At 46.4% G+C, this 286,830-nt stretch overlaps 5 protein-coding genes and 2 pseudogenes across 20 annotated transcripts; 3 read left to right on the forward strand and 4 right to left on the reverse strand.

Moving 5' to 3' along the window:
* Positions 1–1,184: 1,184 nt before the first annotated feature.
* Positions 1,185–12,529, forward strand: CUNH17orf75 (chromosome unknown C17orf75 homolog). Its single transcript, XM_004090341.2, has 10 exons — positions 1,185–1,368; positions 2,088–2,168; positions 3,429–3,554; positions 5,016–5,159; positions 5,413–5,470; positions 7,960–8,079; positions 8,563–8,627; positions 9,113–9,249; positions 10,608–10,711; positions 12,137–12,529. Exons 1-10 carry the CDS (start codon positions 1,229–1,231, stop codon positions 12,350–12,352), a joined length of 1,191 nt encoding a protein of 396 aa, XP_004090389.2. The 5' UTR covers positions 1,185–1,228; the 3' UTR covers positions 12,353–12,529.
* Positions 12,530–18,943: 6,414 nt separating this feature from the next.
* Positions 18,944–79,397, reverse strand: RHBDL3 (rhomboid like 3). Of its 6 annotated transcripts, none has more exons than XM_030807940.1 (9): positions 78,929–79,397; positions 77,328–77,351; positions 60,591–60,749; positions 56,317–56,541; positions 50,625–50,773; positions 46,888–47,000; positions 39,357–39,457; positions 27,574–27,634; positions 18,944–22,629 (listed from the first exon to the last, which is right to left on the reverse strand). In XM_030807940.1, exons 1-9 carry the CDS (start codon positions 79,037–79,039, stop codon positions 22,358–22,360), a joined length of 1,215 nt encoding a protein of 404 aa, XP_030663800.1. In that variant the 5' UTR covers positions 79,040–79,397; the 3' UTR covers positions 18,944–22,357. The 6 variants fall into 6 exon arrangements, with proteins under 6 accessions (XP_030663800.1, XP_030663804.1, XP_030663801.1 ...); XM_030807944.1 differs by lacking the exon at positions 78,929–79,397 and adding an exon at positions 77,829–77,947; XM_030807941.1 differs by lacking the exon at positions 77,328–77,351.
* A 12,133-nt stretch (positions 79,398–91,530) lies between these two features.
* On the reverse strand, positions 91,531–203,401 carry RHOT1 (ras homolog family member T1). 9 transcript variants are annotated; one of them, XR_004028940.1, is made up of 22 exons: positions 202,993–203,254; positions 171,438–171,496; positions 168,509–168,590; positions 167,067–167,110; positions 166,109–166,162; positions 165,911–165,963; positions 161,938–162,046; positions 161,526–161,627; positions 152,436–152,534; positions 151,497–151,605; positions 150,634–150,754; positions 145,349–145,433; positions 144,835–144,980; positions 143,334–143,434; positions 141,495–141,625; positions 140,400–140,483; positions 137,377–137,496; positions 136,103–136,305; positions 134,963–135,058; positions 133,150–133,272; positions 131,552–131,665; positions 119,747–119,786 (listed from the first exon to the last, which is right to left on the reverse strand). XR_004028940.1 is itself a non-coding variant. In XM_030807902.1 (21 exons), exons 1-21 carry the CDS (start codon positions 203,066–203,068, stop codon positions 91,784–91,786), a joined length of 2,040 nt encoding a protein of 679 aa, XP_030663762.1. In that variant the 5' UTR covers positions 203,069–203,254; the 3' UTR covers positions 91,535–91,783. The 9 variants fall into 9 exon arrangements, 8 of the variants coding, with proteins under 8 accessions (XP_030663766.1, XP_030663762.1, XP_030663765.1 ...); XM_030807902.1 differs by lacking the exons at positions 119,747–119,786; positions 131,552–131,665 and adding an exon at positions 91,535–91,826; XM_003279371.4 differs by lacking the exon at positions 131,552–131,665 and having other exon boundaries at positions 118,674–119,786; positions 202,993–203,401.
* On the forward strand, positions 115,688–116,594 carry LOC115833549 (annotated as a pseudogene).
* Positions 191,248–192,487, forward strand: LOC105739109 (annotated as a pseudogene).
* A 22,778-nt stretch (positions 203,402–226,179) lies between the features above and the next one.
* LOC115833548 (collagen alpha-1(III) chain-like) lies at positions 226,180–228,611 on the reverse strand. The gene is made up of 3 exons (XM_030807901.1): positions 228,471–228,611; positions 226,873–228,340; positions 226,180–226,540 (listed from the first exon to the last, which is right to left on the reverse strand). The coding sequence occupies exons 1-3, from the start codon at positions 228,609–228,611 to the stop codon at positions 226,233–226,235; spliced, it is 1,917 nt and encodes a 638-aa protein (XP_030663761.1). The 3' UTR covers positions 226,180–226,232.
* Positions 228,612–257,813: 29,202 nt separating this feature from the next.
* ADAP2 (ArfGAP with dual PH domains 2) lies at positions 257,814–286,202 on the reverse strand. Of its 3 annotated transcripts, none has more exons than XM_030807909.1 (11): positions 285,815–286,201; positions 284,854–284,984; positions 280,903–280,994; positions 276,236–276,315; positions 273,910–274,022; positions 271,970–272,116; positions 267,469–267,552; positions 263,822–263,884; positions 262,603–262,680; positions 260,679–260,907; positions 257,814–259,335 (listed from the first exon to the last, which is right to left on the reverse strand). In XM_030807909.1, the coding sequence occupies exons 1-11, from the start codon at positions 285,906–285,908 to the stop codon at positions 259,301–259,303; spliced, it is 1,146 nt and encodes a 381-aa protein (XP_030663769.1). In that variant the 5' UTR covers positions 285,909–286,201; the 3' UTR covers positions 257,814–259,300. The 3 variants fall into 3 exon arrangements, with proteins under 3 accessions (XP_030663769.1, XP_030663770.1, XP_030663768.1); XM_030807910.1 differs by having other exon boundaries at positions 257,980–259,335; positions 262,603–262,677; positions 285,815–286,202; XM_030807908.1 differs by having other exon boundaries at positions 257,980–259,335; positions 280,903–281,012; positions 285,815–286,202.
* Positions 286,203–286,830: the final 628 nt, after the last annotated feature.

Raw genomic sequence — 286,830 nt, forward strand, 5'->3', positions numbered from 1 at the left:
TTTTAACTTTATAAAGTTTTATTTATGAATAAAATTTGTACTACTAAAAATAAAAAAATACACACAAAACACATGCACGCACACACACACGGTGGCTTAAAACAATGGAAATGTATTATTTCACAGTTCTGGAGGCTAGAAGTTGACATGGAGGTGCTGGTGGGGACATACTCTCTTGAAGCCTCTAGGGGAGAAAGTGTTTCATGTCCTCTCCTAGCTTCTGGTGATGACCATCAATCCTTGACATTCCTTGGTTTGTAGACACATCACTCCAGTCTGCCGCCTCCTTCACGTGGCGCTATGGTTTGAGTGTTTGTCCACTCCCAAATTCATGTTGAAATGTAATTACCATTGTAAGACTATTAAGAAATGGGGCCTTTAAGAGGTGATTATAAATTGCCCAGTCTTTGGTATCCTTTTATAGCATCATAAAATGGACTGAGACAGAAAACTGGTACCAGAGAATGGGGTGTTGCAGAAACAAACACCTGAAAATGTGAATTGGTGTTAGAACTGGGTAATGGGCAGAGACTGGAAGGGTAGCTGGGATTACAGGCGTGAACCACCACACCTGGCTAATTTTTTTGTACTTTTAGTAGAGACAGAGTTTCACCATGTTGCCCAGGCTGGTCTTGAACTCCTGACCTCAAGTGATCCGCCTGCGTCGGTCTCCCAAAGCACTGGGATTACAGGCGTGAGCCACCGTGCCCAGCCTTTTAGTTTTTACGTAGTCATTTTTTTAAACGTTTTCCTTTATGACTTTTAAGTGTTTTGTTATGTTTGGAAAGACCTTCTTCAAGAATTAACAAAATTATCCCACATTTTCTCTTTAACAAAATTCATTTTAAATTCTTAACTTTTTGATCAAACGGGTGTCTGTGCCTGCTGGCACTCGCGCAAGGAGGCAGAGGAGTAGCCTTATTCTTTTCCATGTGGCTAGGTAGTTGTGCCACCTTTATCACATAGAAAGTTTCCCAGATGTCTCAAGGGAAAATAAGTTCAAAATAAATGGTAAAAGCTTTTCAGTAAAGGCGAACTCAGTACGCCTGTCGGCCCCTGTGGGGAGAAGAGCCTCCCTTTCCAGGCCAGTCCTTGCCTGCGAACCCGGGGAAACCAGCGGAACGCAGGTGTGCGAGGGCCGGGAGCCGGACGAGCCCTGATACCGACGGCTGCACGACAGCAGGGGAGCGGTTTGGCGGAGACACAGGGCCGCTCAGAGGCCGCCGCGATGCTCCCTTCCTTGCAGGAGTCGCTGGATGGAGATGAAAAGGAACTAGAGAGCAGCGAAGAGGGAGGTTCAGCCGAGGAGCGGAGACTCGAGCCGCCGTCCAGCAGCCACTACTGTCTTTACAGCTACCGCGGAAGCAGGTGCTGGCGCCCAGCTCGGCCTGCCAGCCCGCCCGCCCCTGCGGCCCCGCCCCCGGCCCGCCGCCCGGCCTTGCACCCCACCCCCGGCCCAGCGGCCCGGCCGCTCCTAAAAGCCATCTTCTTCTCTCCCAGCCAAGGTCTCTGGCCTGAAGGGCGCTCCTCGCCTCCCGCTGCTCTTCCCGGCCCCCATTGTGGACTTGTATGCCTGGCCCAACCATGCCTGTGCCCTTCATCTGCTCCTATATCATCCCAGCCCCTTACTCTCGCGGCTGCCCTTTGTTTAGCGCAGTGCCCCGCACGCTCATTAATTTCAGTTCCCGTCCCCTCTCCTTTCTGTCATTATCTCCCCACTTCTCCCATTTCTGTCACACACACCCCCATCCCCGCCCTCTGGTTTTCCTCTGTTCTTGCTTCCTCTTTTCCCTCCTTCTGACTGACTTTCCTGGAACCTTCTTGGCCTTGTCAAGTTTAGTTTTTAAAGGAGTTTCCTTGAACCTTCTGGGTATTTAGCCTTTCCTCCACCTGTTAGGTGGCCTAGAGAGAGAAGAGGCCCTTGTCTTCACTGCTGTATGGGTTTTCCTTGTCATGAGGATAGGCAGTGCACTTCCACATTGCAGCATTTTTAGTTGACTCCTTGCCTTACCCTGCTTGCAAGGCCCCCATACTCCTCTTGGTTTAGAGCCCAAAATTGATAGCACTATTGGTTTTGTGGCTTGCAGATTGGCACAGCAACGAGGGGACAGTGATGACGGAAGCCCAAGTGGCACAAATGCAGAAACTCCCTCTGGTGATGATTTCAGGTAAAAAGAGCTTCACCATAATTCATGCATGTGCTTTCATCTTCCCTGCATCTCTGGCCTGTACATGTCAGCGGATACTCTATTTCCACTGAGCTTTCCCTGAGTCAAACCATCAATTCCTCCTATCCCCTAGGAACCTCATCCTGATTTCCTCATTGGCTGGTTCATTCAAGGCTGGGGCAAACAAATCCACATACTGATAGTGTGCTTGGTGATTAGCCAGAAAGAAATTCTTTTTTTTTTTTCCTTTTAAATTGAGACAGGGTCTTGCTCTGCTGCCCAGGCTGGAGTGCAGTGGCATGATCTTGGCTCGCTGCAGCGTCAACCTCCCCGGCCTCAGGTGATCCTCTCACCTCAGCCTCCCCAGTAGCTGGGACTACTGACCACCATGCCTGGCTAATTTTTGTATTTCTGGTAGAGATGGGGTTTTGCCATGTTGCCCAGGCTGGTCTTGAACTCCTGGACTCAAGTGATTCGCCCACCTCTGCCTCCCAAAGTGTTGGGATTACAGGCATGAGCCACCTTGCCCAGCCCTGAAATTTTTTTTTTTTTTTTTTTTTTTGAGACAGAGTCTTCCTCTGTTGCCCAGGCTGGAGTGCAGATCTCGGCTCACTGCAAGCTCTGCCTCCCAGGTTCACGCCATTCTCCTGCCTCAGCCTCCCGAGTGGCTAGGACTACAGGCACCCGCCACCACGCCTGGCTATTTTTTTTGTATTTTTTTTAGTAGAGACGGGGTTTCACCGTGTTAGCCAGGATGATCTCGATCTCTTGACCTCGTGGTCCACCCGCCTCGGCCTCCCAAAGTGCTGGGATTACAGGCGTGAGCCACTGCGCCCAGCCCCAGCCCTGAAATTTTTAAATCATCAATTATACCTCAATAAAGTTGAAAGATAAAAAAGATAAGAATGTACGCAGGGGTGTGATTATAATGACTGACCATGGAATTAAGGCAGAATAAGGAGAGAAGTGAGATGAGAAACTTGAGAGACTGAAAAAGAGGTAGGGTCAGCGGATTGGGGGTTCCAGTGGAGTCACAGTATTGGAGAGAATGAGCTGGAAAGATAGGAATATTTTAAGCTATTTGATGAGGTAGATCATACTTAGTGGCATACATTCCTAGAAGCCTCACCAATAGGGGTCATAAGGACAGCTTTCCCCAGTCCTTAAAAGAGCCCCTGGCTTTGGTACCATTCTGTCTGACTTAATGGGTGTGAATACACTAGTCCACTGGTAAAGAATGTGTGTCTTTCATTTGTCAAGCCTCTCCTTGGCAGATACTAATCTACCATCCGAAGTGGAGCCAGAGCTGCGCAGTTTCATTGCTAAGCGTCTTTCAAAAGGTGCAGTCTTTGAAGGGCTGGGTAATGTTGCATCTGTGGAGCTAAAGTAAGTGCAAAATGTGCTGTGTCCTGAGTTTTTATTTCTGAAATAAATATGAGAAGTGATGAGAAACTCCAAAAGATCAGCTCCTACTAGACCTGCAGAATTTGTTTTTATTCTCTGGCAGCCCGAGCACTGGGCCTCACACATAAACATTTGTGGAATGGAATTAATTGAATGGCAGAGACCCTGGCACCCAATTGCACTTTATTTAATTAGTTTATTTTTTTTTTGAGACAGGGTCTTGCTTTGTTGCCCAGGCTGGAGTGCAGTGGTGCGATTACAGCTCACTGCAGCCTTGACCTCCTGGGCTTAATCAATCCTATCACCTCAGCCTCCCAAGTAGCTGGGACTGCAGGCAGGCACTACTATGCCCAGCTAATTTTTTAATTTTTTTTAATTTTTTTATTTTTAGAAATGGGGTCCTACCATGTTGCCAAGGCTAATAAGTTTTGTACTTAGAAGAAGAAAAGAGTTGATTATTAAAACTAAATTTGTATACAGTTGGTAAAGTATTTTCACAAACTTTTATGTAATTTTCCTTACAAAGGGGAAATATAGCAGATACTCTTATTTTCATTTTCAGATGAGGAAATAAACTCAGAGAAGTTTATGTAAACTCAGGTCATGAGGCTGGTCAAATTGATGGAGTTCAGGCTTAAACATCAGCATTATTAGTCCAATTCCAACTGTCTTTCCATTACACCTCTATTTTTTTTTTTTTTTAAGATAGAGTCTCACTCTGTTGCCCAGACTGGAGTACAGTAGCGTGATCTTGGCTTACTGCAACCTCCGCCTCCCTGGTTCAAGCAATTCTCCTGCCTCAGCCTCCCGAATAGCTGGGATTACAGGCATGCACCACCATACCTGGCTAATTTTTGTATTTTTAGTAGAGATGGGGTTTCACCATGTTGGCCAGGCTGGTCTCGAACTCCTGACCTCAGGTGATTCACCCGCCTTGGCCTCCCAAAGTGCTGGGATTACAGGTGTGAGCCACTGTGCCCGGCCTCCATTACACGTCTTTATTATAGTTCAACTCAGACCGTGAAGTTAGCATACAGGTCCCCTCAGGAGTTTGAGGCCACTTCCCAAGGATGAGGCCACCTTCAGACACATCTGCCTGAAACATCAATTTGTGAAGGTTTGGGAGAGGGGAGAACATGCTTTTTTTAAATATAAACATGGGTATGAACTAGAGTGAAATTTGTGTGAATTTTTCATGTAAGACAGGAGAATTCAAAGAAATTTCATGTATGGTAGTCGCTGCTTTAACTAAAGCCCTCCAGGGTATACATTCATTTTTCTTTGCTGCTGCAAGTACACCAACGAGAAGTCTGGGAAGCTCTGAGTTAGTGGGCAGTTTAATGGTGTTGCCAGATCAAGATGACTGGAATTCAGAGCAGTCCACAAAATTATAGATGCATGAGTAACCAAAATAATGCATTTTACATTTTCTTTCTTTTCTAGAATTCCAGGTTACCGAGTTGGTTGTTATTACTGCCTTTTCCAAAATGAAAAACTGCTTCCTGAAACAGTAACAGTAGACTCTGAACATAACCCTTCAGAATATGTGGTCTGCTTTTTAGGAGGGTCTGAAAAAGGACTTGAGCTATATCCTTTCTTTGGTTTTTGGGAACATCAGGAAGGAAAACATGGGAAGGCAGGTGGAAGAATATTACTACCAACCTCCAAAAAGCTTTTCTACTCCTCGTGTATTTAGTTGAATTTCATACCTTCATGTGGCCATTTTGCCTTGGCTTGTTTGCATTTGCAGCTCACATTATTTGAGAGATTTTAAATTTCTTGTTGACAGATGAAATACTGTCTTCATTATTCATCCTTTATTGCTTCCTTAAGAACATACTTTCAGGCTTGAATTGGACAAGTACATTCAAGGGCTGAAAAATAACATGAATTGTGAGGTAAGGTGACTGACTGACTTAATGGTTTTTAAAGACTGAAATGGGGCCAGGCTCGGTGGCTCACGCCTGTAATCCCAGCATTTTGGGAGGCCAAGGTGGGCAGATCACAAGGTCAGAGACCAGCCTGGTCAATATGATGAAACTTTGTCTCTACTAAAAATACAAAAATTAGCTGGGCATGGTGGCAGGCACCTGTAGTCCCAGCTACTTGGGAGGCTGAGGCAGGAGAATTGCTTGAACCCGGGAGGCAGAGGTTTCAGTGAGCCGAGATCGCACCACTTGCACTCCAGCCTGAGCGACAGAGTGAGACTCCATCTCAAAAAAATAAAAAATTAAAATAACGACTGAAATGATTAATATACTGTGATTGCTCTACTTGTCAGATCATATAGGTAGACACAAAGACACCTATATTCTAGAAACTCGCCACCTTGTGAGCTAGTAGAGAGGTGACTTTTTTTTTTTTTGTTAATTTTAGACAGGGTCTTGCTCTGTTGCCCAGGCTGCAGGGCAGTGGTGCGATCAGGCTCACGGCAGCCTCAGCCTCTTGGGGCTCAAGCAGTCTTCTCGCCTCAGCTTCCCAAATAGCTGGGACTACAGGCACATATCAACACGCCTGGCTAACTTTTGGTATTTTTTGTCGAGATGGGGATCTCACTTTGTTGCCCAGGCTGGTCTAGGATTCCTGGCCTCAAGCAATCCTCCCACCTCAGCCACCCAAAGTGCTGAGATTACAGACGTGAGCCATTGTGCCCACCCTACAGGTGGTTCCTTTCTCTTTTTCATTTTTTGAGATAGGGTCTCACGCTATCACCCAGGCTGGAGTACAGTGGCACGATCATGGCTTACTGCAGCCTTTTCTGGGCTCCAGCGATCCTCCCGCCTCAGCCTTCCAAGTAGCTGGTACCACAGGCATGCACCACCATGCCCAGCTAATTGTATTTTTGGTAGAGGTGGGGTTTTGCCATATTGCCCAGGCTTGTCTTGAACTGCTGAGCTCAAGTAATCCACCTGCCTCGGCCTCCCAAAGTGCTGGAATTACAGGTGTGAGCCACTGCACCCAGCCTACAGGTGATTTTAAAGGGATACAGGAAACAGTCCTAAAAGTGCTGAAAGTTTCACAAGACTGCTTCTGATGTTTTGTATCTATGAAAAGTTCTATCTATTCAATGGCATGTAGTAACATGCCTGGTGAGGAAGAGGATGTCCTTTTCCTGATTTCTAGGCATGTAAGATTTATATTATGGTCAGAAGTACTGGGCCATGCAGCCTCTGGCACCAAAGACATGCTATGCAATAGTATGGCTGTTCTTGAACTCAACATCAAAGATTCTTAAAAACATTCTATTTTCATTATTGATCTTTTATGAATTAGGCATATCCATATCAACTTATTCAAACCTTTGAAAAACTGGCTGGGTGTGGTGGCTCACACCTGTAATCTCAGCACTTTGAGAGGCCAAAGCGGGCAGATCACTTGAGCCCAGGAGTTCAAGACCAGCCTGGGCAACAAGGTGAAACCCCATCTCTACAACAAATACAAAAATTAGCCAGGCATGGTGGCACGCACCTGTAGTCCTAGCTACTTGGGAGGCTGCGGTGGGAGGATCACCTGACCCTGGGAAGTTGAGGCTGCAGTGAGCTATGATTGTACCACTGCACTCCAGCCTGGATGACAGAGTGAGACCCTGTCTCAAAAAAGCAAACAAAAACAATGCTTTCAGCTTGTAGCAGTTGTTAGTCATGACTCTCACAAATGTACTACCCATTACATATATAGTAGTAGTTTTACTTTTCACATACTTAGAAGATACTGCAGGAGAGAGGAAGGGATAGTGCAGGAGTGAGCAACTGATGGAAGTCTAATAGAGCTGTTCTCCCAGACTAGAGCTCTTCGTGTGTGACACTAGTCTTCAGGGAGCAGCATAGCCTAGAAAGCCAGATGTGCTCATGGCAGCATGTCTGACATCTGGAGTGAGGTGGAGTGCTTTGATGAGTTACTTGTATCCTTCCCCGTTCACATTCTGAATACGAATGAATTCTCTATCTACAAGCCGTTAGTCATTCAAAAGGCATTTAATAAGCTCATACTATGCATGTTTTAGACACTGTACCACAAGTGCCAGGGAAATGAGGATTATTGAGTTAGTATCTCCATTGAGTGCACAGTATAGTGGGAGGAGAGGGACTTGTGAGTGCCCACCTCTTCCCTGTGAAGAAATAGCATGGAACCCTATTCAGTCTCTTCATTTTATAGAATGCATTTCTTGGTGTGTTTTAAATAAATTCAGTACAGATTTAATCCTCACCCTGCCCAACAAGCCAGGAAAGGTATATCACAATTTCTTTTTTTGAATTGGTGGTGTTAGCTTTAAAAAGGGAGGTGTCTATCCTGGTCTTTTTCACCATCAAGGATATGATGAAGAAAATATGAAGTCCTCTAAAGGAAAGGCTTATATTAAAGCAAATGATGTTCTTTCTTGATTTAGGAAAGGGGCCTGGAGAGTCACATAAAATCCTATCTGAGCAGCTGGTTTGAGGATGTTGTATGCCCAATCCAAAGGGTTGTTCTTCTCTTTCAGGAAAAGCTTACCTTTCTGCTACATGCTGTAAGTACTGCCAAACAAGAGGATTTCCTTAACTGAGAATCACTTTGGATGATTTAGAAACATACTCATTTTCTCTGAACATGACTCCCATCCCTCCCCAAATATTCAAACTATGCTTGCTATCAAGATAGACCACACTTTATTTTCTCAGATCTAGAAAGTGATATTACTAAGGTAGAGTTGAATTTCAAATGCTGAGTCTTCCTAATAGGATAAAACATTTTAAAATAATTACTTTTCCAAGTGATCTGGGAAAGGTATGGTTTCCAAAACAATTTGAAAAGGAAAACAAAAATCCAAAGCAATTTTAATTCTATAAAATGTTAATGAGCAGTGGCTGAACAAGGCTCTGGAGAGCTTGTGACCAGTGCCCGTCAATCGTTGTCCAGTGTGGTAGGGACTTATGGGGACATTTAGTCATGAGTAGCTGCTCAAGAAAAACTGGAATGTATGTACCAATCAGGCTTTATTTTTCTCTCATAGGCTTTGAGTTACACTCCTGTTGAAGTTAAAGAATCAGATGAAAAAACAAAGAGAGACATTAACAGGTAAAGAACAGTTTTTTCTTTTTTTTTTATTATTTATTTTTTTTTTTGAGACAGAGTCTCGCTCTGTCACCCAGGCTGGAGTGCAGTGGCGCAATCTCGGCTCACTGCAAGCTCCGCCTCCCGGGTTCACGCCATTCTCCTGCCTCAGCCTCTCCGAGTAGCTGGGACTACAGGCGCCCGCCACCACGCCCGGCTAATTTTTTTTTGTATTTTTAGTAGAGATGGGGTTTCACCGTGGTCTCGATCTCCTGACCTCGTGATCCACCCGCCTCGGCCTCCCAAAGTGCTGGGATTACAAGCGTGAGCCACCGCGCCTGGCAGGAACAGTTTTTTCAAAGAGAAAAGCTTTTCCACAGCAAGATTGACATCTATGTTTGTAAACTGCTCCTCTCATCCCTTCCCCACCAGCCCAGTGCAAAATAAATTTGTTTTCACCCTTCCGTCCTGCAATATTATTTGTGGAAATGGACTTGTGTGTGTGGCAGGTTTCTGAGTGTGGCCAGTCTTCAAGGACTTATTCATGAAGGCACCATGACTTCTTTGTGCATGGCCATGACAGAGGAGCAGCATAAGTCTGTGGTCATCGATTGCAGCAGCTCCCAGCCTCAGTTCTGCAATGCAGGTGAGCTACAACCTCTGAAGCAGCCTTCCTACATCTCTTGCGAGTCCCCATCTTTGCACTGAGAGCCTATGATACAACCTTATTCTTCCTGCCTTGTGCAGTTTTACATGGTTATCTCAAACCATGAGAAACCACTTGCTGAAAACAATATAATTCTAGAAACATGGAAATCATGCCATGCCTAGCAATTCCACGCCTAGGTACATAAAAAAATTCCAGTATGTGTACACAAGGAGACGAATTTTAAAATGTCCATAAAGGCATTACTTGAAAAAGCAAGGAATTGGAAGCAATTTAAGTGTTTATCAACAGGAAAACTGATAAGCTGCTATATTCATGCAATGGAATATAACAGAGCAGTGAAAATGAATGTACTGGAGCTACTTGTGTCAATATAGCTCTCAAACATACTATTTAGTGAAATAGCCATAAAAGAAAAAATACATACAAGTTTTAACATATGCAGAATAATGTAGATAAGGCTTACACGTGCAAAGGTGTATGGGAAAAGTTTAAAGACATCTGTGGGAATGATTATCCTTTCTGATGGGAAAGGAAGGGGGATGTGATTGGGAAGGGGCATACAGTGGGCGTCAGCCATTTTGGTATTCCTTAGCCATGTGGTGAGCACACTGTTTTTTTAGGCCATTATACATGTCTTAAATAATTCATTAAAGATGTTTTTATAAAGAAATAAATGGGGCCGGGCACGGTGGCTCACGCTTCTAATCCCAGCCCTTTGGGAGGCCGAGGCAGGCGGATCACGAGGTCAGGAGATCGAGACCACGGTGAAACTCCGTCTCTACTAAAAATACAAAAAATTAGCCGGGCGTGGTGGTGGGCACCTGTAGTCCCAGCTACTCGGAGAGGCTGAGGCAGGAGAATGGCGTGAACCCGGGAGGCGGAGCTTGCACTGAGCCGAGATTGCACCACTGCACTCCAGCCTGGGCGACAGAGCGAGACTCTGTCTCAAAAAAAAAATAAAATAAATAAAAAATAAAAATAAATAAATAAATAAATGGGTCGGGCACGGTGGCTCACACCTGTAATCCCAGCACTTTGGGAGGCTGAGGCAGTGGATCATCTGAGTTCAGGAGTTTGAGACCAGCCTGGCCAATATGGTGAAACCCCGTCTCTACTAAAAATATAAAAAAATTAGCCAGGCATGGTGGCAGGCGCCTGTAATCCCAGCTACTCAGGAGGATAATCACTTGAATCCAGGAGGTGGAGGTTGCAGTGAGCCGAGATCGCGCGATTGCACTCCAGCCGGGCAACAAGAGTGAATCTCCATCTCAAATAAATAAATAAATAAAGCTTTGTAAAATTTCATTTTATTTAGTCTCTGAAATGTTTTATAGGAAGTAACCGGTTTTGTGAGGATTGGATGCAAGCTTTTTTAAATGGTGCTGAAGGAGGTAACCCTTTTCTTTTCCGACAAGTACTGGAGAACTTTAAACTAAAGGTAATTAGTTGGCTGTGTGCCAAGTGCCACATGAAATTTTTGTCTGAATTTTAATTAGTACCAGTGACAGAGTAACAAATTGCTTTATAGCTGTGATGTCTGTTAATTAGGATGTTCTCAAAACTGGAATTATCAGAAGACATTTACTTTATTTTTTGGTAGCTCTATACATATCATTTCTAATAAATTGGGTTGAATGCTTGCTTATATTTAAGAAACATCAGTCTTACAATCTGTGACTTAGTTGGAAAGCACAAAAAAAGTGGTTCAGTGCCTAAGTTTTCAAAATTCTGATGGGGGCTGGGCGCAGTGGCTCACGCCTATAATCCCAGCACTTTGGGAGACTATGGCAGGTGGATTGCTTGAGGCCAGGAGTTCAAGACCAGCCTGGCCAACATGGCAAAACGCTTTCTCTACTAAAATTATAAAAATTAGCTGGGCCTGGCGGCGCATGCCTGTAATCCTGGCTATGTCAGGTGGCTGAGGCACGAAAATTGTTTGAACCCAGGAGGCAGAGGTTGCAATGAGCCCAGATTGTGCCACTGCACTCCGGGACAGAGTGAGACTCTGTCTAAAAAAAAAAATTCTGATGGGGACGTGTTGTCACCTTATTTAGTTTTGTTTGTTTGTTTTAAGAGACAGAATCTTACTCTGTCACTCAAGCTAGAGTGCAGTGGTGCAGTCATGGCTCACTGCAGCCTTAACCTCCTGGGTTCAAGCAGTCTTCCTGTCTCAGCCTCCTGAGTAGCTGGAACTACAGGTGTGCACCACCACACTCAGCTAATTATTTTTATTTTTTGTAGAGACGGGGTCTCGCTGTGTTGCCCAGGCTAGTCTCAAACTACAGGCCCTTAGGCAATCCTATTGCCTGGGGCTCCCAAAGTGTTGGGATTACAGACATGAGCCACCATGCTAGGCAGCAGATTATTTTAAAGTATTTTTATTTTGTGTAAGAGATTTTTGGCTGCGCGTGGTGGCTCACGCCTGTAATTCCAACATTTTGGGAGGCCGAGGAGGGTGGATCACTTGAGGTCAGAAGTTCGAGACCAGCTTGACCAACATGGTGAAACCCTGTCTCTACTAAAAATAGAAAATTAGCCTGGTGTGGTGGCGCACACCTGTAGTTCCAGGTACTTGGGAGACTGAGGCAGGAGAATCACTTGAACCCAGGAGGCAGAGTTTGTGGTGAACCGAGATCGAGCCATTGCGCTTCAGCCTGGGCAACAAGAGTGAAACAAGAAAAAAAAAGAGATTTTCTTCTTCTACCAAGAGCAAAGCATACTGCAATTTAAATTTTGGAAATATTTAATATGAAAAGCAAACAATTCAGGAAGACATGTTGAGTTCTCAGCTGGATAGGAGTTATTTTTTGAGCTTCATTATTATTTCACTTAACACATTTTTAACTGGGTAATCTTTTTCTAGGCCATACAAGACACAAACAATTTGAAGAGATTTATCCGACAGGCAGAAATGAATCATTATGCTTTGTTTAAATGTTACATGTTCCTAAAGAACTGTGGTAGTGGAGATATACTTTTGAAGATTGTTAAAGTGGAACATGAAGAAATGCCTGAAGCCAAAAATGTGGTAGCTGTCCTTGAAGAATTCATGAAAGAAGCTCTTGACCAAAGTTTTTGATCGTATGTTTTGAGATAACTGTATGATCAAATATATTTGTATATTAAGTCTTACTGTTTGAAATTGCAGTTATAATTGTTCATAGGATTGCTATTTAAGATGATTTGAAACTCAGTACAGATTTTCTTTTCGTATTTTACCAATTTAACTTAAACAAAAATCTGAGGAACATCTTCACTGAGTCCTAGATAGATATGTATGTGAGAGTTGTGGAATTTTAGTGTCTCACTGGCCCCATAAATTCCAGGCTTCAGGAAGTTGTTGCTTAAAAAATTTCAGAGATGATTTTGTTTGTGGCTCTTCTCAGGAAAAGCCTGAGTTTGCTGCAGTATTTAGCAGCTTTTCTTCTCCGAAAAACCGTAATACTTCCTTTTTAGTGGATTGTAGCTTCTTAAAAAAAAATGTAATCCTAGTCTTAGAACAGATTAATACCACTACACCATTTCAGAGATAGATCTGTGCATCCTGTGGGTGCTTGATACATTTTTTTGTCTAGTTGATAATGGCATGGATGATAAAGTCAGATTTTAAGTCAATATGCAAATCCTGAGTATGTAGAAAATTAAATGAGCTTTAAAAATCGATGCACTAGCTTCAAGATAAAATATTATCTTTGAGCTGGGCGCGGTGGCTCAAGCCTGTAATCCCAGCACTTTGGGAGGCCGAGGCGGGCAGATCACGAGGTTAGGAGATTGAGACCATCCTGGCTAACACAGTGAAACCCCGTCTCTACTAAAATACAAAAAATTAGTCGGGCTTGGTGGCGGGCGCCTGTAGTCCCAGCTACTCTGGAGGCTGAGGCAGGAGAATGGCGTGAACTCGGGAGGCGGAGCTTGCAGTGAGCCGAGATCGCGCCACTCACTCCGGCCTGGGCGACAGAGCGAGACTCTGTCTCAAAAAAAAAAAATTATCTCTGAGAGAAAGCTACTGCAGAAATCGCCCCCAGTCACCGTTTCATTTATTTGTTCACAGGTATTTATGAAGAGCCTGTGTTTTCTTTTCTTTTTTTTTTTTTTTGAGACGGAGTCTCGCTGTCGCCGAGTGCAGTGGCGCGATCTCTGCTCACTGCAAGCTCCGCCCCCCGGGGTTCACGCCATTCTCCTGCCTCAGCCTCCCGAGTAGCTGGGACTACAGGTGCCCGCCACCTCGCCCGGCTAATTTTTTGTATTTTTAGTAGAGACGGGGTTTCACCGTGTTAACCAGGATGGTCTGGATCTCCTGACCTCGTGATCCGCCCGCCTCAGCCTCCCAAAGTGCTGGGATTACAGGCATGAGCCACCGCGCACGGCCGCCTGTGTTTTCTTTTAGGTGAAAATGCTGGAGTTTTAAAACAGTGTTGAAAAAAGAAACAAAGTACATACAGTTTACAAGCAAACTGTAACATAAGGAATGCAAACAGGTTCTTCCTATTAGAGTTGCTCATTGATTTTAGTTTTTTGTACATTTGTTACAAGCCTCAGATTGTTTTACTCTGAATCAATTGAAAGTGCCCTCAGCTAGCCATTTACAATTCCCATGGAAGCCTATGTAGCTACATACATACAATTGCAATTTGCTCAGCATAGCTCTTTAATAAATTCATTTGATAATGATTTTTGCTTAGAAGAACAGAAGTCTTGTGTTCTCACTTCCCTGAGGATGCTCAGAGGAGCACAAACCCATAAAACTGAGGAATCCTTTCTTAAATGGATCTAAATTCACATTAAGTGCTGAGCTTTAACTTTCAAAATGACTGACAATGGCCTTCTGCTTTCTTCTCTACATAAGCCTCAGGACATGACTCACCAAGCATTTCTTTTCTTTTAATGAGAAATACAGTTCAGAATCTTCATAAATGCTTTCATATGGTTTTAAATTTTAATAACTTGGATTGTAGGCAGTATAGAAAAAAATCTAAGTAGCATTTTTCATAGTATTAAAGTGAGAGTGGCTGGGCACGGTGGCTCATGCCTGTAATCCCAGCACTTTGAGAGGCCGAGGCGGGTGGATCATGAGGTCAGGAGATTGAGACCATCCTGGCTAACACGGTGAAACCCTGTCTCTACTAAAAATACAAAAAATTAGCCGGGCGTGGTGGTAGGCACCTGTAGTCCCAGCTACTCAGGAGGCTGAGGCAGGAGAATGGCGTGAACCTGGGAGGCGCAGCTTGCAGTGAGTCAAGATCGCACCACTGTACTCAAGCCTGGGCGAGAGAGCGAGACTCTCGTCTCAAAAAAATAAAATAAAAAAATAAGTCTGACAAACTGTGTATCACTACTATAGACAAGGAAAATGTTGTCATGGAACTGAATATCTTGGTCATGAGAAGAAACCACAGAGTTCATGACTAGAAACATGTACTGTATTCAAATTTTAATAAGCTACTATCTTGGCTTTTAAAGTTTTTTTGTTTGTTTTTGTTTTTGTTTTATTTTTTGAGACGGAGTCTCACTCTGTCGCCCAGGCTGGAGTGTGGTGGTGCAATCTCGAATCACTGCAACCTCCACCTCCCGGGTTCAAGCGATTCTCCTGCCTCAGCCTCCCGAGTAGCTGGGACTACAGGCGTGTGCCGCCACGCCTGGCTAATTTTTTTGTATTTTTAGTAGAGACGGGGTTTCACCGCGTTAGCCAGGATGGTCTCGATCTCTTCACCTGGTGATCCGCCCGCCTCGGCCTCCCAAAGTGCCGGGATTACAGGCGTGAGCCACTGCGCCCAGCCAGCTTTTAAAGTTTTAAAAAGGATTTGTTCAGACATGGAATATATTTATGTATATTACTTGTGTGCTGTACACACAGAGGAAATGTATGTTTGTCATGTATGAATGGCTTCAGTTTCTCTGTAATTGATTTGTAATTATAATAATAAAACTTAGCTTCTCATCAAGACAGTTGTTTTTGTTTAATGAGCTCAGTCCTCAAGCCTAACATTTGTATTCCCAACAAGGTTATGAGGAAATTATACTTGTTATACTAAGGAATTTGTTGAAGAAACTCAAATCACTTGCTGGGATACACACCTTTCTGCTTCTTGCAGGAGGCATCAAGCAGAGTCTAAGAGCAATTTCCCTCACAATGTTTTATTCATTGTCCAGTAGTTATACCCATAGAACTCAATAACCCAAGTTACTTCCTTTCACTCTCATTCATTATTCACCATGACAGAATGCCTGTCCTCTACCAGAGGATCCCTTAGACCAGGTGCCAGGAAAGCCTGCGGGTTTCTTGGAAATAAGATGCAGTTACTAGGACCACACTTTCCTAACAGTGTGTCTTCTCAGTTAATGGAAACCCTGCTGACTTCAATGAAGTCTTTCCACTTGGAGATCTGAGAGGACAGTCCCGTTCTCTTAATTGCTACAGTTCCTAAATGTGGCTGGGTGTGGTGGCTCAGGCCTGTAATCCCAGCACTTTGAGAGGCCAAGGCAGGAGGACTGCATGAGCCTAAGAGTTCGAGACCAGCCTGGCAACACAGTGAAACGCCATCTCTACAAAAAATAAAATTAGCAGGACCTGGTGGTATGTGCCTATATCTCAGCTACTCAGGAGGCTGAGGCTGGAAGATCGCTTGAGCCCAGGAGCTCAAAGTAACTGAGCTATGACTACCACTACGCTCCAACCTGGGCAACAGAGCAAGACCCTGTCTCAAATGTAAAGAAATAGGCCAGGCATGGTGGCTCACGCTTGTAATCCCAGCACTTTGGGAGGCTGAGGCGAGATCACCTGAGGTCGGGAGTTTGAGACCAGCCTGGCCAACATGGAGAAACCCCATCTCTACTAAAAATACAAAATTAGCCAGGCATGGTGGCCCGTGCCTGTAATCCCAGCTACTCGGGAGGCTGAGGCAGGATGATAATTCCTTGAACCTGGGAGTTGGAGGTTGCGGTGAGCCGAGATCACGTCATTGCACTCCAGCCTGGGCAACAAGAGAAAAAAATACATATATATGGAAGCAGTAATGAATCGACAGCTGTGGTTTTTCTTGTAAACTACTACGAGGGCTGATCAGGTGAAGGTCCTATTACACGAACTCTGAGTGAATGTCCCAAGGTTCATTCCTGTTACTGGATGGCCCTAGGCCTAATGCAATGAGATGGATCTTTAAACAAAGACCCTGAGGCCTGCACATGCTTAGAGCCCTTACCGTCCTGTGCAAATACCTGAGGGCTGACAGCATGAACTTTGATACCAGCAGTCTTGGGTGTGAAGCCAGCTGTGCCACATACTACCAGCAAGTAACTAAATTTCTCTGACCTTTTCCCTTGTGTATAAATAAGGGGATATTTATACCTAGTTCACATAAAGTAGCTGTGGAAATGCCTACCTCAGTGCCTAGCACATAGTAGGTACACAGGAAATTGTCTTCTTTTTTTTTGAGACAGAGTTTCACTCTTGTTTCCCAGGCTGGAGTGCAATGGCGCGAACTCGGCCCACTGCAGCCTCCGCCTCCCAGGTTCAAGCGATTCTCCTGCCTCAGCCTCCCAAGTAGCTGGAATTACAGGCATGTTCCACCACACCTGGCTAATTTTGTATTTCTAGTAGAGACAAGGTTTCCCCACGGTCAGGCTAGTCTCGAACACCCGACCTCAGGTGATCTGCCCACCTCAGCCTCCCAAAGTGCTAGGATTACAGGCATGAGCCACTGCACCTGGCTTTTTTTTTTTTTTTTTTTTTTTTGAGACAGAGTTTCGCTCTTGTTGCCCAGGCTGGAGTGCAATGGCACAATCTCGGCTCACTGCAACCTCTGCCTCCTGGGTTCAAGTGATTCTCCTGCCTCAGCCTCCCGAGTAGCTGGGACTACAGGCATGCACCACCATGCTTGGCTAATTTTGTATTTTTGGTATAGACGGGGTTTTGCCATGTTGGCCAGGCTGGTCTCAAACTCCTCAGGTGATCCACCTGCCTCGGCCTCCCAAAGTGCTGGGATTACAGGTGCGAGCCACTGTGCCTGGCCCTTCATTTCTTAATTACCTTATTATTGGGAAGTGCCTTATTAATGTATGGAAGAATGAGAATCTAGTATCAATAGAAGGGAAGAACCAGGAAAGTAAAAAAGGGAGAGGAGGCAAAGGCAGAGAATTCAACAGCTTCTGGCTCTCCAAGGAGCTTGCCTTTATTGATTGATTGATTGATTGATTGAGACAGGGTCCACTCTGTCACCCAGATTGGAGTGCTGTGGCAGGATCTCGGCTCACTGCAACCTCTGCCTCCCAGGCTCAAGCAATTCTGCCTCAGCCTCCTGAGTAGCTGGGACTACAGGCATGCACCACTACCGCCGGCTAATTTTTGTATTTTTAGTACAGACAGGGTTTCACCATGTTGGCCAGGCTGGTCTGGAACTCCTGACCTCGTGATCTGCCCGCCTCAGCCTCCCAAAGTGTTGGGATTATAGGCGTGAGCCACTGCACCTGGCAGTTTTTTTGTATTATTAGTAGAGACGTGGTTTTGTCATTTTGGCCAGGCTGGTCTCGAACTTCTGACCTCAAGTGATCTGCCTGCCTCGGCCTCCCAAAGTGCTGGGATTACAGGCATGAGCTACCGTGCCTGGCAGGACTTGCCTTTAAATGGCTCAGGTACTTGAGCCTGAAGTTGACCTATAAGAGCACTGATGCTCAGAGAGGATCCTGATTTCTCTTTCTAGGGAAGCTGGATCTCCACACTCTAAACCGAAGTGGGTTCTTTGGCCTTTAGCCTTAATGGCACTCTAAAGTTTGTTCTTGGATAGATTCTGCAGCATTTACATTTTCTTTTCTTTTCCTTTTTTTTAAAATTTTGAGACAGAGTCTAGTTCTGTTGCCCAGGCTGGAGTTTAGTGGCATGATCTTGGCTCACTGCAGCCTTTGCCTCCAGGGTTCAAGCGATTCTCCTGCCTCAGCCTCCTGAGTAGCTGGGATTACAGGTGCCCACCACAATGCCCAGTTAATTTTTGCATTTTTAGTAGAGACAGGATTTAACTGTGTTGGCCAGGCTGGTCTCGAACTCCTGACCTCATGATCCACCCACTTCGGCCTCCCAAAGTGCTGAGATTACAGGCGTGAGCCACTGCGCCTGGCCTGTTTTTTTTTTTTTTTTTTTTTTTTGAGACGGAGTCTCACTCTGTTGCCACACTGGAGTGCAGTGGTGCGATCTCGGCTCACTGCAACCTCTGCCTCCCTGGTTCAAGCGATTCTCTTGCCTTAGCTTCCTGAGTAGCTGGGATTACAGGCGTGTGCCACCACACCCAGCTAATTTTTTGTATTTTTAGTAGAGACAGGGTTTCATCATGTTGGCCAGGCTGGTCTTGAACTCCTGACCTCAGGTGATCCACACGCCTCGGCCTCCCAAAGTGCTGGGATTACAGGCGTGAGCCACCATGCCGTCCTACATACACATTTTTATGGGAAGAGAAATCACAGCTTTCATCAACCACTCAAAAGAGTTCAGTGATTTGAGAAAAGTTAAGTAAGATGCACACAGCTACAGACTGGTGCTAAGCACTGATGCCCCAATCTGTATTTTATAGAAATCCTAGATCCACCATCGCTGCTGTTCACCCTCTCCCACCCATCCTGACCCAGACCCAGATGAAACAGGCCCTAATGCCTGCCCTTCAGGTCACTTCCTGAATAACCAATGGCTTGGAAAAAAAAAAATCTTTAATGGAATTTGTGCTCAAATAATATGTTACAACAAAAATATACAGAATGTACACAATACAAAAATACTTAGAAACAAACATTGCAGTTTGCGTTTTGTTTTTTCCACTTACTCAAGTCCTCGGAGGGGCAGTTCACCGTTGGACACTGTTTTTAAGGCAGAGGAGAACCGTGCTTTCCAGCCATCATGGGGAGCAACATGAATGATGCCAGGAAGGGCTTTCACGGCACCCAGGGAATCTGCATGACGTATTTGCAAATTAAACTGGACGCTGGGGGAAGATCCTGGCTTGGTGAGCAATGGCTCCCGTAATCCTCTGGGCAAGAATGGTTCTCATGGAAATCGACAGTCCTATTAGCTGGCAAAGAGCCTCATTAGGGAGCTTTTCCTAATGAAAAAATGAATGATGAACGGTGTCATTCAAGCGAAATTTCTCCTTTGAAGGTTTGTTTTCCCTTCCCCAGTTTCTGTGATTCCTCTCCCATTTAATGAGAGCCAGTGAGTCTATGGCTGCTGTTTGGGGATTCCCCAGCTTTCAGTTTCTGTATCCTGTGGATAAAAGGCCAACCTACCTCCACCAGCCTGAAGATTTATACACCACCCTCTGGGCCGGCAGCCACCTCAGACAAGGAAAGAGGCAGGGAGGACATGGCCAGCCTTGGCCATGGGGAAGTGCTGCTGAGAGGGTGGTGGGACCTGCTGAGGAGAAAGCCAGATGCCACAAAGGGAACCCCTCTGACCAGACAGCTGCCTCCTGACCTGGGGAGAGGCCTGGGTCAGGTGAAGTGACCCTATGACCCCACCCTGTGGCCCCGCTTGGAAGTCATGGTTGGGAGAGGGGGTGGAGGTGGGTGTGTTGACGGGGAACAGCTGGGGCCGGTGGTCTAAGGTGTAGACGAGGGTCCTTGGCAGCAGAGGACACACTTAACATGGTGGGAGACACGATTCCGCCTCCACTGTCCTTCTCAGTAACAAGCTTCCCTGGGAGTCCCCGAGGGAGCTGAGTGCTTCTGTGAGGGATTTCTAGAGTCTTCTAGTTCAATGCTTTCTCACCCCTGAGAGAGGAAGCCCCCTCTCCAGGTCATACCAGACAAAGGTGGAACTCTGCTCATTCCACCCACACCACAGAAGCCCCACGGGCCAGGACAGGAATCTGGAGGGGATTCTCCATCCCTCCAGGAAAGGACCTCATCACTCAGCTTAGTGCGGCTGCAGTCCAGGCAGAGGCAGCAATGTCCTGGCTCCTTCTGCATCTTCCCCCGGTCTTCCCTGAGCCCAGCCCCACAGCCTCAGAGCCTCCTCCTCTAAGGCACTGACTTCCATCTACATCTTTCTATCTCTAGGGCAGAGAACGGTGGGCAGGGCACACACAAGACGCCCCAGGCTGACGCAACACCACCAAAGACGTGGGCCCACAGTGCCACAGGCTGTGGCCCTCAGCACGGCACTGGCGCGGGGGAGCAGGACCTAGGGAACTACATATGTGGATGAGGCCAGGGCAATCTATTTAGCAGTGGGCCAAGATGGGGTATGGCTGGGGCTCGCCTGCCAGTAAGTGACTGAGGCCATTTACATGTAGTCACCAGGATGGGAAGCCACTGTGGCCCAAGACCCCAAATGCCTGGCCTGACTGACCCTGGACCCCGCTACACTCAAGTGCCTGGATGGGCACGAGGCTGGAGGAAGACCGTTCCCACACTCCTGCCCCTGTTTCGGGACACGCCCAGCCCCCTGCCTCCTCCCAGGCCTGGCGTTCTTTGTTCTTCTGGGCTGTCAGTGGTTGAGAATTCCAAGAGCACAATAAAGGGAGTGTCATCTTTTGTCAAAGGTCATCCTCATGCCCTCCATTCGGGGCCTGCACCAGCTCCTATTAGGAGGGTCATTCCCCCCATCTTGTTTTCCCACCTGTAAAATGGGGTGGGGTGGATTTGATAACCACCGTGTTCTCTCCCGCATCGAAGCCCCTGAGGTTACTGGCTGCCCTCCCTCTGAGGTTCGTCCACACACCCAACAATTCTCCCAAGGCAAAGTTTTCCAACTAAATTTGACTTCCTCTTCCTGTAGCCTCCTGTCCCCCTAACTCAAAGTGATACATGGCCTCAACATTCCTACACCAGCCTCTCTTGCACCCCTAAAGCTCTTTCTCTCCTAAGGGAGATAGGATGGAACCTTTTTGGATATGAAGGCCATCTCAGAGGGAAACAAGAGCTGAACCTGGCAAACCTCAGCATCCAGGGATCCCCGGAGGCCTTGAGCTCTCCCTCCAGCAGCGCCATTCTGCCACCAGTCAGTGATGCTCAGGGGCAGGTGTGGAAGGGAAAGGAGATGCGAAGGAAGGGGGCAGGCTTTATCAAAGCAAGGACACTCAGCAACCACAGCACACCATGGTCTCTTACCTCTCACGGACGCCTACGTGGGCCCCCTGCATCCGCCATGCCTTCTCTGCCGGCGCTGACTTGCCTCAATGACCTTTCCCGTCACATACACACACACACACACACACACACACACACACGCATGAATGTTTCAAAACACTGTCTCCATAACCAAAGAGAGGCACAAAGTAGTGTTAGGGCAGCAAAAGGAAAGAAAAAGACCCTAAAACAAGGCTGAGCATGGAGGCTGGGGCACCAGTGTGAGATGCCAATATCCTGGAAGAAAGGGAGGGAGAAGTCTGAAGCTGGTCCTGGGTCGTCTTCTCCAGGGTGGAACTTGGAATGAAGTTTATTCCCCCTGCTTGGGTCCCTCTCACTGGGTACCCCCAGCACAAGAGGGGGCCTAGAGCCTACAGCCTCCCTGCTCTGCCCAACCCAGGCACAACAGATCATGCCCCAGTGCCCACCAACCAGCCCAGGAGGGCACCCTGGTTTCAGCCAGGTCACAGCTGACATGTCCAGTAGGCCCTCTTCTTACTGGAGCTCCAGACCCAGCAGGTGTCAAGGAGACACCACATGGCCTGCAATTATCTCTGAGCTAGAGATGGGCCATGCCTGGCTGCAACAACCCTCGAGCCTTCCCATGTCTCTTAGGGTCTCTGAGGGTAGAGGATGAGGAAGAAGCTGCTGCTCAATCGCAGCAGCGAGGCCCCATGGAAGAAGCCCAGCCCAGGTGAGGGAGGGCCACTCTCACACCCCACCCCAGACCTTCACCCTGGCCCGATGTCATCAGAGCAGCCGAGAAAAACAACAGCAGCCACATCAACTCCTCCGCCAGGTGCCTTTCAGAAAAGGGTCTCCACTGTGTGTCCAAATCTAAACACAAACATTATAGCGGCCCAGAGTCTTCTGTCCTCGCCTGCCCGGCCTAGTTGAGCTGGTGATGAGAAGAAACCTTGAAGGCGCTCCCTGTGGGTGCTGCTTTTCCCTCCCCTCCCCGACCTTGGGCCTCCAGCCCTCAGGGGGGAGGCGGCAGCTTCAAGTCCAGCAGGGTGTAGGCAAAGATGTTCCAGAAGACGGCGAACAGCACGAAGACGGTGTACATGGCCACAAAAATCCACCACAGTGACTGGTCCTGGAGCCTCTGCTCGTAGTTCCTCAGGACCACCACGCCCAGGGTGATACCCACAGCCACGCCACCCAAGTGCGCCATGAAGCTTGGGTGAGGGCACGGGGGATAGGCCGATGGGTGGAAGCGGAGCCACACGGCCCGCCCGAACTCCATGCTCACTGCAAGGGGAGGAAGCAGAGAGATGTCACAGGAGGGCCCTGAGCAGGGGCTGAGGGCCTTCACTTCATCACCCACCCATGAATTCATTCCCTATTAGGCCAAGCACCATTCTCTGCACTGGGGACACAGTAGTGAAGGAGGCAGGCAAATCTCTGTTCTCCCAGAGCTTACAGGGTCTAGCAATAAACCAGTAAGCAATCACATACATAAGATAATTTCAGGAAGAGAGACATCTATGGGGGGAAACAGGTGATGTAAAAGCAATGCCTGGTTTAAGGAGGGAAATTCTTTAGCTCAGGGAGTCACGCAAAACCTCTCTAAAGAGGTGACATTTGGCCGGGCACGGCAGCTCACACCTGTAATCTCAGCACTTTGGGAGGCCGAGGTGGGTGGATCACTTGAGGTCAGGAGTTCGAGACCAGCCTGGCCAACATGGTAAAACCCTGTCTCTACTAAAAATACAAAAATTAGCTGGGTGTGGTGGTGGGCTCCTGTAATCCCAGCTACTTAGGAAGCTGAGGCAGAATTGCTTGAACCCAGGAGGTGGAGGTTGCAGTGAGCTGAGATTGCGCTACTGCGCTGCAGCCTGGGCGACAGAGCAAGACTGTCTCAAAAACAAACAAAAAAAGAAAACCCCGACCCCAACAAATTGCTGAATTGACCGCTTAACAGATTCTTTTTGTTGTTCTTGTTGACACAGGTCTCACTCTAGGCTGGAGTACAGCGGCACCATCACAGCTCACTTCAGCCTCAACCTCCCGGGCTCAGGTGATCCTACCATCACAGCCTCCCAAGTAGCTGGGACTACAGGCACCCACCACCACATCTGGGTAATTAAATTTTTTTTTTTTTTTTTTTTTTTTTTGTAGAGATGAGGTCCTACTGTGTTGCTCAGGCCTGAACTCCTGGGCTCAAGTGAGTCTCCTGCCTCAGCCTCTCACAGTGCTAGGATTACAGGCATGAGCCACCACACCCAGACCCTTAACAGATTCTAAGATGCCTTCATCCTGATCACCAATCCACGCTTCTTGTGTGAACTTCTTGGGTCAGCCAGTCAAGTGGGGATGAGTATCTTGAAACGACGGGTGCTAGGAAACTGCCATCCCATTATCCACTACCAAAAGAACACTGAGGGTAGGTATTATTATTCCCATTTTACAGATGAGAAAACCAAGGCAAATTTGACATTGAAATAAAGCCCTCTGAGGGGAATTTTATACCTCTTTAGGTACCAGTTAATCAGCCAGGGCACTTCTCTCCACCCTAACCACTGCAGGGGGTGCCAGAACCTCCAGGGACCTTCATTTCCCTTGGGGTTGCCCAGCCTTCTGGGCTGAGCCCTGTAACTCCAAGGATGGCCGATAGATGGCAGAAAAGGCGCATCCAGGGACCGACCCTCCGCCCTCCGCTCCCCCACTCTTGCCCTGGGACAGCCTTCCAGCCTTGGCTCCCCAGGTCCAGAGTTTGATAAAGGAGGTTTGAAAGATGATGGTCTCCAACTCCGATACAGCATTTTAGTTTTTATGATGTTTACAGTTGGATTTTTTTTTTTGAGACGGAGTCTCGCTCTGTTGCCCAGGCTGGAGTGCAGTGGCGCGATCTCGACTCACTGCAAGCTCCGCCTCCCGGGTTCACGCCATTCTCCTGCCTCAGCCTCCCGAGTAGCTGGGACTACAGGCGCCCGCCAACACGCCCGGCTAATTTTTTTGTATTTTTAGTAGAGACGGGGTTTCACCGTGTTAGCCAGGATGGTCTCGATCTCCTGACCTCGTGATCCGCCCGCCTCGGCCTCCCAAAGTGCTGGGATTACAGGCTTGAGCCACCGCGCCCGGCCTTCGGTATTTTGTATTTTTAGTAGAGACGGGGTTTCACCGTGTTAGCCAGGATGGTCTCTATCTCCTGACCTCATGATCCGCCCGCCTCGGCCTTCCAAAGTGCTGGGATTACGGGCGTGAACCACCGCGTCTGGCCGGATTTTTTTTTAAACAAGACTCATGCTTCTCTTTCCTTCCTCAAAAACGAACAAACTCAGAGCCTAAGCAGACGCAGAAGCTATGCCATACCCACTGCCACCCCACTGCACCCTAATGCCCTGACTCAAGGAGTCCTCAGGTTTTAAGGCTTGGAAGGTCCTTCCTGGGATGAGAGATCCTCCAGCTTCATCCAGGAAACAGATCCAGAGAGACCCACAGAGGGTCAGGGGCAGACCCAATTTCTTGAAAGCCATGGGGTAAGAAGTAAGGAAGGTGGACGTGAATTGAAGCGAGCTCTTCCAGGCCTGACCCTCCATCCCAGGTTTGTTCGGACTCAGTCTTCCTCTTACCTACACGGCAGGTGGCTGACCCACAGAAAGCCCAGGTGCTGTCTAGCTTGGCTAACATGTGGGACATTTGAAATGGCACAGGTTGGCTCTGAATTCTGGCTCTATCACTTCTTAGCTGGGTGACCTTGGGCTAGGAAACTAACTGTCTGAGCCTGGAGTTTCTACCTATAAATTAAGCTAATAATAATACCCTTTTTAAGTGGGTTTGGAGGACTGGATGAGAAAATGCGTTCACTCCCTCTTCTATCCTCATTGCTTTATTTATTTATTTATTTTTTTTTTGAGACAGAGTCTCGCTCTGTTGCTGAGGCTGGAGTGCAGTGGCATGATCTCGGCTCACTGCAACCTCCGCCTCCCAGGTTCAAGGGATTCTCCTGCCTCAGCCTCCTGAGTAACTGGGATTACAGGCGCGTGCCACCACACCCGGCTAATTTTTGTATTTTTAGTAGAGACAGGGTTTCACCATGTTGGTCAGGCTGGTCTCGAACTCCTGACCTCAGGTGATCTACTTGCTTCAGCCTTTCAAAGTGCTGGGAGTACAGGCATAAGCCACTGTGCCCGGCCTTTTCTTTTTTTCTTTTCTTTTTTTTTTTTTTTTTTTTTAAGGCAGGGTCTCGCTCTGTCACACAGGCTGAAGTGCAGTGGCATGATCATAGCTCACGGCAGCCTCAAGCTCCTGGGCTAGGACTACAGGCACAAGCCACCATGCCTGGCTAATTTTTAATTTTTTTTTTTTTTTTTTTTTTTGTAGAGACAGGGTCTTGCTCTGTTGCCCAGGCTGGTATTGAACTCCTAGGCTCAAGAGATCTTCCTGCCTCCGTCTAAGTAGCTAGGACTACAGGCACAAGCCACCATGCCTGGCTAGTTTTTTTGTATTTTTTTTTTTGTAGAGACAAGGTCTTGCTATATTGCCAAGGCTGGTCTTGAACTCCTGGGCTCAAGTGATCCTCCCACTTTGGCCTCCCAAAGTGCTGGGTGTACAGGCGTCAGCCACACTGCCCGGCCCCTACCTTCACTGCTTCTATTCAGACTCATCTCTTTCGATCTCAGAAAGAGCCCTTTGGCCTCTGGTCTTATCCCCCTTGTCCCCACAATCTATTCTCCACACTGCAGCCTGACTGGTTTTCTAAAACTCTGGTTATCCATCAATAACTCTCTTGTTGAAAGCCCCCCAGTGGGATCCCAGGGAATGCAAAGTGAAGTACATTTTCTTTTCTTAGCATTTAAAGCCCTTAACAATCTGACTCATACCATTTCACTAACTTTATCTCTGATCAAAATCACACACAGTCCCAAAACGAATTTCTTGGTTTTGCTAACCAACTCACCGGCCATGACCCTTCACCCATCTATGTGTTAGTTCAGGCTGCAGCTTTGCCTGAAATGTCCTCTTACACCGTGTTTACTTGGTGGACACACGCTTGCCTCTAACACTCAGAACGACCTCTGTAGGTAGAACTGAGCTCTCCCAACTAGGGCCCTGAAGACATCTTGTTCCTAGGGGTTCTTGGACTAGTTACAGTTTGTGAACCTGCTAAAACTGCAGCTTTTGATATATGTGTGTATGCACGAGTGCACATATATGTATTTTTCTGGCGACAGGGCCTTGGACTTTCAACAAGGGATCTCAAAGGATCAGTTCCATGACCAAAAAGGTTAGGAAGTTATTTGTCTTGATCTGGGTGCTGGTCCTTAAGCACTTTTCTGTTTCTATATTATACGTCAATAAAAAGATGAAAAAATAGGCTGGGGCCAGGCGTGGTGGCTCACGCCCATAATCCCAGCACTTTAGAAGGCCAAGGCGGGCAGATCACCTGAGGTCAGGAGTTTGAGACCAGCCTGGCCAACATGGTGAAACCCCGTCTTTACAAAAAATACAAAAAAGTAGCTGGGCGTGGTGGCACGTGCCTGTAATCATAGCTACTTGGGGGGCTGAGACAGGAGAATCGCTTGAACCCGGGAGGTGGAGATTGTGGTGAGCTGAGATCACGCCACTGTAGTCTAGCCTGGGCGACAGAGGGAGGCTCCATCTCAAAAAAATAAAATAACATAACATAACATATAACATAACATAACATAACATCACATAAAATAAAAGGCTGGGCATGGTGACTCACACCTGTAATCCCAGCAACTTGAGAGGCCAAGGCAGGAGGATTGCTTGAACCCAGGAGTTCAACACCAGCCTGGGCAACATGGCAAGACCCCCATCTCTGCAAAAAATTTTAAACAGCCAGGCATGGTACCACACATGTGTAGTCCCAGCTATCTGGGAGGCTGAAGAGGGAGGATCACCAGAGCCCAGGCAGGAGTCTGATGCTGCAGTGAGCTATGATTGTGCCACTGCACTGCAGCCTGGATGACAGAGGGAGACACCCTGTCTCAAAAAAAAAGATGGAAATATAATTTTTAAAAATAGATAAATAAATAAAAGATGAATGGTTACGAAGCAGCACAGCAGAACAGACAGCTCTCACAATATCCCTACATTTTTGCACATCATTATGTCCCACTTTTTTTTTTCTTGACCACAAGCCCGTGAAGGGCAGGGACTGTGCCATCTTTGAACCCCAGGGCCTGGTGCCAGGCTTTGGTCCCCCAGTGCCCCATCAGTACTTACTACAGATAAGGGCCACAGCCATCCGCAGCAGCTTGAACTGGCACTTCATGCCTGACCAGTTCTAGGGAAAAAGGAGAGTTCAGTCAGTTCCAGATTAGACCACTCTTCTGCTGGTGTGTCTTGCTTAAGAAAACCTGACATTAAAATAAGGATCTCCACGAAGTCCTGAATGAGAGGGTTGTGGCTTAGTAGCAGAACACACCACATGGCTTTGAGATTTTAGGCAACAGCAAGTTTACTCCTGTCATAAAAGTTCTTGAGCTCGACTAACAGAGGAAGGGACTCCAGATCTAGGAAGAGGAGAGGCCCTGTCTCCTCAACATGGACAGAGAACATCTCAGAGCTGCATTCACTGCTGAGCTCCATGGTTGCAAAGGATGCAGGATAGCCAACCAAGCAAAGTCAAGGCAGAACCATCAGGATGATAAAAGAGCTCAAAATCCTGCAAATGAGGAATGAATGGGGAAGCCAGGATCTTTTAGTTCAAAAAAGAGGAGACTCAGGGGTCAAGTTCATTGTTGTCAAATATCAAATGAGTCAACACAAGGAAAGGGCACATTCGATTCAGTGTAACCTGCAAGCAGAAGATGCAATGGATGAAAACTTCAGAGAGAGACTTTTTAGCTCAGAGTAAGTTTCCATTTCTAGTAAGCAGAACTCTCCAGAGATAGAATGGTCCGTCTTGCAGGAGTCGTGAGTTTCCCACCATCGGGAGTTTCACGTCACTCGGAAAGGATGCTCCAGTGGAGAATCAGATGCTGGAGAGGGGGTGGGCCAGGTGGCCTTCAAACAACTCCCTCTCTCCCCTGAGAATCTTGGAAAACTTGGAACCTCCAAAGCAGATAAACAGTACAATTATTCACTTTACAAAAGGACTTTTCACTTTACAAAAGACTTCACCACAGGGTTCCTTTGAGAGGCACTCCTGCAGTGCATTCAAAGCACTATTTCATTTATACAGAGGTGGGCATGCACAGAAATGAGCCCGGAATCTTCCCGGAACACATAAGCCCCAGGGAAGGAGGGCACAACCAGGGGACTTTGGTTCCCTCCCACCACCCAATCTGCCTTTGCTGCCTGGCCCAGACCCAGCTCGGGGGCATGTCTGGCACTTCTTTGAGGTTGCAGGAACACCCGTGTAACTTTACAGAGGCCCTGAACACTGGCATGGACACTAGCATCTATGAAAGCTTCAGTCAAGCAATTAGGACACAGAGCAGATGCCAAAGAGGGGGAAATCCTCACAGCCTTCATTTCTTGCCCACCTCCTCCCTTCTCCCCATCCTCCCTCACTGACCGGCAACCCCTTCTTCACAGAAAGTGAAGTGTGGGCCACCCGCGGTCCCGCTTTAGGTGGAAAGCCTATCTTCGCTTGCCGACATATTCCGTGCTAGGAAGCAGATGGCAGGATATTGTTGTCATCTGCTGGTGTCTGCCCACAGAGGAGCCTTGCCAGGAGACGAGGAACAAAACAGGAGTCAGTGCCCTCCCCTGAATCTAGCGACCCAATCTGAGCTGGCTCAGTTAGCGGATGGTGGGCACCACAGCCCCTTTTCAAGCTGAAACCCTAGGATGGGAGGAAACTTGGGAAGCATCTAATGGGACATCTCTTCCCAAAGGCAGACACCCACTGCCAAGTAGCCAACAAGATGGCCCTCCATCCCACGTGATGGGGTGCTCCCTGCCTCCCTGGGAGCCCTGGGAAGGGCTCTCACCCCTAACGGTTCTTCTTGCTGTTGCTTGCCAGGCTTTCCTTCCCTATAATGTCCCCTCCATGGGTTTCAATTCTCCCTTAAAAGTGATACCCGGCTGGGCGCAGTGGCTCATGCCTGTAATCACAGCACTTTGGGAGGCTGAGGCGGGTGGATCACTTGAGCCAGACTCTGTCTCAAAAAAAAAAATAAATAAAAAAGTGGTACCCATGTTCATAGCAGCATTATTCACCATAGGCAAGATGTGGAAGCCACCCTGGTGTCCATGGATGGATGGATAAATGAAATATACATACATATGTCTGTAAATTTGGTTTCTTGCTCACCTCCTCCCTTCCCCCACTCTTCTTCACTGACCGGCAACCCCTTCTTCACAGAAGGTGAGGTGAGCCACCTGCCTTCCCCCTTTTTAGGTGGAAAGTCTAATCTTCACTTGCTGACATGTTCCAAGCTAAGAAGCAGATGGCAGGATAACGTTTTCACCGGCTGATATATACATACAACGGAATACAATTCAGCCTTAAAAAGGCGGTGGCTCACGCCTATAATCCCAGCACTTTGGGAGGCCGAGGCGGACGGATCACAAAGACAAAGGCGATCGAGACCATCCTGGCTAACACGGTGAAACCCCGTCTCTACTGAAAATACAAAAAATTAGCCGGGCGCGGTGGCGGGCACCTGTAGCCCCAGCTACTTAGGAGGCTGAGGCAGGCAAATGGCGTGAACCCAGGAGGTGGAGCTTGCAGTGAGCCGAGATTGCGCCACTGCACTCCAGCCTGGGGGACAGAGCGAGACTCGTCTCAAAAAAAAAAAAAAAAGGGAGGGAATTCTGACCCATGTTACAGCACGAATAAACCTGGAGGACCTTATGCTAAGTGAAATAAGGCAGTCACAGAAAGCTAAATACTGTATGATTCCACTTAGATGAAGTATGGAGTAATTAAATTCATGGAGACAGAAAGTAGAATGGTGGTTGCCAGGGGCTGGAGGGAGGAGGGGGTGGGGAGTCATTGTTTAGTGGGTACAGAGTTTCAGTTTTGTAAGATGAAAAGAGTTCTGGAGACAGATGGCGATGATTGTACAACAATGTGAATGTATGAATGTACTTAATGCCATTGAACTGTACATTTAAAATGTAACTGTATATTTTAAGATGGTACATTTTATGGTATGTACATTTATCACAATTAAAAGCAAAAGTACAGAAGACTTTTTCTTTTTAAGAGACAGGGTTTCACTCTGCCAACCAGGCTGGAATGCAGCAATGCAATCATAGCTCACTGCAGCCTCAAACTCCTGGGCTCAAGTAATCCTCCTGCCCCAGCTTCCCAGGTAGCTAGGATTATGGGCATGTGCCACCACACCTGGCTAAATTTTTTATTTTTTGTAGATATGAAACTTCACTATGTTGTCAGGTTGGTCTCGAACTCCTGGCCTCAAGTGGTCCTCCAGCCTCGGCCTCCCAAAGTGCTGGGATTACAGGCCAGGTGCTCACGCCTATAATCCCAGTGCTTTGGGAGAGGCCAAGGCAGGAGGAATGCTTGAGCCTGAGAGTTCGAGACCAGAATGGGCAACATGGCGAAACCCTGCCTCTATAAAAAATTAGCTGGGCATGGTGGTGTGCACCTGTAGTGCCAGCTACTCAGGAGGCTGAGGTGGGAGGATTGCTTGAGCCCAGGAGGTGGAGGTTGCAGTGAGCTGAAATTGCACCAGCGCACTCTGGCCTGGGCAACAGAGTGAGACCCTTTCTCAAAAACAACAACAGGCCAGGTGTGGTGGCTCAGGCCTGTAATCCCAGCACTTTGGGAGGCTGATGCAGGCGGATCACTTGAGGCCAGGAGCTCAAGACCAGCCTGGCAAACAACGAAACCCCATCTCTACTAAACATATAAAAAAATTAGCTGGGTGTGGCGGTACATGCCTGTAACCCCAGCTACTCTGGAGGCTGAGGCGCAAGAATTGCTTGAACCTGGGAGGTGGAGGCTGCAGTGAGACGATATTGCGCCACTGCACTCCAGCCTGGGCGAAGGGTGAGACTCTGTCTCAAAACAACAACGAAACAAAACGTGCTGGGATTACAAGCATGAGCCATTTGTGTTCGGCCCCCTCTGAGTAAATATCTTATTATTTTTCTTTTTTTTCCTTTGAGACAGGGTCTCACTCTATTGCCCAGGCTGGAGTGAAGTGGCATGATCACGGCTCACTGCAGCCTTGACCTTCTGGGCTCAAGTGATCCTCCCACTTCAGCCTCCCAACTAGCTGGGACTATAGGCACACTCTACCACACCCGGCTGATTTTTAAATTTTTTGTAGAGATGGGGTCTCCCTATGTTGCTCAGGCTGGTTCAGAACTCCTGCGCTCAAGCAATTCACCTTCCTCGGCCTCCCAAAGTGCTGGAATTGTAGGCATGAGCCACCAAGCCTGGCCTAAGTGAATATCTTATCTGAAGACAGTGTCTCTTTCACTATGTCCTGAGTGGTAATATCAGGCAAAGTAAGTTAGAATGTGTGGACAGCTCTCTCTTTTATCTGAGGTCTCCTGTCTCCATGCCCCTCCTGGACCCTATCTGGGATAGATGTTAAACGTACCATCCTTATTTTTGGCCTGGTTGGCCATCAGTGGGGTGGCTCAGAATTCCTTCTTCTCTATTGTTTTCATTTGTGAATCTGAGATAACAATAGCACCTTATGTCAGCTACCCACCTCATCAGGTGGTTTTGAGAATGAAATGAATATATGTAAAGCACTAAGACCACTGCCTGGCACACAGTAGGCATCATCTAAATGTGTGACAATATCTTGACCTGAGACAAAGACGGGGAGTTTGCCCTGCAGAGTGGCTTGAAAAAATCTGAATCTGAATGACTCCAGTTTTGCTACAGCACTTCCCAGGCCCTGCTTTATCGGTTTACAACATCTGCCTGGACCCTGACAGCCCTGGAGCTTGCCAAGCTGATCCAGTCCATCCCTCTGCTGCACACTTTAGGGAAGAAGAAACTGAGGATTCAGGAGGGCTGGTGCAAGGTCACAGTGAGTGAATGGTGAGCTGACTGGGCTCCTGGTCCAGGGCTCTGTCCACCCAGACTTCAGAGGTCACATTCCATGTGCCTGTGCTGTCTGTCCCAGCTGCCCACTAATGGAGCGAAAGAACGCCAGTAAATATGACCTGCCTCCCAGCAGCTGAGGGGTTAAACTAGAGAGTCCCCGCTTCCAACCAGCTGCCTTACTTTCCCAATCCAATATTCCCGCCAATAAAATCAGTGCACTGAAACAACAGGAGAGAAGAAAAAAAATCTCACATGCAGCCAGCACTGCTGCTGCTATAAAAGCTGAAAAGCCTGCAGATCTTTGGGGAATACAAACCTTTTGCAGGCCCTTTAATTTCATTCTCTCCCAGAGCCTCAAAGAGTGAGATAGTAACTCACCCACAGCGAACAAGTTGGTAAGCAGTCCCCTCAGCATCTTGCTCACCCAACCGGGTTAAGAGTGCAGAGGCTCAAAGCCAGGCAGGGAGCTTCCATTCCAATACAGCTTTCTTTTTTTTTTTTTTTTTAGACGGAGTCTCGCTCTGTTGCCCAGGCTGGAGTGCAGTGGCGCGATCTGGGCTCACTGCTAGCTCCGCCTCCCGGGTTCACGCCATTCTCCTGCCTCAGCCTCTCCGAGTAGCTGGGACTACAGGCGCCTGCCACCTCGCCCGGCTAATTTTTTGTATTTTTAGTAGAGACGGGGTTTCACCGTGGTCTCGATCTCCTGACCTCATGATCCGCCCGCCTTGGCCTCCCAAAGTGCTGGGATTACAAGCGTGAGCCACCGCGCCCGGCCACAGCTTTCTTTTTTTTTTTTTTTTTTTTGAGATGGAGTCTCACTCTGTCACCCAGGCTGGAGTGCAGTGGCGCGATCTCGGCTCACTGCAACCTCCGCCCCCCAGGTTCAAGCAATTCTCCTGCCTCAGCCTCCTGAGTAGTTGGGATTACAGGCGCGCTGTAATTTTTGTACTTTCAGTAGAGATGGGGTTTCACCATCTTGCCCAGGCTGGTCTTGAACTCCTGAGCTCATGATCCACCCACCTCGGCTTCCCAAAGTGCTGGGATTACAGGCGTGAGCCACCACGTCCGGCCCCGGCCACAGCTTTCTACATCTATCCCTAGTAGAAACGGTTTCTTGTGAAATGACTTCAAGAAAACCCAACACAGGGAATGTGAAAGCATGACACAGATAAATTAGGGAGTGATTCTTTGTCCTACAAAAAGATTTTTCCTTAATAAAGTAAATCTTTTTTTTTTTTTTTTTTTTTTTTTTTTTTTTGATGGAGCCTCACTCTGTCGCCCAGGCTGAAGTGGTGGCGTGATCTCGGCTCACTGCAAGCTCTGCCTCCCAGGTTCACGCCATTTTCCTGCCTCAGCCTCCCGAGTAGCTGGGACCACAGGCGCCCACCACCACACCTGGCTAATTTTTTGTATTTTTTTTTTTTTTAGATGGAGTCTCGCTCTGTTGCCCAGGCTGGAGTGCAGTGGCACCAACTTGGCTCACTGCAACCTCCGCCTCCTGAGTTCAAGCGATTCTTCTGCCTCAGCCTCCTGAGTAGCTGGGACTACAGGCACCTGCCACCACGCTCAGCTAATTTTTGTATTTTTAGTTGAGATGGGGTTTCACCATATTGGCCAGGCTGGTCTCGAACTCCTGAACTTGTGATCCGCCTGCCTCAGCCTCCCAAAGTGCTGAGATTACAGGCATGAGCCACCGCGCCAGCCAATTTTTTGTATTTTTTAGTAGATATGGGGTTTCACATATTAGCCAGGATGGTCTTGATCTCCTGACCTCATGATCCGCCCGCCTCAGCCTCCCAAAGTGCAGGGATTACAGGCATGAGCCACCGTGCCTGGCCAGTAAAGTAAACCTTATAACAGAAATCTTTAGTGTCTGTTAGGCAACCATTTTCCCTTGTGCTTTGACAATGTGGTTCAGTTTGTGAAAATTCAGATCTCAAACATTTTGGGAAAACATCAATCATACACAGTGAAGTGTAAGTAAATATCTTGTAGATTAAAAAATGGAACTCTGGCCAGCAGGAGGCAATTAATAAATTATTCAATTAGGTGTATCTGTATTTTTTTTTTTTTTTTGAGACAGAGTCTCGTTCTGTCGCCCAGGCTGGAGTACAGTGGCGCGATCTCGGCTCACTGCAAGCTCCGCCTCCCGGGTTCAGGCCATTCTCCTGCCTCAGCCTCTCCGAGTAGCTGGGACTACAGGCGCCCGCCACCACGCCCGGCTAATTTTTTGTATTTTTTTAGTGGAGATGGGGTTTCCCCGTGGTCTCAATCTCCTGACCTCGTGATCCGCCCGCCTCAGCCTCCCAAAGTGCTGGGATTACAAGCGTGAGCCACCACGCCCAGCCTTATATTTCTAATGTTTAAAATAAGAAGTCTTGGTGGGGCACGGTGGCTCACACCTGTAATCCCAGCATTTTGGGAGGCTGAGGCGGGTGGATCGCTTGAGTTCAGGAGTTGGAGACCAGCCTGGGCAACATGGTTAGCTGAGCATGGTGGCACGAGCCCGTGGTCCCAGCTACTCGGGGGGCTGAGGCAAGAGGATCGCTTGAGCCCAGGAGGTGGTGGTTGCAGTGAGCCAAGATCGTGCCACTGCACTCCAGCCTGGGCGACACAGCGAAACCCTGTCTCAAAAAAAAAAAAAAAAAAGTCTTGATTATAGGGCTTTTTGCATTCTAGATCTTTTGTTGAAATATTTTGTCCATTTTCTCGTCTCCCAAACAACTGTTTTGTGAAGATGGGATTACAGATGAGACAACTGGGGCTCCAAGAAGTTGAGTAATAGACTCATAGCTATTAAGATGGTGACACTGGTACTCAAATGTGGATTTTCTCTCAAGTCCATGCTTTTTCTTTTCTCTTTTTTTTTTTTTGAGACGGAGTTTCGTTCTTGTTGCCCAGGTTGGAGTGCAATGGCGTGATCTCGGCTCACCACAACCTCCACCTCCTGGGTTCAAACAATTCTCCTGCCTTAGCCTCCCGAGTAGCTGGGATTACAGGCATGCACCACCACACCCAGCTAATTTTGTATTTTTAGTAGAGACGGGGTTTCTCCATGTTGGTCAGGCTGGTCACAAACTCCCAACCTCAGTTGATCTGCCCACCTCGCCCTCCCAAAGTACCAGGATTACAGGCGTGAGCCACTGTGCCTGGCCCAAGTCCATGCTTTTTCTACTTTTAGTTCTGATGAGGTACTTTACCATGTATCTCTCTCTCACACACACATACACACACACACACACACACACACACACACACACACACTCCAAACCTTCATTTTGAAGCTGAAAACAATAGTATATCTATTAGGTAGATCCATATGAAGTTGCCAATATTCAAATGCCGATGGCCCATAGAAAGGGCAATTTTTTTTTGAGACAGGGTCTCTCTCTGTCACCCAGGCTAGAGTGCAATGGTGTGATCTTGGCTCACTGCAACCTCTGCCTCCTGGGTTCAAGTGATTCTACCGCCTCAGCCTCCTGAGTAGCTGGGATTATAGGCACTTACCACCACGCCTGGCTAATTTTGGTGTTTTTAGTAGAAACAGGGTTTCACCATGTTGGTCAGGCTGGTCTCGAACTCCTGACCTCGTGATCCGCCCGCCTCGGCCTCCCAAAGTGCTGGGATTACAGGCGTGAGCCACTGTGCCCAGCCAGAAAGGGCAATTTCATATGGGTCGACCCAACACGTCTCTGAATTGCTTAGCACTAAACTAATTTGAGTAAAGGTAGCCTCTTGACAAAGAGAAACCAGCCTTTTTAATGAGACGATGAGTTTTCTTTCATCGTCAATAAACACCACATAACTTTCTTTCTTTCTTTTTTTTGAGACAGGTCTTCACTCTGTTGCCCTGGCTGGAGTGCAGTGATGCAATCTCAGCTCACTGCCCTCTGCCTCTCTGGCTCAGGTGATCTCAGCCAGCCTCTGGAGTAGCTGGAACCACAGGTGATCTCACCTCAGCCTCCAGAGTTGCTGGAACCACAGGTGCATGACACCACACCAAGATAATTTTTTGTATTTTTGGTAGAGATGGGTAGAGATGTTGCCCAGGCTGGTCTTGAACTCCTGGGCTTAAGTGATCTGCCTGTGTGGACCTCCCCCCCAAAGTGCTGGGATTACAGGTGTGAGCCAGTGCGCCCAACCCACACAACCTCCTAGAGAAGGGCACCCCATGTGTCACGCTCTGGGGACTGCACAGCTCCCACCTGGCCAAGGAAAGCCGTTTGCTTCTGGAAGGCACTGGGCTTTCAGATGAGGCTGCTCATCTCCACAGCTGCAGGCCATGGGCTACTTGACAGAGAGAAGTGTCAACTGGAACAAAACTGCTCTCACACCTCTCTCGACAAACATGCCCTACTCCATGGTCCTTCAGTGGTCTGCCTTCACCATGGGAACTTCTGGGCCATCAGGGCTGTTTCTCATGAGGTGGGGAAGAGGGTGGGAACAGGGCATCGTTCTGAACGCCAGCGTGTTTCTTCCTTCCTGTGTTCTCTTTCAGTTGAGCTTGTTCATCACCCCTACACACATACAAGTCTTGGGCAGAATGGGAGGGAGGAGGTTAGCATTTCCTTCCCCTACTGAAAGGAATTGGGGCAGGGGGAGGGGGGAGTGGAGGAGGCAGAATTCAGAGGAAAAGCTGTGTCTGGGGAAAGATGTGGCACTGATACAGAATGACCCATTTAAAAGGGCCATGGGAGGCAGCCCATGCACTCAGGTTTTCAACAAACTGAGCTGTGTGCATGTGCAAACACACCTGCACACACACACTGAGAGGCTCACCGTTCCACGTTTCCCAACACCCACAGCCTCTCTCTGAGCACTCACCTGAAGGTGCCAAAATTCAGGCCAGTAGCAAGTATAGGCAGGTACTCAGTGTCTGTCTGTCTCTCCCCCTCTCTTCCTTTCTTTCCCCCTCCCTCTTGTGCTCTCTCTTCTCTTGCTCAATGTGCAATGGGCATTTTGATGAGAACAAAAGGGACAGGGTTGGGAGCAGGGTGGGTGACAGAAAGATTGATAAGGAAGAAAAAAATGGGATAATTCAGGAACGCCAAGCCCTGTGCACTGCGATCACTGAGCATTCAAACATCTGCCACGTGGGCAAAGACACTGATGGAGGAGTGGGTGAGAACAGGAGGATCCCAAAGTAAAGCTATGCCTTTTCTGGACATTGTTCCTTCCTTCCATCATTCACTAAAATCTAGTGGGCACCATCTACCATGCTCCCAGCTGTATGCCAGGTACTGGGAAATAGATAAGTAAGACCTGGAGGCTCCCAGGCCAGCAGAGGGATTGGGCAGGGTTAGCCACTGACTCCTCCATCAGCCTTCAGCCTTCAGACTGCCTCCAAAAAAAGGATTTTGATATCCTCTAAGACTATCAGATCCCAATTTCTGGCCTTCAAGGCTTTGTCTAGTCTGACCCCATCCTGGCCTCTTCTGTCAGGAGAAGGAAATTAAATTTACATTTATATAGGTGGTTATTTGTACTTTATTTCATTTACCATTCCATTTCTTTTCTTTTTTTTTTTTTTTTAATTGAGACAGGGTCTCACTCTGTTGCCCAGGCTGGTGTGCAGTGGTGCAATCTCTGCTCACTGTAACCTCTGCTTCCCAGGCTCAACTGATTCTCCAGCCACAGCCTCTGGAATAGCTGGGACTATAGCCATGCACCACCGTGCCCTGCTAATTCTTGTATTTTTTATAGAGATGGAGTTTCACCATGTTGCCTGGCCTGGTCTTGAACTCCTGAGCTCAATGCAATCTGCCCACCTCAGCCTCTCAAAGTGCTGGGATTACAGTCCTGAGCCACTGTGCCCAGCTCCCATTCCATTTCACAGATGTAGAAAGTGAGGTGCAAAGCAGTTAAGTAATTTGCCCAGAGTGTAGCAGGGATTTAGACCTAGGCTGACTGGCTCCACAGACCGTGTTCTTCACTATCACACTGTACTACCTTTCAGGAAAAGGCAGAGGGTGAGAAATGGAGTGGTGCCCCCCTCCCATGACAGACTGGTCATGGGACAGGGGAACAACTCTTTTTTTTTGAGACGGAGTCTTGCTCTGTCACCCGGGATGGAGTGCAGTGGTGAGATCTCGACTCACTGCAACCTCCGCCTCCCGGGTTCAAGCAATTCTCTTGCCTCAGCCTCCCGAGTAGCTCGGACTACAGGAGCACGCCACCACACCCAGCTAATTCTGGTATTTTTTTAGTAGAGACGGGGTTTCACCATGTTGGCCAGGATGGTCTTGATCTCTTGACCTCATGATCCGCCTGCCTCGGCCTCCCAAAGTGCTGGGATTACGGGCGTGAGCCACTGTGCCTGGCCGGGAAACAACTCTTGAGTGGTTGTCAGGAGATATGGGTTCAAGCCCTAATTTTGCCACAAACTTGACTGTGACTTTGGACAAGTCACTTAACCTCTCACAGCCTCCTTTCCTATTTGAGAATTTTGATGAGATAATCTCTAAGGCCCTTTTACTTTTAACAATCTATGATAAATAAGCAATTCCAATGGCCATATATGCTAGTGACCAAATTTTTTTTTTTTTTTTGAGACAGAGTCTCGCTCTGTCACCCAGGCTGGAGTGCAGTGGCGTGATCTGGGCTCACTGCAAGCTCCACCTCCCGGGTTCACGCCATTCTCCTGCCTCAGCCTCCCGAGTAGCTGGGACTACAGGTGTCCGCCACCACGCCTGGCTAATTTTTTGTATTTTTAGTAGAGACGGAGTTTCACTGCATTAGCCAGGATGGTACCAAATGTTAACTCTTTAATGTCGGTGAATGGGAAAGAGGCAGAAGGGGCAGATGGGCGTGGTCCTAGGCCAAGCCGTGACTGGAGAAAATAGGAATCGCATCAGGAAGGCACCCATTTGAAATGGGCCTGCAGAGTGTGAGGAGTGTGTGAGAACTCTGCTCCATGTCAGGTGTGCCTGGTTTTTGGTGAGCCAGCTCCAGTGGGTTAATACTCAGGCCCAGTGACGGCAGAGGACAGGGCCAGAAAGACACATTGAGAACGGGAGGTGCTCACCATGACGATGTTGGCCAGATGGGCAGAGACGAGAGCATACACCCCTCCAGAAGAGCCCACGACTGGAGCGGTCATGTCAGCCACAGACACCGCCAAGGACCCTAGTACAGAAAGACAGCGAGAATTCTCAGGAATGTGGGACTCGGCTCACCCACCCCAGCCCCAGGCCTTGGATTCTGCAGGCTGCGTGCTAAGACTCCAGAGCAAGATGCTCCACCTCTTCCTCCTTTGAGTCCATGTTGCCTGAGAGCTTCCCCTCCTCTCCCCTCCCCCTCCCTCCCTCCCTTCCTTCCTTTCTCTTTCTTTCTTTTTTTCTTTTTTGAGACAAGGTCTAACTCTGTCACTTAGGCTGGAGTGCAGTGGCACGATCAGCTCACTACAGCCTTGACCCCCAGGCTCAAGTGATCCTCCTGCCCCAGCTTCCCAAGTAGCTGGAACTACAGTCGTGTGCCACAACGCCCAGCTAATTTTTGTATTTTTCTTTGTAGAGACAGACTCTTACTATGTTGCCCAGGCTGGTCTCAAATTCCTGGACTCAAGCAATCCTCTTGCCTCAGCCTCCCAAAGTTCTGGGGTTACAGGTGTGAGCCACAGAGCCCTGCCTCCAATGCATTTCTTAGAGGATTAATTTCTGGCTGAAAGAATCATTTGATTCTTTGACTCAAAGAGGGAAGTGTCCTGCCCAAAGTAAAATTCAGACTTCTATCTGGATTATCTGCCTCTCAATCCAACGTCTGCCTGACATGGTGCTATGTCAGGGTTCTGGAACCATAACAAAAATAGTAGCAGTAGTTACTGCAGAAACAGCTGCCACCTAGGTGACACGGATACCAAGCAAACATTTTACAGACTTTCTTCCCTTCAATCCTCAAGACAGCCCTCTGAGGCAGGGACCAGTAGCCTCATTCCTGAGATGAGGAGACTGAGCCCAGAGTCTCCTGGAAGGAAGTGCTGGAACCTGGATTTGCATCTGGGTCTGCCTGATGCAAAACCCACCCGTGTTCTTGACCAAAGCCCGCACCCTTGGCCTCTCTAGCAGCCACACCCCAAACTGGCTCAGAGGTTAACCTCCACCTTCTTCCATCTCTCCCTCTGTTCAACAGCATCTAGAAAACTGCTTAGGGTTACGTCCACCCTTCCTTCAGCCCAGCTAAATCACAAAAGGCCAACAGCATCACTCAAGTGGGGCTCCTTTGGAGGAAACATGTCCTTGAAAAGTCACAGGGAAGAGAGAGAGATGATGTCATACCCTCTGGGGGAAAGGAAGGGTATGCGAGGCTTGGTCTGGGGGATGACAAACTTGTCCTGGGAGGGAAGCTGAGCAAAGAGAAGAGGGGAAATTTATTGTTCTGGTCTCATTTAAGTGTGATCAATGCTTTGGCTTCCAAGGGAGGACATGGGAGACTAAAAATAACTAGGAGGTAGAGCCCAGGGCTCAGAGGATGAGAGGTGGCTGGCCTGGGTGAGTGTGCAGAAATTACCACTGGAAAATGCCCAGGGGCTCAAGAGCCAATTAGCTGTTGGAGAAAGGAGGGACAGGCAGAAAGCCAGATTCTGCAGGCTCTATGGGGTACAAGATCCACAGGCTTAGGAAGAGGCTGGGCCCAGCCCAGCAACGACAGCACCCAAGGACCTGGCAGCAGAGCCCCCGATAAACTCCTCTACCTCCCCTGCCGCCACCTCCATCAAGGCCTCCCCTACTCACTGAGATCCTTCAAGAAAGAGAGTCCCCACAACCAATTCTTGGTCTCAAGGGGGATGTAATCTCTCAGAAAAAAAAAAAAAAAAAAAAACCTGTCATGAACGGAGGACTCCCAAGTCCTCCTCCTCTCCCAGGGCAACTATAAATCTTTCATGCCTTCCCTCTGGCTTTAATTAGGTATTGATCTATTGTCAGATAACTTTTTTTTGCTTTTGCTTTTTTCACTGCTTAGCCACAGGGTCAGCCATATATAACAGGAAAGAAAAATCCCAGGGTGGCAAACAAACAGGAAGCAGGATCTGCATGACAAAGGTTTCCCACGCTCTCCTGGTGGGGCTGTCTGCGAAGGCTGCATTGCAGGGCTGCAATGAGGGCTGGCTGCCCAAGCTGCTCCCTCATTAATCACCTTTTGGACAGAGGAAGCCCCAGCCTCCCTAGGATGGCCTCTCTTCTCAGAGCAGGTCTGTACAAACTGGCCCAGAGTCCACTCCCTCGCCCCTGCCCCAGCACAGTCCACCAAGGCAGAGCCGCCCCAGGGCAGCCCCAGGCAGGGACGGGCCCCTGCCAGGGTCAAGCTGGTACACACTGACCTTTCCCTCACCCTATCCACAGCTCAGAGTCCTGACCCTAGGGTCAGGGGTCAGCGTGGGATTGTGGCAGGAGTATGGAAGGGGCCTGGTCAGCTAGCTGTGTGACCTTTGGGCATAGTCCCTGAATTCTTTGGGCTTCAGTTTTCTTTCACGTCTATAAAATGAGGTCTAAGGCTTTCCGACTTTTGAGCAGCAAAACTCTCTTCAAAGGAAACCTTTCAGGGATGCCCTAACCCATGGAGCAGAACACAGGCAGCAGCTCCGGCTAAGTGGGGATGGGGCCTAGAGAACAGTTTGCCAGTGCTGGAGGGGACCTCCCTGGTTCCTTCCAGATCAGAAATTCAGTGACCTGAGTCTTGGCCTAAGATCCAGGGGCTGCGGCTCGGGTCCCGGTTCTGGAACCTCAAAGGTAATGGCCTGAATCCACCTGCCCCCATTGGTGATATAAAGACTTTTGGGCCAGGTGTGGTGGCTCACCCCTTATGTAATCCCAGCACTTTGGGAGGCTGAGACAGGCAGATCACCTGAGGTCAGGAGTTCGAGACCAACCTGGCCAACATGGTGAAACCCCATTGCTACTGAAAAAAAAAAAAAATACACAAATTAGCTGGACATGGTGGCGCACGCATATAGCCCCCCAGCTACTCGGAATGCTGAGGCACGAGAATCGCTTGAACCTAGGAGGCAGAGGTTGCAGTGAGCCGAGATCGCGCCACTACACTCCAGCCTGGATGACAGAGCAAGGCTTCATCTCAAAAAAAAAACCCAAAAAACAAAAAAAAGCAAAGACTTTCAAGTGACTGCAGGTGAGGCCTGGACTAGAGCAACTGGGAGAGACCAAAGACAGACATGGGGCTGTGTACACATAAACACAGTAATAAAGGCCCTCCCCGGGCAGGAAGTGTGGGCCAGGGAGGAATCCCCTCAAGAGCTCTGAACAATCCTAACAGGTACAGGCAGATAAGACCAGTGTGAATTCCACAGAGGTCATGGGGGCAGAGGACTAGGAGAGAATGGCAAACTGGAGTGACATGCCACACCTCTGCAGAGAGGCAAACCATGGGCCTTAGTTCTCATCAGGATTACAAATTCTGTATCCTGCACCCCAAAATTCCAAGTTCATGCCAGCACACAGATAAACTGGCAACTTTGCCATAAGGTACAGCTGTGATAATTTTAGCCCATAAAATTTTAAAGCAGGTGTTCTTCAACATCTTCTTTGGCCTTAAAAAAATACAGGCCGGGCGCGGTGGCTCACACTTGTAATCCCAGCACTTTGGGAGGCCGAGGCGCGCGGATCACAAGGTCAGGAGATCGAGACCACGGTGAAACCCCATCTCTACTAAAAATACAAAAAAATTAGCCGGCCGAGGTGGCGGGCGCCTGTAGTCCCAGCTACTCAGAGAGGCTGAGGCAGGAGAATGGCATGAACCTGGGAGGCAGAGCTTGCAGTGAGCCGAGATTGCGCCACTGCACTCCAGCCTGGGCGACAGAGCGAGACTCTGTCTCAAAAAAAAAAAAAAAATCCAAATAAAAATTGGCAGAACATTTATCTTTAAGTAATGTAACTTTATTTACGTATCTTTCCTTTTTTTTTTTTTTTTTTTGAGACGGAGTTTCACTCGTTGCCCAGGCTGGGGTGCAATGATGAGATTTCTGCTCACTGCAACCACCGCCTCCTGGGTTCAGGCAATTCTCCTGCCTCAGCTTCCCGAGTAGCTGGGATTACAGGTGCCTGCCATCATGCCTGGCTAATTTTTGTATTTTCAGTAGAGACAGGGTTTCACCATGTTGGCCAGGCTGGTCTCAAACTCCCCATCTCATGTGATCCGCTCGCCTCGGCCTCCCAAAGTGCTAGGGTTACAGGTGTGAGCCACCACGCCCGCCGACTTTCCTTTATTCTATAAATATTTATTGCCTAACATGTGCCAAGGCCTGTGCTAGGCCCTGGGGATGCACACGTGGTTAGTAATCTATATAATCTATAATATAAGATTGGTGATATTGATTTTTTTTTTTTTGGTAGAGATGGGGGTCTCACTATGTTGCCTAGGCTGGTCTTGAACTCCTGGCCACAAGCAATCCCCTCACCTCAGCCTCTCAAAGTGCTGGGATTACAGGAGTGAGCCACTTTGCCCGGCCCAAGATACCAGTTTTTAAAATACCTACATTGTGTGCCATATAATTGCTAGCCATAAGTGATTTTCACATTGGCCTCAAGCGTTGGTTAGAAAGAAGCACAGGGGGCTGCCGGGTGCAGTGGCTCACGTCTGTAATCCCAGCACTTTGGGAGGCCAAGGCGGGTGGATCATGAGGTCAGGAGTTCAATACTAACCTGGCCAAGATGGTGAAACCCCGTCTCTACTAAAAATACAAAAAAATTAGCCGGGCGCGGTGGTGGGTGCCTGCAATCCCAGATATTCAGGAGGCTGAGGCAGAGAACTGCTTGAATGCAAGAGGCGGAGGTTGCAGTGAGCTGAGATCATGCCACTGCACTCCAGACTGGGTGACAGAGTGAGATTCTGTCTCAAAAAAAAAAAAAAAAAAAAGAAAGAAAGAAGCACAGGGCTTGGGAAGGGCTCCTTCCTAATTCTAGGACTTTTCCGGTAAGCAAATCTGCAAGTCATTTCACCTCCCTGGGCTGCCTGTAAAATGGGAGTGATAGTACCCATCATACAGGACAGCAGTGATGAGTATAGCACCCACGATCATCCGCAAACCCCTCATCATATGCCTGGAGCATGTATATGCCCCATAGAGGTTAGCTCTCCTCGTTACAAAGTGGGTTGGAAACACTTTCACTGGGAAGGAATTAGAGAGTAAGGCTGCCAGACATCTATTAAGGTCGCCTTTGTTTTTTTTCTCTCTTTCTTTTTTGAGACAGGGTGTTGCTCTGTCACCCAGGCTGGAGTGCAGTGGTGTTATCACAGCTCACTGCAGCCTTGGACTCCTGGGCTCAAGTGATCCTCCTGCATCAGCCTCCCAAGTAGCTGGGACTACAGGCCTACACCACCATGCCCGGCTAATTTTTTAAAAAGTTTTTTGTAGAGACAGGGTCTCCCTATGTTGCTCAGCCTGGCCTCGAACTCTTGGGCTCAAGCGATCCTCCTGCCTTGACCTCCCAAAGTGTTGGGATTACAGGTGTGAGCTACTGCACCTGGTCTGCCTTGGTTTCTGACAATAAATTAACTGCAAAAAGGACAAGGACCACCTTTTGGTTCTCGTCATACTATTATAGTGGTTGAGATCACAGCCTTGGGGGTCAGACCCTGCCCAGCTCCATCACTTTCTAGCTGTGTCTTCTTGGGCAAGCCACTTAGCCGTCTAAACCTTGGTTTCCATATCTGTGCTGGGGGAAAGTAACAGTGCCCACCTCGTAGCATTGCTGTGTGGATGAATTACGGCCTGCATATGGTAGGCACTGATAACTGCCACCCGTCCAATCTAGGGCTGGCTGGCTGTAAACCAGCTCCCCTCTCAGAGGAGAGCTTGGGAGGACAGGAAAGGGTAGACAGCAGAGGCAGATCAATCAACTCAATCATGGAGATCAATGACATGTGTGGTGACCAAAGTGCCCTCTGGTCTTAATCAATGACTCAGACAGAACAGTGCATGCCATGTGCTCAATGATACAGCCCTACATGCTCACATTCAGGTGATGAGCTCTGCTTCTGTCTGAATCTTCCCACTCTGCACTGGTGTCACTGGGGAGGTGACACCTACACTGTCTCCCCACTGCATGTCACCTGGTTTGGGTGAGGTCTGAGTCCGTTTGAATCCCATTTTTGTCTTCTAGGTTATTGGCATTCCCATCTAATTGAATACGAACTGCAAATGTTATTCATGTCTTCCCTGTTCCTTGCTATTTAACATCTGGGTCTCTGGGTATTGAGGTATGGAAAATGGGGCTATCAATCCTCAGATGTCAGGATTAGGGGGTGTGTGGGTGGCTGAACAAGTCTGGCACTTAGAGATGCTCATTAGCCCTTTGTTCAAGGACACGGTGAGCCTTGGATTCTGGGAGGGGCTTGCAGGGGTGCTGTCCAAGGTGGCCAATGATTTTAACCTCAGCACATACAGGAGCGAAGGAGACGGTGCAGGGTGAATCTCCCAGGCCAAGCGTTCATCATGCACTAGCAGACCAGCCTCGTGTGGGTGGGGTGGGACCCTTCCTCTTTGATTTCTGAAACCACTTCAGTTACTCCCAGGGTCCCTGCCTGCCTGTTGTTTACAAGGCTGACGCTGCCCAGCTCTCCTGATGACAACTTTAATACCACTCAGAAAGGATTAAGATCTTACTTAAACATACACACAAAGCTCCCTTGGGCACAGCTGTCAAGCTGAAGAGCTGAGGCGGCAAACCTTGTTAAAAAAAAAAAAAAAAAAAAAAAAAAAAAACAGCCAGCAATAAAGTTGGAGACATCACGAGGGAGATCCTCATGTTCAGAGGCCTGGCTGGCAGACTCTTCCTGCAGAAATCCACGCTCTCCCCGGCTCACTTCACCCACCTCACCTCCCACTGGGGAGGGGGCAGAAGGTGGAAGGCTCACTGGAAGTCACTCTGGCCACTATCCATGAAGGATGGTCACTGGCCACACGTGTGCCCAGTCAGCTGGAGGCCCAGATGCCTTCAGATGGAGCCAGGGCTCACTGCCTCTTAGGCCAGACTCCCTGTCAGCAGTGGGTTAGGCAAGGGGACTGCAGTTGGTCTGGGTAGCAGCCAGTTCTCTTTCTGGGGACAGGTGCTACGTGGCCAGGGTGGTACCTGGGTCCACTCACCCCTTTGATTCCCCTGTGGGGATCTCACTGTGCCCTTGCAGTTTTCGGAGCACTGTTGTTCCATCTGTTGCCTTACTCACTCCGCCCTCCTAGCAACCCTACAGGCAGATCTCATTAGTTCCCTCTTAAAGCTTGACATGGCCAAAAGAGGTTAGGAAATTTCCCCAAGCTCAGAGAGCTACCACATGGTGGTGTGGGACCGAGAGTCAGTTGGCCAGCCTGTCCCAAATCCAGTGCTCTCCTCTCCCGTCCTGCCACACACCTCCCTCTCCGGGCAGCAGTCCCCTCTCCAGCCTTATGGGGAGGTGGGTGTGCCTGGAGGACAGCCCGGTAAGTCAGGAGCCTTGGAGATGAGGATCTTCTGTGTGTTCTGGAAGCCTGGGGCTTGCCCCACCCCACAGGGTCTCCCACCCCACCCTGGGGCAGTGTGCCTTTGTGGACACAGGGCCTACCTGCCTACCTGCCACAACACCGGCCACGTAGACAAGCCCAATTCGGGTGGCTCCGTGCACCATCTCCAGGGGCACCCCCACCAGCAGCTGCAGCACCACATTGAGTCCCAGGTGTTCTATCCTGTGACAGAGAGACCACACTCACTCATTCATCTATTCATTCATTCATTCAACAAACACCTGCATCCCCCAAGATGCCAGGGATCCAGCAGTGAACAAGACCACCTCTGCCTTTGAGGAGCTCATGGTCTAGAGGAAGGAATGACAATTCAGACAGACCATCTTGGAAAGAGTGTTCCTTCCAGATGGGACAGGAACACATGTGCAAGGCCTGGGCGGTGACTGGCAGCATTTCACTTGGCACAGTGAGACAGACTAACCACAGTCAAGATCCAGCAGCTAGGCTGGGCACAGTGGCCCACGCCCGTAAGCCCAACATTTTGAGAGGCCAGGGTGTGAGGACCACTTGAACCCAGGAGTTCAAGATCAGTCTAGGCAACATAGTGAGACCCCATCTCTAAAAAAAGAAAAAAAAGATCCAGCAACTCCATCAGTTAACATGTGAAAAACCAAGGCTCAGAGATAGTGACCAGCCACAGTTAGTGGCCACACTGAGACAACAGTTCAGGTCTCCAATCTGCCTGAGCTGTTCCATTCACTGGGCCATGTGGTCATTCTGGCTCTCTTTGTTTTTTGTTTGTTTGTTTCTGTTTTGTTTTGCTTTTTGAGATGGAGTCTTGCTCTGTCAACTAGGCTGGAATGCAAGTGGCATGATCTCAGCTCACTGCAACCTCTGCCTCCTGGGTTCAAGCGATTCTCCTGTCTCAGCCTCCCAAGTAGTTGGGATTACAGGCCACCATGCCCGGCTAATTTTTGTATTTTTAGTAGAGATGGGGTTTCACCATGTTGGGCAGGCTGGTCTCGAACTCCTGACCTCAAGTGATCCACTCACCTCGGCCTCTCAAAGTGTTGGAATTACAGGCATGAGCCATTGTGCCTGGCCATGTTCTGGCTCTATTTGTAAGAGCTACAGATGTTAGCTGGGCGTGGTGGCTCATGCCTGTAATCCTAGCACTGTGGGAGGCCCAGACAGGTGGATCACCTGAGGTCAGGAGTTTGAGACCAGCCTGGCCAGCGTGGTGAAACCCCGTCTTTACTAAAAATACAAAAATTAGTCAGGCATCGTGGCAGACGCCTGTACTCCCAGCTACTAGGGAAGCTGAGGCTGGCAGGTGCCTGTAATCCCAGCTACTCAGGAAGCTGAGGCAGGAGAATAGCTTGAACCCGGGAGGTGGAGGATGCAGTGAGCTGAGATCACACCATTGCACTCCAGCCTGGGCAAAAGAGCGAGATTCCTTCTCAAAAAAAAAAAATAAATAAAAATAAATAAATAAAATAAAATAAAATAAAAAAGAGCTACGGATGTTTACAGAAAAATATGTTCTCAAAACAAGTATAGGCATTAAAGATACATCTTATAACTTCATAATTCACAGCTTTCCCTTAAAGTCTCATAAGGGAGGTTTCTCTTTACTGGTATAAGAAGAGACCTAGGCCAGGTGCGGTGGCTCAAGCCTGTAATCCCAGCACTTTGGGAGGCTGAGGTGGGCGGATCACGATGTCAGGAGTTCAAGATCAACCTGGCCAATATGGTGAAACCCTGTCTCTACTAAAAATACAAAAATTAGCTGGGAATGGTGGCATGCACCTGTAGTCCCAGCTACTCGGGGGCTGAGGCAGGAGAATCGCTTGAACCCAGGAGGTGGAGGCCACAGTGAGCCAAGATCGCACCACTGCACTCTAGCCTGGGTGACAGAGTGAGACTCCACCTCAAAAAAAAAAAAAAAAAAAAAAAAAAAAAGAGACCTATTCTGCTCCAAAACCCTCAGGACTAGGATATGGGATCTCAGGTTTTCTGTTTTTTTGTTTTTTTTTTTTGAGATAGAGTCTCTCTCTGTCGTCCAGGCTGGAGTGCGGTGGTGTGATCTCAGCTCACTGCAAGCTCCGCCAACTGGGTTCACGCCATTCTCCTGCCTCAGCCTCCCAAGTAGGTGGGATTACAGGCGCCCGCCACCAGGCCTGGCTAATTTTTTTGTATTTTTTAGTAGAGACGGGGTTTCACGGTGTTAGCCAGGATAGTCTTGATCTCCTGACCTCGTGATCCGCCTGCCTTGGCCTCCCAAAGTGCTGGGATTACAGGCGTGAGCCACCGCGCCCGGCTGGACCCCAGGTTTTCTGACCCTGTGAACGTCTTTCTCCCTATACTACCTGTGACTAGATCTTGCTGCTAAAATTGTGGGCTATCTAGCTGTGTGCATGTTACCAGAAAAGATTGTAACATGACTATTACTAAATCAATCGGGCGCTTCCAACTTTATACAGCACTTTAACACCCACTGTCTCATTTAAATTGAGCTGACATCCCCTGGGAAGCTCCCGGGACAGGGCTCAGATGCCCCCAACTCACTGCTTTTGGCTCTAGGAGGCGGAGGATGGAGCAGGGAGGCTTTGGCTATTCTCCTTCCTCACCCTGAGGCACCAAGAGAGGTCAGGGGGCAGTCCTGGAAAGAAGGCAGACAGTCCCAACCCACGTGCAGCCACTGGCTTAGGATGCCTGGGCAAGGAAGCCCCCGTGTCTGTTGTCACCCCTGGCTCATGAGTGGATGTGAGTGAAGCATGACAGCCGTCCTGCTGCTCCTTAGCCCTGTAAGATCGAAGCCTGGGGCAAGCCAGACAAGGTAAGTAGCGTGTACCAATGGTCCTCTTTGGCCCGAGCAAAGGCATTCATTCAGGTCTCTTCACCCGAAAGCGCCCTCCCCCGCAGGTGCAGCCAATTCGGGATTAGCTCTTGCACCTGCTTTAGAGGCTAAGGGGAAGGGAGGCTCATGGGACAACTCCCTCTTGGCCATTGTGGGTCTTTCTGCTGAGCAATGGGAATTATGGTGTCATTGGGGCCAGAGTCACCCCCTTCCCAGTTCCCACTCCAGGGCCAGGCACCCCCACGATTTTCCCCAGGCTAACTGTGAGCTCCTTCACTTCTCTGGAGAGGCTACAGAAGAGAAGACACCACAGAGCCCTGGTGTCTGGGGTCTCTCCTCTCCCATCAAAGTGCTTCTACCATATAAAAGCCTCCAGACTGCTCTTCAAGCGATATGGACCTGGGTGGTCACCTGGCCAGCTGGTAGGCCCTTATCATGAAGTGGGAGGCACCAGTGAGAAGTGATTGTGCTCCAGCCCCAAAACAGGCTACAGGGCTCTATAAACAGAAACTATAATTATCGCCAGAGTTCCTCAAGAAGACCCTCTATATGTATGGAGAACACACTGGGAGGAACTCACACACACAGTGAGGGCACTCACACACAGTTCTGGACAATAAATCTGGTGGCTTGACATCCCTTTTTGCTCTAGTGGCCAAAGCAAAAGCTCTAGGAAACCACTAGGAAGCACTAGAATAAATTTTCAAGCCACCTCTAGCAAGTACATAGAATCAAATGCTGTATATGTGTGTGCTGTACTCACTGCTGGCTTTTAGCATTTTCCTTCTTATATATTTTTCCCTTTCCCATTCACTCTCAATAATTTACTTGTATATTTTGGTATTAAATGAGTTTCAAGCAGCCATCCCAAATCCTGTGTCCAAATAGATAAAAATAAACTAAAAACTATATTTCAATCCAGGCTATCTTGACCACTTATTTTTCTGCAGGGTCTTTTGACAGAGCAAAAGAAGACAGGTACTCACCCTGCATGCATGAAGATGTATGTCAGGTAGCGCCAAGCCTGTGCTCGCAGCTGTGGGTGGTAAACCAGGGAGTTCTTCAAGTAACGTGGATGAGTTACCTGCAGTACAAATTGACCTAGCGACACCCCATTGTAGAGGAAAAAGGCAACCTGGACAGAACAGAGAGAGTCTGTTACTAGGTGCACACTGCCCAGGAAACTTCCTGCTGTGCTGACTAGCACTGGGAGTCCCTACAGGAAGTTATCAACTGAATTTTTTTTTTTTTTTTGAGATGGAGTTTCGCTCGTTGTCCAGGCTGGAGTGCAATGGCACAATCTCGGCTCACGGCAACCTCCACCTCCTGGGTTCAAGCGATTCTCCTGCCTCAGCCTCCTGAGTAGCTGGGATTACAGGCATGTGCCACCACGCCTGGCTAGTTTTGTATTTTTTAGTAGAGATGGGGTTTCTCCATGTTGGTCAAGCTGGTCTCGAACTCCCAACCTCAGGTGATCCGCCCGCCTTGGCCTCCCAAAGTGCTAGGATTACAGGCGTGAGCCACCGCGCCTGGTCTCAGCTGGGCTTTTAACCACCCCTCACCCACTTCTGTTTGCTTATTTTGTGTCAAATGGCCACAACATGGTCCCGGGGTCTCTTTGCCCACACTTCCTCCGTGCTAAGCAGAAAGGATTTGGAGGATTTTGAACTTAAATTCCAGTAATAACTCACGCACCCACTTGGGAGATGACGAATTCCACATAGGTTGATTTCTTAAAAAACTATAGTGAAATAAACATAAAATTTACCATCTTAATCAATTTTTCAGGTCTTTTTTTGAGACACGGTCTTGCTCTGTTGCCCAGGCTGGAGTGCAATGATACAATCTTGGCTCACTGCAATCTCCACCTCCCAGGTTCAAGCGATTATCCTAACTCAGCCTCCCAAGTTTCCGGGATTACAGGAGTACAACACCACGCCTGGCTGATTTTTGAATTTTTAGTAGAGATGGGGTTTCACCAGGTTGGGGTTTCACCATGTCCTAACCTCATGTGACCTGCCCACCTCAGCCTCCCAAAGTGCTGGGATTACAGGCACGAGCCACTGCGCCTGACCTTAATCAGTTCAGTGGCATTAAATGACATTCATGTTGCTGTGCTACCATCACTACTATCCATCCACAGAACTCTTCATTTGCAAAACTGAAACTCTGTACCCACTGAACGATGACGCCCCACCGCCTCCTCCCTCCAGCCCCTGGCAACCACCATTCTACTTTCTGTGTCCATGAATTTGACTACTCTAGCTACCTCATATAAGTGGAATCATACAGTATTTGTCTTTTTGTGTCTGGCTTATTTCACTTGGTATAATATTTTCAAGGTTCATCCATGTTGTAGCATGTGTCAGAATGATCCCCCTTTTTTTGAGACAGGATCTCACTCTGTTGCCCTGGCTAGGGTGCAGTGGGGCAATCTCAGCTTGCAACTTCTACCTCCCGGCTGGTCTTGAACTCCTGGGCTCAAGCGATCCTCCTGCCTCCTCAAGTGCTGAGATTATAGGCGTGAGCCACTGCACCTAGCCTTCCCTTCCTTTTTTTTTTTTTTTTTTTTGAGATGGAGTCTCGCTCTGTTGCCCAGGCTGGAGTGCAGTGGCATGATCTCAGCTCACTGCAACCTCTGCCTCCCGGGTTCAAGCAATTCTCCTGCCTCAGCTTCCCAAGTAGCTGGGATTAGATGTGTGCCACCATGCCCAGCTAATTTTTGTATTTTTAGTAGAGACAGGGTTTCACCATGTTAACCAGGCCGGTCTCGAACTCCCGACCTCAGGTGATCCACCTTCCTCGGCCTCCCAAAGTGCTGGTATTACCGGTGTGAGCCACCGCACCTGCCCTCCACTATAAACACAGACCACGTTTTGTTTCTCCATTCACCTACTGATGGACACTCACGTTGCTTGTATCTTTTGACTACTGTGAATAGTGCTATTATGAATATGGGTGTATCAGTATCTCTTCCAGTCCCTTTCAATTCTTTTGGGATATATTCAGAAGTGGAATTGCTGGATCATATGGTAATTCTATGTTTAATTTTTTGAGGAAATGCCAGACTGTTTTCCATAGCAGCTGCACCATTTTACTTTCCCACCAACAGTGCACAAGGGCTCCAATTTCTCCACATTCTCACCAACATTCCACAGAAGTTGATTTTGCACACGTGACTGAAGCATACTTGTTTAATCTCTAAAACGGTATTTATCTTGACTCTTTTTTTTTTTTCTGGGACTCCTTCTAAAATGTATCATTTACATCCCTGTGTTCTTAATCAGGGCATATGCATAACTGTTTAAGAATATCTCAGGTATGGGCTGGGTGCAGTGGCTCACGCCTGTAATCCCAGCACTTTGGGAGGCCGAGGTGGGCAGATCACGAGGTCAGGAGTTTGAGACCAGACTGACCAACGTGGTGGAACCCCATCTCTACTAAAAATACGAAAATTAGCTGGGCATGGCGGCAGGCACCTGTAACCCCAGCTACTCAGGAGGCTGAGGCAGGAGAATCGCTTGAACCCAGGAGGCGGAGGTTGCAGTGAGCCAAGATTGTGCCATGGCATTCCAGCCTGGGTGACAGAGGGAGACTCCGTCTAAAAAAAAAAAAAAGAAAAAAAAAAGGAATATCTCGGGTATTGATCTGGGCTATAAGAGTGATTCTTTTGGCCGGGCACGGTGGCTCAAGCCTGTAATCCTAGCACTTTGGGAGGCCGACGCGGTGGATCATGAGGTCAGGAGATCGAGACCATCCTGGCTAACACCGTGAAACCTCGTCTCTACTAAATATACAAAAAATTAGCTGGGCATTGTGGCGGGCGCCTGTAGTCCCAGATACTTGAGAGGCTGAGGCAGGAGAATGGCGTGAACCCGGGAGGAGGAGCTTGCAGTGAGCGGAGATCCCGCCATTGCACTCCAGCCTGGGGGACAGAGCTAGACTCCGTCTCAAAAAAAAAAAAAAAGTGATTTTTTCTCCAGCAACCCCAGGAAGATGGCATTTTTTGTTTTTGTTTTTGTTTTGAAATAAGAGTCTTGTTCTGCCACCCAGGCTGGAGTGCAGTGCACTGCACAGTCTCGGCTCACTGCAACCTCTGCCTCCTGAGTTCAAGCAAGTCTTATGTCTCAGCCTCCTGAGTAGCTGGGATTATAGGCACCCGCCACGACGCACGACTAATTTTTGTATTTTTAGTAGAGATGGGGTTTCACCATGTTGCCCAGGCTGGTCTTGAACTCCTAACCTCAAGTGATCCGCCCACCTCAGCCTTTGAAAGTGCTGGGATTACAGGTGTAAGCCACCACGTCCAGCCAAGCCCCCAAATTCTTGTATTTTCTTTTCTTTTTTTTTTTTTTTTTGAGACAGGGTCTCGCTCTGTCACTCAGGCTGGAGTGCTGTGGCATGGACACAGCTCACTACAGCCTCGACCTCCTGGGCTGAAGCGATCCTCTTGCCTCAGCCTCCCATGTAGCTAGGACCACAGGCATGCACCACCATGCCTGGCTAATTTTTTGATTTTTTGTAGAGACAGAGTCTCACATTGTTGTCCAGACTCGTCTTGGACTCCTGGGCTCCAGAGATCCTCCCACCCTGACCTCCCAAAGTGCTGGCATTACAGGTGTGAGCCACCGCACTCAGCCAATTCTTACTCAGCCAATTCTTGTATTTCTTTTTTTTTTTTGAGACAGAGTCTCGCTTTCTTGCCCAGGCTGGAGTGCAGTGGCACGATCTCCGCTCACTGCAAGCTCTGCCTCCTGGGTTCACACCATTCTCCTGCCTCAGCCTCCGGAGTAGCTGGGACCACAGGCGCCCGCCACCACGCCCGGCTAATTTTTTGTATTTTTATTAGAGACGGGGTTTCACCGAGTTAGACCAGGATGGTCTCGATCTCCTGACCTCGTGATCCGCCCGCCTTGGCGTCCCAAAGTGCTGGGATTACAGGCGTGAACCACGGCGCCCGGCCCAATTCTTGTATTTCTTTAAGATTCAGGTCTGCTTTAAACTTTTCTTTTGTCACTTCCTTCACTGCCAGGCTGTCGGCTACTGTTTCCTATTGCTTGCTGGTAGTGGACCCCTTTGTTGCTTCGCACCATGTCCCTCCTATTTTCTATTCATTATGAAATCCGAAAGCCAGGTTACCAGAACTGTATAGAAGACAAAAGCCTTGGGCGTTATAGCCCGAGGGCTTTAAGATCATTATTTCAGCTATTTGAGCACTTCCCAGTTTCTTCTAGATTGGTGGTTCAGGTTTACATAGCTGAGGTTCATCTGAACCAATCTGGACACAAAATCGCTCCTCTTGATCAACCTGGGCAAACTGAATTCTCTGGCCCTCAGTTTCTTTATCTGGAAATGGGTACCGATACCTAGACTTCCAGAGTAGCCATGAGGTTTAAAAGTGATAAACTATCCACAAAGAGCCAGCCCCCTGCCCGGCACACACTTAGAGAAGGAAGCTATAATTAGTGTGGGGTTAAAATCTTCTGGGCTCAGCCTGGGAATGGCTTAGGCCCCTGGTAGCTGTATTCTCCTGGGCTCTCTGAGGAGCCATTCTGTCCACCTAATACCATGAGGGTGGCCTGGCTGCAAATCCTGCTTCCAAGGCATCTCGTTATTATTGGGCCTCAAATAGAAGTTAATAAATAGACCAACACAGTAAGCGTTTGAAGAACGAGTCCAAGAATATCTCAGAAAAATCGCAACTTCAACATGTACTTGGATGAAGCCATAACAACAAACGGGAATGCTGGCCTGCAGACCAGATATTCTGACTTAGAAAAAAAGAAGGATGCCGTGAAGCTTAACGATCCTGCCGTTTGATTAGGCAGGAACTTTACCAGAACATATGCAGAGGCGGTAATTAGGCCCGTGGCTTTGGAAGAGAAACAGCGGAGATCATAAAATCCCAAAGTGAAGCCAAGCATCCCTTCAGAAGCTGGAGCTGGGGTGGGCTGCACAGGTTCTTGAGTGGAAGAGCCAACAGAACTGAGTTTTATCACACATGGGCACCAACACAGCAAGGGGTACCTTTGGATTCTGTTGCATAAGCAGTAGAATTTAGCATAACAACAGGCACAGAGGATTCCCTAAGGGGAGAATGTTCTTTAAAAATGTTAAGCCCATATTTACCTGTTCACACTCCCTCCCAGATGTGTTTGTGTGATGCTTTTGTGTTCAGAAAGCACCAGTAGCCATTCTCTCACTTTAAATAAAGGTGTCCTGGGAGAGGGAGGGCAGGTCTGGTTATTTCTGATTTTCAGGCGGGAAAATGGAGCAAATGACTGGTCCACATTACCCACCTAGGGAGGAACTAAATAAACTGGCTTTAATGAGTTAGCCTGGCTAGATCTCCCAAGTCAATGAACTTATGACATCATTTTTGTTGCTGTTGTTTTGGGGTGGGTGGGGGCCAGTGGTCCTATGGGGATTTGGCTGTAGTAAGTATTGTTTGAAGTAATAATCTTTGGAATATCTCTTTGCAGTCCAGGGTTACAACACTGGTAGGCACTGCAACAGAGTCTGATTTGCGATACAACTATTATTTGATCCTCAACCATTGCCCTTCAACGGAGAAGAAATGTCCCTCTTCCCCCATGATCTGTGTCATCCTCTTGGCTCCTCTCCCCATACCCGCCACCCCCCAAGACAGAGCAACCCCCTCCCCACCCTTGTCCTTGCCTCCAGCAGCGTGACTGTGATCATGAACCAGGGTGGGGGGCAGCAGGTGTAGCTGTCGTAGTACCACTTGCGGTCAATTTCCCGGGGCAGGGTCTCATAGGCCACGTGGCGGATGAGTCGCTGCGAGAGGCTCAGCCCCTTCTCCTCCAGCAGGGCCTTGCTGCTTAGCCTGCGGTTGCCCTGCAGGATGGCTTGGCGGAAGCTGTTGGAACGCTTGTTGCTCATCTGTGCAGGAAATGGAGTGGGGAGAGGGTCAGAGCTGGGGCCCAGCGAAGCTCCCCACCCATTTCCCAGCCAGCATGTTCCTTGCACCAGGCCTGACCCTGCATTTCCCTTTCTCCTATAATAGTTAATAAGAGGCAACATTCACCAAGGTCTTGTTAGCCGCCAGGGGTTATTCTCAGCCCTTCACATCTTTTGGCTCATTTGATGATCACCGGTCTTCCCGTTAGATAAGGACTATTAACATCCCCATTCTACTGGATTAGGAAACTGAGACACAGAGAGCTTTAGGAATCCATCAAGTTCACACCCAGTAAGCCTCCAGAGCCCGTATTTGTGTTCACTATAACTTCCTTCATCCACTCACTCATCATCCGTCCATCATAATTTACTGAGCAACTACTAAGTGTCAGGCTCATTACCAGGCACAGGGAGGGATACAGTGGTGCTCAAGACAGATCAGTAACCAGCAATCACAGTTCAGAGTGATGGCTGCTGTGGGAGCACACAAGAGGGAGCCCAATCCAGTCCCAGGGAGGTCAGAGGTCAAGGAAGGCTTCCTGGAGGAGGTGAAGCCTGAGGGAGAATCAAAGGATGAACAGGAGGTAGCACCCTCAGACACACTAGCCTGGGAAGAGGCAGGCAGCCCTGGGTTAGATGGGTTTGCAGAGAGGCTCCCAGAGCCAAAACCCAAGCTGTGCCTGGGGAAGGTCACCACTCCCGAGGGCCTTCACAGGACCTGGATTGCCCAGCAAGCCCAAGGACTGGCTGCAGAGCCCCACCTGGGGACCAGCTCTATCCTCAGCAGCCTGAAGCTTCCCTGACACACACTGGGTAGAGCTCTGGCAGCCTCACCCAGTGGTCAGCCTGACTCGGAGACTGGAGGTGGCCTTGCTGACTCCTGGCCTCCCAAGGCCTCTGTTACCTCCCACGTGCCTTCCAAGGCCAACTCTAGACCCTTCTTACGGGGAGAAATCCTAGAGATATGGCTCTCCCAACCCCACACCTCAGCTGTCCCTGTGTTTGCTGGTGTGGGGATTATCAATGTATTCCTGGGACTCTCGGCCCAGCAGTGGACATCAGGCTAAACCCGAAGGCAGGAACCCAGTGGGCTGGTGAGGTGAACCAGGCCAGACCATGGCACAGGGGTTGTAGGCCCTGTCAGAGGGCAGATGGCTGGGGAGGATATAGGTTCAGACCAGGCCAGGTGCTGTGAACTTCCATCTATAGGGTCCCCCCACCTCGCATTCCTGAGCTCTGCCGTCTCTCACAGTCAAAATCTAGCTTAAAGCTCGCCCCCTCCAGCAGGCCGTCCCAGATGAACCTTTTCCAACCATTCTCTATCCCCATTCTCTCCATGCCTACAAAGCTTGGATCTAGTTCTTCTCAATGGCCCAGGAGCTCTGTAAATGTAGGCCAGGGTTAGGCGCCTTGTGCACATTGTGAGGCCAAGACAGGATCACGATGTCAGATTATTTTGTGGCCACTCTTACCTGCCTCTCTCCCAGTCCCTGAGGCTGCACCTGCACAGGGGTGTGCACAGCACACACACACACACACACACACAGACACACACACACACACACACGGCTCAGAGGCCCTGAAGACCCGTGGTGGGAGCTGGCTCAGCAGCAGTACACACTCACCATCCACCTGCGTCCCTCACATGCCCAGTGCTGTGCTGGGCACAGTTGTGACCATGGTCCCAGGCCTCATGGAGCTTACAAGGGGAGACAGAAGTGTAAAAACAGCAAAAGAGGGTGCCATCATAGTTATTTGGCACCCCGTATTATTCTGACGTTACAAATATGAGGACTGAAGCTTGGAGACGGTGAGTAGTTTCCCCAGGTACTCATACTTAGTAAACCACAGAGTCAGGATTCGAATACGGAACTGCCTGACTCCACAGTCCATGCCAGCCCATACGGAGCTGTTGTGCCAATCAGATAAAGGAGCCTCTTCTTCTGGATGGGTGCACCCATGCCAGGCCTTGGTGGGCAAAGTCCAGGCCAGATTTCGGTCTCCATCATCTCTCAGCTAGGCACCATCGTACAGTATACAACCTGCACACTCATACACGACTACCCGGGCTGCTGGGCTGTAATGCAGTGCGGCGGTCTGTACTACGAGGCCTGGGCAAGGCACTGTGGGAGCTCTGAAAAAGGCTGACTCGCTCTGCCTGGATTGGGCAGGTAAAGGCTCACAAAGGATGCAGAGGAGTTTATCTGGTGGAAGAACATTAAGAGACATCAAAAATATTCAAATACTTTATTTGATCCCTGCAACAACCTAAAGAGAGGATCCTTTGGATCCATTTTACAAATGGGAAAAGGCAGGCTCAGAGGCCCTTTCCCAGTGAGCGGCAGAGGCAGAGCCAGACCAGGACCCAGGTTTGCTAGACTCCAGGTCCTCAGCTCTCTGCCCTACTCAGAGCTTCCCCTCTGGTGAGTCCCTTCTTTGCCTGCTCTCCAGGGCAGCCCTGCTCATACAGATCCAGTGCAGAATTTGAACAGAGAAATCCCAGAAATCCCAGCAGTAACAAGAAACTTGCTGTCCTGAGCTCACACAGAGGCTCCATTGACCCCTGGCTGGAGAGAAGCCACTCCTGGGCCCCACGTGCCCTACTCTGCCCTATGACCCAGCAGGGCATCTTGCAGCAAACACACAGGTGCTGGGGCTGGGAATGTGGATGAGCCTGGGCAGGCTCGAATCTTTGGCCTGGTCTTTGGTGGCACTGCTGGGTTCCAAGTCACAGGACTCACCCTCACTACTTATCCTATGAATCCTCACTGTCCCCCTCCCCTGCTCAGCTCAGCTCTGTCCCTTGCCCTCCACGAGGTCTGCTCCCTGGGTCCACTCTGAACAGCAGTCGATTCCTCCACTCCTAAAAACCCCACAGCAGCTCCCTGCAATCACGCCAACCCTTGGACCAAGGCTGGACCTCAGCCAAGAGGCTGTTGAAACATCTCCCCTGCCTGGGCATCCACATCAGAGCGCTCATGTGGCACAATGACAGGCTCCAGTGGTGGCGGCTCCCCCATCACTGGTGCCTTTGAATTCTAGGAGCCTGGGGCGCTTCACACAAGTCATTTCACTCTCGCACCCTCCATGGGTGACATGAAGAGAGGTGACCAGCTCCATCTCACCAATAGGGAAACCCAGCAAAAACTTTGGGTCTTATTTTCAACCTGCTTGTTCACCCCGCTTTTCTACTGATGTCGCCTGCATCCCATGGTGAGTGAAATACCGCCTGCTTAACCCCACTGAACCCCAGTCCACAGCAGCCCCTGAAATAGCGCAGCACTAACCCTCAGTGAGGGGAAGTCTCTGCTCCGAGATACAGGCCGCTGGGCAGGATCCACGGGCCTCTCTTCTCCAGCCTCTTTGGCAGCCCAGGGCATCTGCTGAGCAGATCTGCTGAGCTCTGGCTCTACCACGTGCTGCACTGACCCTCCCGGCCCCCACTCCCTTCTCCTACTACCAAGACCCTACCTACTCGCAGCCCTTCATTTTGGTGGAACTGACCCCACTCTCAGCTACAGGGGTGGGGCAATGATTGGTTTAACTCAATCTACCCATCCTACTGACCCAATCTAGGCCAATGAGAGGGAGAAAATACCAGACCTTGTGCAAGAGCTACCCCAAGAAGGATCTCTCTCTCTCTCTCCTCTCTCTCTTCCCTCCCCTCCTCTTCTCTCTCTCCCCTCCCCTCCTCTTCTCTCTCTCCCTCCCTCTCTCCCTCCCTTCTGCAAGGTGCAGCCTGAGGGTATGAGGGCTGGAACAGCTGCAGCCACTTTGCTGCCACTTTGCTGCCACAATGGAAGGGTCTGAAATTGCCAGGTGCAATTCAGGATGGGCTGACACTGCGGAGGGCAGAGCCTAGAGACAAAGAGAAGATGAGTCCTTGGTGGCACCCTTTCACCTGCAGAAGCCTGGACTTTTTCAATGCTGCAGGCCAACAGATCCTTTGAATTGCCTAAATCCTTTAAATGTGTGGAAGCCACAACCCTCAAACAGGTCCCTCCCAGTACCAAGGGCCCCAGAGCACTCACTAGGCTGACAAAATCCTGGTAGCAGATCTGCCCATCCGCATGGCTGTCGGCAAGAGCCAGGAGTACCTCCCTTTTGTGCGGGTCCAGCTTGGAGCTGTGGCTCTCCAGAAGACTCCGGAACTTGCCTGTGCTGATGTAGCCTGTGTTCCCAGGGTCAAACTGAGGGAAAAGCAGACAGCAGCAGGGTCAGCAGGGCACCACCTCCTCTTCACACTGATGTGGGTGCCCTGATCTCCACCACTATTCACTGGCTTTAGTCCCCAGCCCCTGGCAAACAGAGGCTCAGCCAGTGTCTGGGAGGTTTCCAAGGACCCCTCTGGGAAACAGCTAAATAGGAATGACAATCACTTAAAGTCCTGGAAGACCTACAGACCTTCAGGATCACCCAATCCAACCATCTCGTGTGGATAAGGAAACTGAGGCTCAGAGAGGTTAAACTGCCTCCTCTCACCATGGAGACGGAAGTGCAAATGAAAAGGCAATGAGTGGAGGAAGATGAGAAACTTCTGGGGCCTGGGACAGGGGAAAGGGCAACAGGAGAAGGACGTTTCAGCTGCGACTGGCAAAGGGAAAGGGAACTGGGCCAGAGGGACTCCAGGGGGGATGCCAGAGGGCCCCGGAGAGCAAGAAGCAAGGACTGCCTTGCAAGTCCTTCTGCCCCTGGCCGCCCTCCCATGGCCCCTCCCACACACCCAGGCAGGGAGGATTGGGGCTCCCCAGAGACACTCTGCTTTGTGGTTTTTGTACTGTTTTGGGGGGTGTTTGTGCGCGCACATGAGTATGAGTGCACATCTGTGTTTTACACCGTGCTCTTCCATCGTTTGCAGCTTTGCACCACGTGGGTCCCTGTGCCTGGGATTCCCTTTCTTCCTTCATCTCCCTGGAAGACTCCGACTCACCCTTCCTGACTACTCAGATGTGCCCTTCTCTTGGAAGGCTCCCCTCAGGCATGGCCTGTTCTCACTGCACCCTCTGTTCTGTCCAGACCTCTGGGCCTCCAGCCCACACTGGTGTCTGTCTGCTTTTGCCTCCTCCTTGGACCGCGGCGCCTCGCAGGTTGGCATCACAACTTATCCCCGGTACTTAGCACACAGCCTGGCATTATCAGCACTCAATCAAGATTTGGTGGATGAATAAATAGTGGGTGTTCAGATGAACAGACAGGCACTGATTTTCCATGAAAAGCCTCATCAGTTCAGTTAGAAAAGGCAGGATCGGGCCAGGCGCGGTGGCTCAAGCCTGTAATCCCAGCACTTTGGGAGGCCAAGGCGGGCGGATCACAAGGTCAGGAGATCGAGACCATCCTGGCTAACACGGTGAAACCCCGTCTCTACTAAAAATACAAAAAATTAGCTGGGCGTGGTGGCGGGCACCTGTAGTCCCAGCTACTCGGGAGACTGAGGCAGGACAATGGCGTGAACCCGGGAGGCGAAGCTTGCAGTGAGCCAATATCGCACCACTGCACTCCAGCCTGGGCGACAGAGTGAGACTCCATCTCAAAAAAAAAAAACAAGAAAAGGCAGGATCTTAGTCACCTCTCCCAGAGAAGACCTTATCATTTCTATCCCTTTCCTCACGGAGCCCACCCAATGCCCACGGCAACACTTTTAACACCAAGCATCTCCTGGATGCCAGGAGTTTTCCTGTTCACAAGGTGCTTCCCTACATAAGACTCCACTGCATCCTGAAGATGCAGCTGTGAGTTGTTTAAAAAGCAAACAGACATTGAGGGTGTATGTGTGTGCATGACAAGGGAGTCCGGAATACCAAAACCATGTTTTCGCCTTTTCTAGATGGTCAATGAAGGCTATTTTAGGAAAGTGGATTCTGTGTGTAGCATTTCTTTTTTTTTTTTTTTTTGAGACGGAGTCTTGCTCTGTCGCCCAGGCTGGAGTGCAGTGGCGCGATCTCGGCTCACTGCAAGCTCCGCGTCCCGGGTTCACGCCATTCTCCTGCCTCAGCCTCTCCGAGTAGCTGGGACTACAGGCGCCCGCCACCACGCCTGGCTAATTTTTTGTATTTTTAGTAGAGACGGGGTTTCACCGTGGTCTCGATCTCCTGACCTCGTGATCCGCCCGCCTCGGCCTCCCAAAGTGCTGGGATTACAAGCGTGAGCCACCGCGCCCGGCCTTGTGTGTAGCATTTCTGAGAAAATCAAAGAGCAACAGTCAGGAGTCCCAGTCATGGGCTATTTCAATTCTCCACAGAAGGCCGGGCGCAGTGGCTCACACCTGTGATCCCAGCACTTTGGAAGGCCAAGGCGAGTGGATCACGAGGTCAGGAGATCGAGATCGTCCTGGCTAACACGGTGAAACCCCGTCTCTAATAAAAACACAAAAAATTGGCCAGGCGTGGTTGCAGGCACCTGTAGTCCCAGCCACTTGGGAGGCTGAGGCAGGAGAATGGCCTGAACCTGGGAGGCGGAGCTTGCAGTGAGCCCGGATCGTGCCACTGCACTCCAGCCTGGGCGACAGAGCAAGACTCCGTCTTAAAAAAAAAAAAAAAAAATCTCCACAGAATTCAAGAAAGGACATCTCCAATGAGGTCTATTGTTTTTTGTTTTAGACAATATCTCGCTCTGTCACCCAGGCTGGGGTGAAGCGGTGCCATCATAGCTCACTGAAGCCTCGACCTCCTGGGCTCAAGAAATCCTCCCACCTCAGCCTCTCAAGTAGCTGGGACCACAGTTGTGTGCCACCACAACCAGCTAATTTTTAAATTATTTACGTTGCCCAGACTGGTCTTGAACTCCTGGGCTTAAGCGATCCTCCTGCCTCAGCTTCCCAAAGTACTGGGATTACAGGCATGAGCTACCACGCCTGGTCCCGAGGCATATTTTAAAATCTGTATATCTCCCACCTTCAAGCCAAAATGCCAAGTTTCATGGATGACATCTGTTTGGTTCACAACATCAAGTATTTCAGGAAACTCACCTACTCGTTGCTCAGTAAAAATCTTGAAGAATAAAAACACCTAATATTTGCTGAGTGTTTTCATGGAGCCAAATACTGTTTAAGCACCTTATGCATCTAATGTCTTTGACTCCTACACAACCTTATGTAGCAGATCCTATCCATGTCCCCAGATTACAGATGAGGAAATAGAGGCACAGAAAAGTTAGCACGGAGAGGTGAAGCGATTTGCTCGGCAAGCAGCAGAGCCAGGATTCCACCTCCAGGAAGCCGAGCACTCCTCGAAGCCATGGCCAGGTGCCACTGACTTCCAGCTCCAGGGACTGCTCTGATGCCCAGGAACAAAATTTAAGGACCAAAGAGGTGAGTGCGGGCCCAGGAGAGGAAGGGGCTCCAGGAGTCTCACAGCCCTACCATAGGCAGAGATTTTTAAATCAGGAAACAGCCCCGGACAGCAAAAGCTCCGACCTCCTTCATTGCTCAGCTAAGGAAATGGACCCTGGAGAGGGAATGTGGCAACCGCAGCCAGGGAGGGTCTGTTTCCTTGGTGCCTGGGACCTCTCCCATCTCTACAAGCCACCTGTGCCAACCCCTACTCCATCACAGGGTCTCACTAGCCTGGCCCTCCTGTGCTGGGTGGACACATAGGGGGCGGGGTGCGGGCTGAGAAGGAGCAGGTGGAGTCCTGGGAAGCCCCCCAGTGGGAGCTGCAGGGGGGCCATTGGTCTGCAGCACAGCTTGTGCAGTCTCTCCTGCCTGGGCCTGGGGGAGGGAGCTCAGTGGCTTTGCGTGCCCTGGGAGCAAGCACCAATCCCCTCCTAGGGGCTGCCTCCCAGGCTGGGGAGGGCAGTGGGGTGGGGGTGCGGTGGGGGTGCTGGGATCAGGCTCCAGACAAAGAGCCACCTGCTCTCCCCCTCAATCTCCTCCTCCAGCGCTCCCTGCTGTTGTCCTAGTGACATGGTTGCCCTGTGGCTCCTCAAGCCCCCACCCCCCACCAGGGCCTGCCTGCCCTGCCCCGAGCATAGTAACAGGCTCCAGGCTCCAGACAGCAGAGAACAAGCTGGAAACAGGCCGAGCCTCGGTTCTCTGCCAAAACTCTACCTTTCATGGCAGGGCCAGACAGGCCAGACAATGGGGGGTCACCGCTACCCTAATAATGAGGCCTTGGGGATGCCCGGAGGACGGCTGGGGCAGGGGGAGGGAGAGGCAGCAATGGGCCGGCTGCCTGGGCTCCATGAATGCACAGGACACCTTTCAACCCCCACCCCCACCCCCAGGAAGATGACAGCAAGGGCAGGTGCTGACAGTGGGTATGGGGCGTGGAGGGGAGAGAAAGGGAGGCAAAGGGAGAAAGAGACAGAGAGAGCCAGAGAGAGCGTGAGTGCCCAGGAAGCAGGAGAGAGGTACATCCCATTGCCCCAGAAGGAAGCTGGGAGCTTCTAACAGAGGCTGCATCCCTCACTCAGGGGTAGCAAGGAACAAGGCAAACCTCATGCTTGTCTCCACCACTAACCAGGGTTTGTATAGTTTACAGTAAACTCCCAAGCCACAACTACCTCATTACAAAGTGGGCTACCTTCCTCTCGCAGGGCAGCAGCTCACCAGGGCCTGGGCTTGGAGGCCAGACCAGCTTCCCTTGCTGCAAAGCTGGGAGCATCCTACTGTGAGGGAGGTGTGGCCCACCCTCTCTGGGCACATATCCTACCCTTCCTCCTCCTTCACAGCCTGCTTAAGGAGGATTGGGATCATTAGGCAGATCCAAACTGTGGTTTGGAGCTTTCGGGAAAACAAGCCCCATCAATGCAATTTCCTTGTTAATACCGTGCCGCTGGTCCTGAAGCTCCCCTCCGCCAGGCACTGTGCCCCAGATTCACCCACTTTGGTAGTGAGGTGCTCCTGATGGGGTCTGGGCTGGGTGGGATTGAGGTGGCCTGACCAGGGCTGCTCTGGGGCTGTTCGGGGCAGCCGTTAGAATGTGGGCTGTGAATGGGCCGTAAGGGCCCAGCAGGGATCCAGGAGCCTGGGAGCATCCTGGGAGCTGCCTCCTGAATAGGGCTCAGCGTCTTGGAGGGAGGGGCGGCGAAGTCCACATTTAGTCTGAGTGGAGGACACAGATGCACAGAGGAGCTGGCCCGCCCACCTGCCTTGGCCTTTAATCGCACCAGCATCCAGCGTCCGACCCTAATCCTCTAGGTCACAGCTTGCCCCAGCCTGAGGCCTCCCACAGTCTGCCTTCTCCTATCCTCTATGCTGCACCCCTTCCTGGGGCGCTCAGCCCATCTAGGTGGGGGAACTGACCCACCAGATTCTCTCTTTGTATTGCTGCCATCTGGGGCTGCTTCCCCAGTCTGGGGCAAGGGGAGGAAGAGAGTTCCAGAAGGAGGCTCCACTCGCAGCTGTTGTGCCACCTTGGGTAGTTCATTCAACCACCCTGCCTCAGTTTCTCCATCAATCAAGCAGAAACTTGTCAGGGAGATGTAAGGGCCACTCACCCCGTGCACATAAGCGTGCCATATGGAAATGGGGGGTAGAAAATGAGAAATCCACAACCCATGCAGCCCACAAGGGCAGCCGATCTTCTATTTGGAATCTTTGCACAGTCAAGGGGCTACGGGACATTCGGGATCAGAGCAGGCAATTCCACATGAAGTGAGGAAGGGCTGGGGTCATTTGGGTCTGTGCTGTCGGAGGGGCCTGGCAACACTGGGAGAGGGACAGCAGGTCAGGGAATCAGAAATCACGGTGCAGGAGAGCAGGAGGGAAACTCAGTGGTTTTCAAACTATGCTGCAGAGTTCTAGGGGCTATGGGGCCTCCAAGGCCCAGAGGCGCTGGGGAGGGGACTGAGGAGCAGCCCCCAGCCCTCCTCAGGCAGGGCCACTCCATTCGGAGCTAGTTTATGTGCTGGCCTTCTGCATACTATCCCGGTGAACAGCAACACGATAAGGGCTGATATGTGTGGCAAGTTTGCTGTGTATCAGGCACCCCTTGACTGAAACCTCAGGCCACCATACATCCTGGTTTTTCTGTGTTAGTCCTGGCATATACCTGTTGTCCAAGCATAATAATTATTATTGTTCTTAAGAAACAACAGGATCTTGCTCTGTTGCCCAGGCTGGGGTGTAGTGATGTGATTGTCACTCACCATAACCTTGAATTCTTGGGATCAAGCAATCTTCCCGTGTTTGCTTCCTGAGTAGCTGGGACCACAGGCATGTGCTACCATTCCTGGCTAATTAAAAATATTTTTTTGTAGAGACAGGGTCTTGCTGTATTGCCCAGGCTGGTCTTGAACTCCTGGCCTCAAGCAATCCTCCCACTTTGGCCTCATAAAATGCTGGGATTATAGGCGTGAGCCACCATGCCCAGCCTTGAGTGTGATTTACAGTGGCTCCTTCACTCTCAAAGTGTCCTAACTTGGTCACTTTGAGAGTGGTCCCCCCTATTTAAATCTCACAGCAACCCTAAGAGGTAGACACTATTGTGAGCCCCATTTCATAGGAGAGGAAACCGAGGCACCAAGAGCTGGGTTGCCCAAGTGCGAATGGCTGGTAATCGGTGCAGATGGATTCATATCCAGGCAGAGGGGCGAGAGCCTGCACTCTCTCCCATCACTAGAGTGCTGTAGCTAAAGAGAGTTTGAGAGACCCTCATCCAATCCTCTTACGTGTCCACCTAACACATATTCACTAAAGATCAGCTGTGGCCCAGGCATCACACTCGTTTTATGGGGAAACAGGTGCATAGGGCAAAAGGAACAAAATAAACTAGTCCAGGTCAGAGAGTGAGTTCGCCATCAAGACAGAAATAGTTCAGGATTCCTCCACTGTGCTGGCTGGTCCCATCTTGCCCTCCCTTGTTTTTCTCTGTCTTGTTCAGTTGAATGAAACATAGCCCCTGAGTTTATTTTTATTTTTATTTTTTTTGAGATGGAGTCTCACTCTATCGCCAGGCTGGAGTGCAGTGGTGCGATCTTGGCTCACTGCAGTCTCCACCTCCCAGATTCAAGCAATTTTCCTGCCTCAGCCTCCCGAGTAGCTGGGACTACAGCACCCACCACCACACCCGGCTAATTTTTGGTATTTTTAGTAGAGACGGGGTTTCACCATGTTGGCTAGGCTAGTCTCAAACTCCTGACCTCAAGTGATCTGCCTGCCTCAGCCTCCCAAAGTGCTGGGATTACAGGTGTGAGCCACCACACCCAGCTGATTTTTAAGGGTTCCCCAATGTGTGTTCTGTGGAATACCAGGTACCTGATGGTACCTAAAATAAGGGTTCTGTGGTCCTACAAGTGGAAAAACCTCTTGGAGCGTCATAACGCACCATATCAAGGACTCTGCAAGGTCTTAGGCTGGAGAAACCTGTCTGATTTTGTTCAGCCCAGCATTCTTCAAACTTATTTGACCTTTGGTCGTAGTATTTTTTCACAGTAACACTTGATGGAACACTCTTTGGGAACAAGGCATGAGTCCACAGCAGTCACGTTTCCCTTTGGTGAACCCAGCCCCTTTGCCGCTGGTTCAGAACCAGAGCCTTTCACTTCCGCCCCATGAGTAGCACAGGTTCTCCGAGCAGCTGACACTTTGCTGGAGTCTTCCAGCAATGCTAGAAGTCTGTGGGCTCCAGGCCCAGCCTGAGGGTTGACTGGGGACACCAGGCCCCAGGAGAGGCTGAGGAGTCCGTGACTGGTCTAATGGGGCCACTGAGCTGAGTTCTCAGGGAGCAAACCCCGCTGGAGCTGGGATTTGCCTGCTCAGCATCCAGGACAGCAGCACTGCTTCTCCTCTCCCAGCTGCAGGCCCATGAGCCAGGCCAAGGCTTCAGAATTTGCCCAGCAGCAAGGAAGCATGAGAGAAACAAGGGCATACCTCTATCTTCTTGTGTCTATGATGTATGTGTGATTTTCACCAGCTGCATTTCTAGGACAAATACATGTCTGGTATCTGCCTCCAAGGCTTGAATTCTCTCTCCCAGGAGGACCCTCTCCCTGTCCATGATCTAGACAGGCCCCGGACCTCAGTGAGAGATGTGAGTACTTTCAAGGACCTCAAAGGCAGTACCCAGGGCCAAGGAACCAGCTGCCACTGGGGTGAAGACCTCTTGGGTCAGGAAGGTAGATACCTGGGATCTAGAGCGGGTTCCCACCCGGATCCCCATTGTTTTCTCCTGTGCACACACACCAAGGTAGAATGAGCCCTGGGAAATGAGCACAGGCACGTGTGCTGGGGCTGGAGTACGGTGCTGGGGCTGGAGTACGGTGCTGGGGCTGGAGTACGGTGCTGGGGCTGGAGTAAGGTGCTGGGGCTGGAGTACGGTGCAGGCAGCTGTCCCTCCCCTCTGGTGGGTTTTGGTGAAGGTTACCATGGCTCAACTGCTGGCCCCCTGCCTCATTACCCGTCTTCTGAGCAGAGCAGAATTAACGAGGCTGCCCAGGGGTTTATGGTTCAGCAGAGCTCTCCCCCACCCAACGGCCAGAGCCCACCAGGGAACTCTGACCCATTCATGGATATTTACAGCCCCGTAAATTAGGTCCAGGCTGCAGCTGCTGAGGTCAGCGGGGAGGTTAGGGGAGTAGGAGCTTTCTCTTCCAGTTCTGCTTTCTTGCAAATGAGGATGCTAATTCACCCATAGAGAAAACCACCTCACACCCTTCCCCTGACCTTTTCCCCTGACTCTTTAAAATACTGACTTTCACAATTTTTTTGCTTTTTTGTTCTCATGCCAACCCTATAAGTCTGGTTCATCCCACTTAACAGATACAAAAATTGAGGTACTCAGAGACACGCCCCCTGCCTGCGGCACTCTGGAAGGGGTGGACCCAGGCAGTCTGGCCTGCTTCAAGCTGGGGCTGGGAGTGGGTTTTCAGAGACCTCAAGCCCCTGTGGGAAGGAGAGAGACCAGATGGAGGCATGAGGGGCCCTTGTGACTCCTACTCCCCTGGGATCTGGCCAGGCCAGGCCCCCGACAGCTGGAGAAGCCTCCACGATTCTGAGATTCCCAGTTGTATTATTTCTGCTCCCTCAGCGGCCACCATAGAGGGGTGGGGGAGGCAGCTCAGCCCTCTCATGGTGCTTCTCCCAAAAGCCCCAAGCGGCCTCCTGAGCATCCCCCTTGCCCAAGGTCAAACAGCCAAATCCTAGGACAGGGGCAGGGAGGCTGATTAGGGAGAGACAGGCATCCTGGCCTGAACTCAGGCTGAACCCTCGACAATCGGCATGCTTCCAGAAAACTGCCCAGCTCTCCCAACACCTGGGCAGTGAGGGGAGGAAACGACCTCACACCTTCCCTGGAACGCATGAAGCTGGGGATGGGTGGGGTGGGCAGCACGGGTTGGGGGACTGCCTCCTCCACTGGGCCTATTCCTTCCCACCCCTGGGGGACTCCTGCAGCCCCTTCTCCTCCTTCCAATCTCCTCACAAGGCCTCCCAGGCACACAGACGGCTCCCTTCCCATTCTAGAACGGCCCCTGCCTTTAGCAGGCCACTGAGGGGGCTGCCAGGGGCTGTGACTCACAGGCCCTTGGGTACCCAGGAGCAGCAGATGTAACATCCATGCTGACTCATCCGGCCCAGCCTGACGCGCCGCCTGGGGACTGAAGCCGAGTCATGGCCATGAAGCCCAGGAGTCTCAAGGGAGCTGCAGGCAGGGAGTGGGGAGTGAACGTCAGCAGGGAGGGATCTGACATCGCCCCATCCCTCCCCTTCAGTCTAAACCGCTGGCCGCTGCTGCTTCTCCTGGCAGCCACCAAAGGGTCTCTCTGGTCCCCCAGAGGAGAGAGAGCCAACAGATCCAGGGAGAAGGAGGGGAGCAAGATGCAGAGGGGGTGCATGGCAGGCAGGATAATGGGCTGGAAGGATAAAGGGTGCTCAGCTGCTCCTGCATCTCCTGGCCCATTTCAGGAGCCACCTAGAAGCCTTGTGGGGACACACACACGTGCATGCGTGCACACACACACACGCACACTCACGCACAAACACACGTGCACGCATACACACACATGTGACTGCCGCAGAAGGTCCTCACTGCTGTCTTTGGGCGAACTCCATCCCCTCAAACCTCACTTTCCTTTTTTATTTTAAATAGAGAAGGGGTTTTGTTATGTTGACCAGGCTGGTCTTGAACTCCTGGCCTCAAGCAAACCATCCTCCCATCTCAACCTCCCAAAGTGGTGGGATTACAGGTGTGAGCTACTGCACCTAGCCAGTTTCCTCTTTTGAGGTGCAGCACCACACACCTCACAGGGCTGCTGAGAGATCAAAATGAGACAACAAATTTATATGCACACAGTTAGACATTCAATGTTTGCTCCCTCAAAGAATATTTACTGACTCAAATATACTGATTTCAATCTGTACCTTGCTTCATTAAAGCCTGGAGAATGGTGATGGGGGCTAACTCTAGTTGTTCACAGCTTAAGACACACATGGACTCGTTTCTCCAGCACAAGACAATGGCCCCAATGTCACGATAGACCACTAAGTAAAGCTCCAGCAGGAATTGCCAGATCAGAACACCAGACAGAGGAGTGCTAGCCCTGTCTACCTGATGGCCAGATGCCTCGTCTCACCCTTCACCCTCTGCCATGCACAACACTCCCCAGGCAGCCTTTGTCCAAAAGCTTCTCTCCTTTCTCTCTGGAAAGTTCAGGGGGAATGTGATTTTCCAGCTTCTCTCCTAAAGCAGGCAGCCTGATATGGTGGAAGGAACCCCAACTGGGGCTCTGAACACTTTGATTCAAGACCGAGGTCTGGCCAGGCACGGTGGCTCACGCCTGTAATCCCAGCACTTTGGGAGGCTGAGGCAGGCAGATCGCTTGAGGCCGGGAGTTCAAGACCAGCCTGGCCAACATGGTGAAAGCCCCGTCTCTACAAAAAATACAAAAATTAGCCAGGTGTGATTGCACACGCCTGTAATCCCAGCTACTTGGGAGCCTGAGGCAGGAGAATGACTTGAACCTGGGAGACAGAGGTTGCAGTGAGCCCAGATTGCACCACTGCACTCCAGCCTGGACAACAGGGTGAGACTTTGTCTCACAAAAACAAAACAAACGAACAAAAAAACCTACTCTATCTTTTTTTTATTTCTTTAAATTCCTGTAACACAACAGTATTCATGAGGTGCTCACTACATACTGTGCCAAGCACTATACACGTGGCATCCTGTCTTCACAACAACGTGGACGGGAAGGTACTAGGCTGGCACTTTACGGATGAGAAAACTGAGGCGTGAAGAGGTCACCTGGCTTGCCCACTGCCACACACCGAGTAGGAGCAGAACTGAGACTTGACCTAGATATGTGTCCTCTCCACCTGCCTTGGTTACTCAAGGCACCAACTAAGTGAATGGCCTGGTGGCAGGAACACAGTTCAGATAGAAAGCAGAGTTGGGATCTAGTCTCAGCTCTGGCTCTATCGCACCAAATGACCTCAGTAGGCCACTGACTTCTGTTTCCTCACTTGCAAAATGAGCAGACTGGGCGGGGTGCGGTGGCTCACGCCTGTAATCCCAGCACTTTGGGAGGCCAAGGCGGGTGAATCACCTGAGGTCAGGAGTTCAAGACCAGCCTGGCCAACATGGTGAAACCCTGTCTCTACTAAAAATACCAAAAAATAGCCAGGCCTGGTGACAGGCACCTGTAATCCCAGCTACTTGAGAGGTTGAGGTAGGAGAATCGCTTGAACCCGGGAGGCGGAGGTTGTGGTGAGCCGAGATCGCGCTACTGCACTCTAACCTGGGCAACGAGAGCGAAACCATGTCTCAAAACAAACAAACAAACGAAAACAAGATGAGCAGACTGGACAAGATGCCTCCATCAACCTTCTAATAACCTATATTCTTTGAGGTGGCAGCAGCCATACGGTGGCAGAGGGGCTGCCATGAGTGTGGTAGCCGCACAGTCAGGGTCTGCTCCTGGAGAGGATATTTTAACCCATGACAATGCATGCAGAGCTGTAGTTTGACCTGTCATTCGCTCAAATGTGTGTATCTATTATGTGTCAGGCAGGCAGCCAGGCGAAGTTCAATCTCGGATCCCTCGGCCCTGTTGCCCAAAGCAATCAAATGCATTTCTGTGAGTGGTCAGAAATAAAAGGGTTAATGTCAGTATAGCTGATGGGGTCACTGGGGCAGGAGCAAGGTAGGGAAGCAGGCTTTGTGGTGGAGAGGAGTCCACAGCCTCAAGGGTCCTAGAGGCCACTTGATAAGGAGTTGGGGGTGCAGAACCCAAGGGCTCCAGTTAAGCCCGTGGCTTTGTTCCTCTCTGGGAACCCTGCTCTGCGGGCTAATTGTGAATTCTGGGGGTGGCAAACATCCTGTCTCTGGGGCAGAAGTTTTCTCTGCAGCTCCTTGCTAATCCCTTCAGGGGTCTTATCTGAACCTCTTTTCGGCTCCCAGAACACCTTTAAGCCAGCTTGCAGGGGGGACTACAGATGAAGTCAGGCCAAGGGAAGAGCCCCAGGCTGGAGGGCAGGGGACTGGGAAGGGGAGACACTGGAAGACAGAAAGCAGAAAAATCCTCTGGACTCAGAAGTGTCGAGGAGCTGCCTTCCCCATGGGGCCTGGATCTCAGAAGTGGTCCTTGTGCTTCTCCAAGCAAATTCTGATTCTCAATGAAGACACTTTTGTTGAATGTTCACTGCGAATCAGATATTGCAAAGGGAGTTTCCACTTCCATTTAATTCTCATAGTCACCCTGGAGTTAAACATTACTGTCCCCATTTTACAGAGGAGGAAACTGAGGCTCAGAGAGCTAATGTAATTACCTCCAATCACAAAGTGAGTAAGACTTGAACCCAGGTCTATCTGACTCCAAATCCAAGTTTCTGAGCCCAGCAACCCACCGAAGCGGCAGCCCCATGCCTTCTGTTCATCATAGCACATGTTTATGTTTACAATTTTGGTGAGATAGTACTTGTCTGCTTTCCTTCTGGGAGATTAGCAAAATTGGGGATCTCTTTTGGGGGTCTAGGAAATACAGGCTCCCAGTGAGAAGGGAAAAAGGAAGATAGTCAAGTTACTTTGAATTCTGCCTTTTCCCTCTTGTTCTTTTGAGCTTGAAAGCAATTGTGCTTTGTTGACTTAACAGAATTCTGCTCCAAACCCTTTTGTTCATTAAACATTCACAGATCTTGGAGGCATTTTTAAGGGTAAACCTGGAAATGACTTTTCCAACCCAAGAAGCCCTTTGTGGGTTAACTGGGCTCCAGTCCCATATCTGTCACTGCCCTGCTATTTGGCCTTTGACTAAATATTTAACCTTGAATCAAAGCTCCCTGGGATTCAGGAAGGGACTGAGAATAAGACTATCAAAGCATAACCCGAAAAAGGGAAGCTTTTCAGAAACTTATGGAGCAGATGTAAAGCGATAACTAAAGGGGACATTACCTGTGCAAAATTATAAATATCAGTGGCATAAATCAGAAATAAAATATCAACCCAACCACACAAAAAAAATTTACCAAGTAACATTTCTCAAACAATATAATAAAGAAGGCTTACTTAATAAGTGATGCTAGCATAGCTGGATAGGAACCAGATGCAGATGGAGTACAAGGTTACATGATGTTTTTAATCATAGAAAAAGTAGTAGGAAATAAAAGGGCATATTTATGAGATCTGGGGAGGGATGAAAACTATCTCAGGTCTGAAGCAACAGAAGGAATCATGAAGGAAAAGCTCAACAGATTCCACAGAAAATAAGACTTTTTTAACAATTTTTTTTAAACTTTTGAAAAACAGAGATGGGGTCTTGCTATGTTGCCCAGGCTGATCTTTAACTCCTGGGCTCAAGCGATCTGCCCACCTTGGCTTCCCAAAGTGTTGGGATTACAGGTGTGAGCACCCAGTCAGAAAAATGAAACATCTTTACTACGATATTATACTATAACAACAGACTAATATTTATGGTAAATTTTAAATCTACTTAAATATTTAGGAAAACCATCAAGATCTCCAAAATATGAAAAGAAGATTCCCTCAAGAAGAAGTTTGAACAGGACATGAACACATGGAACATACCGAGTTGAAATGATGACCTTCAGGTCTCCCACCTGCTGTAACTTCTGGGACCCATGGGGAAGAATCGGGGGAGTGAGGGTGTGTGACATGGATTGGCCCTGCTACACTCCTGCCTGAGTGGGCCAGATGCCAGAATGCCAGGGAGGGGGATGCAGAAGCTTCCATGGGACTGGGGTCACCTGCTTTCATCACCTCCAATCCCCACAAAAGGTATCCGGCCATTTAGTTTGAGGGTGACCATATAGGACCAACAAGACCAACACCATGGCTTCTAGCCCTTGGGGTCCAGTTGGCGTCACGCTAGATCAAGGCTACTCCACATGCTGAAGAACCAGATAGTATGGAGGGACTGGTCTAATCCATCCCTAACACCTGGAAAACAGACCCTAGCAGATCCCAGTTTGAAACTGGGTTACCACTGGTGTCCACTTGACCCAAGAAGGGAGGGAGGAGATGCTTGACTGGTTCTAGCCTCCCATGCCATTGATCTCTGGAAGGTGAACTCCAGAGTCACTTGTGCTTATAGGGACTCTGACAGGCGTCATGTCCCATCCATGACTGCAGTTTGACCTATCAGGGTTGCTTTTTTTTTTTTTTTTTTTTTGAGAAAGGGTCTCACTTTTTCGGAGGCCATCCTCCTGTCTCAGCCTCCCAAAATGCTGGGATTACCGGCGTTAGCCACTGTGCCTGGCCTAATTTCTTTCCTAGAATTAATTCTGGGCAGGCCTCCCAGAAGCAGGGGTATGCTCTTTTGTGACACTCAGGACCCAGGACCTACCTTCAGTTGGAAAAATTGGATTTAATAGACCACTAGCTACTATTAGGTGCTACACATTCTTTCTGCTCCCTTGAGTTCCAAATTCTTCCTACTAAAAGCTCTCTTCCTTTCACCCAAATGGTTTGTTTTAAAATGTACACATACACACAGGGACTGGCAAAGGAAACTAATCAAATGAGAAAGATAGACACAGACAGAGAAAAAAAAGAATGATACACTTTGTTCTAGGTTCTGATTCTAAATCTGGCAGGAGGTGTGAAGGGCTGGCAGCTTGGTGGTAGTGGTGGCAGTGGCGCAGCGGGCTCCCTCCTGCCTCAGGGCATCAGGCCAGCAGCTGCTGTACTCTTAGGAGCCAGAGGGAGAGATGCTCTACCGGTCAGGACAGGTGCCAGTGCATGCTTTGAACTTCAAACCACAGCCAGGCCCCGTGGTTAATGTGGATGATAACCCCAAATCCTCACCCCAGGCCTTTAACACTGCAATTCCATGTCATCACGCCCACTCCAGCATCTGCAACCAGCTGGCTCCTCTAACTGAACTTGTCTCAAACCAAAGTTGTCATTTTTGCCAAACGTCTCTCCTCACTCCAACTTGTTTTTTGTTTTTGTTTTGAGACAGGGTCCCACTCTGTCACTCAGGTTGGAGTGCAGTAGCACGATCGTGGCTCACTGCAGCCTCAACTTCCTGGGCTCAAGCAATCCTTCTGCCTCAGTCTCCCATGTAGCTGGAACCACAGGAGTGTGCTACCATGCCTGGCTAATTTTTTAATTTTTTGTAGAGATGAGGTCTCACTTTGTTGGCGAGGCTGGTCTTGAACTACCAGGTTCAAGTGATTCTCCCGCCTTAGCCTCCCAAAGTGTTGGGATTACAAGTGTGAGTCACCACACCCGGCCCCACTCCAACTTCTTCTTTCCCTCCTAGGTTCAGAATATTAAAGATATGTGGTTCCCCTCATCTGTGGTCCATTAAGATCTTCCAATTATTCCATCACCATGTCCCTCTTTCCGTCCATCCTCATTGTCACCTTCTTGCCTCCGTTCATTGCTGCAGCTCCTGCCTAGCTTCCCTCGTCCCCATAGCCCATTCACCCCTTATCCCCTAAGACACTGGAGCTTTCCCAAGCCTGGCTTGGATCACGTAACAACCCTGCTAAAAAAACTTTCTAAGGCTTCCCCTGCCTACAACGAAGTCCTGGTTCAAGCTAATTTTTCAGCTTTATCTCCTTCTCCTACCCAACACATTCCCTCTGGCCCACTCACACCAATTTCTTAAAGTTGCACAAACTTCATGGCACAACCATTCTCACTCCAGGACTACGGCACTCAACTATCCTCCAACACGGGGCAAAGAGGGAGAAGGAAGCACATAACAGCACCCACCACGAATGCTAAGAGGAGAACCATTTCCTTGCTGAAGGTCAAACGTCCATCTCCAGGTTCAAAAGCCAATACTTGGCACCCCCAACTCCATTCCCTACACCCAGACTCCAGGCATTGCAAAGAATCACATACAATTTCCCCTCTGTAACCTCCCAGCACTCCCTCATCCCTATGACAGAATTAAAGACATTTAATTAGCCTTCAAAAGAGTCCATACTGTGAGTCAGCCCCCAAGGATGGCAGAGATTTGACTTCAGCAGTGGCCATGGACCCTCCATATTGGAGGTAGAAAGGGAGAGGGATTGTCAGCCCAAGCCCTTCCCCCACCTCTCCAGCCCCCTACTGCAATCCCCTGGCATATGGAGGATTTCCCAGGCATTCAATATATAACGTCCAATTTCTACATGGTGTAAACCCGGCTCTGGTGCAGCAGAGTAGGGAGGAGGCGGGAGGGAGATCCTCTCAGGGGAGCCCATCTCTTCCTCCTGATACCTGGAGAGAAGTGTCGTTCAGCCCCAGAGATGCACAAGGCCACACCCCCACCCCACGTCACCATCTCAGGAGCGCGGAGCTAGGGAAGCCCACGCAAGCAGGGAGACTGAGACCGATTTCAGGGAGGGCTGGAAGGAAGTGGGGGGTTAACTGCTCACATACCTGATCAAACAGGACTTTCCAGTGCTGGCAGAGAGGGAGGCCATGCAGGAGAAGAGGAAGAGGAGAGAAAGAAAGACACACTTATCACCAAGGTCTCCGTAGTCCTCGGCTGTTTCTGACATAGCCTCCCAGCGGCTGCCCAGGAGTCATGACCAGGCTCAGGGACTGGCCACAGGAGAGCAGGGGGAGTCTGGGAGGAGCTCCCCAATGAGTCCACACTGAGCAGAGGGAGGAAACTCACAGTAAGGGATGGGGTGGGGGCGGGGGCGGCAAGGTGGGTGTTGCTGGTTCTGGAACTGGCAGAACAAGTGATTCTCAACAATTACTAAATAAAGGCGTCCAAATATGTCCAAGCGCCTCTAATAATTTCTGCTGCCTAAAGCTTATGTCCACAGCTACTCCCAGGCCTGGGAGAGCATGGCCAGGTGCAATTCCATCAGACCCCGTCGCAATGGGTTTCACCTGCTGGGGGCTAGAGACCCGCCCCACAGGAGAACTCACCTCTGCATAAACACTAACATTTTGCCTGCAGTTTTTGTTTGTTTGTTGTTTGTTTTTTTGCGGGGGAGGAGGGGTGGTGAATGCCGAATGCGGCGAAGCCCACCCATTCTCTTCCAAGTAGTGACTACATCAGATTCTACCAGGGGTTTAGGGCCAGGAGGAAGTGATAGATTTAACCGCAGACGCCAAAGAGAGAAGATCGTAAACTACCCCCAACCCCATTCAGACTTTCCCGCTTTGGTTGTGTGGGTTGGGGGCCTGGTTTCACTTCCATCTCCCCACCCTGAGGGAGGGGTGGGCAGGGCAGGGTGTCTGCCCGGTTTTTCACCCCTATGTGTAGGTTAGCCCCGGGAGGTTAACCCAAGAAACTCCAGTTCCCAGGGCTTCCCAGGGCCGGCCCGCAGGACCGGAGGGATGGAGACCCGAGCAGCAGACGGCGGGGAAGCCCTCGGGGCAGCCCCTCCCTCTCCTCGTCCAGGGGACCGTCCCCTGGCACCGCCACGGTCTTGGACTCCCGGGCCTCCTTCTAGGAGCAAAGCCGCTCCCAGCACTCTTTCCCTCCCTGCTCCGGCCGGGGTCAGAGGCGGCGGCCGGCTTGAATTTCAATCAGTGTCGCGGCAAGGCAGGTGCCGGGCGGGAGCTAATCCGGGAGCGGAGGAAGGGGTCGCCAGACCGGCCTGCACGGCCAGGGACGGGAACTCTGCGGCGTCCGCTCCTTCCCCAGCTCCGGGATCCCGCAGGTCGCGGGCGTGAGGGGAGGGGGAGTCACTGCCATGACGCGGCCGCCTCTGCGGGAAAACGCCGTGTCCCGGGCACTGCACCAGCCGCGGGGAGGGGGCTCCGGCGGTGACAGGTCCGCGGCGCGGCGGCGGGGCTGTGTCCCGCAGGGAAGCCGCGGGAACCAGAGCGGGGGAAGCAGTGCGCGCGCGTTTCGGGGAGACCGGTCCCTCCGCCCCCTCCTGCCCGCGGGGACCCGGCCAATCCGGGGCGCTCCCGCGTCACCTTGAAACCTCCAAGTTGCCCGGCGTGGGGAGAGACAGGGGCGGCTTTTCCCCCCGGCGCCCCCTAGAAAGTTTGCCGGGCGGGGAGGGGGCACTCACGTCCTCGGGCGCCGCGGGCAGCCGCTCCTCGGCCTCGGGTTCCAGCTCCTCGATGCGCTCCGCCTCGGCGCAGGCAGCCACCGCGGGGCCCGGGCTGGGGTGCTCGCCCATGGCCGAGACGGGGTCCGGGGGCGGCGGCGGCTGCTGGGCTCGTCCCGGGGCGCCGGGCTAACTTTGCGCCACGGCAGCCGCGCCGCTCCAGGGGCTCAGTGCGCGCCGCGCCGCCTCCGCGCCCGCCCCGCCGCCCGCGCCCGCCCCCATGGCCCCGGTCCCCGCGCCGCCGCCGCCTCCTCGCGACCCCGGGACGCCCGGCCCCTCCGCCGCCAAACTTCACTGCGCTCGCTGCCCCGCCGGCCTCCGCCTCCGCCCCGGCCCTCGCGCCCGGCTCCGAGGCGAGGGCGCCCTTGGGCCGGCCCCGGCCCCGCCGCTCCCCGCGCTCCCTTCCCGCTTCTCGCGGCCCCCGCTCTGCGCCCGAGTCTCCTCCTCCCCGCGGAGTCCTCGGGGGCGGCGCGCGGGCGGGGGCGGGGCTGCTCGCGGGGAAGGCCGGCGCCCGCCCCGCACCCCACCCCGGGCGCCGCCACCCGGGCCCAGTCGGTCAGAGCGGCGCGGCCCCGGAGCGGGAGGGCTGCGGCGGGGCTGGCGAGGAAGTGGCGGCGCTGCCCGGGGCGGGGATGGGGACTGCGTCGTCCCCGGTCCCGTCACCACCGGCCTGCACTCCGGGCCCGGGCTTGGCTCTTCCATCGGCTTAACCATCACTTGGAGGTGGCAGATATGTGATGGAGACACTATGTTGGCGACGTCAGGGTTAACTAGGAGTGAATTGGGGGCGCGATGTTGTAAGGACGGGATCCCTCACCCCGGCCCCATTATCCTTACGCCCTATTCATTGCGGTCTCAGATTCTGGGTGGTCTCGGGAGGCCCAGAAATGGGAGAAGTCAGATTGCGGGGTCCTGGGCCCCAAAGCCTAAATCTTGCCCTTCCTACACCCAGAGCTAAGTGACCATGCCCAGGCTTCATTTGACCACGTGGACAAAGGTAAGCCCAGGGAAATGCCCCATCTGGGGAGAGGGACGGTGAAGAAACTAAAGCAATCAGAAAGGAAGTTAGCCAAAAAGGAGTAGGGGATCTTTTAAAGAAAAAAATCGATGCTGTTTCCCTGCAGGAAAGCGCCCCCAAGAGAGACCATCTCCCGAAGCAGAGGTTCTGGCTGTAAATGGTGCTAGTGGCCGGCCTCGCAGGGGCCAGCTCTCCCCAGAGGCTCAGGGGCTTCTCCAGGAGGCATCTCACAGTCAGTCCCCAGCCCACACCAAGGCTGTGCCCTTCCACTCCTCTTCCTTTCCTCTTCCCACCACCCACTCACTCACTAGTCTTTGCCCTCTTCCTTCCTCTCGGAAACGAAACAGGCTCCTTTCCATTAGTGAGAGCTGCAATTAATGCAGTCATCTTCAGAAAGCAAACACATAACCCCGTGCCCAGGATCAGACCTGCGACCATCTCACCCAGCAATGACTGCTCCCCTTAAACACCGAGAAGGGAATTCACTTGATTCTCATTAGGTGAGTTTGCTACAGACACCAATTTTCATCTCTGTTTCAGAAAGTGTGATCATTTCAACTATTTTTGTTTCTCACTACCCTCCTCCCCATCCCTACTGTACTAACAAGTCAAGATCCTGCCAAGATTTCCTTGTAAATAAAACTGTCTGCATGGGGTGTGATTTTGAAAACAGCCTTCAGGGGACAGAAGAGAGGCTGATTCCTTTGTGGAGTGGAGCCCAGAAGGACAAGTGACTGCTGGGGCCCTGGGGTCTGCGTCGTCGCTGCCTCCCACATCCCTTGCTGTCATTTGCATGACCGGTATGGGTGTTGGCTCTGTTATACTTACATCTCTGGGACTAGAGAAGTGGGCCAGGAAGCCTGGTTCCAGGGGAACTGGAAGGAGAAGGGCACAGAAAAGGGTTGGCCACTCTGCTGGGATGCCCAGCCGCCCTGGACAGTGTTCTGATACCAGCTACCCATGGGAGCTGCCTCTTCATCAACCCAGGGACAGCTTTTACCAACATATCCAACTCTATCATCCCTTCATGGGGAAAGGAGCTTAGCAGGCTCAGTTCTGTTCCTGAACATGTATTAAGCTCCTACTAAGTACCAATGACAGAGCTTTGAGAACACAGAGGTGGATAAGAACCAGACCCTGCCCTCCAGAAATGGATAATTGGGGGTGACAGTCACATTCAACATAAGAGTAAGTCCTGGATTCAAGGAAAGCCCAGAGGGTGTAGAACTCCAAAGGAGGGGGTCGCTGTGGGTCCAGGAAGGCTTCCCAAAGGATAAGCCTCCAGAACTAGGCAACGTGGAAAAGGTGAAGGAGGTGTTCCAGGTAGAGGGAACAGCACGACCAGGCTTGTGGAGCAGTATCATATGGGAGGCAAACGATAAGCGGTTTGGCATGGCTGGAAACTGGAGCACGATGACCAATCTAAAGAGCCCAGCCTGGACGGGAAGGTTGTGAGGGGCTGTGAGTTTCACGGGAAAAGAGCTTGGACTTTACCTAAGGGCAATGGGGAGCCATTGAAGGATTGTGAGCAGGAGAGTAATATTTAAAAGATCCCTGGCCAGGCGCAGTGGCTCACGTCTGTAATCCCAGCACTTTGGGAGACCGAGGCAGGCGGATCACGAGGTCAGGAGATTGAGACCATCCTGGCTAACACGGTGAAACCCTGTCTCTACTAAAAAATACAAAAAATTAGCCGGGCGTGGTGGTAGGCGCCTGTAATCCCAGCTACTCGGGGGGCTGAGGCAGGAGAATCGCTTGAACCGGGGAGGCGGAGCTGGCAGTGAGCAGAGATCGTGCCACTGCACTCCAGCCTGGGTGACAGATTGAGACTCTGTCTCAAAAAAAAAAAAAAAAAATCCCTTTGGCTGTAGTGTAGGGTCTAGACAGGAGGGAGGTTGGCCTGAGCAGAGGGACATGAGAGGTGCTGTCCCAGGAAGGGGTCACAAGGGCAGCAGCGGTTAGAATAAAAGGGAGAGGGAAGATGGGAAACATGCAGAAGGCTATCTTGTTCCTCCCTCTGTCCCTAGGAAGACTTACCCCCCCTTGGCAGGCTATGTTTCCAAAAGTCTCCTAAGAAGGAATTCCTGATCTCTCACCAGGATTCTTGCTTCATGGGGCAGCTTCATTCACCTTGGCCTTTGCTGGGAGGTGATGGTGTCTGGACTTGGAGACTGTTAGGACAAATTGTTACATCCATCATCCTCCATGAGCCTGAGGCGACCCTTTACCTGTTGTCCTCAATGTCACCTACGCCCAGCTGGTCGGACCACTCTGCCCCTCAGCCCCAGGCGAATCTGCAACCCACTCCCCAGCAGGTGGTAGGACATGGGGCCTGGGGCCCAGGCCTAGAAAGCTCCAGGGGATAGGAGTGGCTGGGCACCCTGACACCTTTTGTTCTACTCTCACCTGAGACAGCCTAAAGACTGGCATATTCTGCAGCATTTGGGGGGCAGAGGAGGGAATGGGCCTGGTGTCACTTTCACTGACCAGCTGCAGCGGGCAGGCACTCGTCGATGCCTGGAGGTGTGCCATGCACAGGCCCCTCCCTGGGAGAACCTTTGGCGCTAATGAGAAGTGACACCGAACTGGGCCTATTGGCACTTCTTCCCTGCTCTTCATTTTGCAAGTGCGCCACACCATGGCCTCTTTTAAGGTTCCTAACAAGACACTCGAAGGCAACGCAGAGCAGGATGAAGGGCTGGGGAAGAGTGGATCAAACTCGGTTTAGAAGGGCAGGAGCATGATGTTGAGATGAGCCTTGAAAGGGGCAGGCTTGCGGTAGAGAGCATGGAAGGGTTTCTAGGTGGAGGGAAGTGCTGCGGCAAAGACACAGAGATAGGAAAGCTGTTGACTGTGTTGGGAACCATGAAGTGGCTGAGCACAAAGTGAGGATGGCCAGGCAGGCGAGGAGCACTGTGTCGCCAGGGTCCCCGAGTGCCAGTCTGAGGAGGTTGGACCTCGCCCAGTGGGAGATAGAGAAGCGGTGATGGCTTCTAACTGGAGCAGCATTTTAGGAAGATTAAGTTGGCGACAGCTCAGCAGTGCCATTCAGCTCACAGGTGCTGAGCGTCCATTATGTGCCACACCCTGGCCGAGGTGCTGATAATACAAAGGGGATGAGACCCAGGCCCTGGCTTCCTGGGGGGAAAATGAGGTCATCCTCTAATGACAGTCCAGTGGGATAAGGGGGAGGAGAAAGGGAAGAGCCTTTCGGGGGCTGAGTCTCTCAAATGTGCCCTCCAAGAGAGGAAGGAGTTTTTTAAGGACCCAATGTTCTGGTCCTGGGAGCTGGGACAGTCGGCTGCCATGGAAAAGCCAGGAGTAGCTGCTGGAAGCGGGGAGAGGAAGGCAGAGGGGGCTGAGCAGTTGTTTGTGGACACCTTGAGCTAATGAGAAGCCAGGGAAGAAACACGAAGGGCTGTAATTATTGCTCAAAGCAATGGCAATGCCCAGAAGGGGGGCAAACAGGGATGACTTTTTCTCCAGAACCTCTTTCACTTGGGGTTCATTCTGACATCTCCCTCTGCCAGACCCACACCCTCCGAGCCCCTTCTCTCTCTGCAGCCAACTTAAACCTAAACTGAACATCGTGGCACCCTGTCCCCACCTGTAGCTCTAATCTTCTGAGAAACCAGCCCTGAGCTACCACTGTTTGCCTGCCTGAGATGAAGACGTAAGTTATTTTTGACTGAGATCCAACCCCCGGCCCTGAATTCTTTTGTCTTCCAGGAATCCCCCAGCCATGTTTGAAGTCTGCAAGTCCAAACAGCAGACGTGGCTCAGGATGGCAGAATCCGACCACCCTCCACCTCCATCTCCAGCATTCTTCCATGATCGCCCGCTGTCTGCCAGATCAAACAGAGCAAGACTGCTACATGGATTTCCTTCCCTTTCGTCTCTTCCTTTCACTCCAGGGCTCCCAGTTTTCTGAGTAACTTAAATCATTACTGAGAGATGTGTAGGTTCACAGACCAAACCCTTTCAAAGCAAGGCGTGGGCACCCAAAAGTTGAGCTCAGAAAAGCACAGAAAAAATCTTTCCCAGTCCCAAGATTTAGCCAATCACACATTCAGGGAAACAATCAGCTACTTTGCCAGGTCTTACCTTCCTTTCCTGCCACCTCCTTGGGGTGTGGCTGGTCCCCAAGGTCCCATTTCTGAATTCTCTTTGGGCCTCAAGATTTCCATATGACCTTCACTGTGCTATAGGCAGGTCCTGTCTCTTCAGTAAACCACCTGTTCTATCTTACCCATCAGCCAGTCACAGTGGCTCACACCTATAATCCCAGCACTTTGGGAGGCCAAGGCAGGAGTCCAGGTTTTGAGTCCAGGAGTTCAAAACCAGCCTGGGCAACATAGCAAGACCCTGCCTCTACAAAAAAAATTTAAAACTGGCCAGGCGTGGTGGCTCACACCTATAATCCCAGCACTTTGGGAGGCCAAGGCAGGCAGATCACAAGGTCAGGTGATCGAGACCATCCTGGCTAACACGGTGAAACCCTATCTCTATTAAAAATACAAAACATTTGCAAGGCGAGGTGACGGGCACTTGTAGTCCCAGCTATTCAGGAGGCTGAGGCGAGAGAATGGCGTGAACCAGTGGGGCGGAGCCTGCATTGAGCCGAGATCACGCCACTGCACTCCAGCCTGGGCGACAGAGCGAGACTCCGTCTCAAAAAAAAATAAAAAAAAAAAATTTAAAACCTAGCCAGGTGTGGTGGCATGGGACCTATAGTCCTAGCTACTTGGGAGGCTGAGGTGGGAGGATCCCTTAAAATAAAGAAGAAAATCTTGCCCATCTCTCTGATGAATGCTGTCTCCTCCACGAAGCCTTTCCTCAACTCTCCAACCCAAATGAACCACTCCTTCCTCTGAATCCCTTTTTCCTTTTGACTTTGAATTATATCTTCTAAGTTTTATCTTCCTGATACTAGAATGTACATTCCTTGAAGGGGAGGATTATGGCTTATTCAATTCTGCATGCTTCGCAATGCGCAACATTGCACACTGTAGAAACTGAACAAATGTCTGTTTAATGAAAAACAGAGGATGCCTCTCTTGATATGACACAAAGTCTAATTATATAGTTATTACTCTCAGCCTGCAACAAGACGCAACTTTTATGTTATAGAGAAAAAATTCTTCTGCATAATAATAATGCGCCTGTATGCCTGCTGCCTTTATTTCAAAATACTTCCACATTTGCCATTGCATTTCATCCTCAAAAAGCCAGCCTTTCTGAGGTGAGCAGAACAGATAACAATTGCCTCCATTTTACAAATGGGGACACTAAAATCCCTGGGCCCCAGGGAGGTTTGATTCTCCATGCCTGTCACCAAAGTTCTTATTTAAAGAGTGAAATACAAAAGCCCCTGATGGTAGTGAGTGCCCTTGGCCCCAACCGCTGACCACTGTCTACAGAGACTGCTTTCCCAGGGCAACTGGACAAGACTGAATCTGAGCGCACAAATAGGGCTTGTCCAGCTGCAGGCTTGTATGAGTCAGAAACTTTGGGGGTTGTCTCTGGCTTTGTAGCTAAAGCTTCCATTGGTCTATTTACTGCTTTGTTTCTCTCAACCTAAGTGTGCAATCAGTGTCCTCAGAAAAAAAGAGAATGATCTAATTTTCTTACCCACTGCACAGAACCAGGCACCAGAGTGTCCAACAGACTGTGGAGGGAAAGAAATGGTGCGAGTCTGGCACAGCCAAGGGTAATTAGCTATAAGATCTGTGGCAAACCTTGACATTGGAGCTCACTGTCTATGAGGGGCAAGGATTGGTTTTGTTAGTTTGCAGTATTATTATTATTATTATTATTATTATTATTATTATTATTTTGGAGATGGAGTCTGGCTCTATCGGCCAGGCTGGAGTGCAGTGGCATGATCTCAACTCACTGCCACCTCCGCCTGTTAGGTTTAAGCCATTCTCCAGCCTCAGCATCCCAAGTAGCTGGAACTACAGGCATGCGCCACCATGCCCAGCTAATTTTTGTATTTTTAGTAGAGACAGGCTTTCACCATGTTGGCCAGGCTGGTCTTGAACTCCTGACCTCAAGTGATCCACCCACCTCAGACTCCCAAAGTGCTGGGATTACAGGCGTGAGCATTGCACCCGCCCTGCAGTAGCATCTTTGACTCCTAGAATGATTCTTGGCACATAGAAGGTTCACAAAAAGTATTTGCTCATTGAATGAACCTGTCCTATTTATACTTCTTCAGGCCTAGAGAAGGCCTCCCCGAGGCCAGAATCCCTGGGAAGTCTGCCCAGCATCTAGTCTCTTAGGACTTCGTTGGCCTCCTCTGGGGAAGAACATCAATTCAGCCCAGCACCTGCTCCAGTGAGGGGCTGCAGCGAAGAATGACATGGAGTCCACGAGGCAGGCTTTTTGATGATGAGGCTGCGGCAGCAGCAGCAGCAGCAGCAAGACATCCTGGAGCTCCATATTCAGTATGGCAAGAGGCAACGGGCGTGAGGGAAGCAGTCCCGCACAGAAATGCAGGAGCAGCAGTAACAGCAGCCGCCGCTGCCTGCGAGCATCAGGCAGGGGAGTGAGACAGTGGGCACTCAAATCCGTTTCCTCCATCTCTCAGCCACACAGCCCAAGCGAGGCTGTGTGAGAACTTCTCAGTGCACATTGTAAATACCATCTGTCACACTGCCTGCCCAGACGCGGCCTTTCTCCCTGCAAAGGAAGCATTCTTTATTATTTATGCAGAATGCACCCTACTTAAGTATTGCACCACCAGCAGAGAGAAGAAAAAGCCTGGAAGAGTCAAGGACTCCAGGGATCTGCCCTTCGGATAGCAGCTGGTTGGGAGGGGCTTGGTCATCCATCTTTCTGGGGTGGGAGGTTAATTCAGTCGGGCAAGAGCACATCCCTAGGAATTAGGAGGCCTGCATTCTCAGCTTAGTTCTCTCACCAGCTTGCTGTGTGACCTTGGGCAGGCACCTCACCGCCATGGGCCCCCTTTTTTTTTTCATCTATAAATGCAAGGGTCAGACTAGATGATCCATGATATCCCTTCCAGCTCTAAATTCAATTGGTGTCCCTCTAACCCTTCTCCATCCTGTGCGGGCCCAGAAGCCTGTTCATTACCGTCAGCTCTCCTTCCCAGCTGGCAGGGGAAATACAGTTCAGGATCTGATTTCTTTTTCTTTTTCTTTTCTTTCTTTTTTTTTGAGACAGAGTTTTGCTCTTGTTGCCCAGGCGCTGGAGTGTAATGGCGCAATCTTAGCTCACCGCAACCTCCACCTCCCGCAACCTCTGCCTCCCGGGTTCAAGCAATTCTCCTGCCTCAGCCTCCTGAGGCATGCACCACCATGCCCGGCTAATTTTGTATTTTTAATAGAGACGGGGGTTTCTCCATGTTGGTCAGGCTGGTCTCGAACTCCCGACCTCAGGTGATCTTCGCGTCTTGGCCTCCCGAAGTGCTGGGATTACAGGCGTGAACCACTGCACCCGGCAGGATCTGATTTCTTAGTACCTGAGAGCAGGACAAGGGGCCAGCAGACCTAGGACGTAGGCTCTTGTCCAAGCTCTGTCACTGTTTAGCCTTGTGGCCCTGGGGAAGGCAGTTTCCTAATCTCAGTTTTGTTTTTTGTGAAAGCAGTGGGAGGGACTAAGAGATTTCTGGAGGAGAATCCATCTCTAAATTCCATAATCCCTGATTTTGCCTTCCAAAACACTGCTGATAAACATGCTTACAGACCGAGCCTCTAGACATGGAGGTTAGTGAGACATAGTTCTCTGCCCTCAGTGAACTCCAACTCAGGTGGAAAAGGCATGCTAAAAACAACTGCAGGTGCAATGTGACAGGTACTAAGTAGAGATGGGTGCAAAGGATGTGGTGGCATTAAGGGATCCAAGTAGGTGATGCTGGAGCTGGATCTTAAAAGATTGAGTAAGAGTTCACCAGGTGGATGGGGCCTGATGTGTTCAAGACAGAAGGAACTGCATGTACTAAGGCAGGAAGGTGTGAATCTGCATTGGAACTGCCCACTTGTCCACCGTTAGGCTGACAGTGACATTCTGGGAGTCTTTGCACTGACTGCTTCCTCTCCCACCCCTTTAGAACAATCCAGTACTCCCTGGGTTGGGATGAGGGGACTTATGGTTGATGGCTCCATATGGCTTCCCTGCCCATGAAATGCATCACCAAGGAGATGAGTGACTTGAGTAAGTCTCCCTTTCCACATGCCTGTATCTGTTCTCTGAATGAAAATCGGTGAAGCAGACTGAAACTGGGGGGCTGGCTCAAAGGGTCCGAAGGTGACCCATAACTCTTCAGCCTCGCCCACCATCAGGCCGGGTCAGAGGAGGAATGTGGCACTGTGCAAAATGGGGCCCATTGGCTGACATGGGCTGTCTCGGTTTGTTGGGCATCCTCCCCTGTGCAGCCAAAGCACGTGATCTGTCCTACAGCTGGGGTGGCCTGTTGTGGCTCCTTGGGGAGCTGTCCAAGTCCTCTGCAGAGAGATGGAGTTAACCTGTCCCTTCTCCGTGAAGGACATCCTGCAATAGAAATGCACTTCCCCCAACCCCAGCTTCTCGATGTGGTCACTGTAGCTCTGGTCTGCAGCTCTGGGCTGCAGCTCACTTGTCTGGCTCTGCATACTCCAAAATACACAAGAACGGCAGAGGGGAGACGCATGTATCCGAGACATCGTTAGCTGTGAGCAGCCTCATAGGCTGTGAGCCATGGGGTTAACCAGGCGCAGAGAAGGCCTGTGAAGTGGCAGCAAATATTCTGCTGGCTTGGCTTGCTGCAACAATTTATATCCCAGGAAAAAAGGGGGCCAGAAGTCACGGAAATAACAGAAATGCTGAAGGAACTGGCACATTTGCCAGATGGTTCCTGGGGCACAATCGTATTTGCAGAGGGACAGTCTGCAGCAGAGGTCCTTTCATCAGAGAGCAAAGACTCTGGCTGACCGCTTATTCATTATCCCAGGACTCACTGGGGGGAGGGTGGTGGGCTGGAGCACACCCACGCTTGTCCTTCCTTCCTGGAACCTTGAAGCTGTGGTTGCCTGAAGCTGAAGTGGCATTCGGGATTGGGCCTCTCCAAACACCCACAGCTCTGCTTCTTTAGACACCTGCCACCTGTGTCTCTTTTTCCCAACTTACACCAGCCAGTCCATTCTCCCAACTGCCAGCTGTCATTTTATCCTTAGTGCAACTGGTCAGATTTTAGTAAATAACACAGCTTGGGCTCTGATAATATGAATTCAGTTGTGCTGCCAGGGCTGAACTATGAGGCAGTAGGGACAAGGCTGGGACGGGCTAAGTGGGCTTGAAAATATGAATAACTGGAAGGGCATTTAAAATTATTTGCTGCATTATCACAGAATTTTCAAGAACTCATTGCTTTGTCCTGGTATTGCATATGTCTGTGCTTATCTTCCTCCATTAAACTAGAGACTTTTTTTTTTTTTGAGACAGACTCTCGCTCTGTCACCCAGGCTGGAGTGCAGTGGTGCAATCTCAGCTCCCTGCAACCTCCACCTCCCAGGTTCAAGCAATTCTCCTGCCTCAACCTCCCAAGTAGCTGGAACTACAGGAGCATGCTACCACATCTGGCTAATTTTTTTGTATTTTTAGTAGAGATGGGGATTTACCATGTTGGCCAGGCTGATCTTGAACTCCTGGTCTCCAATGATCCACCTGCTTCAGCCTCCCAAAGCTGGGATTCCAGGCATGAGCCACTGCGCCCAGCCTAAACTAGAGATTTTGAGCAGTAGGGAAGATGTCTGCCTTGGCTTTGCTACATTCTCCCGGCAGATTGGTGGTTATAGCCTGAATCATGCTGATGCCCCCAGTAACCTTGGTCACGGGGGTGATGGGGTGAGGGTGAGTGGACAGTCAACATAAAGGCATCACTACAAGCAGAGGCCCTATTCTTGGTGGTCAGCGCCTGCCTCTGCATAAGGACAGGGTCATAGCAGCAGAGGGAGGCTGTGCGTGGTCAGCTACGTAGTGAAAGGGTGCCCACCTATTAGAAGTTCTATAATAGTCCGTTTATTGTAACTTCTGTGTTATATCATGACCTCCTTAAGGAAAGGATGTCTCTGTAATCATCTTACTTTCTCTACATCCTAGTACCATGCTTGTCAGTGCGGCATTGAGAGATTTGGTGGAAAACGTACATATTTATCCATTTAGACTTCCATTTGCATCTGGCAGGATAACCTTCAGCAGGCTGGTTAACCTCAATGAGCCTCAGTTTCCTTGGATTTAAATGAGGTTAATATTACCCATCTTGTGAGGATGTAGGTAAAAAGGATGGGACAGTACTTGGCACAGAGTAGCTCTCAGTAAGCATCCGTTCCCCATTCCTTCCCCGCCCAGGATACTCAATACATGGAGTTGAATAAATGAATAAATTATTTCAGAGATGAATACACTTTGGCATCTTTCTTGGATATATTCACACTCCCCAAAGCCCAAATATTGCAGTTAAAAAAAAACATCCAATGGCCGGGTGCGGTGGCTCACGCCTGTAATCTCAGCACTTTGGGAGGCCAAGGCGTGTGGATCATTTGAGGTCAGGAGTTTGAGACCAGCCTGGCTGACATGGTGAAGCCCCGTCTCTACTAAAAATACAAAAGTTAGCCAGGCGTAGTGGTGAGCGCCTGTAATCCCAGCTACTTGGGAGGCTGAGGCAGGAGAATCGCTTGAGCCTGGGAGGTACAGGTTGCAATGAGCCAAGACTGCACCACTGTACTCCGGTTTGGGCGACAGAGTGAGACCCTGTCTCAAAAAAAAAAATCAACTAGGTAACCAAATTTGCAGGAGGCAGCCATCCTACAGCAGGGGCTAAAATGGTTTCCAGCAGATGGAGAAGCACCTCTGTTGTTTTCTAAAGGGAAATACATGCCTGTAATCCCAGCACTTTGGGAGGCTGAGGTGGGAGGATCATTTGAGCCCAGGAGTTTGAGACCAGCCTGGGCAACATAGTGATACTCCATCCTGACAAATAAAAAATTTAAAAATTAGCTGGGCACAGTGGCAGGCACCTGTAGTCCCAGCTACTCGGAAGGTGGAGATGGGAGGATTTTCTGAGCCCAGGAGTTCAAGGCTGTATGTAGTGAGCTGTGTTTGCACCACGGCACTCCAGCCTGGGTAACACAGTAAGACCTTGTCTCAAAAAATAAACAAATACATAAAATAAAATAATGCAAAGAAACTACATCAGGAAAGATGACTGGACACGGTGGGTCACGCCTGTAATCCCAGCACTTTGAGAGGCTGAGGCGGGTGGATCACCTGAGGTAAGGAGTTCAAGACCAGCCTGGCCAACATGGGGAAACCCTGTCTCTACTAAAAATACTATCAGCAAGGTGTGGTCGCGGGCGCCTGTAATCCCAGCCACTTGGGAGGCTGAGTAATGAGAATTGCTTGAACCCAGGAGGCAGATGTTGCTGTGAGCCGAGATCGCGCCACTGCACTCCTGCCTGGGCGACAAGAGTGAGACTCCATCTCAAAAAAAAAAAAAGAAAAGAAAAAAGAAAGAAACTACATCAGGAAACAATGCCACAGGACCTTGTGTTTGACCTCTTTTATTTCTCTCCTTGATACAGAAAGCATCCAGTTAGTGCCTAATAAATGCACACTAAAGGCTTTGCCTCCTTAGAGGTGCTGGAGTAGCAAGACTGGCTGGGAGCCACAGGAAGTCCTGGAGCCACAGTGTCCTCTAGTGGGAAAATGAGGCCATAGCACCTCACAGAGCTGACTGAGACACACAGTGCGGTGCCAGAGCTAGCTGGGCAGTTTCCCTAAAGTGACCTGGATTAGTCTCAGTGCAGGCGCCAGGGCAGACTTCCAGGGCTGTTTTCATGCCTAGAAAACAAAAAACAAACAAACAATACACTTTACAGGACGTGTTTTTCTGCACGTATTACTCAGAAAGCCATTGCAGCCACATTTGTTCCTTAAAAGTCATTGTCAGTCAATTTACGGGTCTAGGCGATGATTATAGGCTAGCATCACAGAAAGAAACCAGATATTTGCTGCCTCTGATGGAAGTATACAGCACCCCTTAAGTATTTTTGCTACAGAATTGAACCTGAATCTGTTCACGTCTCTAGATCCAATTCACAGGAAATACATTGGTCATTAATGAATAAATATATTTAGAAGAGTATGTTGAATGACACCACAGGGATATGATCAGGAAAATCCATACCATAAGAAACTACAGGACAAATCACCTGGTTTCATCAGGAATATATATATATATATATATATATATATATTTGATCCTGAGTTAAAAAAATCAAGTGGAAAAAAAAAACTTGTTTAAAGAGTTGGGGCGATACAAACAATGTATATTTGGTCTTAAGGAATGGTGGTTTTTTTGAGACAGGGTCTTGTTCTGTCGCCAAGGTTGGAGTGCAATGGTGCCATCAGGTCTCACTGCAGCCTCGACATCCCAGGCTCAATCAATCCTCCTACCTCAGCCTTCTGGGTATCTGGCACTACAGGCCTACACCACCATGCCCGGCTAATTTTTGTATTTCTTTGTTGACATGGGGTCTTGCCATGTTGCCCAGGCAACTCCTGAGCTTTAACCCTTGAGCTTAAGCGATCTGCCCACCTTGACCTCCCAAAGTGCCGGGATTACAGGCATGAACCAACATGCTTGGCCAATAGTTCATTTTTAAAGTGTGAAGATGGTATTGTGGTTTTGTTTTGTTTTGTTTTGTTTTAAGATTCTTTATACTTTAGAGGTACACACTGAAGTATTTTCAGATGAAATAATGGGCTATCTGGGATTTGTTCAGCATAATTCCAAAATGGGTGGGGGAACAATGAAACAGATTGTCCATGCTGGTAAGTGTTGAAGTTCAGTGGTGGGTACATGTACGCGAGAGATCATTATACTATTTACTCTACTTTTGTTTTTATTTGAACATTTTAAAAAATATTTTAAAAAATCCTTACTAAGGTTAAGTTTTACCTTAATTCTGAGAGCCCACAGGTAACTCCTTTAAAAGCCTTATTTTGCTGCCTCTGTGAGAAAACTATTTGACAGCTTCTGTAGGATGGGGTGTTATAGATTGCTTTCACCAAGCACATCTGAGAAGTATGGTGAGAATCGGGTGAACCTCTATGCTTTAAAACTAGAGGGTCAGGTGCAGTGGCTCATGCCCATAATCCCAGGACTTTGAGAGGCAGAGGTGGGAGGATCGCCTGAGCTTAGGATGTTTGAGACCAGCTTGGGCAATATAAGGAGACTTCACCTCTACAAAAAAATTTAAAAAGCTGGGGTGGGGGGTGGTGGGCGTGGGCCTCTAGTCCCAGCTACTCAGGAGGCTGAGGCAGGAAGATTGCTTGAGCCCAGGAGATGGAGGCTGCAGTGAGCCGTGATGGCGCCTCTGAACTCCAGCTTGGGCGACACAGACCCTGTCTCAAAAAAATAAATAAAACAGCACCATTTGAAAGAGCTTCTGTTCTTTTATTTACCCCTGGATAATAGGGTGGGAAGAGGCCAAGAACCAGTGGACAGATCGTTTAAGGGCGGCTTTGACAAATGCTCTGACTCAAGGAAGCCAGTCGCACATATGCTCTCGGCAATCTCCAGACTGTCTGCATGACCCTCTCTCCTGAGCAGTAACTCCTGACCAGAACTTCCCAAGAAAACCTCAACAAGTGTATAGGTGGATTAAGCACCTCCTGCCTCCTTTGCAACCATCATTCTCCCCTCTGCACCAGCTTATATAAACACAGCTGTATCAGCAGCCCGCCAGCTGCCAACTCTCTTAGAAGATATTTGGCATTTTCCTATTCTGGCTAAAAATAAGTCTCAGGCTCTCCTGGGCATCTGCAGGTGGAGTGCTCATTCTGCCATGCTGGAGTTTTCTTAAGATGCTGTAAGTAAGAAACATGGAATTACTTGTATCATGTTCATGGCAGAAGCTCTGCTCCTTCCCTTGGGAAATGGTCACAAGCATAATCAAAGCTGAAAGGAGCCCTTCTGCCTGTCCCTAAAGGTCTCACTGGGTACTAACCTCGAACATGGCATCTGCAAACAGAGGACATGGGTTCAAGTCCCAGTCCTGCTGCTTAGCTAGGTCTGGGACAGGTTCCTTAAACTCCTTTAGTCTTAGTTCTCTTATAATGGGCATGATAGTAATATCTACACCTCTTGGTTATGACAATTAAATGATATGTGAAAAGGGCTTTGGAAACAGCTCTATAAATGTGCTAATTTTTTTCCTTCTTCTTTTTTTTTTTTTTTGAGATGGAGTTCCACTCTTATTGGCTAGGCTGGAGTACAATGGTGCAATCTAGGCTCATCGCAACCTCCACCTCCCAGGTTCAAGTGATTCTCCTGCCTCAGCCTCCCGAGTAGCTGGGATTACAGACATGCACCACTAAACCTGGCAAATTTTGTATTTTTAGTAGAGACGGGGGTTTCTCCATGTCAGTCAGGCTGGTCTCAAACTCGCGACCTCAGGTGATCAGCTGGCCTCAGCCTCCCAAAGTGCTAGGATTACAGGCGTGAGCCACCGCACCCTTTTTAGGGATCCCATCTAAAACAAAACCAAACCAAAAACTATGTGATTTACCATATTAACAGACTGAAGAAGGAAAACCATACGATAATCTCAATAGATGCAGAAAATCATCTGACAAAATTCAACATTTATTTATGATAGGAACTCTGAGGTGGTTGCTGTCCCAGGAGCGGCCTGAAGGTGGGCAAAAGGGGAAGGAGGGAGACCAGTTAGAAGCCTAGTCCATCAATCCCAGCTAGAGAAAGACTAGGGAGATAATTAGATCATGACGGTGGTGAGAGGTGGCCACTCTCTGATTATCTTGAAGGTAGGCCCAACAGGATTTGCTAATAGAATGACCGTAGGGAGTGAGGGAAAGAAAGTATCCAATAAGGCTGACTTTGATATTTTTGGACTGATCAACTGAAAAGCTAAAGTTGTGGTTAATAATGATGGGGAAGATGGTGGGCACAGCAAATTTTGGTGGAATAGATCAAAAGTTTAATTTTGGACATGTTAAGTTTGAGATATACATTCAGCATCCAAGGTAAGATGTCTAATAGGCAGAGGATATATAAATCCAAAGATAAAGAGAGAGACCATATTTGGGCTCTAAATTTGGAGGCTTCAGCATATAGTTGGTGTTTAAATGTAGGAGAGAAATAAAATTACCAAAAATCTGAGAAAAGGCAGAAAAAAGGTGTCAAGGACTCAGCCCTGTGTCCCTTCACCATTAAGATATCTGATAGAGGAAGACAATCCAGCAAAGAAGCCCGGAAAATAGTGGCCAGCGAGGCAGAAAGAAAACCAGAAGATTGTGGAGGCCAGAAGCAGACAGTGTTCCAAGGAGAAAGGAAATGTGTCAGATGCTGTTGCTGAGGATAAGACAATGGCTGAGATCAGATGCTGTTGCTGAGGGTAAGACGATGGCTGAGATCAGATGCTGTTGCTGAGGGTAAGACGATGGCTGAGATCAGATGCTGTTGTTGAGGGTAAGACGATGGCTGAGATCAGATGCTGTTGTTGAGGGTAAGACAATGGCTGAGATCAGATGCTGTTGCTGAGGGTAAGACGATGGCTGAGATCAGATGCTGTTGCTGAGGGTAAGACGATGGCTGAGATCAGATGCTGTTGCTGAGGGTAAGACGATGGCTGAGATCAGATGCTGTTGCTGAGGGTAAGACGATGGCTGAGATCAGATGCTGTTGCTGAGGGTAAGATGATGGCTGAGATCAGATGCTGTTGTTGAGGGTAAGATGATGGCTGAGATCAGATGCTGTTGCTGAGGGTAAGACGATGGCTGAGATCAGATGCTGTTGCTGAGGGTAAGACGACGGCTGAGAACTGATCGTTGGATTTGGCAATGTGGAGGACACTGGAGACCTTTACAAGAGCAGTTTTGGTATGGTAGGGGAGGTAACAAGCTGGGAGGAGTGGCTCAAGACAGAATAGGAATATCAATCTCTTCAAAAATTCTTCCAAAAAATAGAAAAGGAGAGAACACTTCCCAACTCATTCTGTGAGGCCAGTATTACCATGAAAAGTATTACTTGGGGCCCGGCACGGTGGCTCACGCCTGTAATCCCAGCATCTTGGGAGGCCGAGCTGGGTGGATCACGAGGTTAGGAGATTGAGACCATCCTGGCTAACACAGTGAAACCCCATCTCTACTAAAAATACAAAAAATTAGCCAGACATGGTGGCAGGCGCCTGTAGTCCCAGTTACTCGAGAGGCTGAGGCAGAAGAATGGTGTGAACCTGGGAGTTGGAGCTTGCACTGAGCCGAGATCACGCCACTGCACTCCAGCCTGGGAGACAGAGTGAGACTCCATCTCAGAAAAAAAAAAAAAGAAAAGTGTTACTTGGATAACAAAACTAGACAGAGACATCACAGGAAAACTATACAATGATACACTTTATGCTATAGATGCAAACATCCTCAACAAAATACTAGCAAACTGAATCCAACAATATATAAAAAGGAGTATATACCATGACCAAACATGATTTTCCCAGAAATGCAAGATTGGTTCATCATACAAAAATCAATGTAATACACACACTGTATGAATGGAATAAAGGACAAAAAACAAATGATCATTTCAGTAAACAAAAAAAAGCACTTGATAAAATCCAATGTTGCTTCATTATAAAAACACTCAACAAACTAGGAAGAGAATTGGTTTAATCTGATAAAAGACATCTATGAAAGACCCACAGCTCAGCCTGGGCAACATGGCGAAACCCTGTCTCTACTAAAAAATACAAACATTAGCTGGAGGCCGGGTGTGGTGGCTCGCCCCTATAATCCCAACACTTTGGGAGGCTGAGGCAGGCGGATCGCTTGAAGTCAGGAGTTCGAGACCAGCCTGGCCAACATAGCAAAACCCCATCTCTACTAAAAATACAAAAATTAGCTGGGCATGGTGGCACGTGCCTGTAATCCCAGCTATTTGGGAGGCTGAGACAAGAGAATTGCTTGAACCCGGGAGGCGGAGGTTGCAGTGAGCCGAGATTGCACCACTGTACTCTAGCCTGGGCGACACAGCAAGACTTCATCTCCGAAAAAACAAAAAAACAAAAAAACAAAAAAACAGAATTAGCTGGGCGTGGTGGTGTGTGCCTGTGATCCCAGACACTTGGGGGCTGGGAGGTTTGCTTGAGCCCAGGAGGAGGAGGTTGCAGTGAACCAAGATCACGCCACTGCACTCCAGGCTGGATGACAGAGCAAGACCCTATCTCATAAAAAAAAAAAAAAAAAAAAAAGAGAGAGAGAGAGAAAACCCACAGCTAACCCATAACTTACTACTGAAAAGACTGAATGTTTTCCCCCCGAAGATCAAGAACAAAACAATGATGTCTGCTCTTGTCATTTGTACTTAACAAATGACATGGGGGGTCTAGGCCGGGCAATTAAGAAAGAAATATAAATAAAATAAATAAAAGACATATGCTTTGGAAAGGAAGGAATAAAACTATCTCTAATTGCAGATGACATGATCTTATGTATAGAAAATCCTAGGCCTGCTGTGGTGGCCCATGCCTCATCCCAGCACTTTGGGAGACCAAGGAGGGAGGATCGCTTGAGCCCAGGAGTTGGAGACCAGCCTGGGCAACATGGCAAGACTGTGTTTCCACCAAAAAAAAAAAGGACAGAAAAGAAAGACTAGCCGGGCACAGTGGCTCACACCTGTAATCCCAACACTTTGGGAGGCTGAGGCGGGCCGATCACCTGAGGTCGGGAGTTCGAGACCAGCCTGACCAACATGGAGAAACCCTGTCTTTACTAAAAATACAAAAAAATTAGCCAGGCATGGTGGCAAATGCCTGTAATCCCAGCTACTCGGGAGGCTGAGGCAGGAGAATCACTTGAACCCGGGAGGTGGAGGTTGCCATAAGCCGAGATTGCACCATTGCACTCCAGCCTGGGTAACAAGAGCAAAACTCCAAAAAAAAAAAAAAAAAAAAGAAAGAAAGAAAGAATAAAAAAGCTGGGTGTGGTGGCCTGTGCCTGTGGTCCCAGTTACTGGGGAGGCTGAACTGGGAGGATCACGTGAGCCTGGGAGGCAGAGGTTGCAGTGAGCCGAGATCATGCCACCGTACTGCAGCCTGGGCAACAGAGTGAAACCCTGTCATAAAAAAAGAAAAGAAAATTGAAAACATATGCCCATACAAAAACTTGTATATGAATGTTTGTAGCAGCATTATTGATAATAACGAAAAGGTGGAAACAACCCAAAATATCCATAATTTTTTTTTTTTTTTGAGACAGAGTCTTGTTCTGTTGCCCAGGTGATCTCGGCTCACTGCAACCTCCACCTCCTGGGTTCAAGTGATTCTCATGCCTCAGCTTCCCCAGTAGCTAGAATCACAGGCATGCACCACCACACCTGGCTAATTTTGTATTTTTAGTAGAGACAGGGTTTTGCCATGTTGGCCAGGCTGGTCTCGAACTCCAGCCACAAGTGATCCGCCTGCCTTGGCCTCCTATGTGCTGGGATTACAGGCGTGAGCCACCGTGCCTGGCCCAAATATCCATAAATTGATGAATGATAAACAAAATGTGATATTTCCATACAATGAAACATTACTCATCCATGAAAAGGAATGGAATGCTGATACATGCTGATACAAGGTTCATACGGATGAACCTTGAAAACGTCATGCAATCTGAAAGGAGCTAGTCACAAAGATCCACATATTGTATGATTCCATTTATATAAAATATTTAGAAGAAGCAAATCCGTAGACAGAAAGTAGATTAGTGATTACCAGGGGTTTGGAGAAAGGATTGGGGAGTGACTGCTAATGGGTACAGAGTTTCTTTCGGGAGTGATGAAATGAGATAGTGGTGATGGTTGCACAAGTTTGTGACTATACTAAAAGCCACTGAATTGTACATGCTAAAAAGGTGAATTTTATGGAGTGTGAGCTATATCTCAGGTTCTGAAAAGAGAATAGGAGACACTGAGGAAACTCTTTCAAGCAAGCTATAAAGGGAACAGAGAAATGCGGACGAAGAGATATTTTTTTTCAGATGGGAGAAGTAATGTTTGTTTGTTTGTTTGTGTGTTAATAAATCCAGAGGAAAACAAATCAAAGATCCAAGAAAGGCAGGGGGAATTGTTGGAGGATGCAGACGACAGAGGCCAGACTCTAATGCGCAAGGGAAGGAGCTGCCTGTGGACAGTGTCTCTGTAGTCACAGAAGGGAGAATATAGCAGATATGTTCAAGTCCAGGTAGGTGGGCACACACGGGATGAGAATTGGACGAGATTCTCTTCCAAGTGCTCTCCTTCAGAGAGCTTGGTCTGTTTTCCTTCAACATCTTGCTTATAGCCTCCTGTCTCAAAACGTGCCTGCCAAGAAAGTACACTTGCTTCCAAGACAACAAGCAAGAAAGCAAGCAAACCAATCCCCTAAAATCATCTACCCTGATAGCTTTATTCTTTTCTTTTCCTCAAGACAGGGTCTTGCTCTGTCACCCAGGCACAATCATAGCTCACTGCTGGCCCCAATAGCTTTACAAAGTGAATTCCAGCCAGGCACACAGTGGCTTATGCCTGTAATCCCAGCACTTTGGGAGGCCAAGGCAGGAGGACTGCTTTAGCTCAGGAATTTGAGCCTGGGCAATCTAGCAAGACCTCACCTCTTCTAAAAATTTTTTAAAATTCGTCAGGTGTGGTGGCATGTGCCTGTAGTCCCAGCTTCTTGGGAGGCTGAGGTGGGAGGAGTGTTTGAGCCCGAGAGGGCGAGGCTGCAGTGAACTATGATCGTGCCACTGTACTCCCTGCTGAGGGGCAAGAGTGAAACCCCAATTCAAAAAAAAAAAAAAATTCCATCTCAAACTGGTCATTCTGAGTTCTTTCAACAATGTTATTTATTTCTATGTTATTTTAATCTATCTTTGAAATTAAATTTTATTATCAAAGAGTAATACTTGCTCAAGTAAAATCCAAAAGGTACAGAAAGCAAATCTCTCTCCCACCTGTCCCCAGCCCTCCTCCTTGAGGCCAGTTTATTGTATATCCTCTGAGAGGTAGTCTATGCATAATTGCATATTTATCCCTCCTCCTTTTTTTTTATTAATTCATTAATTAATTAATTTATTTATTTTTGAGACGGAGTCTCGCTCTGCTGCCCAGGCTGGAGTGCAGTGTTGCGATCTTGGCTCACTGCAAGCTCCACCTCCCGGGTTCAGGCCATTCTCCTGCCTCAGCCTCCCAAGTAGCTGGGACTACAGGTGCCCGCCACCACATCCGGCTAATTTTTTGTGTTTCTTTAATAGAGACGGAGTTTCACCGTGTGAGTCAGGATAGTCTCAATCTCCTGACCTTGTGATCTGCCCGCCTCGGCCTCCCAAAGTGCTGGGATTACAGGCGTGAGCCACCGCACCTGGCTCCCTCCTCCCTTTTTAAAACCACAAATAGTATCCAGACTTACCTAGCATTCTGCATCATGCTGTTGTCACTGAAGATACATCTTGGAGATTGCTTCATATCAGTACATACAGCACTGACACATTTGTTTTCATAACTGTCATGATATCATGGTCCTAAAACATGTTCACAGAGTCCTTGATACTTCTCCTTTCAAGAAGTGGCTCGATCCCCCTCCCCAAACATGTGTGCTGGACTTAGTGACATGCTTCTATAGAACAGAATATGGCAGAAACAATGATGTGTGCCCTCTGAGACTAGGTCAAACAAGACAGTGCAGCTTCCTCCTGTTTTCTATCTCTTGGGTCACTTGCTCCGGGGTCAGCCAACGGCCATGTCATTCAAGTAGCCCTGTGAAGAGAGGCCCATGTGGTGAGGAGCTGAGGCCTCCCGCCAGTGGCTAATGTGCTATCTTGGAAAGGGATCTCCCAGCTCCAGTCAAGCCTTCAGGTGACTGCAGCCCTGGTGGACAGTCTGAATACAATCTAATTAGTGACCTGGAGCCAGAATCACCCAGCTAAATTGCTCCCAAATTCCTGACCCACAGAGACTGTGAGATAACATGTTTATTTTAAGCTGCCAAGTTTTGGAATAATTTGTTATGCAGCTATATATATATATTTTATATATATTATATATATAAAATATATTTTTTCTGAGATAGGGTCTTGCTGTGTCACTCAGGCTAGAGAGCAGTGGCACAATCTCAACTCACTGCAACCTCTGCTTCCTTGGCTTATGAGATCCTCTCACCTCAGCTCCCTGAGTAGCTGGGACTACAGGCGTGCAGTCCCACACCCAGCTAATTTTTTAATTTTTTGTAGAGATGGGTAGAGACCATGTGCATCAGGCTGGTCTCGAACTCCTGGGCTCAAGTGATCCGTCCACCTTGGCCTCCCAAAGTGCTGGGATTCCAGGTGTGACCCACCACACCCCGCCAGCAATAGATAATTAAGATGCATGTTTAAGATAAATGTGTCCTATCTCCTCCATCATCCCGTTTCAATAGGAAAAGCCTTTGGCCAGCCATAAAGCGTGCATGAATATGAGGTACAATGCTTCCTATCCCATTTTCTCTCCCCAGCTTTCTGATGGCGACCAGCACATACCTCTGGGTTTGTTCAAACCTGTTGCTCTCCAGTAACACAGTGTGGTCTGTGGGTCTTTGAGCCGAGTCTGCGCTGGCCCATCTCATATGCTCCCAGTTGATGACTTCCCCCAGAGATGTTGGTGTTTTCATCAGTACTTCCACCAGCAATTCTCTGGGTCGGTGTCAGAACCGTGTAATAATAAGTTTTTGAAATGTTCAGGAAGTGAAGTCAGCTAAGAAACAAATTTGGCTTTCTGAGCCCTTTCCCATCTCCGCTGATCTGGGCAGGCCTCCCTGCAGTGTGGAGAGGACCTGTCAACTATACTCTGAGAATAAAGATTTCTTTTTTTAAAAAAAATCTCATCTTTTCCCTGGAGTGGAAAGGCAGCTAATAGCATTCAGATATTTTGAGATGAAACTGTTACCATGGGAATGTTTCCATATCTCTCCCTTAATAATGATGGGTAGAAACAATGAACAGTACAGCTCTTAGAATTCTAGAGATAAAGGAAACAAGGGGAGAAAAATGAAAGCTGGAAAAACAGATCCCCCTGAAGGACTGATTATCTCACTCAAAACTCTGCTCTGGCTGCATTCTAGGTGAATGTGGGGAGTTTGTAGGTCAGCAGTTTTTCTCCAAGGTTCAGGGTTCCCATATAGGAGGGAGATCAGTGATCCTGCGGTGGGTGGGGGCTGATTCTTCAGTAATTGCTGGTAAGGGGGTGAAGCTGGTCTCTCCTTCTGAGGCTCTGTGTGCAGGGTGGGGAGTGGAGGAGGAAAACTGAAGAGCTAACAAATCCAGATGCTTCTAAATACTTCTCCATCTTTGTCCTGGCAAGAGGTCAAAGCACTTGAGGAACTGCTCCTCCCTAGGGCCTCAGACTGTACCCTGAAAGTAGAAGCATGCTGGCACACATTTTCATCTTGTAGTTCCAGAATTTCCTATGCTGGACTGTCCTCTACAAGGGCTCAGGGATAATTTCTTAACCAGGAAGGCACCTCCTCCTCCATCCACTGCTTGAAGCACTGTAGGGGTCCCCTCAGGTCATTGTCAGCTGAGCTCCTGTTTCTCCAGGACTTTGAGAAATCAAAGGACAGATGACTCATTAATGAGCAAAATAATTTATCTCCTGTGACAGGCATTTCACCTTGTCTGCCATAGCCTCATACTCTCTCTCAGAAGGATTTATTTGCCTTGGTTGTTTTTACTTTTTGAGAAGGGTCATCCAAATAGAGCCATCCTGCCTATAGAATGAATGGGAATCCAACCCATTAGTTGGGAATTTAAGAACTCATGTTGAATGTGTCAAGATAAGCAGATTGGGTATCCCCTTATTGTAAGCACCCCTTAAATATCTCAAAGATGAAAGAAATGGGTACCATCCCACCAAGCACCCCTGCACACTGTGAACTCACCTAAGGTGAGAACTGCCTGTTCACCGAAATCTTTATCTGTCAATTCCCCGCCTCCACCCCTGACCTAAGTTTGCTTGGAATGTCAGCATCTAGGGATTTCTTTTCTGTTCTTGAGATCTTTAGTTAAAATACAACAGAAGCAGCACTTGAACTGTCTCTTGGTGGTGGCAGCTGAAAGCTAATCTTTATAGGAATGTAGCTTAGGGAGCAGAAACCGTATTGGGTTGGGTGAACAACTAGAGGACTAAGTGTCTTCTTTCTCTGAAGCATCTACTAAAGCAATACATATGGTTGTCCCTGTCTCTCACACCCTCCGGAACCCACGTTTTCTGTTCTAAAATTTGTGATCCACAAAGAGAAAAGCAGTTTAAACATTTGATCTAGCATAAATATAAGCTCAGCAGAGGGAGCGCGGCAAGAGGTTCTAAACATAGGTGGCTCCACAGCACAGAGAAACCAGCCAGGAGACACCCAGGCAAGCGTCCTTGGCTGACTTCCCAGGTCCCTTGGCTTTGGGCTTTCCATGGTCCTGACCACATAAGGAAGGCTCTCTCTGCAGGTGACAGGCATCTCCCAATTCTTTCTTGCTGCCTGCTGTGCTGGTAGGGCCTCTTCATTTGGGCTTGGAGGTCATTTTTGGCAAACAGTAACTCTCACTCCCAAAATGTGGATCCTAAAATGTGGAAGAATCCTGATGACAATGTAAGATGCTACAGCTGCACCTGGCTGGTGGCAGAGTTATAATCTGGTACATGTTTCAGCTGCCACTTATACATAACAGGTGAGCACAGCGTTCATGTTGCTTGAAATGAACAACTATTCTGTTCCAAGCACATTATTACACAGCATATTTTTTCAAATTCAGCTGTACTTGATAGTTTTTATAGAAAGTATGTGTCTCAATTTTTACATACCAAACTGGAGGAAATTTATCCAGTGAAGTGATTACTGATCTTTAGCCCCAGAAGTGTGAGGCACACAGGCACCTGAATTCTTTCAGGCCAAATGAAACTAACTAAATATTCTTTATGTATGAATTGTTATGGTGCAAGGTGAACACTACCTCCTCCATAAAAGCTTTCTGGGAGCTCCTCAACAGGAGGAAATCTCCCCTCTGCTCGAATTCCCATTGCACTTGATTTTTTTTTTTTTTTTTTTTTTTTGAGATGGAGTCTCGCTCTTTCGCCCAGGCTATAGTGCAATGGCGCGATCTCGACTCATTGCAACCTCCACCTCCCAGGTTCAAGCGATTCTCCTGCCTCAGCCTCCCAAGTAGCTGGGATTACAGGCATCTGCCATCATGCCCGGCTAATTTTTGTATTTTTGTAGAGATGGGGTTTCACCATGTTGGCCAGGCTGGTCTTTAACTCCAGACCTCAGGTGATCCACCTGCCTCGGCCTCCCAAGGTGCTGGGATTACAGGCGTGAGCCACTGCGCCTGGCCTGCACTTGATTTTATCTCTTATAGTTCTTATTTTTCTACCTATAGTAGACACTTATTTACATATTACCTCTCCCTATTGTATTGGAAGATCTTTGAATCAGGCACCTCCCCCATAACTATTTCATCTCTATTTCTCACAACATACAGCCCAGCACTTTATACAAAGGAGGCTCCAAGTACATGTTTCTGAAGGAAAGAATGACCAAGCAGAACAGAATCCCTTGTGATAAACTAAGTGTAGCAGTAGAACAGAGATCACTGAGCCCCGGCCAAGAGGCCTAGTTGACCAGACGACTTGAAGAAAGGCTCAGACCCCAAGTCTGAGGCCTGTGACCCCTGGCTCTGAATTGTGCAAGTCCCTGACATTCTGTCATTGATTCTGTGGATGCCCTTCCCCACAGCTCAGTTGTTGGAGCCAGCTCTGTAGGAAATATTTTGGTTGTCCTTTAGCTTTATTTCCTCACTCAGTCCAATAAGCTGCACTGACTTTCATAGAGTTTTAAGGCAAATGGCTTAAAGTTCATTTATTTGTCCATTTACTCATTGATTCAAAACATATTTACTGAGCATCAGCTATGTACCAAGTATTGTTCTAGGCCCTGAATATAAAGTGGTGATTAAGACAGTCAAAGACCTACTCTTTTTTTTTTTTTTTGAGACGGAGTTTTGCTCTTTTATGCCCAGGCTGGAGTGCACTGGCACGATCTCGGCTCACCGCAACCTCCGCCTCCAGGTTCAAGCAATTCTCCTGCCTCAGCCTCCTGAGTAGCTGGGATTACAGGCATGAACCACCACGTCTGGCTAATTTTGTATTTTTATTAGAGACGGGGTTTCTCCATGTTGGTCAGGCTGGTCTCAAATTCCTGACCTTAGGTGATCCATCCACCTCAGCCTCCCAAAGTGCTGGGATTACAGGCATGAGCCACCGCGCCCGGCCCAAAGCCCTACTCTTATAGAGTCTACATTGAAGCAGAGGGAGACCCTCAACAAATGAAGGAGCACACGTGGACAAGGAAGGAAGGGAGGGAGAGAGGGAACAAGAGAGGGAGGGAGGGAGGGAGGATGGAACAGAGGAAGGAAGGGAGGAAGGAAGGGAGTAAGGGAGGGAGGGAGGATGGAAGGGAGGAGGTAGGGAGAGGGAACGAGAGAGGGAGGGAGGAAGGAAGGGAGTAAGGGAGGGAGGGAGAGAGGGAACAGAGAGGGAGGGAGGGAGGGTGGAAGGGAGGTAACGAGATAGGATGAAAGGGAGGGAGGGAGGGAGGATGGCTGGTGGTGAGATGCTGACAATCAGGGTGATGTCAGATAGAGTTTTTGTTTGTTTGTTTTGAGACAGAGTCTCGCTTTGTCGCCCAGACTGGAGTTCAGTGGTGCGATCTCAGCTCACTGCAACCTCTGCCACCTGGGTTCAAGTGATTCTCCTGCTTCAGCCTCCCGAGTGGCTGGGATTACAGGCACCCGCCACCATGCCCAGCTAATTTTTGTATTTTTAGTAGAGATGGGTTTTCACCATGTTGGTCAGGCTGGTCTCGAACTCCTGGCCTCAAGTGATCCACCCGCCTCAGCCTCCCAAAGTGCTGGGATTACAGGTGTGAACCACCACGCCCGACTGTCAGATTGAGTTTCTAGATGGTTTCTTTACATGATCTGGAAAGGCTCCACTTTGAGGAGGTAACATTTAAACTAAGATGTAAGTGACAAGCCTGAGACAGCTTTTCAAAAAAAGAGGGAAGAGCGTTTCAAGCAGAGAATAGCCAGTGCAAAGGCTCTGAAGGAAGCAGGCAGTGGGTCCGGAAACAGGTCAGAGAAGCAGGCAAGGAACAGTGCGGTCAGGCTTTAAAAAGCAGGACAAGGGCCAGGCGCGGTGGCTCACGCCTGCAATCCCAGCACTTTGGGAGGCTGAGGCAGGCAGATCACTAGGTCAGGAGATCGAGACCATCCTGGCTAACATGGTGAAACCCCGTCTCTACTAAAAATAGAAAAAATTAGCCAGGTGTGGTGGTGGGCGCCAGTAATCCCAGCTACTCGGGAGGCTGAAGCAGGAGAATGGCGTGAACCTGGGAGGTGGAGCTTGCAGTGAGCCGAGATCACACTACTGCACTCCAGCCTGGGCGACAGAGCGAGACTCCGTCTCAAAAATAAATAAATAAATAAAGTAAAAAATAAAAAAGCAGGACAAGGAAACTGGGTTTTATTTAAGCGTGACAAGAAGACAATGAAAGAATTTAAGTGTAGGAGTGGCAAGATGGCTGCTTAAAGAGAATGGATTTTGGAAGGAAAAGAAGAAACTGGGAAACTGCTGCAGCCATTAGGAGGTTACCCTGCATTTATTCCAGGTGAGAAGTCGTGATGGGCTGGCCCTGGGTGGTAGGAGTGGAGATGGAGATAAGTGGACAGATACATGTTTTGGAAGTAGAGTCAACAGGACGGGGACGATCGGGAAAGGGGCAGTTACTGCTGGGTATGAAGGGTTCTGTTTAAGGTGCTTCAGATATCCATGAAGAAACAGCAGGCAAGAAACTAGAATCAGTTGGTTGGGGGCAGTGGCTCACGCCTGTAATCCCAGTACTTTGGGAAGCTGAGGTGGGCAGATCACCTAAGGTCAAGAGTTTGAGACTAGCCTGGCCAACATGGCAAAACTCCATCTCTACTAAAAATACAAAAAATTAGCTGGACGTGGTAGCGGGCATCTGTAATCCCAGCTACTTGGGAGGCTGAGACAGGAGAATTGCTTGAACCTGGGAGGTGGAGGTTACAGTGAGCCAAGATCGCACCATTGCACTATTGCACTCTAGCCTGGGTGACAGAGCAAGATTATGTCTCAAAAAGAAAAAGAAAAAGAAAAAGAAAAAAATAAACTAGAAGCAGAGTGTGGATTTCTGGAATGAGGTCAGGGCTGGTGATAGCAATTTAGGAGTTGCAGCTGGATTGTATTTAAAGTCCAGGGGCTGCTAGTAGCAATGAGCTACACCTAATGCCAGAATCTCTGTTTCTAAATAACCATTCTCTAATCAAAGGAACCAGAGTTCCTTGGAGAAATGGTTGATGTTGGGACAAGGGCAAGTAAAGTACAGGATGAGGATGGGAAGTAAACAAGTTGCTTGGAACATCTTGTGATGCCTAGAAGTAAGGAAGTGCTCAGAAATAATGGGGTACATGTTGACGAGTGCAGGGGCCAGCTTGAAGGAGCTCCCGATGGCCCAATCTGGGATAAGAACAGGATGAGCAAAACCGAACAACAAAATAAAAAACAATAGTAATGTGTTATGGAGGCTGGGCGCAGTGGCTCACGCCTGTAATCCTAGCACTTTGGGAGGCTGAGGTGGGCGGATCACGAGGTCAGGAGATCGAGACCAGCCTGACCAACATGGTGAAACCTCATCTCTACTAAAAATATAAAAATTAGCTGGGCGTGGTGGCACACGCCTGTAGTCCCAGCTACTCAGGAGGCTGAGGCAGGAGAATCGCTTGAACCCGGGAGGCAGAGGTTGCAGTGAGCCGAGATCATGCTACTGCACTCCCGCCTGGGTGACAGAGTGAAACTCCATCTCGAAAAAAAAAGAAAAAGAAAAAGTAATGTGTTATGACCTATAGGATAAAGTAAATATCCATCATATAAATAAATATCAAATAAATAAATAAGTCAATGGGGGACGGACACTCTTTTACTGTATAACTCCAATTAATAAATACAGGGGGAATAACTGAAGTAGAAAATTGGGAAATACTGCAGTAATAAATGTTCTGGGCAAGACCAGCAATTGTCAAAACCACAGTGACGCCATTTCACGCTCACTAGAATATTAAATAGTTACAAAAACCAAGACAGGTAAGTGTTGGTGAGGAGGTGGAGGAACTAGAACCCTCACATATTGCTGGTGAAAATGTGAAATGTGCAGCCACTTTGGAAAACAGTTTGGCTTTTCCTCAAAATATTAAACACAGAGTTACTCAATGACCCAGCCATTCCATTCCCAGGTATATACCCTAGGGAAATGAAAATATACATCCACACCAAAACTTGTACACAGAAAAACAAAACACAAAATGAAAATGAAAAAACCAACTTGTGCACAAATGTTCATAGCAGCATTATTCATAACAGTAAAAAATTAGAAATAATCCCAATGTGCATCAACTGAAGATAAAAATATGACATTTCCATACAACGGAATATTATTCAGCAGTAAAAAGGAGTAAAGTATTGGTATATGCTACAAAACGGATGAATCTTGAAAACTTTATGCTAAGTGAAATAAGCCAGTCACAAAAGGCCACAGGCTGTACGATTCCATTTATAAGAAATACCCCAAAGGAGCAAGTCCTGTGATTACTTTTGTAACTTTGTTTTGAATGTTTCAAATTATTTCAACACAAAAAGTTTAAAAATCAGGGCCGGGGCGCGGTGGCTCACACCTGTAATCCCAGAACTTTGGGAGGCCAAGGTGGGCTGATTGCTCAAGCCCAGGAGTTGGACACCAGCCTCGGCAACATGGCAAAACCCTGTCTCTACAAAACAATATTGAAAGTCAGCCTGGCATGGTGGTGCACATCTGTAGTCCCAGCTACTAGGAGGAGGTGGGAGAATGGCTTGAACTCAGGAGGCGGAGGTTGCAGTGAGCTGAGATTGAGCCACTGCATTCCAGCCTAGGCAACAGAGTGGAATGCTGTCAAAAAAAAAAAAAAGTTTAAAAAATCAAAATCAAGGTGCTGAATGAGATCACCTAGAGACAAAGTCTAGATAGGAAAGATAAGGAAACTCAGGACAGAACCTTGGGGTATTTGAGTATCCTACAGGTTGAGCAGAGGTCGGGCAGCCCACAAGACTGAGAAAGGAGCCAGTGAAATAAGGAAATTCAACTGTTTGTGCTGCCTGCCGAGACAATAAGGGTGAGGGACATTTTATTGGCCCCTGCTATGGTCTGAATATATCCCCCCCACCCCAGTTTCTTATGTTGAAATCCTAACCTCCAAGGTGACAGTATTAGGTGAGGCCTTTTGGGAGGTGATTAGGCCATGAGGGTAGAGCCCTCATGAATGGGATTAGTTGCCCTTATAAAATAGGCCCAAGGGAACTTTTTGCCCCTTCTACCATGTAAGGACACAGTGAGAAGGTGACATCTGTGAACCAGGAATCGAGCCCTCACAAGACACTGCATCTGCTGGTACCTTAATCTTGGACCTCCCAGCCTCCAGAACTGTGAGAAATAAATTAGTGTTGTTTATAAGCTGCCCAGTTTATGGTATTTTGTTACATTGTTATGGCAGCCTGAATAGGCTAAGACAGCTCCAATACTCAAGAGAATCAAGACATTTCTCAGATACATTTAGGAAAAAAAAACTGGCTGCCATCCATGCCTCTCCCACTCCCCAGATGCAGTGGTGCAGCTCTGCTCAAGTGCAGGAGGAAGGGCAGAGGGCTGCCATCCTGTGGGCCTTGATGTGGGATGCAGACCTCCTATTCTCCTGACAAGGGGAAGGGGAAATAACACCCCCCAGGAACAGATCTCAGTAAATATGCACAATCCCAATCTTCATTGTTTAGGAGGGAAACAGAAAGTTCAAGTAACTTGCACATGGAATGTGGAAAAGTTGGGATTTAAACTCAGATCTTAGCTCTTAACTCAATCCTTTACTACTGCCCGACCCATAATCTAGTGAATTTCCACTACCACTAAGAGATCATTTAGCTTCCAGGGCTGCTAGTCAGTTCTTTCCACATGGACTCAGTGACTGAGTAAAGCTGCTTCTCAAGAAAGGGTTGTGTAAATCAAGAAAATGAAATTACAGGCCAGATACGGTGGCTCACGCCTGTAATCCCAGCACTTTGGGAGGCCAGGGTGGGCAGATCACGAGGTCAAGAGATCGAGACCATCCTGGCCAACATGGTGAAACCCCATCTCTACTAAAAATACAAAAATTACCCAGGTGTGGTGGCATGCACCTGTAGTCCCAGCTACTTGGGAGCCTGAGGCAGGAGAAAGGCTTGAATCCGGGAGGCAGAGGTTGCAGTGAGCCGAGATCGTGCCACTGCACTCCAGCCTGCCAATACAGCGAGACTCCATCTCAAAAAAAAAAAAAAAATGAAATTACAAATAAACAGATTGATATACATCCCCCTGGGTACTCTAAGAGTAGGCAAGTGCACGACAGGCAGGTGCAAAGGTCCAGTACTTAGTTCAGTACTGGGCAGGATGGAGACAGGTTAGCTTCCCCACGTTCAGTTCCTTGGGGTCAGGGAAAAGGACATTTGCCGAGACCTGACTAGTATATCCCTCCCCTGCTTAACACTCTTTAACGGAATCTCTAGAGAGGGCAAGAGAGGATCTTTGGACAAAGCACAGGTGAGGGCAGAGGTGCCATACTGTGCACAGGGGGATGAAGTGGATAGATGAGCACTAAATGCCAGGACTCAGCTCCTGGATGCTGACAGCCAGGCCTTGGCCCTCCTTGAGACCTAAAGGATGAAGAGCTGGAAGGACAGGGTTCTAGAGAGAAAGCATCTGCAAAGGGCTCAAGATAATGAGTAAGGTGCATTCTTAGAACTGAAGGAAGTTCTCTGTGGTTAGACTGTAGTAGGATAGGGAGAGTGGAGATTTGGCTGCAAAGAAGGTCTGGGTCTGGGTCTGCAGGGCCTTGAGATTTGAATTGGAATTTTCCTAGGGGAAAGGGGGAGACATGGAAGGGGTTGTTCTATTGTTTTATCAAAATTATTCAGATGTATAATTTATCTTAAAAATTTTAACCACTGCACTGCTAGCAAACTTATAGTTTTGTTGCCCCCAAAGATTGGGGGCAAACCTCTTTGACTTCTTCAATGTCTACTGCAGCAGTTCTCAAACCTTCACATGCATCTGAATTGCGGGGCAGGATCGGGGGCGGGTAGTGGTGATGGTTGTTAACACAGATTTTGCTGGGTCCCATCCTCCAAGTTTCTGAGGCCTCAGGGTCTTGGAGGTCTGGGGTGGGGGTGGGGAAGGGCTGTTGAAAATCATATTTCTTACAAATTCCCAGGTGATGTGATCACACTTTGAGAATCTGGGGGAAAAGTAAGAGATGTAAGAGGGGTTGGGCGCGGTGGCTCACGCCTGTAATCCCAGCACTTTTGGGAGGTCAAGGAGGGCGGATCATCCGAGGTTAGGAGTTTGAGACCAGCCTGGCCAACATGGTGAAACCCCGTCTCTACTAAAAATACAAAAATTAGACGGGTGTGATGGGCGGACACCTGTAATCCCAGCTACTCGGGAGGCTGAGGCAGGAGAATCGCTTGAACCCAGGAGGCAGAGGTTGCAGTGAGCTGAGATCGTGCCATTGCACTCCAGCCTGGGCGACAAGACTGAGACTCCATTTCAAAAAAAAAAAAAAAAAAAAAAAAAAGAAAAGAAAAAAAAGATGTAAGAGGAAGTCAGTAAAAAGTGTGGTGAATGTGTGAAGACATATTCAGCCACTCATTCTCTAGATGGTATATAGAAGTGGCTGGATGCCACTGGAATTATAGAAATCCTGGAGGCAGATTACAGAAGCAGAGATGAAAAATGTTAGTGACAAAACTTTATTCTAGGAGTTCTCCCCCATTAAAGCCCCTGACACAAGTACTTTTCCATTTATAAAATGTGAATAAATTTTAAGAGTATTTTTTCAAAATTAACAACTTAAGAACAATTAAAAATCATAAAGAGTGCTTTTCAAAGAGTAGTTATATCCTTACTTCTCCTCAGTTATCTGTACCTGAAATAAACCTAACCACGTGTCCGCACTCCTCTCAATAGACACATCAATTACCTAGTGACAGCTAGCAGAAATGAAGGCAGAATGCCTCGGAGGAAATGAAAGGCTTCCAGAATATTTGCTTTGCCAACTTTAACCCTTTTTAGTTATAGAGATGTCAAAACTGTTTATTGGGGTTTTTCTTTCTTTCTCTTTTTCCCCTTAGGCCTGTTTTTTGTTGTTGTTGTTGTTGTTTTTCACAGACTATATTGCAAATTTACCAAAGGTAGGAACAAAAGCCCAGTCGTTAGGTTGGCTCCTACAGTGGAAGGAGTACCAAACTGGGAATCAAGATACCTGGGTTCCAGTCCTAGCTCGAGGACAAACTAATACTGTGGCTTTGAGTAAGTCACTTCTTGCTGTCACCCAGGCTGGAGTTCAGCGATTTAGGCACACTGCAACCTCCGCCTCCTGGGTTCAAGCAATTCTCCTGCTTCAGCCTCCTGAGTAGCCGGGACTACAGGCACCTGCCACCATGCTTGGCTAATTTTTTGTATTTTTAGTAGAGACGGAGGTTCACTATGTTAGCCAGGATGGTCTCAATATCCTGACCTCGTGATCCTCTTGCCTCGGCCTCCCAAAGTGCTGGGATTACAGGCGTGAGCCTCTGCACCCAGCCGTCACTTCTCGCCTTTTTGTGCTCCCTGTACGCTACAAAAGTATGGAGTTGGACAGATGACCTTTATACTATGTAAGCTATTTAAGCTCTGAAATTTTGGCTTTAAAATTTAAAGAAATAAGAAGCATGATCACATGTTCATGCACACAGGGGGTAAATTCCCCAGATAACTAGAGTTCAAACTGAACATTCTCGTTGGATTCCTTTACTTTCCACGTATGCCAATTATACAACTGGACAGCTGAAAACAAGCATGGATAAAGTGCCAAAAGAACAGTTCCATGTGAGTCCTCAGAAGAAGTGGAATTGATGCTCCCTTTACCTTCTAAGCATCAAACTGCTCTTTGAGGTTAACCCCACATTGGCCGGTGCACCGTGCTCTTATAAACAATATGATCAGTAAAAGTGAAAAAAATCAAACAACTCCTACATTCACTCTTAGTTTTCATACAAACAAAACATGATTACAGTATTTTTAAGTTCTTCCTAGTATTGAACCTTTTCACATTCCAAAACAATCAGGTAATTTTTTTTAATCATTAGTAAATGCTGCTGTGCATTTACTACTATATTTTCATCCATTACAGGGGGCGTTTATGAAATCTGGCTCACTGTCAGTTTCTGTACAGCATGTGAATGGTTTCCACTTTTTTTTTTTGAGATGGAGTCTTGCTCTGTCACCCAGGCTGGAGTGCAGTGGTGTGATCTCGGCTAACTGCAACCTCTGCCTCCTGGAGTCAAGTGATTCTCCTGCCTCAGGCTCCCGAGTAGCTGGGATTACAGGCATGCCCCACCACATCTGGCTAATTTTTGTATTTTTAGTAGAGAAGGGGTTTCATCATGTTGGACCGGCTAGTCTCAAACTCTTGACCTCAGGTGCCCGCCTCAGCCTCCAAAAGTGCTGGGATTACAGGCGTGAGCCACCGCGCCTGGCTAGTTTCCACAATTTTAGATGGTTAAGAAAATAAAAATAAGAATACTTTCTGGTACATAAAAATGATACAAAACTCACATTTCTGTGTCCATAAAGTTTCATTAGAATGAAGTAATTCATTTGCTTATATATTGTCTATGACTGTTTTCATGCTACAACAGAGTTGAGTAGTTGTGAAAGTCTCAAATATTTACTATCTGGCCCTTTGCAGAAAAAGTTTGTGACTTATAACTTAAACTACAGTATATACATTCATGTCATCCTAATAAAACTCCTAAGGGTTGATTATAATACACTTATATGGGCTGGGCACGGTGGCTCCCACCTGTAATCAATCCCAGCCCTTTGGGAGGCCGAGGTGGGTGGATCACCTGAGGTCAGGAGTTCGAGACCAGTCTGGCCAACATGGTGAAACAGTGTCTCTACTAAAAATACAAAAAATAGCTGGGCATGGTGGCAGGCGCCTGTAATCCCAGCTACTTGGGAGGCTGAGGCAGGAGAATCATTTGAACCTGGGAGGCGGAGGTTGCGGTGAGCTGAGATGGCACCATTGCACTCCAGCCTGGGCAACAAAAGCAAAATTCCGTCTCAAAAAAATAAAAAACACTATATGTAAACTATAAATAGGAAAATGCTGAAAGAGAAACACAGTGTTCCTGTGGAATTTGGAATTTTCAATGTATGAAAACGATACTGTCAATTCCTCCTTGTGTGTACATAGCTGACATTCAGCTTTCAAACCCAGAAGGACTAACAATCTCTCGATTTCGCCATTGGACCTCTGCAACTGTCTATGCTAAAGAAGATAAAATTGGCTGGGCATGGTAACAAAAATTAGCTAGGCATGGTGGCACATGCCTGTAATCCTAGCTACTCAGGAGGCTGAGGCGGGAGAATCACATGAAGCCAGGAGGCAGAGGTTTCAGTGAGCCGAATGGCGCCACTGGGAGACTCTGTCTCAAATAAAATAAAATCTTGCCTTCTAATAAGATACTTTCTGAACCCAAAATATCTGGGACAAATGGTCTAACAAGTCTGACTGCCATGGGAGCAAGAGGATATTTTATGAAACTGAGATGCACTAGAGAAACCTGAGATACACAGCTGTGATACTCACAGGTCAGACTTCCACAGAGCCGAGGGCCAAGCAGGTTAACAGACGCTTGCTCTCACTGACGGCGACGTTTGATAAAAAGAGTTAAAAAGACGCGAATTACTTGCAAACTTAGGGGTTTAAATAAGTGTGTTATTGGACTGTGAATCTGGGGATAAAGGCATTGGAAAGGTCAAGCTGCCTGCATGGGTCATTCTCATACTGTGAACATTAAATTTAGCATCTTGACGTGGTATTTCTCAAAAAGTATCTAGTCCCAAATCAGTTTCCTAAAAACACGTGGACTGTGAAAGTATGATTTAGGAATCTGGTATGTTGGTTAAAAAAAAATAAAAAATAAGAAGTATTAAAGTATGAAGTCAAATAAACATGTTAATGGAACTAGATTACATACTTATTTTTAGGATTTGCACATATACTTTAAAGGCATCTTTGTATTGACTTTTACTAGTGCAATTCAGACAAAAGGGGCATCAAAACTAACCTAACAGCCAATGATAGGCAAAAAAAAAGCCAACCCCAGTTGCATTTTGCGGGCCTGTTTAGGAAAGATTTATGCTCTACCACAGAGGTCGGGCACTTACATCTGCTTCCCTCTCTTTATTCATTATTCAGCTGCCTTCATAGATTGGGAAAGTTCTCATTTCATTCAAGACTGGCTCATCAGTAAGTTCTGTTTTTCTTTTCTTTTCTTTTTTTTTTTTTTTTTGAGACAGGGTCTCACTCTGTTGCCCAGGCTGGAGTGCAGTGGTGCGATCTCAGCTCACTGCAACCTCCACTTCCTGAGTTCAAGCGATTCTCCTGCCTCAGCCTCCTGGGTAGCTGAGATTATAGGCGTGTGCCACCACGTCTGGCTTTTTTTTTTTTTTTGTATTTTTAGTAGAGATGGCGTTTCACCATGTTGGTCAGGGTGGTCTCAAACTCCTGACCTCAAATGACCCGCCCGCCTTGGCCTCCTAAAGTGCTGGGATTACAGGCGTGAGCCACTGTGCCCGGCCTCATCAGTATATTTCTTCTTTGGTGACTTTCCCTGGCAGGTAATGTGCATATATGCACTGATACCTAAAGTCCTCCTACCACTTTCATAGGCCATTTCAGAATGGTCATGTGCTCTCCAAATTCCTAACATCAGAGCCCACTCCTATCATAGCACTATCAGTGCCAACAATGCAAGAAATTGCTCACTTTTTGGTCAAATGTGAAAGAGAAAGACATGAATAGCAAGAAGCAACAGATCCCTGACATACTAAGGCTAAGTTACTACATTATGCTAGGACTACAAACCTTCAAAGCAATGCTTCTTCACACAACTGCCTTATTCATTAAGACACTGCAGCAAACAGCCTCAGAATTGCCCATTTGAAAGACAATGCTGAGGAGCTAGTGGCCTTGCAGATTCCAGGCGATTTGAGCTCTAGCTAGGATACAAGGCAATTCAAGCTCCAGCTAGGATGATCGAGGTTGTTTGCAACGACCGTCTGGGGAAGAAGGTCCACGTTAAATGCAACACGGATGATAACATCGGGGACCTTAAGAAGCTGATTGCAGCCTAAACTGGCACCCGTTGGAACAAGATTGTCCTGAAGAAGTGGTACACAATTTTTAAGGACCATATGTCTCTGGGAGACTATGAAATCCACAATGGGATGAACCTGGAGCTTTATCATTAAAAGATGAGAATCCTCATCTTCCTGCTGTCCCACTCTCCTCTCCCATCCTCACCCCACGCACTGGGATAGATGCTTGTTTGTAAAAACTCACCTTAATAAAGACTTAGATGTTGAAAAAATAAAAATAAAAAATAAAAGACAATGCTTTGGGAAGCTGAGGCGGGCGGATCACCTGAGGTCAGGAGTTTGAGACCAGCCTGGCCAACATGGTGAAACCCCGTCTCTACTAAAAATTAAAAAAAAAAAAAAAAAAAAAAAAAAAAAGTTAGCCGGGCATGGTGGTGGGCGCCTGTAGTCCCAGCTACTCGGGAGGCTGAGGTTGCAATGAGCCATGATTGTGCCACTGCACTCTAGCCTGGGTGACAGAGCAAGACTCTGTCTCAAAAGAAAAAAAAAAAAAAAAAGACAATCCAACTGGTGTAAAGTGAAAGATCTCCTTTCGACTCTCAAGTTCCTATTTTCTTCATTTCTCGTTAGTACTCTTAAAGCTTGCATCTCCTGAGCAAACTGTAAAAGCCAGAAAAAGCCTTTTCTTGTGTTCACATTATTTTCTCACATTCACTAGTCTCTAAAGTGGATGCAAAATGAAGAAAAATAGGCCAGGCCTGGTGGCTCATACCTATAATCCCAGCACTTTGGGAAGCTGAGGCGGAAGGATCACTTGAGCTCTGGAGTTTGAGACCAGCCTGTGCAACAGAGTGAGACCTCATCGCTACCAAAAAATTTTTTTTAAAAATTAGCCAGGTGTGGTGGCACATGCCTGTAGTCCCAGCTACTTGGAGGCTGAGGAGGGTGGATTGCTTGGGCACACAAGGTCAAGGTTGCAGTGAGCTGTGATTACGCCCCTGCATTCCAGCCCTGGCAACAGAGCAAGACTCTGTCTCCAAAAGAAAGAAAAAACCCGTATGTGCCTGTAGGTTAAAGATGAGAAAACGGTGAGCATTCCCTCTACTAATCCGCCCCACCTGGAGTGATTGACAAGTGAGGAAAGGGGCTAGCTTAGCAAGGGGGTGTGTCCAGAGCAAGTGCAAGATAGGGCAGCTGCCCCCTGCCTTCTTCTGAACCAAAGAAATGTAACGTCCCCAAATGAAAAGATGGAGAGAGAATATCTAAATATATAAACACACCACTTATTAACTCTTGGTAAGCTAGCTTCTTACCTCTGCTTCTCACAAACACAACAATCTATAAAACATATTCATTTAAAGCAGTATTTCAGACAAACTAGAAAAGAACTTGGAAAAAATTAACTGTCATTGCAAACTATACAACGGACATAAATTTGGTAAGTGGGAAATTCTCAGAAAATAATAAAAAATAAGGAGTCAGGCCAGGTGTGGTGGCTCACACCTGTAATCCCAGCACTGTGGGAGGCTGAGATGGAAGGATCACTTGAGCCCAGGAATTCAAGGATGCAGTGAGCTATGATCATGCCACTGCACTTCAGCCTGAGCAACAGAGTAAGACCTTGTCTTATCAAAAAATAAAAAATAAAAAATGAAGTGTCATGTTATTTTGCAAGCTAGTAAGTTATACTGTTACTAGTTGCTCAAGAAGTGTGATCTTGTAAGAAAATGTCCCTCAGAATGGCAAAGAGGAAAAATCATGTTAAAGGAGAAAATAAACATGCAAACAATAGCAGAAACCACATTAATTAGCTATGTGTAGGAGAAAACAATTGGCCTTTTACCAGAATACATTTCTCTACAACTTTTAAATAAATTTCCTCTTATATATATAAATCATACTTGACCTTTTTCCTAATGAGTTTTTTTTTTTTTTTTTTTTTTTTTTTTTTTTTTTTGAGGTGTAGTTTCGCTCTTGTTGCCCAGGCTGGAGTGCAACGGCGTGATCTTGGCTCACTGCAATCTCCGCCTCCTCCCAGGTTCAAACGATTCTCCTGCCTCAGCCTCCCAAGTAGCTGGGATTACAGGCATGTGCCACCATGCCCAGCTAATTTTTTGTATTTAGTAGAGACAGGGTTTCACCATGTTGGTCAGGCTGGTCTCAAACTCCTGACCTCAGGTGATCCACCCACCTCGGCCTCCCAAAGTGCTGGGATTACACGACTGAGCCACCACTCCCGGATGAGTATTCCTTTTACACAAAATAATTTTCAATATGAGAGATAGAAACCAGAGGACTTCACTCACATCTGTACAGAAATTTTTACTTGAGATGACAAAAGAACTCAAGATCACAGTACACAGCAGTTATTTATTTAAATACTTGAAAAGGCTGATGATGGAAAAAATAGGTTTATCATGAGAGTTTATATTCATTAGATTTTATCATTTAAAAAATTACTGCCTCTAGGTTATCCTAGCCTGATATAGAACACTTGGTGACACATGCAGTTACTGTAATATACTATAACAGACACAGCCATTATAGAATGATTTACACTTGGGATGAAATTCAACAGTAGTAAGGGTGACTCTTTATTTAAACTAAAAACATTGGTAATATACAAATTGCTTTTTTTTTTCATTTCATTGAAAGGGCTATAAAATTCAACATACTGACAAAGAAGCAACATAATCACATAGATAACATCTCTGCTAATTGCTTTTACCTCACTTCACCCTTAAAGGTGAGCTGCACACTCAGCTACACAATTTTCTAGACTGTGCAATGGCTTCAAGGCTGGCCTACCACAACTGACTGAAAAAATGTCATGTTGGTAAGCTGACACTGACTTGTATGTTTTTAAAAACGGAGAGAGAATGGCAAATTGTGCCTTATGTCCTTATAGAACCCAAAGGGTCATTCTGAGTAAATGTGAAATAAATAAAGTGATCCATGGGTAAATACAATCTCTGGGCTAACTTAAACCTAGGAGAGTGAGCCAAGTGAGCACTAACAATACCATTTAGAAATGTCTAGAAACATCATTTCTAGAACTCAGCTTGGGAGACCATATCTTGCCTGAATATGTACATATATTTACAAAATATTCCCTTTTGGCCTCTGGAATTTAGCCATTTTAGTTTGGCTGTTAGCTGTTTTCTTTCCATATGCTAGCCAATACTGCAGTTATAACTATCATTAAAATACTCTTATGCATGAATTACAAATATTAATAAAGTAACTCTGCATGTATAAATATCTCAATATTTCTAGCAGAACTTAAAGCATTCAGAATGTACGTAAAAGTAATTGTTTTTGGTAGGGACAGTATTTCTTTTTATATCATCGCTGTTTCAATAATGCTTTGTACATAGCAAAGCCCAAAACTGCAAAAACAGTAGCACCAAAACTTGCTCGAAGCCAAAACGTGGAGCTCTTGAGGTCAGCTTGTGTCACGTGCCTGCAGTCAGAAAATGTAATTATTATTTAAAACATGATTAGTAGGAAAACCCTATACCAGTTATTTAGCAGTCTACTTTTAGGGAAGTATTAGCACACTTGTCAAGCTAATTGCATACAGTAATGCTTATCAAAAACGTTGATCAATATAGCCATGTATATAATTACTTAATCATTACTTTAAGAAAATGACATAATGTAGACACTAATAAAGATAATTAGCTACTTTGTGGGGGTAGACATCTAAATTTGTAAACTTTTTTTCACACAGGAAATAAAGAAGTTAGACGAATCAATCTAGCATTTTATAATACCATCACGGTCCTTCAAAATGAAAATTAAGGCGGTGTTCCCACAATTTTGAGGATCATATTCATGGTTAAATAATGTGCAATCTCCTATCCCCAGGAACTGAAAGCTATTTTGTAAGCAGTTAAGTGACAAGTGACAATACTTTTCTAAGAGAAATGATTAAAGTCAACTTTGGAAACACTGAGCCTCATAAAAATTTACAAAAAAAACCCCCAAAAAACCCGAAGGGGGAGGGGAGGATTTACCAGTTTGCATTAATTTGGTTACTGCTAATTAAAGAGAAAAAAACCAATCCCTGGTGTTAGTCAGACAGGCAGTGATAATGATACCAACTAACAGACATAATGTAATGTGATGGATTGAAAGGCAATGACATAAAAGAAGCCATAGTATGCATGACAAGAACAGGGACAGCCTGTACCACAAACTGAGTTGTGAGCATGCTCAGTAAGTACCCTCAAGAGTCTCAAGTATGACAGCTTATCATGAAGAGGATAAAGCTCTAAAGAAAAGGTCGGAACATTTTATTTAAATGTCACTGAAGTCTTAGTTACTAAGTGAACACAATTGAGATGATGTAGAAAACTTAAAAAATTGGCCGGGTGCAGTGGCTCATGCCTGTAATCCCAGCACTTTGGGAGGCTGAGGCGGGTGGATCACCTGAGGTCAGGAGTTCGAGACTGGCCTGGCCAACATGGTGAAACCCCCGTCTTTACTAAAACTATAAAAAGTGGCCGGGCATGGTGGTGGGTGTCTGTAATCCCAGCTACTTGGGAGGCTGAGGCAGGAGAATTGCTTGAACCTAGTAGATGGAGGTTGCAGTGAGCCGACACAGTGCCACTGCACTCCAGCCTGGGTGACAGAGTGAGACTCCATCGCAAAAAAAAAAAAAAAAAAAGAAAAGAAAAGAAAAGAAAACTTACAAAATTAAGAGCTTAGAGAGACTGTCTAGTTTAGGTTATTTTATAACTAAGTTAAACAGATTTGAAGCAAAAGTCAGATATCATTAAAAGACCAAGGCACTGACATATGCAAAAGAGTTAAGAGCCAAGAATTCAAACTGCACAAAACTACTTTGCCTCAGTAATAGTCAAAGTGAACACATTAGTTATCACAAAATAGAGTCTGTATATCCCTAGAAACAAAAGTCTACAACACAAGCCAGAGTGCTCCATGCTTAACACCACAACAAAGCAAGACACAACACTCCAATTCTCACCCTCACCAGTTTCTATTCAAAGAAAAAATCACTCCTCACATAATTATTTCTTACAAAGCAAAGTGATATCACAGGTTCATTCCAGCTTGCAAGTTAGTTTTTCCAACAGGCAGTGTTTTATTAAAAAAAAAGTCACAGAAGAAAATGCTTAGGTTTTTCAAGCTGGAAAAACTCCAACGAGGCCAACCCATTGGAAATGTTACCTGGCTTCAAGAAAAAGTGGATCATGAGATGACTCCATGAAGATGGAATCTTCTACAGAGCTGACAGCATGCAACTGGTGAGTAATACTGCCTTCGTCGTCTGCTAACAGCATGGCACCCCACTCAGCTACCCGGGCTCTTAACCTTTTATGCACATGCACACAGTTTGCAGTTCACAGCAGAGCTCACAAAAAAAGGGACTCAAAATAACATCTCTCAATTATGCATCCCACACATAGATTGAGTTGCCACCCTATATGATGGATCTCATGTTTTCTATATTTAAAATAAATGTATTCTATAGCAAATTGCCAAACTTAAAAAAAAAAATCTGTCTGTATGTACTCTGTTAACAAACACACACCCACCCACCCCAGACAAGGAAACCTAAAGCTGTTATATACATTCTCTAAACATCCCTATGAGGCCGGTCTTGGTGCATCTGAAATACCAAGTCCTTTAAACCAATACCATAAGCAGTACCTGACAACATGTAGTAACCATAAGTATTCATCAGAAATGAGGTTAACAACTATTAGTCATGAAGTTTACAGATGATTATAACTTTGGGTTATCAAAAACTACAAATATATATCTGTGAAAAAATTGAGTCCAACATCCCAAGCTCACAGACCACCGTGGACCTATGATGAGAGTAACAAAAGTTTACAACTCCAAGTCAATGCAGACGTATAGAATTTAAAGTCAGAGCATAGGTAAAGGTGCATTAGAGGTTTCTCTTCATCTTTGGCCTCCCTGTGATTATCATGCATCTGCACTGATGGAGATTTTTTATTTTATTTTAAAATTTTTACATTTATTTTTTAACTTAGGAGGAAAAAAGGATTTAAGCTAGCTATAATCACATTAAAATCAAAATGATTTCTCAGAGTCTTCAAATACGGATATCTGTTCCACAGAGCTCCCTTGTGGTTTCTTGTTTGTTTATAGAGATGAAGTCTCACCATGTTGTCCAGGCTGATCTTGAACTCCTGAGCTCAAGCAATCCTTCCACCTTGGCCTCTCTAACTGCTGGAACTACAGGCTGGTCTCCCTTGTGTTTTAAGACACATGAAATAATATATTCTGACTGACCTTATTGCTTAGTTTTCTTTTGCATTTCAAGATTAATATAGATACATGTTCAAGATACAGCTAGTTGAAAACTTAAGGTAACTACTAACTTATAAAATATATTTCGATGGCTCCATCAATGTTACAGTAGCTGTTTAAGACACTTTCAGACATGGAAAGTTACTTACAGAACTATTTTACACCTGTACCACCTGCATTTAAAGGCTGCACTACCAGGCTCTATTTATAAAAGAGAGAAAGCATTTAAAATGGAGGGCACGCTTATCATTGCTTAACCTGAATAGAGAATAATGTGGTCTCACATGTATTCCAAAAGTATCAAAAACTAATTCACGTTTGCCCTTTCAGTTCTCAAACAGAGGCAAGTACAGTTTCATAAAGCTTCTGGCTCATTTCTTTCTCTCTCTTTCTTTTTTTTTTTTTTTTGAGACAGACGAAATCTCACTCTGTCGCTAGGCTGGAGTGCAGTGGCGCGATCTCAGCTCACTGTAACCTCCGCCTCCAGGGTTCAAGTGATTCTCCTGCCTCAGCCTTCCGAGTAGCTGGGACTACAGGTGCATGCCACCACACCCAGCTAATTTTTGTATTTTTAGTAGAGACAGGGATTTACCATGTTGGCCACGATAGTCTCGATCTCCTGATCTCAGGTGATCCACCCACCTCTGCTTCCGAAAGTGCTGAGATTACAGGTGTGAGCCACCACGCCTGGCCACTTCTGGCTCATTTCTAAACTTAAGCAGAAATAATTCTTCCACAATTCAAAAGCATAATTCTTTCAAAATGACTTATAGAAAATATCATCTTAGAATAACGTATAGTATCTTACTGCATAGTTTTTCTTTCTTTCTAAAGTTTATTTTCAAATATAAAAAAGTTAATATACACTCATTAGAAAATAAGGCAAAGTAAGAAAAAAAATCATTTATGTTACCCAAGGCAACAAATTAAAAGGTCAGGTATTTCCTCTTAGACTTTTTTTTTTTTGAGACAGAGTCTCACAATCTCAGCTCACTGCAACCTCCACCTCCCAGCTTCTAGTCATTCTTGTGCCTCAGGCTCCTGAGTAGCTGGGATTACAGGCGTGCACCACCATGCCCAGCTAATTTTTGGTATTTTTAGTAAAGATGGGGTTTCACCATGTTGACCAGGCTGGTCTCAAACTCCTGACCTCAAGTGATCCGTCTGCCTCAGCCTCCCAAAGTGCTGGGATTACAGGAGTGAGCCACTGTGCCCAGCCCCTTTTAGACTTTTTCTATGTATTTTTTACACAGCTGCAAACACAATGTGTGTATAATTCTATATATTTTTCACACGTGTTATAAGGTATGGCCTTCTTCATCAATTATGGAAACATTCTAAATAGCTGGATTATATTCTATTCTCCTACTGCTGGCTATCTCCTTTTATTTTATTATTTTACTTTTCAGAGACAGCGTCTTGCTCTGTCACCCAGGCTGGATAGTGCAGTGGTGCGATCCTAGCTCACCGTAGCCTTGAACTCCTGAGCTCAAGTGATCTTCCTGCATTAGCCACGTAAGTAGCTGGGACTACAGGTGTGTGCCATCATGCCTGGATAATTTTCATTTTTCTTGTAGAGATGGGGGTCTTGCTATGTTGCACAGGCTAGTCTTGAACTCCTGGCCTCAGCCTCTCAAAGCGCTGGGATTACAGGCATAAGCCACCATGCCCAACCTGGCTATCTCCATTTATTTGTGGCTACAAAAAAAAGACTATCTTTCTACATAAAATTTTTCTCTATATTTAGGATGTTTTCATTAAGATAGACTTTCCAGCATTAAATGTTACAAGGTCAAAAATGTGTATGTGTGTCTATGTATAAAGGTTTTTTTCTAACCTAGTGATATATCAAAATCACCAAACTTTCCTACTGTATGTGGAATAAGATCATTTAGTGAAGCAGTATCTCTTTTTAGAACATTAGAAATAATGACTAAATGTTGAATATAACCCTAAGTAATCATTCGCAGTTTGTTAGAGCTTTCAAGTTCTTAGGTGAAAATTCCTGTGTCTGGGATGTTGGCTTTCTGGCTTAGAAGTGCTGAAGGCCCATGAATGTATCAGATGTCAAGTTCTCCTTGACACAGGTGTAGGAGCCAACCAACACATCTGGACTTGGGTTTTATTAAGGCCACTACTTAATAATGCAGAGAGAAGAAAATGTTGCAAAATTCAGATAATAAAGAGTTAAACAAATAACTGTGTGAACTGTGAACAGTCACACAAGGCATATGCAGATTGGCCAAAATTCCTATGTACCTTTGCACTGAATATCTTTAGTGCAAGGGCATACAAAATACTTTTAATTAATTCTGCAACTTAAGGTAAATATAAAAACATGAACTGGTTGGGCACAGAGGCTCACACTGTAATCCCAGATCTTTGGGGGGCTGAAGTTGGAGGACTGCTTGAGGCCAGGAGTTCAAGACCAGCCTGGGCAACACAGAGGAAGGGTATGAATTCAGAAATTGTTACCCAGATATCAATTAACCTTGTCTTAGACTGTAAGCTATTATGCAGAGGAAAAGAAAAGTTCAGTAGAAAATACTGAAAAGAAGCAAAACAGAGAGATTTTACTCAGAGAAGCTCCACTCAGAGAGTCATTTTTATCAGTCTTTCCACACAATTTCTCAGAAATGTATTTGAATTTCCTATTTTTCACTCCTCTCATCTCCCCATCTTATTCTTTCCAAAATACAACTAAGAGATGTACAAACGCACTAATGTGAATGGTCTTCTAATTTTACAACTCTACCCATATATACATCTCAGGTATAGATTTTTAAGACAATACTCTAAAACAACCAATATAACTGTAATACAAGTGTATCTAAAGTTACCAGGGCACAGAGATACCATATTTAGCTTTTTCTCATTTGTAATTACGTATCTCAAGTTGAAAACTATACTGAGGTCACCAAACTACAGTAAATTTTTCTGTCTTTATTTATTTATTTATTTATTTATAGACAGGGTCTCGCTCTGTCACCCAGGCTGGAATGCAATGGCATGAACACAGCTCACTGCAGCCTCAACCTCCTGGGCTCAGGTAATCCTCCTGCCTCAGCCTCCCATGTAGCTGAGACCCCAAGTGCATGCTACCATACCTGGCTAATTTATGATTTTTTGTAGAGATCGGGGTCTTAATACAACTTTGTTGCCCAGGCTGGTCTGGAACTCCTGGGCTCACATAATCCTACTGCCTCGATCTCCAAAAGTGCTGAAATTATGGGTGTGAAACACTGTGTTCAGCTCTGTTTTTTTTTTTTTTTTTTTTGAGACAGGATCTCATTGTGTCACCCAGGCTAGAGTACACTGGCACAGACACAGCTCACTACAGCTTTGACCTCCTGGGCTCAAGCAAACCTCTCACCTCAATCTCCTATGTAGCTGGGACCACAGGTGTGAGCCATCACACCCAGCTTTTTTTAAAAAATGTTTTCATTTTTTTTTATTTTTTGTAGAAACAGGCTCTCACTTTGTGACCCAGGCTGGTCCTGAACTCCTGAGCTCAAGTGATCCTCCTGTCTTGGCCTCCCAAAGTGCTGGGATTAGAAGCACGAGCCACTGCACTTGGCCCTTTTCTATTTTCAAATACTCCACTTAAAAAAAAAGTCTTCTGAGGAGGGGCATGGTGGCCCATGCCTGTAATCCCAGCACTTTGGGAGGCAGAAGAAGCCAGATCACATGAGGTTAGGAGTTAGAGATCAGCCTCGCCAACATGGTGAAACCCGTCTCTACAAAAAATTAGCCAGGTGTGGTGGTGCATACCTGTAATCCCAGCTACTTGGGGGGCTGAGGCAGGAGAATCGCTTGAACCTGGGAGGTGGGGGTTGCGATGAGCTGAGATAGGGCCACTGCACTGCAGCCTGGGCAACAGAGTGAGACTCTATCTCAAAATAAATAAATAAATAAATAAATAAAATAAAATATTAAAAATTAAAAAAAAGTCTTCTGGACTCTCTGCTTCTATTTCTCCAAATGTTTCAATCTGGTGAAGTATTTTTTCTTTTCTTTCTTTTTTTTTTTTTTTGCTCTGTCACCAGGCTGGAGTGCAGTGGTGCGATCTTGGCTCACTGCAACCTCCACCTCCCGGGTTCAAGCAATTCTCCTGCTTCAGCCTCCCGAGTAGCTGGGACTACAGGTGCGCACCACCACGCCCACCTAATTTTTGTATTTTTACTAGAGACGGGGTTTCACCATGTTGGCCAGGATGGTCTCAATCTCTTGACCTTGTGATCCACCCTCCTCGGCCTCCCAAAGTGCTGGGATTACAGGCGTGAGCCACGGCGCCTGGCCATATTTTCTGTACCTACTTTTAAAAATAATGCCACTACTGCTAATAACAATTTTAATAAGGACAATTCTCCTAACTGAGCCAATAGGCATAAAATATTTTAATAGGATATTTATTAGGATAAATATTTAATAGGATAAAATAGGTTAAGGAATCAATATACAGTGTCTAGCAGCTTCAACACAAACCATAAGCAAGCTGTTAACTGAGCACGCCTAAATAGTAACATACTTTGGGAAAGGACACAGGTGTGCACTAATGTCAAGAAATGCTTCACCAAGCATTAGAAGAATCTGAATTCACAGATGATCATGAATACGAAGGAAACACTCCAATATCTATATGTTAACTAGTAATACTTAAAGATCAGATAAGGCAAACTTCACCTTGTCATGTCCTTTAATATATTAACCAAATGACAAAAAATTTAAAAATTATAAGCAGCAGCAGCTTACTTAATGAAAATCTATAAATAAACTCTTGTATAACTTTAAATATATGACTATGTATACAAATTCACAAACAGTCTTATAAGGACCTTCATACAAGGAAATAAATAAGTTTCATAAGAAACTAAAGCAGGACTTCTTGGATAAAATATTTTACTATAACGTAATATCCCAAGGACTCTTAGATTTCCAACATTTAACAACATTAAGATTTTTAGAAACCTATCCTCTTCGTAAGGCAATCCTATGAAAAAGCAGTTCATTTTTGTCTGACAAAAATAAAATCCTTTCTTCAACAAAGGGCTCCTATATCAAGTAACGAATTCAAACTACATAAAGGAAGAACTTGGGTGATTATTAAAGCAATATGGGTAAATGAAGTAAGTCATTAATGAGTGGCTTAAAAGTCACACATATATTTAATCTAAAAATACATTATAAATAGGGTAAAAAATGCAATAGGTATGATGTCTATCCATCATACTTTTGGGTCTCTGTAAATATTCAGTGTGAACTATGCACTTGGTTGTCAAAATAAAATGCTGCTACTGAACTTAAGAAGTAACATGAACCAACAACTTATATGGCTAATGCAAATAATAAAATAGAATGAAAGAAATCCTAAAACCAAAATATGCACAAAGGAAATCACGCCCAAATAATAAACTGTAAAATAAGCAATATTTGATTAAATAACAGGTTAGAAGTGGTGAGATTATACACAAAAACCTAGCTGGGAAGGAGATTGAGAGTATTAAAAAATGACTAAGTGACACAAACAAACAAATGAAAACAAATACCTAAAAAAAAAGGACAAATTCAAGTTCACGACACACTACAATCTAGTAACATTCTCATGCAAAGCAGGAGTGTTCTCAAGTCAGAGTAATAAATACTTAATAAATAAAAATCCTGGGTAGTTCAAACCAACAATCAAGCTCATCTATATATAATCACTTTCAAATTTAAAAGATATTTAAAATTTAAAATATATTCAAAAGGTCTTTTTCTCCAGTAACATAATTTATACCACTTGAAATGAAAGCAGTCCCAAAGATTAAAATCATCTGACCACATGTTAATCATCCTCCACATGTATTTAAATTCAAATAATTCCAGTTATTCATAAATTAGTCTAAAGTAAAACATAAACCTATCCAGATCTGAGTGAGATCATAATTACCAAGAGAAAGATTACATGTGAGATAGATGTGTGTTTAACACTACTCTCACATATCAAAGTTAATATACATTCAATTAAATTGGAAATAAACATTTTTAATTCATTCTTTCTATATTTAAAATATATAGTGTCTAGTAAATAAGTTCAAGAAAAAAGACAATTTTTTTCTCATAAAAGGAAAAACACTTGCAGAAATTAACCTCTTGAAACTGCCTAAATTCATTATCAGGTTATATAGCACTTTCCTTTTTAGCATGAAAGACTAACATCACTGAAAATATAACCAAAGTTTAAAAATGTTTTTCTTAGAGAAATAATATTTAGAAAGATGCTTAAAGGCAGGTTCCATGTATTCTTCATTTTCAAATTTTGCCCCAGTTCACAGCAGGTTCCTATTCAAAGCAGGTACTTAAGTACTCTGAATGAATAAATCACATCAAGGTGGGGTTAGGGGAGAGTGGGGTAATAAGAGAATGTGGTCTCAAACATGTATCATATCTGGTAGTAATTTCTATTTCAGTGACCAAAATTTTTACAAGCACACTAAAACAATGTGCTGATTTGAGACCAATACTTGTCTACTAATTTAATTATTTGTAGACATTCGATGAAACTTTTTACTTAAATAAAAATGACAGCTGGGTGCGGTGGCTCACACCTGTAATCCCAGCACTTTGGGAGGCTAAGGCGGGCAGACCACCTGAGGTCAGGAGTTCGAGACCAGTTTGAGACATGGCGAAACTAAAAATACAAAAATTAGCCGGGCAAGGTGGCACATGCCTGTGGTCCCAGCTACTCCGGAGGCTGAGGCACGAGAATCACTTGAACCTGGGAGGCAGAGGTTGCAGTGAGCTGAGATCATGCCACTGCACTCCAGCCTGGGTGGCAGGGTGAGACTCCATCTCAAAAAAAAAAAAAAAGAAAAAAAAAAGACAAGCCATTTAGAACTGCTCTTTCACAATTCTAAATCAAACACTAAGCATGGTAGTTCTGATATCTAAAAACAAAGACTTAGGACCTAGTGTTAGGTGAGAACCCTCCCTATGAATAAAGTAAGTGAAAAAATTTTAAATGACTTTTACTTAATTAGTCAATCAATCTTTTTTGTGCCTAACATTAGGATATGTCTAACACAGGAAACCAATAGTGACCAACTAATAACAGCTGCCAAAACCTGAGAAGTAACAGGGAAAGGTGGTTCCATTCTCATCCCACCACCCAATAACTTTTTCAAATTTTTCATGGGAAAGGAGTAAAGTGGTGGTGGTGGTGATGGGACCAGAGACATTTTCATTCTGTAGGTGTCCTTTTCCTTGGCCTCCATTTTCACTAGGCCACACCTTAAGACTGAGGTTGCAAGCTGGTGGACTATAAACATGCTTTGTTCTGATTAGTACTTTAAAAATTTGTTAATTAATTGCTAATCTCTAAATATCTGGAAATTTCACACCAAAGCCTTGATTTCCAGTCTCTTGTAAAACCAGAAAACCTGGCAACACCAGACCTGTACAACAACAAATGGCCAGAGCTGAGTGGTGGCTGCCTCTTTTAGACAGTGCCTGTCACAGTCCCCACCTCTCCTTGTTTCTTATACTTGGCCACCTTCATTCTTTTACATTATCCATCCAGGACTTGTGGGCACTGAGTTTTTGGCCCCCACCTACCTATCTTACTTACCTTTCATAAACTAGAAGAAACTCCAATACGCAGCCCCTAAAATTCCACTGTACTTCTCTTAAATGATTGAAATACTAACGGAGATAAGGAAGGAGTGTTTGAAAAGTATACTGGTTCCTCTACTTGTCGTTTTCATTCTTTCCATTCTTGATTACCAGATGTCAGGATGTGTGCTGACATTACCATTAAATTACTACCAGTTTATAAATAGATATGACCAAAACTTACTGATTTCTCTTTGAGGGCCACTGTATAATTTACTATGTGCAATATTATTCATTTAATGCACATCTGTCCTATTTCATTTGAAAGCTAACTAAATCAATTTTATTTGAAAGCTAACTAAACCAATCTAGGAATAAAATTGTCACCAGGGACATAGACAATGAATCAATCTGTAATTACGGACAATCAAGAGTTTCTAGAATAGGTAATAAAATAGGTGGTTTGTGACCAGCAATTACGGGGAGCCAAGGTGAGTTCACCAAAATAAGACATCAAATATATGTTGCTTGTTAATTAGATAAAATTATATTAGTAGATCAGAGGAATATAGAAGAAATTATATACTGATTTTAGAAAAATCCTTCATGAAATATCTGATAAGACGGGAAGATAAAATGTGGGCTGGATAATAACATATTTTTCATTGACTGAAAAATCCTTCCCCAAGAATTTTGAACCTGTCATTGACAAAGAGTTCTCTGGTGGAACACTATAGGGCTTGCTCAGTTTAGCACTCTCTCTCTCTCCAACCTCTGGGTATTCAACATCATTTTTTATCAGTAACTTGAAAAACAGTACATATCTACCAAATTTGCAAATAACACAATGCTTAGAGAGATATATAATGGGACAAATGACAGAAATAATGTTTGAAATGACTGAGCTAGAACAAATGGGTCAAAAGGAAGAATATGACATTCAATAGAGATATATATGTATCTGCATTTAGATTTAAAGCATCAACTAAAAAATGTCAAATACACATTAGAAAGGAGGAGACATCTGTCTCTTCATATGAAAAACATCTGACTTTAATTAGCCCCAGGACAGTATATGTCAACAGTGGGATGGGACTGCCAAAAAGTTAATTCATGTCCTAGACAGATGCTGTCCTAATTGTGAAACACAGCTGCCCACTGTTCTGGACTAGTCGCACTACAACTGCAACACTGCTTTCTATTCTTGGTGGCACCTTTTAAGAGGTACTGTGAAAACCTAAGGGGCTTTCAGATGAAGACAACCAGGAATGATAAGTTCACTAAACCATCTAATTTAAGAAAAGGCTGAAAGAAATGGGGATGTTCTACCTGGAGAAGAGAAAATTAGGGGAGACATGATGGCCGTCTTCAAATGCCTGAAGGATTGCTATGTTGAAGAGGGAGTAGAATAGTCGTATGTTGTTCTAAAGGGCAGAACTAAAACTAAAGAGAGAAAGTTATAGGGAAAACATTTAGTTAAAAAAAATTATAAAAGCAAAAGAAAAAATGCTTTCCAATGAGGCAAGCCATCAGCAGATAAACAGCACTCTCTCAGGAAGGCTTGCAGGAAGGCATTCTAACAGGAGGTTAGGCCAGATGAATTCTAGAATCTCTTCCAACTCAACGATTCCCAACACTGGAGCACCTGAGTGTTGTTTGGTTTGAACTAGCCTTGCATTTTCTGTCAGTCATCATGAGAGAATCTGTCTATGTTACTACTTTACAAGGTGCTAAAGCACAGAAGCAGAACTTTGCCACCAAATGAGTGTGGTGATCCCTTCAAAGCAGTCACCTGAGATGGTTGCATTCTTATTCCAGAGCTGCTGGTGCTCAAAACATCACTGAAACTCTTAGAATGCCTTCAAAATCAGTTTCTGACTCACAGAAGAAATAAACTAACTGTTTCATAGACACATCCACTATATTGCTGGTGGATACAAACTATGGTCATTTGATACAGTTAAAGTCTAGCCCTCAGTGAGTGTCCACTGGTGAGCCAAATAACTGACCCATTTCTAACCAAAATTGAATATTTAGCTTGATCTTAATCAAGCCCAGCTCCCAGTGACTTTCAAATGATTTCAAAAACCTAATGCATACACATATGACATCAGGTACAAATTAGTATTCAGCTCTTAAATGCTCAAAAAATGTAAAACTGATTTGAACAAAGGTAGCATGATCAGAATAAGAATACAACCTTCCAAGATTATTGCTTTGAGGGAATATATGCATCCTTTTTTTTTTCTCTTTCTTTCTTAAAAGTGTATTACTTCATAGGATTACTTCATGCTTTTGGTTCAATTATAAAGGCCTAAAAAAACAGTACTACAGATCTTTTTCTCTTTTCCATATTCCTTTGAGTTCTTAAAGTTGGTTATTATCCTCATGTCTAGAAACCATGTTCTTTCAAATAAACACTCCAGGTACTTAAAAGCAGATTATAATTATAAATGGTTTCAAGCATAGAATATTTTTTCAAACTCAAAATACTGTTTGCATTACTATGGTTTTAATGAGATATATTATTTCAATGTAAGCTGAGCACAGTATAATATAATATCTTTCATTTGGATTAATGTGTCTTTTCTTTACTATAAAAGTCCTAATTTATTAACTCACAGCCAAAAAATTTTAATTTCCCTATACATATTATCTTTTAATAGGAAAGATGATTTATCTTCCTTATGAAAAAAACATCCAAAATCTTATTTTATAGTCCTCTAAATATACCTATTAATTTAAAAACATTATTAAGGATGCTTGCCAAAACTAAACATTGTCATCACAGTGAGAATTTTAGTGGAAGTTAGTTGGGCATCAGTCAGCTTGTCTTTGTAGTGAGTGTCTGTATAATAAATAGTTATCCGCTTTTTTCTTTTGTATTTTAACAGAATGCCTGGTACCCAGTAAATAAAGTTAAGAACCTGTTAAGAACTGCAGTGAAGATTTTGTTCTTTACAGATTGCAGCAAGTCTGAGTTGAGGAAGTTCTGACAGATGCAAAATGTACACCTGTTGCAGGTGCACATACAGCGTAACCGGGCATGGCTGCGAAAACACACAGAAGGACAGGAGTTGAGTTCTTACTTACAAATATGGCACAAGTCAGGGTGTGCCAACTTTAAAAAAAAAAAGACTTAGGCATAAGCAACACTCTTTGTAGAAAGGAAAAGGACAGTATGGGGCATGCTAAAGTTGTGCAGAATTCCACATTTACCAAAAACATAATAAATAGTAATAGTTTCCTCCTCCCTCCCTGTAGAAAATCTAGGGAAAATTAGCTGATACTTTTGCTTTTTTTGGAGGGGGGATGGAATTATTATTACATGAATTTTTGTGGAATAAATATGCACAGCAATAGATGGCACCCTCGTCTAAATAAATAAAAAGAAAAACTGAGTAAGCCATAAGCACCCACCAAAAGGACAAAGTTTGCTAGCGTTTAAATAACCATTCCCTCCTCCTCCTCCCTCACATACACACATGCCTGAAAACCAGGAAGGAGAAGAATGATAAATATACAAATGAGCCAAAAGACAAGTATATTCAACCCTGAGAAGATGTGAACAACAAGGTCTTTAATTCATCAAGCACCCTGGCTCTCAAAGGAACTAAATCAAGGTGCTTTATAAATTTCTACTCAAATAAAATATAGGGTTGATTTCATCTGCTACCCAAACACAGCAGCTATATATGACAATATGAAACTCTGGGTAAGGATGTAAAAATTAACAATGGATCCAGTTGAAATTAGATATGAAATTTAGGGAGGCTTTCTGACTCCTTTCTGGTTGAGGAGAGTTGCACTAGTTGGTGCAGGCACAGGGGGCAACCCATTTCACCTCGGCTCTAACTACCAAAGTAGGGGGTCTCCAATGACTGTTCAGTGGTCAGAGCCACTCATTCATACAAAGCCATCACACCACCCATGAAGAGGTACTGGTTCAGAACCCACTCAGAAGAGCGCCGCCTGATGAATCAATGACATCACTTCCTGTAACACCTGAACATTTTTTTATAGGCTTCTCAGTCAAAAGACTGGCCCAATCTGACTTGGCTTAGCTTATGAGATCTGATGAGACCACAGCACATGGTGGCACGATTGTGACGATTAGCAGCATTCCAATAATGCCTAATTCCCAACATGAAGAAAAACAAGAATTAATTTAAAAAAAAAAAAAACTTGTATAGGCTCAAGACATTCCTTTTTCTTTTTTTTTTTCATTTTTTTTGACTTGTGATGAGGAACAAATCACTGCTACTAAGTCACCGCCAGCTGTCATACTGGAATCCATCTGTTATTTTATAAATCAAATCTGATTCTTTAACATACACAAGGCTCCACCCACCAAAAAGGAGAGATGCAAAGTATGCTTAGCAACAGGGAGATGCTTCATGAGAAGTAGTTTGGGATTAACCATATAAACAAGTAGTCCATGTATGTACATTTATCATATAACACACACACACACACACACACACACAACAGAATTACAGTAAAATGTTTTAAAAATGCAGATGTAAAAACACAGTTGCAGTTACTGTAATTACAAGATTAAAGAAGTACATTTATGTAGTAGGGAAGACAACGTAATATACAGCTAGGCAGGAAGCCTGACCAAGCAGTGCGTTTCTACATAATTACTAAATGTTAATTATGGCAGGAAAGGAGATTTGGTCATTCTCTAAGAAAATATCAACAAAATCCCACAGAAGTCATAAAGAAAAAGTAACTTACAAAGCAGTTTTTAGAAAGACCCAGATTTTTCTCAAATTCTCTATTCTATCAGTGTGGCCCATGTCTCGGGAGAGTCTGTCTCTGTAATGATCCTCTCTGTAGATAACATACATGAGAGTTTTAAAGTAAAGGTAAAACATAAATAAGGTTTTGGTTATTCTATAATAATAGGAATGACTTGTCTTCGAATACAAATAGAAATTCGAGGGTTTGTTGCATCTAAAAAAAGTATTAGGTAATAAAATAGCAGTAAAGTTAACTCTGACATTAAAAATCTGTACAAATCAACACCTTTTTGAAAAATGTCATTCTTGGTTTATAGCAATGTTTGATTATTACTCTATGTTACACTGTAGTTTTCATAAGAAGAAAAATAATTTAGAGACTAACATAAGAATAAGTAGAATAAGCTATAAAGTCCTGAGAAACGCACTGCCTGAAAAACTATTTTGTTACAAAACAGAATTTATACAAACACACTACTTGAGGCAAATGCCATTAAGAACCATGCAATTTTAAGGCAGTTAGTAAACTACAGAGATGACCACAGTTATGTGCTTGTGCATATGCATGTATAGATATATAATAAATGTACATGAAATTTGTGGCTCATAACACTTAATGTAAAACATTTATACAGTAGAAATTCCAATTACAACTACTCTTTACAGCACTTAAAAAAGACATATCCTAACTCAAGCATACCCATAATTTCAACAAAAATTAATAAAAGATTTTAGAAAACTTCATATACCTAACGTCAAAAACAGAAAAATATAAACTTTCTGTTCATATGAAAATGCTTTATAAGCATAAAACAACATGATGCCAACCCCATTTTATTCCAGTAAAACTATTTTTTAATGCTGGGTAGGGGGTTGTGTTTTATTGTACTATTCTATTAAGATAGTTACAGCCTGCTCAAAAATATACAGATATTGCCAGAAGCACTTTTTATATCATTTTATTATGGCATTCAAACCAAACTTGCATTTACTCAAATTTGTACCTTCTCATTACAAAGTATCTTTCTGTTGCTGAACAATTCCTATGTGACAAAGATATTCCCTTCATGGCTAATAATGGCATGCAATGTTATGAACCATGCAACATGAAAATGAAGACAGAGCAAGTACTTACGGATACATGGCCATTGTTGTCAATTTAACAAAGATATCTTTACTGGGGGCATCAGCAGTATTGCAAGTGAAGGCTTGTGGTGGAGGCATTTTGTGTTTCCTGCAGAAATCAGTAGGTGAAATACTATATTCTTGTTTAACTTCATGCAGGTCTGACTTTGCAGCTACGATTAAGCAAGGTATTCTGCTGTCCATAAAGTGTTGCTATGGAATAAAAAATGAAATCAAAATCTGATAATAACATCAAAAATTACTATTTAATTAAATGTGAACCAAGCATTTCCTCCAGATGGGCAAAGCAACAGTAGTTTCAAAGTGAAAAAATGAACCAAAAGGCAAAGATTGGCAGTGGTCTAGGTAAATCTCATATAATAAATAAGATCCAGACCACTTTTCCAGTGCTGATGACAAAACAGACTATACTGATTCTTTAGATTTATTACAATTAAAAAAAACATGTAATTAAAAACACACATGAAACACACATATTTTGAAATATAAAGAAATCCACCTAAATTCTTTTATAAAAACTACTTTCATTTTTTAATATCACCTCTAGTCCTTGAGCACATGCATTTATATGTGTGTTTGTACAGTTGCAGTCATGCTGGACATAACCACTGAAAAATGTAATACTGTGTCCTCCATATTCTTCAGAATTCAAAACTATTCTTAATTTTACGTTTATTTTTAATTTATTTTTTAATTTAAATATTGCCTGATATTCCACTAGATTATTTTATCTTACTTCAGTAAATCATCGTTCATTGTTAGCCATCTTATTTCCAGTTTTTTCCTATTAAAAACAATGCTAGAATAAACACCTTTGTACATACAGCATTTTACTCCTATTGAATCTTATTGATAATCCCTAAGTGACTGACAGACTTTCTAAGCTTCAGGTTTATCCCTTTCCTCTGGCTGTTATTCTTGGTATATTTGGCAATATATAATCCATATGTACTACTCTTTTTTCATCAGAGAGAAGGCAGACATATGTAACTTTAACAGCCAGGAAGACCTTGCATTAATATAAAAGTTCTCAATCAGGAATGCACCTCAGAATCACATGTCGAAAACTTTTAGAAATATATATGTCTGAGACTCTACCACTTTAGAACAAAACCAGAACCTTTAGGAACAGGGTAAAGATGTATGTATTTTTAAAATACGCATGATTTTGTTGCATTTTTGTGGTTAGGAAACACCACACTGCAATTCCATAGAAAGTCCATATGAAGTTACGTTCAGTCACAGTCTATAGGAGCAACAAACCTTAAAAATCCTGGCACAGTGTTCAAAGGATTTGGGATTGCTGACATCATATACCAGGCACACAACATCACAAACGATCTCAGCTTCAGTCAGAAATTCCGATTCTGAGATATCATGCAACTTGTAAAAGAAAAAGATAATGAAAAATATAAGTATCATAATATTGATATATTCAGTCATGATAGCTTATCACTTCCTTCCCTGGACTTCCTAACTTTAAAAGTACTGGTTAAGCATAACTTTTCAGGCCATTTTTAAAAGTAGAAAGGATAGAAAAGGCCAGGCATAGTGGCTCACGCTTGTAATCCCAGCACTTTGGGAGGTCGAGGCGGGCGGATCACGAGGTCAGGAGTTTGAGACCAGCGTGGCCAACATAGTGAAACCCTGCCTATACTAAAAATACAAAACAAATTAGCCAGGTGGGTGTGGTGGTGAGCGCCTGTAGTCCCAGCTACTTGGGAGGCTGAGGCAGGAGAATGGCATGAACCAGGGAGGCGGAGCTTGCAGTGAGCAGAGATTGTGCCACTGCACTCCAGCCTGGGCGACAGAGCAAGACTCCGTCTCAAAAAAAAAAAAAAAAAAGAAAGTATAGACAAATAAGTATATTCTGATTCTGCAGACTAAAAATGGTGATTAAGATTCTGTGGAAGCTTAGCCAGGCACAGTGACGTGTGCCTGTAGTCCCAGCTAGTTGGGAGGCTAAGGCAGGAGAATCGCTTGAGCCTGGAAAGCAGAGGTTACAGTGAGCCGAGATCACGCCACTGCACTCCAGCCTGGGTGACAAAACTGAAACCTTGTCTCAAAAAAAAAATAGATTCTATGGAAGCTAGTATTAGTGAGTGACTAATGTGTGGGGGCAGGCCCTCTACATGCATTGGTTACATTCTGCAGATAAGGAGACGGGCTAGAAAGATTAAGTCAGCTGCCCATGGTACACATCTAAGAAGTCATCAAATCAAAATTTAAACTCAGATATGATTCTCAAATCTATTTTCTTTCTACCACACCACCTTTTCTCCCCACTAATAAAAAACAAAAAGCAAATGACTCTTTACAGTAAGGTCATTTTTATTCTGTTTCACTGCCACTCTTCAGTGCTTACTATAAAATTTCTTAAATATTCCATCTATGATATAATGATCTCCAACAAGAGTAAAATTCAGGGGTGGGCACTGTGGCTCACACCTGTAATCCCAGCACTTTGGGAGACTGAGGTGGGCAGATCGCTTGAGCCAGGAGTTTGAGACCAGCCCGGGACAGGGTTTCTCCATGTTGGTCAGGCTAGGGTGATCCACCCGCCTCGGCTTCCCAAAGTGCTGGGATTACAGGCGTGAGCCACCACACCTGGCCCATATAACCCTCCTTCTGCTGTATTTCATAGTGTCTTTTCAGCCCTTCTTTTGTACTTTTTTTATTGTTTGTTTGATTTTATTGCTCCTTGCAGAGCAGGGCTAACCCATAGGCAGTGTGCCTAGAGTTGCCTATACATTTTTAAGGCTAACATATTTGTTAAATATTCCCTTCCCTGCTAAATAAACTTGATTCAGATTATAGACAAACTACGAAGCACTAGCAGGGTTTTCATATTAATTTCTAGTCAATAGTACAGGAAATAATTTTTTAAAAAAATAGAAGTATGCAGCCATAAATAAAGAATGAGTTCATGTCCTTTGCAGGGACATGGATGAAACTGGAAGCTGTCATTCTCAGCAAACTAACACAGGAACAGAAAACCAAACACTGTATGTTCTCACTCATAAGTGTGGGAGTTGAACAATGAGAACACATGGACACAGGGAGGGGAACATCACACACAGGGGCCTGCCGGGGGGTGAGGGGCAAGGGGAGGGAGAGCATTAGGACAAATACCTAATGCACGCGGGTCTTAAAACTTAGATGATGGGTTGACCTATGCAACAAACCTGCACATGTATCCCAGAACTTAAAGTAAAATTAAAAAAAAAAAAAAATAGAAGTAGAAGAAAGTAAAAGGAGAGTTCAGTTTTTTCAACTTTTTTTTTTTTTTTTTTTTTTGAGACGGAGTCTCACTTTGTTGTCCAGGCTGGAGTGCAGTGGCACAATCTTGGCTCACTGCAACCTCCGCCTCCCAGGTTCAAGTGATTCTCCTGCCTCAGCCTCCTAAACACCTGGGATTACAGGCACGTGCCACCACGCCCAGCTAATTTTTGTACTTTCAGTAGACAAGGTTTCACTATGTTGGCCAGGCTGGTCTCAAACTCCTGACCTCAGGTGATCCACCTGACTCAGCCTCCCAAAGTGTTGGGATTACAGGCGTGAGCCACCACGCCTGGCCCATTTTTTTCAACTTTCTTATTGTGGTATAGCTAACATACAATTAAGTGTACCAACAGATGAATTTTTATTTATATCTAAACTTATGTAATCATCACATAGATGAAAAGACTTAAAATTCTTTTTTTTTTTTTTTTTTTCTGGAGATGGAGTTTTGCTCTTGCTGCCCAGGCAGGCGTTATCTCAGCTCACCACACCATCCGCCTCCTAGGTTCAAGCGATTCTCCTGCCTCAGCCTCCCGAGTAGCTGGGATTACAGGCATGAGTCACCACGCCTGGCTAATTTTGTATTTTTAGTAGAGACGGGGTTTCTCCATGTTGGTCAGGCTGGTCTTGAACTCCCGACCTCAGGTGATCCGCCTGCCTTGGCCTCCCAAAGTGCTGGGATTACAGGTGTGAGCCACCACGCCCAGCCAAAAGACTTAAAATTCTAATGAATAAGCCAGATGAAAAAAAATAAAATCAAGCTTGGCATGGCGGCACATGCCTGCAGTCCCAGCAACTTGGGAGGCTGAGGTGGGAGATCCCTTGAGCCCAAGAGCTCGCCAGGGTAACATAGTGAGACCGTGTCTCTAAAAAAAATTAAATTAAAAAAAAAATCACACACAAGTTCTACATAGAGTCATTCAATTGAAGCCAATTTGTTTTCAAAAGTCATTTAAAAATGTACCCAATAATTAGTAATTTTTGTATACCACAGAATTTCTTACCAACAAGTATTTCTCTTGTCCATACACATAAACAGTGTTAATCGCATAGTAGGATTTATGATCTTCACGAATTTTCTTCTGCCTCTGAAAACAGAACCGAAAATCTCAATATCTGCAGTAACTAGTTTTCAACAATACACAAACACCTCTGTGTATATGTGCAGGTGTGTTATAAATAAAAAGGCATTTTTCCCTACACTATGTACTATTTATCAGTACAAAGGAGATATTGATTTTATGTTTCTTAGTTCTTAAGACCTAAAATAAAAGATGTATTTGTTCTGCATAAAGTACAAGCAGTAGCTAAAAAGGAAGGAAACTATCCGTATTACCGAAAGTATATTCTAGAGCCACCTGCTGGCAATCTTCATTATACTATAATTTGGTCTGATCGAGATTAATACCCATCTAGAAATATGTCGGCAGGGTATGGTGGCACGTGCCTGTAATCCCAGCACTTTGGGAGGCCAAGGTGGGAGGATCACTTGAGCTCAGGAGTTCAAGACCAGCCTGGGCAACATGGCGAAACCCCATCTCTACTAAAAATACAAAAATTAGCTGGGCCTGGTGGTTCACGTCTGTAGTCCCAGCTGCTCTGGGGGCTGAGATGGGAGGATCACCTAAGCCCAGGTGGTTGAGGCTGCAGTGAGCCATGATCACGTCACTGAACTCCAATCTGAGCAACAGAGCAACACCTTGCCTCAAAAAAAAAAAAAGAAAAAAAAAGAAGAAAAGAAATATGTCTTCTTCTTCTTACTCAAGGGAGTAGTAAGAACTAGATATCAATATTCAATTCAAAATATTACTGTGCATTTACTTCATGCCAAGGACTGTGTTAGGTGCTTTCACATCTGTAGTCATTTAATAATGCCCATTTAAACACTGGTTAAAAAAAAGACAAATGATAGCTAATATCAATGAAACAAAGATAAAGACAGTTCAACAGGATTATTGTTACATTTAGACTGTACTTGACTAATACAGGCCATTGAGTTCTAATAATTATCTAAAAAGGTCAATGGTTATGAAAACATTATGTAAACTTGTAACTATAAAAATTTGTTGGATAAAATTGTATTTTACGAGAACTCTCACCATTAAGTTTCTTCCAAGAAGAGCCTGAAGAACTCCACTTTTCCCACAGTTTTTCACTCCAATTACATTACATCTGAACACATTTCTTTGAGTTTGTTTTTTCTGCAGGTCTATCTTTTTATCTCTTGTTACTGAAAATAATAATAATAAAAAAACCCACTAAATATGTACCACTTAGCTTCACTGAGCCTCCATTCCACCTTTTGCAAAATAGGGCATTGCTGTTTATTATTTTTATGAAGTAGCTGATCTATAAACAAACATATTGTACAACAGTCAAGCTGTATGTGAATGAAGTACACAGAATGCAGAAGGGCCCCAGTTAATGGAAAATACGCATTTCTGAAAGTTGACTGGAATGTGAATTTCAAGTAACCAAACATTTATTTCATCATAAAATAGTATATTTTCATAAGGAAAATATCCTACAAATGAATGAAAATTACTAAGAATATGGCCAACATTATATTCCATCTAATTTTTTCTGTGATAAACTGTCACATATTATAAAATAAAAGATGCTATTTCAAATCTGCACTCTCTTGGAGCTGGATCCATAAAACGGAAAGGGACACACACTTTGGGGTTAGCAGTCCTTTCAAATGTAAACTGTAAAAGAGGCATGCCAGAAAACAATGCTGTATCATCAGGACAGCAGGCATCCCTTCCTGAGGTAAAGAGACCTCCTTAGAGCCAGGTGCAGTGGCTCACGCCTGTAATCCCAGAACTGTGGGAGGCCAAGGGGGGCAGATCACAACGTCAAGAGATTGAGACCATCCTGGCCAACATGGTGAAACCCCGTCTCTACTAAAAATACAAAAATTAGCTGGGCATGGTGGTGCACGCCTGTAGTCCCAGCTACTTGGGAGGCTGAGGCAGGTGAATCCCTTGAACCCAGGAGGTGGAGGTTGCAGTGAGTCGAGATCTCATTACTGCACTCCAGCCTGGTGATAGAGAGAGACTCCATCTCTCAAACGAACAAACAAACAAACAAAAACAACCTCCTTAGGCTATACCTGAACACTGAACTACAACAGACCTCACCAGAGATACTAGTGATAGTAGAAAAAAACTGAAAATGATAAAAATATATAATTATGGGATAGTTAATTTATAGAACATCCATATTGTGACACATTATTTAACATTAAGATATATAAAAGTACACTTATTGATACAGAAAAATGTCCACAATGTGCTGAGTGAAAGAACCTCATGGCTGGCTAGTGACTGTTTTCTTATTCTCTGGTGTTGAATTAAATACTGTCTAATTGGTTAAGTATTTTAAAGGGTACCTGCTCTGTCAATTTAAGAAAGGCTGTCTTCTTGTGCTAGGGCTTCCCGTAAGATATGGCAGATTTTCCACCAACAGGGATATAAGAAACTCTTGAAATGATCAGTTCCTTAACTTGCTATTTCCATACATATGGTTTACTTTAAGTGGTGCCCATTGCTTGGCAAGAATGCCTGGCTTACAAGATTTGTGAAAGCTGTATTAATACAGAAAACAGTTAATAGGCATTATTTTTAATGTTTAAAGAAAATTAAAATGCAAGATCAACTGGTAAATCCTTTAATGCCCACAGCTCTTCCTCATTTTCATCAGTGGAGTAACCCCAGGGAGTAGACTTGAAGCAAAGTCGCTACTCTTTCTTTCTTTTCATAAACAATAAAATCAAGCACCTCAACACAAAAGAAATGATCTGATCACAAGGAAAACTAATAGAGCGTAGATAGAAGACTAATGAAGATGAGCTTATTCTTACTCTTTGTTACATTTGAAAATGGAGTCTTAAAAAATATCTCTAATCATGAGCTGAACAGTATCTAGATACTTACCTGTAATAGCTGAAGCTTGAGACTCTTGCTCAGTCAATATTGAATAGCCTAGATAGCCCAAATACTCCAGGCACCGCTGTACATCTAAATAAGTCGTGAGCCTATGAAAGAAAAGAGTTTAAAACGTGTAAAGTTCCTAAATGAATATTTATGGGGAAAAAAAGCCAATAGCTAAAAAAACTTTATGCACCAGACCTAGATAATTTTTGTCTAGACTACTTTAATTTCCTATGTGCCCAACCATAGTTTTTCTTACACTGCCATTCTTTTTTTTTGAAAGATAGGGTCTTACTTTGTCGTCCACGCTAGAGTGCAATGGCACAAACACGGCTCACTGTAGCCTTGACCCCCTGGGTGCAAGTGATCTTCCTGCATCAGCCCCCCCCAAGTATCTGGGACTACAGGCATGTGCCCCCAAGTCTGGCTAATTTTTTTTTAATTTAAAAAAATTTTTTAGTAGAGATAGGGTTTTGCCATGTTGCTTAGGCTGGTCTCGAACTCCTGAGCTCAAGTGATCCATCCACCTTGGCCTCCCAAAGTGCTAGGATTATAGGTATGAGCCACGTTGCCTGGCCCTACACTGCCATTCTTAAGGCAGAGAAGAAAGGGAGAAGAATGCAAGATGGTGGGTAATTCCTCTCTCTACTCCATCTGCCCAGAAACACCAAGGCTACAAACATAAGCGGTGAGTGGCTGGTAAAATCTAGATAGAGTGGGGATATTTTATGTGATCTACCTTCCAAGTTAAAAACAAACCAAAAAAAAAAACCTCCTTAGGCTATACCTGAAGACTGAACTACAACAGACCTCATCAGAATACTAGTGATAGTAGAAAAAAAACCGAAAATGATAAAAATATATAATTATGGGATAGTTATAGAACACCCATATTGTGACACATTATTTAACATTAAGATATATAAAAGTATACTTATTGATACATAAAAATGTCCACAATGTGCTGAGTGAAAGAACCTCACGGCTGAGGCAGGGGAATGGCTTGAACCCGGGAGGCAGAGTTTGCAGTGAGCCAAGATCGCGCCACTACACTCCAGCCTGGGCGACAGAGTGAGACTCCATCTCAAAAAAAAAAAAAAAAAAAAAGAGTTCATTAAAAACAAACAATAACAAAAAAAAGCAGTCTTCAGTGTCAAGTAAAATATGCTTCACCCCATATTCTGAAAGAGTAAGAATTGTGCAATAGCAATGACATTTCCAATTCCTTTAATCAAACAAAAAAAGTGCTAAAATGTAGTTCAATTTTCATATAAGACTTACTACTTTTTCCCTGTACATCATCCAAAAGAAAACAATCCCTTCCTGATAAATTTATAGAACATTTATAGTTCATCTTAGAGATATCAGCAGCTAATCTTGCTTAGAGGCAATTATGATTGAAGCATTTCATAAGGCTTCACAAGCTTACAAAGTGACAAATGTAATACACCATAATTTTAAACTATTTGTAACTCTATAGGAAAGAGGTGAGCTCTATACTCACGTCCACTGGGAAAGGAATCCCTGGTAGGTTATCCAGCCTCTTTCATTGGTACAAACTGTGTTATTCACATCTGGCCCCCAAGGTATGTAAGGGAAAACTTTAAATAAATCTTTAAGCTCATCAGGTGACAAAGCACAGTCTCTATCCTGAAGAAACACAAGGATACAGAATGTTTAGATATCTAATAATTCCCAACTCAAAAGCCCCCCAATCTAGTAAAGCTATGCTTTTTAAAACTACTTAATAAATGACAAGAAATTTTACATTTTATCAAGAAAATTCCTCACATGTATGTACGAAAACCTATAAGAGAGTCTATTAGAAATTAGACATTTTCACCTTGAGAAAACAACAAAGGTAAACAGCAGAAAATATTTTTGCGAATTTAACTTAGAGAGGTTAAGCAGTTTTTGGCTATGTAACATACACATCCCATAGCTCAGGGAACAGAGTTATATCATCCATAGAAAAATATTTTACTATATATTATGGAAAATTACAGCTAAAGGCTTACCAAATCATGCTTGTCAAAGGTGCTTTGGAGAAACAAATATGCATGATGATTTAATTCAGTAGTGCAATCAGGAGGTATTTTCAGCCTGTTAAAAAAATTCAAGAGTAAAATAAATCATTAATCAAATTTTAAAATTTAAGAAATTAATATAAAATTGCAACAAGTCTTTTGTGAGGTAACACCATTTACAAGAATATCTTCACTTGGTATCATTTAGACTTTCCCAAGGAAACTCTCTGGAGTGATTTTGGCACTCTTTGGAAGAGTCATAATAATGCTCATTCCAAAGTAACAACATTTTCTCTTTTTCTCTTTTTTAAATTCAGACAGGGTCTCACTCTGTTGCCCAGGCACGATCACAGCTCACTGCAGTCTCGACCTCCTGGGCTCAATCAATCTACCTATCTCAGCCTCTTGAGTAGCTGGGACCACAGGCGCACACTACCATGCCTGGCTAATTTTTTGTATTTTTGTAGAGATGGGGTCTCACCATGTTGCCCAGGCTGGCTCAAACTCCTGGGCTCAAGCAATCCACCCACCTTGGCTTCCCAGTAAGTGTTGGGATTACAGGCATGAGCCACCGTACCAGGCCCATTTTCTTAAATATCAGAAAAGCAGGTTAGTATAAAAAATTTACAAATAATACTGATTTACCTGTCATGGGTTTGTTCTTCCTACAAATTGTAAGTCATACTTATGAGCTTCATATTAATTCCTATATTGTAATGAGTGGAAAATGATGCAAAGAGAAGTTATTTCTACCTGACTTGACCTTTTGGACCCACCCTAAATTCGGTTTAATAAAGATTAACCAAATGCACTGACTGCTGGGCATGGTGACTCATGCCTGTAATCCCAGCAATTTGAGAGACCGAAGCAAGGAGGATCACTTAAGCCCAGGAGTTCAAGACCAGCCTGGGCAACAAAGTGAAATCCATCTCTACAAAAAATTTAAAAAATTAACTAGGCATGGTGGCACATGCTTGTAGTCCCAGCTACTGGGGAGGCTGAGGCAGGAGGACAGGTTAAGCCCGGGAGGTTAAGGATGCAGTGAGCCGTGTTTGTGCCACTGTACTCTAGCCTGGGTGACAGAATGAGACCCTGTCTCAAACAAACGAACATAAAAACAAACAAAAAACGAATGTACTGGCTGGGCATGGTAGCTCATGCCTGTAATCCCAGCACTTTGGGAGGCTGTGGCAGGTGGATCATTTGAGGTCAGGAGTTCGAGACCAGCCTGGCCAACATGGTAAAACCCCGTCTCTACTAAAAATATGAAAATTAGCTGAGTGTGGCCAGGCGCGGTGGCTCACGCCTGTAATCCCAGTACTTTGGGAGGCCAAGGCGGGCAGATCACGAGGTCAGGAGATCGAGACCATCCTGGATAACACGGTGAAACCCCGTCTCTACTAAAAATACAAAAAAAATTAGCTGGGCGTGGTCCCTGTAGTCCCAGCTACTTGGGAGGCTGAGGCAGGAGAATGTCGGTGAACTCGGGAGGTGGAGCTTGCAGTGAGTCGAGATCGCGCCACTGCACTCCAGCCTGGGCGACAGAGAGAGACTCTGTCTCAAAAAGAAAAAAGAAAATTAGCTGGGTGTGGTGGCATGCACCTGTAATCCCAGCTACTCGGGAAGCTGAGGCAGGAGAAGTGATTGAACCCAGGAGACGGAGGTTGCAGTGAGCCAAGACTGTGCCACTGCACTCCAGCCTGGGTGACAGAGTGAGACTCCATCTCAAAAAAAAAAGCAAATGTACTGAGCTAGGTACTAGGAAGACAAAAATGAGACAGGCTCCCCACTTCTAAGGAACCACAAACAAGTGGGAGGTGGACCACAAGGACATTTCTTTTTTTTTTTTTTTTTTTGAGATGGAGTCTCACTCTGTCGCCAGGGCTGGAGTGCAATGGCACGATCTCGGCTCACCATAACCTCCACCTTCCAGGTTCAAGCAATTCTCCTGCCTCAGCCTCCCAAATAGCTGGGATTACAGGTGCCCGCCACTACACCCAGCTAATTTTTTGTATTTTTAGTAGAGATGGGGTTTCACCATGTTGGCCAGGCTGGTCTCGAACTCCTGACCTCGTGATTCACCCACCTCAGCCTCCCAAAGTGCTGGGATTACAGGTGTGAGCCACCGCACCCGGCCCCCAAAGACATTTCAACAGAATGAGGCAGGAGCTAAGTATGTGCAAGCCAAGGATGCTAGGGAGCCACATGAAAGGGAACATCTCTGGCCTGGGAACTGGGAAAACCTCAACACTGCTGAGAAACATTGTCATCTGAATTGAGACTTGAAGGATGAGAGGCATTAATTAGGTTGGGGTGAGAGGGAGAGAGGTGAAAATAGCATGGACAAAAGCCTGTTGTAGAAAAGAACATATGCTTGGTGGACAACAAATAGTTTGGTATTGACTTCCAGAATAAAGGCAGGGAGTGTGCATGAGCAGAACAGATCATGAATGACCTTGCAAACCATGTTAAGAAGCTTGGATTTTAGACCAGGTGTGGTGGCTAATGCTTGTAATCCCAGCACTTTAGGAGGTCGAGGCGGGAGGATTTCTTGAGTCTGGAAGACAGAAACCAGCCTGGGCAACACAGGAAGACCTCATCTCTATATAAAATTTAAAAATTATCTGGGAATGGTGGCCATGTGCCTGTAGTCCCAGCTACTTGGCAGGCTGAAGTGGGATGATTGCTTGGGCCCAGGAGGCCAAGGCCGCAGTGAGCTGTGATCATGTCATGCCACTGCATTCTAGCCTGAATGACAGACAGGGCAAGACCCTGTCTCAAAAAAAAAAAAAAAAAAAAAAAAAAAAAAAAAGCAGCCGCTTAGGTTTTATCCTGTGTCTTGAAGGGAAGTGACAGAGCCAAATTTTTATTTATTTATCAACTATTCTAGCAGCAATGTGAAGGATAGAGGCAGAGGGTTTCATAAGGGTAGAGATATTCATGTAGTAGCTCCAGGGAGTTATTTTGCAGAAAATTAAAGGCAAAGAGGATAAAAAAAACTGAAAGAGATGATTAGTGTAAGCCACAATGCCATAAGACATGGAATTTCCTAACTGTCATACTTAAGAAAGCGATAAGCAACCTCCCATAGAATTCATCTATTCACATAAATGACACAGAAAAGAAAACCTTATGAGAGAGTCCTATAACAAATTCATTCATTTAGTATGTATTTATTGAAAAATCTAGGAAATTAACTTGAGCCAAGATTTAGTAACTCAGTCAAAGGAAGTTTCAATTTAGAACAGATTAATGGACTAGGAATCTAATCAGAAAGAACTTTGCTTCCTCAATAATGGAGAAGTAAAAAACAACAGTCTTTCTGAACCATTACATAGACAGCTGAAGGTGCTATGCTAAAATAAAAGAGCACCATGAAGGTAATGTGCCAATGAAAAAATGAAGAATGATTGAAAACTCTGAGGCCAGATCCTGGGAAGTCACCATCCATGAAAAGCTCGCTTCCTTGGGGTATAGAAGAGGGATCCTGCAACAAGGCGGTCTCTTGTTTGGGGATGGCACTGGGTCCATTTTTAAACAAACAGAACTTAAACACAGCATTATCAAAGGAAAATAACCGGCCACGCATGGTGGCTCATGCCTGTAATCGCAGCACCTTAGGAGGCTGAGGCAAGAAGATCATTTGAGGCCAGGAGTTCAAGATCAGCCTAGGAAATATAGTGAGACCCCTTTTCTACAAAAAAAAAAAAAAAAAAAAAAAAAAGAAAGAAAGAAAGAAAGAAAGAAAGAAAGAAAGAAAGAAAGAAAGAAAGAAAGAAAAAAAGCCAGGCATTGTGGTGCACACCTATAATCCCAGCTATTTGGGAAGCTCAGGTGGGAGGATTGCTTGAGCCATGGAATTTGAGGTTGCAGTGAGCTAGCCAAAATGAGACCTTGTCCCTTAGGAAAAAAAAAAAAAAGGCCGGGTGCAGTGGCTCACATCTGTAATCCCCGCACTTTGGGAGGCCGAGGCGGGCAGATCATGAGATCGGGAGATGCAGACCATCCTGGCTAACACAGTGAAACCCCGTCTCCAACAAAAATACCAAAAAATGACCGGGCGTGGTGGCTCACGCCTGTAATCCCAGCACTTCGGGAGGCCGAGGTGGGTAGATCACGAGGTCAGGAGACCGAGACCATCCTGGTTAACACGGTGAAACCCCTTCCCTACTAAATACGCAAAAAATTAGCCAGGCCTAGTGGCGGGCGCCTGTATTCCCAGCTACTTGGGAAGCTGAGACAGAAGAATCGCTTGAACGAGGTGGGGATGTTGCAGTGAGCCAAGATCGTGCCACTGCACTCCAGTCTGGGCGACAGAGTGAGACTCTGTCTCACAAAAAAAAAAAAACAAAACAAAACAGAAAATTAGCCGGGCGTGGTGGCAGACGCCTGTAGTCCCAGCTACTCGGGAGGCTGAGGCAGGAGAATGGCCTGAACCTCGGAGGCGGAACTTGCAGTGAGCCAAGATTGCGCCACTGCACTCCAGCCTGGGCAACAGAGCGAGACTCTGTCTCAAAAAAAAAAAAAAAAAAAGAAAGAAAAAGAAAAAGAACCACAAATAAGACTAGTCGTTTAGGAAAATACCTACTTCAACTTAAGCTAAGAACAGGCTATAAAACTGAGGGAGAAGAACAATGTAAGAAAAACATTAATCAACATATTTCTGAGATCTCTTGACTCCCAAAAGAAGTTTGTTGTCTAGCATCTTATTTTTCCTTCCTCAGTAAAATGAACAAAAAAAAGATACCTGTAGTCTCCACAAGAAGAGGAAAAGTTTGAGCCATGAGGGAATCAGTGGTTCTCAACTGGGGATAATTTCCCTTCAGAGGGCACATTTGGCAATTTCTCAACAGTTTTGGTTGTCACAACTGGAAGTGTCACTGACATCTACGGATGTGGTAAACATCCTATACTGCACAGGACATCCACAACAAAAAATTGTCTGGTCCAAAATGCCATTAGTGCTGAGGTTGCAAAATCCTGCTATAAAGCTCTGCTATAATTCTAAAATATTCCCAATTAGCTTGAAGACCACCTCCCCACGTGTGCTAAATCAACCTTAAAAATATTTAGCAAGTAAAATCATTACAAAACCAAAGGTGACTGGGCATGGCTCAATGCCTGTAATCACAGCAATTTGGGAGGCCAAGGTGGGAGGACCACTTGACTCAGGAGTTCAAGACCAGCCTGGGAAACATAGTGGGAGCCTGTATCAATAAAAAATTAAACAACAACAACAAAACAAACAAACAAACAAAAAAAACAAAGGTACATACAGGGGGAACAAATATTCAGGTGTCAAATCCAGATCATCATCGTAACCAAATCGTCGAAGCACAGTCCAAGTAGTTTCGTGTCTCCCTCTCTGGATAAAAAGTGTGTGTAAAAAGAGAAAACCTGAAATAAAATAAATTAGTAAATAAAGGGTACAGAGTCATATAGGAGAAAAGCATGTAACATAATGGCAAGAACCAGATTCATGAACATACGGATGCTAGCTTTGCATTGTAAAGCTCAAAACAAAACAAAATTCACAAGTATCTCAACGAAACAGAGCTGATTTCAGAATTGTTTCACATATATACCCAGCTCAGCAAGAGAGAGCACTGGAGGAAATGGCCAACAATGCATCTCAAGGAATATACCAGCATGCACTAAGTTATACGAGAGTAGTGTTCTACAGATCTTTGAGCTTATTTTTGTCATGGAAAATTCTGGATTTCAATCTCATTAACTTCACTGTGCCTCTATAATATATTCTCCAGGGAACATTCTATACTGGTAAATTTGACTCATAGACAAAATTCCCTAAAAATAATGACTATTTAAAGGGTGTTTATGAGTAGGAAGAATTTTAAGATACTTTTTTTTTGTTCCAGATATCTCCTTCCCTCAGGTGGACCTCTGTATCCTTGAGATCCAACCAATTTCCCTACCTCTAATTTATATTGGTAGTAAAGATGATAATCCCCAACAATGGCCTGTCCCTCCCAACTCGTAAATATCCAAATCAGACTTTAGGCATACTAGTAAATATTAACCTTTCCTTAAAGTAAAAATAATGCAATAAAGACCTTCACCTTCTGCCAAATTTTGAAAATATTAAGTTTCAAAAGGGGGAAAAATACCATTTACCCACCTTTCAGGGTCAACCCACTATCAGCCACACCATCACTTATATGTTTTCTGACCACATTCTTGACATCCTCCAGAGCTTGAGGAGCTAATGGAGTGTTGAAACAAATCCTCTAGCAAAAAACATAAAAATATCTTTAAAAACAAACCAGCATTAAAACCACAAATAATATAAAATGATAATCTACAAAGCAATATTAAATCCAAGAATTGCAACCAAAGAAACATATTCTACATTAGGAATAGTCATCACTTTGTATTATTTAAGTAAAACATGGGCTGGGTGAGGTGGCTCACGCCTGTAATCCCAGAACTTTGGGAGGCTGAGGCAGGTGGATCACGAGGTCAGGAGATCGAGTCCACCCTGGCCAACATGGTGAAACCCCATCTCTACTAAAAATACAAAAATTAGCTGGGTATGGTGGTGCATGCCTGTAGTCCCAGCTACTTGGGAGGCTGAGGCAGGAGAATCGCTTGAACCCGGGAGGCGGAGGTCGCTGTGAGCTGAGATCGCGCCATTGCACTACAGCCTGGGTGACAGAGCGAGACTCTATCTCAAAAAAAAAAAAAAAAAAAAAAAGTAAAACATGTCATACTTAGAAACATTCCCAATTCCCTCCATCCTGTTTCTAAAACATAGGGCTCTTTGTGTAGCTATGTTATTCAAAACCAAGAAAGCAAAATGATTCAGAGTTCAGCCTCCAAGTCATCCTTAACACACCCACTTTATACCATAAAATGAAGCTATCAAAATCCCCTCAATTCCTGGGCATAAGAGAGTTTAGGCATATATAGGTTGATGTGAAAGATAGTTTTATGAGAAAGAAACTTATGTTTATAACATACCGTTCTTGTTGTTTAAGCTAACACATTTTACAGCTTTCAGCAAAAAAAAAAAAAAAAAAAAAAAGATACGCAAATGTCTGAAATAAAGGACCATTACCTGAAAGAAGTTGAGTTCAGCATCATTGAGAGTACCATCATTATCTTGATCAGATATTTTAAATATACGAGTAAGGGCTTTTATACAAGCTGGTTTCATCTATAAATCATTGAGAAAAGAAATAATTGTTTTAATTGTTTAAACAGTGATTTTCATAAGCAATGCTGAGAATAATTCTGATTATTTTTACATAATATCAAATACAACCAACATGAAAAAATGAACTAAAGCAAAGCCATTTACTTTTATATGAAAGCCTTTTTAAGTAAATGAGGCAATATTTGCTGGTACTGATATTTGGAATGGTCAAGCTCTCCCCTTAGGACCACAAATCCTCTAAGAACAGGCAAAAGAGAAGTTCATCTTTAGGAGGGATTCATTTTTCTAGTCACAGAAAGAAGAACTATTTATTTATTTATATCTTCCCCCATTCCATAGAGGATATGAACTGACTTTTAAAACTACTAAGGACTTTCCCCTCAACTTCTGATTTCTGACCATCAACCTTCTGGTAGCAGAATGAAATTTGTTTTGATCTTTTCCCTGTGTGTATGTTAAAGCTGGGAAATAAAATATTCATTTATTCACAAACAAGTGGCAAAATTATCACTGGTTAATAAGTGTAAAAAATTTTTACTAACTTCCTAGTATAAGAATTACTTATACTTTAAAAAGAATTTTGCCTTTTGTGACTCTAAAACTTTTATGACTAATGCTGCTGGAAATATATTCTGACAATTTCCTTCATTTTTGTTTTATGATTCATCATAGATAGAATAAATATATGACTATTTTAAAATAAGGCCCACATGCTTCTACACTGTATAACCACTATAGGGTAATCACTGTCAACAATTTTGAGAATAAAACTTCAAGGAGAGCTTTGAATTTCATCTAAGCTTGGAGATAGATCTCTTATGGTTCTACCTAAATCAGAGAAATGAGATGTCAAGGTGAAGAAATATAAACTTATTAACTTACAAAATGGTAATGATGACAGCTTTGATCACGCTATCAAACTCAAATGCAGAAAAGAAATTCTTTAAAAAATAGGAAAGAAAATAATTATCTTCCAAACATACACAGTTAACCCCTTCTATTCTTGTTTTAAATGGGGTCTCCGGGAGAGTAATTTGATATAGTGAGAAAAAGATAAAACTTAAGATACAAAGAGAAAGAAATGAGAAAAAGAAGTCAAACATTTAGAAAGCATTTGAGGCTGGGCACGGTGGCTCACACTTTTAATCCCGGCACTTTGGGAGACTGAGGAGTGCAGATCACCTGAGATCTGGGGTTTGAGACCAGCCTGGCCAACATGGCGAAACCCTGCCTCTACTAAAAATACAAAAGTTAGCTGGGTGTGGTGGCATGTGCCTGTAGTCCCAGTACTTGGGAGGCTGAGGCAGGAGAATCGCTTGAACCCTGGAGGCAGAGGTTGCAGTGAGCTGATATTCCATCACTGCACTCCAGTCTGGGAGACAAAGAAAGACTCCGTCTCAAAAAAAAGAAAGCATCTGACGGCGCTTCCCTTATAAAAGAGTACTAAATGGACTATAACATCTATAATCATATGTGATTTATTCTTTAAAATAATGAATGGTAAGATAATGCTTCTATAAATGTGATCCTAATGTTAGTCATTAAAGATTAATAAAAACTACATTGTCATATTTTATTTACTCTCCTTTTAAAAAAGTTTAGTAATTTAAATGTTTCCAAAAGAAGCAACAGCAAGAATATACAAAACAGAACCTAATGATAACCTTTTATTTTGTCTAAGTGATTTTTCCTCACATAATAAAGGGGTACATTTTCAAAAAGTAATTTTAAGAAAAATAAACAATGCACTTTTCTTCTTTTTTTTTTGAGATAGAATCTTGCTCTGTTGCCTAGGCTGGAGCGCAGTGGTGCGATCTTGGCTCACTGCAACCTCTGCCTCCCAGGTTCAAGCGATTCTCCTGCCTCAGCCTCCCGAGTAGCTGGGTCTATAGGCACATGCCACCAAACCCAGCTAATTTTTCATATTTTTAGTAGAGACGGGGTTTCACCATGTTAGCCAGGATGGTCTCGATCTCCTAACCTCGTGATCTGCCTGCCTTGGCCTCCCAAAGTGCTGGGATTACAGGCACGATCCATTGCGCCCGGCTAACGATGCACTTTTCATTAAAGCTTGAAATGCAAAGCTAAAGAGCTCTAAGGTATTGGCCCAATGTCATATTTAAAAACTAACCACCTGAAAATGTAACACCAAAAAAGGACTACTAAAAAGTATTAAAAATTCTACTTAATAAAGCTATAAAAAATTATGGTATTTGGCTGGGCGTGGTGGCTCACACACTTTGGGAAGCCAAGGCGGGCAGATCACTTGAGGCCAGGAGTTTGAGACCAGACTAGCCCACATAATGAAACCCCATCTCTACTAAAAATACAAAAATTAGCCAGGCATGGTGGTGCATGCCTGTAATCCCAGCTACTTGGGAGGCTGAGGCAGGAGAATCATGTGAACCTGGGAGGCGGAGGTTGCAGTAAGCTGAGATCGTGCCATTGCACTCCATCCTGGGAGACAGAGTGAGACTCCATCTCAAAAAAAAAAAAAAAAAAAAAAAGAAAAGATATTATTGTTGTCTAAATAAAAGATTCCGTTATAGGCAATTTAAAGTTTGTACTTCTGTAAAACAAGGTATAGTTTAAAAGTTGAAAATTTTACCTCTCACTCACGTCCACCTAAGAATTGAGTAACAGATGGTGGTAGATATTTTACTCTTGTGGGATGGGGGTGGGGATGAGGGATTAACAGATTAGCAGAACTAATAACAGGCCTGAGAACAAAGTAACAATTAAAAAACTGAGAACAAACTAATAGGGGGATTTCATATACTGCTAGGCTAAGGCCTCAGAGGTAAATTCTTGTAACAGTTCCCATAGTATTAAGACTGTTTCCCAAATTTCCTTTATCATAAATACAATACCTAGCTGAATCAGAATAGAATCTACGTTTTTTTTGTTTTTGTTTTTGTTTTTTTCTTGAGGCGGAGTCTCCTCGCTCTGTCGCCCAGGCTGGAGTGCAGTGGCGCGATCTCGGCTCACTGCAAGCTCTGCCTCCTGGGTTCACACCATTCTCCTGCCTCAGCCTCCTAAGTAGCTGGGGCTACAGGTGCCCGCCACCACGCCCGGCTAATTTTTTTGTATTTTTAGTAAAGACGGGGTTTCACCATGTTAGCCAGGATGGTCTCGATATCCTACCTCATGATCCACCTGCCTTGGCCTCCCAAAGTGCTGGGATTACAGGCGTGAGCCACCGCGCCCAGCCGGAATCTATGTTTTTAACAAGTAACACTTAGTGACTATTACGATGAGGTAAGTTTGGGAAATACTGGATTCAGAGTAAATTAGAAAGAAGAATCCTAACTAAGGAAAAGTAAACCAGGAATAAGAGTAAACTAGCATCAGATTAAGGGATAACTCAAATTAATTATTTATACCAGGAGTTGGCACGCTTTTTTTTTTTTTTTTTTTTTTTTGAGACGGAGTCTTGCTCTGTCGGCCAGGCTGGAGTGCAGTGGCGCAATCTCAGCTCACTGCAAGCTCCGCCTCCCGGGTTCATGCCATTCTCCTGCCTCAGCCTCTCCGAGTAGCTGGGACTACAGGCGCCCGCCACCACGCCCGGCTAATTTTTTGTATTTTTAGTAGAGACGGGGTTTCACCGTGGTCTCGATCTCCTGACCTCGTGATCCGCCCACCTCGGCCTCCCAAAGTGCTGGGATTACAAGCGCGAGCGTGAGCCACCGCGCCCGGCCTGGCACGTTTTCTGTGAAGGGCCACAGAGCAAATATTTTAGGCTTTAGGGCCAACAGGCAAAATCAAGCATGTCATGTAGGCACTTACATAGTAAGAAAGAAACCAAACTTCTACAAAGTTTTTTTGACAAAACTCAAAATATAACTGAGTGCAGTTTTGCAATACAGATTTATTAATGAGAAGAATGAAATTCTTTTTGGAAGGAAAACATTTTGCTTTGTTGGGGTTCAAAGTTAGTGTTGTCCACCATGAAAATTAATTGCAAATGTTTATATGTTAATGCTGATCTGTAATGAGATTTTACATGTCCCATCTTTGAAAATGTCTTTTTGCACAAATATATACTGCCAATACTGGTACATATCCACAAACCTATGACTTTATAGAGCACAAAGTATTTATAAAATTATGTTTGATTATTTTCTTGATGTTTGCCTTTTAGCGTGTCATTACACTACAGATTAATCAATTCCAATTGAAGGTTAATGGAAACTCAATTGCATAGTTAAATGGATTATGAAATATGGAAATTTCCTTTGCATTTGCATCAAGGTCTAAAAAGATGATGCTGGAACTGTAATTTGAACCTGGAAAATTTATCTGCTTTCCCATCTAAAAAAACACTTTATTATTCTTTTCATGTTTTGGCATGATGGGTATGCAATGAATATAAATAAAAGGTCCTGGTACAGTGATATACATAGCACTTGAAATGCTGTCTAGTGTGTCAGTGCAATTAGTAGTGCACTCAGCAGCAGTGAGAAGAGATGAGAGCAGTACATATAAGCTCTGTTGAAACTACTAAACTTTGCCTTTGTAGCACGCAAACAGCCACAGATAACATAAAAGAATGACCGTAGCTATGTCACAATCAAACTTTATTTTTATGAAATGATAAAATTTGGATGTAACATAATTCTCACCTATCATAAAATATTATTTCTTTTGACTTTTTTCAATCATTTAAAAATATATGGCCAGGCACAGTGGTTCATGCCTGTAATCCCTGCACTTTGAAAGGCCAAGGCAGGCAGATCACCTGAGGTCAGGAGTTCGAGATCAGCCTGGCCAACATGGTGAAACTCTGTCTCTACCAAAAATACAAAAATTAGCTGGATGTGGTGGCACATGCCTGTAGTCCCAGCTACTTGGGAGGCTGAGGCAGGAGAATCGCCTGAACCCAGTGAGCTGAAATCGCACCACTGCACTCCAATGTGGGCAACAGAGCGAGACTCCATCTCAAATAAATAAATAAATAAATAAATAAATAAAAATATAAAATGTTTCCTTAGTGTACAGACTGTGTGAAAATAGGTGGTAGGCCAAATATGGCCCATGAGTCATTCATTGCTAACCACTCACTTATACTATAAACTTTTCCTGAAAGATATCTGCAACTTCTTATTCTTAAAAACAATACCTCTCCCAACAAACAGAATCAAAGCAACCACCTCAAGCTGGGTGTGGTGGTGTGGTGACTCACACCTGTAATCCCAGCTACTCTGGAGGCTGAGGCAGGAGGCGGCCAGGAGTTCAAGACCAGCCTGGGCAATATAGCAAGGACCTGTTTCTTTCTTTTTTTTTTTTTTGAGACAGTCTCAATCTGTAGCCCAGGCTGGAGTGCAGTGGTGCAATCTCAGCTCACTGCAACCTCCACCTTCCAGATTCAAATGATTCTCGCGCCTCAGCCTTCCGAGTAGCTGGGATTACAGGTATGTGCCAATACGCCCAGCTAACTTTTGTATTTTTAGTAGAGACAGGGTTTTGCCACCTTGGCCATGCTGGTCTCGAACTCCTGGCTTCAAGTGATCTCCCTGCCTCAGCCTACCAAAGTGCTGGGATTACAGGCATGAGCCACTGCACCCGGCCCCCACTTCTTAAAAGAAAAATTACCTTTAATAATAATTTAAAAAAAGACAACCCAACTAAAAAATGGGCAAAGGCAGCTACTCGGAAAGCTGGAGCAGGAGGACTGTTTGAGGCTAGAAGTTCAAGACCACCTTGGGCAACTCAGCGAGACCCCATCTTTACAAAAAAAATTAAAAATTAGCTGTGTGCTGTGGCATGCACCTGTAGTCCCAGCTACTTAGGAGGCTGAGTGGGAGGACTGCTTGAGTCCAGGAGGTTGAGGCTGCAGCGAGCCATGATCATGCCACTGTACTCCAGCCTGGATGACGGTGAGACCCTGTCTCTTTAAAACAAAAATGGGAAAGGACTTTGAATAGGCAATAGACATTTCTCCAAAGAAGATGGCCAATAAGCACATGAAAAATTACACAACATCATTAGCCATCAGGGAAATGCAAATCAAAACAATGAGATCCCAACCACATCTACTAGGATGGCTATAATAAACCAAAAAAGAAAAGTAAAATAACGAGTGTGGCAAAGATGTGGAGAAACTGGAGCCTTCATACACTGCTGGTGGGAATGTAAAATGGTCCAGTCATTGTGTAAAATAGCTGCTGGTTCCTCAGTATGTCAAATATACAATTACCATGTGACTCAGCAATTCAACTACTAAATGTACTCAAAAGAATTTAAAACAGGCCAGGAGTGTTGGGTCATGCCTATAATCCCAGCACTCTGAGAGGCTAGACGGGAGAATTGTTTGAGCCAGGAGTTTGAGACCAGCCTGGGCAACATAGTGAGATCCTGACTTTACAAGAAAATTTAAAAATTGGCTGGGCATGGTGGCATGTGCCTGTAGTCCCAACTCCTCAGGAAGCTGAGGTGGGAGGATGGCCTGAGCCTTGGAGTTTGAGGCTGCAGTGAGCTATGATCACACCACTGTGCTCCAGCCTGGGCCACAAGTAAGATCTTGTCTCTAAATTAAAAAAAAAAAAAAAAAAAAAAGGCCAGGCATGGTGGTTCACACCTGTAATCCCAACACTTTGGGAGGCCAAGGTGGGTGCATTGCTTGAGCCCAGGAGTTTAAGACCAACCTGGGCAACATGGTGAAACCCCATCATCTACTAAAAATACAAAAATTAGCTGGGTGTGGTGGCACACACGTGTGATCCCAACTATTTGGGAGGCTGAGGTGGGAGGATCGTTGAAGCCAGGAAGTCGAGGGGGCAGTGAGCCGTGATTGCGCTACTGCACTCTAGCCTGGGTGACAGAGTAAGGCCCTGACCCAAAAAAAAGAATAGGCCAGGAGCAGTGGTTCACGCCTATAATTCCAGCACTTTGGGAGGCCGAGGCAGGAGGATCACCTGAGGTTGGGTGTTCAAGACCAGCCTGACCAACATGGAGAAACCCCATAACTATTAAAAATACAAAATTAGTAGGGTGTAGTGGCGCATGCCTATAATTCCAGCTACTCGGAAGGCTGAGGCAGGAGAATCACTTGAACCTGGGAGGCGGAGGTTGTGGTGCGCAGAGATTGCACCATTGCACTCCAGCCTGGGCAACAAGAGCGAAACTCCGTCTCAAAAAAAAAAGAAAAAGAAAAAAAAAAAGAAAAGAAAAAGAAAAACTAGCCAGGCATGGTGGTATGTGCCTATAGTTCCAGCTACTTGAGAGGTTTAGGTGGGATGATTGCTTGAGCCAGGAATTCGAGGTTATAGTAAGCTGTAATCATGCCACTGCACCCCAGCCTGGGTGACAGAGCAAGACTCTGTCTTCAAAAAAAAGCAAACAAGTGTTCAAACAAAAACTTGTATTGAATGTTTACAACAGTCTATTCGTAATAGCCTAAAAGTAGAAACTACTCAATATGCATCAACAGATATAGGGATAAACTAAATATGATGTATCCAGCTAGGTGCAGTGGCTCACACCTGTAATCCCAGCACTCTTGGAGGCAGAGGTGGAAGCGGGAAGATTGCTTGAGCCCAGGAGTTTGAGACCAGCCTGGGCAACATGGCGAAACCCTGTCTTTACAAAAAATAAAATTAAAAAAAAATCAGCTGGGCATGGTGGCGAATGCCTACGGTCCTAGCTACTCAAGAGGCTAAGGCGGGAGGATCGCTTGAGCCCAGGAGCTTGAGGCTGCAGTGAGCTGTCATCACACCACTGCTCTCCAGCCTGGGTGACAGAATGAGACTCTGTCTCAAAAAATAAAAAAAAATAAAAAATAAAATAAAACCCATCAAAAACATGGTGTATCCATAAAATGATTATCGGGCCATAAAAAGAAATGAAATACTGATATATGCTATAACGTGGATATACCTTGGAAATATTATGCTAAGTAAAAGAAGCCAGAAACAAAAGGTCACATATTGTATGAGTCCATTTATATAAAATGTCCAGAAGAGGCAAATCCACAGAGACAGAAGGTAGATTGGTGGTGGCCAGGGGTTGAGTAACAGGACAATAGGGAGTGACTGCTAATCGGTACAGGGTTTCTCTTTGGGGTGATGAAATGTTCTGAAATTAGACAGTGGTGATGATTGCACAACTTTGTGAATATACTAAAAACCACGGAATTATACAACTTTAAGAGGATGAATTTTAAGGTACTTGAGATATAGCTCAAAAAAATTTAGTTTTTCAATGTCTATGGCAAAATATTAAATTTTGGATATTTCAATAAAGAGTTACTGTGTTTCTTAGCTATAAAACAAAAGGGGCTGGGCACAGTAGCTCACGCCTGTAATCCCGGCACTTTGGGAGGCCCAGGCAGGCGGATCACTTGAGGTCAGGAGTTCGAGATCAGCCTGGACAACATGGTGAAACCCTGTCTCTACTAAAAATACAAAAATTAGCCAGGCATGGTGGCGCATGCCTGTGATCCCAGCCACTTTGGCAGGCTGAGGCATGAGAATCACTTGAACCCCAGAGGTAGAGGTTTTAGTCAGCTGAGATTGAGATCGTGCCACTGCACTCCAGCCTAAGTGATAGAGCGAGACTCTGTCTCAAAAGAAAAAAAAACAAAAACAAAAGGAGTAGTCACATTGTATTACGTTGTGCCTATGTCAAAAAACTATATAAGATTTTTATTTGTGTGTGTTTTTCAGTTTGTAGATTTTATAGTAGCAAAACAAGAAGACCATTAGCTAAGTCTTTGGAGGACTTTTTTGTTGTTATTGTTGCCAATTCTTGTTTGTTTTAATGGCACTTCCTGAAGCAGTACTTGATTACATTCCACTGTTGTGGAAAATATTACGAATATTTAATATGAATGTCACTGAAGAAGAGTACCTGGAAAATGTAACCATTTAATAAGCAATAAATTTAAATTTCAGCAGTTTAATCTCTACACAAATACTTAAGAGTTACTAAAAATCACTACCATACTACAGTTACTACATACACATTCCAGCCCCTATAAACACAGCCTGTTACCTCCTTCTCCTCCGGGCAGTACAGGGGCCCTGTAGGATGAAGAACAGCTTTCTGTGCATAATAAAAGAGCTCTGATATGTTCTTCAGGTTTTTCGCTGAACACTGAAAAAATAAAATTAAAATTTTACACTCTGAAATCAATTATGAGAGCTAAAAACAATTTTCAAACTATCAACATAAGGCAAAAGAAAGATTCCTTGAAAAACACGAAAAATGCATCTTTGTGGACATCACAATATGAATGTCTAGAAAGAGCTCAGAGGCCAACTGCAACTTCTCTGTTTTATTTGGTTTACGTGACTTCACAAAGAGCAGGAAATTTATTCCATCCCACATTGTCCCCCCCATTTAAAACCCCAATTTAGTAAGAAGTCATTAAAAATAAATTTTCAAATCAAATTATGAGGCATACCTCCACACAGGTTTCTATTTCTGTATACTGGTTCATAATAGGAAGGATGGTCTCCATACTACTATATTCCACTAGATCAGATTTGTTCCCAACCAATATTAAAGGCAGCCTAAAATAAACAGGGCACATTGTAATAAGGAAGGCAAAAGACATTAGATTTATATTTTAATTTACACCATAACCCATTCTAACTAAAAAGCTTTTATTTAATCTTCTCAACAACATGAACCTTCCTCTACAGTCACGTCAAGCCCCCAGATAGCACGTATTTACTCAATGTGTTATCTATTGAGCACTTATTATAAGCCACATACTGCTCCAAGTATTAAGGACACAAGACAGAAGGTCCCTACCCATTCTGTTTTGTTTTTTGTTTTCTTGAGACAGGGTCTAGCTCTGTTGTCCAGGCTGGAGTGCAGTGGCAGGATCACAGCTCACTGCAACCTCAAATTCGTATGCTCAAGTGATCCACTTGCCCTAGCCTCCCTAGTAGCTAGGACTATAGGCATAAGCCACCACATCCAGCAAATTAAAAAATTTTTATTTTGTAGAGAAGGGTCTAGCTATATTGCCTAGGCTAGTCTCAAACTTCTGGCCTCCCAAAGTGTTGGGATTATAGGCATGAGCTACCATGCCTGGGCAGATCTATAAACCTGACCATTCCAATAGTGAAAAACAGAAAATGAGCAATAAGCAAATAAAATAATTTCCAATTCAATAAGTACTATGCAGCAAATAAGTAGAGGGATAGAGTAGTGGGAAGGAGCTAGTTCTGTGTAATAATTACGGAAAACCCCCTATGTAAAGGTGACATTTGAGCCAAGGGGTGAAGGATAAGACGAAATCTGCCATGTAGAGTCAGGGAAGAGGAAGCCAGGAGGAAGGAACGGCATGTGCAAAGGCCCCAAACTGAAAAAACATCCTGATGGGGCCAAACAACAGGAAAATGCCAGAATGGCTACCGAGTACTGAGTAAAGAGAAAAAGGTATAAAATGGGGTTAGAAAGAGGATCAAAGGTCAGACACGTAAGGACTTAAGCTGCAGTAAGGAGTGTAGGTTTTATTGTTAGTGTAAAATGGGAAGTCATTGAATGGTTCTAAGAAGGGGGTTAACATTTTTAAATGCAGTGATTTTTTAGAGCTATATACTGAAATACTTACAGCATGAAAATAATGTCTCTATTTGCTTCAAAATGATCTCAGTGGGAGGTGTAATAGATGAAACAAGACTGGCCATAAGTTAATTGTTGAAGCTGGATAACAGGTGTGTACCTCAGTATGTTACATTTTTTCACTAACAAATTTTTAAAAATATAATAGTAACTTGGACTAGTGACAGTGACAGTAAAGATGAAAAGGAAAATATTCGAATTTCAGATATATTTTATAAGACAGAAACAGCTGATAGGTTAGATGTGAAGATTGAGGGAAAAGCAGAAACCAAGAAAAATACTTAGGTTTTGGCTGGAAAAAAATGGGTAGATCTCAGAAGATACAGAAGATTGAGAATGATATTTTGTGTTTGTTTTTGGCAGGGAGTAGGCAGGGAATTAAAGATTTTGTTTTAAATAAGTTAAATCTGGTAAGTCTGTGGGGAAAAATCTTAATGGGGATATTAAGGAGGACCAACCTAGTGGAGAAATGTTGTGAATCCTGCAAGAGAGCTTGGAGGGAAAGCCAATCATCCTGCTGGAACTCCAGACTGCAAAAGTAGCACTTGAAAGCATTTAGCTTACCTAACCCTTGCTGTGCCATTATGCTTGAAAAGACCGACCACCATATAGCCCAAATATAAATTCCTAACAGAACCAGGAGGGTTTCCAAAAATGTAGCGGTTTGTAACCAAAGGTGTGCATCAGTGGCTCATGCCTGTAATTTCAGCACTTTGGGAGGCCAAGGCGGAAGGACTGCTTGAGACCAGGAGCTCAAGACTATCCTGGATAACATAGTGAGACCCCGTTTCTGCAAAAGTTTTTTAAAAATTAGCCAGGTGTGATGGCATGCACTTGCAGTCCCAGCTACTTGGGAAGCTGTCATGGTAAAGCCAAAATTGTTTAATTCAGTGGTCCAAGCTGGTGCTTGATAGATTGAATAGATCTTAGCAAAACTGCCCTCTTTTTTTTTTTTTTTTTTTGAGACAGAGTCTCGCTCTGTCGCCCAGGCTGGAGTGCAGTGGTGTGATCTCGGCTCACTGCGAGCTCCGCCTCCCGGGTTCATGCCATTCTCCTGCCTCAGCCTCCTGAGTAGCTGGGACTACAGGCGCCCACCACCACACCTGGCTAATTTTTTTGTATTTTTGTAGAGACGGGGTTTCACTGTGTTAGCCAGGATGGTCTCGATCTCCTGACCTTGTGATCCGCCCGCCTCAGCCTCCCAAAGTGCTGGGATTACAGGCGTGAGCCACCGCACCTGGCAAAACTGCCCTCTCTTAAAGATTCCCTCCTAGAAATGGCTCAAGCAAGAGCAAGAAAAGCAGATATTAGGAGCATATGGGTATTGGATCCCCCAAGGCAGACCTGTCCAATACAACATTCTATGATGATGGAAATGCTCTTTATCTCTACTCTCCATTACTGTAACCATTAGTCATATGTGGCTTTGAGCACTTGAAACATGGCTAAGTGTATCCGAGGAAGAAGTTTTAGTTTTATTAATTTTAATTAATTTTTTTTTTTTTTTTTTTTTTTGAGATGGAGTCTTCTTTCTCTGTCCCCCAGGCTGGAGTGCAGTGGCGCAATCTCGGCTCACTGCAAGCTCCGCCTCCCAGGTTCACGCCATTCTCCTGCCTCAGCCTCCCGAGTAGCTGGGACTACAGGCGCCCGCCAACACACCCGGCTAATTTTTTGTATTTTTAGTAGAGACGGGGTTTCACCGTGTTAGCCAGGATGGTCTCGATCTCCTGACCTCGTGATCCGCCCGCCTCAGCCTCCCAAAGTGCTGGGATTACAGGCTTGAGCCACCGCACCCGGCCAATTTTAATTAATTTAAAGTTAAATCACCACAACTGACGAGAGGCTACTGCATTGGACAGCACAGCTCTAAAGGGTCATTCTTTCCTTCCCACCTTCTCAAATCATCACAAAGTTAAAACCATGATAAAAGAGAAGCCATACAATGCCACAGCATTGCTCACAGCACATATAATGTCATCTCAGTCTCCCTTCCAAAATATGTAAGACAGAGGGTTAATGACCATAATCATATGTTTAGAACCAGATCTTTAGAGTTTCAAGGCACGAAAACGTCCAACTAAAAGAGAAATCTAAAAAATTGAGAAAAGGACCAAATGTGTACAATACATAGATATTAGTCTGATTTTCCTATTTAAAAAGATTCAGGGCGGGCACAGTAGCTCATGCCTGTAGTCCCAGCACTTTGGGAGGCCAAGGCGAGCAGATCATTTGAGGTCATGAGTTCGAGACCAGACTGACCAACGTGCGAAACCCTCTCTATTAAAAAATACGAAAATTAGCCAGGCATGGTGGTACGTGCCTGTAGTTCCAGTTACTCAGGAGGCTGAGGCATGAGAATCACTTGAACCCGGGGGGCGGAGGCTGCAAGGAGCCAAGATTGCGCCCCTATACTCCAGCCTGGGCGACAGAGCAAGACTCTGTCTCAAAATAAATAAGTAAATAAATAAAACTGAGACTTTTCAAGCAGCAGTTTGAGAAAGAGAAATGTAAGATTTACGACCAAAATAATCTGTCTGAAGTTGTGAATCATTATGATATCAGAGTTCTGTTTCTTGCTTTGCTCTCAAGTATATTTACTGCCTCAAATGAGTCCCCCCAAAAAAGGCATGTGGGTGTGTGTATGAACAGACAGAAAAACTGACAGATAAGGCAAATGTGGCAAAATGTTACCTAGTAAACTTAAGTGAAGGATTTAGGGAAGTTCAATGTACTACTTCTTGTATGTTTTCTGCACGCTTTAAACTTTTTAATTATAAAAAGTTTGAGAGAGGAAAAAATACCTGCTGTCTTTGTCTGTTCTTTCATTTATGAGAGGAATCCATCGACTTGTTACCTAAAATGAAAATTAACAAGGGCTTAGCCATGATAAGGATCTTTACAAAACACTCTTCCCTTAGACCCCTAAAATTCTAAACAGAGGATCAACTTTGGAAGCACTCCACTGAAACCAACTATAGTGAAAAAAAGATCACACCTACCTTATCAATAGAATGCTTGTTGTTAACGGCATACACTATACAGATGACATTAGCCTAGAAGAAAAATTAACAAATTAATGGTATCTACAAATAATAAAAACATAGACAGCTCTTAATTAGCAACTTGTTAATATATTTGGGTGAAAGGAAGAAAAAATTTAAACGCTAAAACAAAAAAAACAAAAAAAGAATTAGCTTGCCTCTAAGAGAAAATGTTCCTAAGGACTTAAAGCAAAAACACATACTCAGTAACAGCCATAACAACAAAGAACTGCAAAAGAACTTTTGGTAATTAAGAGAATGAAAAAGGGGAGGCGTGTATCACTTGAGGCCAGGAGTTTGAGAACAGCCTGGTTAACATGGCAAAACCCCATCTCTACTAAAATACAAAAATTAGCTGGGCATGGTGGTGCATGCCTGTAATCCCAGCTACTTGGGAGGCTGAGGCATGAGAATCACTTGAGCCTGTGAGATGGAGGTTGCGATAAGGCAAAATTGCACCACTGCACTCCAGCCTGGGTGACAGAGTGAGACACGGTCCCCAAAAAAAACACAAAAACAAATAAACAAGGCCGGGCGTGGTGGTTCACACCTGTAATCCCAGCACTTTGGGAGGCCGAGGCAGGCAGATCACGAGGTCAGGAGATAGAGACCATCCTGGCTAACACAGTGAAACCCCGTCTCTACTAAAAATACAAAAAATTAGCCGGGCAAGGTGGCGGGCGCCTGTAGTCCCAGCTACTCGGGAGGCTGAGGCAGGAGAAGGGCGTGAACCCTGGGGGGCGGAGCCTGCAGTGAGCCGAGATCATGCCATTGCACTCCAGCCTGGGCGACAGCAAGACTCTATCTCAAACAAACAAACAAACAAACAAACAAAAAGAGAATGAAAAAGGCAGGCTCATAAAATCATCACTGTTTTTCTACACAAAAACCCATACCTCTGTTTTTTAAAGCTCACCTGTGATATTTCTTGATGAAGTTGTTCATCACTCTGTTCTGCTTCTACAAATGACAAAAAGTCAATGTTTCATATTGCAGACATTTTCATAAAAACTAACGGCCAAGCTAAATTCTATGCAACACCCATCTAACATCCCTCAAAATGACGTGGTGTAGCCAACACAAGGGAAAGCCAGGGGAAGGAAAAGGTTCAAACATGATAAGGCAGCTGGCACTGAAAGACAAGTCTATAAAAGGATAACTCAGGCATGGAACAGCAGAAGCATTGTGTAATAAATCTAGGCCAGCATCTGATCCAGAGTTGAAAAGGGTCAGGCAAAGGACCTCAGAAATCCAAGCTAGCAGACTGGGTGCTGAAGAGTCAGGAGCTCGGACAAAGAGTCTATACACACAGGATCAAAAGGCAGGTGAGATTCTGGGTAATACAAGCTTAAGATCTAGATAGCAGGTGGGAGTACTAATAACCAAGACCCAGAGGCAAAACTGTAGCTTGATAATGAAGTGATGAGAATTCCCCCTCTAGCATGTATCTTTAGCTAGAACTGGTCTCAATGGGTGGGTGTGCCTGCAATTCCATGGATGCAGGGATATGAATGATATAGCTAGGATAGAAAGCAAATAATTGAAGAGCAAAGCAATTACTGGCATATTGATTTAGACCACCTTAGGTTACATATATCTTCCCCTAAAAATGCCTGTTACTTCTGACATAATAACTAATATCATACATGAATTCAATGGTATTTTATACTATGCTAAATAACAGGCCATATTTTTAATATCTTTCCATATATTAAGTAATCAATGGGTTAAGGCTTCAATTCTAATACTGAGGTGAATCTAATTATATGGCTACACATATTGAAGAATAATTCTGTAAATAAATCTAGTTATGAGACTGATTGTAGCAGAAGGCATTCACCTCCCTCAGCTTCCAGTACAGTGCTGTCCAACATACAGACAATGCAAGCCACATATATAGTTTTCAATTTTTTAGTAGCAACCTTTAAAAAGGTAAGTAAAAAAGGTAAAATTAAATTTTCATTTAACCCAAAATATCAAAAATATTTAAATTTCAACATGTACTCAATAGAAAAATTGAGATATTTTACATCCTTTTTTCATACTAAGTCTTCAAAATCCAGTTATATTTTACAATTAACAGCACATTTTCATTTAGAACAGTCACATTTCAAGTGTTCAACAGCCACAGGTATTATGGAACCCAACTTAGTAATCTGGGGACGACGAACTGTCAGATGGAGGCACCAGGTGGGTATAGGGTAGAGGTTGACAGACATAAATGAGGTAAGAATCGTAAAGGATCATTTATTGCTACAGAGAAAAGACCACCTCTCTGAACATTTGTAAAAGCTCAGTATCTTTTTTCAAGTCTATTAAATTAACCTACACCTTCATCTACAAGAGGATATTCATTACCTGAGTAATCTACAATGTGTGTTGGAACTCTCTCTGGGGTGACATCAGCTGGAATGGTGATTTCTTCTGCCCGGGGAGGAACCTTCATTTACAAACAAATATAGAAAAAAAAAAACACCTTTGAATATTATCACTCAAACTTGTAACAGATGATATAAATTTATCTACACAGGTTGAGTGTTTCTTTTCTTTTCTTTTTTTTTTTTTTTTTTTTTAATGGAGTCTCACTCTATGGCCCAGGCTAGAGTGCAGTGGTACGATCTCTGCCCACTGCAACCTCTGCTGCCCAGGTTCAAGCGATTCTCCTGCCTCAGCCTCCCGAGTAGCTGAGATTACAGGCGCCTACCACTGCACCCAGCTAATTTTTGTATTTTTGTACTTTGATTTTTTTATTTATTATTATACTTTAGGTTTTAGGGTACATGTGCAGAATTGCAGGTTTGTTACATATGTATCCATGTCTCATGTTGGTTTGCTGTACCCATTAACTCGTCATTTAGCATTAGGTATATCTCCTTAGTAGAGACAGGGTTTCACCATCTTGGCCACGCTAGTCTTGAACTCCCGACCTTGTGATCCACCCGCCTTGGCCTCCCAAAGTGCTGGGATCACAGGCTGAGTATTTCTAAGCCCAAAATCTGAAATCTGAAATGTTCCAAAATTCTAAACTTTTTAGCACTAACATGATACTCAAAGGAAATGTTCATTGGAGCATTTCTGATTTTCGGATTACGGAAATGTGCAATTAGTAAGTATAATGCAAACATTCCAAAATCTGAACAAACCTGAAATGTGAAACACTTCTGATCCCAAGCATTTTGGATAAAGGATGCTCAACTTGTATTAGCCCCTCTCACCAATACCCATTTGTTGTATATATAAGTGTTTACATTTGTGCTTTACCACAGATGCAAATATATATTAAAACTGTAGGATAAAAACATTCAGATCTGACACAGACTCAAAGGATTCTTGGATTAATTTGGTGTTTCAGTGTCAGATTTTTAAAATATGTTGTTTTCATTCTATTTTGTTGAAGGCTGAAGATACTCTGCAAATGAGGAGGTATTTAAATCCACAACAATCTGCAAATAAACCAACAGGTTATCAACATTCATTTCCTCTAGAAAATAATGGACTGGCTTACATAAGCCTTATGTTTGTTTGCTTGTTTTTCATTTATTTATTTCTTTTTTTTGAGACAGAGTTTTGCTCTTGTTGCCCAGGCTGGAGTGCAATGGCACGATCTCAGCTCACTGCAAGCTCTGCCTCTGGGTTCAAGCTATTCTCCTGCCTCAGCCTCCCAAGTAGCTGGGATTACAGGCATTCACCACCATACCTGGCTAATTTTGTATTTTACTAGAGATGGGGGTTTCACCATGTTGGCCAGGCTGGTCTTGAACTCCTGACCTCAAGTGATTCGCCCACCTCAGCCTCCCAAAGTGCTGGGATTACAGGCATGAGCCACCACGCCCAGCCAAGCCTTATGTTTAATGATTCCATTTTTCACAAGGACTGATTTTTTTTAAATTAATTAAAAACCCTTCTAGATTACTTATAATCCCTAAAAAGGTGAAAAAATAAATTTTAAAAAACCAAAAACACAAAACCCTTATCCACAATCAAGAGGACTATGCTAAAACAATTCTAAACTAAAACTCTCACAGAAAACTTTTAGGTGTTATACCCAGGGTAATTATAAATTAATGTTACTGATTCTACAAATAATGCATGAAAATATACTTCATTTCTTAAATTAAGTAATTACTTATTTAACCATCTTGTCTAAGAGAAAAAAAAGCAAAAAATAATAATAAATAATCTTTTGGCAGCTGTAAATGCTGAAAACACTACCACATGATACGTCAAATTCCTATTTGAACAATGAAATTATACAGATATTCCTATCTAAACTAGAGTAAAGGAAGGATAAATGTAAACTGTGACACTAATGATACCTATTATGCAAGAAAGAGGGTAATTTGAAATCATTTTCATCCCATTGCACAAATTTCATTCCCTATAACTATATGCTAACTTTATGTAAAGTTTAGCCAACAGCTCCTCACTCCAGAGCTTCCAAAATGTAAATTTATTGCCAGTAATAATAAAACCACCTTACTACTTTTGGTGGCACTTCCCTGCTATTAAGTTTATCTCATTTGAGACCCATAACAATCCTTTGAGGTAGGCAAAGGTGGAATGAGTTCGTTTCATCATTTGTAAAATGAAGCAGGTAGATCATATTAAAGGTTTTCAAATATATGTATCATAATTCTAGTGGTTCTGACAAAAACACCTCATAGACCAGGGAGTGTCAGGCAGAAGGCAAGTAGGGATTCACACCTTTCCCCTTAACTTCAACTCACGGAATGCTCATTATCTTTTTTATATTTTGGGTTTATGAGCAGCATTTTATTTTTAAGAAAGGGTTACAGAGCTTATATGACATTTATATCCCTTTCAGCTTCCATTTTATAGATGAGACAACTGAGACACAGAGAATACAAAGGTCCTAGACAAAGTCAAAGGAAGAAAACGCAAAAGACTTAGGTGAACTTAGACACAGGCTGGTTATTTCTCCTATAGTGTATTTCACAGATATAACTGATAAGCAAATATTAGCTTTTTAAAGAGTCTCAACTGGCAGGGCACAGTGGCACATGCCTGTAATGGCAGCACTTTGGGAGGCCGAGACAGGAGGATTGCTTGAGTCCAGGAGTTGGAGGTTGCAGTGGGCTATGATGGCACCACTGCACTCCAGCCTGGGCAATAGAGTGAGACCCTGTCTCTAAAGAAGGGAGAAAAAAAAGTCTCAACTGTCCAAAACGAAGCACATAACACATGCTAAAAGAGACAGAGTTCAGTTCATTTTAATTTGATTTTGATACATTTTTTAAAATTTAAATATGGAAATCAAAATGTTTACCTCTTCTGGAAATTCTTCACTGACCAGAGACATAATCAGTGATGTCTTCCCAACTCTAGCTGTGAAAAGAAAAATCGTTTCTTTAATAAAGTGTTTAGGTTCTACATAAGCTCAAGTTCGACAACCACATAAGGAAGTCTGTTACTCATTAGCTAAAATCTAAGGCATCCAAATTATCAAGTTGTAGTACAATACGTAAAAGTATATCTTTATGTTTAGAAAAGTCACATATACTCGTTTTTAAAAACTTGCCAAAATATATTCTGTAAAAGTACAAATCCCTCCTAACATCCTCTACTAACATTTTAATATTCTCCCAGATTTTTCCTATACTTATATTAACTTGCAGTATTTTACCACAATGGAATCATAGTTATCACACTACTTTGCAATTTTCTTTTATCACTTAATTATGCATTTGGGCAGTATTTCATGTCAGTACATAAAAACTCCTAGGAGAAGAGAAGACAAAAGTTACTGGTTAATGGGTACATAGTTTTTGTTGAGGATAATAAAAAAGTTTTAAGTACAGATAGTGGTGATGGTTATAAAACATTATGAATAAATTTAATGCTGCTGAACTGTATACTTACAAACAGTTAAAATGATAATTGTTACATGTATTTTAACCAATTTTTAAAAGCAGCAATAATAAACCCATTTTATATTAATATTTTTTTAAATCTTTTTTTTTTTGTGAGATGGAGTCTCACTCTGTTGGCTAGGCTAGAGTGCAGTGGCGCAATCTTGGCTCACTGCAATCTCCACCACCTGGGTTCAAGAGATTCTCGTGCCTTAGCCTCCCAAGTAGCTGGGATTATAGGCATGTGTCATCACATCCAGCTAATTTTTGTATTTTTAGTAGAGACAGGGTTTCCTCATGTTGGCCAGGCTGGTCTTGAATCCCTGACCTCAGGTGATCTGCCTGCCTTGGCCTCCCAAAGTGCTGGGATTACAGGCGTGAGCTACTGCGCCCAGCCATCCTGCATTATTTTTGATAGTTGTATTAGAATCCACTGTATGATGTATTATAATTTATTAAAATACACGCTTAACAAGGAACATTGGAATGGTTTCCAAGTTTTAACTTGTTTTTTTTGATTCAGGGTCCCACTCTGATTGCCCAAGCTGGAGTGCAGTGGTGTGATTTTTTTTGGCTCACGGCAGCCTCGAGCTCCCCAGGCTCCGGTGATTCTCCCACCTCAGCCTCCCGAGTAGCTGGGACTACAGGCAGATGCCACTACAACCAGCTAACTTTTTTGTATTTTTAATAGGGACAGGGTTTCGTCATGTTGCCCAGGCTGGTCTCAAACTCCTGGACTCAAGCAATCCACCTGCCTCAGCCTCCCAAAGTGCTGGGATTACAGGTGTGAGCCACCGCACCTGGCCCTAAGTTTTCACTTTTATAAACAATGCAATAATTAGTATTTCTACAGAATAAATTCCTAGAAGTAGAACTCAAGTTAGTGCACAAGATCTTTTTTATTTTTAACTGATGTTGTTAAATTATCTCCAAAAACAAATAAACCAATTTACATCCTCATAAACAGAATATCAGAGTGCTCATTTCTCTGCATCTCTCCATTCTTTCTTCCATAGAGCATCATATTTAAAGGGTTAGTAACAAGGTAAAAGCAAAGAAAGTCTCCTGTTACATTTTCTATTCTACCAATTTTTTTATACACAAACTTTAAAATCTTAACTTTTATTATGAAATTTGACTTCTATTCCCATCACTTTCTGATCATATAATTACTATTGTTAGACATCCAAGTCATCAACTAAATCCTTTTGTGAATCTAGAGGAAAACAGTCCACATGCTTACTAATCTCTGCCATTATCAACAAATTACAGTTTCCAAAATCAAAGTCTAAATATAAAAGAAATGAAATTTTTTGAGTTAAGAAAAGTCACATTCCCTTCTTAAATGATTAAAAGTAAGGGTGAACACAAGTCAAGTCTCTGGGAAAATAATGAATGTCTGGAACACAGGAAGGAGAGTGAAAACAGCTTAGAGAGGGCTAAGAACAACCAAGTACCGCTGGTATACGGATAGATTAGATGATTTAACAGGTGTCTTCTAGCTCTGATTTCTACAGGCCTTTTCAATTGACTTGTGTGAGAAGGTTTAGGCCTTTTTCAAATGGCTGAACACAGGTCACATTTCACGGAGTTCTGATGACATCCGTGAATCCGTCATCATAGAACTGCTAGAATCTAGTTAACAATGTCAGTTTATTCATTTCCCCAGAAAATTTTCAGATAAAGAACCTGGGATCCAGAGACAGTCATTTTCTCCAAGTCTTACTAAAAGATTAGTTGCAGATTTAAGAAAATAACCCATCTCCTGATGGCCAAGCCAATGCTTTCTCTTTCTTGTGCCATACTTTAAAAAATATTGCTAATACAAGTTAACAACACCGAAAGGGAATGGTGACCTCTAAAGCCATGCATCAGAATAACTTATGAGGCTTATATATAATATATAAAAATATATTATATATATAAATATTATATATTACATATATGTGTGTATTATATATTACATATATGTGTGTGTGTTTGTATATATATATGTGTGTGTGTGTGTGTGTATATATATATATATATATGTCTGGTGCAGTGGCTCATGCCTATAATCCCAGCACTTTGTAAGGCTGAAGTGGGAGGACTACTTGAGGCCAGGAGTTCGAGACCAGCCTAGGTAACATAGTGAGACCCTATCTCTACAAAACAGTTTTTAAAAAATTAGCCAGGTGTGGTGGCACACACTTGTAGTCCCAGCTACTTGGGAGGCTGAGGTGGGAGGACTGCTTGAGCCCAGGAGTTGGAGGCCACAGTGCACCATGATCTTACCATTGCACTCCAGCCGGGGGTGACATGGTGAAACTCTGTCTGGAGGAAAAAATATATGCATGTGTATGTGAGAGAGAGAGAGTGTGTGTGTGTGCATGCGCACTTTTCTTTTTCTTTTTCTCCTTTGAGATGGGGGTCTCTGTCACCTAGGCTGGAGCACAGTGGGATGATCATAGCTCACTGTAGCCTCAAACTCCTGGGCTCGAGCAATCCTCCTGCCTTAGCCTCCTGAGTAGCTAGTACTACAGGCCATGCCGCCACATCCAGTGAATTTTTTAATTCTTTGTAGGGACAGGGTCTCACCATGTTGCCCAAGATGATCTTAAACTCCTGGCCTCAGGCAATACTCCTGTCTTGGTCTCCCAAGTTGCTGGTATTATAGGACCCAACCAAGATTTTCAATGTAGATGAAACAGCCTTATATCAGAAGAAGATGCCATTGATAGCTAGAGAGCAGACATCAATGCCTGGTTTCAAAGCTTAAAAGGATAGGCTGACTCTTGTTAGGGGCTAATGCAGGTTGCTGCCTTTAAGTGGAAGCCAGTGGTCATTTGCCATTCTGAAAATCCTAGGACCCTTAAAAATTATGCTCAATCTGGCCAGGCATGGTGGCTCACACCTGTAATCCCAGCTACTCGGGAGGCTCCACTAAAAATACAAAAATTAACTGGGCATTGTGGTGGGTGCCTATAGTCCCAGCTACTCAGGAGACTGAGGCAGGAGAATGGCGTGAACCCGGGAGGCGGAGCTTGCAGTGAGCCGAGATTGCACCACTGGACTCCAGCCTGGGCGACAGAGCGAGACTCTGTCTCAAAAAAAAAAAAAAAAAAAAAAAAAATTATGCTCAATCTATTCTGCCTGTGCTCTATAAATGGAATAACAAAGCCTGGATGACAGCACATCTGTTTAGAGAATGGTTTACTGAATATTTTAAGCCTACTGTTGAGACCTACTCCTCAAAAAAAAAAAAAAAAAAGATTCCTTTCAAAATATTACTGCTCACTGACAATACACCTGGTCACCCAAGAGCTCAGATGGAGACGTACAAGGAGATTATTTTCGTGCCTGCTAACGTGACATCCAGTCTGCAGTCCATGGTTCAAGGAGTAATTATAACTTTCAAGCCTTATTATTTAGGCTTACTATTTACAAGCCTATATATAGCTGCCATAGATAGTGATTCCTCTGATGGATGTGGGCAAAGTAAACTAAAAACCTTCTGGAAATAATTCACCATTCTAGATGCCATTAAGAACATTCGTGATTCATAGGAGGAGATCAAAGTAACATTATCAGGAGTTTGGAAGAAGTTAGTTCCAACCCTCACGTGACTTTGAGGGATTCAAGACCTCAATGAAGGAATTGCAGATATGGTGGAAATAGCAAGAAAAGAGCTAGAATTAGAAGTGAAGCCTAAAAATGTGACTAAACTGCTGCAATCTCATAATAAAACTTGAACAGATGAAGAGTTTATTATGGAGCAAAGAACGTGGTTTCTTGAGACAGAATCTACTGGTGAAGATGCTGTGAGCAATATTGAAATGACAACAAAGGACTTGGAATATTACACAAACTTAGTTGATAAAGCAGCAGTAGGGTTTGAGAGGACTGACTCCAATTCTGAAAGAAGTTCCACTGTGGGTAAAATGCTATTAAATGGCATCACATGCTACAGAGAAATCTTTAGTGAAAGGAAGAGTCAATCGATGCAGCAAACATCATAGTTGTCTTATTTTAAGAAATTGCCACAGCCACCCCAGCCTTCAGCAATCACCACCCTAATCAGTCAGCAGCCACCAACCCTGAGGGAAGACTCTCCACCAGCAAAAAGGTTACAACTCACTGAAGGCTCAGATGATCATTAGCATTTTTTGACAATAAAGTATTTTTAAATTAAGGTATGTACATTTTTTAGACATTACATTACACACTTAACAGACTACAGTACAGTATGAACATAACTTTTTTTTTTTGAGATAGAGTCTCGCTCTGTCACCCAGGCTGGAGTGCAGTGGCACAATCTTGGCTCACTGCAACCTCTGCCACCCAGGTTCAAGCGATTTTCATGCCTCAGTCACTCGAGCGGCTGAGATTCCGAGCATGTGCCACCATGTCTGGCTATATTTTTTTGTATTTTTAGTAGAGATGGGGTTTCGCCTTGTTGGCCATGCAGGTCTCAAACTCCTGGTCTCGGGAGATCCGCCCACCTTGGCATCCCAAAGTGCTGGAATTACAGGCATGCGCCACCGCACCTAGCCTATAAACATAACTTATATGCACTGGGAAAACAAAAAAAATTTGTGAGCCACTTTACTGTGGTAGTGTAGAACCAAACTCACAGCATCTCTGAGGTATGCCTGTTTATTTATTTATATATGAGTACAGACTAACAGATTCCTATATCATCCTATTATTTTATGGTTTGTCATTATTTGGAGGTTCGAGTTCCATTTTACTTCTAAAAATGACATTTATGCAGGTATAAGTCAACATGTGCAACAGGATCCCATTTTAAAGATAAATACGTATGTGCATAGAAAAAACCCTGGATGAATATATTATACTAAAGTGGTTATCTTGGAAAATAAACACAAAGTTTTTGTAACTAGAAAAGATCAGTAACTTTTTTTTTTTTTTTTGAGACAGGGTCTCTCTCAATCACTCAGGCTGGAGTGCAGTGGCACGATCTTGGTTCACTGCAACTTCCGCCTCCCAGGTTCAAGCCATTCTTATGCCTCAGCCTCCTAAGTAGCTGATTATAGGCATGTGCCACCATGCCTGGCTAATTTTTGTATTTTTTTTTTTTTTTGAGACCAAGTCTCACTCTGTCGCCCAGGCTGGAGTGCAGTGGCGCGATTTCGGCTCACTGCAAGCTCCGCCTCCCGGGTTTACGCCATTCTCCTGCCTCAGCCTCCCCAGTAGGTGGGACTACAGGTGCCTGCCACCGTGCCCAGCTAATTTTTTGTATTTTTAGTAGAGACGGGGTTTCACCGTGTTAGCCAGGATGCTCTCGATCTCCTGACCTTGTGATCCGCCTGCCTCGGCCTCCCAAAGTGCTGGGATTACAGGCATCAACCACAGTGCCCAGCCCTGTTTTTTGTTTTTTTGCTGTTGTTGTTAGTAGAGAGGGAGTTTCACCATGTTGGCCAGGCTGGTCTTCAACTCCTGGCCTGAAGTGATCCACCTGCCTTGGCCTCCCTAAGTGCTGGGATTACAGGTGTGAGCCACCACGCCCAGCTTATTTATTTATTTTTGAGACAGGGTCTCACTCTGTCGCCCAGGCTGAAGTGCAGTGGCGTCATCACAGATCACTGTAGTTTTGACCTTCCAGGCTCAAATGATCCTCCCACCTCAGCCTCCTGGGTAGCTGGGACTACAGGTGTGCACTACTATACCTGGCTAATTTTTTGTATTTTTAGTAGAGACAGGGTTTCACTATGTTGCCCAGGCTGGTCTTGAATTCCTGGGCTCGACATCCACCGCCTCAGCCTCCCAAAGTGCCGGGACTACAGGTGTAAGCCACCACGTCCAGCCTCAGTAAGTATTATTTTTAAAGTCCATTTTTGGTATTAAAAATTGGGATGTTAGGCTGGGCACGGTGGCTCACCCTGTAATTCTAGCACTTTGGGAGGCTGAGGTGGGTGGATCATGAGGTCAAAAGATCAAGACCATCCTGGTCAACATGGTGAAACCCTGTCTCTACTAAAAATACAAAAATTAGCTGGGCATGGTGGCACATGCCTGTAGTCCCAGCTGCTTGGGAGGCTGAGGCAGGAGAATTGCTTGAACCTGGGAGGCGGAGGCTGCAGTGAGCCAAGATCACGCCACTGCACTCCAGCCTGGCGACAGAGCAAGACTCCATCTAAAAAAAAAAAAAAAAATTGGGATGTTAAAAATGACAACTAAAATTTACCCAAAAGTTGACAGGTTAAATGCATTCTTTCATCCTTTGATAAATATTTCTTGAGCAATTCTATAAGGCAGGCACTATTTTATTTTTTTTTTAGATGGAGTCTCACTCTATTGGCAGGCTGGAGTGCAGTGGTGCAATCTTGGTTCACTGCAACCTCCGCCTCCAGGATTCAAGCAATTCTCCTGCCTCAGCCTCCCTAGTAGCTGGGACTACAGGTGCACGCCACCACATCTGGCTAATTTTTGTATTTTTATTAGAGACGGGGTTTCACCATGTTGGCCAGGATGGTCTCGATCTCTTGACCTCATGATCCACCTGCCTCGGCCTCCCAAAGTGCTGGGATTACAGGGGTGAGCCACCACGCCCGTCCGCCAGGCACTATTCTTGATCCTGGGGATACCACTGATCATGGCCACTAGGTCCTCTCTACTTTTACATTACATTGTAACAGACTTAGATAGTTACCACCACTATAGTTAACATTTTGTTTTTTTTTTTTCCTTTCTTTTTTTTTTTGAGATGGAGTCTTGCTCTGTCACCCAAGCTGGAGTGCAGTGGCACGATCTCAGCTCACTGCAACCTCTGCCTCCCAGATTCAAGTGATTCTCCTGCCTCAGCCTCCCAAGTAGCTGGGATTACAGGTGCACACCACTACGCTGGCTAATTTTTGTATTTTTAGTAGAGATGGGATTTGACCACATTGGCCAGGCTGGTCTTGAACTCCTGACCTTGTAATCTGCCCACCTTGGCCTCCCAAAATGCTGGGATTACCAGGCGTGAGCCACCACACCCAGCCTTGGTTAACATTCTTTTTACATATCTGGATAAAAAGAAAAATTTTAAAAATGTACCATCTCCGATTCATCATTCTTCTGCATTTAGCCATCAAGATCTGTCAAATTTTCCTTTGAAATTTTTAATATTCATTCCTTCCCTCACTGTTCCCCTATTTCCCTAATTATGGTACTTTTATTGAAAAATCTCCCAGTCCCAAATTTCCTATCCCTTTCTCCAGTCTCTCTCCTCATTAATCTACCAACAATACAAATGCTGGTCCATTTTTCTTACATGCTCTTTTCATTTTCTAACTCACCTGATCAAATGCTTTCTTTGACTCTCAATTATCTACCACATCAAAATGAAATCATTCTACTTGCCTTTGAATATCATAAATAATCTATCCCTAGCTCACCTACCTAATCTCATTTCCCACTATCCCCCACTCAATTTGCTCAAATAAGGCCATTCTGCATTGTTTAAGTGCAAACAAGCCACAATAAATCCTGCCCACCTCACACAGTTTCCCTCATCTAAACGTCATTCCTGCTTTCCCCCCTAATTTTCCAAATGTTATTAATAATTATCTTTCAAGGATGGTTCAAATTCTACCTATAGCTCTTATTTCCTCCACTTCCTCCTTTGAACTACTTCTGTGCCACATAATTTATATTAAATTATAACTTAAATTTATACCCAAGATACATACTTAATGAGTCTACATTGACACAATAACCAAATATTTGGAAACATTTGGATAGTGAACAAAATTTTCCAATTTTACATGAATGGGAAAAGGGCCTCTAGCACATCAACCAGACTGAATCATCTGATTTGATTTCACCTGGCCCAAGCACAGTGGTACTGCTGTATTTTCAGCATCACCACTAAGGAAACTGGTCCCACCTCGTGGAGATTCTGGAACTAGCATTCAAAGATTTTCTTAACAGCAACCGGAGAACTGGGAATAACGGGTAACTGCTGAGGCAGTTAAAATATAAACATATGCTAAAATTACTGTGTTCAATTTGTTTTTAGTAAAAAATAAAATGTTAAAATTTCAAATAATATATAGTAGGGAATGATATAACATAGAATACATCTGGTCTTTGTCCCCAGCTTCTGGCACAGAGCATCAGAATCCCTTGGAATTTCCTGAATGATAGGAGCGTCTTTTATTACGATTAATGAGTCCCTTTCAACCATACTTGAGTTCATCCTAATGAGGTGACTCATGTGGGGAGGAGGGGGCAACAGAGCATGCTAGCAGGATGGGAGCTGGTCACCAGAAAAACCAACTACATGATTAGAGGGTCAGAACTCTCAGCCCCACCTCAAAACCTCCAACAGGGAAAGAGCTGGAGTCAAGCATGTGGCCAATGACTTGAATCATGTCTACCTACTGAAAACCCATATAAAAACTCCGAACATCAAAGCTCAGGAGAGCTTCCTGGTTGGTGAACAGGTCAATGTACCAGGAAGGTGGTGCACCCTGACCCTACAGAGAAAGAAGTTCCTGAGCTCGGGACCCTTCCAGGCCTTTCGCCACGTACCTCTTCAATCTGGTTGTTCATTTGTATAATCGTGAATATAGCACTTTCCCGAGTTTTGTGACTCACTCTAGTCTGAGGGGGTAGTAGGAAGCCCTGAATTTGTGGTTGGTCAGGCCAAAGTGCCTGCTGCTGAAGTAAGGGCAATGTTGTTGGGAACCTTGCTCTTTAACTGGTGGTGAAACTGCCTTTGCAAAATTATGACAGTAAGAGAAATCTGACATAGTTGACTCCATCTTGCTTCTAACTTCCAAGCTGTCCTTGGTCATTCCTGGGAATAGGCCAAGATAACCTTCAGAGGAATTTAAGTTTACTGTTTAATCTTAAAGCAAGAATGATAATAGCACTTCCTAAAACTAAACCACCTTTGTAAAATTAATGAAAGGCCACAAGGTTAGGATTATGTGAGGGACCTGAATTCTGCTAAGATATAGGTGTAAATGATAACCAACCATTGTTCTGGAGGTCAGGAGATTTGTAACTTCCCCAATCACTCCTGTGAATAACATCACTATAATAGAGCCTACAATTGGCATTTTGAGATGTTTTTCATATTTTTGCATTTCTGGTGAAGGACTGACTCTACCAGGACCCACAACTTGTGACTCAATCGATCCTGTGGCCCCCAGTGGCTGACTGAGCATGAGGAATGTTTTCCACATCCCAATGATTTCATCCTCAACCAATCAACATCCTCCATTCTCTAGCCCCCTGCCCACCAAACTATCCCTGAAAAACCCAAACCTCTGAGCCTTCTGGGAGACTAATTTGAGTGATACATCTAGTTCTCCTGCATGGCCAGCCTTGTGTTAATTATTTCTTTACTACAATACTGTGGTCTCAGTGAATTGGTCTGTCTGTGTAGCAGGCAGAAGAACCCACTGGGCAACTATAGTGGATCTGAAGCTAACTCTGAGTGGTGTCAGTGTTACGGGATCCTTGGGGTGTCATTTCACCAACTGGAAACTTCTGTGGCCAGTGGTGCCTTTGTTCAAGTTTTGCTCTGGCCCACTGGGCTCGTTCCACCCACTCAGCCTGGCAGGCTGTGCTCAACTCACACGACCAGCCTGGATCCCACGCCTGCCAAAGGTGAGCCAGGCACAAAGTGGTGAGGGATACGTGAGCAAGCATGGGGTCTGACCACTGTGCACAGCCAGGCACGCCAGCTGCTGCTGCGGGGTGGGCAGCTCCAGGTGCCAGCTTGGGCACCATCTCCCTGCGAGGCTGCAACTGGACCAGGCGCATCACAAGCAGCTTCCACAGCTGGCACTGGAGAACACAGTGGTGCCCGGAAGCTTGGCGACTCCAGGAACCACAGGGCCCCAAAGAGGGAGTCACAGCTCTGGCTAAGGGAGCTCCCAGGTCTGGGCTCCCTGAAGGACTGCAGCTCTTCTCCCCTTCTCTACGCTCTCAAGGTAGCAAGCAAGGGGCATGCTTCAGCCCTGTTTGTGTTACAGCTCTTTTAGCCCCACCATTCAGCAGGTCCTGAGTTCTTGTCCTGCATCCAGGAAGAATGAGGTAACAGACAAACGGAGGGTGAGCAAGACAAACAGGCGCTTTACTGAGCGACAGAACAGCTCAGAGGAAACCCACAGTGAGTACCTCCTCTCTGTAGCCAGGGTGTCCCAACAAGTGTTCAGTTCTCAGCAGAGAGGATAGCTCCTCTCTGCTTGGCAGGCTGTCCCGAAGAATGTTCAGCTCTCATCAGAGAGGGTAGTTCCTCTCTGCAGGCAGGTCATCCCAACGTCTCTTCAGTTCTCAGGAGAGAGGGTAGCTCCTCTCTGCAGGCAGATCATCCTGTCATCTCTTCAGCTCTCAGCAGAGAGGGTAGTTCCTCCCCGTAGGCAGGTCATGCCGTCATCTCTCTTCTGGTCTGGCAGAGTCCGGGGGGGGCTTTTTATGGGCCTCAGAGGGGAGGAAGAGTGTGCCGACTGGTCCATGGGCAGCCATGGGAGGACCCACGCCACAAGTTCCCACACTGGTCTGCGGGATCAGCAGCCCAGCCCCTGGGCTTCAGGCCCTCCCCAGCCTGAAGGCGGGGCTTCACGGGGGACCTGCCCCTTTCTGCCCAGGAGCCTGTCTGCCTCCTGCTGGCATTCAAGGCGCCAAGGCCATGCCAAGGGGTACCTGCAGGCCTGCGCCAAGCTGCCCTCGGCCCCCATCTCAGCCTCCCTCCCATGCTCGCCAGTGCCCGAAGTCTGGAAGAGGCCAAAGTGGCAGGAGCCTGGCATGTCACCACTGCCCCAAGCATGCGCACACCCAGCCAGGCTGCAACAGCACCCAGGCTTGGCCCCAACCTTGCTCTGAGATCAGAACGGGCACCAGGAGCAGGGAGAGGCCAGGCAGCAGGAGCAGACACCTCCAAGCCCACAGGCTTCCTGGGCCCCTGAGACTGCAGAGATGCCTGGGTCCACAGCCACGGCTGGGCAGCTGCAGCTGCAACTGGGAGGTGGGGCTCCTGCCTACTTCCAGCTCCTGCCAGCTCCATGGAGCGCGGCACCGCTCAGGGCCCAGCTCCACCTCGGGGCCCCTCTCTGTCCACCCCTCTATGCCTGATCGCACTGCTCCCCTGCCAATGGGTAACTCGGCCTGGCCCCATCATGGTGACTCTCGGGGTATCAGGCTCCAGGGGGCTCCCAGGTGTGGGCTCTGGGGACTACATGCCTCCTCTCCATATTTTCCCTGCAGCAGCAGCAGGCGAGGTACAGGTGGCGTGGCAGCCCTGGCCAACCCCGCACAAACCAACCCGATGATCTTGAGGCTGGCCCCACGAGTCCCAGCTGTGCCTTCAGCCAGGTGCTCATGGGCTCCTGAGACATGGTGTGCGGAGAGGTTGAGGCCATAGTGGAGGCTCCAGGCCTGGAAGCAGGTCCTGCCTGGCCATGTGAGGTAGGAGTGATGCACTCAGCTGCCTCAGGGATGCAGGGCACAGGGGTCCCACCACCACCACTGCTGCCACCGCCTGCGCCTCCCTGCTGCAGCTGATGGCCACTCCAGATGGCCACCACTGCCATCATTAGAAATGAATTGAATTGTATGACACTCAGTTGGTATAGGAAAATTGGCGTTGGAACTCAGAGGGTACGTGAGCTCTGTATTTATCAAAAGAACTTATAGCTACAATCCTGAGAAATGGCTGGGCACGCTGGCTCATGCCTGTAATCCCAGCACTTTGGGAGGCTGAGGTAGGCGGATCACAAGGTCAAGAGATCAAGACTATCCTGGCCAACATGGTGAAACCCCATCTCTCCTAAAAATACAAAAATTAGCCGGGTGTGGTGGCATGCGCTTGTAGTCCCAGATACTAGGGAGGCTGCGGCAGGAGAATCGTTTGAAACCAGGAGGCAGAGGTTGCAGTGAGCCGAGATTGCATGGCGCCACTGCACTCCAGCCTGGTGACAGAGCGAGACTCTGTCTCAAAAAACGACAGAGGGAGACTCTGTCTCAAAAAAACAAAAAACAAACAAAAACTGAGAAACACTGTAACAGATTTTTTATCCAAGAGCACTAGTTCCACCTAGACAGGTGTACCCTGCCTGTAACAAACTAGGGAAAACACTAGAACATGCAGGGTATTAACTTATGCTTCTACGTGACCCATCTTTTTTGTCTAGACTCCTACTATTAGTTCATTTTATAATTATTGACCTGATTGTCTTCTAAGAACAAAGTTTTGTTTTACATACTATGTGGGGATAATATGGAAAATATATTAAATAAGACAAGGCTGAGAACAGAGTGGCTCATGCCTGTAATCCCAGCACTTTGGGAGGCTGAGGCAGGCAGATCACTTCAGCCCAGGAATTTGAGACCAGCCTGGGCAATGTGGCAAGATTCTGTCTCTATAAGAAATACAAAAACTAGCTGGGCCTGGATTCCTAGACACTCAGGAGGCTGAGGTGGGAGGATCACTTGAGCCCAGGAAGTTGAGGCTGCACTGAGACATGGAAGAGCAAGACCCTGTCTGAAAACAAAATACCCAATCTATAACTTGGTCTCTAGGAGGAAAAAATAATCAGTGATCCAATTAAGACACAGGTTATTCTTTTTTTTTTTTCTGGGCGGCAGGGTGGGAGCGGGGGACAGTCTTGCTATGTTACCCAGGCTGGAGTACAATGGCACGATCTCAGCTCACTGCAACCTCCGCCTCCCGGGTTCAAGTTGATTCTCCTGTCTCTCAGCCTTCTGAATAGCTGGGATCACAGGTGTGCGCCACCACACCTGGCTAATTTTTGCATTTTTAGTAGAAACGGGGTTTCACCATGTTGGCCAGGCTGGTCTTGAACCCTAAACTCATGATGCGCCCGCCTTGACCTCCCAAATGCATTACAGGCATGAGCCACTGCGCCCAGCCAACACATGTATTCTTAACTCTGATTCCTTTGCGTAATATCTAGGCAACCTTCCAACATATCACCAGTGATCTCCTGAAGGACTTCTTAAACCTCTTTGATGTCACATTTCCTACCAGCTACTGAAGATCTCCAGAAAGATTAAGAAACAAATATTTCATTATCACCTATAGGAAACTCCTCAAGGGCAGAAAACATGTCTTTCTTGTTTACTGTTGAATAACAGTAGCTCCAGCTCCCATGGCACTTAATAAATGCAGCTGTATAGCTTGGTGGTTAGGAGCACAAATTTGAAGCTCAGGAAAGCGGATGATTACTTCAGAGGGAAAGAGAGGACAATGTCATGGGAAGGGAGCTTCAAATGATTGGTAATACTTTATTTCTTAAGCTGGGTGTTGGGTATTTGTCATATTATTCTTTATTACCTTTTACATAAATATTTAATCAAAAAAGAAAAGAAGAAAAAACAGGCTTTGGAACTACACAGAATGGAGCTGAAATCTTAGTTCCAGCACTTACTAGCTGTGCTTCCTCAGGCAAGTCATCAAGCCTGCTTATTCATCTATAAAATACTGGCCAGCCTCATAGAATTGTTAAGAGGATTAATAAAGATGAGAGCTATATAATGCTTAGCACAACACCTGTCGCACATTAAGTACACAAATGGTAAATGTCATGACGATGATCAGTTTGAATTAAGGGTGTTAAAATGAGCACTGGCCTGGGGCAGAAAATCTGGATTCAGGAACCGGCTTTTGCCATTAACAGTATGACCCTGAGTTACAACTCTCTCTGGGCCTCAATTTTTCTCACCAGTTAAATCAGTTAAAAAAAGAAAAGGTGGGGATAGGTGGACTAGATGTTATCTAAATGCTTACAGCATATGCTTAAACTTCCATGGAGCACACCTAGAAAACAGGTCTGTAACATGAGAAAAAGTGCACATTAACATTAAGGGCTGGGCATGGCAGCTCATGTCCATAATCCCAGCATTTTGGGAGGCTGAGGTGAGGGGATCACTTGAACCCAGAAGTTCAAAACCAGCCTAGACGACACAGTGAGACCCCGTCTCTACCAAAAATAATTTTAAAAATTAGCCAGGCATGGTGGCGTGTGCTTGTAGTCCCAGCTACTTGGGAGGCTCACCTGAGCCCAGGCGGTTGAGGCTGCAGTAAGCCATGATCACACCACTGCACACCAGGCTGGTCCAGGCTGGGTGACATAGCGAGACCCTGTCTCAAAACACACATTCACACAACACTAGGTAAGATATAGTACCCTAGAAATGGCAGAGAGATCTGCAAACTGTATCTGTTTTAACTGTGTGTGGGAAAGTGATTTGGCAGAAACATTCGTTTAGCTACAAGAACAAAGTAGAACTCACCAAGCCAATGTTGGGTCCCGGAATTTTCAGATCTTGCCAACTTACGTGCAACATCTCATAACCCTTTTTCCTTAAATAACTACATTTATCATGCCCTTGCTTAAGGTTCCAGCAATCCCAAACCTTCAGCTAGCTCAAGGTAGTATTCCTGTCAACATTCATACTAGCTCATCCTGATTCCAGATGATTATGCACGATGGAAGCAAAACACAGATGCTCCTTCACTTATGATGGGATTTCTTCCCAATAAACCTATCATAAGTTGAAAATATAAGTTAAAAATATACTTAGACCAGATGCAGTGGCTCATGTCTGTAATCCCAGCAGTTTGGGAGGCTGAGGTGGGAGAATCACTTGAGCCCAAGAGTTCAAGATCAGCTTGGACAACAAAGTGAGACCCTATGTCTACAGAAAATAAAAAATTCGCCAGGCATGGTGGCACACATCCATTGTCTCAGGTATTCGGGAGGCTAAGGTGGGAGGATCCCTGGGGCCTGGGAAGTCGAAGCTACAGTGAGCCATGATTGAGCCACTGCACTCCAGCTTGGGCAACAGAGTGAGACCTTGTCTCAAAAAAAATTTTTTTTTTTTTTTTGAGACGGAGTCTCGCTCTGTCGCCCAGGCTGGAGTGCAGTGGCGCAATCTCGGCTCACTGCAAGCTCCGCCTCCTGGGTTCACGCCATTCTCCTGTCTCAGCCTCTCTGAGTAGCTGGGACTACACGCACCCGCCACCATGCCCAGCTAATTTTTTTTTTTTTTTTTTTTGTATTTTTAGTAGAGACGGGGTTTCACCGTGGTCTCGATCTCCTGACCTCATGATCCGCCCGCCTCGGCCTCCCAAAGTGCTGGGATTACAAGCGTGAGCCACCGCACCCGGCCTCAAAAAATTTTTTGAAATGTGTTAGGATCCTTCCTGGCAACCAAAACTTAAAAAAAAAAAAAAGAAAGAAAGAAAAAGAAAAGCAAATGCATTTAGGCTGGGTGCAGTGGCTCACACGTGTAATCCCAGCACTCTGAGAGGCCAAGGCAGGCGAATCACAAGGTCAGGAGACCAAGACCATCCTGGTTAACATGGTGAAACCCTGTCTCTACTAAAAATACAAAAAAATTAGCTGGGCGTGGTGGCGGGCACCTGTAGTCCCAGCTACATGGGAGGCTGAGGCAGGAGAATGGCGTGAACCCGGGAGGCGGAGCTTGCAGTGAGCCGAGACTGCGCCACTGCACTTCATCCAGCCTGGGCGACAGAGCAAGACTCCGTCTCAAAAAAACAAACAAACAAAAAAAGAGAATGCATCTAATGCTAACAACACAGAAAGGCAGTCCCTGACTTACCATAGTTGTTTTTCTTTTTCTTTTCTTGAGACAGGATCTTGTTCTGTTGTCCAGGCTGCAGTGCAGTGGTGCATTCACAGCTCACTGCAACCTCAACTTCCTGGCCCCAGGTGATCCTCCTGCCTCAGCCTCTCAAGTAGGTGGGACCACAGGCACACACCACTCCATCATTCAGCTAATTTTTTTTTTTTTTAGATGGATCCTTGCTCTGTTGCCCAAGCTGGAGTGCATGGCACGATCTCGGCTCACTGCAACCTCTGCCTCCCAGGTTCACGCAATTATCCTGCCTCATCCTCCTGAGTAGCTGGGATTACAGGTGCCTGCCACCATGCCCAGCTAATTTTTTGTATTTTTAGTAAAGACAGGGTTTCACCATGTTGGCCAGGCTGGCCTCGAACTCCTGACCTCAAGTGATCCACCCACCTCAGCCTCCCAAAGTGCCGGGTTTACAAGCATGAGCCACCACACCCAGCCAATTTTTTTTTTTTTTTTTTTTTTTTGAGATGGAGCCTTGCTCTGTCACCCAGGCTGGAGTGCAGTGGTGCCATCTCTGCTCACTGTAAGCTCTGCCTCCCGGGTTCACGCCATTCTCCTGCCTCAGCCTCCCGAGTAGCTGGGACTACAGGCGCCCGCCACCACACCCGGCTAATTTTTTTGTATTTTTTTTTTTTTTTTAGTAGAGACAGTTTCACTGTGTTAGCCAGGATGGTCTCGATCTCCTGACCTCGTGATCTGCCCACCTCGGCCTCCCAAAGTGCTGGGATTATAGGCGTGAGCCACTGTGCCTGGTTTTTTTTTTTTTAAATTTCTCGTAGAGACGGGGTCTCCCTATGTTGCGCAGGCTGGCCTCAAACCCCTGGGCTTAAGTGGGTCTCTTGCCTTGGCCTCTCAAGTGCTGGGGTTACAGGCATGAGCCATTGTGCCTGGCCCCTTTTCTCTTTCTTTTTTTTTTTCAGAGACAAAGTCTCACTATGTTGCCCAGATTGCTCTTGAACTTCTGGGCTCAAGCAATCCTCCCGCCTTGGCCTCCCAAAGTTCTGGGACTACAGGTGTGAGCCACCCCACCTGTCCCCTGATTTTTCAACTTTACAATTGGTTTATACGAATAATACACAGCAGACAGAGCTCTGTGTGGATCACAGAATGCCTCTGTTATGAAGTCCCATCAAGTCCACCAAGCCCTGAAGTTTATGTAATTTATTTTAGTAGTACTATAACTCCCAGGTACTCAAAACAGCAAGGCCTTTTAAAGGATACAATGCCTGTATAATTTCTGTGACCTCTGAACTTCTGGGCCTGACTATTCCCCGTAGATATGTCTGCTTTTGGTTCTTTCTTGACTATTTTTTTTTTCTCTGTGAGCTACTGTAACTACAAAAAAAAAATAAAAAATAGAAAATATGTCAAAATAAAAGACATTTTACCCTAGATGGAAATTGATGTCAGCTTCATTTTGCATCAATAGATGAAGGTCGATGGAATTTTACCATACTCTTTTTATGCTTTATATAATCACAACTACCACCAGCATGGATATTTCTAGGAACTTTTCCATCTCTAAAGAGCTATCCTGGATATTTTACACTTTTTTTTTTTTTTTTTTTGAGACAGGGTCTCACTTTTTGCCCAGGCAAGAGTACAGTGGCATGATCATAGCTCACTGCAGCTTTGAACTCGTGGCTCAAGTGATCCTCTCGCCTAGCTTCCCAAGTAGCTGAGACTACAGGTGCATGCCACCTTACCCAGCTAATTTTAAAAATTGCTTGTACGGATAGGTTCTCATTATGTTCCCCAGACTGGTCTCAAACTTCTAGCCTCCAGCTATCCTCCTGCATTGGCCTCCCAAAGTGCTGGCATTATAGGCATGAGCCACAGAGCCCAGCTACCTGGATATTTCAAATATCTCCATATTCGCATCCTTCATCTACTATATTAAGAATGGCAAAAATGAAGCTGACATTCAATAATTCAGTCCCACTCTAGGTCCGTAAGAAATGTGCCTATCTTAATATGCTTAAGACACTGATTCTTCTCATAATCCCCTTTTCAGAATTATCTTTTTAAAATTTTGCTCACGTTCCACCAGTCTAAGGCCCTCACCAGTTTCAGAAAGAAAAAAACCCACCTTTTAGTTCACAGTTCAAAAAACGTTAAACAGGCCAAGTGAGGTGGCTCACGCTTGTAATCTCAGCACTTTGGGAGGCTAAGGCAGGCACATCACTTGAGCCCAGGAGTTCTAGACCAGCCTGGACAACATGGTGAAACTCTATCTCTACAAAAAATTTAAAAATTAGCCAGGCATGGCGATGCATGCCTATATGCAGGTATTGGGAAGGTTGAGATGGGAGAATCACCTGAGCCCAGGAAGTCAAAGCTACAGTGAGCCATGATCACGCCACTACACTCCAGCCTGGACAACAGAGTGAGGCCCTGTCTCAAAAAGAAAAAAAAAAAAAGGATAAATAATGTGATCAAAATTAAGCCAATCCCCAAGACTGAAAGGCTACTGGTTTCCAAGAAAGCACTTGTTCCTTAATCCCAATCACACAGGATCTCTTAGCAAAATTCAGGCTTTCAAGAGATGTTTTGTTCCCCTTGAAGTTCCCTCCCTCACCATGGCCCTTAAAACTCATCCGTTCTTCCTCATCTCTCTTTTTTTTTTCAGAGCAGAAGTGGAAGTTTATTTTAAAAGGCTTTATAAGAGGAAATAAATGAAAAATTTGCTTGCTAGAGACCCAAGCGGGTGCCTGAAGGTCCAAGAGAGAAAAGACCCTCATCTCTCTTCTTAAAACTCATTAGAACAAACTTTTTCCCAGTCACAGTCCCCTTCTGCTTTTCCCATGGACTCCCTATATCTGCAATGATATTTTCAGAACAGATAACCAACATTATGAGGAAATTCAGATTTCTTCACAGCTCTGCTCATTAGTCTGAAGGGCAGTTCTGGCTGCCTGTGTAGCAGCAGGCTCCTGCCAAAGTACAAACCTGCCACCAGGTCTATTCCAGCAGGGCAGGCCTCAGAGATAGGAAAGAAAACACTTTGGTAGGAGAGGAGGTGTCATAAAGACAACAATAATCAAGTAGCTTTACTCACGCTTGAACATACAGACACACAACACAGTGGTAACAAAGAGTGGGGGCAATTCTGTTTAAGTTATTTGTATCAGTCACTATCTTTTAAAGTGTGAATTTTAAAAAATTTATTCATATCCTGCCTTATCTGGAAAAGAATTTGAGGTAATTTAGCACTCACTACATTATAAAAAATACCAGCTAGTTTGTGAAGTAATTGTACAGTAAGATCTTCTAAAAATCAAAGAACATGAATCTCTTCCACATTAAAATCCAAGAGTGATTTCTTTTTTTTTTTTTTTTGAGTCAGAGTCTTGCACTGTCGCTCAGGCTGGAGTGCAATGGTGCAATCTCGGCTCACTGCAACCTCCGCCTCCCGGGTTCAAGCAATTCTCCTGCCTCAGCCTCCAATGTAGCTGGGATTACAGGCGCCCACCACCATGCCCGGCTAATTTTTTGTATTTTTAGTAGGTATGGGGTTTCACTATGTTGGCCAGGCTGGTCTTGAACTCCTGACCTCGTGATCTGCCCACCTCAGCCTCCCAAAGTGCTGGGATTACAGGCGCGAGCCACAGCTCCGGGCCATGATTTCCTTTTTTAAAAAAGTTCATTGAGAGAGAGACATACCACGCAGGACTGAAAATGGTCTAAGGGGATTCATGACAGATTTCAGAAACCATGATGAACAGAACGGCCCCAGAGAATCCCCAACTAGACCCTTTCATCAACAGGAATGATTCCAACATGAAGGTGATACCACCACAGGATCCAGCTAGTCCCAGTTTCACTCTGTCATCCAAGCTGGAGTGCAGTAGTGCAGTCTTGGCTCACTGCAGCCTCAACTTCCCAGGTTCAAGTGATCCTCCCACCTTAGCCTCCCAAGTATCTGGGACGACAGCAATATGGAGAAGGCATCAAGAACGTACTTCATTCACCCGCCAACAGTATGAAGAGCTAGAAGCTCTGTTTAGCCAGACCATGTTCCCAGATAGAAATCTTCAGGAGAAACTAGCTTTGAAACTCAACCTACCAGAGTCAACAGTCAAGAACCCAGTGTCATGATGAATTGGAGAAGATGTGAAGATGATAACCTGGGTGTTTTCACTCAGGAGAAGCCTAGAATGCCTTCTCCAAGAACAGACCACAATCTCTCCTCTTCCTCCACTCCCAGGTTTGGTTTAGGAACTGGCGATTCAAATTGAAGCATCAGCAGCAGCAGCAATCAGCAAAGCAACCAAACCAGATACCTTCCATTCAAGAAGAATGTGCCCACCTCCCCCAGAACATCCCCCAATGCTTATGCTTTTTCTCCCGTGGTTTCAGATTTCTACAGCTCCCTTCCACCTCGGCCCTCAGACCCTTCTAATTGGGCATGGAACTCTACCTTCACTGAGAGTCCTACAAGTGACTTCCAAATGCAAGATACTCAGTGGGAGAGGCTGGTGGCCTCAGTTCCTGCTTTGTACTCTGATGCCTATGACATATCCCAAACCATAGAACTGTACAGTCTTCCTGATGAGAATGAGATATCCAGCTATTCTTTCCACTGTCTGTATCAGTATCTCTCACTCACAAAGTACCAGGTAGGAGGACAGGGTTCCTCTCTCAGCACCTTTGCTGGTCTAGCTGTAGGCCTATCTCCCACACAAACCTGGCCCAGTATAAGGCAAGGCTTTGGAGACTACAGTCTAACAGACAGCCTGGAATTCCAGAAAACCTCCAATATGGTAGACTTTGGATTTCTCTGACCAGAGTACTAATAAATATGGACCATTTAGAAAAGAGGTCTTCTTGCATCTTATACATGAAAAAAAGTAAGTTCATTAGCAGCAAAAGTTCAAAATTGGAGAGAGAGACAGATTACAGTGAATTTACAGAAAAAAATAGCACATTTTCATCCGTATCATTTTTGTGTTTCCTTTTGGAAGGGCAGTGAAATAACAGCTACTTTAATAAAGGATCAAACAAATGTGACTTAGTTAAAAAATGCTTCAAAATCTAAACTAGGGCTTTTTGCTCTCCTTAGGGCCTCCCTACCTAACCCTATGTGAGACTATCAAAGGAATAATAAAGCAGCAAGTGTAAAAGCCACTTTTAAGCTATTTTTTAAAAATTAATATTTTGGCCAGGGGCAATGGCTCACACCTGTAATACCAGCACTTTGGGAAGCTGAGGCACGTGGATCAGTTGAGGCCAGGAATTCAAGACCAGCTTGGCCAACATGGCAAAACCCATCTCTACTAAAAAAATACAAAAAATTAGCCAGGCGTGATGGCGCATGCCTATAATCCCAGCTACTAGGGAGTCTGAGGCAAGAGAATCACTTGAGCTCAGGAGGCGGAGGTTACAGTGAGCTGAGATCATGCCACTACACTCCATCCTGGGCAACAGAGCGAGACTCTCTTCTCTCTCTCTCTCCCTCTATATATGTGTGTGTGTGTGTGTGTGTGTGTGTGTATGTGTATATATATGTGTGTGTATATATATATGTGTGTGTGTATATATATGGAACTGCTGGGCTCAAGCAATTCACCTGCCTCGGCCTCCCAAAGTGCTGAGATTACAGGCATGAGCCACCACAGCCAGACTATGCTAATTTTAATTGAGAAATAAATAAGAGTGCCTTAAAGATAATGAAATTTAATGAATATTAAATTCTAAAAACTATTTAAATATGCTTACAATCAAAAAGGTATCTTAATAATGGCAAATATGATATAAACACTACATATTTTTAACTGCTTCAGAATATAAAGATTGTTTATGATGAAACAAAAATCCCAAGCTCTTCTTAAATTATACTAATTAAACTTTATATTTACTATAAAAATTATAGGACAAATGCATATAAAACATTGTATTTCATGATAAAACATAACAAATAATTACAAATAAAATTTATAATAAAATGTATAAAATGTAATATAAATACATTTGATACAAACACTTAGTATGTTATTAATATGGAGGACAAAAAAATTAACCTTCATTAGCCAACCGACTAATGGTCTCTATTTCTTCTATTCTGCCTGAGAAATATTGAAGTAATCTATAAAAATTAAAAGCAAGACCACAATTATCCGCAAGGACAGAAGGCCTTCTGATCCAGTTCAATAGAATATGCCACAGTTCTGAGACTCCATGCTTCTAAGTAGGTCATCCATGGAAAACATAATTCATCACTATAGAACACATTATCTAGATTTATCCAGGCTACAAATTTGTCTTTTCATCATATCTTTTGAACATCTAGTTCCAAATGACAGCAAATTCCTAATATTCATGAAGCAGAAATAACATTCTCTGGTTCCAATTACCACTCTACTAGCCATACTGGCTATTTTTCTTGATAACAAACACCCCCTGCTTCAAGTGGCAAAGAGAACTACTCCTCATTTTTATGTTTCTTTAGTAAGAAGCCTTGTTGGCTCTTCCTAAGTTATTGAAATTAGAATACACTGGGAGGAGGAAGGTAACTATGGAGTTACATTTTTAACTGGAAAACTTTAGCATTTGGCGAAATAGCTAAACATTGTTCCAAAGGACAATTTCATTGCCCATATGCAGATGATGTGGCCTGCAGAACAAAAGCTATCGCTCAGCTATCCTTCTCCTTCAAACGAGATCAACACTAGTAACCAACTGGTGAAGCAATAAAAGACAGCAGAGAATAGGTTTCAATACATATGTGAGGATGTTATAGAAAGGACTCTGTATGAACAGAATAGACTCTTTATGCAGAATGGATTCTATGGCCAGGGATGTTTGAACTTTGGCTTTCTCTGCATTTAAAGACAGCCTAACTTCTTTTATCTAAGCACTAAATACTTATTAAGGAATTTTCTTTTCTTTTTCTTTTTTGTTTTTTGAGACGGAGTCTCACTCTGTCACCCAGGCTGGGGTGCAGTGGCATGATTTCGGCTCACTGCAAACTCCGCCTCCCCGATTCACGCCATTCTTCTGCCTCAGCCTCCCGAGTAGCTGGGACTACAGGCACCTGCCACCACGCCTGGCTAATTTTTTGTATTTTTAGTAGGGACGAGGTTTCACCGTGTTAGCCAGAATGGTCTCGATCTCCTGACCTTGTGATCCGCCTGCCTCAGCCTCCCAAAGTGCTGGGATTACAGGCGTGAGCCACTGTGCCCGGCCCTTATTAAGCAATTTTCATTAAAGCCTGCACGCATCAGAAGTGGGCCCAGAAAAGATCCATTTCACCTCAATGGGTGTTTGAACATCCCTGGCCATAGAATATTACCCAGGTAGTAAACACAGTGTAATTGAAACTGGAGCAGTTTAATCTTTTTTTTTTTTTTTTGAAATGGAGTCTCACTCTATCACCCAGGCTGGAGTGCAGTGGCGCAATCTCCGCTCACTGCAACCTCCGCCTCCTGGGTTCAAGTGATTCTCCTGCCTCAGCCTCCTGAATAGCTGGGATTACAGTCACACGCCACTATGCCCAGCTAATTTTTGTATGTTTAGCAGGGACAGGGTTTCACCGCGTCGGTCAGGCTGGTGTTGAACTCTTGACCTTGTGATCCACCCGCCTCGGCCTACCAAAGTGTGGGATTACAGGTGTGAGCCACCGCGCCTGGCCAGTTTAATCTTTAAATATCATTCCAACAAAGACCAGAATGGAAAGCAATATGGCTTTTTTTTTTAATAGTTAAAAAAAAGTAAAGGCAGGGTCTCACTATGTTGCCCAGGCCAATCTCAAACTCCTGGGCTCAAGCAAGTCTCCTGCCTTAACCTCTCAAGTGCTGGGATTAGCAATATGGCTTTAAAATGATCTTAGGCCAGGCACAGTGGCGCATGACTGTGATCCCAGCACTTCAGGAGGCCAAGGTGGGTGGATCACTTGAGGTCAGGAGTTCAAAACCAGCCTGGCCAACATGGTGAAAACCTGTCTCTACTAAAAATACAGAAATTAGCCAGGCGTGGTGGCATGTGCCTGTAATCCCAGTTACTTGGGAGGCTGAGGCAGGAGAACTGCTTGAACCCGAAAGGCTGATGCTGTAATGAGCCGAGATTGTGTCACTGCACTGCAGCCTGGGTGACAGGGTGAGACTCTGTCTCAAAAAAATAAAAAAAGAGCAGGCCAGGCATGGTGGCTCACACCTATAATCCCAGCATTTGGGAGGCTGAGGTGGGTGGATCACTTGAGGTCAGCAGTTTCAGACCAGCCTGGCCAACACAGTGAAACCCAGTCTCTACTAAAAAAAAAAAAAAAATTACAAAATTAGCCAGACGTGGTTGGTGCATGCCTGTCATCCCAGCTACTTGGGAGGCTGAGGTTACAGTGAGCCGAGATGGCACTACTGTACTCCAGCCTGGGCGACAGAGCAAGACCCTGTCTCAAAAAAATAATAATAATAGGCTGGGCGCGGTGGCTCACTCCTGTAATCCCAGCACTTTGGGAGGCCGAGGCAGGCAGATCATGAGGTCAGGAGATCGAGATCATCCTGCCTAACATGGTGAAACCTCGTCTCTACTAAAAATACAAAAAAAAAAAAAAAAAAAAAAAATAGCCGGGTGTGGTGGTGGGCACCTGTAGTCCCAGCTACTTGGGAGGCTGAGGCAGAAGAATGGCCTGAACCCGGGAGGTAGAGCTTGCAGTGAGCCGAGATCACGCCACTGCACTCCAGCCTGGGCGACAAAGCGAGACTCCGTCTCAAAAAATAAATAAATAAATAAATAAATAAAATAATAATAAAGAAAAATGATCAAATTTTTATGACAAAGAAGAGTGGTTTGGAAAACAAGGAAAGTCTAAACAAACTGAACTAGCTTGAACTCCTTCATTCTTTTAAGAAATACCCGAGTGCCTCTTTTGTGCCAGGTCTGTTCTAGCCACTGGGGATACAGCAAGAAGGAAGACAAATCCCCTGCCTTCATGATGATTCTTTTCTAGCCCAAGAGACAGAACAAAAAATGTACAAATATACATGGTTATGGGGATAATGCCTAGGTCAGAGCCTTCTTATAGACAGAGCAATGAAGGAGAGAGTAGCATAAAAGAGAAGTAAGGGCTAGATTGTGGAGGGCCTTATAGGACGGCATTAAAAAGTTTGGACTTTATTCTAAATGAAAGTAGAAATCATTGGATGATATACATCTATTTTTTGAGACAGATTCTCACCCTGTCAACCAGGGCTGGAGTGCAGGGGTGTAGTCATGACCCACAGCAGCCTCGAGCTCCTGGGCTCAGGTGATTCTCCCACCTCAGCCTCTCAAGTAGCTGGAACTGCAGGTGCATGCCACCTCACCCAGCTAATTTTTTGTATTTTTTGTAGAGATGAGGTTTCGTCATGTTGCCCAGGCTGGTCTTGAACTCCTGACCTCAAGTGATCCACTTGCTTCGGCCTCCCAAAGTGCTGAGATAATAGGCATGAGCCACCACACCTGGCACATTAGATGATTTTTAAGGTGCATAGCAGAATCTGAGATATTTTCTAAATATGAATCTGTATATATTCAGGACAGCTTGAATCTATACTTCAGGGTAAAAAAATTAAAAATAAAAAAAAATGAATCTGCCTGCTCCATGGAAAATGGAGGAAAGCAGGAGCAGAAAGACTGGTTAAGGGAGATATTGCAAAAGTCAAGGCCAAAGCCAATGGAATTTTGAACTAGTTTGGCAGAGGTTGCAATGGTAATCAGAGTTAGACAAACCAGTTAAAGAGCTGCCAGATTCCTTTTAAAAGAAGATAACAGTTCCATTTTCTTAATAAACTTAACTAGTAGAAAACAAATATATCTCAATTTAATTTAAAAAGAAGACTCCATTAAGATGAAAACTAACCTGTTTACTATTATTTATATATATATATATATATATATATATATTTTTTTTTTTTTTTTTTTTTTTTTTTGAGACAGAGTCTCACTCTGTCGCCCAGGTTGGAATGCAGTGGTGTGATCTCAGCTCACTGCGACCTCCATCTCCTGGGTGCAAGCCATTCTCTTGCCTTAGCCTCCTGAGTAGCTAGGATTACAGGCACGTGCCACCACAGATGACTAATTATTGTATTGTTAGTAGAGACTGGGTTTCGTCATGTTGGACAGGCTGGTCTCAAACTCCTGACCTCAGGTGATCTGCCCACCTTGGCCTCCCAAAGTGTTGGGGTTACAGGCATGAGCAACTGTGCCCAGTCATTAAAAATTAATTTTTTTTAAGAGACAGTCTTGCTCTGTCACCTGGGCTGATGTGCAGTGGTGTGATCATGGCTCACTGCAACCTCGACTTTCTGGGTTCAAGCAATCCTCTCACCTCAGCCTCCCCAGTAGCTAGGACTACAGGTGCACACCACCATGCCTAGCTAATAGTGCTGTGGTTTGTTTTCTTTTGTTTTGAGGTGGGGTCTCACTATGTTGCCCAGGTTGGTCTCAAACTCCTGCGTTCAAGCAATCCTCCTGCCTCAGCCTCCCAAAGTGCTGAGATTACAGGAGTGAGCCACTGTGCCCAGCCATTAATATTTAAATTTTTTGTAGAGACAGGATCTCACTACATTGCCCAGGTTGGTCTCGAACTCCTTGGCCTCAAGTGATCCTCCTGCCTCAGCCTCCCAGAGTGCTTGGCATACAGGTATGAGCCACCTCATCCAGCTGTGTGGGAGCATTATTAAAGTTTTTTTTTTCAGACGGAGTCTTGCTCTGTTTCCCAGGCCAGCACATCTCGGCTCACTGCAACCTCCTCCTCCTCCAGGGTTCAAGCGATTCTCCTGCTTCAGCCTCCAGAGTAGCTGGGACTACAGATGTGTGCCACCACACCCGGCTAATTTTTGTATTTTTAGTAGAGACGGGGTTTCACCATGTTGGCCAGGCTTGTCTCGAACTCCTGACCTCAAGTAATCTGCCTGCCTTGGCCTCCCAAAGTGCTGGGATTACAGGCAGGAGACACTGTGCCCGGCAGATTTTTAAAATTTTGTTTGTTTATATTAGACAGAGTCTCACTCTGTCACTCAGGCTAGAGTCCAGTGGCACGATCTCAGTCACTGCAACCTTCACCTCTGAGGTTCAAGCAATTCTCCTGCCTCAGCCTCCTGAGTAGCTGGGATCACAGGTGCACACCACGATGCCTGGCTAATTTTTGTATTTTTAGTAGAGACAAGGTTTCACCATTTTGGCCAGGCTGGTCTCGAACTCCTGACCTCAGGCAATCCACCTGCCTCGGCCTCTCAAAATACTGGGATTACAGGCATGAGCCACCATGCCCGGTCTGTTTTTTTTTTTTGAGAGAGGCTATTGTTCTATTACCCAGGCTGGAGTACCATGGCACAATCTCATCTCACTGTAGCCTTGACCTCCCAGGCTCAAGCAATCCTCCCATTTCAGTCTCCTAAGTAGCTGGGACTAGAGGCATGTGCCACCATGCCGAGCTAATTTTTTTTTTATTTTCTCTAGAGACGAGGTCTTGCTATGTTGTCCAGGCTGGTCTCGAACTCCTTGGACTCAAGCTATCCTCCCACCTCGGCTTTCCAAAGTGCTGGGATTGCAAGTGTGAGCCACCATGCCTGGCCTTGTTTTTTTGGTTGTTGTCATCACAAGGTCTTTGCCCAGGCTGGAGTGTAAAATATGGCACAAATATGGCTCACCAAAGCCTCAACCTTCTGGGCTCAAGCAATCCTCTTGTCTCAACCTCCTGAGTAGCTGAAACCACAGGTGTGTGCCACCGTGCCTGGCTAATTTTTTAAAATTTTATTTTATGTAGAGATGGAGAATCGCCATGTTGCCTAGGCTGATCTTTAACTCCTAGGCTCAAGCGATCCTCCCACCTCAGACTCCCAGTGTTAGGAAAACAGGCATTAGCCAGTGCACCTGGCAAAATGTTGTTTTGTTTAAGGAATAGTAGCTGACTTTTGATTTGGCCTGATTTGTATTTGGTTTGTTCAATAATTAAGATGTGGGCCGAGCGGTGGCTCACGCCTGTAATCCCAACACTTTGGGAGGCAGAGGTGGGAGGATCACCTGAGGTTGGGAGATTGAGACCATCCTGGCTAACACGGTGAAACCCCTTCTCTACCAAAAATACAAAAAATTAGCCGGGCGTGGTGGCACATGCCTGTGATCCCAGCTACTCAGGAGGCTGAGGGAGGAGAATCGCTTGAACCCAGGAGGTGGAGGTTGCGGTGAGCCCAGATCACGCCATTGCACTCCAGCCTGGGCAACAAGAACGAAACTCCATCTAAAAATAAAAAATAAAAATAAAAAATAAGATGCAGATAATATTTAAAACACTTTGGCTTTCCTTGCAAATAAATACCTTAAAATATATATATAAATAGTAACTTCTTTGATCTAAGCACTAAACAATCACTAAGCAATTAGTTAGCATTAAAACCTGGATAGATGAGAAGTGGGCCAAGAAAAGATCCATTTCACCTCAACAGTACAGCGTAATGGTTTAGTCAACAAAATGTTGAAACCATTCACAACTATTTCAGAGCTTTGGTGAATGATGCGCTACTATGGTTCAGAGAAAGACACTGACAGCAACAAAATATCACTGTGCAACTACTGAAGTGATAGTGAATGAATGAAGAGGCTTTACAACAATAATACAAAGATACTTCTTTTTCTTTGCTTTTCCTGTTCCTCTCAATTAAACATGTTAAAACTACATCTGAAAACTAGACTCGCTCAAACAGGTAAGCAACAACTCAAATCACTACTACTTTTTTCTAATGTCAATGTTGTTGATAAATACATGTATCAGATCACTACTAAAATAGACCTAACTTTTTTTTTTTTTTTTTTGAGACGGAGTCTCGCTCTGTTGCCCAGGCTGGAGTGCAGTGGCGCAATCTCAGCTCACTGCAACCTCCGCCTCCTGGGTTCACACCATTCTCCTGCCTCAGCCTCCCGAGTAGCTGGGACGACAGGCGCACACCACCACGCCCAGATAATTTTTGTATTTTTAGTAGAGACAGGGTTTCACCATGTTGGCCAGGATGGTCTCAATCTCTTGATATCGTGATCCTCCCGCCTTGGGTTCCCAAAGTGCTGGGATTACAGGCGTGAGCCACCGCACCCGGCCCAAGTAATACTGCTAATGTTTTAACCTACATGTCCTAAGGATGACATATTGTTTGTATGTGTAACACTTCTATTTAGATTTTTTTTTTTTTTTTTTTTGTGAGACAGTCTCACTCTATCGCCCAAGTTAGAGTGCAGTGGTGCGATCTCAGCTCACTGCAACCTCCACCTTCTGGGTTCAAGCGATTCTCCTGCATCAGTCTCCCTAGTAGCTGGGGTTACAGGCACCCACCACCACACCCAGCTAGTATTTGTATTTTTAGTAGAGATGGGGTTTAAACATGTTGGGCAGGCTGGTCTCAAACTCCTGACCTCAGATGATCCACCTGCCTTGGCCTCCCAAAGTGCTGGGATTACAGATGTGAGCTACCATGCCCAGCCTATTTAGATGTTTTACACACTAATGATATTCAAAATATTGATCCTATATTCAAAAATAAACCCAAAACATAGACTCTATTTTTTAAAAATTAGTATAAAAATTATTGTACTATAAAACTATTTCATGGCCAAGCGTGGTGGCTCACACTTGTAATCCCTGCACTTTGGGAGGCTGAGACAGACAGATCACCTGAGGTCAGGAGTTCGAGACCAGCGTGGCCAACATGGTAAAACCCCATCTCTACTAAAAATACAAAAAAAAAAAAAATTAGCCAGGCATGGTGGCGTGCGCCTTTTGTCCCAGCTACTCAGGAGGCTGAAGTGGGAGAATCTCTTGAACCCAGGAGGCAGAGGTTGCAGTGAGCCAAGATCACGGCACTGCACTCCAGCCTCGGTGACAGAGCGAGACTGTCTCAAAACAACAACAACAACAAACTATTTCATCATATATTTAAGGACCAGTTTTTCAAGCAAGTCGTCTACTCACTTTCCCTACCTTGCTCCAAAAGCATAAGCGTGAATTATATGTTAAATAACACCTTCCTGAACTTTGTCAAGGAAGTCGATGAAAAATACAGATTAAGATATAGTTATAAATAAAAATTAAAATTTACAACTGCAAATCAAAAAGTAAACTACGGCTGGCTAAGCTTACTCCTAAATTCTAATTCTAAAGGAAGATTTCTCCAAACAGCAGGTGGATGAAATTTCAGTGAACTCAAAGAACACTACAGAAGAGGGTAAAAACGTGTTAACTTTCTCCTTGGGATTCCATCATGGTGACCCTGAGGGGTTACCAAGAAAGAAATAATGGTTTAGAATAGAATGCTTCGAAACAGCAATGGCAGACTATTAACGAATGTATTAACACTTTAAAACAAACAATCCAGTTCTCCCTGGCCCACTTTCTTATTTTAGTCCTAGCAACTGAGTCACATAACTTGCAGAGTGATATCAAGAAGTCCCCGCTGTTGTGTCCTCATGTCAGTGAACAGAGGCAACTCTCCTTTATTATATTTTCAAAAGGTGAAATGTATGAAATTTCTGGGTGGGGGGAGATATCAAATGTCTGTGTGCCTGTGGTTATTAATAAGTTAACTACCAAGTAACTATGGAATAAATAATGCTTAAAAAGAGGGCAAAGATTAGGCTTTAGGGTAACAATAATTGGACCCTCCCCAGATAATTCTAATTCATTGAGCGCTTGCATAACTCGAAGTTGAGAAAAAAATTTTGATGAAATATCTCGAGTACGAGGAGTTAGTTCAATGCAAAGTACAAGTATTGCTATAAAGGATCCGGCCCTTTCCACTACTCATATCTTAATGTCAATACATAGAGGGAGTGAAGACTGCGAGTGCCAAAAAAATGCAGAAACCTGACCTTGCCCACAGGTCGATAGTTCTGCAGCCCTCCCCCAGCTTCCCCGGGAGCCGGTTCACGCAATCCCTATTGGTCAGTCTGCTTATTCTAGCACCTGCCTGGCAGTGACAAGGGAATCTCCAGAAGAAGACAAGAAGGTCTGAAAGGAGGCGGCCTGGGAAACTGTGAGGCCCAGAAGGACAGGGTTCGAAGAGCAAAAGGAGGAGAGAACCTTCGGAGGGATGAGGTCGGGCGGTTAGGGGCTAATGGGGACATGGCTTGGGAGGACGGCTGGGGAACAGGGAAAGGAGATCTCTGGAGGGCCCAGGTGAGGTGACAGGGTGAGGGCCGCCGGCGGGCAGCCAAAAGAGAAGAGCAAAGGGGCTGGAAGGCCTAGGAACGCGGAGAAAGGCGAGCGGAGCTGTGAGGCGCGAGAAGGGCCGGGGCTGCAAAAGTTGGGGCTGCAGGGGCGACAGGGGCCACAGGGGCTGCAGGGGCAGGGAGGGCAGGGACTCAGGGGCCGGCCAGAGGGTGCGGACTCACGTTCTCCCACCAGCAGGATCCGCACGTCTTTCTTCATGTCGGCGGCTCTCGGGGGCTGGCCTCCGCCCGCACGCATGGAGTGGACTCCTCTCACTAGGAGCGCCCACCCCACGGCGCCACCTGCCAGCCTCTTCGGCCGCCGAGGCCCGCCGTGCCGCCCCCTCAGTTGCTTCCCCGCAGGAGAGCCGGGACGGCACCAGCTCCGCCTCCTCCGGCCCAGCGGGCTGCGGCGGCGGCGACGACGACGGCACGCGGCGAGGGACACGCGCTTTCGGAATGCGAACGCTCTCCGTGCCGGAACAGCGCTCCCGCTGTCAGGCCGCGGCAGCGCAGGCCCAGGGAGCCTCGCCCACCCTCCTCCCGGCACCGCGACCCCGGAGACACTTGGGCCAGGAATTTGAATGGCGGATTCCGTGGTTTAACCCCGTTTATTTTATAGATAGGGACAGAAATTCCCTGTTCAAAGTCACACAGCTAGAGCTTGGCAGTGACTCTCACCAGACTATAAACTCCGGGAGGGCAGCGATCAGTTTGCATGGTTTTCAGCTGCGTCCCCACGTTATTGGACAGGGCCCTCAGAAAATGCTTGATCGAGTAGGGCGACTGGCTCCCAGGATCCGGCGCTTTCCACTCCCCAAAGCCCGTCACCCTAGTTGCTTTTGCCTGTGATGCTTATAAAATACGATTATAAGATTCGTTTTTACGCTGTGTGAACAGACTCCTTTCTTTATAACCAAACTAAGTGACTTTTTTTCTGTCTATGTAGTTTATTTTATGGCAGGGTTTTCGGACACTCTTCTTTACTCAGGCTTACCCAGTGTAATGCTAGACACGGAGGTGGCACTGGATAATAAACTCTAAATGATTTTTCTAACATTGCCTTAATTTTCTCCTGACCCTCTCCATCGGGAGGAATTTGTTGTTACATGCTTAATGCTTGGTACACAATGGCAAATATATATATACACATACGCGTGCGAATATATATCACATCCCTAATGCTTGGCACACAGTGGGAAATATAAAATACATAAATTAATGAGGAAGCACTATCTGTGCATAATGTACATTTTTTCTATCTTAAATATTACATAATAAACACAGGGAATGAAATGTGCGTAATATCAATCTCCCTTTCTCCTAGGAGAAGTCATGTGGCCTCTTGCAGCAGTTAACAGTTGCTGGCAAATTTCCTGGGTTTGAATCTAGGCTCCACATAATAGCTCTGCGATCCCGACTAAGTGCTTTTATTTTTACTTCTCTCAGCCACTGTTCCTTCTTCTGTAGCATGGAAATAATGATAATAATACCTTCCTCTTGAGATGGTTGTGAGTAATAAATACTATAATACTTGTCAAGCATTTGGTACAGTGCCAGACTCAGAGTGTGTGCCCTACTAATCTCAGCTATCATTATTATCATATAAAAAAGTCACTAAAAAGTTGTGATCCGCAGGTTTTTTGTTTTGTTTTGTTTTGGTTTTGGTTTTGGTTTTGGTTTTGGTTTTGTTTTGAGACGGAGTCTCGCCCTGTCGCCCAGGATGGAGTGCAGTGGCGCGATCTCGGCTCACTGCTAGCTCCGCCTCCCGGGTTCACGCCATTCTCCTGCCTCAGCCTCCCGAGTAGCTGAGACTACAGGCACCCGCCACCACGCCCGGCTAATTTTTTGTATTTTTAGTAGAGACGGGATTTCACCGTGGTCTCGATCTCCTGACCTCGTGATCCGCCCGCCTCGGCCTCCCAAAGTGCTGGGATTACAAGCGTGAGCCACCACGCCCGGCCCAGAGGGGCAAATTCTTTAGGGCACTGCTTGCACCATGCAGCTTTGTAAAGAATCTAGATCCCTAAGAGCTCTCAATCAGCGTTGCCAGTTAATGACAATGTTGATTCATTGGGGCTTCTCCAAGAGGGTGAGCAGTAACAAGGTCTTCATGAGGTTGTAGATGTGTACTGGGTAATGTCTGGTAGGCAGGGGCTGGGAAAAAGAATTTATTTAGAGGGACATCACAGATACAATATTGCAAAGAACTCCTTTGTAAATAAAACTTACTTGAAAATCCATATCCAGCCAGGTATGGTGATTCAACACCTGTAATCCCAAAGCTTGGGGTAGCTGCGGTGGGAGGATCTCTTGAGGCTAGGAGTTCAAGACCAGCCTGAGAAACATCGAAACCCCATCTCTACAAAAAATAAACAAATTAGCTGGGCATGGTGGCATGCACCTGTAGTCCCAGTTGGGAGGCTGAGGTGGGAGGATCATTGGAGACCAGGAGTTGAAGGCTGCAGTGAGCTATGATGGCACCATTGCACTCAAGCCTGGGTGACAGAGCCAGAGTCTGTCTCTAAATAAAAAAAATAAAAATCTGACTAGGCCGCCACAATAGCTTACACCTGTAATCCTAGCACTTTGGGAGGCTGAGGCGGGTGGATCACTTGAGCTCAGGAGTTCGAGACCAGCCTGGCCAAAGTGGTGAAACCCCGTCTCTACTAAAAATACAAAAATTAGCTGGGTGTGGTGGCACAGGAGAATCGCTTGAACCCAGGAGGTGGAGGTTGTAGTGAGCTGAGATCGCACCACTGCACTCCAGCCTGGGCGACAGAGTGAGACTCCATCTAAAAAAAAAAAACCTAACTTAAGAGCTGCAGATAAGAGGCAATATCAAGCACTTTCAGCGAACAGTGGATATGGTTTGGTACAAACTGAGGCCAGCACTTGCTAAAGCTGGGGAGAGGGAGTCTGGTATGCCAGGGTTTGCCTCCCCTGCAATGTAAGTTTCTTTCTACAGTCTGCAGCCATCTCCTGATCATCTATACTTCTGCCAGTCTGGCTCGCTGACTTGCCTTGAACCTTATGCCCTCCTTATGATGTTAACAGATGTCCATTAGGGGTCACTCTGATGTTCTCCTGGAGACAGCACAGGTCGGTGGTTAAAGCAGGGAAGCTTGACTGGGGTTGAGAGGATTGCTTGAGCCCAGGAGTTCGAGACCTGCCTGAATAACATAGGGAGACTCTGTCTCTACAAAAAATTTTAAAGAATTAAGCTGGGCGCCGTGGCTCAGACCTGTAATCCCAACATTTTGGGAGGCCGAGGTGGGCAGATCCCCTGAGGCCAGGAGTTTGAGACCAGCCTGGCCAACATGGCAAAATACTGTCTTCACTAAAATTACAAAACTTAGCCAGGTGTGGTGGCGGGCGCCTGTAATCGCAGCTACTTGGGAGGCTGAAGCATGAGAATGTCTTAAACGCGGGAGGTGGAGGTTGCAGTGAGCCGAGATCGCATCACCGCACTCCAGCCTGGGGGATTAAGCAAGACTCTGTCTCCAGAAAAAAAAGGAAAAGAAAAAAAAATTAAAGAATGAATTGGACGTGGTGGCACACACCTGTAGTCCCAGCTACGTGGGAGGATGGCTTGAGCCTAGGAGGTTGAGGCTGCAGTGAGTTGTGATTGTACCACTACACTCCAGTCTGGGCAAGAGAGTAAGACCCCATCTCTTAAAAACAACAACAACAACAATGAAGACTAAGGATGCTGGAGTCTGCCTGCTAGGTCTGAACATCAGTTGTGCCAGTTACTAGCTGTGCATCATTGGACAGATTATTTAACTTCTCTGTGCCTCATCTGCCAAATGGGAATAACAATAGGACATACCTCATGAGATTGTTGTGAAGATTAAATTAGTTAATATAATAGGAAAGGCTGGGCATGGTGGCTCATGCCTGTAATCCCAGCACTTGGGAGGATGAGGTGGGCAGATCGCCTGAGGTCAGGAGTTTGAGACCACCCTGACCAACATGGTGAAACCCCATCTCTACTAAAAATGCAAAAAATAGCCAGGCATGGTGGTGGGCACCTGTAATCCCAGATACTCGGGAGGCTGAGGCAGAAGAATCACTTGAACCCGGGAGGTGGAAGTTGCAGTGAGCTGAGATCACGCCACTGCATTCCAGCCTGGGTAACACAGCAATACTCCATGTTAAAAAAAAAAAAAAGAAAAGAAAAGAAAAGAAAAGATTCATTAGCGGGGCATAATGGCATGCACCTGTAGTCCCAGCTACCTGGCAGGCTGAGGTGGGCGATCACTTGAGCCTAGCAGGTCAAAGCTGCAGTGAGCTGTGATTGTGCCACTACACTCCAGACTGGGTGACAGAGCAAGAACCTGTCCCAAAAAAAAAAAAATGTGTATATATATATGGAAAACACTTAGAATTGTGCCTGGTGCGTGGTCAGTGATATATAAATATTGGAAGAGGGCGATAGGAAAGACACACTCCTTGTTCATTGGCAGATAATGAAGAAATATTCCAGGGAGGATGCAAATAAGGAGGTTTAGTCTCCCCCTTCCCACCCACACATCAAATAAAATAAATTATAAGGGAAGTGGCTTCTGTACACCTCTCTGAGCTTGAGGACAGAGCTCCATGATGACACATACTGCAGCAAATCACAAGCCAAAGAACAGAGTTGTTGGCAGTGAATTTACTGTTGGGATATTACAGATTGAATACAATGTATTAAATAGATTGGATAAGGCCAAGAGGACAGATTGGTATCTAGAAGGCACTGATGGAATTTTCCTCTAGAATGCCAGGAAGGAGCTCTACCCTCACAATACAGGCTTCATGCCTCGTCAACTGTGCAGGGGAGGAGGTCAAAGCAAAGTGCTTTCGCCAGGAGATAAGAGGATCCATCTTTATGCCTAGCGACACAGCCTCTCTCTGAGTCCCAGGACAGCAGAACACCCAGGGCAAGTGGGCAGGCCTGCTGGGTAGGAGATAAAGTGTGTGTTAAATGACTGACATTGGGTGGGAACAGGGGCCCCGTCTCTGATTGGTGAGTTAGCCACAGTCCTGGGCAGGAAACCAAATTAAGACTTGGCTTGGCATCAGTCCCATGCTTCAGACCCATCTATCTTTGGTCTTTCAAGTTAAACCCAAAGCAGCATCCATCATCTGTGTTTTCTTCACTTTTGTGTCCCATCCTTCCAGGATGCCTTGCTCCTTTTCCTGCTGGGCCCACTCTGGTGGAGTGGAAAAGTCCAATGCTTTGATACCAGGTAAATGCCGTATTTTATCTTGCCTTTTAACACACTCGTTCTTGGTTCATTGTTCAAACATCCGTGTCTTCGGCATAGTCAGTCACAAGGGTCGGTCTCTAGAGGCCATGGATTCTGCCTGTTTGCTTGATTTGGCTTGAAGGTACATCACTCAGCACAATTACTTATTAAAAGGCATTTGATTATAACTGTCAGTGTTGAAAGGAAATTTCCAGACAAGAGCTTCATCTGTTAATGAGGTTCCACCCAGTGTTCTTTTTAATTTTCTTGAGCTCCTTTCAGATAAATTGGAAAACAAATACCCTCAATTAAGACATAATTGATATTGAGAAGCCTACCTCCAAATGGCCTGAATGTCTATGGAGCGATTAAGAGCATGGGCTCTGGAGTCTACAGTTTATCTCCAATACTTTGCTAGCTGTGTAACACTGACTAGCAATGTTGGGCAAGTGACTGACCTCTCTGAAAAATATAAACCTCATCTGCAAAATGGAGCTATTTCATAGGACTCTTCTGAGGATTAAATAAAACGATGCAGGTAAAGCATTTGTCACATTGCTTAAAATGTAGTACATGCTCACATATCACCTTTAACAGCTACATTTTAAATTAGGAATTCATTTGCTGATTTACACCATCTTCCCAAGAGCAAATTGATTAGCCTGCCTACTGTGGGTGGCAAGCCACCCAGGTGCCAAGGCAAGAGACTGAGGACACGAGCTGTTCCAGTATAATAAAATATAAAACAAGAATAGTTATACCAGATACAGATCTTAGATATGATTATATATGAATATAATTAATCATTAGTTAGTAGTACTTATTCGTTATTCCAATATTATAATAATCTCACTCTATAATCATAACCTAGGAAAAAACAGGCCATACAGAGATAGGAGCTGAGGGGACATAGTGAAGAGTGACCAGAAGACGAGTGCGAGCCTTCTGTTATGCCCAGACAGGGCCACCAGAGGGCTCCTTGGTCTAGCGGTAACGCCAGCATCTGGGAAGACACCCGTTGCCAGCGGGACCCTGGTCTAGCGGTAGCCTAAGTGTCAAGGAGAAACAGTTGCCACTTAGCAGACCGGGAAAGGGAGTCTCCCTTTCCCCAGGGGAGTTTAGAGAAGACTCTGCTCCTCCACCTCTTGGGGAGGGCCTGACATTAGTCAGGCTCTCCCGCAGTTATCCGGAGGCCTAACCATCTCCCTGTGATGCTGTGCTTCAGTGGTCACGCTCCTAGTCCACCTTCATGTTCCATCCTGTACACCTGGCTCTTTCTTTTAGATAACAGTAGCAAAATTAGTGAAAGTACTAAAAGTCTCTGATATGCAGAAATAATGGCGTAAGCTGTCTCTCTCTCTCCCTCTCTCTCTCTGCCTCGGCTGCCAGGCAGGGAAGGGCCTCCTGTCCAGTGGACACATGACCCACGTGGCCTTACCTATCATTGGAGATGGCTCACTCTCCTTATCCTGCCCGTTTGTCTTGTATCCAATAAATATCAGTGCAGCCTGGCATTCGGGGCCACTACCAGTCTCCACGTCTTGGTGGTAGTGGTCCCCGGGCCCAGCTGTCTTTTCTTTTGTCTCTTTGTCTTGTGTCTTTATTTCTACACTCTCTCATCTCCACACACGGGGAGAGACCCACTGACCCTGTGGGGCTGGTCCCTACAGCCTACCAAATTGTAAACTCTGAAAGGCAAAAATGCATTTAATTTTTAATCACTTTAGAGACATTAAAAATTTTGCTGACTTCTTTTTTTATTCTTTGAGACAGAGTCTCACTCTGTCACCCAGGATGGAGTGCAGTGGTGCAATCTCAACTCACTGCAACCTCCACCCCACCCCAACCTCCACCCCCACCCTTCCATCCCCCACCCCTGGGCTCAAGCAATCCTCCCATCTCAGCCTCCTGACTAGCTGGGACTACAGGCGTGCACCACTATGCCCAGCTAAGTTTTTTTTGTATTTTTTGTAGAGATGGGGTTTTTATCGTGTTGCCCAGGCTGGTCCTGAACTGGGCTCAAGTGATCTGCCTGCCTCGGCCTCCCAAAGTGCTGGGATTACAGACATGAGCCACCTGGCCTGCTGACTTTTTAAATCTTTTATACATACATACACACGCAGAAACATATATATATTCTCAAGATTTTTTAAGACCACAATCCTTTTCTGTCAAACAAAAAAATTCCATGGAATAGCACATTTATAATTTATTTTCTTGCTCTTTCGTAAAGCAAGAAAAAAATTATCATTTCTGTTTACCTCTGCAAAGAAATCAGCAGAATTAAATATAGTATAAGAAAATAATTCAAAAGAAAAAAATATAGATAGATAAATATGTACAGTCAGCCCTCCACATCCACGAGATCTACATCTGTGGATTCAACCAAATGGGGAAAATACAATATTCTCAGAATGCAGAACCCATGGTTACAGAGGCTTACTTTTCACATCTGGGGGTTCAGCAGGGCCAACTGCAGGATCTGAGCATCCTCAGATGTTGGTATTCAAGGGGATTCTGGAACTAATTCCCCTTCAGTATGGAGGGATGACCATGTATATATATAGTCATGCACCACACAACAACATTTTGGTCAGTGATGGACCGCATATATGAAAGTGGTCCCATTAGATTATAAACTGTATTTTAACCGTATCTTTTCTGTGTTTAGATACGTTTTGATACACAAATGCTCACCATTGTGTTACTGTTGCCTACAGTATTCAGTGTAGGAACATGTTGTACAGGTTGTTGCCTAGCAGCAATGGGGGATGGTTTTATGGCATTGAGCCGTTAACCTGTGGGATCGCCAGGTGTCAGAATTGAATTGAATGTGGTTTGTGCCAACCAAAACTCATGTTGAAATTTACTTGCCAACATGATGGTGTTTGGAGGCAGGGTCTTTAAGAGGTGACTGGGTTATCAGGATGGATGAATGACGTCCTCTGGGTGAGTTATCGAGAGAATGGATTAGCTCTCCTGAGAGTAGGTTGTTATAAAGCAGGTCAGTCTATTTTGTCCTCTCTGGCACATGCTTGCTTGCCCTTCTGCTTCTCTGCCATGTTAGGACACAGGTCAAAGGCCCTCACCAGAAGCTGACCAGATGAGCTACCCAATCTTGGACTTCCCAGCCTCTAGAACTGTGAACCAAAATAAATCTCTTTTCTTTGTAAATTACCCAGTCTCAGGGTGCATTCCTAAGGTATATCAGATAACTCTGGGTGACAGGACTTAGGCAGAACCTCATTATCAGCCTCTCAAGCCTGAGTGAAATGTTTTCATTTTAGACATTCTAATAGTTGTGTAGTGGTGTCTCATTAATGGTTTTAATTTGCATTTCCTTAAAGAGTGATGATGTTGAACGTCTGTTCAGTTGGGTATTTATGCCTGTGTCTCTTCTTTTTTTGCATTGTCTGTTCCAACATGTTGCCCATTTATAAACTTAGATGGTTTTCTCATTATTTAGTTTTGAGAGTAATTTACATATTTTGGATGAGAGTACTTTTCTTTTTTTCTTTTTTTGTTGGTATTTAACAAGACTTGACAGATGCAAGCACTTTATCAGAAATCTGATTTTCAAATATTTTCTCTCAGCCTGTGACTATCTTTTCATTTTTTCAACAATGCCTTTAAAAAGCAGTTCTTAAATTTTTTGAATGTGCCAAACACATTCATATTTATTTTCTTTTTTTAAAAGTAAATAATAAACAGCAGTTTATCAGTTTGTTAAACAAAAAAAATGACAGGCTGAGGTAAGTCTCCATCAGCCAAAGTTTATTGAATCCAAGCTTGAGGAAGTGCCCAGGAAATACACAAGGCACAGAAAGAGTCTGTGGCATGGATTCTTTGAAGAGGTTTTAAAGAGGTTTAGTATTTATACATATCCTTTAAAAGGGGAAGGCATGGCCAGGCGCGGTGGCTTAAGCCTGTAATCCCAGCATTTTGGGAGGCTGAGGCAGGCAGATCACCTGAGGTCAGGAGTTGGAGACCAGCCTTACCAACATGAAGAAACCCCGTCTCTACTAAAAATACAAAATTAGATGGGCGTGGTGGTGCATGCCTATAATCCCAGCTACTCGGGAGGCTGAGGCAGGAGAATCGCTTGAACCCGGGAGGCGGAAATTGGGGTGAGGCAAGATCACGCCATTGCACTCCAGCCTGGCCAACAAGAGCGAAACTCTATCTCCAAAAGAAAAAGAGGGGTGGGGAAGGCATGTAGGATGAGGGGCAGGTAGGTAGTGAGACAGGGAATTGTTATATTCTTGTGAGACTTTAGTTAGCGCCCAGTAGATCTGCATTTTACATAAGATAAGGTGAACTTCTGAAGGAAAAAAAGGGAGTAAAGGAAGAATTAACTGTGCAGGTGTCTCCAGGTAGGTGGAAGAATGATTAATCTCATCTTCGCTTTGTTCTGCACCTGCAAAGATAGGCTTGGAATCAACATTATCTGTGTAGAAAGGAACAACGTTGGTTTTAGGAGCTAGATTTAGATTGCAGACCTAAAGTTACAATCAACATGCCCTCATTTTATGGGTGGATATACATCTTGAAAGTTTTTGAGGCAGCAAAATATTTAAGTGTGACTGATTTGTGGGGCAAACATCTGGAGCCGCCTGAGGCCTTCTGCATCCTGTGGGGGTCTGACTAATGCTTCATGCTTTCACACAAGGTTGTGAAGCAGCAGCTTTGCACTTGGCAAAAGCATGGCAGTGTTGTGTGGCACAACCTCCAGGCTTAACTTTCTCTTTGGCATAAGGAGTTTGCGGATCCTGAGATTCTTTTGATTTTCCTTTATAAGTTTTACTTTTCTAAAACCTAAGCTTAACATTACATATTTAAACAACTGTCAAAACTTACTAAGTTGCCAGCCAGCATTCATGCACAACTAGAAAACATGCTTAATTTATATGAAGCCAGAAATATATTACCATTAATATCTTTCAGTACTAAATACTGGGGGGAAAAAAGCAATTATTTCTGTAGAAGATTCATCCTGAACAATGTTAACTTATCAGCAGGCTGACACTACTTGCATCACATTTCAAGCAAAATTGAAAATCAGATACATTGGTAATGTACAATCTTGTACACTACCAAAGAATCATAGCTGGATGGGTGCAGTGGCCTCCACCTGTATTCCCAGCACTTTGGGAGGCTGAGGCGGGAGGCTTCCGGGATAGTTAAACTCTGCCTGTTGAAAAAAAAATAAACCAGGGATGGTGGCAAAGTCACGCCTGTAATCCCAACACTGTGAGAGGCCGATGCAGGAGGACTGATTGAGTCCAGGAGTTTGAGACCAGCCTGGGCAACATGGAGAAACCCCGTCTCTACAAAAAATACAAAAATTAGCTAGGTGTGGTGGTGCATGCCTGTAGTCCCAGCTACTTGGGAGGCCTAGGTGAGTGGGAAGATTGCTTGAGCCTGGGAGGTTGAGGCCACAGTGAGCCAAGATCGAGCCATAGCCTGGGTGACAAAGCGAGACCCTGTCTCAAATAAATAAATAAATAAATAAATGAGTCACAGCTTACTTTGGATTATGTTTAAGAAAAGCAAAGTGCATACAGAGATTTGTAACTTTAAAGACAAAAAAAAAAGTCTTTTTATGTGATCCAAAGAATAAACTCTAAAGTCCATGACAAATAGAAGTTCTAAACAATTGTTTAAAATACTTTAGGTATAATTACAGTAAAAGTCAAGTTCATTTGAAATCACCAAAAAAAAAAGTTTCTGGTTGGACACGGTGGCTCACCACCTGTAATCCCAGCATTTAGGGATTTTCTTACAATAAAAGGCATACAGGTTGATTCTTATAGGCATACAGGTTGATTATTAAATGACATGATTGCCCATATATAAAAATTTAAGGAATCTAAAACCAAAAAACAGCTTCCAAAACTAGTGAGTTTAGAAGCACACAGGATGCAACATAAATATATGAAAATCGATTGTATTTCTATATAGTAACAAAAAACAAGTAGACACTAAAATTAAAACTACTATGTTTATAATCACTCGAAAAAGTAAATACTTAGCTATAAATCTCACAAAACATGGACAGAACTCATAAGCTGAAACCTACACCGTGCTGAGGAAAACAAGCTTCTGGATCATCCTGCAGCCTGGAGGGGACCACCTCGGCGGCCCGGCTGACTCTCAGGGCCCTGGGACTTTCAGGATGGAGCGTGAACAGGCTTCCGGGAAACATCTTCCATCAGCCAAACCCTCCTGCTGCCTTACTGAGGAAGTCCCTCTTCCAGCTCTTCTGCTCACGTCTCTGAATCTCTCCATGGCAAAGGCTCACATGGGCTCCGGCACCGGCGTCATGCGGAGGACAATGAAGGGCAGCCGGCGTCTGGGGGTGACTCCCGGAGCCCCGCCTGCACCCAGGCCCGCCCTTCCTGCGCAGTGGCCCTGCCTGAGGCTGCTTTCCACCAGCGGGAATCGAAACTGATCTGGATGAGAACACGTATGTGGAGGGAGGAGGCTTGGCTAGAAAGGAGAAAGAGCAAGAGCACCTTTATGAGGCAGAGAAGGGACAGTGACGAGGATTACGGTTCAGGGCTGCAGGCTGCCCCCCAGCTGGTCCCCCAGCCCAGGCCCCTCCCCACCCCTCCCTCTAGCTGAACTCTCATCAGCAGGACCAGGCAGCACAGGGCTTGGCCCAAAGAGAACAAATTGAAGTTATTCAGAGAGCTCAGGAAACCCCTCTTACAGGCATCAACTGGTTTCCGGGAAAAGACAGAGGTTAATAGCCGACCCCACCACTGCAATGACTCTCTTTTGAGCCCTAAAGCAAATAGAAAAATCACTGGGGTAGGGAAGAAACATTTAGCGTAGTGGTGTTCAGACTTTGGTAAGACAAGAATCTTCCAAGATTTGGGTGCTTGGGGGTAGGGCTAGAAATGTGCATTCTCTTTTTCTTTTTTTGAGACAGGGTGTTGGTCTGTTGCCCAGGCTGGAGTGCAGTGGCTCAATCATGGCTCACTGCAGCCTCGACCTCCCAGGCTCAAGTGATCCTCCCACCTCGGCCTCCCAAGTAGCTGGGACCAGTGACACGCACCACCACACCCAACTAATTTTTATATTTTTTATAGAGACAAAGTTTCCTCATGTTGTCCAGGCTGGTCTCAAACTCCTGGGCTCAGACGATCCTCCCACTTTGGCCTGCCAAAGGCTCGGATTACAGGCATGAGCCACTGTGCCTGGCCAAAAAATAATATCTTACTTTACGAAACTAGATGAGCATCTGTGCGCATTGCTAGACGGGCCCCACACAAGGGAAGGACCCTGTGGCACAAGCCTCGTAGCCCTTCCCATGAGTCGACTTCTGAGCCAAGAGGATTTTAATGCAAGAAGAAAGAGCTTCCTTGAAGAAACACAGACCAGTGCTTTAGTCACAGCATTACTGAGCACCTGTTGGGGTGCCAGGCCCTGAGCTTGGCTGTGGGGACCACAGGCCAAGAGGGCACTGACCTTTCCCACCATGCATCATTAGAGTTGGTGGTTATGAAAATTATTAAATGCACTAACACTCTATGAAGGAAATGTAGTCAGTGTTCTGCGGGGAGAAAAGGGGGCCGGCAGCTGAGTGAAACCAGGCAAGTTACTTTAAATCTCCAAGCCTCAGTTTCCTCATCTGTGAAATGGAGCTCATCACAGTACGTATTTCATAAGGTTGTTGTGAGGATTAAAAGAGCTAATGCTTGTGAGGCACTTAAGTCAGTGCCCAGCGCAGAGTGAGCACTCTGTAAGTTATATCTGTGTTTTTGCATATCGGACCTGTGATTGGTGAGGCCAGGGTGGACTTCAGGGAGGGGGTGGGCCTTTGGTTTAGGACAGATGGTGCATTCCAGGGACCGAAGGGAGAAGGAGTAGAAGAGCACGCTCCTCTCTGTGTGTGCACTTGTGTGTGCATGTGTGTGTGGTGTGTGTGTGTTTGTGCACGTGTGTCCTCAGGGAGAGATGAGCAGCTCCTTGTGACTGAAGAGCAGACATCAAGAAGGAGGCACTTAGACACCAGGTGCTGGAGAAGCAGCAGGGTCCCAGTCTGGAGGCCTCGTGTTCCAGGCCAAGGAGCTTAGACACCGGGTGCTGGAGAAGCAGCAGGGGCCTGGTCTGGAGAAGTGGGCAGGGGACTGATCTGGAGGCCCTTGTGTTCCAGCAAAGGAGCTCAGACTTTATCCTGAGCAGCGTGAAGCATCCCTGAAAGGCTGTAAGTGGAGGAATAAGAAAGCAGGTTTTGTGTGTCATAAAAATATTCGGGTGGTAAAGAGGAGGAGGGATTGGAGGAGGTAAGACAAACCGCAGGAGGCTGTCTGGGAGGCAGTGCAGACATCCAGCTGAGACTTGCACTCAGCTCTGAGCCTGGGCAGTGGCAGTGGGACAGAGACAGGCCAAGTAACTGGCCATTTGTGTTATAAAAAGTGCTGTTTCACAGCTTCCTATTACCCACAGTAAAGAACTGCAGCGGGGCTGGATAAGGCCCTGGTACAATATTAACTTCACAGAGATAGCAGGTCATCTGATATGAAACCACTCCCTGGCAGACACCTGGTCTGTCTGGCAACCATGTGGGCACTCTAATCCCATTTCATTTTTTTTTTTAAGACAAAAGTTTCGCTCTTGTTGCCCAGGCTGGAGTGCAATGGCCCAGTCTCAGCTCACTGCAACCTCCGCCTCCTGGGTTCAGGCGATTCTTCTGCCTCAGCCTCCCACGTAGCTGGAATTACAGGAGCCTGTTACCACACCTGGCTAATTTTTGTGTTTTTAGTAGAGGCAAGGTTTCACCATGTTGGTCAGGCTGGTCTTGAACTCCTGTCCTCAGGCAATCCACCCGCCTCGGGCTCCCAGAGTGCTGGGATTACAGGTGTGAGCCACCGCGCCCGGCCCATGATCCCATTTCTGAGCACATACAATCAATTCTCATAGTGTGGTCCCATCTGCCCATTTCTCTGTGGGCAAGAGGTTCTGAAATACCCAATATAAAACACTGTGATGGGGCCAGGCACAGTGGCTCATGCCTGTAAATCCCAGTGCTTTGGGAAGCCGAGGTGGGCGGATCAGTTGAGCTCGGAGTTTGAGACTAGCCTGGGCAACATGGCAAAACCCCGTCTCTACAAAAAATACAAAAATAAAAAATAAAACACTGTGATGGGAGTGTGGGTGAGTGTGGGACAGTCCAGTTGGCACCCATGTGGAGTTAATCAGAACCCATGGAGCCACTCAGATCAAAGTGATTTAAGCATTTTTTGTCTTCATGAACAAAGACAAATTCCAGAGGTAGAGCCTAAACTTCAGACCCTCAAGTTTTGGCTGGAGTGAGTGAACCAGAACAGTGAGTCCCAATCTTTTGAGGGAAGCATAATTTATATAAAGTAAGGCCTGTGACAGGGTCAACATTAGAACGGGCTCGTAGTGAAATAAGAGCCCTGTGAAACTTTCTGTGGAGTTGCACAAATTACAAATCCACCAGGACTTTCCCTAGTGTCCAACTTCCAAAAATACTGTGTGTATAAAACAGTAACATAATTCAGAGAAAGTCATCCAAATTGCTTGTGTCAACATGTTGCTTACTGAAATGGCCATAAAAAAACAAATCCCGCTGGGCACTGTGACTCACACCTGCAATCCCGGCACTTTAGGAGGCAAGAGGATCATCTGAGCCCAGGAGTTCGAGACCAGCCTGGGCAACATGGCAAAACCCTGTCTCTACACAAAATAAAAAATAAGCTGGGCATGGTAGTGCATGCCTGCAGTCCCAGCTAATCAGGAGCCTGAGGTGGGAGGATCGCTTGAACGTGGGAAATCGAGACTGCAGTGAGCCGAGATCATGTGGCTTGGGCAACAAGCAAGACCCTGTTTCAAAAGAAAAAAAAAAAAGAAAAAGAAAAAAAGAAAAGAACAAATCCCATGCCTTCTTTGAAAAATAAATGTTATTTTTTAAAATCAAGATTTGAAGACATATCTTTGCAGAAATGTTAGAACAGCAATCTGGGGTTAGTCAAAGGTATGTAATAAAAAATTTGAAGTACAGATCAATTTAAAGAAGAATATTAAATAAATAGTGTTGATGGCACATGGACACAGGAACATTCAGAAATGTGGCATGTGGTTGGCTGAAATATTAGAAGCACCAGTTTAGTCATTCAGCCTCATTTCAGTTTTCAGATGGCGATTCTGAGGCACAGAGAGGGGAAGTGACTTTCTAAAGGGATCATTGTACAGTTGAGGATTACTTTTGGGAGCATTGAACAGAAAACCCCCAAACGTAGAGGCTTGAACAAGATAGAAGGGTTTGTTTTTCTCTCATATGAAAAAGGCTGGCGGTCAGCCATTCAGGGCTGGGGTGGCAGCCCCATCGTTCCTGGGGACTCAGCTCGTTGTATTTTCTCCTGAATCACCCTTAGTTTGTTACTTCATGAACTAAAATGGCTGCTGGAGCATCAGCCATCGCATCTATATTCCAGGCAACATGAAGGAGAACAAGGGGGAGGGGCAAAGGGCACTCCTCCTCTCAGACAAGTTAGCTTGCTCCCTCTAAGAAGCCTTCCTGGAGGTCCCATGCAATTCAACTTCACCCCATTTCCAGATCTTATTCACGTGGCTACTCATAACTGCAAGGGAGACTGAAAAGCAGTCTTATTAGGTATATTGTCACCCTAAACAAAATTGGGGTTCTGTTAGGGGCATATCCAGGTTTAGTGGGTCCGGAAGCCTTTGCAATTTCTCTTTAAGAAAATGTACAAAATTGACTGGGCACAGTGGCTCACGCCTGTAATCCCAGCACTTTGGGAGGCTGAGGCGGGTGGATCACTAGGTCAGGAGATTGAGACCATCCTGGCCAACACTGTGAAACCCCGTCTCTACTAAAAAAAAAAATACAAAAAATTAGCCGGGCGTGGTGGTGGGCGCTTGTAGTTCCAGCTACTCAGGAGGCTGAGGCAGGAGAATGGCATGAACCTGGGAGGCAGAGCTTACAGTGAGCCGAGATTGCACCACTGCACTCTAGCCTGGGTGACAGAGCGAGACTCTGTCTCAAAAAAAAAAAAAAAAATGTACAAAATCGTGAATACAAAGCCAAGTACTGAAGTAAATATTTGTTTAGAAAAAAAAAAAGAAATCAAAACAGATTACAGATTTTAAAAAACTTGACACATACCTCAAACATCTTAAAATCCAGAAACATGGCCGGACGAGGTGGCTCAACGCCTGTAATCTCAGCACTTTGGGAGGCCAAGGCGGATGGATCACCTGAGGTCAGGGGTTCAAGACCAGCCTGGCCAACATGATGAAACTCCATCTCTACTAAAAATACAAAATTTAGCTGGGTGTGGTGGCAGCCGCCTGTAATCCCAGCTACTTGGGAGGCTGAGGCAGGACAATCACTTGAACCTGGGAGGCAGAGGTTGCAGTGAGCCGAGATTGAATCATTGCACTCCAGCCTGGGCAACAAGAACAAAACTCCATCTCAAAAAAAAAAAATTGCCAAGTATTTTAATACTGTCCTACTTCTTCAGCATACTCTTCGATCGCTCTTTCAAATGATGAAGATATAACTTTTTTTTTTTTTTTTTTAGACGGAGTCTCACTTTGTCTCCCAGGCAGTGGGCATGCAGTGGCATGGTCTCGGCTCATTGCAACCTCCGCCTCCCGGATTCAAGCAATTCGCCTGCCTCAGACTCCCAAATAGCTGGGGTTACAGGCACACGCAACCATGCCTGGCTAATTTTTTTATTTTAATTTAATTAATTAATTAATTTTGAGACGGAGTCTTGCTCTGTCCTGTCATGCAGGCCAGAGTGCAGTGGTGCGATCTTGGCTCACTGCAAGCTCTGCCTCCCGGGTGCAAGCAATTCTCCTGCCTCAGCCTCCTGAGTAGCTGGGACTACATGTGCCCACCATCATGGCCCGCTAATTTTTGTATTTTTAGTAGAGATGGGGTTTCACCATGTTGAGCAGGCTGGTCTCAAACTCCTGACCTCAGGTGAGCTGCTCCCCTCAGCCTCCCAAAGTGCTGGGATTACAGGCGTGAGCCACCGCGCCTGGCCCTGACAGGCTTTCACCATGTTGGCCAGGATGGTATTGAACTCCTGGCCTCAAGTGATCTGTCCGCCTCAGCCTCCCAAAGTGCTGGGATTACAGGCATGAGCCACCGCGCCTGGCCAGGGTTTAACATATTTTCTATAAAGAAAATAGAATGACCATTCTGTCTTTCCATTGATCTGTTTATTCTCCATTGCCCACGTACTTTGGGTGCCAGGCACCACGGGACACGTTCCTTCATGATGCTCCTTGGACCCTCCGGCCCTGCATCTTTGCATCTGGATCCAGGTGGGTTGGCGCAATTGGCAGAGGAGTGTTCTAGAAGCCATTCCTAACAGCTGGGAATAACTGAGTCGTTCATGGAAGTGGCTGTGAACCACACAGACCTGTCCTGCTAAACCCACAATAAATGTTGCCCAACTCAACTCCTTAGCAAGATCCCCAAAAGGTACATGGCCTCTCCACCACCACCCGACTCAAGAAGAAGTGTGCTAGAGGGGAAGTTGGAGTGGAAGAAGATGGTAGCATCAGTCCATTTAAAACATTTTAACTTTTGCAAATATTAGAGAAGTCTGTGAGCATGTGAACACATTGCCCACACAGAGAAGGGCCCTGAAGCTCAAGCTGTATTAGCTCCTCGATGAACCTGCCTCTGAGTTCAGCTCCTAGACCAGCTGGGAAGGACAAATGATGAGCTGGCAGGTAGCGATGTTTGCCTCATGCAGGTCGCACCTGGTCTGGTTGCAGCCTCTGGCCCCAGCACATGTTATTCTTGTCGCTGGCCCACACTGGTGCCCTTCTTTTATTCTTCACACTGTGTGTTCAAAGAACAAAGCCCCCTTCATTCACTGTAAACCCTCCCCAGGAAAGAAACCAGTGTTTACCAGACACCCGATAGCTCTCTGGCACCTCCGATCAAGCTCCCAACAGCCCTTGCTGGGTTGAATAATGGACACATCTAAGAATCAGAGACATGCCCAGGGCCATGCATGTGTGGAGCAGTGGAACCAGGCTAAGGGCGATAATAGCAGCCTGGCTCCCAAGTTTGTCGGCTCCCCCATACCCAGCAGCCCCCTCCCTCTGTTTTGGACTTACCCAAAGTGAGGGCTGAGGCAGTTGCCAGAGCGACCAGCCACCACAGTTAATCTGCTGAGCTGACACTCCCAGGGCTGATTATCTAGTTGGTGTTCTGGTTATTTACTGCTGCATAAACGTTATTCTACAACGTAGTGGCTTAAAACAATGACAGGGTTTATTTGGCTTACAAATCTGCCAGTTGGGCAGGGCTAGGTGAAGAGAGCTCATCTCTGCTCCACTCAGCATGAGGTCAGGTGGCCCGGAGGCTGGGGCTGGAATATCTGAAGGCTTCTTAATTCACAGGTCTACCACTTAATATTGGCTCTTGGCTAAGATCTTAGCTGAGGCAATTGACTAGAACACCCACAATCACACAGCAGCAAAGTGCCAGAGCCAGGACTCAGCCCAGGCAGTCCCGCAATGGAGTCTGTGCTGCTCACCACGGCACCACCCCACCTCTCTTCTCAGATGCCCCCTCATGGGATGGACCTACTTTCATGGACCTCAACGTCTTTGCAGGGAACATGGGCCTAGGTGACTGCACTCTGTCACTAGGGAGTGAGGAGGGTTCTGCCAAGTGGTTTCATTTTGATCACTGTTTTCTGTGCCTGGGGGGTGGGAAGCCCAGAATGGCACAGCTCAGCTCCTAGTCCTATCAGCTTGCTCTCATCCAGGGCCGATTCTAGAGGGGTGGCAGGGAATGAGGAGTGGGGGCTGCTCTGCTGAACGGGAAGGAACGTCGAGTCCATTCTCTTTTGTATCTGGGGATCCCCAGGGAAGAATGTAACATGGTATGAAAGAGTGGAACGCCAGCTTCTAGGGGAGCCCCAGTGTCCAACAAGGGCGCACACTTTGGGAGTCAACCAGGCCTGGCCCCAATTCCAAGCTCCTTCACTTCCAGGCGGGATGACCCTGTGCAGGCTACTTCACTGCAGTAACCCCCAGTTTTCCCTTCTGTATGTGGGGGTGATATTTTCTCACATGACTTCCCTGATGTGAAATGAGAGAACACATGTAAAGCACCTAGCATGATCCTGCCACGTAGTAGGCAGTCAGTGACCATCTCTCCCTTTGGCCAGGCCTCCTGGCATGTGCCCAGACCTAGAGCCTGTCCCCCAAGGAATCTGACCAACACACTGCAGTGTGGGCTTTCACCTCCCTTGTTTCTACACACTCTACCACTAGTGATGTGACCTAAGATTATTTTATTATTTTGGCAGCCATATGCCTCAGTGGGTCTCGTCAACTAAAATCCTACAGTTCTTTCCACAGGTAGCAGCTGCTTCTCAGTATCCTCCCAGTGGCCATCATAAATGACCTGGCTGCAGTGATAGTTTTGCTGTTACAGAAATATGGAGAATCCCAGGCCACTTCCTCCACGCCTTGGGACCTGTTTCCTTCCACACTAAAGGCTTGTTCAATACCCCAGCAAAGGAGGGATGGGTAAGATTCAGAACCCAGGCCTCCCGCACCCTCCCTCTGATGAGCTCTATTCCTGAGGGGTATTGTCCAGCCATTTGCTTAAGAGAGAAAGATAGTAGATGCTCAGTTCCTACTTGGTGATGAGAAGGTGACTGAGAAGGGTGTGTCTACTTCTTCAATGCGGCTCTGCCTCCCAGCCTAGAAACTGACTGAAATAACAACCAACAATTTTAAAGGTGGGATGTGGGCGGGAGGTGGAAATCTACATTCACACTGGAAACTAGAGTGTTGTCACAGGCCGTCCACATGCTGCAAGCATTGAACGTGATGCGTTGCCAGAGCTCATGTGGGCTGGAAAGAAGCCATCACCAGGTCACTGCAATCAATGCATAGCTGGACTTAGTGATCCTGGGAGGGAGGTGCAGATCCTGGCCGGATGAGGGCAGCCGTCAGGCTTTGAACACTCACCTTACGTGCTAAGTGCTTCACACGCTTCATTTATTTGGTCATCACCATAAGCCTGCCAAGTACCAAGATCCCACTTCCCTTATCAACAAGGAGACAGAGGTTCCAGGAGGTGCAGGAACCCGTAGCGGGGCTGAAGGCTGACTTGGTGTCCCCCATGGACTCAGGGGACTGGGGAAAGGGGAGTTAGTGTTTAATGGGAGTTTCATTTGGAGATGAAAAGGTTCTGGAGATGGATGGTGGTGATGGTTGCATAACAACGTGAATGTACTTAATGCTAGTAATTTTTACATTTCCAAATGGTTTAAATTACAACTTTTATATTCTGTATACTTGACCACATAAAAAAGATGGGGGGAGGAAGGCAATCACTGCTAGGTTGCTGTGGTAACTCTGCAGGTGTATATAAAGGTATCAGGAAGAAAAAGCTAAAATATTCACTTACAGTCTCCCATTGGTTTGCTCCAGAATCCACACACCTGCTCTGTCCCTACAATGTATATAATTAAAAGAATGCAGGTGCTCTGCCTGATTGAATTGAGCCTCTTCCCTCTCAACTACTATTATATTCCAGATGGGATAATGTGGTCAACCCAACGTTCTGAGTCTGAAGCCTGCCCTCTTTGTGTTAAAAGTGAAATCAGACCCAGGCGTGGTGGTGTGCACTTGTAGTCCCAGCTGCTTGGGAGGCTGAGGCAGGAGGATCGCTTGAGCTCAGGAGTTCCACACAGTAGCATGCTATGATTGTGTCTGTGAATAGCCACTGCAGTCCAGTCTGGGTGACAGAAACAGATCTGCATCTCTCAGAAAAAGATGCGGCCGGACGTGGTGGCTCACACCTGTAATCCCAGCACTTTGGGAGGCTGAGGCGGGTGGGTCATGAGGTCGAGAGTTCAAGACCAGCCTGGCCAACATAGTGAAACCCCGTCTCTACTAAAAATACAAAAATTAGCCAGGCATGGTGGCAGGCACCTGTAATCCCATCTACTCTGGAGGCTGAGGTAGGAGAATCGCTTGAACCTGGGAGGTGGAGTTTGCGGTGAGCCACTGCACTCCAGCCAGGGCGACAATGTGAGACTCCGTCTCAAAAAAAAAAAAAAAAAAATGCAATCAACACTGGTGGAGAGGAGGTACTGGCACCAACCTGAGCCTTTCTCTTTTTAAAAATTATTTGTTTATTTGTTTATTTATTTATTTATTTTAGAGACAGGGTCACACTGTTTTGCAGGCTGGTCTCAAACTCCTGGGCTCAAGCGATCCTCCAACCTCAGTGTCCCAAAATGCTGAGATTACAGACTTGAGCCACCGCACCTGGCCTAGCCTTTCTTCTTGAGGTCATCAGAAGGGTTGAAAGACACTTGAAAATAACATCCTCACTGTGTGATGCCAGGGTATTTAATCCTGCATCTGTGAAGGTAAAGTGTTCTAGCAGACAGGGTCCATTTCTCACTGGGCAGCCCTGTTGAGGAGAACAGGAACTGCAGGGGCTGGAGCTGTCCAGTGACCAAGAGAAGAACAATTAGGCAGAGCGGACAGAGCTCAGAGCCCTGCATGTGAGCATGTTGTTCCCCACGTCCCCACCCCAACTCTTGTTGCTTTTCGCTGCACTGTTGGGGGAGACCCCGTTTCTACTGAAGCTCACTGACACCATATCAGGCTCCCATCATGGACTCTGGGCCTTGGGGAGGGCCACCGTTGTCTGTGGTGAGTCAGAGCATGTAACTAGAGCACACAGCATGTGGCAGCCGAAAGCTGGAGGGTGAACATACAGTTGACGCTTCCTGATACTGGGCGCAGCAGCTTGGAATCAGCTCCAGATGCCTCCCAGTGACAGTGGAGCTGTCAGAACCTGCAACTTGGTGGCCTGCAGCCAATTCCAGTCTGCAAACTTGTTTTGTTTGTCCTATAAACTGTTTTAAAAACGTAAGCCAACTTCTGAAAATTGGGAGATTTCACATAAAATTCCACAATTCTAGCATCTCTTAAAAAAAAAAAAAAAAAGCTGATGTGGTGGCTCACGCCTGTAATCCCAGCACTTTGGGAGGCCCAGGTGGGCAGATCACTTGAGGTCAGGAGTTTGAGACCAGCCTGGCCAACATGGTGAAACCTGGACTCTACTAAAAATACACAAATTAGCCGGGCTTGGTGGTGTACTCCGGTAATCCCAGCTATTTGGGAGGCTGAGGCAGGAGAATTGCTTGAACCCGGGAGGTAGAAATTGCAGGTTTCATTTTCCCAAGAGAACCTTGTTCATTCCCACATAAATTAGGGATGCCATACATTTTAGTGTTTTATTTCTGCCTTGGGTCATTAATAATATTCCCCAAAATGTTAGTTTGTTTCTTTAATTCAAGTATCTTATTAAACTTTTTTGGCATTCCAGCTTTTAATTTTAAGAAATAATATTCTTTTTGAACATTCTGCCTTTTTTTAAAAAATAAAACTTTAAATTTTAGAATAGTTTTAGATTTATACAAAAATTGCAAAGACAGTAGAGGGTTTCCATATATCCTGTACTTGGCTGCCCCTGTTATTAACGTCTTAGATTAGTGTGGGATATTTGACCTGCCACACTGGGACGGAGTGATGCCTCTGTCCTTCTGATCCCTGGACTGTGATGGGCCCTCTGCTGCCACCTCTCCACTCCTTCACCCCCGGCAGGTCCCTGAGCACCCTGAACAGCCACACATTTGGCCAGAAGCAAAAAGACCAGTAGGCACTGCCTGAGGCCGTGTCACTGTGCTGCCAACGGCTTCTGTGCCCAAACAGGTGGCTTCCCTGGCCCTGACCCGGGGTTCGCACCAGTGCCTCCACCCAGCCCTCTGTGGGGCTGCCCTCCCTCGAGTCTGACCTCTGTCCACAGACGGGGGAGGGCAGGAGGCTGATTCCAGGTCAGGGAGCTGTTACGGGGGCTCTTGGACAGACCCTCCCCAGCTAGTGAGTTCGCAAGGGACAGAAACTGACCCCATGGTTTAGGGGCAGGTCCCATGGGAGGGACAGGAGGAGTAAGCCATGAGAGGAGGCCCTGGCTGGTGCTGGCACTGAGTGGATAGATGGGGGGGGAAGGTCTGGCTTTGAGAGGAGAGCCTCTCCCCAAAACCCCAGCCCTGCCCCTCCCTGGGCCTCTCAGATGCTGTTGCTGGTGAAGTGTTCAGGAGATGAGATTTTGATTCTCAAGTATCATTCAGCCTGAAAAAGGAAGTTTTGACAGGGGCTGCAGTTTGGATGAAGCCTGAAGACATTCTGCTGACTGAAAGAAGGTAGACACAAAAGCACAGATACTGGATGATTGCACTTATATGAGGTTCCTAGAATAGTCACATCCATGGAGAAGGAAGCAGAATGGCGGTTGCCAGGGGCCGGGGGAGGACGAATGGGGAGCTGTTGTTTAATGGGTCCAGTTTCAATTTTGCAGGATGAAGAGGCTTCTGGAGATGGGTTGCACACAGTGTGAAGGTAGAAGGTACTGAGCATGACTAAACTGTACCCTAAAAAGGGGTGGGTGGGTGGGGAGTGAAGGAGCAAAAAGAAATGGTTGAAATGGGAAATTTATATTTGTGTATTTTAGCACAATAAAAAAACCCGAGAGTCTCCGAGGACTGGCAGTGCTCATTGAATGCTCACAACCGCAACGTAGAGCAGGGACAATCAACCCTATTTACAGATGGGCAAAACTGAGACTGACCCTTAGAAGAGCGGACAAGCAAGGGTGCACCCCGGGGCGTCCAGCCTCCCCCAGGCCCTCCAGAGGCCTGTGCCAGTCCTGCTTCATTCAGCTTGGCCACCCTGGGCCCCTCCCCACACCCCAGCCCCAGCTCACCATGCCCCAGGATCCCAGCTCTTCCGGGAAATGCACCACATCCCCGTCCCTGCAAAGCTGGATTTACACAGAGAAAGAACTGGGGACTGGGGGAGCCACCATGGCTCGGGGCCTTCCATTCCCACTTCCAATGCCTGAGGGATACACCCCTAAGTGGACCTCCAAGCAGACCCCCCCCCATCCTGGAGAGATGCGGGGGTCTTCGCCCCGGGGGGCACTGGTCATCCCCATCTGCAGCTTCCGGTGGCACATTTGATGCTAGGGAAACTCCAGGCTGGCAGCCTGCAGGCCCTGGTGAGTGCCCGGGGCCCAGCGCAGACACCCCTGCTGCGCGGTGGAGGGGCCCTGGGGAAGCCTGAGCAGAACTCTCACCAGGCAAGGTCCACATCCTGGGCAGGGTGGGGTTTGACGCTGGTTTTCTGAGTGACATGGCTGAGGCCACAGCTGGGCTGGGGCTGGTGGGGTTGGGGAGGGGTCTCCCATCCCACCTCCACCCCACACAAACCGATTCCTCGCTGGATTGCGACCTCTTCCGGCCTCGGTTTCCCAGCCAGTCCCTGCCCTGGCCGGACATGCATCCTCGGGGGCGGGAAAAGGTCCGGGAGCGCCCTCCCGTCGGGCCTCGGCCCCGGGACTCCGGCATTTGCCTGCTCCATGGGGCTCGGGGCTCCGTCCGGGAGGAGGGGGGGGTCCTTTCTGCCCCGGGGCAGCGGGCGCAACCGGTGGGCAAAGGTCCGCGGCCCTGGAGAACGCCGCGGCGGGGTCCACGGACACCAAGAGGAGGAACCGCCAAAGTTTTTCCAAAGGACAAGCGGCCCGGCCGGGCGGTCCCTCCTAGTTCCTCGGCCCACGCGCCACCCGGGAGGCCGAACCGGCCCCAGCCCTGGGCCCCCTCCCCAACTCGCCCCAGCCCCGACCCTCCGCTGCGGGGCCCTCCCGGAGCGGCCGGCCAGCGGGGAGCGACTACGCTGCCGGCTGCAACGCGTGTCTCCCCCGGACGCAGCTCCGCCCTTCCCGGGAACAAAAGCGGCTGCCCGCGCCTGAGCTCCCAAAGGGCTGGCGGGCAGGGAGCGGGCGCCGCGCCGGCTCCCCGGAGCCCAGCCCCGGAAATGGGACACCCCCAGCGGGTGCCCCCAAACTTCCCACCTCTCCGGTCCAGTCGGGGTCGGGGCCGGTGGGCAGGGCACGGAGAGCGCACGAAGCTCTTAGGGGGTCTGCGGCCCCGCGGCGGGGGGTTATGCCAAGGCAGAACGCGACGACGCGAGGGGGAGGGACCGAGGGCACCCCGAAGCCGGGAACCGCCAAGCCCGAGCCAGTGGAGGGGCGCGAAGTCGGCGAGTTGGAAACTTACTGCAATCGTCCGCTCGTAGCCTTCGGCGTCCGGCTTGTCCTCTGGCGGCTTGGCGGGCGGCTGCGCAGGGCTGGGACCTGTGCTGGATCCTTGGGCTCCGAAGAGATGGTCCGCATCCTTGTCGTGGTCGCGGGCGCCGTCAGAGGGGCGGCGGCGGCCGGCGCTGGCAGTGGCTGGGCGCGCGGGGGCGTCATGGGGCAGGTCCCGCGGGAAGTAGCCAGAGATCTGCTGGATGGGGCCGGGGCACACGTCGATGGCCACATGCTCCTGCATGCAAATGGTCGCCTTTTCCCCGCGCCGACGCGGCGGTCATACAGGCAGCGCCTCCCCGCCCCGGCACGGCCTGGCCCGGAGAGACCCCCGCCGCGGGGCTCAGCAGGCCCGGCATGGCGCGGCGGGGCCTCCGCGAAGGCCAGCGCCAGGGAGTGTCAGGGGCGGGCAGGCAGGGGGCCGGCCCAGCCCTCGTCACCCGGCAGCAACCACGCAGGGTGAGTGTGCGGGTTGCCCAGGCAGCGCAGAGCGGAGAGAGCTGCGTGGGGCCACACTCACTCGCACTCACACCGGCGGGCACGCTGGCCTGGGACCCCGTGCGCGCACTCCCTCGGGACAAGCGGGGAGCCAGCAGGACAGGGACCTGCAGAACGCACACTCACTCACACGTTCCTACAGGTGCCAGCACATGCTGGGCTCCGTTTGCTCTCACGGGACACACGCAGGTGTGCAAGGACAATGCAAGTGCACGCACACGTGTGTAGACACGTAGTGGAAGCATCCACTGGCTCACACCTGTAGGACACACACACACACAAACATATGCACACATACAGAGTTGGTTGAGGACGCTGTAACACAGTACACCCCCAATGCATGCACACACACACACACGCACACGTGATCAAGGGCACCCAGGGCAGAATCTTCCATACCCCCAAGGACCCCTAACAAGACGCACAAACATGCACCCATAGAAGTAATCAGGGGACCCTGGGCACAACTCCCTCCTTCCCCATCTACCAGGACACGGAGTCACACTCCTAGGCCTGTGTGGACAGGCTGCCTACACACGGGCAGGACATGTACATGTTCAACTGTACAAGGACACTGAGGGCACAGTCTGCGCACACGTATTCTCAGGTCACATAAACACGGCACTCTGTAACCTGGAGTCAGTCCCTCACTTGGTCAGTGAGTGGGCTGAAGCACCCACTGGGATGTGAAGGTTTTGACGACACCATGAGCCTGCCTTTGTACTTTAAACTCATGGAAGGAGAACCACCTTCACGTTTTGAAATAAATGTTTTCTGTTGAAATGATGTTAGATATACAGAAATATTGTAAAGGCGCTACAGTGTCCTCCTACACCTTCCATCCAGCTGCCCCTAATAATGACGTTTTGTAGTAGCATGGCACGTAAGAAATTTAGGCCAGGTGTGGTGGCTCACACCTGTAATCCCAGCAATTTGAGAGGTTGAGGCGGGAGGTTCAGGTTCACTTGAGCCTAGAAGTCTGAGACCAGCCTGGGAAACATGGGTGGACCCAGTCTCTAGAGAAAAGTCAAAGAAATTAGCCAGGCACGGTGGCGTGTGCCTATAGTTCCACCTAGTCAGGAGGCTGAGGCAGGAGGATTGCTGGAGCCCACGAGTTCCAGGAAGCAGTGAGCCGTGATTGCACCACCGGACTCCAGCCTGGGTGACAGAGTGAGACTTTATCTCTTAAAAAAAAATTAAGAAGTGGGTACAACCATATTGACTAAATCCTATTAACTAAATAATAATGTGAACGATTATCTAAGGTTATGAAGGTTAGAATTATCCCATTTTTGCCTAACTTCTCATACCTGTCCTAAGATCCCACCTGGGACTCTCTGCCTTCAGCTCGTGTCTCTTCAGCTTCCTCCAGATGGTCCAGCAAACACACACCTGATGAGCTGGTTGCTCATACACAAGGATAGACCTGTGGGCAGGGATTTTCAAATTTATACAGTAAATGAGTTTTCCACGGTGTTCCGGAGAGCACTCTTTGAGAAACACTTTGACAGTGGATCTAGGCCTCAATATCCATCAGCTGCTGTAGCTTGAATTTTGTTCAAGCTCAGTGAACACCTGCTCTGCCAAGGTGCATGTGAAAGGGGCAAGGATGAGTAAGCTGCAGATAAAGAAGACGGGACACACAGGGTCTCTCTAAGCTCTATCCCCTGCCTTCAGCACTGACGGATCCAATCCAACTCTTAGGGAATGGTGGCCACGTGCTGGGCCAGCCCCGGGCTCTGAGGATCTGACAGTGAGTGACGCAGAGCCAGGCCTTGCCCGTGGGGAGCTCTCCAGCATACACCTCCCTCCCCTTTCCCAGCGCCCTGCAAAGCAGGCATCAATGCCATTGTTAATGCACAGAGGAGGAACCTGACTGTTAGACAGAATAGATAGTAAATCCATTTAATAGTAATCATATTGTCCAGACAGAATGAGGCATATTTATGTGACATGGGAAGATCCACAACTAATGTTAAATGGTAAAAGATATAAAATGTTATGCCCAATAAAATGCTTTCTGTGAGAGAATATACGTTAATTTATGCAAGTGGCATCAATGCCATTGTTAATGCACAGAGGAGGAACCGGACTGTTAGAATAGATAGTAAATCCATTTAATAGTAATCATATTATCCAAAAAGAATGAGGCATATTTATGTGACATGGGAAGATCCACAACTAATGTTAAATGGTAAAAGATACAAAATGTTATGCCCAATAAAATACTTTCTATGAGAGAATATATGTTAATTTATGCAAGTGGCGCCAATGTGGAGGGTTTATGCTAATTTCATTATACCTCACAGACAGACCTGGGCTCTCCCACTCATTATCTGTGTGGCCTAGGGTAACTCATTTAACTGCTGTCAGCCTCAGCTTCTTCATCTGTCAGGCAGTGATACCCTGACTACTCTGCAGGGTAACTCTGAGATTTAAGCGTGATCATCTCAGAATATGCCTGGCAAACAGTAGGAGCTCAGAACTTGATGTTTTTTTCCTACAGCAACTGCTGTAGGGGATAGCAGCTAATGCAAGAGGTTGGTAAATCCTTATATATATCAAATATTGTAGAAACATAACTACATGCGACTATTTTTTCAAACCCTCCCCTCACCCTTTTTTTTTCCCTGAGACAGAGTCTCATGCTGTTGCCCAGGCTGGAGTGCAGTGGCGCCATCTCGGCTTGGCTCACTGCAACCTCTGACTCCTGGGTTCAAGCGATTCTTGTGCCTTAGTCTCCCAAGTAGCTGGGATTACAGGCATGTGCCACCATGCCCAGGCAATTTTTTTGGTATTTTTAATAGAGACGGGGTTTCTCCATGTTGGCCAGGCGGGTCTCCAGCTCCTGGCCTCAAGTCATCTGCCTGTCTCGGCCCCCCAAAGTGCTGGGTCAAACCTCTTATACCCAGTAAAACAGCCTCACTGGGTCAATGGATATCATGTGGCTGCCTAACATTTTTACTTTATAAAAGGTCTTCCTGAGGCCATTTGAAAGTATGAACAGGGCCACAGGTTTGCATGAGGCTTGTCAGTGGACCTCCAGGATGAAGACCAAAGTAATTGTGCAATCTCTAGTGGAATAATTGACACTTAAGATCTTATTTATTTATCAAAAGACTGCTGTGAGGTATGAATTCTTGTTTTTTTTTTTTTTTTTTTTGAGACGGAGTCTCGCTCTGTCGCCCAGGATGGAGTGCAGTGGCGCATTCTCGGCTCACTGCAAGCTCCGCCTCCCGGGTTCACGCCATTCTCCTGCCTCAGCCTCTCCGAGTAGCTGGGACTACAGGCGCCCGCCACCACGCCCGGCTAATTTTTTGTATTTTTAGTAGAGACGGGGTTTCACCATGGTCTCGATCTCCTGACCTCGTGATCCTCCCGCCTCGGCCTCCCAAAGTGCTGGGATTACAAGCGTGAGCCACCGCGCCCGGCCGAGGTATGAATTCTTAACCCCAATTTGCAGAAACTGAGACTTTGCCTGACACCACAGAGCTAGGAAAAAGTGGGCATAAGATCCTCACCAAGTCTGACTTGACACAGAGGGTCTGTCTAAGCTCTATCCCCTGCCTTCAGCACTGACGGATCCAATCCAACTCTTAGGGAATGGTGGCCACGTGCTGGGCCAGCCCCGGGCTTCTGAGGATCTGACAGTGAGTGACACAGAGCCAGGCCTTGCCCGTGGGGAGCTCTCCAGCATACACCTCCCTCTCCCCTCCCAGCGCCCTGAAAAGCAGGTGTCAATGCCATCGTTAATGCACAGAGGAGGAACCTGACTGTTAGAGAGGTTGATGGGTTTTCCAGGGTCACACGACTTCTGGGAGATGAATGTGACCCTGAGGACAGGGCACAGGCCAGTGTAATGCCAGGTTGGAATGAGTGGTGATCTGTGCCATGTAGGGGCCTAGGCCAAAGTGGGAATGACTGATGTCCAGGTCAGCCAGGTCACTGAAAACACTCTCGGGTCCTCACCTGCCGGTTCCCAGGAGTCCGGAACTGCCAGGAGAGTGATTGCAGATCCCCCATCCTCAACTGGGTGGGCCTGGATAGAACAGCAAGGTGAGGGCACATTTTCCCAGCCATTCCCTCCAGGTACAGCTGTGATGTGCTCATTCCAAATTTGTGGAAATATTTCCACACACATAGAACTGCAAATAGCAGGGGACATGGTGAGAGGCATTTGGACATGGGATAGGCAGGATTTCGGAGGCCGAGCCTCCAAGGCTTGCCGATGGGTTAGCTGCAGGGCTTGAGCGAGGAAGGAGAATGGAGGATGATGTGTTCAAATCAGTTCATTCACCTCTTCCGTGCCACACCTGTGCTGGGCACGGGGAGAGACAGATGCACACAGGAGCCCCAGGCTGGTGGAGATGTGGGAGGAAGCCCAGAGTGTCTACTGGGAGTTGAGGGCTTATGTCCACCTGGGTACCGTCCACGTTCTCTGCATGGACAAGTATAGGCTGAGCTGCCTGGAGCAGGAGCAGCTGCCGTTGGTGGTGACCAGCATGTTCGGGAACGGAGACTGCTCTGGCAACAGAGAGGGGGATGGCCTGAGGTCTGGATGGTCTAGGGGGTGTTAGGGCCCAGGAAGACCCAGGAAAGGGTCTGGGGGATGCAGGACATCCTACTGAGGGCATCTGGGAGTCAGTGCTTAGGTCACTCCGGGTCACACAGGTCATTTGCTGGCCTCTGTCATAATTATTGCCATATGAGAGTGCCACCTTTCCTATGACATATTTTATATATTTCTGTGAATGGCCTACCTGTTTGTATTTATGAATTTATGTTTAAAAGAAACTTGTATCACTCTCACAAATGGAAAGCCAGCAAAACATAAATTCAATGAAAACAAAATGAGGTTAATGAATTTTAGCTAGATACTATTCCCTAACCAAGGCCTGCTCTATCTTTGCTTTTTAAAAAGAGTAATACGCAATGAGAGAGGCATTAAAGTTCTATTAGCACCAATTCGAGACTGTCTCTCCAGTGCTCACAAGAATGAAGATGTAATTGAATGGGAATAAGAACAACAACAAAATTATGAAAAGGGAGTAAATAGTCACCATGGGATTTGACGCTAGTTCTGCTGGTTCACATACCTCCTGGAATTATCCTGGGTTCCTGGAAACCCAGCCTTATTGCAGAGACTATAGGACCAATGTTGCTGCTTCTACCAGGTTCCAAACAAGAAGACAGAATGGCGGCCCATTAGGAGGCCTTCTGGAGATGCCCTGTTATAAGACAGGCCCCCTCTGCCAGGGCTAGATGGGTGGCGGCCAGGCTGTCAGAGGTCCCCCATGAAGGTGCAGGGCCCACACGAGTGCCTACAGTTTAGCTGGAGTGAGCGACAAGCTAAACTTGTCAGCTGAAAACCATGTCCTTGGCCAGGTGGCCCCACACATAAACCAACTTCCACTGTGGGCCAGGAGCCATCTCCTGCCTGCTGTGGCCAGTTTTCCAGAAGAAAGGAACAAGTAGTGTTTTGTTTTGTTTTTTCATCCCGGCCTCAGAACTCTGTCATTCCCTCTCTTTCTTTTTTTTCTTTTTTTTTGTTTTAATTTGAGATGGAGTCGCACAGTGTTGTCCAGGCTGGAGTGCAGTGGCGTGCCCACTCACTGCAACTTCTGCTTCCTGGGTTCAAGCCATTCTCCTGCCTCAGCCTCCTGAGTAGCTGGAATTACAGGCACTTGCCACAATGCATGGCTTTTTTTTTTTTTTTTTTTTTTTGGTAGAGAGGGGGTTTCACTATGTTGGCCAGGCTGGTCTTGAACTCCTGACCTCGTGATCTGCCGGCTTTGTGCTCCCAAAGTGCTGGGATTACAGGCGTGAGCCACCGCTCCCGGGCACCTCTCTTTCTAGAAACTGAAGAAATCCCTCTTCATGCTGAAAGAGCTTACCAGCAAATTCAGGTAAAGCTTTTTCCCTCCTCCTACACCTCCTAGCCCTGCTCTGTGTACCCAAATTCTGGGTTCAGGGGATGGAACTGGGTGTGCATACAGGGTCTTCTCAGAGATGGCCAGGCACAGAGGGACCCTGGGTCAGAGGTTTGCCCTCAGAGTGTGTCACAGGTCAAGCCACGGAAAGCAAGTCCCTCTTACAAGTCTGCAGGCCAAGCATGGGGTGGTCATGGGAGTTGGTGACAAGGCTGGGGGGTCAGAGGGGACCAGAAGGGGGTCCAGCTCCATGCTCCAGCTGGAGAGGGAGAGTCTGGGCCTGGCCCTCCATGCTGCTGTTACTGGGTGCTGGGTGCCAGGTGCTGCTTGCATGGGACATGTGTCTCTGTGTATGTCCTTGGGCAGGTATGCCGTGTTTGGCCTTGGCTCCAGCGAGTACCCTTAGTTTTGAGCCTTTGCTCATGACCTCACCCAGAAGCTGTTCCACCTGGGGCCTCTCAGCTCACCCCGACGGTGGAAGAGGATGAGCTCAGTGGGCAGGAGGACGCCTTCTGCAGCTGGGCCGTGCAAATTTTCAAGGTTGGTTCCCAGCCAGAGCTGCCCCAGAGCCTGGACATGACAGGGGATGGGTGGGTAAAGGTCATACAGGCACGAGGGGATGGAAGGTGCCCCTGGACCATACATGAGTCTTCACTTCTCTTCCTTCTTCTGCTCTGTCTAGGTGCACAATTTGCAGACACATTCCTTTGAGACACTCCCATAGACTGAGGCCATGTGTGTTGTCTGCACTCTCCAGCTCCATTATGTTCCTTGATCAAGTAGAATTTGACCAATTTAAGGAGTAGACAGTATAGAGGGAGCAGAAAGGAGAGAAAGGAAGGGAAATTCTTTGCAATCTTCTTGGACACCATGGACAGCAGGAACAATTTTCTCATGCCACATCATTTGTAGGCAATCGCCAATTGATTGGGATATGGAGCAACTGGAACTCTCATTCACAGCAGACTGGAGTGTAAAATAATCCAATTTAGAAAAACAGGCAGGGCGTGGAGGCTCAAGCCTGTAATCCCAGCACTTTGGGAGGCTGAGGTGTGAGGATCACTTGAGTCCAGGAGCCTTGAGACCAGCCTGGGCAAGATAAAAAGACCCTGTCTCTACATATAATTTAAAAAACAAGTGAGCCAGTTGTGATGGTACACACCTGTGGTCCCAGCTCCGTGGGAGGCTGAGGTGGGAGGCTCACTTTACCCCAGGAGGCCAAGGCTGCAGTGAAGTGTCCTCATGCCACTGCACTCTAGCCTGGGCAATAGAGCAAGACTCTGTCTCAAAAAATTAAAAAAAGAAAAAGAAAAGCCAGGTGCGGTGGCTCACGCCTGTAATCCCAGCACTTTGGAAGGCTGAGGTGGGTGGATCATGAGGTCGAGAGACGGAGATCACCCTGGCCAACATGGTGAAACCCCATCTCTACTAAAAATACAAAAAAAGCCGGGCATGGTGGCAGGTGCCTGTAATCCCAGCTACTTGGGAGGCTGAGGCAGGAGAATTGCTTGAACCCGGGAGGCAGAGGTTGCAGTGAGCCAAGATCGTGCCATCACACTCCAGCCTGGGTAAAAAGAGTGAAACTGTGTCTCAAAAAAAAGAAGAATATGTGGAAAGATCTAATATCAATTGTGGGCAGAGATCTCATGGTTCAAATATTTCCTCTTCTTCAGAAAGAGAGAGTGTGTATGAGTGTGTGTGAGTGTGAGTGTGTGTGTGTGTATGTGTCACCATGCAAGAAATGTTTATACCTTTCAGTAAAAGGGCAATTCCACAATAAGGTTATTACCAAGTAACTAAAGTTTATGCAGCATCTTGAAATCAAAGATACTCTATAAATTTAAAATACTAATATGGTATTAACTTAAAGCAAAGAACAATAATTTTAAAACATCTTATAGCCCAAGTGTATTGTAAACCAAATATAAATTCACTGTGGGATCTGTCTTTTTTTAAGTGATTTTTTTCCTCTATTAGGGAAACCAGGTCTAAATGAACTGTTAAACACTTAGTCTAAAGGTATGCCAAACATTTCTTAAGGTCTTAACAAAGAATCAACTTTTTTTTTTAAACAAAATGAGGCCTAGGTTAAATATTTTATTTGGCTTCTCAAGATGGACTGAGAAGCTGGGCAGCAGCTACAGACCAATTCCTGGATGCACGTCAAACGCAGCCCTGTCATTTATCCAGTCAGTCAAAACAATCTTTTCCATCTAATCCTTTAATGTTTATGTCCTAAAAAGCTGCTAATTAAATCCAGCTCTTGAGATCTATTTGCTAAAATATATACCATCTAATTTGTAAATGATGAACAAAAATGAAAAAAAAATGTTCACTTTCCTGGCAAAACAGAAGACTCCACTGTAACCAAAGGAGGAAGGACAATGTTTTTAACATTTGTCAAATTTTAAGAGAAAACTATTCAGAGACAAATAGTTGTAAGAAACTCAGAGTACCTCAAACTGTTTTTCCTATTAAGTGGACACAGGGTATTTAAAAAATCCTCAGAAAAGCCTGAAACAAAATCACTCTATAAATGTAGTTCAATATTCCCTCTTCCCCTAAAATATAAGCATAATCTTTCCTCTTAACAAACTTTACTTATAAATTTTTATAATGTGTCATAGGCAGTACGGAAACCACAGATAAACACTTTAAGATCTACTGAGTCATACTAAAAACCTCAACTCATTTATCTGCAGAAAATCAAAATCCCTATTTTTTCCCTCACTTTCTCTATGTAACCTAGAGGGAAGTAAATGAAGACAGCTTATTTCTGATGCTTTCTGCACACCTGGGATCGCATGTTCTTTCGACGATCACTGATTCCAGATAACAACAGATAAACTCTAAAGCAACAAAGATCCCCTAAAAAGGTTTCCATTGACTTCTCCCAATATAAGGACATTGAATGGTGGGGAGTGGGGGGAAATACAAGTATCCTCCAATCCAGATTTTCCATTAAGAACCACTCCGTTAATGATTCCCTGCATTTTTCCCTAGGGAAAGCAAAACTGTCATGAAGGTCATATATTATTTAAATTGCAGCCAACATACATTCAAGCTAAATTCTCAAATACCAAATTCACTGCAAGCTTTCATCTAGCTGTACTGGGATGTGACACACAGGCATTCAACTACAAAATTAGCCCAAATAAATCTCAAAGTCTAGTGTGGGCAAACATAATTACAGTTTATTCGTACATGTGCACGCACACACAAATCCTCTACGGAAAATTATCTTTCTCACCACTCATCCGAATATAAAAGTGGACAATTTATCAGGGGTAAATGGTGAAGGTAGGATAACGTCGTGATTTCAATTCCTTTTCAAACCAAATACAAGTTTTCCTAAAATGGGGGTGACATGTCCATGTAAGAATACCAAAAATGGCACTGTAAGCAAAAATGTACCTGTAATGTTAAAGATTTCATGCACCTGGAATCATAAACACTTTGTAAGTGTAATCTTCTATCTAGCAACCCCTCCGGACATTATTTTCCATTTAGAAAAAGGAAGGGGGAGGGTGGATAGAGTAAGAGAAAATTTGCTCTAAAGTTTGTATGAGCACATAGTTAGAAAATTACCCCCTACCCCCCCCCCAAAAAAGTGTGTTTTTAAAGTAGGTCTGGAGTTAGAAGTGACGCAAGTTCTGCGGCCTACAAGGTACAACCCCAAACATGCCACCCTACAATCCGACACTTCCAAAACACAGTGCACAATGAGCCCGAGCCGTCGGATCAGACAGGCACACGGGAAAAGTCAACCTGAGTCTCCTCTCCTCAGAGAGACGTGAGTTTAAGGTGTGCGGCCCCGGCAGCGGTGACCGGAGGCGGGGAGTAAAGGTTTTGCACGCGGGCATAAGTGGGTGTGCAAGGTAACAACCCGGGAACACACACGCACACCCTCCCGTTATTAAGGAGTGTTTACTGCGCGCAGTCAGCAACCGGATTCAATAATCCTCGCCACGGGAGCTCTTCATCCCCTTCACGAGCCCACCTGGGCGGTAGCCCAGGGGCTGCTCCCCGAGCCCCGGGAGGCAGCGTCGGGCTCCTTGACGAAGACTTTCTGGCCTGAAATCCGCCTGCGATGCGAACCGGTGTATCCTCCCCTCCGCAAAAGACCACCCTCCCTCCCCAAGTCATCCTCAGCTTTTTAAAGAATGCCCAAACCAGAGCGAGTGGTTTTCCAATTACTCTCCCTGAACTAGGCCTTCCTACTCCTCCGACCCCCAGCTCACCATTGATCGCGATCCTGGCCCTTCCCAGGTCAACAGACACCCCCCGCCAGCTTGCACACCCGGCGGCTGCCCAGCCCGGCCCGGCGCTCCCCTTCACCTGTCGGGCGCAGCTTGACGGGCCCGTTCCTCCGGCTTCCGAGGTTGGACATGTAACCGGCGGCGGAGGCGGCGGGCAGGACGGGGACAGGGGCGACGCGAGGCGCGGTGGAGTCACCACAGTGGCAGGGGCTGAGGCCTGAGCTGCGGGCGCTGCAACCGCCACGGCCGGAGGGTCCCGGACTTGCCGAGCGTCGTCGTCCTGAGCCGCGGAGGACGCGGGACGCAGCATCCTAGCGGCCTCCGCGGCCCTTCCCTCCTCTCGTCTCGGCTAGGCCCAGTAGCGGACGGGGCTGGTCGGCTGAGGCGGGCGGTGCTCGGGCGGCACCGGAGCAGGACTCTGGGCTCGGCTTCTCCTCCTCCACCTGCCCTTTTGTCTTTTTGGGATTTTGCTTTTCCCTTATAGAAATGGTGGAGTCAATGAAGAAATTAGCAGGGATGGATGTGGAGCTGACAGCTGAAGAAAGAAACCTCCTATCTGTTACATATAAGAATGTGATTGGAGCTAGAAGAGCCTCCTGGAGAATAATCAGCAGCCTTGAACAGAAAGAAGGAACAAGGGAGGAGAAGACAAGCTAAAAACGATTCGGAAATACCGGCAAATGGTGAGACTGTTGTACAACAGTCCCCCCTTATCCGCAGTTTGAGTTACCAGCGGTACAGTACAGTAAGATATTTTTAGGGAAAAGAGACTATGTTCATATAATTTCTATTAGAGTATGTTATAATTGTTCTGGTGTTAATCTTTTTCTGTGCCTAGTTTATAAATTAAACTTTACCATGAGTATGTATGTATAGAACAAACCATAGCATATATAAGGTTTGGTATTATCCATGGTTTCAGCGTATCCACTGGGGGGGTCTCAGAATGGATCCCTCTCAGATAAAAGGGAGCTATCGTATTTTCAAGAAAAATGATGAGTGTTTTGGGTTAAATTTGTCCCATTCTTCTTGAAAGAAGAAATTTGGGTTAAATTTTGGTTAAGAAGAAATTTGTGTTAAATTTGTCCCATTCTTCTTGAAAGGACAAATTTGGGTTAAATTTGTCCCACTCTTCTTATTGAAAGACTAAGGTTTTGTGTTTTTTTTTTATCCAATATCGTAGTTTTAATCTCTGGGTTTTATACAACAGAAATTATCTGGGGGAAGGAAGCTCTTGTTACCTGAATATGTCCTTTTTGTCTTTTATTTTTATGGTTTTAGAAAATGTCTCTGAAAAGGGAGGCTTGTTTCTTTTGAGTGTCTGGCTTCTCAGGCTTATGTCTGTCAGTAATTTGGCCGTAGTTGTTGGCATTTGAGGTCACAGCCTAGTGCTCACATGACTGTATATGTAGTACACATTTTATATCTTGGTAGAGTTGTGTCTTTTGCTCACGTGGATTAGGCTATAGAATATTCCAGGGCAGAGGAGAATAACTTTTTCTCCTGGAAGCTGCAGTAGTGGGCAAAAAAGTGAGACCCTGTCCCCAAAAATAAAGTTGTAAGCTGGGATTGATGTTACCATTACTATGAAATATGTTGGGTCAAAGAATTTCGATGACCAATAGACAAGTTTTGTGTCCCAGAGGAATGAGGAAGTAAGAAAGTTGAAAGTGCTGAAGAAAGAAGTCCATGAGCTACACTGTAGGACTTGGGCTAGCTAGGAAACGGAAGCAGGAAGCAAAGAGAGCAACTGATACATTGGGAGAAGATGTGAAAAGTTCAAGTCTGGATGTCTTAGATGAGATATATGCATAAGAAGGAAAGAAAAGAAAGAAAGAAAGAAAGAAAGAAAGAAAGAAAGAAAGAAAGAAGAAAGAAAAGGAAAAGGAAGGAAGGAAGGAAAGGGAAGGAAAAGAGAAAGAAAGAAAGAGAAGAAAGGAAAGAAAGGGAAAGAAAGAAAAAGAAAGAAAGAAAGAAAGAAAGGCAGAAAGAGTGTAGATGTCTTGATGAGTCCCTAAGTAGAAACAAGAAGAGAAAAGGAACTAAAAGAGGAAGCCACGGCCAAGAGTGGAGGATTACAACGTAAGACTTCTAGTATGGAGCAGCACAGTTAGCGGTATGGACAAGTGCATGTCTTGGAGTAGAAAGCAAAGAACTCTGTTGAATGGAACGTGGCCACACCATACCTTGGTGTGATCTCAGGTATTGGATAGGTTGGCTGTAGATAGTCATTGAATGTGGGAGAACAGCCTAGAGAGCTATCGATGACAGAAACTGACAAATAGAATGTAGAATATCAGCTTGTGAGGAGGAAGGGTTTGGAGTAACAGGAAAGTAGTCATTGAGTATGTGAGGAGCTAGGAGAACATGGAAATCTTTCTTCTCCTACAGCAGTCTCTATCTGAAAAACCATCAGGGAGATAGTTTATTCAGAAAATAGTTTTGCTTAGCTAAGATAAGGACGCAATTATGGAAGAAAGAATGAAAGAATGTTTTACAGTGGAAAGCAGGTTCCAGGGCCATGAGAGGAACCTAGAAAGGTTCAACAGTAGTGCCATGAGTTCATAGAAAATAGGAAGCAAGTGGCCAGGCACAGTGGCTCACACCTGTAAATCCCAGCACTTTGGGAGGCCGAGGCAGGCGGATCATGGGGACATGAGATAGTGACCATCCTGGCTAACATAGTGAAACTCTGTCTCTACTAAAAAAAAAAAAAAAAAATTAGCCGGGCATGGTGGTGGTGCCTATAGTCCCAGCTACTCGGGAAGCTGAGGCAGGAGAACGGCGTGAACCCAGGAGGCGTAGGTTGCAGTGAGCTGAGATTGCGCCATTGCACTCCAGCCTGAGGGAAAAAGCAAAACTCCGTCTCAAAAAATAATAATAATAATAACATAAAATAAAAATAAGGCCAGCACAGTGGCTCACCCCTGTAATCCCAGCACTCTGGGAGGCCAAGGCGGGTGGATCACTTGAGGTCAGGAGTTCAAGACCAGCCTGGCCAACATTGTGAAACCTGGTCTCTACTAAAAATACAAAAAATTAGCCGGGCGTGATGGCACGTGCCCATAATCCCAGCTACTCAGGAAGCTGAGGCAGGAGAATCACTTGAACCTGGAGACGGAGGTTGCAGTGAGCCAAGATTGTGCCACTGCACTCCAGCCTGGGCGACAGAGCGAGACTGTCTCAAAAACAAAACAAAACAAAATAGTATTTGAGAGAGAAGCAAGGGACAGATAGATATAACTATTTTAGAGGTTTCCTCAAGCCTAACAAGATGGTGGCTTCCTGCTTAGCAGGTGGTCTTCCAGGAACCCAAAGCCCCGGAGCCAATAGTGGGTTCAACAGAACTATCCAGCAGCTGCTTCACCAGAGTGCGTGAGGTGGAAGAGAAGAGAGAAGGAGAGAAGCAGCCCATGGCACTGATGAGGACACTCCATTCTTCTCAACCCCCAGGAAAAAAAACACTTAAGAGAGACAAGGCCGGACAGAAAACAAATTTTTGAGAGCAATGTCCCCAGATAGCGCAGGAAGCTGCCAAAGGAGTTCCTCGTGCTCTCCTATGAAACAGTGTGTCTCTGCTATAGACTGAATGTTTGTGTTCTCCCAAAATTCAGGTACTGAAATCCTAACTCCCAATATGACAGTCCTGGGAGGTGATTGGGTCATGAAGATAGAGCCTTCATGAATGAGATTAGTGACCTTATAAAAGGGACTGTAATCCTAGCACTTTGGGAGGCTGAGTTGGGTGGATCACCAGAGGTCAGGAGTTCAAGACCAGCCTAGCCTAGCCAACATGGTGAAACCCCGTCTGTACTAATAAATACAAAAATTAGCTGGGTGTGGTGGCAGGCACCTATCATCCCAGCTACTCAAGAGACTGAGGCAGGGAGAATTGCTTGAACCTGGGAGGCAGAGGTTGCAGTGAGCCCAGGTCACACCACTTCACTCCAGCCTGGGTGATAGAGCAAGACTCTGTCTCAAAAAAAAAAAAAAAAAAAAAAACAAACAAACAACAAAAAAAAAGGGCGGGGGAACTCCTGAGAGCTCCCTCACTAGACACCAAATCTGCCAGCACCTTGATTTTGGACTTCCCAGCCTCCAGAACTATGAGAAATAAATTTGCTTTCTTTTCGTTTCTTTTTTCATTTTTTTCCTTTCCTTTTCTTTTCTTTTCTTTTCCCCCCTCTGTCTCTCTCTCTGTCTCTCTTGCTCTCTCTCTCCCTCCCTCCTCTCTCTCTGTCTTTCTTTTAGACAGCCTTGCTCTGTCACCCAGGCTGGGGTGCAGTGGCATGATCACAGCCCACTGCAGCCTTGACCTCCTGGGCCCATGCAGTCCTCCAGCCTTAGCCTCCAGAGTATCTGGGACTGCAGGCACATGCCATCACACTCAGCTAATATAAAATGTTTTTGTGGAGATGGGATCTCATTTAGTTGTGCAGGCTGGTCTCAAACTCCTGGGCTCAAGTGATCCTCCTGCTTTGGCCTCCCAAAGTGCTGGGATTGCAGGAGTGAGTTGCCATACCCAGCTGAGAAATAAATTTCTGTTTTTTGTAAGCCACCCAGTCTATGGGAGTCTGTTATAGTAGCCCGAATGGACTAAGATAGTCCCCAAGGAAAGTCTTTCTGGCTTGGTCCATGGGCAGATGATTTCCTCGCCCCCACAGTGCAGACCCCAATGAGAGGTCCTTCATCCACTGGCATTTCAGCTTTAGTTATTCTCCTTTGGAGATGCTGTGTTTTGTTTGAAGGAAGTACACTATGTTCTACAGTGTCCTAGAAGAGATATGCTGGCACAAAGTGCAAGCCAAAAGCAAAAGAATCAAAAGTGATAGCCTTCCTTCCTCTCCTATCTTTCTGATTCTAGTGCTCTGGCTCCAGTCTGGGGAAATCATGTGGCGGGTAGATAAAACCAACACTCACAGAGGCCTCATTGCAATACATACTGTCTGAGAGGACAATATTTAACCAAAGAACCTCAAGAGGCTGAAACCCTTCACTCCAAACTCTGAATCTTGGCTCAAAAGGCAAACATCAAATTAACTCTGGGTTAGAAGACAAAAGCTCCATGATGGAGAAAGTGAGGGCCCATAGCTTCTCTTTACTAATTTATTTATTTATTTATTTTTGAGACAGAGTCTCGCTCTGTCACCCAGGCTGGAGTGCAGTTGCACGATCTCGGCTCACTGCAACCTCCACCTCCCGGGTTCAAGTGATTCTCCTGCCCCAGCCTCCCAAGTAGCTGGGACTACAGGTGCCCACCACCATGCCCAGCTAATTTTTGTATTTTTAGTGGAGACAGGGTTTCACCATATTGGCCTGGCTGGTCTCGAACTCCTTACCTTGTGATCTGCCCGCCTCGGCCTCCCAAAGTGCTGGGATTACAGGCATGAGCCACCACGCCTAGCCTTATTTATTTATTTTTGAGACAGAGTCTTGATGTATCACCCAGGCTGGAGTACAGTGGCAGGATCATGGCTCACTGCAACCTCCGCCTCCCAGGCTCAAGTGGTTCTCCTGCCTCAGCCTCCAAATAGTTGGGATTACAGGTGTGTGCTACTATGCCCAGCTAATTTTTGTATTTTTAGTAGAGATGAGGTTTCACCATGTTAACTAGGCTGATCTCGAACTCCTCACCTCAGGTGATCCGTCCACCTCAGCCTCCATAAGTGCTGAGATTACAGGCATGAGCCACCACACCCGGCCACCCATAGCTTCTTAGTGGTCACTTGGCACAAACAAGGAAGTCCTGTCCCTGCTTAGACAACTCAAGGTCACTTAAGGACAACCACCAAAATCAAAAAGAAAGGGTACCTCATGATTTTAGGGCTAGCTCTGTCCCATCAAAGTGGAAGGCCAGGTCCTGGCCTTAGCAAAGGATCTTATTGGAGAGTAATGAGGGGAGAGGCTTCAGAGTGAGAAAACCAGCCAGGCATGGTGGCTCACACCTGTAATCCCAGCACTTTGGGAGGCTGAGGTGGGTGGATCACTTGAGGCCAGGAGTTCGAGACCAGCCTGGACAACATGGTGAAACCCCGTCTCTACTAAAAATACAAATATTAGCTGAGCGTGGGGGTGCACACCTACAATCCCAGCTACTTGGGAGGCTGAGGCACGAGAATCACTTGAACTCTGGAGGCAGAAGTTGCAGTGAGCCAAGATCACACCACTACACTCCAGCCTGAGTGACAGAGCAAGACTCTGTCTTAAAAAAAAAAAAAAAAAAAAAAAAGTGAGAAAACTGGGCCTGGTTCCAGCTCTGCCATGACTGGCTGATCAACCCTGGACAAACCACCACACCTGTCCCGGCCTCTGCTTCCTTATGCATCAACAGGAAGGTAATAATGCCCATGATGCAGGGCAGTGGTGAGGCTCAGAAAGCACATTAGTAGACCATGTGGAAGAATTCTGCTTACCCCTGTTTTGAAGGAGCGATTAATCATGTACAGAAATTAGGTGTGAGTCTCAGGACGTTAGAGGCCAAGGTGGGTGATATTAAGATGTAATTCCGTCATTGCTGCTGTGATTATCATCATCCTTGTATTCTTCTGATTTCCTCACCTCCTACTTTATTTAATGGTTTCAGCAAACCTGTGAGGAAGGTAAGGAAGGGCAAATAATAATGATGTCCATTTTAGAGGGGAAAGAAAGGCAAGAAGAGTTTAAATGTACTGTCAAACACTGCCTGGCTGGTTTGCATGACAGGGCTTTCTCTTCAACCTAGTTCAGGAGCTGAATGTCCCCATCTTCAGAATAGGTGCTAGTCAAGACCACAGTCCTTCTATGGATGAACTGTAAGACAAAAAAAAAAAAATGAGAGAGAGAGAGAGACATGTATATTAGGAGACTAACAGACATCAAATAATGGGCATGAGGGTTCTTTCTGGGGGTGATGACAATATCCTAAAATTAGATTATGGTGATGATTTTACAACTCTGTAAATATAGTAAAAAACATATATTTGTACACCTTAAGTGAATTTCATAGAATGTAAATTATATGTCAGTCAGGCGCAGTGGCTCATGCCTGTAATCCCAGCACTTTGGGAGGCTGAGGTAGGCAGACTGCCTGAGCTCAGGAGTTTGAGACCAGCCTGGGCAACATGGCGAAACCCCATCTCTACTAAAAATGCAAAAATTAGATGGGTGCGGTGGCTCACACCTGTGATCCCAGCTACTCAGGAGGCTGAGGATCACTTGAACCCGGGAGGCAGAGGTTGCAGTGAGCCAAGATTCATGCCACTTCACTTCAGCTTTGGTGACAAGGTGAGACTCTGGCTCCAAAATAAAAAATAAAAATAAATAAATAAATAAATAATATTCCCAACAAAGCTGTTAAAGGAAAGGACATACCATTTTTTTTTAATGGGCAAGATGAAACTACTGTGGCTATGGATGCATATTTGAGTGATAAAACTCTAAAGAAATGCAAGGAAGTGTTTAGCGCAAATGTCAAGACTCCTTTCAGGCACAGGGAGGGTTTTGTGATTAGAATGGGGCACAGGAAGGAGCTTCTGGGGTGGGCAGCAGGTGCTATTTCTTGACCTGAATGGTAGTTACAAGGGTATTAACCTTATAATAACTCCTTAAGTGCCATTGTTTCGTGTAGTTTTCTGTATCTGTTTTCTTATATAATAAAATGGTTGTTAAAAATAGGGGAAATCAAGTATGAAATAACACCTGTGTCAGACATACTGTAGAGTGGCCCCCATTAGCCCCACTTCCTGGCATTCATGTCCTTCTGTAATCCCCTCCCCTTGAGTGTGGGTGGTAACGTGACTTGCTTCTAATCAATAGAAGGCAAAGGCAATGGGATGTACGTGATTACGTGTTTATGTGGTTATGCTATGTAAGATTTTTGTGTCAGCCAGGTGCGGTGGCTCATGCCTGTGATCCCAGCACTTTGGGAGGCTGAGGCGGGAGAATCACGAAGTCAGGAGTTCGAGACCAGCTTGGCCAACGTGGTGAAACTCCGTCTCTACTAAAAATACAAAAAATAATTAGCCGGGCGTAGTGGCAGACATTTGTAATCCCAGCTACTCGGGAGGCTGAGGCAGGAGAATTGCTTGAAACTGGAAGGCGGAGGTTGCAGTGAGCCCAGATCACACCACTGCACTCCAGCCTGGGCAACAAGAGTGAAACTCCGTCTCAAAAAAAAAAAAAAAGATTTTGTGTTATCTGGCTAGGAGACCCTCTCCTTTATTGGCTTTGAGGAAGCAAGCTGCTGTGTTGCAAAGGCCTATGGGGTAAGGAACTGAGGGTGGTCTCCAGCCAACAACCAGAAAGAAACTGAGGCCCTCAGTCTGGCAACTCACAAGGAACTGAAGGCTGCCAAAAACCATGTGACTTTGGAGGCAGATCCTTCCCTATTCGAGCCTCTGATCACCCTGTGTCCCCAGCTGACATGTTGATTGCAGCTTGTAAAACTCCAATGTAGGAGCCTCAGCTAAGCTATGCCCTGACTCCTGACTCACAGAAACTGTGAAATAATATCTATGTGTTATTTTAAACCATTAAATTTGTGGCAATATTCTTACATAGCAATTGATAAGTAGCAAATTATGTTTAGAGATCCTCTGAGACTACCCTCGGGTTCAGTGATTCATTAGAAGGACTCACAGAACTCAACAAAGCTGTTGGACTCATAGTTACCATTTGTTACAGTGAAAGGCTACAGATTAAAATCAGCAATGAAGAAAGGCACACAAGGCAAGGTCCAAGAGAACTTCCAATTATCCTCCCCTGGCAGAGTCTTCAGGATAATGCTTAATTCTCCCAGCAATGATGTGTGGCTACAATGATGTGTGCACGGACTATTACCAACCAGAGTAGCTCACCCATGCCTTGGTGTCCAGGGCTTTTACTGGGGATTGATCACATTGGCATGCTTCACTGCCCACATGGCTGACTTAGTCTCCTCAACTTGACCTTGCAAGGTCAAGCTGATACTGCATGGCCCAAGGCCCACAGGTAAACAAAAACACTCTTAAAGGCAGGATATTCTAATGGCTTAGAGGTTATCTCCCAGGAGCCAGGCAGGGGCCTGTCCTTTATTTGGAATGTCCAGGGTTCAAACATCCCAAGTTCATCCTGTATCACACAAAAGGATTAACTTCAAAAGTGGTATTCTTGGCCAGGTGTGGTGGCTCACACCTGTAATCCCAGCACTTTGGGAGGCTGAGGCAGGTGGAACACTTGAGGGCAGGAGTTCAAGACCAGCCTGGCCATCATGGCCAAATCCTGTCTCTATTAAACATACCAAAATTAGCTGGGCATAGGCAAGGCGCGGTGGCTCACGCCTGTCTTATGGTGATTTATGACCACAGCTGTTTATACCTTCCCAGTTAAACTGAGACTTCCTGATTAAGGACCATGTCTTATTCACTTTGTATATTTCATTTAGTTTCCTATTGAGTGAATAAATTGCTAACACTTATATAGCATGACTACTCTAGGTGTTTTACTCATACTCACTCACTTAACCCTCATGGCAATCCCGCAAGAGAAGTACTATATTATCTCCATTTTACAGATGAGGAAACCCAGGCTCTAGGAGCTTAAGTGACTTGTTCAAGATCACACAGCTAGTTAGTGGAGCTGCTGGGAGTCAAACCCAAGCAGTCTGGCTCCGGGATCCATGCTCTTAAGGACTACCCCGGACTGAGATGGCAGAAATACTTCAGCAGGTTTAGGAAAAGGCAGTTGGTGTAGGTGCAGAGCAGTTGGCTGTAGTTGGTGGCCACAGCAGAGATGCTCAAAGGTTGGCTGGGCTCTGAGCGCTCTTGGGTCTAGAGTCTCAACCTGCTTTGCCTTTGCAATCAGCTCCCCCCGTGGAGGGACCTGGAACAAATCCATATGCAGTAAGCCAAGGAGTGGCCCTAGTGGTAGGGAGATGGACATAGGATGTTCTCGAAGCCTGCTCTGCAGCAAGCCAAACCCATGTTTACAGTGGACCACATACTTACACTGAGCAAACCGAGAAGCTCTCCTGAGTGCAGGGTGGCTCTGGTCAGGCAATGGGCATGAGGAGGAAGACGGGGCTTCCAGGAGTTCTCCTAAGTAACAAAAAAATTAACAGAAGAAAGCCCCGTCAGAAAAAGGCAAACTGAAGGTCTCCAAACATCATGGTCAAGGCACATGGCTTGTCTTCTTATCATCTGCACATTTTTCAGTGTCAGGACTGGATCAGGCAGAGGCAGTGCCTGCAGCCCAGGTATGTGCACCTCCACTGCAGACTTTTCACTCTTTCTTCACTAAGCTCTCAGCTCTTTGCTGGCAAAGATCTTGTTCATCTATATGTTCTAAGCACCAAGCCCCATGCCAGTCCCATAGATAGAAGGTGTTTTATGCACACTCATGAAATAAAATTAACTAATACAGTTCCAGGGGATTGCAGCACCCTAACACCTAGAATATCCAGGACCCCCAAGTCAATGCTTTAAACTGTTGTTATATAAACTGGGTAACATGAGTTGGTGTGAGACTCATCATCATTGCTGACACCTCCTAATTCCCTCTCAATGTGCTAAAGTTTAATTATTAACTTAAAGCAGTCATGTGTGCTGCAGTGCAATGACCACGTCAGGCAGATGATAAGTAAGGGAAGTCCTAGAGTGCAGACTTTGAAGGCAAGATCTTGTCCTATTTGTATCTTGAAGTGACAGCAGCTGAAGCGAATCTAAGACTCCACCTGAGAAGAGATGAAAGACCTTGTCTAGGGTGTGCCTGTGATAACTTAGGTCATCATGAGAGCAAGAGAGCTGCCCGTAAAGAGGCCATTCTCAAAATTCAAGTGGGAACTGAAGCAATCCATGTGTCCAGAGACAGAGAAATGGATAAAGAAATGTGATATATACATACAATGGAATATTATTTAGCCTTAAAAAGTAACTAATACTGGCTGGGCGCAGTGGCTCATGCCTATAATCCCAGCGCTTTGGGAGGCCAAGGCAGGCAGATCACAAGGTCAGGAATTCAAGACCAGCCTGGCCAATATGGTGAAACCCCATCTCTACTAAAAATACAAAAATTAGCTGGGTGTGGTGACATGTGCCTGTAGTCCCAGCTACTTGGGAAGCTGAGGCAGAAGAATCGCTTGAACCCGGGAGGCAGAGTTTGCAGTGAGCCGAGATTGCACCACTGACTCCAGCCTGGGCAACAGAGTGAGACTCCATCTCAAAAAAAAAAAAAAAAGTAATGAATTCTGGCTGGGCATGGTGGCTCACGCCTGTAATCCCAACACTTTGGGAGGCTGAGGCGGGCAGATCACTTGAGGTCAGGAGTTTGAGACCTGCCTGGCCAACATGGCAAAACCCCATCTCTGCTAAAAACACACACACACACACACACACACACACACACACACACACAATTAGTCAGGGGTGGTAGCACATGCCTGTAATCCCAGCTACTACTAGGGAGGTAGAGGTGGGAGAATTGCTTGAACCCAGGAGGCGGAGGTTGCAGTGAGTCAAGATCGCACCACTGCACTCCAGCCTGGGTGACAGAGCAAGACTCCGTCTCAAAAAAAAAAAAAAAAAAAAAACAATTCTGATATATGCTACAACATAGGTGAGCTTGGAGGACATTATGCTAAGTGAAATAAACCTCTCACACACTAATACTGTATGATTCCACTCACATGAGGTATCTAGAATAGTCAAATTCATAGAAACAGAAAGTGGAATAGTGGTTGCCAGGTAGGAGGGGGTTGAGGGAATGTGGAATTGTTGCTTAATGGGTATAGAGTTTCAATTCTGCAACTATGCTTATAGTGGCCCATGCTTATATTCCCAGCTAGTTAGGCGGCTGAAGCAGCAGGCTCACTTGAGGCCAGGAGGAGTTCCAGACCAGCCTGGGCAACATAAGACCCTGTCTCTACAAAACAATTCTTGTTTTTTTTTTTTTTTGAGACAGAGTCTTGCTCTGTCGCCCAGGCTGGAGTGCAGTGGCGCAATCTCGGCTCACTGCAAGCTCCGCCTCCCGGGTTCACACCATTCTCCTGCGTCAGCCTCCCGAGTAGCTGGGACTACAGGCGCCCGCCACCATGCCCGGCTAATTTTTTTGTATTTTTAGTAGAGACGGGGTTTCACCGTGGTCTCGATCTCCTGACCTCGTGATCCGCCTGCCTCGGCCTCCCAAAGTGCTGGGATTACAGGCGTGAGCCACTGCGCCCGGCCTTTTTTTTTTTTTTTGAGATGGAGTCTCACTTTGTTGCCCAAGCTGGAGTGGAGTGGAGTGACGCCATCTCCTCTCACTGCAACTTCCACCTCCCGAGTTCAAACCATTCTCCTGCCTCAGCCTCCGGAGTAGCTGAAATTACAGGCGCTCGCCACCATACCCAGCCAATTTTGTATTTTTAGTAGAGATGGGGTTTCCCCATGTTGACAGGGTTTCTCCATGTTGGCCAGGCTTGTCTCGAACTCCTGACCTCAGGTGATCCGCCCACCTCATCCTCCCAAGTGCTAGGATTATAGACATGAGCCACCACGCCCAGCCTACATCAGAAATTTTGTCATTCTTGGCCGAGTGCGGTGGCTCACGCCTGTAATCCCAGGACTTTGGGAGGCCGAGGCGGGCGGATCATGAGGTCAGGAGTTCTAAAAATACAAAAAAAAAAAATTAGCTGGGCGTGGTTGCGGGCACCTGTAATCCCAGCTACTCAGGAGGCTAAGGCAGGAGAATCATTTGAATTCGGGAGGTGAAGGTTGCCTGAGCCGAGATGGCACCATTGCACTCTAGCGTCAGCAACAGGGCGAGACTCTGTCTCAAAAAAAAAAAAAAAAAAAAGAAATTTTTTCATTCTTTTATCTTTCTGAACTTGTATTTCCATTCCATTTCCTCCACAGAATTACATTCCAAAGCAATATATTTCATGCATGAAAGTCTTTTATCACTTTGTAATACTTCTCTGCAACAAAAGTATGTATGTGTATTAAATTTTTAATTCTTCTTAACTTCCTGTGACAAAACGGCTCTTGTTAAACTTTTTCCCCTGGATTTAATTATCAATATAATTACTATTAGCAGTCAAACAAAAGAAAAGTATGCTACAATTTATATAAATAACTTTTAAAGAAAGTAAACATTTTATTGGAATGATAGCTATTAATAAGACAGATGGGCTCATTTCTTTCAAAAATGCATTTATGCCCAGGCACGGTGGCTCACATCTGTAATCCCAGCACTTTGAGAGGCCAAGGCGAGCGTAACACTTGAGGTCAGGAGTTTGAAACCAGCCTGGCCAACCTGGTGAAACCCTGCCTCTACCAAAAAATACAAAAATTAGCTGGGCATGGTGGCCTGAGGTCCCAGCTACTCCAGAGGCTGAAGCAGGAGAATTGCTTGAACCCAGGAGACGGAGGTTGTAGTGAGCTGAAATGGCATCATTGCACTCCAGTCTGGGTGACAGAGCAAGACTCTGTCAAAAAAGAAGCATTTATCTGTGAATGAACATTACTTAATGATAGACAAGATTTCACAATAAATTCTATTTCTTTGTTTTTATGAGTGTGCCAAGAAATCTTGTTCACATGTATAAATGACAAAATTGTCACTCATTTTGTTGAATACTTTTTGAGATATATGCAAAAAAGTCACATAGTGATAATCTCTCAATTAACAACTTGATTTGATTTTTCTTTAATTTTTGTTGCAAGCAAGAATTTGAAACACTTGTGTTACAAAAGTCGTTAGAAGTATTCACTTTCTCATTTTCTGGGTGATATTGTAACATGGCTGACTCCACCTTGCTGCTAGCCTCACAGGCTGGCTGTCTTCGCTCATTCCTGGGGTAGGCCAAGCTAACCGTGGAAGGAATTTAGTTTATAGTTTAACTTAGAAGCCAGGATGATAATAGTCCCTCCCTAAAACTAATCCTTTCCTTATTCAGGGGGCTGAAACCACCTTTGTAAAACCATTGAAAGGCCACAAAATTAAGTTTATGGGAGGGGCCTGAATTCTGCTGAGATGTTGACATAATTTCTATAATCCCTTACCTTCAGGAGTTATGTAGCCAGAAGTCACAAGATTTGTGGCTTCTTCAATTGCTCCTATAGATAACATCACTATTATAGACTCTAAGATTGGTCATTGGAGATGTTTTCCAGACTTACGCCACCAGGACTGGTGACTTGGGACTCAATTGGCCCTGTGGCCTCAACCAGAGGTGGACTCAGTTCATAAGGACGATTTTCCACACCCCTAATGACTGCATCCCCAACCAATCAGCAGCATCCATCCCCTGGTCCCCTGCCCACCAAATTGAAAAACCATAACCTCCAGCCTTTGGGGAGACTGATTTGAGTGATAACTCCACTTCTCCCATGTGGCCAACCTTACCTTAATGTTAATTAAACTCTTTCTTTACTGTTTTGCCTGTGCAGTGGGCAGGAAGAACCCGTTGGGTGATTACAGTATGCCAAAAAGACTTTGCCAAGGTTTAGCAAATGACTATCAATTAAAAGCAATTACGCTTTAACTTAGAGACACCTTGTTTACTGATACACTCAGAAAGGACTGGGAAAATTAGAATATTGTTTATTTTAATACACCATTGTCAATCTAATATTTTTTGGAAAGGTACTTTTATGTTATGTATTTGAAATATATATGAACACATACATATATGTACACATATATACATTTTTGGTTTTGTTTGTTTTGTTTTTTTGAGACAGGGTCTTTGTTGCCCAGGCTGGAATGCAGTGGTGTGATCTCTGCTCACTGCAGCCTGGAGCTCCCAGGCTCAAGCCATCGCTTCAGTCCCACAAATAGCTGGGACTACAAGCACATGCCACCATGCCCTGTTATTGTATTTTTTACAGAGGCCAGGTTTTACCATGTTGCCCAGGCTGATCTCAAACTCTCAGACTCAAGCAATTCTCCCTCCTCAGCCTCCCAAAGTGCTGGGATTACAGCATGAGTCACCACGTCCAGCCCTGAAATTTTTCTATTCAAGTACATGTGTTAACACCCATCCCTGTGAAACTAGGTTCTAATGCTAAATTAGATTAAAAAAATCAGAGCCAGGAGCAATACCTCACGCTTGTAATCCCAGCATATTGGGAGGCCGAGGAGGACGGATCACCTGAGGCCAGGAGTTCAAGACCAGCCTGGCCATCATAGTGAAACCTCATCGCTACTAAAAATACAAAAATTAGCCGGGTGTGGTGGCACACACCTGTAATCCCAGCTACTTGGGAGGCTGAGGCAGGAGAATCACTTGAACCTGGGAGGTGGAGGTTGCAGTGAGCCAAGATTGCACCACTGTACTCGAGGCTGGGCGACAGAGCAAGACTCCATCTAAAAAAAAAGATAAGAAATGATGAGGTGCCCGAGTTTGTGTGCTGGATGAAATAAGGCACACTGCCATTAACATGTTTTTGTTTGTTTGTTTTGAGACAGAGTCTCGCTCTGTTGCCCAGGCTGGAGTGTACTGGCACAATCTTGGCTCACTGCAAACTCCGCCTCTTGGGATTAGGTGGTTCTCATGCCTCAGCCTTCCAAAGTGCTGGGATTACAAGCATGAACCACCACGCTCAGCCTAACATGTCCTATCAGTTTCTTTTCTTTGTTTTTACTAAATTCTTTTTTGTTTTTTTTTTTTTTTGAGATGAAGTCTCGCTCTTGTCCTCCAGGCTGGAGTGCAGTGGCAAAATCTCGGCTCACTGCAACATTTGTCTCCCACGTTCAAGCGATTCTCCTGCCTCAGCCTCCCAAGTAGCTGGGATTACAGGTGCGTACCACCACGCCCAGCTAATTTTTTGTGTTTTAAGTAGAGACGGGGTTTCACCATGTTGGCCAGGCTGGTCTCAAATTCCTGATCTCAGGTGATCCGCCTGCCTCGGCCTCCCAAAGTGCTGGGATTACAGGCATGAGCCACCGAGCCCGGCCTGTTTTTACTAAATTCTTTCAGGGATAAAGCACTTTTTGTCAAGGGATGGAAGAGATCATTAAATTTCCATCATTCTTACTTCCGCTCCACTTCATAATAAATGATTCAAATGCCCAAACATAAGCCAGAACACTGCTTAAAAATTTTTTTTGTAGAGATGATCTTGAATGCTATGCTGTCCAGCTGGTCTCAAACTCCTGGCCTCAAGCGATCCTCCCTTCTTGGCCCCCAAAGTGCTGGGATTCTAGACATGAGCCATCACATCTGGCCTCACCCCATTTTTTTCTCACCCCATTATTAATGCCAAACTTTGTCAGCAACAAAAGTCAGCAAAAAACAAAGAAAGTCATGAACCCTAACCTTAATACCTTGACTAAAGAAGCCTTCACTGACGCTGTTACAGAATGAAAAACTATGGACTAGGAGAAAATATTTACAAATCCAAGTCTGTGTTCATAGTATCCAGAATATATGAAGAACTCTCAAAATTCAACAGTAGAAAAAGCAAACCACCCAATTTTTTTTTTTCTTGAGACAGAGTCTCACTCTGTCACCCAGGCTGGAGTGTGCAGTGGCGCGATCTCGGCTCACTGCAACCTCCGCCTCCCGGGTTCACGCCATTCTCCTGCTTCAGCCTCCCAAGTAGCTGGGACTACAACCACGCCTGGCTAATTTTTTGTATTTTTAGTAGAGACAGGGTTTCACCGTGTTAGCCAGGATGGTCTTGATCTCCTGACCTCGTGATCTGCCCACCTCAGCTTCCCAAAGTGCTGGGATTACAGGTGTGAGCCACTGCGCCCAGCCCAAACCACTCAATATTTTAAAAAGGCAAGCAGGGCACTGTGTCACACGCCTGTAGTTCCAGCTACTCAGGAGGCTGAGGCAGAAGGATCTCTTGAGGTGAGGGGTCTGTGGATGTGGTATGCCATGATGACATCTGCGAATAGCCACTGTGTTCCAACCTGGGCAACATAGCGAGACCAGATCTCAAAAAAAAAAAAAAAAAGCTAGAGAATCAAATGGTCACTTCATCAAAGAAGATATAAGATTGGCCAATAAGTACATAATAGGTCTTCGACATTATCAACCGCTAGGGAAATGCATATTAGAACCATAATAAAATACCACTCCATACCTATCAGAACAGTTAAAATAAAAAATACTGACAACACCAACTGTTGGTGATAGAGTAACTGGAACTCTCATACATCACTAGTGAAATGTTAAGTAGTACAGCCACCGGGAAAGTTTGTTATAAAATTAAGCATATATCTAACCAAATGTTGATGGCTATTGTGATACCCTGGTTCTTGTCTTCTTAGTTTAAAAGAATTTAGGCCGGGCACGGTGGCTCATGCCTGTAATCCCAGCACTTTGGGAGGCCCAGGCAGGCAGATCACGAGTTCAGGAGATCGAGACCATCCTGGCTAACATGGTGAAACCCCATCTCTACTAAAAATACAAAAAAGTAGCCGGGCGTGGTAGCAGGTGCCTGTAGTCCCAGCTACTCAGGAGGCTGAGGCAGGAGAATGACGTGAACCCGGGAGGCAGAGCTTGCAGTGAGCCGAGATTGCACCACTGCACTCCAGCCTGGGCAACAGAGCGAGACTCTGTCTCAAAATAAATAAATAAACAAATAAAATAAAATAAAAATTACATATTAAATGATTCCATTTATATGGCATTTTTGAAAATACAATCTATAATGATGAACGGATCAATGGTTGCCATGGGGAAGGGGAAGGGGAAGGGTGTGGCTACAAGGGAGTTTTGGGGTGTGACATAACTGTTCTTTGCTGAAGCAAGGTCTCACTCTGTCACCCAGGCTGGAGTGCAGTGGTGAGACCATAGCTCACTGCAGTCTTGAAATCTCAGGCTTAAGTGGGAGTTCAGTCTCGAGTAGCTGGTACTACAGGCACATGCCACCATGCCCGGCTTTTTTTTTTTTCTTTTTTTGAGACGGAGTCTCACTCTGTCGCCAGGCTGGAGTGCAGTGGTGCAATCTTGGTTCACTGCAAACTCCGCCTGCTGGGTTCCAGCGATTCTCCTGCCTCAGCTTCCTAAGTAGCTGGGACTACAGGCACGCGCCACCACAGTCAGCTAATTTTTGTATTTTTAGTAGAGACAGGGTTTCACAATGTTGGCCAGGATGGTCTTGATCTCCTGACCTTGTGATCTGCCTGCCTCGGCCTCCCAAAGTGCTGGGATTATAGGCGTAAGCCACCGTGCCTGGCTAATAAATTTCTTTCTATAGCCATATATATATGTATATCATTGGTTCTATTTCTCTGGAGAACCCTAATACAAGTGAAGTGTGATTCAAATTTTCTTGTCTTTTTTTTTTTTTTTTTGGAGACAGAGTCTCACTCTGTCACCCAGGCTGGAGTGCATAACCCCCCAGGCCCAAGCAAGCCTCCCACCTCTGCCTCCTGAGTAGCTGGGACTACAGGCATGCATTACAGTGCCCATGCCTGGCTATTTTTTTTTTTTTTAGACGGAGTTTCACTCTTGTTGCCCAGGCTGCAGTGCAATGGCTGTTCACAGGCACGATCCCTCAACTGATCAGCACGGAAGTGCTTCATTTCTGATCTGGGCCAGTTCACCTCTCCTTAGGCAAACTGGTGATTCCTCACTCCTGGGAGGTCACCATGTTGATGCCAAATTTAGTGTGGACACCCAATTAGCATAGTGCACTAAAGCCCAGAACTCCTGGGTTCAGATGATCCTCCCACCTCACCCTCCCCAGTAGCTGGGACTACAGGCACGTGCACACCTGATATCTCTGAGCCTTTACACATGCTTCTTTCTCTGCCTCCTCCCACCCCAACCCAACTATCTTCTACTCTTTCTTCAGGATTCAGCATAGGCATCATCTCTTTGAGAAAACTTTATCTGTCGGGATTGATTCAAGTAATAGAAACTTCCTTGCACTAACAAGCCAAAAAGGGAAAAAGGGATTTAATATAAGAGTATAGAAGTATACTCTTCCTTGAGGAAGGAATCACCCAAAACCAAGCACTCCATTTCATTGGGACTTTATCTCTTGTGTCTGTTCTTTCCCACCCTTAGAATCCCAGTTTGCCTCTTCAAGTAGCTTTGTTACTGCCTGTCTATACTTCTCGTTCTTCTCCTCTAGACCATAAGTTCCTTGAGGGCAAGACTGTACCTTTATTAATTTCCTCATCCCCAGAACTTAGCGGAGTACCCCCAACAGAGTTCACAGGCAGTCAAAGAGGCAGACAAGTAAACTGGCCCTTAATGCACAACCCAGCAAGTGTCCTTGAAAATGCACATTTTCAAGGTGCTTCCAGAGCCAGAGGAGATAGAGAGGACTCACCGCCCTATCTGGGCAGTCGAGAAGCGTCAGGAAGGACACAGGTTTATGCATTGCTTATCCTTTGATTGGGGTATCCAAAGGAAAGTCCCATAAAATGCATAGATTTTTTTTTTTTTTTGAGACAGTGTCTCACTCTGTCACCCAGGCTAAGTGCAGTGGTGCAATGAGGGGTCACTGTAGCCATGACCTCCCTGGCTCAAGTGATCCTCTCACATCAGCATCCGGAGTAGCTGGGACTACAGGCATGCACTACCATGTCCAGCTAATTTTTTTTTTCTTTGTAGAGATGGGGTCTCACTGTGTTGCCCAGGCTGCTCTCAAACTCCTGGTCTCAATCCTCCTGCCTCAGCTTCCCAAAGGGCTGGGATTATGGGCATGAGCCATCACACCCAGCCACAGAGAATCTCTTAGGAGACCCTCCCAGCTCCTTGGGTCTCCATTGAAGTGAAGAGAGAACATCCAGTGTATTTCTGCGTGTTGCCTGAAGACAGAGGAAAGGAACGAGTCACAGAGCAGGGGCCTTGGCGCTCTGTTTCTCTAACATTTCAGCCATTTGAGATTTCATTCGGTTCCTTTTTTCTTTTTTTTGGTACGGAGTCTCGCTCTGTCACCCAGGCTGGAATGCAATGGCGCAAACTCACTGCGCCCGGCCATTGACTACTTTATCTTTCACTCTTCATTTTTGAAGAGTCTGGGTCAGATGTTTAGCAGAATGCCCCTAATTTGGATTTGTCTGATTATTTCCTCATGGTTAGATTCAGATTAAACTTTTTTTTTTTTTTTTTTACAAGATGCCGCTTGCATGATGCTGTGGGTGCCTTTTCATTGCAATGCCTCCATTTCAGATGTGAGAAAGTTCTGGGCCTGTAGGGCATTTCAAGCCTAGGTCTGTATGGGGGAGGAGGCGATAGATGTTCATCTATGTACCAGATCCTCAGATCCCCGGGGTGGGTTGCGGGGAAGGCTCAGGGAGCTGATGGATAAAGCCATAGCTTCAGTCCTGGCAGAGTTCACTGCCACGGATGGCTGCTGACTGCGGGACACTGATGGTGGGCAGCCAGGGACGAGGTGCAAACTTCTTCCCACAAGGAGTTCCAGGTGTTCAGTGGCAGCCAGTTCCTCAGTTAATGGGTCACCTGCTGCTGTGGCCACTCTCTGTTGATGCAGCTACAAGGGAAATGAAGAGGGCTGAGGGAGGTGGCCATGCCAATGCTGTCCTGTGGAGGAGAGGGGCAGCAAAGGGACAGGCGTACAAAGACAGAGGGAGCCATCGCCGGGTGCAGTGGCTCACGCCTGTAATCCCAGCACTTTGGGAGGCCGAGGCAGGTGGATCACTTGAGCTCAGGAGTTCGAGACCAGCCTGGGCAACATGGTGAAACTCTGTCTAGCTAGATGTGGTGTCACGAGCCTGTAGTCCCAGCTACTTGGGAGGCTGAGGTGAGAGGATTGCCTGAGCCCAGGAAGAGGAGGTTGCAGTGAGCTGAGATCGCACCACTGCACTCCAGCCTGGGTGACAGTGCAAGACCCCGTCTCAAAAAAATAAAATAAAATAAAAATAACACAAAGACAGAGGGAGCCAGAATAAAAAACAGAATGAAAGAGTGAGAGCTAGGGCGTCAGAGGGAATGCACACACCAGCAAAGGAGAGAAAAGTGGAGGGACAGAGACAGACAGAAACCAAGAGATTCATAAATGGCAGCCCACAGAGAAAAGAAAGCACCAGCTGATATGCCTCACTCACAATCTGCAAGTCCCTTTCTGAGGTTCTCTGGCTTTGGCCTTTGTGGGACGGTCAAGAGAGTCTGCGTTTATATCGGTCAGACTCCAAGTGCACAAGTGTTTCCCCCAAGGGGCTGTGCAGGGGTCCCCTGCTCAGTCTGTACTTTTCCAAACACAGAAATTCTCCTTTGTGCCCCAGAAGCCAGGCCCTGGGCCAGCAGTTTTCTGCTGGAGCTCGGCATGTCTCCTCTTTTTTCACAGGGCTGTCGGCATTGAGGAAGGCCTACTGGTAAAGAGGAGGAACAGGAGAGAGACAGACAGAAGGGAGGCTTCGAAGAAAGGAAGCCACTAGAAATAGCCTTCCCTCTGGAGTGGGGAGGAATCCAAAAATCCCAGGAGCTGCCCAGCGGGTGTGACCTTAGCTAATAATAACAGGCCAGGGTTTTCTCACGAGAAAAAGGATCAGCATAGAGCAGGGTGGAGGGAAAGAGAAGCTGCTCAGCCCCCACACTGCGAGGGGTACAGACGGCACCCAGGGGTTCCGCCAGGGCCAAACTCCTCTAAAAGCTCCTGGGGAAGGGCTCTGTTAGGGGAACCCAGGGTGGACAGAGGAGACTTTATGGCAATAATGGCATGTCTGTGCTTTTCTTTCGCAGGAAGAGAAGACAGTGAAAAGAGCATAGTTGGGAATCAGGAATCTTTTGTGGCATCACAGCTGAACCTAAGTGAAGAAGCACCTTTCTGCCCTCTGCCCTTGGCCAAAAGAACACCCCTCAGTTCCTGCTTCTTACTGAGGCGGTTGAGGGGTGTCAAGGGGCTGGACAGGACACCCCGCAAACTTTCCAGCCATTCCTGCTGCTCCTTCTCGTTGGGGCAAGTGAGGACAAATCTCCGCTCTGGGGTGACAATGGTGAGTCCGGCTTTCCAGCGATTTCCTCGGATGCCCTTGGGCAGGTCTTCATAGACTTCATATCCCTGCTCCTTGTTCCCAAGAAAAACCTGGCCCTGCTCGAAGGCATCCTGAAAATGGAGGGTACAGGGTCATCAGAGGGTGCCCCCAGGGCAGAGGGGCCCTGCAGCCCTGACAGCCTCCAAGCTGTATTTTGGGAAAGGGGTATGAGGTCCCTGCTGGGATTTCTGCTAAGTGGGACCCAGAATTTGAAAGATCAAAACCCTAAAATAAATCATACACATCGTCTATTGAAAAGATACTGAGGGTGGGCCTGGTAGTTCATGCCTGTAATCCTAGCACTTTGGGAAGCCAAGGCAGAGGATTGCTTGAGGCTAGGAATATAAGACCAACCTGGGCAACATAGTGAGACCCCTTCTCTACAAAAAAAAAGTATTAATTATTATTATGAATTGTTTTTGGAGACAGGGTCTCACTCTGTCACCCAGGCTGGAAGTGCAGTGGCACAATCATAGCTCATCCCAGCCTCAACCTCCCGGGCTCAGGCAATCCTCCCACCTCAGCCTCCCAAGCAGCTAGGACTACAGGCATGCATCACCACACCCGACTAATTTTTAAGTTTCTTTTCTTTTCTTTTCTTTTTTTTTTTTTTTTTTTTTGAGATGGAGTCTCACTCTGCACCCAGGCTGGAGTGCAATGGCATGATCTCGGCTCACTGCACCCTCTGCCTCCCGGTTTCAAGCAATTCTCCTGCCTCAGCCTCCTGAGTAGCTGAGATTACAGGCATGCACCACCACGTCTGGCTAACTTTTGTATTTTTAGTAGAGACAGGGTTTCACCATGTTGGTTAGGCTAGTCTCGAACTCTTGACCTCGTGATCTGCCCGCCTCAGCCTCCCAAAATGCTGGGTTTGCAGATGTGAGCCACCGTGCCCGGTCTTAAGTTTCTTGTAGAGATGGGATCTCACTATGTTGTGCAGGCTGGTCTCGAGCTTCTGGGCTCAAGCGATCCTCCTGCCTCAGCCTCCCAAAGTGCTGGGATTACAGGCAAGAGCCAGCGCACCCAGTCCTAAATTTTTTTTTTAATTAGCTAGGCATGGTGGTGCATGCCTGTATTCTGAGCTACTCGGGAGGCTGAGGCAGGAAGATAACTTGGGCCCAGAAGTTCAAGGTTGCAATGAGCTGTGATTGTGCCACTGCATTCCAGCCTGGGTGACAGAGAGAGACTCTGTCTCTAAAAAAATAAATAAGTGATACCTAACATTTACGGAGCGCTTATTAAAATCAGCATCAGGAATTACAATGCTTTATATACAGTAACTTAAATAACCATCATGGCAACCTCTGGGGAAGGCATTCTTATTAAGCCTGTTTTTCAGAGGAGGAAACTGAGGCACAGAGAGCTAAGTACTTGGCTCAAGGCAACACTACTACAAGTGGCAGGGCTGAGACCAGAGCCCAGACAGCGGGGTTCTAGAGTCCACCACACTCCTAACTACCACACGTCATGGCCTCTTGGATATAAGTGAGTCCTGGAGACTAGAGGAAGAGATACACCATATTTAACGACCATAGGCAGCATTTTGGATACTCATAATAGACTTCCTGAAAGCGAGGAGAAGCTTCATGCCACAGGAGATTACTTCAAGAGAAACAAAAACAAGGGGTAGAGGTTTTCCTCTCAAGGTTTCTCTAGCTCTGGGGCTCTGGGAGATGTGTTTATCTGTAGCTTTCACATAGTTCCAGACGAGCACTACCCAGCTCTGTTTGAGGAAGCCCTGGGGAGGGAGCAGGAGTGGCTCTTACCAGTGGGTTCTTATAATAGAGCAGCCTCCGCTCATGGCAATCCAGGGCGAACCACCTTTTCTTGAAAGGTTCTTTCTGCTGCAAAAGAGGGAACTTCTTACCACAGATGACCATGTCAGTTTCTAAGGATAGAGGCTGGGGCCAGCCCAGGCCAAACCAAGGGAGCTGGCCAGTCCCACTGGTTCTCCAGCCCAGCCTCCTCAGTCAGACTTCCTAGTGCTTCTCCCTGGGGCCTGGACAGGAGCCCTCAGGCTCTGAAGGTTCTGCCCATTCCCCTTCCAACCCCACCATACCCTCTGCCAGCTTCACCCTGCTGCCTCCAGGCGCTGCCTTGACTTGGAAGAGGCACTTTCCTCTTTCTCAGGCTGTAGTCAAAGAAGCCGGAGAAAAAGGAAGTTGGGGAAAATCAGAAGTGGCTACTGCTTGGCAAGGCTGAAAGTGCTGGCCTTGGCCAAATTCTAACCTAGGTCAGGGAGAGAAAGCCCGGCAACAAGAACCAGGCAGAGGGGCTGCGCCTCTCTGAAAACAACCCTTTGACTACTTTTTCCACCTGCCCAAGGCTTGCTTTCACATTCGCCTAACACAGGGATATCCAATCTTTTGCCTTCCCTGGGCCACACTGGAAGAATTGTCTTGGGCCACGCATAAAATACACGAACACTAATGATAGCTGATGAGCTTAAAAAAAAAAAATCGCAAAAATATCTCATAATGTTTTAAGAAAGTTCACGAATTTGGCTGAGCATGGTGGCTCATGCCTGTAATCCCAGCACTTTGGGAGGCTGAGGCAGGCAGATCGCTTGAGGTCGGGAGTTCGAGACCAGCATGGCCAACGTGGTGAAACCCCATCTCTACTAAAATTACAAAAATTAGCCGGGCATGGTGGTGGGCATCTGTAATCCCAGCTACTCAGGAGTCTGAGGCAGGAGAATCACTTGAATCCAGGAGGCGGAGGTTGCAGTGAGCCAAGATCACACCACTGTACTCTGGCCTGGGTGACAGAGCAAGACTGTCTCAAAAAAATTAAAAAAAGAAAGTTTACAAATTTGTGTTTGGCCTCACTCCAAGCTGTCCTGGGCTGCATGTGGCCCATGGGCTGTGGGTTGGACAAGCTTGGCCTAACACCTTTCACTGTCCTCTTAACAATCATCCCATAAACACATTAAAACTTTTATATACATTAAACCATATAAGTTCCCCAGGGAGTGGTAGAAGGTACCTTTGGCCCAGTCTTTTCCATGAAGCCTTGTTTGAGGTAGTTCCTGGTGAGGAATGGCACGAGCTGGGGAAGAGAGACAGACACTGACCCCCAACTCACACTCTAAGGCTCCAGGTTCCCGCCGAGCTTGGCTCCCGACAAAGGGGAAGTTTGAAATGGGGAAGGATGTATGCTCATGGCTCACAGTATTATATTTGGAAAGTGCAATGGTCATAATATTAATATTTCAACAAAGCCAGTCGACAGCACCCCAGATGTTTGCAGAGCTTAATGGCACGGCCGAGTTTTGGTTTAAGGATTCCTTCAGTAACCCCAGGGTATGGACATAGGCAAGGCTCTGCAGAGACCCTCTTGGTGTCAGGGAACATGTTCTGAGGGTCCACTTTGCGTCAGGCTCCGGGTGCAATTCTCAATCACGCTGCGAGGTGGGTATCACCAGCCTCATTACACATCTGAAGAAACCAGGCCACAGAGAAGGGGCTGGGGATTTTCCTAAAGTCACATCACTGGTAGCACAAAGAGCTGAGATTCAGGCCCAGGGCCGATGACACTAGACTGTACTCCTACCACTACACTAGGTGCTAAAGTATAAATATGCCAGGGCCCTCTGAGCAGGACCTGGGAAAGGCCTGGTCCTTGGTCAGGATTCTGACACAGAGCAACAAGAAAATGACGGCCAGAGGCTTGGTGCAGTGGCTCACGCTTGTAATCCCAGCACTTTGGGAGGCCAAGGCAGGTGGAACACTTGAGGCTAGGAGTTTGAGACTAGCCTGGCCAACATGGCGAAACCCCACCTTTACTAAAAATATAAAAATTAGCTGGGCATGGTGGCGCGCGCTTGTAATCCCAGCTACTCAGGAGGCTGAGGCAAGAGAATCCCTTGAACTTGGGAGGCAGAGGTTGCAGTGAGCTGAGATAGTGCCACTGCACTCCAGTCTGGGTGACAGAGGGAGACTCCATCTCAAGAAAAAAAAAAGAAAAAACAATGATGCCAGAGTGGACAGAGAAAGTTCTGAAGCAGAAGTCAGGAGACCTGGTTCTCACTCCAGTTCTGGCCCCCACCAGCTGCGCTACCTTTGTAAGACCTTGTGTCTCTCGAGGCCTTATGTCTCCCCTGTGTGATAAACCACCTGGATCATGTGATCCCCAGCATCCCTTCCAGCCTGGCAGCCTCCACCCAGAGATGTTTCCAGGGGTTGATGATGGCCTCCTATGCTCCCAGGCATCAACCTGGAAAGTCTAGAGCTTCAAATGACAGTACGGCCTTCAAAGAACAGAGAGGCTTCTCCAGAGCTCCAGGACCCAGGGCAGAGGCACAGGGATAGTGAGGTCTGGGGAACAGCTACAGGAAGTTTAAAAGGGGGAAATTTGTGAGCCAAAAATGAAAATATAGGTCAGATGCAGTGGCTCACACCTGTAATCCCAGCACTTTGGGAGGCCGAGGTAGGAGGATTGCTTGAGGCCAGAAGTTCAAGACCAGCCTGGGCAACATAAGTGAGACACCATCTCTACAAAAAATAAAAAAAAAATTTTAAATGTAAGGAACAAAATATAAACTGTACTACTCCCCTTCTCCTAAAATACATTCACTAGGCTTTAATTAATTCTTCCATTTGGAGAAAACAGATGGAGTCCCAAACTGCTCAATATTCTGAATTTGACCCATCACAGAGCAAGCAGAGGCCTAGGGAAACCATTGGGAGAAAAAGGAAAGTCACATGGCTGGAGCACTGCTTCCTGTACTTCAGATGCCTTGGCTCGCTGGAGTCTCACAATAGCCCTAGAAAGTAGGTACTGTCACCTAGGCAAGTCACCTCACCTCTCTGAGCCTCGATGCATTCATCTGTCGCCGTGGCGACAAAACCTACTTTCTCTGAAGTCCAAGAGACCATATGCATTTATTACAGGACCACAGACCCTACTGGGATGCCCTGGGTTTCCAACATGTGGACCCTAAAGCTTGAGCCAGGCCTGGTGATTGCTCAGAACCTCACACCATACACAGACATTAAATGGGAGGAAAGACACGGGATGGATATAGGGTACTGACAGTGGATAAGAGAGGCAGGGGAACATTGAGGATGTTGACCGAAGAACAATTTCCTTTACACATGTCAGCAAAGATGGGCAGCTTGCCCAGATTAAATAAGGCTGAGCATCTGCACTTTGTCCTCCCTCCTCATAGTCAGCAGTCAGCAATCTCCACTCCCTGCCCATGGGAGCCAGCATTAACCAGTTCTGGGTGCAAACTCAGCAGACTGACTCAAGGGCTCTGACTCAGGCCTTGCTGGAATTGCTCGCAGAGAGCTGCCATCTCAGCACATCCCTGGGCCTGGAGGGGACCCTATTTCAGACAATTGGCTCCCTACAAACCTTGGAATTAAGGAGCATTTAGGCTTTCAAGGAAGCTCTAATGGTTGAGATTAAGAAAATCCCAGCATTAAAATGGTTTCCCAGCCCCATCAGTTATAAAATCCTCTTGGAGGGGAGCTTCTTGAAGAGGACCAGAGCATAGAATCTCAGAGGCGGAAGGGACCCTGAAGATGACCTGGACTAACCGCCATCTTACCAATATGGAAATAGAAGCTCAGAGGGGTGCCAGGACCTGCAGGGGTCACACAGCAACTGAGCAATAGGGCATCCCTGAGAGCCCAGGCTTCCTGGCTCAAGACAGCATCCTCTGCCCCACACCATGTGGGTCTCCCTGGCCCAGCCTGAGATAGGGAGATGAAGGCCCCAGAAGTCTGGAGACAATCAAAATGAAGTTCTCGGCTCCCCGTGATGTTGGCCATGAAGGACATACCTGCTCCTATTACAACTGTAATGGGGAGGATCCCAGGCTTTCCCAAGCCCAGAGCATCACAGGGCAAAGCAAGGATGTTAGAAAGGGAAGCACACCTTTGGTTATTCACCTGCCCTTCCTGGGACTGTATATCTCATCAGTCAAATGGAAATAATCACCCCTGCCTGGCTGCCATTTCACAAGACAAAATGGGCTCAAAGCACTCTGTAAGCGGTATGTTAGGGATCATTTTAGAGGCAGAAGGGGTCAGAAAGAGATGACCAATTGCTGAGCCCCTTGACACTCTTCTGAAGGGGAGAAACTGACCTGCTTTTGGGAGGCCGCCTTGTCGTATGTGAGGCTGTAACCCCCGCAGGCTCCCCTGGAGAATGCCTTGGGTTTCCCTTTGAGCAGCCCAGCCCTCAACCTCGAGGTCTTGCCTGCAAACAAACCTAGTCTGGCTTCTTTTTTTTTTTTTTTTTTCTTGAGACGGAGTCTCGCCCTGTTGCCCAGGCTGGAGTTCAGTGGCGCCATCTGGGCTCACTGCAAGCTCTGCCTCCCGGGTTCACGCCATTCTCCTGCCTCAGCCTCCCGAGCAGCTGGGACTACAGGCGCCTGCCACCACACTTGGCTAATTTTTTTTGTATTTTTAGTAGAGACGGGGTTTCACCGTGCTAGCCAGGATGGTCTCGATCTCCTGATCTCGTGATCCGCCTGTCTCGGCCTCCCAAAGTGCTGGGATTACAGGTGTGAGCCACCACACCCGGCCCTAGTCTGGCTTCTGAGTGTCTTCGAGGTCAACAGACAGGGAAAGAAGGAGATGGCCAAGAGGAGATTCAGAAATTGGGGTCCACATTTAGCTCACCTCAGACTCCGGGAGTTCAGGAAAGGCCATTTTTAGGTACTGCAGACGGGCTGCACGGAGGGCATTGAACCAGTCCACTATCTCCTGCCGAGAGACGTGCACAGGACACACACACAGCAGTGAGATGGGGTGGGTGGGAGGCTGCGTCTCGTGGCGGGAAGCTAGCTGGGCATTGGGTGTGGGGCACATATATTCAGCGCCTGCACACACCCCACAGCTCGGCTCAGGGGCATCCAGGGAGGATTGCGTCAGGGCCTCGTGGGCTAACCCGGGCGAGCAGGAAGCCTCTGACAGGGGTAACCCCAGAGCCCTGGCAAAGGATCGGGTGAACTGCACGGGAGTTCTGCAATGGCCTCGGACGGTGCTTTTCACCTTCTAATGCGTGCAAAATCACCTGAGGCTTTTGTTAAAATGCAGAGGCATATCCAGCAGGTTTGGAATACGGCCCGGGACTCTGCATTCCTAACACGATCTCAGGTGATATGATGCTGCTAGTCAGTGGAATGCACTCTAAGGAGCAAGGCTCTAGGAAATCATTGTCCTCAGATGTCAAAGACCGGCATTTGGGTGGGGAGCAGGTGTGCCTGGGGATGCTCCTCTAATGAGGATGCTCATGGCAACTTAGCCCAAGCTGGCTTGGCCCCTTCTGCTGTCACTCTGAGAGAACATGTCCCTCAGCAGCCCGGGCCACCTTCATCTCCCACCTAGACAACCATGTATCCGGCTGGCCTTGATCGGCCACTCTCCGACTGGCCCTCTCATGGCAGCCAGAGTGATTTTCCTTTTTTTTTTTTTTTTAGACGGAGTCTCGCGCTGTCGCCGAGGCTAGAGTGTGCAGTGGCACGATCTTGGCTCACTGCAACCTCTGCCTCCCGGGTTCACGCCGTTCTCCTGCCTCAGCCTCCTGAGTAGCTGGGACTACAGGCGCCTGCCACCATACCTGGCTAATTTTTTTTTTTGTATTTTTAGTAGCGATGGGGTTTCACCGTGTTAGCCAGGATGGTCTCGATCTCCTGACCTCGTGATCCGCCTGCCTCAGCCTCCCAAAGTGCTGGGATTACAGGCGTGAGCCACCGCGCCCAGCCTGTAGCCAGAGTGATTTTCTAATTACAAATCTAATCAGTCTGGCTTGGAGTCCTGTCTACTACCCTCAGAAAAAAAAAGTCTTAAGTTCTTTACTATGATTTTGCTGTCTGAGTTCCTTCCATGCAAAACTATTTGCAATTCTCCCAACACCTACTGTTCCTTCCTCTTGGGACATTCTGCTTAGCCCACTCCATCCCACACACACCTTTTACGTAAAACATTCTACTTATCTCGCAGGTTAGTTTTGATGTTGTAATAGATAGATTTTCGGTGCTTGCTCAGCCCAAGCCCTGCTTCTGTGAGAACTACCCCGCCTATCTTCACCCAACCCCAGTTGCAGCCCCATTTACTGCTGTGATGCTGCCCCTGCTTAACCACAGCAACTGGACCAGGCCTGGAGCAATACAGAGGCTGGAGTGGGCTTATCAGATTCCTTTTCCCAGGAATTTGGAATTGGGAGGCTAAAAGGCTTGTTCAAATAGTGGTAGTTTGTGACTTTGATATAATGTGGTGACCGAGAAAGTCATTTGAATATGGTTTCAAAGGAATGAAACCATTTCCCTTTCTCTCTCATAGGCGAAGCATACAGGCCTAGTATTCCAGGGGTCTGTGCTGTCTTGTCCTGGGGTTCCTTAAGGACCCTCTGGTCAGGTGCAGTGGCTCACACCTGTAATCCCAGCACTCTGGGAGGCCGAGGCTGGTGGATCACCTGAGGTCAGGAGTTGGAGACCAGCCTGACCAACATGGTGAAACCCCATCTCTACTAAAAATACAAAATTAGCTGGGTATGGTGGTGCGTGCCTGTAATCCCAGCTACTCGAGAGGCTGAGGCTGGAGAATTGCTTTAACCTGGGAAGTGGAGGTTGCAGTGGGCCGAGATTGCACCTCTGCATTCCAGTCTGGGTAACAGAGCGAGACTCTGTCTCCAAAAAAAAAAACCTTCTTAGGTCTCAGACACTAAGGGAATGGGGCCAGCCCAGAAAAGACACACCTAGGCCTTCACCTTGGAAGGTCTCTCCAGTCACAATCTGGTGATCCTGGTGCCAAATCCAACCTGCATACATGTCCATTTGGTTCCTAACGTTTTGTTTGTTTCAATCCTCCATGCAGGTTTTCCTGTTTGCCACAGCCCCCTCCCCGCCCCTTATGCCTGTCCACTTAGCTTTTAAATCACCCCCTGACTCCTGCAGGCAGGAATCTGGAGCCCTCATTTATGCCCATCTAACAGACAGGCTGGGGCATCAAGCAAAAGAGAAGAATGGCCAGACCCAGGTTGTCAGATGCACCATACTGGGCGGATAGGAGGGAGCTGGGTATCCTAAGTGCCAGAGACCTTGGGTGCCTCAGTAAAAGTCCTTATGGCAGTGATTGGCATGGAGAGGGGGCTAGGGCCGTGGTGCTAGGGCCCCTTGGGAAGGTCTAGTCCCTGCATCTGGTTCCTGGCTCCTGCTGCCAAGGGTCCTCCCTACAGCAGAGGCACATGGCGGGTAAAGTGGGTGCAGGGCTGTGACCCTGAGCAAGTTACTAACATGCCCATATAATGGGTGGGGCGGGGCTCACTGAATCCCACTTAGGAGCTTAAGTAGGATGGACACGGGACCTCTACTAAAATACAAAAATTGCGGGGGGGGGGGGGGGGGGGGGGGGGGGGGGGGGGGGGAGTGAGGGATGGCCATGATCAGTGGTGAAGAGATCCGTCAAAAAAAAAAAAAAAAAAAAATGTTATTTAGATAAAAATGATGGACAGCAGTCACCAAAAGCAGTGCCCAGGGGAGTTAATAGATGGTCACAAAATGTCAGCACCCACCTTCATCTACCCCCACTTAGCATCTCTGTCCCCTGCCTAGTTATGTGACCCTGCTCAGGACCTGACCTAGCTTATTCTCTTATATTGGCTTATTCATCTCTGACTGGGCTGATTTCCTGGACTATTAAATAGTGCTTCTCAGCCGGGCGCAGTGGCTCACCCCTGTAATCCCAGCATTTTGGGAGGCCAAGGTGGGCAGATCACTTGAGGTCAGGAATTCAAGACCAGCCTGGCCAACACAGTGAAACCTGTGTCTACTAAAAATACAAAAAAATTAGCTGGGTGTGATCTCAGCTACTTGGGAGGCTGAGGCAGGAGGATTGCTTGAACCCTGAAGGTGGAGGCTGCAGTGAGCCGAGATCACGCCACTGCACTCCAGCCTGGGCAGTAGAGCGAGATTCCATCTCCAAAGGAAAAAAAATAGTGCTTCTCAAACTTTAATGTGCACAAGACTCACCTGGGATCCTGTTAAAATGCAGTTTTTTTGTTTTTTTGAGGCGGAGTCTTACTCTGTCACCCAGGCTGGAGTGCAGTGGTGCCATCTCGGCTCACTGCAAGCTCTGCCTCCTGGGTTCACACCATTCTCCTGCCTCCGCCTCCTGAGTAGCTGGGACTACAGGCACCAGCCACCACGCCCAGCCAATTTTTTTTTGTATTTTTAGTAGAGACGGGGTTTCACCGTGTTAGCCAGCATGGTCTCGATCTCCTGACCTCGTGATCCGCCTGCCTCAGCCTCCCAAAGTGCTGGGATTACAGGCATGAGCCACCGCGCCCGGCCTCTTCTTTTTTTTTTTTTTTTTTTTAATGTAGTTTCTAATTCGGTAGCTCCAGGGTGGGCCTCAGACTCTATTTTACTTTCTTTCTGGTTTGTTTTGTTTTGTTTTGTTTTGTTTTGTTTTGTTTTTTGAGACAGGGTCCTGCTCTGTCACCCAGGCTTGGAGTGCAGTGGCGTGATCATGGCCCACTGCAGCCTCGACCTCCCAGGCTCAAGCAATCCTCTCACCTCAGCCTCCCAAGTAGTTGGGACTACAGGTGCATGCCACCACTCCTAGCTAATTTTGGGGGTATTTTTGGGTAAAGATGGGGTCTTACTATGCTACCAGGCTGGTCTCGAACTCCTGGGTTCAAGTGATCCACCTGCCTTGGCCTCCCAAAGTTCTGGGATTACAGGCAGGAGCTACCATGCTCAGCCTTGAGCTCCTGGGTGATGCCAATGCTGTTGGGCCAGGACCACATGTTGAGAAGCAGGGTCCCGGGATGCACTGCTGCCTGACTGTCTATCAGTTCCTCCCCCATATTCAGAACCTCTGGCCCTACCTGGCTTTGCATTCCTGGGCACAGTCACTTCTGTAACTGGACTTTCATCGGTGGCTGTGCACTGTCCAGATATAGCTATGGTACTTGCCAGGTTCCTCTCCCTGATCTCACCCTGCCCTCCTCATGTCTTTATCTCAGACTGGGAGGTGATGATAGATTAAGGCAAATGGTAGCAGAAAATCTCAAGAGGCAGCTGAGCACAGCACCAGTGAGCAGGGGAGGTGGTGAGCTGCACCTGCCAAGTCCTGGGGTGCGAACTGGAGGCAGAGGTGGCAACTCCAGGTGTCTCACCTTCCCACTTTCATGATACACAAACAGGTTCCTGGTGTGGCCATCTCTCCTGTAGGTGATCTGCAGCCCGTGGGGGTGCCCTATCTTCTCTGTCTGGAAGGTGGCATTCAAGTCCTTAATGCTGATGACAGCTTTGGGGCTTTTACCCTGAAAAAGAGAAAGAAAGAAAGATGCTGACAGTCCACAGGGTGACTTCTGGTCAACCTTCACCAAGGCCTTCATGCAAACAAGCATCAATTTGTAAATATATGGGTTTTAAATGTTCTTGCTCTCGTATCAAAATTCATAGATACTGGCCGGAAGCAGTGGCTCACGCCTGTAATCCCAGCATTTTGGGAGGCCGAGGTGGGCGGATCACCTATGGTCAGGAGTTTGAAACCAGCCTGGCCAACTTGGTAAAACCCCATCTCTACTAAAAATACAAAAATTAGCTGGGCATGGTGGCAGGCACCTGTAATCCCAACAACTCGGGAGACTGAGGCAGGAGAGTGGTTTGAACCTGGGAGGTGGAGGTTGCAGTAAGCTGAGATCGTGCCACTGCACTCTAGTCACCACACCTAGCTAATTTTTGTATTTTTAAGTAGAGACAGGGTTTCGCTATGTTGGCCAGGCTGCTCATGAACTCCTGACCTCAGGTGATCCACCTGCCTTGGCCTACCAAAGTGCTGGGATTATAGGCATGAGCCACTGAGCCCAGCCTATCATTCCCTTCTTTGTGTCCGTGTGTACTCAATGTTTAGCTTCCATTTATAAGTTAGAACATTTGGTTTTCTGTTCCTTTGTTAGTTACTTAAGATAATGTTCTCCAGATCAATCCATGTTGCTGCAAAGAACATGATCTCATTCTTTTCTTTGTTTTTATTTTTGTTTTGTTTCGCTCTTGTTGCCCAGGCTGGAGTGCAATGGCACGATCTCAGCTCACCGCAACCTCCGCCTCCCAGGTTCAAGTGATACTCCTGCCTCAGTCTCCCGAGTAGCTGGGATTAGAGGCATGTGCCACCATGCCCGGCTAATTTTATATTTTTTTAGTAGAGATGGGGTTTCTCCACGTTGGTCAGGCTGGTCTCGAACTCCCGACCTCAAGTGATCCACCCGCCTCAGCCTCCCAAAGTGCTAGGATTACAGGCATGAGCCACCGTGCCTGTTTTTTTTTGTTTGTTTTTTGTTTTGTTTTGTTTTGTTTTTTGAGACAGGGTCTCACTCTGTCACCCATGCTAGAGTACAGTGGCACAATCTCGGCTCAATACAGCCTCGACCTCCCATGCTCAAGCAGTTCTCCCACCGTAGACTCCCTAGTAGCTGGGACTACAGGCATGCGCCACCATACAAAGATGTATGTGCTTGACCCAGCTAATTTTTGTATTTTTTGTAGAGATGGGGCTTCACCATGTTGCCCAGGCTGATCTCAAACTTCTGAACTCAAGCAATCCCCCTGCCTCAATCTCTTACTAAAGTGCTGGGATTATAGGTGTGAGCTACCGTGCGCAGCCACTTCTATTGTACTTTATAAAACTATTGCCTCCTGGTATATTATATATTGATGTTTTGATTACGGAGCTCTTTCCTTTCACTAGACTGAAAGCTCCCTGAGAACAAGAGTTTTGTTTAGTTCCCTGCTGTATCTTCAGTGCCTGGAATAATGTCTAGCACACAGTAGGTACTTAATAAATGTTTCTTAAGTGAATGAATAAATGAAGCAAAATCAAGTGGTCATCAAAGGCTTAAACACGGACCTATCTAAGCTGATTCTAGGTGGACAGAAAGTATGATTTTTGGTGGACTGGATTTACTGTATAACCAAGGAAAAGTAGCCAAATGTTGTGCCTAACTCTCAGGCGCTGAGATTATCTACAAGAAAAGGCACCACTGATTAGAATGTAGACCTTTGTCGGGTGAGAGTGCTCAGGAAGGGACCTGCTCTCGTTGGTCTGGCATCTTACCTGTTCCTTTGTGAAGTACTTCAGGAGGCCTTCTCTTGCCAGAAGTACAAACCTCCTTCTCAGAAACTGTGAGTTGTCCCTTCCTCGCTTCCACAGGAATCCTTCTCGGTTACCTTAAGCAGCAAGCATGACAAAGCGTGAACACACGTGACCTTAAGATCACAAGCAGCTCAGGAACCTCTGAGGTTCTCAAGGGTGGAATGAGCCTTCCATCTGCTGCCAAAATATCTCCACTCAGACTTCTCTATTTCAGCTGCAGAACACAAGGATCCCATCTGGGGCCAATTTTGTGATGTCTTCTCACTTCAGGGGCACTTCCCACTGCCTAAAACCTTTCTTCCTTGACTTTCTGTGTATCAGGCTGTCTTATAAGAAGACCCTTAAGAAGGCAAAGTCCTGAGAAACTGAACTGATTCTGAAAGACACTTAAATATATACTAAATACATATGGTCCTGCCCAACTTCATGCTGACATCAACCTAATGAAACTTTAGAAATAAGGCTGGGCATGGTGGCTCACGCCTGTAATCCCAGCACTTTGGGATGCCGAGGCAGGCGGATCACAAGGTTGGGAGTTCAAGACCAGCCTGACCAACATGGTGAAACCCTGTCTCTACTAAAAATACAAAAATTAGCTGGGCATGGTGGCGCAAGCCTGTAATCCCAGCTACTCAGGAGGCTGAGGCAGGAGAATCACTTGAACCCGGGAGGGGGAGGTTGCAGCGAGCCGAGATTGTGCCACTGCACTCCAGCCTGGGCGACAGAGTGAGACTCCGTCTCAAAAAAAGAAATAACGAGCTCCCTCCAGGCACCTGCTCGTTTGAAGAATAATTTATGGGCTGGGTGCAACAGCTCACACCTGTAATCTTGACACTTTGGGAGGCCAAGGCAGACAGATCACTTGAAGTCAGGAGTTTGAGATCAGCCTGGCCAACATGGCAAAACCCTGACTCTCCTAAAAATATAAAAATTAGCCAGGTGTGGTTGTGCATGCCTGTAATCCCAGCTACTCGGGAGACTGAGGCATGAGAATCACTTGAACCTGGGATGTGGAAGTTGCAGTGAGCCAAGATCACACCACTGCACTCCAGCCTGGGTAACAGAGTGAGACCCTGACTCAATAAATAAATACACAAATAAATAGAATAATTTGTGGTCCTGGTGGCCAGGAGAGCTGAGCACTGCCTCTGGCCCTCTAAGAATGATTTTTTATACTTTACTGTCTGGGTCAGAGTCAGCTTGGACTCAGGACAGTGGGAGTGAAACTGCCACAGGTCCAGGGCCACAGAAGAGGTTGTACCCTGCACAGTGGTCGAAAGGGAGGCTGAATTTAAGCCCATGCTCCTCAGCAAGACGTGAGCTGCACCAGGAATAAAGTTCACCAGGAGCAGGGATATCTTTTCCTAATTGGTCTGTCCAGTGGAGGAGTCTTTCTGCAATTTATATTAAGTGTTTGACGCTGGGCGTGGTGGTTCACGCCTGTAGTCCCAGAACTTTGGGAGGCTGAGGTGGGCGGATCATGAGGTCAGGAGTTCGAGATCAGCCTGGCCAACATGATGAAACCCCGTCTTTACTAAAAATACAAAAATTAGCCAAGCATGATTCTGTAATCCCAGCTACTCAGGAGGCTGAGGCAGGAGAATCACTTGAACCCGGGAGGCAGAGGCTGCAGTGAGCTGAGATCATGCTACTGCACTCCACCCTGGGCAACAAGAGCAAGACTCCGTCTCAAAAAAAAAAAAAAAAAAAAGAAAAAGAAAAAGAGTCTGGCTGGGCACAGTGGCTCACGCCTGTAATCTCAGCACTTTGGGAGGCCAAAGCGAGAGGCTCACTTGAGTTCAGGAGTTCAAGGCCAGCCTGGGCAGCATGATGAAACCCCATCTCTATAAAAATTAAAATAAAAAAATAAAACCCACAAAAATTAGCCAGGTATGGTGGCATGTGCCTGTAGTCCCAGCTAGTTGGGAGGCTGAGGTGGGAGGATCATGTGAGCCCGGGAGATCGAAGCTGCAGTGAGCTGTGATAGTGCCACTGCACTTCAGCCTGGACAACAGAGTAAGACCCTGTCTCAAAAAAAAGAGTCTGTACACGCCTGTGACCCTGCAAAGACCTGAGACAAATATGCTTCTCTGCTGCTCAGAGCACAAAGCCCCACCAGCTGATGTGTTGTTATTTCAAAGTCAGAAGAACCCACACCTTGGCCTCTGCGGCCAGAGTGAGAACAGCGGGCATCTCTTGGATGGATCTTGCTCCTAATATTTAGGCACTTGGTTTTTCTAAAGCTCATTAAAACACAGATTTCAAAAGGTGATGGAAATAACTTTACCTGGGAGCGAGATGGTTTCCCCACCGGCCATAAATTCCCGTCTCTCATACTTAGCTCGAATCCATTGTTCCTTTAAGACCCTGAAAAGAGAGAGCCTGAGGTCAGCTGCCAGCTGCGTTTGATGCATTCTCTTTTTTTTTTTTTTTTTTTTTTTTTTTTGAGACAGGATCTCACTCTGTTGCTCAGGCTGGAGTGCAGTGGTGTGATCACGGCTCACTGCAGCCTCGATCTCCTAGGCCCAGGCGATCCTCCCACCTCAGCCTCTTAAGTAGCTGGGACCACTGGCAGGCGCCACCACACCCAGCTAATTTTTAAATTTTTGTAGAGACGGCGGTCTCCCTATGTTGCCTAAGCTGGTCTTGAACTCCAGGGCTCAAGCGATCCTCCTGCCTCAGCCTCCCAAACTGCTGGGATTACCACCACGCCTGGACTGATGCATTCTTTTCCAAGACCCTGCAGCTGAGGGTGGGAACATCACAGCAGTGCCTCACTGCCTGCTCCAGCTACCTAGGACTCCTCAGCCTCAGTACTGTTAACATTCGGGGTTGGATATTTCCTTGTTGTGTTGTCTTATGGGTTGTCCCATACTCCACGGAATGTTTAGCAGCATTTCTGGCCTCTACCCATTAGATGCCAGTAGCACCCCCTCCCCAGTTGTGGCACCCAAAAATGTCTTCAAGCACTGCCAAATGTCCTCTGGGGGAAATATTTCTCCCAGTGGGCTATAAGAGAACCACTGAGTTGTTCCAGTCCCAGTATCAGCTCTCTAGGTCAATGAGACAGATACTGGCTCCCCTGGACCATCTACACTGCCTGCTCCCACTGTGTGTTCATGAGCTTACGCAGGAGAGTCCAGGAGCCTCTTCCTGTACCTGCCCATGAAGTCTGGGCAGGCTACACTGGACAGAGCAGTCGTCTTGGGATCCGACCACCTGGGACCTGATCTCACTCTATCATTTATCCACCGTGGGACCATGAGCAAGTTACCCAACTCCTCTGAATTTGGGGAGTGGGCCGCTATTGTTATATTAACTTATCCCTCAGGGTTGTTGAGACGTTTAAATGTATATAAAGGGCCTAGCACCTACTCAGCACATAGTAGGTGTTTAATGTGACCTCAATCAGAGATTGTCATCCATGAGTCCTGCAGAAAAGCCACGCAGCCGAGAGTGGAGTTATTTTAATTGTTTGGTTCCCGCTCACCTTTTCCAGGGAAATGTTCCAAGGTATATATGACCTTACCCCATAGCCACAGGAATGACTTAGAGTTGGGCATCTGGCCCAACCTGGTCGTTCAGAGCTCTTTGCTGCTCTGGGCTGTGTGGACCGAGAGGGTCAAAAGTGAAGGAGAGATTGATGGAGCTTTCTCCAGAGTCACGCTGGAAGGTATAGCCTGGCACCTGCTTGTGGCCTTGCTGTCAGCTGTGTGAAGGAAGCCTGGCTGAGAGAAAGAGGAAAGAGAGCCAGACAGAGTGTGAGAGACCTGATGGTGTTTGGGCTCCTGGCTGGGCATGGTAACTCATGCCTGTAATCCCAGCACTTTGGGAGGCCAAGGCAGGCAGATGGCTTGAGCTCAGCTCAGGAGTTTGAGACCAGCTTGGGCAACATGACGAAACCTCATCTCTACAAAAATAAAAACAAACAAAAATACAAAAATTAACCAGGCATGGTGGCATGCACCTGTAGTCTCAGCTACTTGGGAGGCTGAGGTGGGAGGATCACGTGAGCCGAGGAGGTTGGGGCTGCAGTGAGCCATGATTGTGTCACTGAACTCTAGCCTGGGCAACAGAGTGAAACCTTGTCTCTATATTTAAAAAAGAAAGAAAAAAGAGAGAGAGAGTCATTCCTAGTGCACAGCCCACAGATCATTGAGGAGAATCACCTGGCCCACCATGAGGGTGCAAACCCTGGGACACAAGATCAGAGCAGGGAGAAGGAATGGAGACCAAGGGCCACCCGTCTTGGTCCTGGAGGTGGCCATTAGTACTCAGATAAAAAGGGTTAAAGTGCAGGGCTGCTGCTGGAGTCATGGCGAGTAATGTCTGTGTAGTGCCAGCAGGAAGCCTAGCACAGAGCAGGTGTTTACTGAGCGCTTGGAGCAAAGGGCAGAGTGGCAGCAGCAAGCCAGGATGAGACAGGCCCTCTCAAGTTGAGCCAGCACACCCCACAGCTGGCCATGGACAGGTATCATTCTGAAGCAGACACAGTGAAATGGATTCAAACCAGTGTGTCGGGTGGCATGTGAAAGGTTCTACGTAAGTTATCTCATGTAATCTCTACAAGTATGCTATGATGCAGGCGTCATTGTCTACATTTCAGAGATGAGGATGTTGACAATCAGAGAATTTTGCTGACTTGCCCACGTCCTCACAGCTGGGTCACAGTAGAGCTGGGAAACAAAACTGAGGTCTTCCAAGTAGAAAGCTGTGCTTCCCCAGCCACTCCAGAGTACATTGCTAGCTCTTAATTGTCTAAGCACTGAGAAATTACAAGACCACTAGGTATGGTTATATAGTCTGTGTACCGCCCAGAAGCACCTTGCTGAGGCTCGGCAGCTGAAATGCAGCTGCTTTCTGTTTGCCAGACATACCTGCTGTGAGGCTGGGTCAGCCTAAAGGGATTCCTTCTCCCCATTTACACAAGGCACTGTCTAGCAGCCCTGATGGCGAGTCTAAGTCCCTGGGAAGGAGTCACAGGCTCAGGCAGTCAGATCTGCAGAGGTCCAGGGCCACTCGGTACCAGTGCCACACTAACCCTCATCTCCAGGGGACCTGAACCCTCCTGCTGCTTCAAAGCCCCCCTCTCATATTGAATTATCCCAGTGCCATGACACAGTCACCCAGGCCCTGGTGTCAGACAGGCTAGACCAGTTTTGCCTCCACAAACCTCAGGTTTTTTCATCTATAGCATAGAGATAATAGCAGTACTTGTAGGGTTGTTGAAAGAATTAAATACATGCACATAAGCATTTTGCATAGGGCCTAGTACTTTAAAAAGCTCAATAATATTAGCAGCTACTTTTTTTTTTTTTTTTTTTTGAGACAAAGCCTCACTCTGTTGCCCAAGCTGGAGTGCAGTGGCGTGGTCTCAGCTCACTGCAACCTCCACCTCCTTGGTTCAAATGATTCCCCTGCCTCAGCCTCCTGAGTAGCTGGGACTACAGGCATGTGCCGCCACACCCAGCTAATTTTTTTATTTTTAGTAGAGACCGGGTTTCACTATGTTGGCCAGGCTGGTCTTGAACTCCTGGCCTCAAGTGATTCACCTACCTCGGCCTCCCAAATTGCTAGGATTACAGGCGTAAGCCACCGCATCTGGCCTTTTTTTAAATTTTTTTTTATTTTTATTTTTTATTTTATTTTATTTGAGTCAGTCTCGTTCTGTTGCCCAGGCTGGAGTGCAGTAGCATGATCTTGGCTCAATGCACCCTTCGCCTCCAGATTCAAACAATTCTCGTGCCTTAGCCTCCTGAGTAGCTGGGACTACAGGCATGAGCCACGGCATCCAGCCAGTAGCTACTTTTTTTTTTTTTTCTAATGCTAGGTCTCACTCTGTTACTCATACTAGAGTGCAGTGACACATGCGATCCTAGCTCACTGCAATCTGGGCTCAAGCAATCCACCCACTTCAGTTTTCCTAGTAGCTCAGACTACAGGCATGTGCCACTATGCTCTGGCTAAGTTTATTTTATTTTATTTTTTGTAGAGACAGGGTCTTGCTATGTTGCTCAGGCTGGCATTGAACTCCTGTCTTCAAGCGATCCTCCCACCTCAGCCTCCCAAAGTGCACTGGCCATTGTGCCTGGCTGTTATTCTTATTTTTATGGTTATTATTTAGGGATCTGCAGCTCAGGCAAGTTGTTTAGAGCCAACCCGAGCTTAGGTGGCAGAGCCCTAGACATATTTCTCTTTTCTTTTTTTTTTTTTTTTTTTTGAGACAGAGTCTTGCTGTGTTGCCCAGGCTGGAGTGCAGTGGTGCCATCTCGGCTCACTGCAAGCTCTGCCTCCCAGGTTCACGCCATTCTCCTGCCTCAGCCTCCCAAGTAGCTGGGACTACAGGTGCCCGCCACCACTCCCGGCTAAATTTTTTTTGTATTTTTAGTAGAGACAGGGTTTCACCATGTTAGTCAGGATGGTCTCGATCCCCTGACCTCGTGATCCCCTGCTTTGGCCTCCCAAAGTGCTGGGATTACAGGCCTGAGCCACCGTGCCTGGCCAGCCCTGGGAATATTTCTCTAAAGGAAGTAGCTGAAACACACTTGGTCTAGTAAGATACTAGTGTTTACCCCCTCTATCAAGTTAGGCATCATCTGTAAGCTACAAGAATGTCACAGGCAGAGATCATAGAGAAAAATCATAGAGATCATAGAGAGGCGGAGATCATAGAGAAAAATCATAGAGATCATAGAGAAAAACCCTCCATTTAAGAGCTGTGGAAACTCAGGCCCAGAGAAAGGAAGAGACATGCCCAAGCAACAGAGGCAGAAAGAGGCTTATACCAGTCTTCCCATGTGCTCTCTGTGATGGTATCCAGTGCTTTCCTGGATCTACCTGCTCACCAGGCCCATAGAAGAGACCACCACAGATGAAGGCACCAAAGATGGAGAGGGGGAGGAGGTGGAACCAGGACAGCCCCCTCACCCAGTCCCTAAGGAATCACCCACTCACAGGCAGTCGTTGGCCTGGGGGATGTAGTAGAAAGCTGGGACTCTGGCTTCGAACTTGGCCTTCACACGGAGGTTTCCATTGTGGGTCATAAACTGCAAGACAACAGCAACCTGAGGTAATATTAGAACTTGAAAAAACATGAAATGAAACTATGAGGCCACTGACAGGCTGAGTCAGAAGAAACTGCCTCCAAGAAGGAGATGTCCCACCGGGCTTGGTCATCCATACTGCCGGGAAGCCCCAGCCTGTAACAATCACGGGCAGATATAACCACGCCCCATATGGGTACAGGACTCCACAGTGCTCACACATCAGCTCGCTGGGTCCTCTCAGCCATTTTCATATCACTGTACTCATTTTACAGATGAGTCAACTGAAGCTCAGACGGGTTAGGTTACTTGTTCAAGGAAACACAGCTATAAGTGGAGAACTGGGATTCGAACCCAGACCTGACTCCAAAGCTCATATTCTTCCTATCATGCCTTCCACAGATGGCCAGGACCCCTAGCAGCCCTGAAAGTCTGCAGGAGATAAATGTACCTGGAGAATGGAAGAAGTGGGTGCTGGCCTCATGGAGTGCACAGGCCAGGATGATTAGTAGAGCCCTTTGGCACCCAAGAGACCCAGAGGCTGATGCACCAAAAGTGGCCCTGGCAGCAGTGGCATAGCTAGGGTGAGGGCAGAAGTGGGAAGAAACACCAGGTTTTTAATTCACATCGCTTGGGCATCTCCTTTGCAGGAGAGGAGCACTGCTCCTCTTCCACTCTGCAGGGGCCGCTAGGCTGTGTTGCCAGCTTTGGATCCCAACAGAGCAGGATTCAAATCCTGACTGCCATTTATTTGATGAGTGACCCTTGGAATCTCACCTGTAAAAATGAAGAAAATGGCCAGGCACAGTGGCTCACACCTGTAATCCCAGCACGGTGGGAGGCCAAGGCTGGGGATCACTTGAGGTCAGCAGTTTGAGACCAGCCTGACCAACATGGTGAAACCTTATCTCTACTAAAAAAAATACAAAAATTAGCCGGGACACAGAAAGTTGAGGCAGGATAATTGCTTGAACCCGGGAGGCAGAGGTTGCAATGAGCCGAGATTGTGCCACTGCCCTCAAGCCTAGGCAATAGAGCGAGACTCTGTCTCAAATAAATAAATAAATTAGCCAGGTGTGGTGATGCACGCCTATAATCCTAGCTACTTGGGAGGCTGAGGCACAAGAATTGCTTGAACCCGGGAGGAGGAGGTTGTAGTAAGCCAAGATCACACCAGTATGCTCCAACCTGGGCAACAGAGTGAGACTCCGTCTCAAAAAAAAAAAAGAAAGAAAAGAAAAGAAGAAGAAGACGGAAGAAGGAAGAAGAAGGAAGAAGAAGAAGAGGAAGAGGAAGAGGAAGAAGAAGAGGAAGAGGAAGAGGAAGAAGAAGAGGAAGAGGAAGAAGAAAAGAAAGAAGAAGAAGAAGAGGAAGAGGAAGAGGAAGAAGAAGGAGATATAACAGAGGGCTGGGCGCTGTGGCTCACACCTGTAATCCCAGTACTTTGGGAGGCTGAGGCAGGTGGATCACCTCAGGTCAGGTGTTCAAGACCAGCCTGGCCAACATGGCAAAATCCCATCTCTACTAAAAATACAAAAAATTAGCCAGGCATGGTGGCGGGCGCCTGTAATCCCAGCTACTCAGGAGACTGAGGCAGGAGAATCGCTTGAACCCTGGAGGTGGAGGTTGCAGTGAGCCGAGATCGTGCCACTCACTGCACTCCAGGCTGGGTGACAGAGTGAGACTCCATCTAAAAAAAAAAAAAAAAAAAAAAAAAAAAAAAAAATGCTGGGCGCGGTGTCTCACTCCTGTAATCCCAGCACTTTGGGAGGCGGAGGCGGGTGGATCACCTAAGGTCAGGAGTTTGAGACCAGCCTGACCAACAGGGTGAAACCCTGTCTCTAGTAAAAATTCTACTAAAAATACAAAATTAGCCAAGCATGGTGGTGCACGCCTGTAATCCTAGTTACTTGGAAGGCTGAGGCACAAGAATCGCTTGAACCCCAGAGGCAGAGGTTGCAGTGAGCCAAGATCGCACCATTGCACTCCAGCCTGGGCACCAAGAGTGAAACTCCGTCTCAAAACAAAAAACAAAAAACAAACAAACAAAAACAAAGAAAAAAGAAAATATAACATGGGAGTTATAAGGTGCAAATAAAATCCTTCAGGTTTATGTGCTGGTTTACTGGTTTCCAGCCTTTCTCCCGCACTAGAATGCAAGCTCTGTATGGCCAGGGACCTTATCTTGTTCATTGTTCTCTCCCAAGACCCAGCACTTAGTAAGGTCACACTAAAGCCTCCAGTCCAGTGCCGTCTAGCACAGTACCTGGCACAGAGTGGGCATTCAGTAAATGTCAGCCTGCTTCCCCAATAGTCCTGGAAACCCTCAGCCAACCCGCACAGTGCAGAACTGCCTGCTCTCTGGAGGTTTTCTGACCAAAATGGAATTACCATGCAGGCTGAGGGTATCCTCCACCCCCAGAGGGCAGGAGAGCAAAGTGGTCCTCTTTCTGCCTAGGGGGAAAGGAGGAGGACTTTAGACCACGAATCGGATTATTTCCCTTCAAACCAGTCCAAGACTTCACTAATGATAACAGCAACTTTTTTTTTTTTTTTTTTTTTTTTTTTTAGGCAGGGTCTCACTCTCACCCAGGCTGGAGTGCAGTGGTGCAATCTTGGCTCATTGCAGCCACACCCTCACAGGCTCAGGTGATCTTCCCACCCCAGCCTCCCAAGTATCTGGGACGACAGGCACATGCCATCACACCCAGCTAATTTTTGTATTTTTTGTAAAGACAGAGTTTCACCATGTTGCCCAGGCTGCTCTTGAACTTCTGGGCTCAAGCAATCCACCAGCCTCAGCCTCCCAAAGTGCTGGGATTATAGGTGTGAGCCACCACACCTGTACAACAGCAACTGTTAACTGACTACTTTCTTTGTGTCTGGACTGAGCCTACAATCATCTTCACAGCAGTGCTGTGAAATTGGTGGTAGTGGCCAGGCACAGTGGCTCACGCCTGTAATCCCAGCACTTTGGGATGCCGAGATGGGTGGATTACCCAAGGTCAGGAGTTCGAGACCAGCCTGACCAACATGGCAAAACCCCGTCTCTGCTAAAAATTAATACAAAAATTAGCTGGGCATGGTGGCGGGTGCCTGTAATCCCAGCTACTCAGGAGGCTGAGGCAGGAGAATTGCTTGAACCCCAGAGGCAGAGGTTGCAGTGAGCCGAGATTGGCCATTGCACTCCAGCCTGGGCAACAAAAGTGAAACTCCGTCTCAAAAAAAAAAAAAAAAAAAGGAAGAAAGAAAAAAAGAGAAATGCTGGTGGTATCCCTTGAATACAGATGTGGAAACTGAGGGTCCACAGCTAGGTCTCAGTACCTAGCTCAGGGCCTCCCAGCTTATAGGTAAGTAAATGACGGCCAGGAGCGGTTCAGGATGGTTCAGGCCTGTAATCCCAGCACTTTGGGAGGCCGAGGCGGTGGATCGCCTGAGGTCAGGAGTTCGAGACCAGTGTGACCAACATGGTGAAACCCCGTCTCTACTAAATACAAAAAAATTAGCCGGGTGTGGTGGCGGGCGCCTGTAATCCCAGCTGCTTGAGAAGCTGAAGCAGGAGAATTACTTGAACCCGGGAGGCAGCGGTTGCAGTGAGCCAAGATTGCTCCACTGCACTCCAGCCTGGACAACACAGCGAGACTCCGTCTCAAAAAAAAAAAAAAAAAGTAAGTAAATGATAGAGCCAGAATTTGAACTCTGGGCCTCTGTCTAAGCTGCTATCTTATAGGCTGTGTTTCCTCTGGCTAGACTTGCCCCTCTCTGGTTCTCAGTTTCCCCCTCTGTAGAATGGGAGCCCCCTGCCCGCTGCCTCCACTCCAGCCCTGCAGTTCCATGGCTCTCCACGGGCATGCCTTTCTACCTCCACAATACTGTCGTCCCAGAAGTCAAGTCGCACGGATTTAACTCTGCTGATGTCAGGGAAGTTACGGTGGACGCCGCAGCAGTTGAGACAGATGAAGATCCCCAGCTTGTAAGAGGCCCAGTCGGGATCTGCAGGGGGTGAGGCGGGAGAGGAACTGAACGGAAAGCGCGGTGAAGAAACCAGGGCTGGGCTCGGGGCGCTGGGGCAGGCGGGGCGCCCCTTCTCCCACCTAAGGCGAACTAAGCGGCCAGCCTGGCACCTTCTGGTTAGCCCACCGGCCGCTGCGCGGCGACCGGGGTGAAGATCCTGGAGGCAGTTCAGGGCCCGGGGAGAGAGTCTGAGGCGGCGCGATGTGGAAGTGACGGGACTCAGAGGGAACCGAGAAGAGGGCGCGGGGGGCGCACCGCGGGGCTCGGCGCGGAGCTGCAGGTGGGGAGGCTGAGTTAGGGGGCCCTCGGCGTCCGCAAGGTGGGGCGCTGGGGAGGCCTTCGGGGGGCGTCTGGGAGCGGGCAGGGAGCACAGGACTGTCGGCGGTCTGGGCCCGACGTCTGGCCCTTGCTGGGATGTCTGAGTCCGAGGGCGTGGGGCGCGCCTGGGTGCGCAGACATTGAGAGCCCGGACTCGGGCGGTCGGGTGCCTGGCCGGGGAAGAGAGCGGGACCGGCAGGGCTCCAGGCTGCCGGTTCTGGTGTCGGGGTCCAAGCACGTGGGAAGATGCGCGTCTGGTCACGCGAGGGGAGCAGAGCCTGGGCTCTGAGGGGCCGGGGCAGGGTGCGGAGACGGCCCTCGGGGCTCGGGCGAGAGGTTCACGGTGTGGGTGGGAGGGGTCCAGGCCCGCAGGTGCCACGTCTGGGTCCAGCGGGGGCCGAGGGCGGGACCCGGTGGGGCCGAGGGGAGGAGTCGGGTGGGCCTGGGGTCCGGCCGGGGGTCTCGCGCTGCCCGCGCCGCCGCGCCCTTACCTGCCGCCCCGCAGTCGGCGCAGTGCGCGTTGCCTGTGTCCGGCGCCCGCAGCAGCTCCAGCAGCCGCTTCTTGTTGCGCTCGCGATCGCCCATGGCCGGCCCGGCGGGCTCAGCGGGGCTCAGCCCATGGCCCGTGCGCTCTGCCCGGCAGGTGGAGAGGGACCCGGCCGCGGCGCCTCAGCCAGGCCCGGGCGGCCGCCAGCCCCGCCCCGCCCCGCCCCGCCCCGCCCCGTCAGGACTGTCCGCCCCTCCCTCGGCCGGTCCAGTCGGGCCCCGAGCTCCGCCGACGCGCGGGGAGGGACAGGAGTACGCAACTTGGAGTCTAACACACTGGCCCGAGATCAAATCGTGGCCTGTCACTTGGTAGCTGCGAGACTGTGGACAACCTATTCAACATCTCTGGGTCTCAGTTTCCACGTCTATGAAAGAGGAACAAGGGCATATGTCTGAATCTCAGCGCTTCTTGGAAACTTAACCAGAATCTAACTTCTGTTAAAGCGTTCTGTTGGCCGGGCGCGGTGGCTCACGCTTGTAATCCCAGCACTTTGGGAGGCTGAGGCGGGTGGATCACGAGGTCAGGAGATCGAGACCACGGTGAAACCCCGTCTCTACTAAAAATACAAAAAATTAGCCGGGCGTGGTGGTGGGCGCCTGTAGTCCCAGCTACACGGAGAGGCTCAGGCAGGAGAATGGCATGAACCCGGGAGGCGGAGCTTGCAGTGAGCCGAGATCGCGCCACTGCACTCCAGCCTGGGCGACAGAGCAAGACCCCGTCTCAAAAAAAAAAAAAAAAAAAGCGTTCTGTTAATGTAAGATCTTACATCTATTTGGAGACGTATTTATATGCAAATGCCACCTCCTCAGGAAGCCCTCTGTGATACCCTGCCTGGAGTAATCTTTCCAGCCTCTGGGCCTCCAAGAATACTGTTGTAGTATCTGTCCATTCCTTTTGGCCCTGAGCACTTTCTATCTACCTTGCATCACGGGTATTTATACACTTGTGTTAATTCCACTC

This window comes from Nomascus leucogenys, unplaced genomic scaffold, assembly GCF_006542625.1.
Source record: "Nomascus leucogenys isolate Asia unplaced genomic scaffold, Asia_NLE_v1 Super-Scaffold_249, whole genome shotgun sequence".
Classification (NCBI taxonomy): Eukaryota; Metazoa; Chordata; class Mammalia; order Primates; family Hylobatidae; genus Nomascus; species Nomascus leucogenys.

Excerpts from the sequence above, each read along its gene's own strand:
- CUNH17orf75 (XM_004090341.2), top strand. The coding sequence starts at position 1,229 with ATGCTCCCTTCCTTGCAGGAGTCGCTGGATGGAGATGAAAAGGAACTA. Across the intron at positions 5,471-7,959 it reads AAAATAACATGAATTGTGAG|GAAAGGGGCCTGGAGAGTCA; the intron begins GTAAGGTGACTG and ends TTCTTGATTTAG. Across the intron at positions 10,712-12,136 it reads TGGAGAACTTTAAACTAAAG|GCCATACAAGACACAAACAA; the intron begins GTAATTAGTTGG and ends ATCTTTTTCTAG.
- RHBDL3 (XM_030807945.1), bottom strand. The coding sequence starts at position 79,039 with ATGGGCGAGCACCCCAGCCCGGGCCCCGCGGTGGCTGCCTGCGCCGAG. Across the intron at positions 56,542-60,590 it reads ACCAGGATTTTGTCAGCCTA|ATGAGCAACAAGCGTTCCAA; the intron begins GTGAGTGCTCTG and ends TTTCCTGCACAG. Across the intron at positions 47,001-50,624 it reads TACATCTTCATGCATGCAGG|GATAGAACACCTGGGACTCA; the intron begins GTGAGTACCTGT and ends TCTCTGTCACAG.
- RHOT1 (XM_003279371.4), bottom strand. The coding sequence starts at position 203,068 with ATGCGTGCGGGCGGAGGCCAGCCCCCGAGAGCCGCCGACATGAAGAAA. Across the intron at positions 145,434-150,633 it reads CCTGAATATTTGTTCCCCCT|GCTGAAAATACCTCCTGATT; the intron begins GTATGTACCTTT and ends TTTTTTTAACAG. Across the intron at positions 137,497-140,399 it reads GACAAGAGAAATACTTGTTG|TTGCATGATATCTCAGAATC; the intron begins GTAAGAAATTCT and ends TTCTTTTACAAG.
- LOC115833548 (XM_030807901.1), bottom strand. The coding sequence starts at position 228,611 with ATGCCGGGCCTGCTGAGCCCCGCGGCGGGGGTCTCTCCGGGCCAGGCC. Across the intron at positions 228,341-228,470 it reads GAGCATGTGGCCATCGACGT|GATGCGGACCATCTCTTCGG; the intron begins GTGCCCCGGCCC and ends GACCACGACAAG. Across the intron at positions 226,541-226,872 it reads AGCTGGGATCCTGGGGCATG|GGTACAGTTTAGTCATGCTC; the intron begins GTGAGCTGGGGC and ends ACCCCTTTTTAG.
- ADAP2 (XM_030807908.1), bottom strand. The coding sequence starts at position 285,908 with ATGGGCGATCGCGAGCGCAACAAGAAGCGGCTGCTGGAGCTGCTGCGG. Across the intron at positions 276,316-280,902 it reads CCCCAGGCCAACGACTGCCT|GGTCTTAAAGGAACAATGGA; the intron begins GTGAGTGGGTGA and ends CTCTCTTTTCAG. Across the intron at positions 263,885-267,468 it reads CTGAACTCCCGGAGTCTGAG|CTCGTGCCATTCCTCACCAG; the intron begins GTGAGCTAAATG and ends TCTCTTCCCCAG.